Source organism: Drosophila yakuba, chromosome 2R, assembly GCF_016746365.2.
Source record: "Drosophila yakuba strain Tai18E2 chromosome 2R, Prin_Dyak_Tai18E2_2.1, whole genome shotgun sequence".
Classification (NCBI taxonomy): Eukaryota; Metazoa; Arthropoda; class Insecta; order Diptera; family Drosophilidae; genus Drosophila; species Drosophila yakuba.
Window position 1 is genome coordinate 19,702,273 of NC_052528.2, and position 239,962 is coordinate 19,942,234.

At 46.5% G+C, this 239,962-nt stretch overlaps 32 protein-coding genes across 73 annotated transcripts; 18 read left to right on the forward strand and 14 right to left on the reverse strand.

The window, feature by feature from the left end:
• Window positions 1–13,836: 13,836 nt before the first annotated feature.
• Window positions 13,837–25,678, reverse strand: LOC6531485. Its single transcript, XM_002092248.4, has 13 exons — window positions 25,399–25,678; window positions 25,256–25,338; window positions 25,045–25,191; window positions 24,894–24,986; window positions 24,631–24,833; window positions 24,408–24,573; window positions 24,181–24,343; window positions 24,066–24,123; window positions 23,918–24,001; window positions 23,714–23,846; window positions 16,702–16,801; window positions 15,666–16,368; window positions 13,837–14,819 (listed from the first exon to the last, which is right to left on the reverse strand). Exons 1-13 carry the CDS (start codon window positions 25,528–25,530, stop codon window positions 13,978–13,980), a joined length of 2,907 nt encoding a protein of 968 aa, XP_002092284.1. The 5' UTR covers window positions 25,531–25,678; the 3' UTR covers window positions 13,837–13,977.
• Window positions 25,679–26,061: 383 nt separating this feature from the next.
• LOC6531486 (pikachurin) lies at window positions 26,062–41,546 on the reverse strand. Of its 3 annotated transcripts, none has more exons than XM_039372199.1 (15): window positions 41,299–41,546; window positions 34,960–35,362; window positions 33,179–33,295; window positions 31,696–32,527; window positions 31,340–31,482; window positions 30,927–31,273; window positions 30,680–30,869; window positions 30,487–30,623; window positions 30,208–30,425; window positions 30,061–30,136; window positions 29,847–29,999; window positions 28,359–29,782; window positions 28,196–28,297; window positions 27,940–28,043; window positions 26,062–27,879 (listed from the first exon to the last, which is right to left on the reverse strand). In XM_039372199.1, exons 2-15 carry the CDS (start codon window positions 35,093–35,095, stop codon window positions 27,725–27,727), a joined length of 4,134 nt encoding a protein of 1,377 aa, XP_039228133.1. In that variant the 5' UTR covers window positions 35,096–35,362; window positions 41,299–41,546; the 3' UTR covers window positions 26,062–27,724. The 3 variants fall into 3 exon arrangements, with proteins under 3 accessions (XP_039228133.1, XP_002092285.1, XP_039228131.1); XM_002092249.3 differs by having other exon boundaries at window positions 31,340–31,458; window positions 41,034–41,546; XM_039372197.1 differs by having other exon boundaries at window positions 41,034–41,546.
• Window positions 41,547–43,495: 1,949 nt separating this feature from the next.
• Window positions 43,496–45,075, reverse strand: LOC6531487. The gene is made up of 6 exons (XM_002092250.4): window positions 44,839–45,075; window positions 44,639–44,764; window positions 44,433–44,579; window positions 44,154–44,271; window positions 43,925–44,094; window positions 43,496–43,785 (listed from the first exon to the last, which is right to left on the reverse strand). Exons 1-6 carry the CDS (start codon window positions 45,035–45,037, stop codon window positions 43,616–43,618), a joined length of 930 nt encoding a protein of 309 aa, XP_002092286.1. The 5' UTR covers window positions 45,038–45,075; the 3' UTR covers window positions 43,496–43,615.
• Window positions 45,076–45,547: 472 nt separating this feature from the next.
• Window positions 45,548–49,001, forward strand: LOC6531488 (FAS-associated factor 1). Of its 2 annotated transcripts, none has more exons than XM_002092251.4 (13): window positions 45,548–45,762; window positions 45,916–45,984; window positions 46,067–46,301; window positions 46,360–46,503; window positions 46,572–46,761; window positions 46,816–47,017; window positions 47,079–47,286; window positions 47,345–47,490; window positions 47,553–47,707; window positions 47,766–47,911; window positions 47,969–48,243; window positions 48,307–48,426; window positions 48,484–49,001. In XM_002092251.4, the coding sequence occupies exons 1-13, from the start codon at window positions 45,724–45,726 to the stop codon at window positions 48,640–48,642; spliced, it is 2,088 nt and encodes a 695-aa protein (XP_002092287.1). In that variant the 5' UTR covers window positions 45,548–45,723; the 3' UTR covers window positions 48,643–49,001. The 2 variants fall into 2 exon arrangements, with proteins under 2 accessions (XP_002092287.1, XP_015051350.1); XM_015195864.3 differs by having other exon boundaries at window positions 46,375–46,503.
• Window positions 49,002–55,820, reverse strand: LOC6531489 (putative ferric-chelate reductase 1 homolog). Of its 2 annotated transcripts, none has more exons than XM_002092252.3 (8): window positions 55,693–55,820; window positions 51,258–51,747; window positions 50,856–51,190; window positions 50,646–50,797; window positions 49,959–50,580; window positions 49,785–49,897; window positions 49,434–49,562; window positions 49,002–49,368 (listed from the first exon to the last, which is right to left on the reverse strand). In XM_002092252.3, the coding sequence occupies exons 2-8, from the start codon at window positions 51,731–51,733 to the stop codon at window positions 49,249–49,251; spliced, it is 1,947 nt and encodes a 648-aa protein (XP_002092288.1). In that variant the 5' UTR covers window positions 51,734–51,747; window positions 55,693–55,820; the 3' UTR covers window positions 49,002–49,248. The 2 variants fall into 2 exon arrangements, with proteins under 2 accessions (XP_002092288.1, XP_039228016.1); XM_039372082.1 differs by having other exon boundaries at window positions 49,434–49,589.
• Window positions 55,821–56,404: 584 nt separating this feature from the next.
• Window positions 56,405–57,429, forward strand: LOC6531490 (ER membrane protein complex subunit 7 homolog). Its single transcript, XM_002092253.4, has 3 exons — window positions 56,405–56,807; window positions 56,868–57,014; window positions 57,079–57,429. Exons 1-3 carry the CDS (start codon window positions 56,472–56,474, stop codon window positions 57,331–57,333), a joined length of 738 nt encoding a protein of 245 aa, XP_002092289.1. The 5' UTR covers window positions 56,405–56,471; the 3' UTR covers window positions 57,334–57,429.
• On the reverse strand, window positions 57,418–58,587 carry LOC6531491 (exosome complex exonuclease RRP42). The gene is made up of 4 exons (XM_002092254.4): window positions 58,440–58,587; window positions 58,195–58,391; window positions 57,966–58,131; window positions 57,418–57,912 (listed from the first exon to the last, which is right to left on the reverse strand). The coding sequence occupies exons 1-4, from the start codon at window positions 58,494–58,496 to the stop codon at window positions 57,442–57,444; spliced, it is 891 nt and encodes a 296-aa protein (XP_002092290.1). The 5' UTR covers window positions 58,497–58,587; the 3' UTR covers window positions 57,418–57,441.
• Window positions 58,588–58,795: 208 nt separating this feature from the next.
• Window positions 58,796–59,814, forward strand: LOC6531492 (proteasome subunit beta type-6). The gene is made up of 3 exons (XM_002092255.4): window positions 58,796–58,955; window positions 59,019–59,493; window positions 59,568–59,814. Exons 1-3 carry the CDS (start codon window positions 58,911–58,913, stop codon window positions 59,720–59,722), a joined length of 675 nt encoding a protein of 224 aa, XP_002092291.1. The 5' UTR covers window positions 58,796–58,910; the 3' UTR covers window positions 59,723–59,814.
• Window positions 59,777–65,306, reverse strand: LOC6531493 (monocarboxylate transporter 13). Of its 2 annotated transcripts, none has more exons than XM_015195865.3 (4): window positions 65,177–65,306; window positions 61,541–61,656; window positions 60,997–61,470; window positions 59,777–60,938 (listed from the first exon to the last, which is right to left on the reverse strand). In XM_015195865.3, exons 2-4 carry the CDS (start codon window positions 61,616–61,618, stop codon window positions 60,075–60,077), a joined length of 1,416 nt encoding a protein of 471 aa, XP_015051351.1. In that variant the 5' UTR covers window positions 61,619–61,656; window positions 65,177–65,306; the 3' UTR covers window positions 59,777–60,074. The 2 variants fall into 2 exon arrangements, with proteins under 2 accessions (XP_015051351.1, XP_002092292.1); XM_002092256.4 differs by lacking the exon at window positions 65,177–65,306 and adding an exon at window positions 61,771–61,930.
• Window positions 62,134–64,189, forward strand: LOC6531494 (transcription factor grauzone). Its single transcript, XM_002092257.3, has 4 exons — window positions 62,134–62,379; window positions 62,437–63,380; window positions 63,435–63,816; window positions 63,874–64,189. Exons 1-4 carry the CDS (start codon window positions 62,260–62,262, stop codon window positions 64,141–64,143), a joined length of 1,716 nt encoding a protein of 571 aa, XP_002092293.1. The 5' UTR covers window positions 62,134–62,259; the 3' UTR covers window positions 64,144–64,189.
• Window positions 65,307–65,932: 626 nt separating the features above from the next.
• LOC6531495 (ubiquitin-fold modifier-conjugating enzyme 1) lies at window positions 65,933–66,715 on the forward strand. Its single transcript, XM_002092258.4, has 3 exons — window positions 65,933–66,158; window positions 66,221–66,520; window positions 66,582–66,715. Exons 1-3 carry the CDS (start codon window positions 66,036–66,038, stop codon window positions 66,651–66,653), a joined length of 495 nt encoding a protein of 164 aa, XP_002092294.1. The 5' UTR covers window positions 65,933–66,035; the 3' UTR covers window positions 66,654–66,715.
• LOC6531496 (transmembrane protein 131 homolog) lies at window positions 66,700–71,898 on the reverse strand. Its single transcript, XM_002092259.4, has 3 exons — window positions 71,121–71,898; window positions 67,362–71,064; window positions 66,700–67,297 (listed from the first exon to the last, which is right to left on the reverse strand). Exons 1-3 carry the CDS (start codon window positions 71,685–71,687, stop codon window positions 66,861–66,863), a joined length of 4,707 nt encoding a protein of 1,568 aa, XP_002092295.1. The 5' UTR covers window positions 71,688–71,898; the 3' UTR covers window positions 66,700–66,860.
• Window positions 71,899–72,355: 457 nt separating this feature from the next.
• On the forward strand, window positions 72,356–79,882 carry LOC6531497 (ATP-citrate synthase). Of its 4 annotated transcripts, none has more exons than XM_015195867.2 (9): window positions 72,356–72,509; window positions 73,727–73,892; window positions 75,444–75,629; window positions 75,691–76,417; window positions 76,476–76,799; window positions 77,331–77,529; window positions 77,590–78,823; window positions 78,887–79,227; window positions 79,292–79,882. In XM_015195867.2, exons 2-9 carry the CDS (start codon window positions 73,734–73,736, stop codon window positions 79,458–79,460), a joined length of 3,339 nt encoding a protein of 1,112 aa, XP_015051353.1. In that variant the 5' UTR covers window positions 72,356–72,509; window positions 73,727–73,733; the 3' UTR covers window positions 79,461–79,882. The 4 variants fall into 4 exon arrangements, with proteins under 4 accessions (XP_015051353.1, XP_039229328.1, XP_039229330.1 ...); XM_039373394.1 differs by having other exon boundaries at window positions 77,379–77,529; XM_039373396.1 differs by having other exon boundaries at window positions 77,382–77,529.
• Window positions 79,883–80,144: 262 nt separating this feature from the next.
• LOC6531498 (transmembrane protein 208) lies at window positions 80,145–81,124 on the reverse strand. The gene is made up of 4 exons (XM_002092261.4): window positions 80,973–81,124; window positions 80,752–80,907; window positions 80,556–80,692; window positions 80,145–80,498 (listed from the first exon to the last, which is right to left on the reverse strand). Exons 1-4 carry the CDS (start codon window positions 80,976–80,978, stop codon window positions 80,273–80,275), a joined length of 525 nt encoding a protein of 174 aa, XP_002092297.1. The 5' UTR covers window positions 80,979–81,124; the 3' UTR covers window positions 80,145–80,272.
• Window positions 81,125–81,307: 183 nt separating this feature from the next.
• On the forward strand, window positions 81,308–82,327 carry LOC6531499 (peroxisomal membrane protein 11B). Its single transcript, XM_002092262.4, has 2 exons — window positions 81,308–81,586; window positions 81,643–82,327. The coding sequence occupies exons 1-2, from the start codon at window positions 81,409–81,411 to the stop codon at window positions 82,194–82,196; spliced, it is 732 nt and encodes a 243-aa protein (XP_002092298.1). The 5' UTR covers window positions 81,308–81,408; the 3' UTR covers window positions 82,197–82,327.
• Window positions 82,328–82,410: 83 nt separating this feature from the next.
• Window positions 82,411–84,041, forward strand: LOC6531500 (palmitoyltransferase ZDHHC3). The gene is made up of 4 exons (XM_002092263.4): window positions 82,411–82,836; window positions 83,053–83,274; window positions 83,343–83,555; window positions 83,626–84,041. Exons 1-4 carry the CDS (start codon window positions 82,549–82,551, stop codon window positions 83,782–83,784), a joined length of 882 nt encoding a protein of 293 aa, XP_002092299.1. The 5' UTR covers window positions 82,411–82,548; the 3' UTR covers window positions 83,785–84,041.
• A 201-nt stretch (window positions 84,042–84,242) lies between these two features.
• On the forward strand, window positions 84,243–126,093 carry LOC6531504 (myosin light chain kinase, smooth muscle). 20 transcript variants are annotated; one of them, XM_039373383.1, is made up of 28 exons: window positions 84,251–84,801; window positions 86,027–86,204; window positions 88,051–88,342; window positions 88,423–88,907; window positions 89,088–89,179; window positions 89,550–89,762; window positions 89,830–100,544; window positions 100,740–103,947; window positions 110,187–110,897; window positions 110,958–111,701; window positions 111,827–112,534; window positions 112,598–112,770; window positions 113,108–113,195; window positions 113,684–115,007; window positions 115,070–115,202; window positions 116,199–116,367; window positions 118,114–118,159; window positions 118,216–119,087; window positions 119,144–119,555; window positions 119,795–120,167; window positions 121,515–121,829; window positions 122,501–122,775; window positions 122,840–123,352; window positions 123,413–123,754; window positions 123,813–123,914; window positions 123,971–124,148; window positions 124,260–124,962; window positions 125,357–126,093. In XM_039373383.1, the coding sequence occupies exons 1-28, from the start codon at window positions 84,771–84,773 to the stop codon at window positions 125,743–125,745; spliced, it is 23,784 nt and encodes a 7,927-aa protein (XP_039229317.1). In that variant the 5' UTR covers window positions 84,251–84,770; the 3' UTR covers window positions 125,746–126,093. The 20 variants fall into 20 exon arrangements, with proteins under 20 accessions (XP_043062915.1, XP_039229326.1, XP_039229322.1 ...); XM_039373387.1 differs by having other exon boundaries at window positions 89,830–98,738; window positions 99,129–103,947; XM_039373386.1 differs by having other exon boundaries at window positions 89,830–98,711; window positions 99,090–103,947.
• Window positions 116,356–118,017, reverse strand: LOC6531505. Its single transcript, XM_002092268.4, has 3 exons — window positions 117,749–118,017; window positions 117,477–117,670; window positions 116,356–117,419 (listed from the first exon to the last, which is right to left on the reverse strand). Exons 1-3 carry the CDS (start codon window positions 117,883–117,885, stop codon window positions 116,389–116,391), a joined length of 1,362 nt encoding a protein of 453 aa, XP_002092304.1. The 5' UTR covers window positions 117,886–118,017; the 3' UTR covers window positions 116,356–116,388.
• LOC6531506 (probable cytochrome P450 4aa1) lies at window positions 125,735–130,154 on the reverse strand. The gene is made up of 4 exons (XM_002092269.4): window positions 129,938–130,154; window positions 127,573–127,756; window positions 127,132–127,515; window positions 125,735–127,071 (listed from the first exon to the last, which is right to left on the reverse strand). The coding sequence occupies exons 1-4, from the start codon at window positions 129,953–129,955 to the stop codon at window positions 126,125–126,127; spliced, it is 1,533 nt and encodes a 510-aa protein (XP_002092305.2). The 5' UTR covers window positions 129,956–130,154; the 3' UTR covers window positions 125,735–126,124.
• Window positions 128,488–129,086, reverse strand: LOC6531507 (cytochrome c oxidase subunit 6A1, mitochondrial). Its single transcript, XM_002092270.4, has 2 exons — window positions 128,630–129,086; window positions 128,488–128,573 (listed from the first exon to the last, which is right to left on the reverse strand). Exon 1 carries the CDS (start codon window positions 128,966–128,968, stop codon window positions 128,684–128,686), a length of 285 nt encoding a protein of 94 aa, XP_002092306.1. The 5' UTR covers window positions 128,969–129,086; the 3' UTR covers window positions 128,488–128,573; window positions 128,630–128,683.
• A 1,366-nt stretch (window positions 130,155–131,520) lies between the features above and the next one.
• LOC6531508 (trypsin alpha-3) lies at window positions 131,521–132,440 on the forward strand. Its single transcript, XM_002092271.3, has one exon. The coding sequence runs from the start codon at window positions 131,541–131,543 to the stop codon at window positions 132,321–132,323; it is 783 nt and encodes a 260-aa protein (XP_002092307.1). The 5' UTR covers window positions 131,521–131,540; the 3' UTR covers window positions 132,324–132,440.
• A 503-nt stretch (window positions 132,441–132,943) lies between these two features.
• On the forward strand, window positions 132,944–137,103 carry LOC6531509 (myeloid leukemia factor). 7 transcript variants are annotated; one of them, XR_001454261.3, is made up of 6 exons: window positions 132,944–133,101; window positions 133,777–133,997; window positions 134,058–134,586; window positions 135,132–135,323; window positions 135,677–135,960; window positions 136,394–136,566. XR_001454261.3 is itself a non-coding variant. In XM_002092272.3 (5 exons), exons 1-5 carry the CDS (start codon window positions 133,046–133,048, stop codon window positions 136,512–136,514), a joined length of 1,119 nt encoding a protein of 372 aa, XP_002092308.1. In that variant the 5' UTR covers window positions 132,944–133,045; the 3' UTR covers window positions 136,515–137,103. The 7 variants fall into 7 exon arrangements, 5 of the variants coding, with proteins under 5 accessions (XP_002092308.1, XP_043062833.1, XP_015051364.1 ...); XM_002092272.3 differs by lacking the exon at window positions 135,677–135,960 and having other exon boundaries at window positions 136,394–137,103; XR_005560491.2 differs by lacking the exons at window positions 135,132–135,323; window positions 135,677–135,960 and adding an exon at window positions 134,759–134,902 and having other exon boundaries at window positions 132,945–133,101.
• LOC6531510 (thioredoxin domain-containing protein 15) lies at window positions 137,054–138,219 on the reverse strand. The gene is made up of 2 exons (XM_002092273.3): window positions 138,075–138,219; window positions 137,054–138,017 (listed from the first exon to the last, which is right to left on the reverse strand). Exons 1-2 carry the CDS (start codon window positions 138,100–138,102, stop codon window positions 137,155–137,157), a joined length of 891 nt encoding a protein of 296 aa, XP_002092309.1. The 5' UTR covers window positions 138,103–138,219; the 3' UTR covers window positions 137,054–137,154.
• Window positions 138,220–138,279: 60 nt separating this feature from the next.
• Window positions 138,280–140,894, forward strand: LOC6531511 (death-associated inhibitor of apoptosis 2). The gene is made up of 3 exons (XM_002092274.3): window positions 138,280–138,798; window positions 139,241–140,273; window positions 140,339–140,894. The coding sequence occupies exons 1-3, from the start codon at window positions 138,427–138,429 to the stop codon at window positions 140,425–140,427; spliced, it is 1,494 nt and encodes a 497-aa protein (XP_002092310.1). The 5' UTR covers window positions 138,280–138,426; the 3' UTR covers window positions 140,428–140,894.
• A 317-nt stretch (window positions 140,895–141,211) lies between these two features.
• LOC6531512 (sodium-dependent transporter bedraggled) lies at window positions 141,212–150,347 on the forward strand. 2 transcript variants are annotated; one of them, XM_015195881.3, is made up of 8 exons: window positions 141,212–141,412; window positions 145,707–146,586; window positions 146,712–147,898; window positions 147,962–148,129; window positions 148,191–148,470; window positions 148,527–149,311; window positions 149,379–149,614; window positions 149,675–150,347. In XM_015195881.3, exons 2-8 carry the CDS (start codon window positions 145,776–145,778, stop codon window positions 150,201–150,203), a joined length of 3,996 nt encoding a protein of 1,331 aa, XP_015051367.1. In that variant the 5' UTR covers window positions 141,212–141,412; window positions 145,707–145,775; the 3' UTR covers window positions 150,204–150,347. The 2 variants fall into 2 exon arrangements, with proteins under 2 accessions (XP_015051367.1, XP_039229236.1); XM_039373302.2 differs by having other exon boundaries at window positions 147,965–148,129.
• Window positions 150,348–151,120: 773 nt separating this feature from the next.
• Window positions 151,121–204,482, forward strand: LOC6531514 (protein slit). Of its 4 annotated transcripts, none has more exons than XM_002092277.4 (21): window positions 151,121–151,650; window positions 182,357–183,344; window positions 187,544–187,615; window positions 187,693–187,764; window positions 188,209–188,280; window positions 188,378–188,521; window positions 189,285–189,520; window positions 190,936–191,077; window positions 191,174–191,317; window positions 192,393–192,608; window positions 194,021–194,178; window positions 194,261–194,414; window positions 194,502–194,720; window positions 195,006–195,077; window positions 196,598–196,966; window positions 197,034–197,105; window positions 197,859–198,002; window positions 198,068–199,592; window positions 199,655–199,814; window positions 200,363–200,505; window positions 200,575–204,482. In XM_002092277.4, the coding sequence occupies exons 2-21, from the start codon at window positions 183,022–183,024 to the stop codon at window positions 200,659–200,661; spliced, it is 4,524 nt and encodes a 1,507-aa protein (XP_002092313.3). In that variant the 5' UTR covers window positions 151,121–151,650; window positions 182,357–183,021; the 3' UTR covers window positions 200,662–204,482. The 4 variants fall into 4 exon arrangements, with proteins under 4 accessions (XP_002092313.3, XP_039229233.1, XP_039229234.1 ...); XM_039373299.2 differs by having other exon boundaries at window positions 199,655–199,781; XM_039373300.2 differs by lacking the exon at window positions 188,209–188,280.
• Window positions 166,258–180,573, forward strand: LOC6531513. Its single transcript, XM_002092276.3, has 5 exons — window positions 166,258–174,448; window positions 174,517–177,034; window positions 177,099–177,254; window positions 177,305–177,472; window positions 177,548–180,573. Exons 2-5 carry the CDS (start codon window positions 176,975–176,977, stop codon window positions 177,701–177,703), a joined length of 540 nt encoding a protein of 179 aa, XP_002092312.3. The 5' UTR covers window positions 166,258–174,448; window positions 174,517–176,974; the 3' UTR covers window positions 177,704–180,573.
• A 592-nt stretch (window positions 204,483–205,074) lies between the features above and the next one.
• Window positions 205,075–209,849, forward strand: LOC6531516 (telomere-associated protein RIF1). The gene is made up of 4 exons (XM_039372094.2): window positions 205,075–205,278; window positions 205,356–207,822; window positions 207,884–208,173; window positions 208,238–209,849. Exons 1-4 carry the CDS (start codon window positions 205,177–205,179, stop codon window positions 209,624–209,626), a joined length of 4,248 nt encoding a protein of 1,415 aa, XP_039228028.1. The 5' UTR covers window positions 205,075–205,176; the 3' UTR covers window positions 209,627–209,849.
• A 1,710-nt stretch (window positions 209,850–211,559) lies between these two features.
• On the forward strand, window positions 211,560–216,688 carry LOC6531518 (glycerol-3-phosphate dehydrogenase, mitochondrial). 3 transcript variants are annotated; one of them, XM_015195883.3, is made up of 8 exons: window positions 211,560–211,643; window positions 213,667–213,819; window positions 213,884–214,037; window positions 214,109–214,218; window positions 214,294–214,406; window positions 214,474–215,333; window positions 215,549–216,252; window positions 216,423–216,688. In XM_015195883.3, exons 2-8 carry the CDS (start codon window positions 213,718–213,720, stop codon window positions 216,555–216,557), a joined length of 2,178 nt encoding a protein of 725 aa, XP_015051369.1. In that variant the 5' UTR covers window positions 211,560–211,643; window positions 213,667–213,717; the 3' UTR covers window positions 216,558–216,688. The 3 variants fall into 3 exon arrangements, with proteins under 3 accessions (XP_015051369.1, XP_015051368.1, XP_002092317.1); XM_015195882.3 differs by lacking the exon at window positions 211,560–211,643 and adding an exon at window positions 212,277–212,429; XM_002092281.4 differs by lacking the exon at window positions 211,560–211,643 and adding an exon at window positions 212,457–212,722.
• On the reverse strand, window positions 216,332–219,180 carry LOC6531519. The gene is made up of 5 exons (XM_002092282.4): window positions 218,944–219,180; window positions 218,179–218,292; window positions 217,505–218,118; window positions 217,239–217,449; window positions 216,332–217,175 (listed from the first exon to the last, which is right to left on the reverse strand). The coding sequence occupies exons 1-5, from the start codon at window positions 219,116–219,118 to the stop codon at window positions 216,727–216,729; spliced, it is 1,563 nt and encodes a 520-aa protein (XP_002092318.1). The 5' UTR covers window positions 219,119–219,180; the 3' UTR covers window positions 216,332–216,726.
• Window positions 219,181–221,133: 1,953 nt separating this feature from the next.
• Window positions 221,134–227,528, reverse strand: LOC6531520 (protein N-terminal glutamine amidohydrolase). The gene is made up of 5 exons (XM_002092283.3): window positions 226,285–227,528; window positions 223,281–223,434; window positions 222,933–223,081; window positions 222,739–222,863; window positions 221,134–222,676 (listed from the first exon to the last, which is right to left on the reverse strand). The coding sequence occupies exons 1-5, from the start codon at window positions 226,341–226,343 to the stop codon at window positions 222,546–222,548; spliced, it is 618 nt and encodes a 205-aa protein (XP_002092319.1). The 5' UTR covers window positions 226,344–227,528; the 3' UTR covers window positions 221,134–222,545.
• Window positions 227,529–228,876: 1,348 nt separating this feature from the next.
• Window positions 228,877–232,401, forward strand: LOC6531521 (solute carrier family 2, facilitated glucose transporter member 8). Of its 3 annotated transcripts, none has more exons than XM_015195885.3 (4): window positions 228,877–229,110; window positions 230,082–230,580; window positions 230,649–230,957; window positions 231,184–232,401. In XM_015195885.3, exons 2-4 carry the CDS (start codon window positions 230,118–230,120, stop codon window positions 231,978–231,980), a joined length of 1,569 nt encoding a protein of 522 aa, XP_015051371.1. In that variant the 5' UTR covers window positions 228,877–229,110; window positions 230,082–230,117; the 3' UTR covers window positions 231,981–232,401. The 3 variants fall into 3 exon arrangements, with proteins under 3 accessions (XP_015051371.1, XP_015051370.1, XP_039228030.1); XM_015195884.3 differs by having other exon boundaries at window positions 230,085–230,580; XM_039372096.2 differs by lacking the exon at window positions 228,877–229,110 and adding an exon at window positions 229,155–229,345 and having other exon boundaries at window positions 230,085–230,580.
• Window positions 232,402–239,962: the final 7,561 nt, after the last annotated feature.

A 239,962-nucleotide genomic window follows, 5' to 3' on the forward strand; every position in this document is an offset into this window, starting at 1 on the left:
ACGTGCGACAGAGTCATGTGCCACTGTCCTTATCCATCTCTTTCTGTCTCCCAGAGTTCCTGGCGTTGCATGAATGAATGAATGGACATACGTATGAGTATATATATAGATAGTGGCAACGGAGCTGTCTAGATCATTATACAATATTGTGGACAATTGAGATTATTGCTCTTTGACAGCGGGAAGTATTCAAAGGCCAAATCCCTTGCATGTCGGAATGGAAGCGACGAGGAGATAATAATTCTTTTGAATTTGAGGGATTAGGGAAACACTTTCGTATAGGTACTGCAATAAGTAAGCTATCAAATAAGCCAAGCAAAACATACAAAATTCGCTAATAGATTTATTTAAGCTATTTATAATACCACTTTACAATTACTGGGATTTTAGTATTACTTTTTCGTTCACTCTTTGCAGTCAATCATCATCAGACAGAAGAGTCCATTTACATTCACGATTAGCAACTTCATTTTGGCATGACACATGCCTGGCACAAGTCCACCAGATTGGCACATCTTTCCGCGCTAACTGCATTATGTATACGCCATCAGTGAACTAAGAAAAAAGAAATCCCCCGAAAGTAATTACACTCAGCCAGTTGTCCAATCGAACGACGAATATCTGGGCGGGATAACACATGTAATTGCCTCAAATTGTCGCAGTGTCCATTTCTGGACACGCCAGCTAAGCCAGTCAAGCTAGCCAGCTGCTCCAGTACATCTATGTATGTAGCTTCATCCGGCTTGGCCAAAAAGAAATGGAAAAGTACGGACACACCGAGAGAGATTTGCATTCGTAACTCGATTTGCGGTGTGAGCTCTCATCGCCACTCTCAGTCGGTTGCCCAGGATCCTGTGGCATGCAAAATGACAGCATCATATGGGGCAGAATGGTATGGCAGACAAGGGGCTAGAAGTAGGAGCAGGAGTAGAAGCAGGAGGCTGGCCAGGACATAGATATATGTGACTGGAAAAGAAGGAAGCGCCAGCGAGTGTGTGTGCCGACGCTTCGTATAAATCAAGAAAGCCAATTTATATTTGGTATATGGCCCATTAAATGAAATCTTATGAAGTTCGGATGACAATTACATGAATAATTACATGAAAGGGTAGACGCGAGCGTGTCTGCTTAGATTTTCCGACACCAACCACCCACCCACTACAAAGACTTGGAGGACGTGGGTGGAAGTGCCATCCGACCATGCGACCATGCGGCCACCATGTGACCATGGAACCAAGTGGCAGTCTGAGCCCGAGTCTGGCTTTCTGTATTATTTATGTCGCGCACACGCATACCGCAGAAACCGAGCAAGGATATACAATTGCACTTAAAGCCTGCTCCATATGTGGCGGCACACCATTCGCCTTTTGCTTTGCTCCCGGACACTAGCTGTAACTCAATCCGGTTGGGTGTGGGCTAGGCGGATTCTGTTGGCTTGTCAGCGTTGTGTATACGCCCCGTTGCCAGCCTCTGGTTTGGCTTCATGCTCAGCATGCTGTGGAACCCTATAGTGTCCTTCTATTCCAGCAGCACTTGAAATGCGTTTCATTTACAATTTCCTTCCTCGTCTCTTATGCGACCGACGTGCGGCACACAATGGCACACAAAGTGCAGCTCCAGCTCCAGCACCAGCTCCAGGAAGCGGGTACCGTGTTCACTTTGGCTTTCATGTCATTGTTATATGCTTATTGTGCCCATTGATGCCATTTCCCTCCTGCTCCCTCCTCTCTCCTGCCGCCTGTTGCACCCTCTTGGCCATATTCGTGGCATTTTTTTTTCCACGGCGGCTTCCCGTTTGCCGTTAAAACCATTTGGCTGCAATCGCAATCGAATCACGGCGGCTGTAAAAAGATGCAAATGGCAACAAACCAAAAGAAATGCACCCACCTAGACAGGAGTCACAACGGCATGCCCATGCCCCATCTGCATATCAAATCGATAGGGACACGCCAGCTGCGACACTGCACAAAAAGTTGCGCAAATACCCAGAACTCAGCACTATAATCCAACATAGTATGCAGATTGTTGAATCAGTAGGCTGTTTTCCCATACAACTTTGCAAAGAAAAACACATACAAATTATGCTCCCTTTAAAGTAGAACCATATACGCTTTAAAGGATACGCGTGCTTAAATCTCGGTGTATGCATATTAGAGCGACGGAGAGGAGAACGCCAAAGAGGAGCAGCTGTTGCCAGATGGGCGTGTAAATGTGTTTAATGCCAGACAGAGGCTGCCAGGGGAGTTCCCTTTCGACCTCCTGCCACCCGAATCGCGTCATAAACAAAGTGGCGGCAACGGCGACGGCAACTGGGACGGATGGGTGGTGGACCAGTGGGCGGTGGTGGAGTCAGTGGGTGGCGAATGGCATCGGCATCGCACAAAAGTAGGCCAAACACTCACAGACAGAAACGCACACACACACACACATATGCAGCAGCACACACATACATTCACCCACACCCAGGAAAAATCGTGGATATCTCGACTGGATCGAGTCCTGAGTCCTGTTGCTTGTTGCTGCTCGTTGATGCCCGCTTTGTCCGCGGCCTCAACAAGTTTATTTAATTTTTCCTGCGGCTCCGGACAAGGATTTGATTTATGATTGTGTTGAAGATTACCGAAAAGACCTGCTTGTATCGTCGTGAGTCCTTGGAGAAAAGAAAGCCGTAAGCTGAAAGACTTTCTCTGTTGAGGAAGCTCGTCTTTCATCGCAAAATGTGTTCTAAGTGAGGCAAAGCCACTGGAAAACATCTACATATAGCGGAACATGTTGACTTGCTTTCCAAATCCTTTATACATAACATATATAGTATATCTAAAAATATTTTTAGAACACATATCTAACTTTTTCCGTTTCGACATTACATGTTTAATTCATATTTATGGCTCATAAAACTCTATCTTTCTTTTAGTGTCGCGACTCTTGAGTATCATCAAGGAAATTCGCTTCGAGGAAAAACGCGTGAAAATGGAAAGCAGGAGTGAAAGGTAAAAGGTAAAAGGATAACGAAAGATGGAATTTCAATGTGCAGAAGTGTGAGAAGTAAATTGGATAACCAGCTATACAACGAGCTAATGCGGGTATGAAAAATAGTTTTGCTTGCCGGAAATACTGGCAACTAGCATAGAAGTATAATTAGTTTTTTAAAAAGCAATCTATTTGGCACAGTAAAGATCGCTTAAGGTTAATCGATCGTGGTTAATTATCCTTTCAGAACTTTTACCCACCACTTGCACACAGCCGGCTAATTGCTTTTGCCGCAACTTCTTTTGCCACTCCATTGCGAAGATCCTGCAGCTAGCAAACACTCCACCTCCCCCTCAACCACCTGCACGCTTCGCATCTCCAGTTGCAGCCACAAGTTGTGGCAAATTAAAGTCGCTTAGCAAACTTCGATGGCTTTGGCAGCAACAAGTTTTCGCAAGGACTCCACTGCGGAAAAACTAAACTCATTGCCGGATACATCCATCCAGATGCCGTGGGTGTGGGTCTTCTATGTGTCGCTTCGTTCGCAAAGTTATGCAGACTCGCCTCCAAAGCAGGCACAAACAATTGACTTCTGAGCATCGACTGAGTCGCTCTGTCTGTCTCCAGCTCCTCCAGTTCCTCCTGCAGCTGCTCCATCTCTTTTTTCTCGTTTTTTTCCTGCATCCTTGAGGTCCTTGTAGTTGGGCTGCCTTTGGCCCGGCTAAGTAAAAGGCAGAGAGCCAACATATGAGACATACTTGTTACTACAGCTCAAAGACTCGCAACAACCGCACCACCTTGCCACCCCACCACATTGCCATCTCTTACCTTGCACCACATACGTATGGCATATGGAGTAGGGATGGGCCGACCGCACTTTAAATGCCAGCTCCGCCCCTCTTGTCTTGTTTTTTCTGGTTTTTGTTTTTACAGCTTCTTTAATATATGTTAGGCAAAGCGAAGAAAAAATCTAAAGTAAAACCTCTAGACGTTGGAAAACGAAGTTTGGAATACACTTACATCAAAGTAAATCAAAGATCACATAAAAAAATACCAAGCATCTTTATATTAAAAAAGTGATTAGGGATTATATAACAAGTCTAAAACATGCTTATATATCTTACGTACTACAAGCCAGTTTCCTAAAGTAATGGTCATTTCCATCGACTGATCGTGTAACTTATATAACTTATTTAAATAAATATTGATCGTATTCTTCCGAACCCAAAACACAACCCTCATAGATGATGAACGTACTTCCATCTAGGGTATAATTAAGCATAATAATAAGTAGACGAGCGGCGACCAAAGCTCCAAGCAGCTCCCAACACACCCGCAGGCACAGCCAAGCCAAAGCCAAGGCAGCAGATCCTACTCCAACTCCAGATTCAGCTCCAGCTTCAGTTGCCAGCAGTTCAGTTTTTTGCCAGAGCTGCTTTTGCAGTTCGAGGAAAGCTGGGAAAAAAGCGTCGCTGGCTGCCCTGTATTTCGTATTATTATTACTCACAATCGCACTGCCTCATCTTGCCTCTCTCTCTCCGCCGGCCAGTGCGCTCTCGCTCGCACTTGGTAGCCGACTGTTGCTTTTTCCTGCTGCTTGTTGCTTCACTTGTTGGCTAAAATCGCGCATGCGCACTGTGGGCGGCGGCAATAACAGTCGCTTAAATTGAATCCACACACACCCAGCCCACCACCCCCACGTGTATCCAATCCATACACACACACACACACCCGTGTGTGTTACAGGTGGGTGGCATTGGCGCCTGCAACAAATGCAAGCGGCTGGTTGCGATTTTTTGTGGTGCCTCACAGGAGGTCAAGTGCTGCCCGCCCTCGATTTTCCATCAACTGGTTGCCGTTGTGGATTCCATTTTCCGGCAGCAGCTGCGACTGCGACTGAGGCAGCGACTGCGACAGAGGCAGCGACTGCGGCAATGGCAGCGACGGCGACTTGGACTGCGGCAGCAGCCTCAACAGGCTGAAACGCTTTTCATCCCTTTTGGTGTACCGTCACCGCGCCCAAGTTGCCATAGATACCAATTGTGGGGGGAACCACCCACTGACATCCACTGCTATCCACTACCATCCACCCGCGCTGCTCCACCAGCACCCACAACCACCCCACATTTGTACCGCCTGGCTTCGCCGGAAGGTGACGTCGACGGCGGCTGCGGCAGCGGCGGACCGGCGTTACCTAGACTTGCTGCCCGATAAATTATCAAACTTCATAACAGTCACAGTCTGACTGCCAACGGTTCTGGTTCCGCTCCTCCAAGCCAACTAAGCTATCAACTAAGAAAAGCCAGTGTGTTGTCCTCAAAAGTATGCCTCAAATCGAAGTCTATCAGCGGTGGCCCCAATGGTTATAATATATCCAGCCAAAAAACCCAAGTTCGAGTGCCTCTTCGCAGCGGGGCGATGATAAGTCGCAGCTGACAACGTGGCGTATACGCAACGCCAGTGCCATATGGAGACGCGCTGTTTCGCAGACAAGGAGAAGCCGGTTGGACGAGAATGGGGGCCCACCATATGGTCGGGTAAGTAGATAGTACTCACGTTATTGCCACCGCTTTTATCGTATTAAATAATAAATGCCAGCCCGCTTATCGCACCTACGAAGGAAGCGGAAGTGAGCTGCCCCCCAAAAACAAAAAAAATAACAAGCAGGGGGTGCAATTGGTTGAGGCACACAGAAAACAGAAATGCCAGCATATGGCAGCTGAATTTATGGCACAGATGAAGGCGTGTAAGGATAAAAAGGAAAAGAGTCAAAGTCAGAGTAAGCTGACACCCAAAAATGCCAAACAAATCAAGCTGCAAATTGAATTGCACCGAAACCTTGGCCACAAGCAATTTGACATGTTCTGCTCCTTCCGTTTCCCACATGTCCATGCAACAGTGCCAGTGTATGGGTGTGTGTGTCTAGGTGTGCATGTGTGTGTGTGTGAGTGTGTATGTGTGTGATTGATCGTAGTGATATATCGCCGACTGGCGGCAGTGCTAACACCTAGACGTCAACTTTAATTAATGTCCTCCGGAGGAGTGCGGATAGTGCCAGGATTGGTCTTTGTCCGCCTGACATGGGTTGTGGTCGAATTTAATTTCGTTTAAATTAAAAAGACCATCAGGCAGGCAGAGGAGAGGAGAGTAGGGGAGAGGGTTGTGTGCCTTTGGTGTTGGTTTAGTGACAGATAAGCCATAAACAAGGAATTGAAACCCAACACCTGTTGATAACCCATACGACCGCCAGCCAACCAGTCAGCCAGCCAACCAAACAGCCAGCCTCGTCGGCCTCATTAATTGCGCTAAACAAACAGGAAAACGAAGGCAACGAATGTTGTGCTGCAGGAGGACGAAGGTGGATGAAGGTGGATGAAGGTGGATGAAGGTGCCAGTGGTGCTAGTGAAGCAACTGAAGCCCAACGAAGGCCAGTTACTGGGTGCAGCAGTGACTGCTCTGCCATTTGCCCTGGGCTGGCTTGGAAAATTTATGACCAGCTCATATGCAGCCGGATGGCAAGGACGGAGCCAAGGAGTCAGACACTCTGCAAGGACCAACGGCAGAAGTGCAGCAGATATTGACTTTTTATGCTGACTGCAGGGCAATAAAAAGAGGGAAATTATTTACCTCTCGGCTTATGCCACAGACAGCAAACACATGCCAGTGTGAGTGGGTGTGTGTGACGGTGTTTGAGGGTGTGTGAGGGTATGTGAGGGTGTGTGAGGGTGTGCGTGTGGGTGGGGCCAGGATTGGAAGTCATTCAGCCGAAGAGTCGAATCTAATCCCAAAATACAGCTTAGCTTTAATGGTCTCAAATTTAAATATTGAAGTTGGCAGGCAGCGATAAAAGGAAGCAAGTCAGACGTCTAGAAGGCGCTCATAATTCGTAATTGAACTGATGGTAAGTGATAGAAATCGTTACTACGTGCTCTGGATGCCACGTAAATCCCTTACGGAAGTCTTCACGATTGAGTACAATAAAATTCCATTAAATGCCAGCCATGCCGTGCAGTAATCCGCCTCCAATTAACCGACCCATCTATTCACAAGTTTTACCCCATCCCCGACATTTGAACATTTATTTCCATACAGCGGCGACTTTTAGCACGGCGGACAACGCTGCGTATGCTTAATCTGCGCTTATGCCCCGCCAGGCGATGTAAGTGAGCTGCTGCGGGTAAGTATCCCACCAAGATTATGGCTTATAAATACGTACATATATGAACGGCCATTGGGCGGCAATATCATAGCAATATCTATAAAGCCATCGATAGTTACTTCTTTCCATCTTTTTTTTTAACTTTTTCCGATGACATGTGAAAACATCAAAATTGTTTTTAAAAAGGCAAAAGTAAAGCTTTCAGCCAGTCAGAAACATTAAATGCCTTTAAGTGCCAATTAATGTTTGACTTACAAGCGAACGAAGTCGGCGGCGGGACGATATGCTTGGATGACCGAAACATGGGCACAGCATTTGCCACTGGGGGTTGCTCTTCATCCTCATCCCTATCCTCGTCCTCGTCCTTGGATTCAGCACGATGGGTAATGTCCCAGCTGCCGGACTTATGACAAAAGTATGTAGTATATCGCCTGCGGCTCCATATTGTTGGCACATACTTATCGTAACTTTGGGAGCGCGCAGTAAGACTTTTTAAACATCAATTATATATACGTATCGGAGCGTATTAATGCGCCACCCCATGCTTCTGATATATATACATACATAAGTATATATATGTGGGCACAACTGACTGGCATGGACGCACCTGATAAGCAGCCATCATCCCTGGCATTTGCTGGGCAATCTCATTTATGACTGGAACTAATTAAACAAAGCCACCTCAGTCCTTTCATATGCGGATTTTCGTATTTTCGTCCTTTCCTTTCATTTTGGGCACTTCGTTAGTCAAGGAGCTCAATTTGCTTACACTTGTTTCGCTTTCGGTCTCGGTTTCAGTTTCAGTTTCAGTTTCAGTTTGAGTTCCATTTCCATTCCCACTGACATCTGCACTCGTAATTAAAAAAGAGTCGAGCTGGAATGGAGGAAGAACAAACTCTTGATTAAGTGGGTGCAAAGTGTCAACAAATTATTCATTTACTCTGTAGTTGCTGCACCCCAAAAAAAAAAAAAAAAACAATGTATAAGCAAAAGAGTGAGCGAGTCTGGTGGCAAAACTGAATGGAGTTTTAATTAACAACACCGCCGACGAATGCAGACAAAGCTTTAAACTTAATCCCCTTTACTGTCTGCCGTGCTGTGATTTCAATTTGCCATTAAAAAATGCACACAAATGTCGAATCCTCGTGGCCTTTTATGCGGCTATAACGCCCAACCACTCCAATCTATCCCATCAGCCAACTTGAGTGGCATTCCTTCTCTATGGGGCAATCAAAGTGGGCACCTATCCCATGGACATGGGTAAATATTTTCGGAAATGATCAGAAATTCAACCCCGACATGCGTGTATAGTATATAAGCGTTTTTTTCAAAACCCAAAACCCGTATGCGTATCAATCCCAACCAAACAAAATCAAAGTTCCTTTCTTTCACTTTTCCCACACTTTGTTTACATTTGCAACATATTTTCTCCATTTTTCGTTTTTTTTTTTTTGTTATTTTTTTTTGTCCATTGGTTTTTTTGCTATTGGCGCTGTTATTGTTGGGCCAGCAATTTTGTTTGCATACATAAATTTGGAATGAAATCATGTGTCACATTAGCAGCGGCATCTATGCGCCGCCTTTTCCATCAGGACCTCCATTATTCCGCACATATCGATGGCATACTGTTGACACACCGCCATCCAGTTTGATTATCATTTGTGTGGTGTGCTCTTGTGGCCATCTAATGTCATTTCCATCGGGGAATTTGATTACAAATCGAAATTAATAATGCTGCAAATGCATTTCCCATGTATAATACTTGTTTTCTGGCTACATATATTTTTTCTCCTATTTTTGTGGTTGCTGTAGGACATTGCTTAATTGAGTTCAGCAAATGATTTTTCAATTAACACTGACGGCGGAGCAAAAGAAGAAATGGAAGCAGAATGAAAATATTTGTATTTACACAACTCAGGAGGTGCCCCCCTTCTTCTGTGTGGGCAAGAATATAAGGCGGCTTTTTCTCCTCGGGGTCCAGCATTCTGGATCCAAGGACCAAGGACCAGCAGCCAGGGAGCAGGTCCACTTGCAGTCCTCCCATGGAGGAGGCACGGAAATGGAACGGAAACGGATGCGCCGCTGTCAATGTTGGCACAAATTGTTTGTCACGCAGTGCAAATACTTCGTGCTGTTGCTCTGGTATGCGGTATTATGCGCGATTTATTTCTCTGTCTGTGTGGCAGCAACAACAGCAGCAACAGCAGCAGCAACAGCAACACAACAAGGAGCAACAAGGAGAAGACAGCGGTGGCAGCAACATCTGAGAACAACAGTGCCCCGCAGCAATGCCAGCACACAGCAAATTTGATATTTGTTGATTTTTCCGTTTTCCTACGCATTTGACCCAACCAACCAACAAACCAACCAACACAGCCCACGATTTCTCCCTCAGCAGCACAATTAAAGCCAGAAAAATGTGTAATATTAGACTTAAATGGTGAATAATGTTATAAGCTTCGAGGGAAATCTGTCAGCTTATTAACTCAACTTTACCTGGCTTCGGAATACGAAAATGAAAAACCAAAAAACGAAAAGCACACCTCTCCGCACAACTTTTAATGCATTTTTATGAAGTTTTAGTTGAACGCCTGCCATGGCAGGGGACTTAATTTTATTTACATTTCGCATTTTGCGCTCTAAAGTTTGCCAAAGTAGTTGATTGGCTTTGCCTGCCACCAAATTGCAAAATAATTGCCACGGCAAAGAGGCAAGCTGAGGCAAGCGGAGGCAGCTGAGGCACCAGCGGAGGTGGCAAGAACGATTGCGAAACAAGCTAATTTCATTGAAAGTGATGCTCGTTTGTGGCCTGCCACATGGGTGGTCCATTACAAACACCCACCCCTCAATACAGCCCGCAACCACCTGCAACATGCAACAAGCAGGACAACAAAAGCAACAAAACACGCTTGTGATGACGGCAAGTTTGTGCAATGTAATTAATTAATTACGGCGAAACAACGTAGTTACACGTACAGTTATGGCAGGATGGGAAGTGGCTGGTCGGGGTCACCACCACCACCACCACAACCAGAGAACCTCAACAGAGCAGCTATATTACTTCGGTTTTATTAGCCAGCCAAGCCAGGACAACCCTTTCCCCCGCCGACATTCCAACACGCGTAGTTTGATGTCTGCCCGGTGACTTAATTACAAATTATAGTGCAATTAATTCTGCGCCCTGGCATTATTAGGCGCATCGGGCATCCGCAGCTGCGTAACACAAAACCAAAGGAGCAGCGAAAGGAATGCCCGCCCACGTTCTCACAAAAACCCTCAGAATACCTTTGGTAAGTAGATGAATATTAAGTGGAATCTGGTGCGAAGTGACCGTCTCCGATTACGGCCAGTGAAAGTGGCAGCTTTAGCTCCCCAGTCATCTTCCAGTTAACCCAATCTCCAATGGCCACGTGTATGCTCGTAGCTATAACCTGACATCCAATGTTATTGCTTGAGAATACACGTAGTTCACCGAGATTTGTTCAGCAATTAAAAAAGCCACTGACAGCTATAAAAACCTAGGAAAACGGTTAAATGAGCTGCGAAAATTTGCAGTGACCAACAGTTTTTAAAACTTAATTCTGGTTATTTACTATTTGTAATTCAAAGCGCCAAGAAACTGCTAGCACTAATTAAAGCAATTTTCTTTTTAACTCGTACAGCGAAATATTATATTTTAATTAAAGCCATTTGGTTATTTATTTGTTAAATACAAATCAAGTTTATTTGCTCTTCGCTCGAAGTTGCTCAACAACAAATGTATTGCAAAGGCACGTAACAAATATAATACATTTTTTTAATTATTCGTTGCGTATTTTTCATTTGCCCTTTAAGCCGTTTAACCTGCCAATTAAGGTTGCAGGTCAATTGAAATAGAAGAAAGTGAATTGAATGCTATTCAGAGAATTACGAAACAAAAAACCCACTTGAGTAAGTATTTATATTCAATATGAAAGAATTTCTCTCAAAAGGGCTCAAACAACTGAAGGTAAGAACGAGGACATATGAAAAGGTTAATTACTTTGAACTGTCAGTTGTAGTTTAAACCATTTTAATTACGATTCTCAAGTATTACACATGCCGCAGGCGGAAGTTAATTGATGCAGGAAATTAGTGTATATATGGTTAGTGATTGCCAGGAGCCAAGGTTTTTGGTCAGAGCCTTGAGGAAATATTTGAGGAGCATATATAAATACCCAATTAAAATGTTGTGCCAGCAATCACAGCTGAAAAGTAGGCAACACTTTGTTTGACTTCTGATTAACAACATCCTTGGGGCTTTTCGGCAGCATAAAAGGGGTTGGAGAGCATAAGGATAACGCCGCGGGGGTGGCTCTCATTCCCCTGACTCTGGATGGGAATTGACAAGCCTTTTGAAACATGAAACACAGCGCGGAGTAGGTAGATATGTACGCATATATATGTATATATACTTAGCTATGGGTATGTATGTGTGATTTGCATTAATGAGATGCAAATGATTTGTTTTTTTTTTACATTTCTTTTTCGCTGTCAGTTGCCAGCTTCTTTGTGGGGCCGCCTTTATTGAAAAGTTGCCTTGTGCCCCGCCCCCTTTGGGCGGATGGAATGAGCAAATAATAAGAAAATATTGATAAAGATGTTAATCAAAGGAAGCTCACGTTGCTCATATAGGCAGTCAAGTACTTGCGACATAATAAATATGTATGTTTTCCCCCTCCCATTTCCCGCATCTCCGCCAGCGACGACCATCGGCATCTCCTGATGCCATCGCTCCATATCCCCTTATCCATCCAGCCAGCCCCCATAAGAGAAGTGCTCCATGGCTGTCATGGCTGTCTGGCCCGGAACGCCGCCACTCCGTCATCGTCGTCCTTGTCGTCCTCGTGATGTCCCTGCTCCTGTCTGAAGTCGGCTGGTGGAAGTCGGCACATGCGACACAACACGACAACACGACCCGCTGTTTATTATTGTAAGTCACTTGGCTTGGCTCACATCAGCGAGCTGGAAGATATGCGCAGTGACAGCACAAGTTGCCACCACCAGGAGGAGCAACTGGAGCAGCTACAGCAGGAGTAACTTCTTCGTTCTCCAAGAGCAGCAGCCGAAGGTGGAAGCTGTTCAGACAATTTGCATTGTTTTATTACCATCAAACTTTTGGTGCTCAAAGTAACATAGCCATGTCCTTCGAAAACGATCACACAGGACATTTTGACGCTAATTTGGACAAGGATTTGCATCCACAGATCAACCGTCACGGCACTCATTTAAATTTATTGTAATGTAATCAGCACGTGCCTTTTAATTGCAGATAATCATAACTTATATAGAGATTTTCTATCAATTCATCCCCGCTTTACGCGCCATGAAATCTTGTTAGGAAAAAATATATCCATCATATGACTACCCCGAATTGGTTTCGCTCAGTTTGTTTATAAGGCGGAAATATGCAAATCGAGGCTTCAACTTCTGATGGTGCATAATTTGTTTTTGGTTCCAGTCAAATTAAATTGCGAGCTCCATTAACATTTATGTAAATTACACCACCATTTTCGGATTCATTAGACCCAAAAAGCAAGTCCAGCTGGAGATGTTTACCACTCATAAATGAAATATGTGCACTCGATTTATGTCGTATATATTTATACACATTTAGAAATAACATTTTTCTTTTTATTAGCAATAGCAAAGAGTCATAGCTACTAGTATTAGTATATAGTATGTATAATTAAGAGTTGTAAACCGTTCTCGAACTTCTCGATTCCGACATCCATTGCTTACCAAATAGTTCTAGAAACACGTCGCCGCACATTCACTCAATCTCATTTTAGATCAATTACCATGTACAACAAAATAGGAGTACGCTTAAAAACAAAAAGTGATAGCAATAAAATTACAATCAAGAATTGCACAGTTTTTTCGCCAACAATTGTGATTGCGAACTATGCTGGCAAACATTCAACGGCAATTACTCATGAATATTCACAGTGTGTCCTTTGTGATGGCTCTTTTTTTCGGCACGTTTTTTAAATGATGTTTCGACAACAAACAAAATATATTACAGTTGACAATCCTATGGTATTCCATAAAGCTAAAGCAAAGAGCTTGGGCAAACAGTAGAAGCATCAATGGAGGAGGCATCGGCTTGGGTTTGGTTATCGGCCGGAAGGGCTTACGGCTGTTTGTCCGTCCGGTTGCGGAGGCGGAGTAGTTCGTGGGTTGAAGGCAGCTCGGAACGAAAGTTAATTAAAAATGTTCAACGCATTTTTCTCAATAAAGGGGAAAACAAGGATGGGCAAAAAAAGTTAAGTTTAAAACGCGACTAGCTTGTGGTGTGTGTATGTATGTGTGTGTATGTATCCGTACATGTGTGGCTGCTTCTCACGTATTTGGCTAATTAAAAAGCCGTGCAACATTATTAATATATATCTACCGACTTTCACCTACAGGTGCAAGCAGGTCAACTACGCGTTTCCGTCACTCCTTTACTGGTCGAAGCTCAAACACGTTCTCACACACACACTTCCCTCCCCTCCCCCTCACATACTCGGAAATCTACCATCTACCCATGCATCCATTCACTCAGCTATCCATACACCCCATCCATCCATCCTTCCATCTACCACCCATCCAAACCAGGCACATTCACACGCACACATTCGAATCGGAGCGGGGCCGTCGTGAGTCGTGGTTGATCTCCGGACATAAGTACACCAGACAAATTATCTAAAATTTACTAGCTCTTTTATGTATAACATCTTGTTATGTGGGTAGCTATTTTCGGTTGCTTTGGGTTTGAGTTCGGATTCGGATTCGGGTTTGGGTTTGGGTTGTGTACGCTTTTGGAGGCTCGCCACTAATGCCTTGATTATTCTGCTGATGGTTCTGCTGTCCCCATTGCTGCTGTTCCTCCTGTTGCTGCTGTTGCTGGTGTTCCTGCTGCTGCTGCCGTTGTCACTTGGTTTGATGTATGTTGTGAAGTTTTCATTAGCTGCTGCTCCTGTGCCTTGTGGTTTGCGCCAGCATTGAGTTGGCAATTTGCTGCTGACGTTGGGCTGTCGCCTTCTATAAAATCAACTGTTTGCCTGTCATCCATCATTGGCCTGCCTGTTGCCTCGGCTCCTACCGCTGCTGCTGCTGTTGCTGCTGCTGCTGCTCCTGGCTCAGAGGATTGTTTTGACGTGGCAACTGTTGATGCTGCTACCGTTGCTGTCGCGGGCTCGTCCGGTTTGTTTTCCTGCCTCTGCTGCTGCTGGTCATTCATAATGCTGGGTGCTTGTAGTGGGCAGCTTTGCTTTTCACCTGATGCCATTGCTGCGGATGCCCCCTCAGCTTTCAGCAACTCTGGCAAATTATTTTCTAATTGCCTCGCTCTTGGCTGAGTCTGATGGACACCGTCGTGGGTGTGGATCAGGGTCTGATCTGGCTGTTGAGTACCCTCCGTTGGGTGCGATGCTGCTACAGTAGTTTTATCCGACATATTTATAATATCCGCCGCAACGAAATTTAGATTTTCCAGCGTCTTGGACATGCCCGCTATTTGCCCATCCCCATGCCCATCTCCATCGCGTAGCTTTTCTTGTCCATGACGCTCCACCACCACCACTTTCTCCTGGCCGGACTCGTCCTGAGTTGCTTCCGCTCCCGTTGCTACTGCATCATTTATGCCCGATGTTGTCGGCTGCTTGCGTCCCTGATTTGTTTCGACATCTGAAATATGCAGGGAATTTGAAGGCAGAGTGAAAATAAAACAGGAAATGACAAGCGAAACATTTACAGTGAACATTTTCCTGCGAATTGAGAAATAATTTCATGCATATTACGATTATTGTATACAGACAGAAAGACGTTAAGAGCGGCTTTGCTTTGCTTTAGGACTATTGAAAATGCTTCAAAATCGAGGGTTCCTTAGTTCCATGGTTCCATGGTTCCTTGGTCCCACTAACACCCACCCACGATCCCAATCCTGCAGTGCTCTCGTTGGCATTTATTGCCACCGAATCTGTTATTTGCTTATTTGTATTGCTTGTTTGGCTGTTTGGTTGTTACCAACTCACACACGAGCTTCCGGAGGCGAAAGGGATTTCCCGTTTGTCGAGTGGAATTCAAATTTGAATTTATCTTCCAAACGATTTCACACACAGCCAAAAAGGACTTCGTGGCAACGAAAACAGCTCTGCCAACGCAAAAAAATTCAAGCTACCGAATATTCGGATATTCTTTACACTCAACCAGACTGAAATACAAATATTCTAATCTCAGCTTTAACTAATTATACAAATTATTTCGCCTGGCGTATGATAATTGTAGCTATTTCCGTAAAATAACCCGAGGTTAATCTTTCTTCCTGCGAATGAATGCAATTAAAACACGAATTCTTGCGGATTATATGAAAGAAGTTAATGCGAAAAGGTCCTTTGATGCAAGCATAATGTCCAATGAAAAGGGTATGCAAATGGTTGCCACAAAAGTTAAGAGTTTAAGCCCTCGTTGTGAAAGTCAATGAAGTGTGCTGGCCCCACTCAATTAAGGCGAGGAAATGTCGCCAAAGCTCACCTGCTGCATCGTTCGCTGCTGGCGTTGCTGCCGTGGCTGCTGTTGCCGCCGTTGCTGCTTCTGTAGTTGCAACATCGCCGCTGTCGGGTTCATCTGTAGCTGCGCTTTGGCCCCTTTGGACCGCGCCTGCTGCTGCCATGGCCGCTGCCACCTGGTTGCGCAAGCCAGGTATGTCGGCGACGTTAATACGCTGCAGACGCACCTGCATCAGCCTTGCGTTGTCGCCGTGTCCCAGGAAGACGCGACGAACGGTGGCGAATTGCTCGCGCCCCTGCAGCCACTGGCCCACCACGGGCAGTCTTCTCAGGTTGGCCAAGGCCACGCCCACGGCGGCGGTGGGTCCTGGTGGGCGTGGTTGGTCCTGATTTTGCTGCTGCTGCTGCTGCTGCCCCTGTTGCCCCTGGCGTTGTGCTGCAAGTTGGCTGAAGAGTCGAGTGACTATCAGACGGGCACGTTGCATGGACGCCTGCTGGCCAGCACCAATGCCTCCACCTGCTGCGTCAGCTCCTGGCTGCCCTCCAGCGGCAGCGCCTGCTCCTACGCCACCTCCTGCTGGCTCAGCTCCGCCCACGCCCGCTCCCGCTCCCGCTGCTGCTGCAGCAGCTGCTGCTGCTGCTCCCTGGTTGCGAGTAATGATGAAGACCTGGTGCTGGGCCATGATGGCTGGCAGCTCGTAGCGGTGAAAGAAGAACACCATCGAGTGCTGGAAGAGAAGAAGGAGCACGAGTGTGAATCTCAGACAGATATATGGAGCAGATAGGATGAGATGTTATGCCACGGTCGACGGGACGGGCACGTGAGCCCGGTTTCGGTCTGCACGTGAGCCTCTGCCTCTGCCTGTGCCTCTGCATCTGCCCGGCTGGAAACAATGCCACAATGCCACAAAAGGCGAGTGGAGAATGGCAATTTGTCATGCACTTGACAGGCGTAAACATGGCCGTAGTTCGTTTCCATCATTGTCGCAGCGTCGTTGCATAACGCATTCATTATTCGCCATGGTTACGCCATTTGGCCACCTATTGCACTCACAACCCACCTGTGTGAATAGGTACGAGGAGAGCAGGGCCAGCGTCCTGTACTGCCCACTGAAGCGATAGTGATACGCATAGAACGCAAAATGGTACAGGTAGAAGAATCTGCAAGTGAACAAACGAAAAGGGTTAGGTTCCAGGCTCAAACAATTGACACCCAAGAGGATGGCACATCCGTTTCACAGTCAATGGTTGGATAAGGTACGCATTCAACACTTAAGTGATTAAATACGCAGGTCTTAAGCGAACTATAAACTTAATACTTAATAAGTTTGATAGATGTAAAGTCTGATGTACAACTAAAGGGGTTTTATTTAGTTTATACCTTCAACCGTAGATATATCTGCTTTATTTGCTTTGTCAGCCTAATGCTTTATCTCGGCTCAAGTGAGTAACACATTTACCCCATTTAAGTGGTGTCAAAAGTGCCAGGCACTTAAGAAAATCGAGACCCCATCTCGGGATGAAACAGATACAGCTCCCATAATAGAAATGGCCACACAATTTGCTCACATCCATTTTAAAGCTGACAAAAAAAAAAAATAAAAAACAAATCGTGGCTGGGGCTTCGAAACCCACATCAAATATCGGCGATCATTGGGCGGAAAGCATGATTACCATTCCACAAAATGGTATTTAGTTGACAAAAAATGAAAAGCAAAACATATTGGTTTCTGTTTTTCTATTCAGCCGCCACCTCCTTGAAGCTGCCATTCCGGTTCTTATTTTTGGATGGGCCGAGCTTATGGCTACGGAGAAATGGGTCAGACGTGTGGCGGATGGCGAACTGCGGATAGAGGAGGGAGTAGCGACCCTGGGAGCACGGCCCATGACATAAGAGTAACAAGTAACAGTAGCCGGGAGGGGCGGGGTGGGCAAATATCAAACTGCCAAGACAACGGCGGCGGCGGCGGCGAGAAACCGAATGGAAACGAAAACAACAATGGCCCACTGGATGGGAGGAGAGATAGAGGGGGGAAATAAAAAAAAAAATAACACTCAAGAGGATTTAATAATATAAATAATTGCTGGCGCTGTTAGCTGAATTGTAGCTGGCCCAAAGACAACAAATAAAAAACACAATGGATGGCCGTAACAACAACAGAAGCAACAATAATGACGGGCGAAGGCGACTCATTGATAAGCAATGGACAAGCGGACAAACAGCTTGACAACCGGACAGTGGACAACGGACAACGGACAACGGACAGAGGACCTTTGGCGTGGCCAGCGGAATTCAACTTTAATTTATTTTTACAGCCATCAGGGGGTGAGTGGGATTCGAATCGGACTTCGCATTGGAATGGGAATAAGGATGGACATTGGGGTTTGGGGGCATGAGGGCATGGCCATGATTGAGTTATGTTATTGAATTTAATTCGAGTTGATTGTGTGCACACACACACACCCACACACACAAACAAAACATGCACACACCGAGTAACCCAGAAGTATCCGCCATCAATATCAACAGCGACAAATGAAGACACACGACTCTTATTTAGCAAGCCTTTCCAGGGCATTGCGCAAGCTGAGGAGCAGCGAGCGTTGAGCATTATGGACACGTCCCCGCACCGAACGCTTGCCAGCAATTTCCTCAATTTCCCTCGCACTGACACATGGCCACATGAACTCACACACACCCGAATCCTTGAATCCTCGATGCCGGATGGCTGGAAGGAAGTGCGGGCTGCTGGCACGTAGACAACACTTATCGCCCGTTCGTTTCCGTTTCATTCGCTTTCCTAATGTAGCGTAGCGTTGACAAGCAGCAACGCTCTTTTCCCTTTCCTTCGATGCCACCCGTAACCCGTAACCCGTAAACAGTACCCTTTACCAGACAATGCTCCTCCTCCACCTCATTCCACTTGCGCTGCCAGCGGGCGCACAGTGCACAGTATGTCTTGAAAATACTTCTTAAGCAGCACTACCGTATGAGCACCTAAAACGTCATTGTCCGGACAGATCTCTCTTGAGCGGACAAAGCGAAGTATTTTACATGTTCCGATAAAGTAATGCATAGCCATGCATCTATAGAACTAGTCGTAGATCTAACAATTAATAGAAATACTTTCTCTTAAATTTACTTTCTCTTAAATTGCTGCAATGAGCAATCAGTTTCGATTCACCATCGACCAAGGTGCGACGTGGCAGGACGGATGTGCGCCAGCAAATACTGTTGGCTTTCATATCCATCGCACCAAAAGCGGAAGTGGGCGGGCCAGTGGCAGGATGGCAAATAGGACAACTGTTGCATGTGTCTGCTGCTGAGTGTGAGTGTGGAGACGAGTCTGAAGTCTGAGTCGGGGAGCGTGGTTAAGTAAGCACCTCAGCTCAGCTCAACCTGATGGCAAGTGTGAAATGCTGCTGTTGGTTGTGTCAGTTTTTGCAGCAACGATGATCCGATCAGCGTCATAAGTGTTTATTTGTTGCAGGTAAACACCGAGGGAGAGAATTAGAACGAGTAGAAGAAGTAGAGGGAGCCATGTGGGCGATTCGTAATAGTTAAAGTGCTCAATGAGCTTGTAAGCTCCTCTGCTGAAATGGCTGCTTTTAATAGCATTTGCATACACACATCTGGGATTGCAGCACATCTTTGTAGGGCGGACATGGACACACAGTGAATAGGAGTATCTCTTTCAGCAGATGTGAGCATGGGTTCAATGGGTTTAATTCGGTGGGAGAAACTCAAAAGCGGAATACCGGTGAGTGAATGCAACTCGAAACTTAATTGAAATATCACAAAAAATGAAGTGTTTGCCATGCAAACACCACGCATCCCACTGCTCTAGCTTTCTCCTTCTGTTAAATGCGTGAAAACGACCCATTTTCGTGCATAAATTGGAACAGAGTTGTCGCATATGCAAACAGCAGACAAAGGCACGTTGCGCATACGCCATGTTAACAAACAAAACAAGCTGAAACTGAAACAAACAGAGTACAAACACACACACACACAGAGACATACATACCAACTGGAACACACACAACAATGAAGCGATTTTGCCTCGTTATGAGCACTCATCAACTGCACCTTTGAACAACACCCACCCAACAAGTATACGCCCAGTTGCCAACCACCACCCACCACCCCACCACCCATCAGCCATCAAAGCGCACCCCCCATTTGAGCCACTTCTGTTGATGGGGGTCGCCGCTCGCGCGGTTGGACAAAAGTTATGGCAGAAAAACAAACTTGACGCAATTATACTTTGCGTAACATGATCTCAATCAACACGAAAACAGCCAAAGGAGTGCAAAGCGAAAGGAAAATGCCAGCCCATTTCCTTTTCCCCAGTTTTTCCGGGGCTCCCTTCACCATGGTTGCCAATGCCGTTGACGTTAAGGCTAACCCGCCGACACCGTGGCCACCTATTCAGACCGTGAAGCGGCAACAATGGCAGGCGAATATATATGTTATATGGTCCCCACCTATTCCCTATATATAAATATGTACATACATCTATATATATATATATATATATATGTGTGTATATATATTCGCTATGTTTGTTAGCGTAACAAGCGTGTAAACAAGAGAACGAAAGCGGAGACGAAGGCGGCTACTTGAGGCGCGCTACAGTAACCGACCTGAACTCCAATCCCAAACCCCAACCCCAAACCCCTTTGCCCAACCACTTTGGCCCCCGACCCCCGACCCCCGACGGGTCCCTGGCATTTGCTCTTTGATGCCTGGGTCCTCAGCTTCCTCAGTTACCTCGCTTTCAGCTTTCTGCTACCAGCCTTCAGCATTCAGCTTTCAGCTTTCGCAACGCGACAAACAATCTGCGCAAGATTCTGGATTCGCAGCCAGCAGGGAGGCAGGCAGGAAGTAGGATGAAGTGGAGGGCAGCAAAGGCAGGTGTTTCTTTTAGCTTTTCCTGTGCGTTTGCAGCTCATTTAATACGTGTCGTCTGCCCTGCCCGTGCCTGGCAACCAGATTTAAGCACAAAAGGAGCATTACGCGCCGCAAGAAGCCACAGGGCAAAATAAGAAGCCCAAGTGAAAGGGCTAGCTACTGGGGGGGATTGGGGGTAAAGTCGGGTGTCAGGGGCTTATTATGCTCCTTCCGTGCGAATATACGAGTATACGGGTGTAGTCAGGGCCAGGCAGTCGGGGTAGCCTCGTTAAACGGCGATTAAGAAGAGCCAAGACAGCCGCTCCTTTGATGACTTTAAAGTCAATTAGAATGAATTGAAGGCAATTGACAGGAAGTTCGCCAGGTTGGAGTTGGGCTGGATGGCTGCAATGGTTGGAGATGTGGAAGCTGAAACTGAAGGAGAAGCTGAAGCCCGAGGTTTGCCACTTGACAGTTTTAAGCTTCCGACTGCCATCTGCCATTGCCATTGCCATTTGCAATTCACGTTGATTGCAACTTTTAGCAAAGTTTAAGTACACAAATTAGTCTATGCAATGAAATTAATACCATTCGGCGGACTGCAGGCAAGGGCGGCTTGAAATTGGAACGGCTGTAGCAGCTAAAAAGCAAAAAGCGCCGCCAGCTTGTTTGTGTTCTATGCTAACTTCAATGCCAGCCAGCCGGCTTGCTTCTTAGCCGACTTGACTGCCTGCCTGCCTTTTGCAGACCAAGTTAACCGCAAAAACAGGCGAGCAAATACGGAAGCAGGAGCAGAAGGATCGGGCCAGTAAGCCCCACCACCTCGGGCAGGAAGGAAGCCAGGAAGGAAGCAGGAAGCAGCAGAACAAGCAATCCCGCCCCTGTAACCCATAACCGCAGGACCCACAACAGCGGCGCCAGCAAGAACAAGAAAAAATTTCTAACTTGCTATGATGAAATTTGTAATACCCTGGTATATAATAAGGGAACTGCTAGGCAAGTAGCTTACAATATATATTAATTGTGTTCATTTAATTTCATTTCAAGAATGAGATTTCAAGAATGAGATTCATAAAGCAAAACAAGTTGCCTTAAAAGTCACGTTTATATTTCGTTATCAGAAGCCGCTTCCACCGAACTATACGCCCCTACACAGCTAGGGTAGAAAAATACTGTTCCGGAAACCCCTTTCACCGCTTGGGGCAGTCAATAACAGCAAAATTAAACCGTAGGAAAGCACACACACTCGAACCACACTCCCTGCCCCCCATCCAGAAAACACACCCTCCAGACACACAAAACACTCACAAACATGCTGTTATGGTTCCGGTGGAGTGTCCTGGCCATATGGCATATGGATGTGCCAGGATTCTGCACTGAATTAATTTCACTTAAAGCGAGGACGGACCCATGCGCTGCCCCAAGACGGAAGCTCTTTGGACTTGGACTTGGACTTAGACCGATACTTAGACTCATACCCTTACCCATGCCCACACCCAATCAATGTCCTTTATAGAGCTACCTATGCGAAGCAACATCAGATATTGTTTGCTATTCAATTGCACAGAAAAGGATTCGCTCGGTTCGATGCAATTGGATATTTTTTCATTCAAAAGTTTTGCAAAAAGTTTGACAATCTGGGCGAGCAAATGATGAGTTATGCGAAACTCGAAGGAGCGCATCAGACACAAAAGATATTTCTTTTGGGCCAGGTGCACATCACAACCTCACAGATTAGTAGACCAGATTGTGGTCTCGCAGAGAAACTATCATTGCAATCTGGATAGCCTTTTCAATGCTTGAGGAATGCGAGACAAAACGATGCCTTATGCCAGCTTCCCATCAATTTTTAATTTGTGGCCCAGTAAATACACTTAAGGTGTAATCTTGGCGGTTCAGTTATGTATTCGTCTGGTCGCTAACCAGCTGCTATTTCCATAGGAAACGACGACAAGCTGTGAGCAAACAAGGCGAGCACATTGAAAATCATTCGCGGCAATGAATCTTTAATGAATATAAATACGACAAGTGGCCCTTAAGGAGGCGACGAGACTCTTCACTTGCCAAATTTTCGGGAGCACTGATAGCCTTTTAATTCGGCGCAAATTACGCAAAATCAACTCCGCAAGGCGGCGAGGCCAGTCAGTGATTGAGGATGAATGCAGGCACATGAATTCATAATCAAGGCGTGCGGACCTTGGCCCTTGCCAAAAAGGGAATTTTCGAGTGTCTTCTTGAATTATTGATGGTCCGTTCAGCGCATCGTGGAAATTGATGTCCGGAAAAGTGTCCGAAAAAAAAGATGGAAATAATTTCTTGCGGCGGCCGTTCTCAATTATGCAAAGTGCGCGTAATAAACCGCAAAGTAGCTCTGCTTCTGGCGAGGATGGGGTTGTCCGCTGTCCGCCATCCGCTGTCCTGACGTGCATGGTCATTAATGTCGATCGAACGGGAATGAGCAGGTTCTAAATTTCCATAGCATTTTTCTTCGTATTTTCCCCCTTTTTTTATTTTGGTGTTGTGGGGCAGCGAGTTTATTTAAATGTTTGCTAATGGTGCGGCTCAGTTTGTTGGGCCAGTTGGTCAGGAGCTATATGCATGATGGCTACCAGTATATGGAGAAACGGCGCTTGGGTTACGCTTGTTGACTTAAGTGATGAAATTCTCTGTTTGCCGGTGTCTGTGTGTTTGAGTGGGTGGATGGTTGAATGGTTAGAGGGAGGGACGGGGACGGGGACGAGGATGAGTACGAGGGAGGGACCCGCCCCCGGCGAAGGGGTGGCCACTGGTCGATTTGTTCTAGCCCCGGGGGAGGCTTGCGCAAGCCAAGTTAATTTTCAAATAACAACCGGGACGCCAGCGGTTGGATTGGGAGAAGAGTGCAAAATACCCGGACTGAGACCAAAGAGAAGGAAAATATGCGAACCGAACGAAATGAACTGTTAAGTGCTGATTACTGAGGTGGGTTGGGATGGCCAAGATGCCGGGTGGAAGCTATTATCTATGGCCGGACAGCGGTAACATAGATGCTGGAAAGGATTGCAGACTTAATGTAATTGAATTTGTCATTTGTCCGGAGCACGGACGATTTCACAGTAGAAACAAAAATAAACATGGTCAGAATGGGGATACACTAGTGGATACGAATGGGAAAGTAACGATTCCGAACTGGTACGCACCTGAGCCAGTGACGCTTGGTGATGCTCGTGTGACAGCAGATGGCATCGTATTGATCCGCGATCCAGACAATCAGTATGATGTAGAAGGCCGTGGTGGTGTCATTAAAGAACTCCGACATAATAGCTTCCATTCCTGAAGGAAAAAAAACCAAATATAACCGTTAATGGGAATGCAAATGAATCAGTAGCAGGCTCTTTCCACACCTACGAGCGCCAGTATGACAGTGAGCAACGGTGCGATTGGGAACCGGGCAGACACATTGTATTCCAGCATCTGCAGCAGGTCAACTGAAAGAAAAAACCGTGTCTTTAAAGTACATTAAAACTTGGCTGGGTTGTTCGAATTTACTACCTATAAACACAAAGATCTGGTGGTGTGAGTAGCGCAGCAGCATCGACACTGAGAAGGTCTGAAACACAATCATTTTATAGTAACTATATAAGCTCCATGATTTCAGTTGACTTACGAATAGTAACATCACACAGAAGGCAGCCGGGTAACTGCTCCAAGCTGCCCACCACATGGAGACGAAGCGATAATGCTCTCCGGTTATAACATTTCGCAGGTAACCTTTATTCTCCTCCTGCTCGGCTATAGTTCGTACGGATGCCATTAGTAAGTCATCATAGCTATAAAGGAAGGGGAAATACTTATAAAATACAACTGAGTCTTATAGCAAAGATTATGTCTTACCCTAGCAAACGTTTGAGCAGATATCGCGTCAAACTGTCTCCAAAACACTTGTCCGTATCGGGATCCAGTTGGACGGTCAGTACGGGGATATGTAAACGCTTTCGCGTGGAGGAAGACAAGCGAAGGTGGCCGTACTCCAATGAGTACTCCACAATGTATTGCTCCTCTACAATTTGAATTGATAATTAGAAAATGAATATAAACAATATTTAGGATTTCTAACCATCATCCTCTTCGTTCTTGAGCTGAATTGCATTTGGATGGTCGTAGGTGTCCAAGATGTTGATAGCATCAAAGTAGTAGTACAGGGATTCGTTACTGTAAGCAAACGTTGGTCTAACGGGCAGACCTAGTTTTTTTAGAATGGACTCGTACCGTTTAAGGGTACCGTGATTTTGCAGAGTTTGCGGTCCAATGCCGTAGTAGCTAAAACAGATTGGTACACATGGATGAACTCTTGAATTGAGGATTTGCTTGTAAGCTTACTAGGAATCCTTTAGGGAGCGCACTATTTGTTGATCCCTCTTGATTCCCTGCCAAATTGCTCGCTTCTCCGCCAGGTGAGGAATGATCTCCACTCTACAAAGAAGTATTGGCTTAACAATAATTTAAATTAAGTTCCAAAGGTAATCCATGCCTGATGACGCCTTCGCGAGGCCAGTTTTTAACCTCCTGCAGGCAAGTGCAGGGATTCTTGATGAAGGAGTTATGCACGTAGATAAGCGTAAACAAGAACAGCAAGGCCTTGGCCAGCAGCAGGAACTCAATGGTCAACTGCACCTTCCTGAAAATGGAAAATTATATACGGTTGATAAGGGTGGGCAGATAACGGGGCCAATGACTTTTACCTTGGAACCAACTCCGCATAGGAGGCCGCCGCCCGAAAGTATATGGCATGAAACAGTCGATCCCGCATATTCATCATGTTGTTCTGCAAGTCAGGAAAAAGATAAGAGTGTTGTCTTTAAAATTATCCATGTTCTAAACTTACCTGGCCACCACCACCACCTAATCCGCCAGGTAGCACCCGATTGCGCCCGTTTCCATTTCCATTCCCGTTGATGTTATTGATTGCATTGGCCACCGCGATCTCGGCCGCGTTTTCCGGCAGCACAGCGGCCATGGCTGGAGTTGTAGGTTGTTACTTCCGCGTTGCTCTTCCGCAGTCCGACCTGATCTCTGTCTACGGATAATTCTCAATCTTGATCTCAGAGAGTTGGCCAAAAATTCATTGGCGGACCACAACAACAACCATGTTCGCAGCAGAGGTGACCAGCTAGCGATAGCAACTATCGATAGTTTGGAAAAATATTCATGCATTGCGGAACAGTAACGGTTAGGAAGGTGTAAAAATGGTTTTGTGCCGAATAAGTTTATTTGAAATAAATATGCATAAACTTTACCATCATAATTCAAGTTTTTAAAAATATGCATATAAAAACTAGGCTAAACATTAAAGCTTAATTTTTTTTATTAACCAACAGCTCTATAGAACCAGTTCCGCCGCGTGAACCGCTAACTGAACAAAGCTCAATTTGAACCAGCACCAACAGATTATATTTAGAGATGAACCAGCTTAACCGGTTAACCGCTAAGCGCGGCAAGTTCAAATTGAAAGTGCCCAATCATTTTACCCAATAGCCACAAAACAACATTTATAATCGTTTTTTAATTTATTTTCTGCAAACCAATGTACGAAATTAAATATCTCAATGCTGCGATCTTCATTTGTTATATAAATAAGCTACATTGAATGTCGTTTAATTTAGTTTTACATTGATTGGTGGTTGTGATTTCTTTATTCATTTTACGCCATTGTTTCTATAGTTTCTCATAGTCATATATAGTTACGCATATGTGTTTATGATGTATATATAACTACATACGTGGTTGTTATCTCATTAAGCTACAAAATTATACTCATAAGACGAATACAAACGATTCCACCTTCTTAGTTTGTTAATTTTATTTACCATTTACCATATACCATACTTTGTTCGCTCTTTTACAATTGTTTCAACAGGCTATTCGGATTAGTTGTTTGTCTCGCATTTAAAAATTTCGCTATGGGATTGTTAAATTGCTTTGCGTTCGTTTTTTGTTTGGTTTCCATTAGCTAGTTGTTGTTGTTGTTGTGGTTTTTGTCTGTTGTTTGTGGTTCTTGTCAGTGTTTAACTGTATAGTATAAATTGTTAAAAATCGCCCACAAGTTTCAATTCTGGCTCAGCGCGTTTTCAAGTGTTTAAATAGTGTGTTTGCATTGGTGTTCTTACGTATGTCTTAAGTATCTTTGGTGTCTTTAGTATCTTACGATTTTGATATAAAAGTTCATATAGGCAGGCGTGTGTTTGTGAGTGTGTTTTGTGTTTTGTGAGTGTAAGTGTGAGTGTGCCGACTTACAAGCTAGTACACGCTACACATTTATTAACTTACCACTTAATATGTTTGTTACCTCATCTCATCTTATCCCACTTCCTCCCATCTCGTTTCCGGTCTTTGATTCGTTCGTTTTTGGACTGGACCTTCCAAGAAGTGCCAAATAGTACAGAATGTACAGTTATACAGTTTACAGTTCATAGTTTAAGGTACAGCTATGCGAAAAACGAAAGAATTGCCAATTTGCATTTGTAACCTTGTTTGTTCCTGGAGTGCTTGTCAGTGTGTGTGAGTTGTCGTTGTTGTATGTTTGTGTGTGTGTGGTACAAAAAGATGGCAGCTTTGCATATAAAGCGTAACGGTTCGTTCAAAAAAAGCGACCACACACTAAAGTACCTCGATACGTTATTCGTTAATCGTTTGTCGTTACGTTAATTTCGCAAATTGCGCCAAATGGACAGCTCGGTTACTCAGATTTTTGCGCTCTTGTTTCATATTCTATATGACCTACGCCTCCCGATATAAATCCTTTGCTAAAGTTATATATAAACTATTCCGATCTGAAGTATTGACAGTCACAGGCTCTATAAGAAGCGTGCCTTGGTTTTCGAATTGGTTTCCTCTGCTTTAAATATATATATGTATATATATATATATATCTATTTATGCCTTTTTGTATATACTCAATATGCGTGTATATAATATGTAGTATGTTTCCCATCTAGATTTAGTTCGTCTTCTCCTCCGTCTTGTGGTGTAAAAAAATGTTTCTCATTCTAATTCTGCGTTTTCGATTTCTCCCTTTCTCTCTCTCTCTCTCTCGGTTTTTTGGTTTTAAAAGCGTATTTGTACAAACACAAATCGACGAAGGACATTTGTGTGGTTTAACATATAATTTAAACTAGTCGATATCAAAAGTCTTGAGGCGTGCGTGCAGCGTTTCATAGGAGGCCCGTCTCCACATTGTGCTCCGTTCCCAGCGTATTCGGATCGAAGTTTAGTTTCATTTCGCCGGCCAGGACGATTTCCGAGATGCAGCCGACGATGCCGCTGAAGTAGCGCTGGTGCGTGAAGTATCCCACATCCGGCATTCCACCTGGTAGAAGGATATCCTTTAGTATGCTTTATCGAACTACCATATCTTGTAGATACCTACCCACATACAGACCGGTGTCCGTGTTCAGCTGGCGGAGTTTACCCGGCGTCCGGAAAGTGACTGTCTTTCTACCATCCACCTCTAGATAGCCTTCTTGAGAGTTTCTGAAAGAGTGGAGTTTTGGTTAGTTAGGAGCTGTACTTTGAAGTACCAAGATCAGGATTTTAGGCTTTGGTCTATTTGAAATATAACTTTTTGAACTTATGTACCCTTGCTAATAGTGAAGTTCTTAAAACATAATAGATTTAGTGCTCACCTGATGGCTCTCACGCGATGCCACAGGCCATCGCTGACCTTAGTGCCATTGAAACGGATATCAACCTCTCCAGAACCCAAATCATAGCGGAAGTGTAAGTACCTTTATGGGAATATAAATGATATTAATAAGTGCTGAACAGAGATCCCATCTTTCCACTCACCCCTGTTCGATGCCCAGCGAAAGGTAGTCATCGTGTTCCTCCGTCGTTCCCTGGCGTCCCGTCCACAGGATCACGCCGTTCTCCGAATGCGTCTTGATGCGCAGATTGAGGTCGATGCTGTAGCTAATCACCTGGCTCATGGTGTCCGCGTCATTGTAGTGGAAATAGCTGTCGCTGCCGGCGAAGCAAGCTCCGAAATTCTTGCGTACGCCCTGCACCTGCGACTGGTGCTCGGCGGACAGGTCGAACTTCTTCAGAAGACTCCAGTCGGTGTGGGTCTGCGGTGTGCTGGAGGCATGCTGTTCCGGCTTGACTTCCTCACCGCCCTGCATTACTGGCGTCAAAAGCTCATCGTCGTTGTAATCGTCGCTGTACTGAGAGGCGTCTTCGCTGGGGGAACTCCCTTCTTGACTGGCTTGAAGTGGGAACTGGACCTCTGCCTTCTTGTGACTGGAGTGCGTATTCGAATTGGACATGATGCGCTTCATGTCCTGGGCCAGTTGCTTGCGCTGATACTCCTCCGTTCCATCAGAGGCGTCAAAAAGGGACTCATCAAACACAAAGGCGTTGGCATCATCTTCGTTGTTGTCACTCGACTTGGGGTTACCCGGGTTTCCATCCTCAAAGGCCAATGGCATCTGACTGGCCGCCATGGCATCGCCGTACTCCTGCTGCTGCAGACTGGTCACCCAATCGTTGTTGTCCTCGAAGGTGAGGATATCGCTGTCGGGGTTCGTCTGGAAACTCTCGTAGTGGGTGGGCAGGCGACTCAGTTTGCGGGTGAAGGCTGCATTGGGCTTCTGGTGGTGCTCGTGCTTGCTGGCATGGTGCTTCCCTGAAATCCTCGGCTTTGCTTTAGGTGGGCCAGCGAAGATGGAAGTGGAAGTGGCTGGGGCAGTGGTAGTCGTCTGCTGATGCTGCTTCTTGAGCTCCCTCTGCTGCTGTTGCTGCTGCACAAGACGGAATATGATATCATCTTCGATTTCCTCGTTGCTTAGCGCCCCCGCAGTGGCGTCCTCTGTCCTATCAGGAGATTCAGGAGCCTCAGTGGTCGTGGTGGTGGTTGAGGTGGTGCTTGTGGTCGTGCTCGTGGCAGGGGTTGGCTTATGCAAATTCCTGTGCTTCTTGGAATGCTTCTTGTGCCCCAAGCCAGACACCTTCTTCGCTGCCTCTCCATTGTCCTTCGTCTCGAGGACCTTGGACTTGTGGAGGGCCAGCTCGGGCAGCTGCTCGGGCGGCACCTCGGCGGCCTTGTTGCAGCGCTCATTGTGGATGCTGCAGCGGCACTCGTAGCTCTCCATTTGAGGCACGCACTCCGCCAGGGGGCCGCACGGTCGTGCCACACAGGCGTGGGGGCAGTTGCCGATGTTGCTGCCACCCAATGCCTCCGCCACAATGCCCAGCGAGTGGCCATTGATGTCGATCTGTAAGTGACGAACAATGGTAGACAATGGGATTGAATGCGAAAAAGGGATTTGCACCACTCACCCTCTGGATGCAGCCAACGAAGAAGGGTTTGTACTTGAGGTCCAGGGGCAGACGGTCCACGTGGTTGACGCCACCCACAAACAGATTCTGGTCCAGCGACAAATGCCAGAAGCCGTTCGATGAAATGGTCAGGACCTCCTGATGCTTATCCACCTGAGGAATTGGAAATCAATAGGTGGGTGAAGGAAGTTGATGGACCGTGGAGACTTCCTACCTTGAGCACCGCCAGCCGAGCTGTGCGAGAGATCTTGATGGTGTGCCATTGACCCAGACTGAGGGAATGTTCGCTCCTGGAAAGAAAATCCGAACATTTCATTTCAAATGTTTCAAAAATGTAACCTAGTGTGGCTGGAATACTTACCGCACTAAAGCTGGCCCACTGCCGAGATCAAAGGCGAACTCCACAAAGCCGTCGTTGAGGTAGAGGGCTATAAAGTCTCCTCGATGCTCTGGACCTGAGTACAGGATCAAACCATCCGCCTGTTCAGGCTTCAGGGTCACCTTTAGCTCCAACCAAATAAGAGCACTATCACCCAGTGGAGCGTAGCGCAGGAAAGATGAGCCATTAAAGGCGGGAACCTGAGAAATGGGAAGTATATGGATCACCGAAAGGCGAAAAGATCTTTCAGGGAACACCCACCTGTAGATCCATTCGAATCTCACACAAATCTCCAACGAATCCTATAGGACATAGGCATATGGCGCCCTGATCTGAAGGTAGGCACTTGCCACCATGCTGGCAAGGATACCTCACACACTTGTCCGTTGAACAGTCCTCTGTGGGATGTTACCAATATAGAAGGCTGTTTAGAGCACTATTAATAACAACTTACGTATATCGAATCCATTGATGACATCGCCCAAGGGATGCTCTGTGAACTTGTAGTCATGCTCGTTGGCCACAAAGCGACGAATGCAGCCGGCGAATCCCTCGGCCAGAGGTAGACGCTTGGCCAATCCAGTTATGTTGCCAATTCCTCCCAGAAAAACTGGTTCCCGGAATGTAATACGCGAGAATAGACCCTGAAAGAGTTGAACTCATTTATAAATGGATTTCCAAACTCTGAATAGAGAACTTACATTGGATCTTCCCTGGACCTTGGTGCCATGATTCAGTACCAGCCAGGCATCCCATCGATGACGGTAGATGATCACCGAGTTCCATTCGTTCAGCAGGATGGTCTCCCGAGATCGAACGCTGCCTACGCCGGAACCACAGTCAAACCAGAACTCCACAAAGCCCTTGTTTAGTAGCAGGGCCATAAAGTCTCCGGTGAGGTCATCGCGCTCTCCGCTCAGCAGGATAATGCCGTCGAAGGACTCTGGACGGAATTCGATGCGCAGTTGAACGTGCTTGTAGGCGCCATGGAGCGCCGGAAATGCTAGCCAGGATCTCTTGGCGAAACGCGGAACATGGGCTCGTATATCTGTGGGTGTTCATAAAGTAAGCAAGTTAAGTTTAATACGATTTGGTCCTTCGAGGATGCACTTACCTTCCTGACAGCCAGTGCCCGTTTTGCCAAAGGGACAAAGACAACGAGAGCTGGCGGCAGTTGCCTCCAAGGCACAGATTCCATCGGAACCGCAATCCAAATTGCATGTGGGAGTGCTCCTGCAGTTGGATAAGTCGATTAAACTACATTAAATTAGTTTTAAAGTACTTTGCCCGCTTTGACAACCCCCAATGTACGCAACTAAGTTCGTACAATTTCTGCATACCAAAGTACGACATGCCCAACAAAGAAATGCTTTTCGAGAGGCCAAAGGATGTCGCCCATCCAAATTGGCTAAGGAATTTCCACAGCCCAACAACCCCAAGCTAAATATACAATAAATTTGTATGACCCACCTGTCTGTTGTCATGGCTGCTCCCACGGAAGCCGGTTCCGCTGCTGATATGTTCTCGAGTCGGTTGCTCTCCCTCGGTCGGTTGATATGCATTTGGACCTTGTTGCTGGTTACGTTTGGGTACTTCCTGCGGTTCTTGGCCGTGTTAGTATTGCTTGTCTGCTGATATGTTTGCGATTTGCTGTTGCTGTTGCTGTTGCGTCTTAAGTTTAATTGATTATTGTTGACATCGTCGTAGATGGACATGTCCGACTTATAGCCGTAGCTACCGTAGTCATCGCTGGCATCACCCTCGCCATAGTCCACATCCACTCGGCTCTTTGGCGCCCTGGTGGGCGATCTCCTTGTGGTCGTGGTCGTTGTGGTTGTGCTGGCGGGTGCCCTTGTGGTGCTTCTGCTGGGAGTCGGGGGCACTGAGGTGGGCAAAGCAGTGCTTGCCGCCTTGAAGTCGGCCACATCCTGCTCCTGGCCCTCGGACTCCGAATTGAAGTTGATGCTCTCCGCTGATATGTAGTAATCGTTTGAATTGACTTTCTGTTGCTGTTGCTGCTGAAGATTCAGCGATTGCTGCTTCTGCTCCTGTGTCTCCGAATTGCTGTCCTCCAGCTCGCCGTAATCGTAGCTGTCGCTCTCGGATCCGGACTCATCCTCTGCCTTCTCGTTGCCCGCTGGCAATGCGGATTGCGAGCCGGATAGGGCGAACGTGGACTTGGCCATCGCCTTGCCACCATCGTCGTTCGCCAACTTGGCGCTGAACGAGGCGCCCTTCTGGTAGAGCACATCCTCGTCCGATTTGCCACGCCCATCCAAACTGTTGGAAGTGGCGTTAATTACTGGAAAATCGAAATGGATCGGGTTACGGAATGCAACCATTTTAATTAAATTCAGCGAATGAGCGGGGGAAAATTTATGATTTTTAATACTTTAATTCCCTCAATAATACAAAAAAATCTGCAAACCAATATTATGTCAAATACAACTGCAAGCAACAATAAAAAGGTGATTCCACCGACATCTATATTATTATTTTAAATTAGAACGCGGCTTGTTCAAAAATAACTGATTGTATTCCATGTAAGTTTTTCAACACATTGTCGAAAACGCACAAATTACATGAAAAATACACGCCACACATAAAATAATAATACCGAGTAAGAACACAAAAAATATCAATTTGTCGACCAGCCCGGGGGGCAGCATCATTTTCGGAGCCGAACAATTGCAAAATTGCAAATTCCCCAAACAAGTCGTTTGCCGAAAATATAAATAACACCAGAGTACAGGGGGGCATTCAAATGTAATCGGGGAGCTCAGCCCGCCCATTTTGATGGCAGTGCCATCCATTACAGGTGATTTCCAAATAATAACCGAAATGCCAAATCAATTTTGTGGCCTGGCGCCACAGAGAATTGCATCTATGTACGACTATGCACATCTATCCTCCACGTACTCGTACGTAACCCCAAATCCCATCCTGAACGCACCTTGACAGCTGTAACCGTTCTTGTTCAGCTCGTAGCCCTCGATGCAGTCGCACTCGTACATTCCATCGTGGATCTCGTAGCAAAGCTGTTCGCAGGGGCTGGTGTGTCCACAGTGGCCTGTATTCCGTGGGTGGAGCGGGTAGAGCGGTTTTTAGTGGGATTGTTCAGTTAGCATTGTGGCATATAGATGGGAGCGATAAGGGGGCACTAAGGGGTGATAAGGGGGCACTAAGGGTTGATAAGGGTGAAGGGGGGCGACTTTCGGTCGAGCCGAGTCGTTTCAGTTCGGTTCATAATTTCAGTTCACTTCAGTTGAGTTTAGTTGAGTATCCCGTCTGCCTGTTCACGTCTACGTCTACGTCCATGTCTCCTCCGTTTATTCCTGTAACGAAGTGTGTGTGTGTGTGTGTGTTCCTGGGTGTGACCGACGTGTCCGCAATAAATTCTAATAAGCTTTAAGGACTTTGGGCCTGGTTTCGTTTCGGTCTGCTCCTGACTGTCGGGCATACGTTTTCCGTAATTTACTGCTGGCCATGGCAGCATTTCAAATGCACCTAACCACCTTTCCTTCACCATCTTTACCATCTGACCGCACAAATTCATAATGACTACTTAAATAACTCGGTTGGGCGATAGTTCTGGTTTTTTAATGGGTCGTAATGGAAAAGTTTGTCGTACCCAGTTCGATGGCAATTTAAATGGAAATTGCATAGGCATGAGGTGAATCAAAATCATAGCCCATTTGGGCTTGCATTCTTTGCCGCTCACTTGACACCGAAATTGTGCCAGAGCCAAAGGAGGAAATGGTTGGGAAAACATTCGAAGAAGGGAAAGGAGAAAAGTAAAACATTACAAGCATTACGCATACGCCCGAGTGGCCCGGCGCACTTACGTCACACATTGTATTAAATGGAACGAATGCAGAGGCACTTTCTGAAGATGGAGACACGAACACGTCAGCTACTCTGTTAAAGTGCCATCAAAAGGAGGATGGAACGGACACGGGCGTAGATGGCAGGATTCGCGGGCAGGGTAGAGGGGAGAAGGGGTTGCCTTTCTGGACAAAGCTTGTGCATGCATGCAGACTTGCTAGTTGATTAAGCAACTGTGGGGACGATTAAAGTGCACTGGACACAGAGGACGCAAGCACACAAACCCATTTGCATATGCACACAAGAGAGCTGGCTGCCGTCACACAGGACCTCCCCCCCCCCCCCACCGTTCAACCCCCTTGTTGAAAACTCCTTTGCCCGCCGGCCGTGCATTGCGTATTCAAATTGAAATTGAAAAATCGCATTTTGTATGCAATTGAAATCGAAGTGTCAGCAGCACACACATCAGCATCGTCGCCAATGACAGATTCGCCCCTATTGGTCCTGGAAATATGACAACAGCCATTGCACAACTTCCTAGCCCTCGTCCTCGTCCTCCCCCTCATCATCATCATCATCATCAGCCCTTCGGTTTGGGCTTGGTTTTTCTGGTTTCTGGGTTCTGCTGGTTTTTGGCCCCTACGCTTACGCATAATTAAGTCGCTCATTAATGTCAAATGCCGCACAATAGTGCCTCGTTTATTGATATGTCAAAATGGATGGTGGAGGTGGGTGCGGCAAGGTAGCGTAGGGCTCTTCAAAGTTGAATTGCCCCTGCCAAATATCGAACTTGAAGTGACCGAAAATTCCACAATTAGGCAGGGTCCTGGCACAGTCACATGGCCATGGGAACAGGGGGTGGGATTCATTAGGGGGGGGGTTCAGGGGTTCAGTTTCTGTCAAACGCACCTTGAAAGGCCGCCTCCTCCGGCTCCGGGATCGCACCCACTGCGATGCTGGCCGACGATAGTGATGCAAGCGCCAGGAGGAGCCACACGCAGACGACTCGGCAATGATGGTGATGGTGATGCTTTGAAGTTGACATGCTGCACTCTGTCCACAGGTGGGCGCAATGGGGCGTATACTTGATGCGGCAAAGGATTCCCTCTGCTTTCTTTCGGCGCTCAATTCAGTTGATTTCGACGACAGATGGTAGTGCTGCTCTGCTCTCTGGCGTTCCAGTTCTTATTGCGATTCCGAGTTCTTTGGCCATCAGCCAGCGGCGAGCATGGAGCGTGCATGCGTCTCGACGTTGCCTCCGCGACTGTTGCTCCTAGTCCTGCCGCCAGTCCCAGTGCCCGAGTCCCAGCACCTGAAAGTACCAGCACACACAAGAACACACACAGAAACGCGACACAAGCGCGCAATTAGTAGGCGGCAAAAGCAAAGGCAAGAGAGCTCAAGCCGACGCAAACGCAAATCAAGTGGTCATTATAATATAACCACAAATTGCTAAACACGCAGTGGCCAAATGGAACACCGCCGGGGAACCAGGTTTCGTGGATAAGGGCGCGGGGAGTAAGCAAGAAGTATACACTAAAAGAAAAGTAAGTGGAGTTTAAAGCAGGCAAGGTGTTAGTAAGTTAAGAAAATGATACGAAAACCTAGTTCCCAAGTGGTATTTATTAATTGTGAGATTTGATATATGATTTTATATGTTATACATACACATATGTATGTACATATATAGTGATATGTTCAACCCCTGTGTTCACAACCTAACAATAATAAAATAATATTAATATAATCACAATATAAACAGAGACCATTACACAGAACCATACTTAATTTTTCTGCCTGTAGACAGGAGCATAGGCTTGAGCTTTGGCATGATTCATGGCGTTAGTAAAATCAATAGGAGCCACCATGGCAACGCCGCCACAACAAACAGACAAAGCCCCACATCAAGCGTGGCCACTCCTACACATTACCCAAACCCCACCCATCAGGCACCACCCAGTCCAACCAGTCCCGCCCATTCCACCCACATCAAGCAGCCCACCTGCCAACTGGCGTCCTACCTTAAGCCAGATACTGTGTGGCCAAGTAATTAGAAATCAATACGAGCACAATTCGGCAAAGTGTCTACCCTGCATAGCAAAAGGGCTGGGCATGGGCATTGATACTTCCAACACGCAGCAGCTGCGTTAGTTGATGGAAAAATCGAAGACGCAAACATATCCAAAATTTTCTTTGCCCATTTTCGGGCCTTTTCGTTGGCCAATTTTAAATTGAAATGTCAGATGTCTGCAAGATGGAAGGAAAATGCGTCCAAATGTTGTTAGCTTTGGTGTCACACACAAGCACACACACATCTTCTATCTCACTCTCGCTTCCTTCTCCTGGCTCTCTCTCTGTGCCCCGTACTGCTATCTCTTTCGCTGGCATCGCACTTAACCCGTGCTCGAGAAATGTGTAGCATACTTACTGGGGCAAACATTGCAACCGCAGCATCTCCGCTGTTTCGGTTTTTCCTCTTCTATGCTGTGCTGCTCTGTTCTGTTCCTTTAGCCCCACTCTTTGTTTTTCTGACGTTATTTATTTATACTCTTTGGTGCCCCACTGGAGCATGAGGCATCCAGATTCAGGAAGTCCCCCAGACGACCGGATGTTTGATTTGATTAATTAAGCTAAACCAACTGGAAGTTGCTTCTATTAACTGTTTGTGCTGATGTTGCTTTATTTCGGTGTTTCATTCATTTACAATGTACTCGGTGCTAGATATAAATAGATGAATGTGATGCATTACTTTTAAATAAAGAATGGGTTTTCTTTAGATGAACCTTTTGAAGATACCAGTTTTTTGTCCATTAAACGTTGAATCTTAACTGAAATCCTTCAAGTAGGGACTTTTATAAATTTTCTTACAAAATTATATTTGCAAAAATATTGGTTGATTGGTTGGTCGTATTATTCAATTTCAATAAGCTAGGCAATTTAATATTGCATTCATTCTAGATCATTAATCTACCGATCTGTAAGCTTTGAGTAGTACAACAGAATAACAACTTTTGGGAAGATAGCTTGTGTCTGAAAAGGTCCATATGAATCACTTTTAATGGATTCCAAAGACCTGCAGTCCAAAGCGAAAGGTAGTGTAAGCCTGCAATCGCTGTGGGAAACCCTCGTAAGCGTACTATATATTTTTATGGCAATTTTCATATGCCTGCGCTTAAAATCGCGTTGACTGCCTGCGGCCTCGGGAGGTTTTCCCCAACCTCAACCCCCTTACCCCCCTCCATCACCATTCCCTTTGGGCCTTTCCTTTGCTGCATTAGTGTGTGTGCGCGTATGAGTGGGTAAGCACTCGCAATGGTTGTGCGTGCAAGAAAAGTTTTCGCTTTTTTTTATAAGTTTGACGTAAGGGCTAAAAAACCCATCGCCATTCCGCACTGTCTCAAGTTGAGTCAGTCGAGGTTTCGTTTTTCGTATTTTATTTATTTACTTTTTTTTTGTTTTTCGGGGGCGACCAAATGTTGCCGTATTCATTTATATCGATTTTTCCACCTTGGCTATTTACCCACACTCCCCACACACACATCCACACAGCCACACACACACATGCACGCAGACGGTGCAGAGAGGTTGACATACTACCCACATACTTCTTTTCTTTTTGTACGTTTGTATCTGCACACTCGGTACGTTATATTTTCGCATTTCTTTCATTCGGGATTTCCCCACTGCCAACCCGTTTTTGTAGTGTTTTCTCCATTTTCAATTTTTTTTGTACGTTTTTTTGCATTTTTATTGCGTTTTTAATGGCATTTCTTTCCGGTACAACGCCTCCGAATGGCCAGCAATGTAGAATGTGGAAGCCCGTCGCCCAGAATTCACTTTTGTGTGGGTGCCGTACGGGGGATTTCCCGCTATCCGTTTTCCTTTTTTTCCCATTCAAAAGCTCAAAATGCATGCCGTCGATGTGTGGATGGAAAACTCATTATTCAGGTAAGCAGCGGCACAAAAACGTGAGCTCATTTGCCTGGAAAATGCGACCTCAGGAACTAATTAGAACGCATGGGTATCGAACTTCATAATGGGCAATCGTTCGAGAACGCGAGGCGTTTCCAACGTTCAACGTTCAACGTTCTTGTTCCCGACAATCGTCAATATCCATTGTTAACTTTCTCGTTTTGAGAATAAGTTGATCCACCCAATTAGCCTAATGGACAAAGATGAGTGCTCCAAGTGGCAGTGATTTAATTACACAATTAAAAGCTCATTGGGCAGCGGCCTTTCATCGTCGATGTCTGATATCCGATAGTTGGCTTTACGGAATCCATATTCGTTGCCCGGCTCATTTATCACAGATTACTGACTTTTATTCGAGTCGAGTGAAAGCTGCGGCATAAAGTTTATGCATCGTAAATCGTAAACTCAAAACTTTCGCCCACTAGATACTACGTGACCACCAAGTGAGGCGGAATTTTTCGTTTGCGGGGAATACTACCAGCGTATTTCAACCAGACCACAACAAATGATCAAATTGCTCTGGAGAGTCGCAAACTTTTGTCCACAGATATGCCCGAAAACTATGAGGTTTGCAGTGAAAGTGAGCCGGATAAGTGGTAAACGAATTATTTGCATGCACATAAAGTGTTGCCTGCTTTTGCGCTCTGGTCAAGTGTCCTTTGTGGCTGAAAAACGAAGGGTAAAAACCTAAGCCCCCGCTGCTTTTCAATTATTAAGGAGCGCTACTCTCGATGCCATGGCTAGTTTATTGATTCAAAAGGCAAACAAGGCCAAACAAAATGGCTTCCAGCGGAATAATATCCATGGCTGATGTCACGCAAAAACTTTCTACAGAAAGCCAATAAAGGGGAAGTCCCCGAGCGCACTGAATCGGAATCAGAATCACAACCTCAGAGCGGAAAAGTTAAGTTGGAAATGAAACGAAACAAAACAAAGCGGAGTGAAAACTAAAACTAAAACAGCAACAGCGAAGTACAATAAAAAGCTGGCCAAAAGAAATGGAAATGGAAACAGGAGCGGAAAACAGAAAACAGAAGCTGATTCTTATACAGCAGCCAAACACAAAGGGAAAACGTTGGTCCGGCAATAAATTGTGTTTTTATAAGGCAGGTAAATAGAGCACAAAATCCGTGGAGGGCCAATTGGGTGGCCAGCAACCACAGAATACACCAAATACACGGAAAACACAGACAAAAAACACAAGGCGCTTCCTGAGGGTAGGAACTCGAATCAACTCGATTCACGCATGCCACACTTCTGACTCCCCGAAAATGGCCAAAATGACAGGCCAGAGACAGCCGTGCGACCACAGTGGAGACACGCTAATTGGGCTAATCTCCGTCGCTATTCCTGCGCACTAAGGGGGTTTTAAGGGGGAAGCCCTAAGGGTACGACCTATTTAAAAGGGGAGGAGGGTACAAGTAAATTACTGTGTAATTTTATTTCAACACGAAATCTGATAAATGCGACCTTCTTAACAAGATTTTGTTATAAAAAATATTATCTAAAAGCACGAAGTCTTATGACTATAAACCCTAATCCAAGCTGCTCAATGTAGAAGTTATATAAATACATACAAGTTCATTACAAAAACTGAATGACACATATTGAGTACTTGATTTGTTTTTATTGAACTAAGCAACTAGCGAATGAAATGAATCCAATTCACTTCAAAAGCTGAGCGACTAGCAATATATGGTAAACTAATTGACAACTTTTGAACGACATGAAGCATTCGTTTATTATTAACTTCAGATACTATCTGAACCGGGTGGTTTAATTAACTTAAAGAATTGGATTACTAAAAGCAAATATATATTCAGTTGCAGCTTACATGTCAGTTTTTAGTTTTAGTTTAAATTTGATTCTTTTGTAAACAGTTCTTATAGTTTTTGGTAATCAAATAAAAGCGACAATAAAAACACGAAAATCAAAACAAAACCAACCAGAATGTTCAGTCATGTTGATAAAAACACACATGCTGTTTTTGAAGTATTTAATAAATATGATTGTATGATGCACTACGATGATAAGCAAGCCATGTTTGCAAAACAACATACTCGCAAAAAGAAAAACACAGACTCTATTTTCCGAAAGCAAAAAAAAAATTCTTTTAAGTCAGCCTGCTGTACACGAATCAAAAGTATGAATAAAATAAATATTTCGTTTTTCCGATGGATAGAAAATCAATAGCACGACATGTGTTATTTAAAAATTTATATGAATGCTCGGCTATTTTTGCTGTCGTTTTCTTTCTTAAGTTTTATTTCGTGCCAATCAAATCAAAATGGTTTTAATTTTGGGTAATGTGTGGCTTGAAGCGCACTATCCCAAGTATCCACTGTAATAGCCTTGAGGTTTGGCGCGTTTTTTTCATGGGGCTTATCCTGCCTGCGCTTAGAGTGCTAAGACATCGGCCCAACGTCGCACTAAATATATATCCTCCTATATATCCTGCTATATATCCTGCTGCATGCGGGACGCGGGCCTAATTTATGGCGAATTCGCAGGTGCGCGTTTTACTTGAGAGCTGTCAAAGACCGCGTTCCTTGCCACAACGGCAACAAAGGCAAAAGCAACAACAAAGTAATTTCCCCCGCAAGGACCCAAGGACTAAAACAAAAGCACACACACACACATACTCACTCAACTCGAGGGCGTGTGTGTGTGTGCGAGTGGGCGATTTTATGTGAGTGCTTCTGTGTGCGTGTGGGTGGAAAAGGGGAACTCCCCCAAGGACTTTTGAACTGCTGGCGATGTGAACGAACTGGTAATTATCAACATCATCATTGCAACTTTAGTTTGACCCAAAAATCGCAATAAATAAAAGTGGTGCATGTATGTATGTATGAGTGCGTGTTTGCGTGTACATATACATATGTGGGAGTGAGGGCAGTGGAGTGGCCACTTGAAGTTCGCTAGCCACATAAATTTCCATTATTTCATTTCGCAATTTTACGTCTGCTTAAAGTACACTCACACACACACTCATGCACAGATGAAATCCTTACGCTTGCTGTTGCTCCTGCTGCTCCTCTTCTTCTTGCTCAACTGCCTCTGGCTTCGTCCTCGCTGATTTCTGATTCCCTCTCTCCTCCTCCCCACTCCTCCTCTTCCACTGGCCTGTGCTTTATTTTTCGGCGTTCAGCGATTTTCGTGGTATTTACATTTACACACTCCTGCACACCCACACACTCTCACTCACTGGGGAGACTCACTCACACTCACACTGACACATTCAGCTGTCGTATAAGCTGACTTTCACATTGCACTTACGATTTTTCGATAGGAGCACTTGAAAATCGAAAATTATGGGGAAATTTCCACGCTGTGGCTAGTTTCCTGCAATGACTATATAGCTTATTCGTTGTGCGACGGTGTGTATATGTATTATTTTGGTTGTATCCTGCGAGCGGATGTCTGATGACGGCGGATACGGATGATTTCTGGCGTTTCTAGCGATTCCGTTTGTTTTCCGTGGAGCGTAACGTTTTTACACTCTAATTGACGGGAGACTACTGAGCGTATGGCAGTCGATTCGGAATGGAAAAGCCATCTGCCAAACGGAAGAGAGCTTGAGAAAGAGAGAGAGAGAGAGTGAGAGCGTCTACAGTCGCAGGAAAAAAACAAACCCACGCAGACATCTCGGAGAGAGCCAGACACGGAGTCCTTGGTCCCCGTCGTTGTTTTTATATCCGCTGTCCGATTATCCGGCCATGTAAAGAGGCGCCAATTCAATTCACACAGTTAGCTCGGCTAATAGGGTTGCAAGGATGATTTTTTATTTAAAACAGAGGATGTCTAGAAAGTTTTCTAAACTAATTTGAAAAAAATTGGATGAAACTTGCTTTTAAGTTAGATTGTTTGCTTTAAAGATAAATATATACACAATCCGAGTGTAAAATATCTGTGGTAAACAGTAATACTTACTTACTTTAAACCATATTGTCATTTTAAAATGGCTAATAAGACTTTACAAATTTAAGGATTTTAATCTGTAAAAATGTTTTAAACTCATTTATTGTTATTAGTAAATATCCGTAAATATACATACGTTTTATGCTTAGGGACCAAATATTTTGACGCCCACCTGACAACTCTAAACCAGCTCCGAAAGCTCCCTCTCTCCCTCGCTCTCCACTCCATAAAAGTCCAGCCTGGTGGGCTCTCTCGCAGGTGCTCTCCCACGCACGCAGGCGCTCCGTGAGAGCGAGAGAGCCAAAACAACAAGAGCGCAGTCAAACATTCCGGGCTCGCATTACAACAACAGACAGGCGAGAAGCTAACGGTTCAGGATGTGTGGCGCTAGAGAGCCGGAGAGAATGTTAAACAACATTTTGTTGTTGCCGCTGCCAGCGAGCCAACAGTTAACAGCACAATAAACACCTCCGGAGAGCCACATAGCCACACTTTAAGAGACATAAGCCCATAATGAACTCGGCGACGACACGCGTGTACAAAAACAACCCGGGACGCCTGCTACTTGCGGGGAGTGGGTGGGGCGGGTGGATTGTTGTTATTTGTGCAGTGGCCAGTAAGTCAGCTGATCAGGTTCAGGTTGCAAGGGCTGATGAAGGGTTGATGTTGGTGCTCGCCTGCCGAAAGGAATGATAAAAAAAGGAAAACATATTGGAGTGGGCACAGGCATGTCCAGGGGGCCAGGACCCCAGCCAGTGGCTAGCACCCCGCCTCCTCAGCCCACGATGGTAACCGAGACTTGGCAAGTCGGTTGTCGGCGTTGTTGCTGCATTGACAAGTCGACGTTACTAATGACCCATCGCTATTCATGACCCCCGACAAAGGGAACGACGTATGACATGGTTGTTTGTGTGTCTGGCTGCACCTGAAGAAATGTCTGCCTCAAAATGAGTCGGTACAATAGATCTCAAATCGATAAGAAGATTTAGACATAGATGGTATTCAAAAAAGGGAACAACAGGTACAAAACAAAGTACTTCTGTGATTAAGGAGGAGAAAGGATCTCTAGAGTATCTGCCAAAGGAATTAATGTTTCGCTCAGTGCATATGTTGCAGGCTTGTTGGTTGCATTGCCCAATCCCCCCGTGCAGTGCCATCCCCGTCGACATTCAGCAAATGAGGCATTAATATCCAGCCGGGGACCTCCTGAACCCAGAACCGAGAACCCAGAAGCCAGAGCCCAAAAGCCAGGCGGCGACCCCTGTTCCTTCCGATGGCCCTCGGGCTTCACAGCTCCGGCTTCCATGTTTTCGAGTATGTCAGGGCAAATATTAGTATTCCACTTCAGTGTGAGCATTTTGTAATGGAAAGTGTTGTCGTCGCAGCTCTCGTCCTGCTGCATATCCATCAGTCGAGCAACCAAGCGCAAGTAATGTGTCACATTACAAATGTTGTTTCCGTTCCGCCACTCTAAGTGAAGTGCATCCCACCCCACACCACGCCCCCATCGCTTTTCCACTATGCATTTCAATAACAAAAGTATTAACCACGCCACTTGCTGAAATCGACACAACCATAAAGCAATAAGCGCCACTTTATTAACTTATCAAGCAGAAGCAGAAATTATGGATGAGGTCGCTCTCTGGCGAGGGAGGATGTTCGATAGATTAGGGGCTTAGTGCAGCAGCAGCAGTGCATTTGTGTAGAAGACCAAGGCCAAATCGCTTATGTGCTCAGCCAATACATCGATGTCCTTCGGCGAGTCCCCCTCCAGCCAGCTGCCAATTTCCATTACGTTGCGCCAATTGACAAACTCATTGTAGCCAAACAGCCCGCAGATGGTGGCTGCGATGTCAGAGATATGTGGCATAGGCAAAGGCAAAGATATATGTCAGCGATACCAGCAAGGAGCCCATAGCCCATAGAACAGCAGCTGCAACAGCAGCATCACCACCATCACCGGCCCACTGAATCCCATGCTCACCTTGCTCCAGATACAGATCGCGATATGCGACTGGCAGCCCCAGGCTTCGGATGGCGTTCTGCTCGCGTTCCACCTCATCGCACTGACTCCTGGCCAGCAGTTCGTACACCTGCGGTGGACTGAGGTGGGGGGCACAGGCCTGATGCTGCAGCACGTAGAGCAGAAGGACCCTAGATGGAGTTATCATCTAGCTGTAGAAGTTTTAAGCAGAAGTTATGTGTACGCTCACTGGTGGGTTCTCTGGTATCCGTAGGCTGGTGCATCACTGGCCAACAGTTCCAGACAAAGGCCGGAGAGCAGCTTGCAGCCGGGTGGCTTCAATTCCACAATTTCCCGGAGGCAGAGGTCTAGCAAATGTAATCAAATAAGTTAAAATTAAACCCTTGGTTACTTATTCTAGTAGCTGCAATATATAAGATTTAACTATATGTTGTCAACTATTCATCGAATGAATTATTAATATTATATTAACACTGTATATAACACCCAAGAATTAGTCCAAACTAACCGGACTGCGTCCTGTTGAGCTGGCCCTCATTGACCACGGATGAGTAGACCTCGGCCAGCTGCTCGTACTCCCCATTGGCATCCAGTTCGCCCAGTTTCAGCGAGGGAGGCAGCAGTAGCACATTTCCCTGAAAGGCAATGCTGAGAACTGACCAGAAATTAGCATACATAAGTAATAATACGCAGTTAGTTTTGTAGCAAGCATACTCTCCCCGTGGACACCCTGCTCCCTGGACAGCAGTCCCGATCCCCTCCTGATGTGCTCCATCCTGTGCAGCAGATGGTAGTAGAGCTGCCGCTCGTAACGCGTGGGTGCCACGTAGCGCAGTTTCTCTGCAAAGGACGGGGCATAAATAAATACGCACATCCGTCATCCGTATCGCGAGTGTACGGTTCATTGGGCTCACGTTTTATCAGGAACTGCGAAAGCAGCAGGGCGAATGTGGAGCTGGCACTCAGCCGGCGTCCTCCGGAGAGGCCGTCCAGTAGACGGTAGATGCGGTGCGGCAGGACCTGGTCAGTATCCGATCCTGCTCCATGGATTGGCAGCAGGAAACAGCCGATAATGGCCAGTAGAAGAGCGTATTTTAGGACCACGAGCAACATGTTGTCGGCTTACCAGCCCGGAGTCGTCTACACCACAACTTTATCCTGGCCATCTACAAGTCACATCGGACCGCGTCTTTGATTTCGCCACTTCATGAAGATTAATTGAGTCGCATTTATTTCGCCGGCTGTGCGGAGGCTCTTTTATTCGTCCCCGGGGGTGCCAAGTATAAAGTTTCTTATATTAATCACAATTTACAGCTGAATACATTTCGCAGATTGAAGGATTGGCTTTCAGTTTTAGTGGGAATTCAAAGCTTTTTGTTGCGTGGCCTGCTCATATCCTTTCAATTCTAAATTGCAAAGTTTTCCCGCCTTTCAGTTTGAAATTAACATGACTGCAAGCGAGTTAACAGTTCTGTAGGTAACAGCTGCAACTGTCTGAGAAGTAAATCCTATCTGGCTGCCAGTGTTTTGTTTGTCATCCAAATTATTGAATTTCCAATGAGCAAAAGTTGAAAAAAAATTAAAAAACAAAAAAATAGCTAAATAAATATAAAACAAGTTGGGAAATTTGTAACTCAAAGTGCCGTTAGCAGATGTAGTGTTACTACGCATAAATCGCTTACACTCAACTGGCCACACTGACTAGCCACTTTTTTCTTTGTGTAATTTTTTGTAGTGAAAATCGGTAGAGTTTACAGAAGAGTTAATCGGTCAAATAAAGCGAACCACAAGCGTTTCCAATGTCGGAGAACAAGCAAGAGACCCTGGCCAGTTTTCAGGTAATGCTCTTCATAGATCTCCCCCGAAAACACCCACAATTTCGCTGCGCACATTGCGATGCGTGTGCGTTTTTGGTGTGTGGGTGACTTTGGCAGATAGTTCCAATATCGAACTACTACTATATGGTACATGGTCTTTATGCACATCCACAGAGCATCACGGGCATCGACGACGTGGGCGAAGCCTTTTCCCACTTGGAGGCCGCCGACTGGAACCTGGTGGTGAGTGTGCAGGTTCTTTGTTCAGTTGCCCTGCTTTGGATCCCCCCATGCTTTGTCATTACACTACGTTGTTCTTTTGCAGGAGGCACTAAGTCGGGTGATCCCACACGAGGATGCGCCGATGGCCAGTCCCCATCCTATCCATGTGCCAGAGCCACCGGCCAGGAATCCTGTGGAGAGCACCAATGGCTTCCGTCCGCCTGGTTATGATGAGATGCCCGGAACCTCGAACGCATCCGGTTTCTTTGCGGCCGCCCTGCAGAACCAGAACCAAAACCTAAACCTAAATCAGCCGCACATCCAGCAGAGATTTCCAAGTGAGTTGAACATAATAGCGCCGCTTTTGTGCCATGACTTGAAACGTATCTACTATAGCGTCACAATTGCTAGCCCAGCTGACGTCCAGTATCAACCTGGACCCCGCGTCCAGCCAAAACAACAACCAGAACGTGATCACCTTCAACATCCACTTTAACCAGCAGCTCTACCAGATCCGTTTACCATCGGAGGCCACAGTTGGTAAGAATTTCTACTGGATCTTGATCTCGAGCCGCCTGAGTCAACTTACCAATGAATCTCCCTACTAGAACAACTTAAGCGCAAAATCTTTGACGAGACAAGTGTGCCGGTGTGCAGGCAAGCCATTCGGGGCTGGCCACCCTCCAAAGCTAGCGATGCACAGCAGTTGGGCACGCGTATATGCAACCTAGATCTCGCACCGGAGAACGAACTTATCTTGGTGGACCTCACCGACGACGGTTTCATGGACACCGAACAGTGAGTCCGCTCGAAAATACTATTTAAAACATGTAACTCAATATTTTTGTGTAGAGATGAAGTGACGCAGCGCGTGGACAAAAACTTCACCATTTTCATACAGTTCGAATCCGACACCCCACTCACTCTTAGCATGCCAGGACGTACGACAGTGCAGGAGGTAAAGATGAACGTCAGCGACATCAAGAGCATACCAGTGCGCCACCAGGAGTGGACCGGCTGGCCCAATGGTTGTGACAATGAAACCACTCTGGCGGTAGGTCGAAATAAATAAAATCTGATGATCTTATAAAGCTATCCAATGCTCCAAACTCTAGCAATCTGGCATTGGACTGTCGCATAGATTCGCTGTGCGCAGCACGGAGCGTGCAGCGCAAACAAATTCCAACCAGAACAACGCATTCGATGTGGTGACCGTGGACAGCGAGAGCTCGGCTGATGAGTTCGAAGATGCTACAGACTTCCACAACTCCGAGTATATATTTACAGACTTGCCACCCGCTCAGCCCCTCAACAGGCACTTAAGTGAGCAATATAAATACCTTCTTTCTAATGCAGTAGGTAAAGTTATGTATTTTTCCAGTACCAAACAACACGGATGACGAGACAAGTGGCTCCACGCAGTTTGTCGAGAACTACAAGGCGCGTTATGGCGAGCCCTGTCCAGAATTTTTTGTGGGCAGTCTTGAAAGCGCCAAGCAGCTGGCCTGCCTTCGACCTGCCAAGGAGGTAATTTTTAGTTTATTACTTTACAAAGTCTTTTTATTAACCTACATTGTTTATGATTTTAGCGTAAGTTGCTGGCCATTTACTTGCATCACGGCAAGAGCATTCTTATCAACGTTTTCTGTGATCAGCTGATGAAACATGATAGCATTATCCAAACTTTCAAAGAAAAATTCGTTCTATATGGCTGGGATATGACCTACGAGAGCAACAAGGACATGTTAGTCATTATTCATGCACTTCTATGTTATTTTATTGATAATTTATGTGTCCCACAGGTTTCTCTCCTCGTTGACGGCTTGCATTAGCAGCAACGCCTCTCTGACGGCCAGAAACATTAAATTGGACAAGCTGCCAGCCATCATGTTGGTGGGAAAAAGTCGTCAGCTGGGCAGCAATTGCGAAGTTTTATCTGTGATTCATGGTATGCCCGCTGAAACCTTAAAAAGTATATTTCGCATTTTAATTGAATACCTTACAGGCAACATTGGTCTGGATGACTTGCTAACGAGGCTTATTGAAACCTGCGAGATGTTTGAGGAGCAGCTGCAGGTGGAAATACGGCAAGAGGACGAACGCGCTGCCCGTGATCAGGTGAAGGCAGAGCAGGACATGGCCTATCAGGAAACTTTGCAAGCCGACATGGCTAAAGATGCGGCAAAGCGCCAGAAGGAGGCTGCCCAATTGGCCGAGCGAAAACGAATCGAGTCCGAGCGAGCCGAAGAAGATGCTAGACGCGAGTCCATTAGATTAGTTGTAAGTTCAAGATGATTTTCTTTCTGTGCGTTAAACCGTTTATGAAAAGCATATTTCGGCCAGGCTCAACAATCCCTACCTCAGGAGCCGTCCGAACAGGAAACGGGGACTTCTAAGATCCGTGTGCGTAAGCCCACGGGCGATTTTCTGGAGCGGCGCTTCTTTACCAACAACAACCTACAGGTAAGTGCTACTAAACAATCACTTAAATCGCCCAGTGACTAATCTGTTCTCCACCAGGATCTGCTCAACTTTGTGACGGCCAACGGTTTTCTCATCGAGGAGTACAAACTGATCAGCAGCTGGCCGCGTCGGGATCTCACGGCCATCGAGAGTAGCCAAACACTGGAGTCGCTCAAGCTCTATCCGCAGGAAACGGTCATCCTAGAGGAGCGATGATTCCGCTTGTTACTTTAAGGCAGTTTCGTTCGATTGGGTTTAGTTTTTGCATTAATATCTGAAAATTGTAGATCTACCTATAATTTACGTACTTTAATTAAGCGGAACAAGCAACACGTTTACGAAAGCATACACACCACAAACATACATATATACACCTATATCTAAAGATAATGATAATGTCTAGCTGCAGTTAAGAGTCAAGGTTTTATACAAATCCATACTATACATAGGATATCCAACGCAATCCGATCGAGCAGCACTCTCCAGCACCAGATACTATTGGTAAAACATATATGCATGTAGCGCAGCAGATAGAAATTGAGCAGAGCAGCAAAGAAAAGTAAGGAAACACTGCATTTATGTTGGCTTGTTTTATTTTATTAATAATAAATTATATAACATGTACTGAACGCTCCGCCCCAGGTTACACATGCGCCTAATTACACTTAACAACAGAAAGCTGAATGGGAAAAAGGGTGGATTTGAGGGGATTTGGGTGGAGGGCAGGGCAGAGCCGTGGGCGGAAGGGGTTAAAACAATGAGCACAAAAAACTGACACGAGTATTGAAAGGGGACAGGTTACAGGACATCCTAATTGAGCGCCTAGGACTTCCCCAGGTATTGTTCGATGGGCGCCAGCACCACCAGCAGAATGAGCACCGTCACGAAGAGAACCAGCACCACGCCGTAAACTCCAAGCAATCCCTTGCGCATGCCCGCATACTGAAATTCGGAAAGTCACAGGTTGATGAATATTGACCATATTGATCCATGTGAGCACTACTTACCGGAGCATCCATCTTCCGCTCCATGCTCATGCCATTCCGCATGGCATGCTGCTGATGATGGGACATATCGCCCATTTGGAAGGTGTTTGCCCGCTGGCTGAGATGACGCTCCGAGGCCATGCCGCCAATCTGCCAATGATTGAAACACAAGCCAATCTACACATTAAGGGACGTAGCCACCAGTTCTCGAGGGGATGATGGGTGACAGATGAATTAGTATGGAATGAATGAACGTTTAGGGACACAACTAGAACCACTGTACAGGCAGGCGATGCTGGGTCTAATCTTTGTACACTTGGGGGTCACATGAGAGGGGAAAAACACCCAACCACTACAGCACAGTTTACTTACGGAGAATATCAGGTGGACCAGCACGTGCACCACCACGAAGCTGACCAGGATCCAGTCCATCCACTCGGGCAGCTCGGCCTTTGGTAGTTTTACAGAGAAGAAGATGGTAACAACTGCAAGAAGATTTTCCAATAAGCCATACACATTTAGATGATCTCCGACTGCTAGACTTACTTCCCAGAATGTGGGCCAGATTGCCGCCCAGCCAATGACCCCAGTTGAAGTACGGCCGCTTCTTGTCATTGGGTCCCGGTCGGAACAGAGCTCCAATGGGTTGAAGGAAGCACAGTATCACCGTGATCAGACCGATTATTGAGTGGGCATGCCACACAGCCCGCTTCAGCTCCACCCAGATGAGTACGTAAGCGGCCACCGTGAGCGACCAGGTGGTGACCATGAGGAGGCGATGCCAGGCGAACCACTGATCCTTGCCGCAGCTCTGGCTGCCCACCCACGTCTGCTTGAAGTAGCGCGCAAAGATGATGCCCAGCGAGGTGGTACCAATCCATGCGGCAATCATGAAGGCTCCATGCAGCTGGATCAGCAACCGGCTAGATCCGCTCAAGTCTTGCACCTCCGCCAGACTGATCGGTTGTGCGGAGGGTAGTCGTCCAATGTCGTGGTAGCCCACGCTGTTCTCCTTCAGACTGGTGCCGGATGCAACCAACAGGTGGTATTTGCCATTGCGAAGATCAAAGCTGCGCCCCTGGACATTGGTCACTGCATCCCTTTGCACACGGCAATAGATCACTCCGTCCACAATGGAGGCGTCCAGTAGGCGGGCTGAGTTCTGGTTCTAGAAGGAGCAGTAATCGATAAGTAATGTATAAGGTATCACTTGGCAAAGTGATTCAAACTTACCACACTGGATCTCACTGCCGAGTAAGGGGAGGCCGAAGTCAAGGAGGAATACAGGTTAACCCTGCCATTCTCTGGCACACACTCGGTGGTCAAGTCGTCACCCATCTTGGCGTCATCAGAAAGACCAACAGCCACGTAAGCAGCATTGGTTCCTAGAAAAAGCGATGAAAATGAAGACCAACTTTGGGCAAAGAAACACAGGTGACTCACCCTTGCCGGACTGAATCTCAAACTCGAAGACATCCCCGCGCACCGTGACCACAGTGATGGAGGTACAGCTCTTCGTGGCCACGCAACCGTCGGGGAATCCAAAGCAGTTCTTGCTCTGTCCGCAGCCATTGTAGATGGGATCCGAGGAGACGGCAACCACGTTGTTTGGCGCCACATAGCTGGGCGGAACATAGGGAGCACGAGTGGTGCCCGCGGTTGCAGATGGACTCTGTGTGGGTAGTGGTGGGGCAGCGGACAGATCGCGACGAACTATCTGAACTGGCTGAGAGGGCACGCCCACCCAGAATTCATTATAGCTCTGGGCGATGGTGGCACTAATGGGTATACATAGGTTTAAGATAGAATAATTGAAGCCTGGCAGTTAATCCTCTAGTGACTCACTTGAACACCACCTGACCGAGAAAGTCCACTGGTGATTGCCACTCCAGGATAACCTGCTGCTTGGGCCCGGCATTGCTATGCGTGGCTGAATTGTTGACGGAGTTCTCGCAGTTCATCAGCTTAATGGTGCCATCGCGGGCGGGTCCAAATTGTCCGATAATCTGATGGGGGGGATTCCGATTGCGCGCCTGGATCATGTAGCCACCGAAACTAAGGCCAGCCGGCACACCCGTCAGATCCACGCGAAGCGTCTGACCCTGGCCAAGTGTTGAGGAGGAGGTCTCCACGCTGAAGGGCGACACACTGTTCTGGGGCAGCACACTGCCGCCGGCGTGGAACGGCAGCATGGTGTCGCACACGGTTTCCGGAGCACCTTGCGGCAGACTCTGGCCCGGATCCGGCCAAATGGCCACCGCCAGCAGCGCCGTCACCAGCGTCGTTGCCAGCCAACTCCGCATCGTCAGCGGGCGCATCATCGTGAATGGAGCACCTGTTGTGGTAGACAATGTCGCTTAGAGTTCTGGTATCGAATGGTAATTGAGTGATCAGTAGCGAACCGTGTCCCGACTTCCGTTCCCCTTTGTTTCCTTCAGACCCCAGAAGGAAACCATATACATATGTATGTATGTACGTCGCTATCTGAAACCCTCGTCAGACATTCGTCATTTCCATCTTCTGTCGTCGGTTTAATTACCATGGCATAAATAATTGCTTTCCCGCTTATCGGGGGCACATTTTCAGCGAGCCCGCAAACAAGTGAATTGCGAATCTATCTGTGCATCTACATATTTGATAACGATCGAAGTATCTACAGCTACTGAGTGGATGGGCACTTTAAGTACCCATGGGTAGAATAGAAATAAAAATAGACGTACATAGATACATCTCCTAACTTTAGTGGAAAAATGTTTGTGTGCAAGAAGTTCTACGTTATATGTCTCTTTCTGGAATTATTACCCAAATTACATAAAATATATGTGTATTAACCAGCACATATTGCAACTTCTCATTAGGTTAAGTTCCTCATTTGTAAACCGCATTATAAACGAGAAATTTAGAACCAATTTATTGCTTAGCATAATGCACAGATTTCAAATGACTGTTCCACAAATCAAAATGCTGCCATTTAATTACGACTGCCACCGATACTGGTCGAGATTGTGTTTTCCCGATATGGATATATGTGTTTCTACGAGCGGACGTATCGCTTAACACCGTTTAGCTTTCAGATTGCCCGGCCACTCAGCGCTTATCACTTTGGGAGTATCACGGGTCGTCAGGCATCGCTGCGTATGCGTACTATACCTACTGCCTACAAATATATTACGCATACGCCTATGAATCGAGCTAATTACTCGCTAGCTGGCCATAAATCAACGTTTATTAATACTCAAGCAAATCGGCGCATTATATGAGATTTACGGGTTATACTCGCGGGTTAAGAAAACATTAACGAGGTCAGTTCCCCACGTGAGTCATAAGATGACTTTTGCTTTCGTCGAAGCCAAGATCAAGATCAATGAGGAAGTGAGTGGGTAGAATACATTATGGGCCTGGGACTTTCCCATGTGCGGCGGTGGGAATACAGACGACAGTGATTCATCCACAACCGCACGGGTGTTTGTATCTGTATCTGCATTTGTATCTGTGTATCTGTATCTCCTCTATATTTTTATCCCGCTCCGTGTCAAGAATTCGAATTGAACTTGAATTTGAAAGCGTTTACGATTGACCTTGGCGGGTTTTATAGCGCATGTATCTCATACAAGCGTGCTTACTTGTTTTTATTCATTTGCCTTTCTTTGAAATGCCAGCCAAATGTTAATTAAAGCGCGGCTTAAGCTCGATACAGTCATTGTTTACACCAATTTTTGGCAGCTGAGTTTTGGCTTAAACTCTGGCCACTTGGTCTTTTAAGAACCGCACAATGGGTGTTCGCATTTGGTTAGACCTTGAAAGTCAAATGTATTGATTGTGAGTGATTTATCTTAAAAGCATTCACCCAGACCTTCGCGAAGGTACCGCTACGCATATCTACTTCGATGGTTAGATACATATACGTACATATGTATCTGATAGTTCGCACTCTCCGTAGAAGGCAAAGTGAAAAGCAAAAGAAATTTCACCTGCCGCCGTGGCACAAAAGTAACGATAAATGCTTTCCATTAAATTCTTGGCACATTAATAAGCGTTTCGCGCCATATAGCCATTGGCCTACCGATATAACCCTATAACCACGACTCAACGGCAAACTCAACTGGAACTCGGCTTTTGTTTTCTGTGAACGTGGGACAAAACTGATTAGCGACTTTTCCGACAGCAACAATGAGCCATTATGTGGGCCCCCAACATGCTCATTGTTAGGGGTATATGTACATATATCGCATATAGTATATAGTAAATGGTTTATGGTAAATACACGGTATGCAGTGCACACATACAGCTTGGCATGCCCTTGCTAAAAAGCCAGTTTTGAAACTCGCACACAAAATAATCGCAATTTGAATGCTATCGGTGTGTGTCTACACGAAATATAACCACTTATACGTTTTTGACAGTCCAACGCTAATTGCATCGATCAATGCGAATGGTATGTAGATCGCCGCCAAAAAGGTAAACGACTTGCTTAAATCCGCCGTCTTGGAGTTGGATGTCACTTCAGAGGGTTTGTGCTGAATCACCCAGTTCTTAAGTTGCGTAAAACAGTCATAATTGCCATATGCCTGTAAATCGATAAGAGTGCACTTGACTTTGCCTGGTCCCTAAGATTAGGGCCCAATCAGGCCAAGAAATAGTTCTATATCTGCTTGTTGTTTCGCTTTATCATCCATTAGACGTGTTGGGTTGACAACTTCTGGGTAGTTTTGTAGCACACGCCAACTATTGGCTTTTGACCCCAACCAAAGTGTTCAAAGGGGGGGCGTGGTTTGGGGATGGGGTCTGGTCAAGGTGGTCGACCAATTTCCTTGCACTGCCACAATCTTGGCCGGACATCGCGTGCCAGAACCTGTGTAAACTGGGTTAACTACTGGCCTGTGGTGCGCCGTTCCAGGTACCCAGGAACTATAGACCCTTCAACCCATTCGGTTTGCTTTAGGGAAAGCAAAAGCATTGATACCGAATTTTCAGGCTGGTTCTGTGCGTACCGAATGGGATTGATCAACATTTGCACATGGAACTTGATTGGCATGTGTCAAAGATGGGGGCTTTAGTTAATGTTTAACCAGGCGATAGACGCACGACTATTTATAGATCGATTTTAACTACCAATGGCTAAGAATAATTAAATATATGAGAGTTTATGTATCTATAGGATAACCCATAATCATCATATGTCGTCCTTCCTTGTGAAGTATATAAGGATAAAATGTAGTATAGATATTAGTTTATAATGGCCATTTAAAATGCCCTTAAAGTAACTTCTCTGCCAACTAAGTGCAAATTAATTGATTGAGATCCGAACAGGTGTTCACTGTAAAACCTGGTAGAATGCGTAAAACGGTGCCACAGTCGCGGGGCCGAGAAAAAGGCCTTAACGACTCGAATATTGATTCGATGTATTCACATAAAATGCCCATTAGATGACATCACATGGCGGCACAGATCGAGGAAATCGCCTCGCAAACTGGGGCCAAAACAAAAACTATAGCAATTGTCGTCATTAGCTGAGCCACACTTATGCATGGAAGTGCATTGGTGGAAAGTGACTGTCAACGCTGATTTATCAGCCAACGCATTGCGCAAGCCACTGGGCTCGCGGCCGCGAGTGTGCCAATTCCTATAAAGGGACCAGGGCACGTCCCGAGATAAACGGGAATAGGTTGGTTTTCTTTTTTGTTTTCACTACCTTTTCGCCGACACTTGTTTACATCACCAACTTTGCGCAGGCGCGACGCTTGACATCACTCACTAGCTTTTATTTCGCTGCTTAATTAATTTATTATTTGCCATTGTATTCGTCGTACTAGAAGACTTGCATTGCGTCTTGCCATTGAAATGTTGTGTGCGAAAAAAGATAAATCTATGCAAGCGTTGAATTGAAGGGTGGATGGGGTGAAGGGGAGGGAGGGGTTTGGTGTGATCTCAGCATCATTAACATTTCTGAAACCGGTTTCACTGTACATGCGACACAGTTCAAGTGGATTGGATACCAAAACACAGCAGTAACTTTGGAATTTTTGTGTACTGATTAGGAGATCGGTCGCAGATTTCATGCGTTCATCTGTATATCCCATTGACATTGCCCAAAAACACCAGAAGAAGCTTAGCTTGGGCTTCAGGGTGAACTTGATGTGTGGTTGTTGCTTGTGGCACGTTGCATGTCGCAAACTGCATGTGGCACTTATTGGCCATGGACACACCTGCACGCCCAGTAGAACTACATCGCCATTCATCGCGAATAGCTGAAAACCCGTTTGTCAAAGCACGCACTAACCTAAAATCGCTGTCAACAATATTCGAAAATCACTCCGAGCTGCGTTAGCTCCGTAAATTGAAGTCCAATCAACCGAGTGGATATGGCAGACCGAACGCAACGAATTGCCGCCAACGACTGAAAAGTCGACGGAGAGCGCTTGAAAAAGTGCTGGCAAGTATTTGAAGTGGTTTCAGTCTTGTATCGATAGTGAAGCCAACCCGCCGATACCACCAACTACAGAGCTTTTGGTTTTCAGTCAGCGAAACTGGTTTTCTAAACCTTAATATAGTTTGATAATATTTAAAAAGACTCCATTCGATTTCATACTAGAAATATAAACGACAGATTTTGGTTGTTTATTCTTTAATTAATTAATTAATTTAAAAAAAAAAAAGCCGACTTCAATTGACCGAGAATTTCAATTCAATTTAATTTAACTTTCAAATGCGTGTTGATTTTCTTAGTTATTTTTATCCAAAAAGAAAAAGCCTTTCCTTTCTAAAAGTTGTGGTTGCAATAAGCAAAAAATGGAAAGGTTTTGGTTTGAAAAATTACTTACACCTATAGAATACTAAAGCAAATTGCTTGAAATACTTTACAAGCTATCACTTTATCACAATAAAATAAATCAACTTTCTTTCATTCTCAATTGCACATTTAAATTTACCGCGTACCCATCACATTTACGACAAATTATTGCCAGCCCTGCCCTTGGATTATTCACAACCTCAACGAACGGTCACATTATCGGCTGACAATTGAAAAATTAGAGAAAAAAATTTAATCTGACCCGAATAATGTGCTTAAAGTTATTTATTTTTACGGCGCTTCTCGCCCTGGTCAGCTGCGAGGTTATCATTGGCCAGGATGAACTGGTGGACGAGGTGTCTGGCCTGTACACCATCGAAGGACGTGTTTCTCCGCCGGACTCCCTTTTTCCACCCACTCAAGGAGGCGGACGAAGTGCTCCGGTGAATAAGAATGCTCCCAAGTGGCACACGGAGCTTACACTGTCCATCAATGACGGCGAGTTCAAGGGATTCGTCCGAGAGGATGGGCAGTTTATGATCAGCGGAGTGCCCTCCGGCAGCTATATCCTGGATGTCCACCACCCGGATGTTTTCTATGAGCCGGTCAGTTAAGGGAATCCTTTGAATAGGTTGCCACATTTACTCACATTCCTTCAATTACAGGTGCGCGTCGAGATTAACCCGAAGGGAAAGTTCCGCGCCCGCAAAGTGAACTTTGTCCAACCCGCCCAAATTATGCAGGTGCCATATCCACTGCGCGTGAAGCCACTGATGCCCTTTAAATACTTCCAGACCAGAGAGCAGTGGAAGGTACATTATTATTTTGCCCAAAAAGGGAGGAATCACAAAACTAACCTTTGGTCTTGACCAACAGATCACTGACTTCCTGTTCAGCCCCATGGTCCTGATGATGGTCCTGCCCCTGCTCCTTATGCTGGTGCTGCCCAAGATGATCAACGATCCCGAGACCAAGAAAGAGATCGACAATCTGCAGTTCCCCAAGATGGGAAACGATATGCCCGAGATCAGCGAAATGCTGACTTCACTGCTAACGGGCAAGCAGCCCGAGCCTAAGGAGAAAAAGCCTGCTCCGGCCGTCAGGCAGGCGAAGAAGCGCAAGGACCAGTAGTCGTTGGCCACCAGATAGCTTTTAGCTTTAAGCCTAATCAGAGCCACAAGCTCAAAATCAGAGTCAGATCGATTAAATAGTAAATTTTCATTATTAGACATTGCCGCTTTATTTGAGAAACCCAATAGTTTGCGGCCGCTTGGGTCCGACGCGCTCCTGCTCCAGATTCAGCATTTTAGTAAGCAGCCGGTCCAGGTGCTCACCAATGGCCAGACCCAGGTCCAAACAGTTGCGCATAGTGTCCCGGTGCATGGCCCCACCGCCGGTCAAGTGTGTTCCAGACAGGAATGCCTTTCCATTCCTCATGGAAACTGACACAACCACGCTTACTGTGCTGCAGACCTCCTCCTCCGCCGAAGGATCCACTAGGCAATAGTCACCGATCTTGCAAACTGTGACCAACAGTGGAACAGTCTCAATGCCGATGCGGGTGCAGTCATAAGGATTGTCCGATATGATGAGGTCTGTGATGCCGGCATCCAACAAGGTGGCCGTCACCCGCGGCAACTTTGTGTTGAACAGAGCTGCTTTGGCGGCCAGCGACACTGCATCGTGTAGATTGCCGCCACACTCCAGAATCTGCAAGAGCAGGCATTAACATTTGGGAATACTTTGGCACACTAGAGTCTCACCAAGATGTCTATGTAAAGCTTCCAGCACTGCTGACCCGGAATCAGGCACAGCGTGCGGTAGTCGAAAGCCAGTGGCGATTCGTAGGCATTCTGCAGGGAGAGAATCAGTTCCTGGGCCAGATCCGACCCGCCGCGTCCTTCAAACTCAGGTGTGGCATTAGCGGAGCTAAAATATATTCAAAAATGTTATAGCACATTCAGTTCACATGAAGTTCAGCTGCATCATTACCAATCCACAAAGAACTCCAGTTTACCAAAATCGGGCGTCAGCGGGTTGGGAACATCGATCTCGGTTTTCACGCCCACCAGTATGTCTGTGTTGGCAAGTCTAAGGCGGGCGGAGCCACTAGCATTGCTGACCAGTCCGGTTTCCAGGTCCATGGGCCGGTAATCCCGTCGTGAACGTCCATCGCAACGAAAGTCATCCTAGAAACGAATAATTTAAGGTACTGTTTACATTCACATTTCGCTTACCTCCACGCCGTGTAAAATATATGTTTTCTCAGCTTCGCTCAGTGCAACGTATGCCATTTTAGTCTTAATTTAAGAAAACAAATATTCAAAACAAATTCAACATGTGCAATGAGCCAACATCGATACTATCGATGACCCGCACTTCGAAAACCAGGGCTGCAGAAAATTCCTGTATTCGATAGTTTATTATGTAGAACAAGAAATATATTGCATGCGGCTAAGAAGTTAAATACACAATCGTGAAACATAATTAATTGACATTTGTCCTCATGACCGTCTTTACACTACCCTACAATTCAGTGCGAAAGGTGTATTTTGCTATGTGAAGACAGGGCTGGACTACAACATTTCCATCACAGTAATTTCGCCATCTGGTAACACTTTTCCAAAACAAGCCAGTCATTTCGTGTTCCTGCGGCTTTTCAACAAACATCAATTGTAAATTGAATTGTGAGAAATTGAAAGATCAAAATGCTTCCCGACTTTGATTTTACCGATACGCCGGTCAGCACTGGCGTAAGTATGAAGAGCATAACACACATAACTGCGTACTAAGAGCACAATCCTTCCGACTTGCAGACCACCATTATGGCCGTGGAATTCGATGGCGGAGTGGTCATTGGAGCCGATTCGCGCACCAGCTCGGGCGCCTATGTGGCCAACCGGGTCACCGACAAGCTGACCCGCATCACGGATAAAGTCTACTGCTGCCGCAGTGGATCCGCCGCCGACACCCAGGCCATTGCCGACATTGTGGCCTACTCCCTGAACTACCACGAAAACCAGACCAACAAGGAGGCTCTGGTGTTCGAGGCCGCCTCAGAGTTCCGTAACTACTGCTACAGCTACCGCGAGTCCCTGCTCGCCGGCATCATTGTGGCTGGTTGGGATGCGCAGCGCGGCGGCCAGGTTTACAGCATCCCGTTGGGTGGCATGCTGACCCGCGAGTCCTGCACCATCGGCGGATCGGGATCCAGTTTTATCTATGGATTTGTTAGGGAGCACTACCGTCCCAATATGCAGCTGGAGGAGTGTGTTTCGTTCGTCAAGAAGGGTGGGTTTCCATTCCCAAAACGATATTAAAACTGTTTCATTTCAAATTAATCCCAATTCAACCTTCTCTAACAGCTGTCCAGCACGCCATTTACCACGACGGCAGCTCCGGCGGTGTGGTGCGCATTGGCATCATCACCAAAGATGGCATCGAGCGCCGTATCTTCTACAACACAGAATCGGGTGCATCCGCTGTCTCCAGCACTCCCAGCTTTGTTTCCGCTACATAAATAGAATACTTTCCCAAAATGATCGATCGGATGAAGAGTTGCAAACTCGTCTCATGCTAATAAACTTGGTTTTTGTAATATGGATACTATAATTTGTATTTTGGCTCTTATGGCAGTACAAAAGTTAAGTCTCTAAGGGCTAAATGGTAATAAATAATCGAAAACCTAAGCCTAAGATGCATAGTCATACAGATAGTGCTGTTCCTGACACTGGTCCTTCCTCACAACTCAGATAACTACTGCGGCGAGACTGGAATGTTCCCTACAGGGAAGTCATTCCACCGCCTATCACATGACAGTCAATACCGAAATCCCTCGCTTACACATCTAATCCAGTCAAGTAACCAAGGATTTAGGAATTTAGTTTTGCCACCTCGGCTGCGTCTATAGACTGCGTCTCCATGGACTTGTTTGTGGCACATCGCTGCCTGCGGTGGCGGTACACTATCTCCGGGGTCCAAAACAGAACCACCACCAGCAGAATAGCTCCTTGAGCATACAGGCAAATAAGGTAGGAGTTGGCGTAGTCTCGCACCCATCCCAGCAGCTGTCCCACTGTGATAACAATAACGCCTTTGGACATCATGCTCAGTCCCAGGCCGCCGGCCAATTTTTCGGAGCGACAATGCGCCGATATGGTGAGATTGTTGTTAATTACAGTGGCTGATTTCATCATGCCCGTCAGCACAGACATGGAGATGATCACGGGCAGCGCTTGATTCTCGGCAAGCACACAACGGGCGACGAAGAGTCCAACAATGCCGATCAGGAACACCACACGATAGGGGATTCTAAGGTGATCTGTGACGATGGGCAGCAGCAAACGACACACAATATCGGCTCCAGCCACAAGGGACATGCAAAAGGCCACCATCTGGCTGTTCAGTTGTGCCGTTTGTCCAAGAAAATCAGGAAAGATCATCGTGAAGTTAATGGTGGCCGTGTAGACTAGAGCCATGCCCACAATGATGCTCCAAAATACTACATCTTTGAGAAGCTCCAGATCCATTGCCTGCACCAGACGCTGTCCCATTCGGCTGCACAGAGTATCCCCATTTGATGGGCTACGCTCGCTCTTGCTTTGATTAGCTGGAATAACCACGACTTGAAGAGGACTAGTCTTCTCGCCATCGGCCTCGGCCAGGAGTCGAATGTGTTTGCGGTTGTTGTGCTTGGCAGGCGGATTTAGAGGTTTCAAGAAGGCAGCACCAAAGAGCTGTAAAGTACTCAGGCTGTAAGCATTGGTTCAACTAAATTTTGTATTCTTAACTTACCCCGAATAGTGATAGGGAAGACATGGATAGAACTGCGCAGCGAAAACCGTGATTATCCAAGAGGTAACGCACTAGATGAGGGATTAGCACCTGTCCAAGGCCAGCACCTGCCAATGAGACACCCACAGCACGTCCTCGCTTTGTGGTAAAGTACGAGTTAATAGCCATGAATGTGGAGGGCGATATGAGTCCCAATCCGAAGCCCACAAAGAAACTGTAGCCCAGAATGAAGTGCCAGCTTTCAGTGGCAAACGCGCACAATGCCAGGCCCAGGGCGACTAGGATGCATCCTGTCGCGGCTACATTTCGGGGCTTAAAACTTTTAATCGCCGGTCCAATGAAGAGACCGGAGAAGTTGAGAGCCAGGCTGTTTAGATTGGTGATCAATGCCGCAGTAAAAGTGTCCTCTTGCATTTTCTGCAGCTCACCCACAAAGAGCTGTCCAAATACTGACAAAATAGATTGGTTGGTCATCTGCAAGCCGGCATGTGCAAAAAAAAATGTTTAGTTTTGTGTATTCCTTTTAAGAGCATTGACCACTCACATTAATCAGGGCCACGGCGGCCACCACAATCCATCCGTAACCGCCATCGGGGACAACGCGACTCGATTGCACATCCATGACTGTGCTCTCCGGGTTTCTCGTGGAGATTAAGCTGGCTAAAAAAATGTAAACAACGATAAGTGGCCTGTTAAAACGTCTGGCTTTGTTTATGGCGTCTAAACACAGGTGTAAATTGTGCGTTCTGATAAGCTCTGCCAAATCGCACTTACAAAGCGGAGACGAGGTGAACGGCTCGTCTCAGTGATTTCCCCAAACTGCGTGGCCATTGCGTAAACAACGTTTTAACAAATTAAGGCGAATTAAAGCCTAAATTAAAATAAATTAATCCCAAAGTCGCAACACTTTGAGTCAGTATGACCTGTCTGCGAATGCCATAAAATGTACATACTAAAAACAGCGCACTTCTGATAAGGGTGATATGCATCTTCATTTCATGTGCCAGATGCATCATTTCGTTAAATAAAATAGTCAAGGTTTTCTTTTGCTGATAGTGCTTATCTAATTTCAAAATGCAAATAAAAACAAATAGTTCAAAGTTGTTAAGTTAAAAACACAACTATGGTCCCACTATTCTGGGTGGATTTATCGATAGCCGCTTGCGATGACAGTAATCAGCTGTGCGTTGGCCTGCTTTTAATTGAAAAACAACACAAATTGTTAATAATTTTTTTGTATATGTACCTGCGCCTCTTTTACAAATGCCTTGTTTTTTGTGCACAAAGAGTGTGGATGATGCGTTCGGCAATATAGAATTTGCATCGGAGGAAGCCGATTCACTGGGCCTGCGGTGCATAATCGAGAAACACTTCTGGCTCCAGGTAAACAAACCAATCATATCTTAAGTAATTTTAGTATTGAGGAGTCCCCCTTTTCAGATTCCTGCCTCAAGAACGGGCTATGTGTGCGGGGCTTGCTGGGAGCAGCTGCTGCTCTTCCACAACTTTTACCTTAATGTGGAACAAGCCCACAAAGCACTGGGGCAAACTGTCTTGGAGAAGACATCCCCGCCAGAAGTGGTTGCTTCCGCTCTAGAGGAGCCAATCGTGAAAAGCGAGCAAGTGGACAGCGTAGCCGCTGCCGTCAAACGCCGACGTGGACGTCCTCGAAAGGTCCCTCAACAGGATGCACGCGAGGAGTTGAAAAGCGTGCTGGAGCAAATAAACCTAAACGAAATAAAAATCGAGTTCCCTGAAGCTGACTTGACAATTGCCGATGTGCTGGAGGATCAGGAGGAGCAGGAATTCCTATCCGACGACTGCAGCAGCAAGGAGGCAGCGGAGGAGCCAGAGGATTTGGAAATAATACAGCCGAAGCTTAAGCGAAAGGTTAACGGACGCTCAAGAGGACGCGGACGTGTGCGATTGGCAGAGCGGCCCAAAACAAGCGGTCTGCCAAAAATCCAGAAATCACAAGAATTTAACGAATATATAAGCGAGCACTATAAAGTTCAGTGTCACATCTGTAACTTGCCAATGGAGGGTTTCTCCGAAATGCTGGCCCATGTACGACGCGAGCACAAGCAGCGCGGTTATTCTATGTGCTGCAACCGAAAGTTCTGGAAGCGAGGCGTTCTTGTGGACCATTTGCGACGCCACCAGGACCCTGAAACCTTTAAGTGCTCCATCTGCGCCCGTGTGATGGGTCACCGTCGAAGTCTGGAGTTGCACATGCGCATGCATGAGATCAAGACGCGCGGACGACTCTATCACTGCGAACAGTGCTCCAAGGGCTTCTACAGCGCTGTTGTTTATGAGCGCCACAAGCTGACTCACATACCCCGGGAGCAGTGGCTGGTCAAGTGCACACACTGCGACAAAACGTGAGTGTGCAAAATATTATTGCTATTTTTGTGTATTACATTTGTATTTTGCAGTTATCCCAGTCAGTATACGATGCAGCAACATGTTAAGCTGGTCCATTTAAATTTATATGCCAAGATCTGTGATGTCTGTGGGAAATCCATCAGAGGACGTGAAGCCTTGGCCAGGCACATGGAGGAGCACACGGGAGGACCGCAGGCAGCAATCAAGTGTCACTTGTGCGACTCAATGCTAACCACCAAATATGGACTAGCCCGCCACATAAAAATGATGCATACCGCTGAGAATCTGCAGCCGATGCAGTGCGAATTTTGTCTAAAGATTTCCCCGAGTCTACAGGCACATCAGCACCATATTAAGTACACTCACAATACGGCGCGTAGTCATCAGTGTCCTATGTGCGAGAAGGCCTTTAAGCGCCCAAATGAGCTAAAGGTGATTAGTAAAATTTATTAACTAAACAAAGCAGTGGGTATTGAACGTTTCTTGCAGGAGCACATGACAACCCATACTGGCGAGGTTTTGTACACATGCCCCCATTGTCCACAGACCTTTAATTCGAATGCCAACATGCATGCGCACCGCAAGAAGGTGCACCGCAAGGAGTGGGAGGAGAACCGCCACAAGCGACTGAATCATCCTCGAAAATCGGACACGATCATCGCCGTTAGTGTACGCAAGACCACAGAGACCAGGCAGGATGGAGGGATGGGAACTGCAGAGGCGATAGCCACTACCAACAGTCCTGGCACAGAATGCTAGCCCTAGGTGAACCTTTGACCCAATAAAAACCGAATGGGAAACCGTTCGTCTGTTGTGATGATTGTAGCGGCGAGCGGGGTAAACAATTTATATTATTATTAATTGGAATCCCTGCGCCGATGGGATCAACTGGCTGAAACCGGTTTGTCCATCTGCACCCTGATCATCTCGAACTGGTAAAGCGGACATCGGAGCTGGCGTTATCAGCGATTAAGGTCGAATGTGGTAATTTATAACACATATAGACGCATATAGCACATGGGTTCAGTTTAAATACTCTGATTTTGACGACGACCAAGCCGCGATGCCTGGCTCAGGCAGACGAAGAAACCAGTTTGAGTCGGTTTGGAAAAGTGGATTTAATCCTTATCAGCGAATTGGCATTATCATGCCCAGTTCAAAGGTACCATGAAGCGGCGTGTTTGTTTGTGCACATTCTAGTCTTCTGCGGAATCTTCAATCTGTGCCATAGAAGTGACTAGGCAAGTTATGATGGCTTGTTGTTTCATCTGTGGTAACATATTATTTACCAATGGAATATTTCAAATATTTTGCAAGCCACACATGCTGCGACGCACATCTGCAAAGATCTATGACCTTTTTTTCCATCACCACTTTGTTGGCTGTGATTCCCATTGGTTTAAGTGATTCCCATAGATCTATCCCTTACTTATATTTTATTATGAGTAGCTATTATTTGTATTTATAAAGTGTAACCTCCAGACTTTACGCAAACAATTTTTGGTGGCTCCCTTTCAATTCTATTCGTCGAAGTTCATTCTTTTAAAGTTGAATACCTAGCGTTTCTTTTGTTGCACAATTAATGAAGAACTGAACAAAAACGTTCTAATGGTATTAAGCAATATTCTGTAAGCTCAACGAAATTTACTTAAGGTCTGGTTGGCATTTTGAACATTTATTTGAAATATAGTAACAAATATAGCATTTATATTGTTATTTCGCCATGTTTTTCAGTCAAGTATTATCTTACATCCAAATTAAGAACGATAAGACGATTTTAAATGACACTTACTTGCAGTAACTAGGTAATCTAAATATCCACCGTCAATGGAGCCAAATCTGTTGACTTTCGAAATTTTGTTTGCTTAATTTCACACTATCACTGTGCCGGCTCGACTCTTCTAGATTTGATGCTTATCGCGCGACGAGCAAATATTATTTAAACAATATGCCCCTTCCAGGCCCTCTTTATATTCGCGAGCAGTGTTGCCAACATCTTTCACAGGCTCCGTCCTGCGGGATCAGAGCCGATGAGCCAGCAGCCAAGAGCCCGCAACCCAGAGCATACCGAAGCATTGAGCCCGTAGATCTAGTGGGCTGTTACATATGTACCTGTTACATGTCTTTTATTTATTTACTTTTCTGAGAACGTATACAAATACATTGGCGAGATCCGATGAAGTGGTTCGAAATTACCTTAATTTCGAAAACTCAATTTGGCGCCAAGCTATCGATAGGCAGCTCAACAGTTGTTTTGCTCGATAGCTTAGTGAAATATCGGGAATATTTGATTTAAGTTAATTTGGAAAACTTACTCCGGCGCCAAGCTATCGATAGGCAACTCAACAGTTGTTTTAACAAGTAGTTTAGTGGAATATATAAAATATTAAGCGGCAATCATGGATATGATTACAAGGTAGAAAATACTTTGTGCACAAATAATATTTGTTAAATATTTACTTTGTTTCAAGATTTGATTCAAGATATAAAAAAGGCAATTTCCAAAAACGCCATTTACGGCGCCACTGCCTGCACCCACCTTGCTCAGCTGTTTCGGTTGTCCCTCTCGCACACATAACCGTGAACGTGTCAACCGAAGGCTTTTGTTTTTATTCCGCATTTTCCTTAATTTTGGCCATTTTCCGGACATAATGGTGGACGACAGTACTCGCAAAACACTGAGCAACATTCCCCTGCTGCAGATACGCGCAGGTCCGCGTGAAAAGGATGTGTGGGTGCAGCGGCTCAAGGAGGAGTACCAGGCACTAATTAAGGTGCATATACAGATTGCAATTGAGTTGTAGTCCATGGAACTAGTAACGTTTCCTCTTTGCAGTATGTAGAGAACAACAAGCAGTCCGGCAGCGACTGGTTCCGTCTGGAGTCCAACAAGGAGGGCACCAAGTGGTTTGGAAAGTGCTGGTACATGCACAACCTCTTAAAGTACGAGTTCGACGTGGAGTTCGACATTCCAGTGACGTACCCAACCACTGCGCCCGAGATTGCCCTTCCGGAACTTGACGGCAAGACGGCGAAGATGTACCGCGGCGGCAAGATCTGCCTGACGGATCACTTTAAGCCACTGTGGGCACGCAATGTTCCCAAATTCGGAATCGCTCACGCTATGGCTCTGGGTGTAAGTACTCTAAGGAAATCAACGACTTAGATCGATCTTCTTAATCAATCCTTTGTTATAGCTTGCTCCTTGGCTGGCCGTGGAGATTCCGGACCTCATTGAGAAGGGAATCATTACGTACAAGGAAAAGTAGCGAACTGAACTAGATGAAATTACTGGCAACAAAACAATGAACAAAGTTTGATACGAAAGTCATTTATCTTTGCGTTTATTAGTCAAAAGTCAAATTGGAAAAGATCATTCTGCGTTCCTTCATCGTCGCGTATCCTAGGTGTCTATGTGGTAAGAATTTCATTTGGTTGATTCGGTTTGATCAGTGAGCTTGCTCCTCGTCATCCTCTTAGTTCATGTGGTTATGGTTGTTGCGCTGTGATGACTGGCGCCAAGTATCCGACCAGATTGAGCTTGGCGAGGTAAAAGGATCATACTGCGTGGGAAGGCTTTCGCCTGTTAGTGCAGCTCCAGTTCCAGATGCCGTTCCCGCTGAGCCCGGTTCTTGTGCAAGGTTGTGCGTCTGACGTGCGTTCTGCTCCAGACCTGGAGGAGGACGCATGACACCGATGCCGGGTGTGGCGTCGGGCCAGGTGGTGTACCCTAGTGGTGACCAGTTTGTGGTCCAGTTGCTCGGATCCATATTCGCCAGCATCGAAATCTTTTCTTGCTGCCTCTGCTGAAACTCTAGTTTTTGGGCCTGCTGAAGAAGTAGCTGCTGTCGCATGACCAAGTCGCTCCGCTGCTCCCACTGCTGCTTTTCCCGCTCCCTCTGCTCGTAGATAGCTGTTCAAGAAACAGAAGAAATACATTAGGAACTTGTGAGCTTGTAATCGTTTATGTTACTTACCATCTGGTGTTATATAGTCCACCTCTGTGTTGGCAAATAGCGAATTACTGGCCGTAGCTGAAAGTGGCTCCCACAGCGATGTCACCATCGGCGGCGTGGAGTTCTTGCGGTTGTCTCCGATCGGTCCGAGATCACTCGAAGACGACGCGTGATTCCAATCGAAGCCATTGTCCGTGGGCGCCAATTGAGGGGTCCGAAGCACATCCCGGAAGGAGACGCGACTGCTCGTCTCCCAAGGATTGCTGATGCACTTAAGCGCATCTGGCGATTCTGGCGGAGACGCGCTATTTGTGGTCTGTCCAAAATTCAATTTCTGGCGCTGCTTTCGCTCTGGCTTTTTGAATCCCACTCCAGCCCCTGTGCCATTTGTCAACTTTTGATCCTTCGAGCGACGTTCCCTTTCCCGTTCTCTTCCGGGTGTTTTACCCATTTTCTTGGCCGATCCGTTCTGTTCCTTGAGCACACGTGGTTCTGGTAGCTTGTTGGGCTTGGGCGATATGTTCTCCTGCTGGGGTGGACTCGATTTGGTCAACGACTTTTCGTGGTGCTCCACAACGGGGGTCACGGGTTCTGGCTTCGGTTTGGTTGCCACTAGGACCGCTGCAGGTGTAGGTTTTACTTTCTTTTGGGGACGAACCTGAACTGAGATAGGAACACCTTGGGGCGATGGCGTCGAAGATTTCTTAACGGGCTTGGCTTCCGACAAGGGAGCAGGAGCAGCAGCAGGAGGGGTAACTGGAGTGCTTACCACTGTCTTTGGTTTGGCTTTTTGTAGATGCTTGCTTAGCGCATTCATGTCCATGCTCCATGGTGACCAGGAGGACTTCGACTTTGACTTGGAATTCGTGGAATTCAGTACACTTCGCTTTCGTAGTTCCTTAAGTTGGCCATTTCTGACTTTCTGTTGTTGCTGTACAGTCTCTGCTTTAGCTGCCGCCTCCTCCGCCTGCAGCTTTACTATATTTCGTAAATTAAACGTAGGCTGCAAAGGACCCTTGTTTCTGGCTGCATCGTATGCATTCTGTTGAACCATTATGGCCTTTGCATCAAAGACAGCCGCCACCAAAACCAGTCCGAAGCTGGCGAGTAGAACTACAAGAGCGGCGTTTTTTAGGGAGGTTTCCCATCCAGGCCTAACCAAAAAAGACGCACATAGTTCCACACTTTCCGCGGGCATTTGCGCTAAAAGTTTATAGCTTATATCGTAGGTAAGGTTCGTTAGCAGCGTAAGGGATCGTGTTACCCTCGAGGTAGTAAAGTCTGCACTAAACGCAATCTCCACTTTTTTAGTTTCATTCTCGCCCAGATCGAATCCTGCGCAATCCATCACCTTAAAGCCGAAGTCCTCACAGGGCAGAGACCCAACAAGGAAGCCCTCGATCCTTATTGGGATGACACCCGAGTTGCGAGCCGTAAAACTGCGAGTTACTACCACTGCTTCATTGCCAGACTGACAGCCCTGAAATTGATCGGTGGCCATCTCAAAGAACAGCGGCGAGGAGGCTCCCGGGCGCCGATTTCCAAAACGGAACTGCGACTGCACGGCACGGGCTTGAAGCCACACAGCCTCATACAGCGTGAGATTGCTTCTCACGTGCAGCAGGGTACAGTACTTCTCCGGCAGCTGGGCGCTGAAAGTGATGGGGATGTTTAAGCTGGCGCCTCCAGGCAGCAGAATGGGATTCCCGGCTTCAGGCAGGGAAAACACCTCTCTATCTGTCAGATAGCAACTTGTTGAGCTCACGTCAATCACTTCGTGTGGTAACGATAGCTGCGTACGGCGCGCAAAAGCCGGATCCGATAGAAAGTAATCAAGCAGGAGCGGATTCTGCGAAGGATTCGTCAGCGTTATCCACTGGCGCTGCACCTGGCCAACCTCAATAGCCGGAGTAGGTGGAATAGGCTGAAACTGTACCAGCTTCGGCCACTCAATCGTTATGGAAAAGTCCAACTCCAGCGGCGGTAGCTCTTCGCTGTGAAGCGTGAGTGACATAGATGACAGTTGGCGTCGCAACTGCCTAAAGAGTTCCGTGCGCTGTCTCAACTCCACTCCATCATAGAGGAGATTATTGTTGATAACGCCACCATTGCCATTCCCTCCTCCTGGTACGCTGGGGAAGATGGCTAGATCGTTAGTGGGCTCTTTTATGTAGCAATTATTTCGACACACGGAGGCCGGGTCAAAGTAAATGCGTCCAACCTTGGTCAGCGTTTGCGGAGCAATCGTAGTGCCCTTCGCGTTAAAGTCCTTGAAGCGCAATCCCACCGGAAGAGCAAAGGATATACCCTTTACGTGCACCGGGTGTGTGAAGCTCGACCGGATGCTGAGCACGGCAGTGCACATTTTACCAGGAAAGCAGTTCTTAAAGTTGAGTTGCTCCTGCTCAATCTCTAAGTGGCCCACAGAGGCCTCGAACTTAACGCGGACGCGTATCACCTCGTATGGCGTCCAAACCTTAAGAGTTCCAAACGTGGCATCCGCTTCGTAGGTCTGAATGGCCACTTTAAATACGGCACTCTCACCGGCGCGAATCTCTGTGCATAAATGCCAGCCCATAGTCTCGTTTTCGACACTTACCGGTTGGCCGATTGCCGTGGCGCGACAACCCAGGAAGGTACTTTGCGAGTAGACAGTTTTTGGATGCTTGAAGAACCAGTTGGTGATTCTAACGGGCACTGGATTGTCGTTCCTCAGGATCACGAATCCGTCGCGCGACATCTCAGCGAATGGCACTGTACCCAGATCTAGCTCCAGGTTGTAGGCCGCTTTCTCCAGTGATTCCTGGCGAAAATTAAGCACAATTGGCTGCGTGGAAACGTGTAAACGTCCACTACATGATACCAATGGAAGCTTAAAGACCGTGACGTTCGTTTCAATCCTCAGAAAGGATTTGAACGCCACCTGGTCGTTTAGCAGATTTAACCGCAGGAGCTCAACAGATTCGCCTGGCTGAAGCAGTATCCTGGGATCGCCCACTAGGGCTACTTCTAAAATGGATTCATCAATAGGCTCTGTGAGACTTACGTTAAACAGAATGAGGGGTATTGCGAAGTTGTTTCGCACCACCAGCGACCGCTTTCTTTCCAGCGGTTCACCGTCACCGCCTTCTGGTGAGGTTGTGACAAATCTGGTAGCATTACTGTCGAAGAAGAGCCCTCCATGGAAGATCTCCGCTCGCACCAGCACTGTGAATGGCTGATCCGCACCAGGACTGGAACTGGACTGGTTACTGTTGATCTCCAGCAGATCATTAATGGTTTCGTCGCCTTCGAACACGCTGGGGTCCAACACAATACTTGTGTTGTTTGCGTCAAAGGAGAGACCCGGAATCTGACGAAGGTAACTGCCGAAGAGTAGACGGCTCTCATCGTTTCGAACATCCAGCTTAAACTGTAGTGCATCCGGAGCGTTTAAAGTGGCCACACGGCCAAAGTCCGCCAGTGGATTGCGTGCGTAGGCAGAATGCCGTGGCAGGATCTCAAACTCGACGGGAATAACCAGGACATTTTCGTGGCCGAGATCCAGTTCCTGCTCTGCAATTTTGATGCGTATGTAGGCGCTGTGATTGCCAGCTGTGCGGCCATGGAAGGATATCCTAATGACCGGCTTTAACGTGTGTGGCGGAATTTCCCACAGATTTTGAGGGCCTTCCGAGCCACCGCTGGGTAACTCTAACTGAAATTCACCGCCGCTGCTGTATATCTAAAAAAGAGCATAGTAGTGAGTAATGTAAGTACAGGGTGTTAAATAAACCCTACCTCAAGTATCTGCAGCGGCCGCTCGTGCGGGTTGTACATGTGAATTTCTGGCGTGAGTGTCGCATTCATGGGCGCCTTAATCCCCACCAACGGTTTCAGGCGGTACGGGCACTCACTGCCCTCACCCTGTACTGCCAACTCGGCCTGGCCGAAGGAGGTGTGTATGAGAAGGTCGGCGGCAATGGCACCCAGTTGCCGCGGTAGGAATACCACGTTGAAAGTGGTATTGCCTTGGGGAGGCACTTCTCTCGTGCCCAGGAAGCTGCTGTAGAACGCCGGACTTGGTCCGGCCACTGCGTTCAGCTGGAGAGTTCGATTGGAGTGCTGATTGAACAGTGTCACTGTCTGCGAACGCGCCTGGCCGACGGACCACGTTCCAAAGTCTAGATGGGACGGCACAAGCCGAAGGTCCCCCAAATCGTGGATTGGTGCCTCCTGCAGCCCTAGAAAAGTCTCCTGAAGGACCTTTTCACCTTTGGCGCCCAAAGTGAGAAGGAAGATCAGGATGAGCAGGATGGGCTCTGCGAATATTCGCAAAAGCGGCCTCATCTGGACTTGTGTGGGCATGGTGTGCGTTTCCCGTAATCCTGGGATGCTGTGTGTGTTTGTGTTTGTGTGGGCGGCGATGGCGCTGCTCCTGGTTCCCGACTTCCTGTCCAGCTGCTAGTCTAATTTGGGGTTTCCTTGGCGCTGCGCTTTATTTATATTATCCAATATCGCTGGCCAAAAATTATTATCGCTTTTCGGTGTGACCGCCGTGGAATAAATAAAACATACCATCCGGCACAGGGAAATACTAATCATATGCTCATTTGAAAAATATACCAATAATGCACAGAATCCTTTTTCGAGGCGCAGCAGGTGGCTACATAAAATGTTGGATTTATTTTTTAATTCACGTATTTTTAATTACACTTTTAAAGTTAAAAGGATCGCGTGATAGATATGTGGTTTATTTTCAACATGATATGCACATACTTCGATTTCAATGCTGGCATGCTGTTAAATTAAACATAGTTTCGGAACAGATTTTTAAAATGTGTTATATCTTTATATCAGAAAAGATATATATGGCCTTTTTATACCATAAAAGTTATTAATATGAAGCAATAGATCTGCATATTCATGTTCTTGTTGATTGGTCTTCCGTTTTGAGTTCCCACTGTAAATAGTTTGATATACCGTTGCGCAGTCTTTTACAACGCGCCAAAAAGTATGCTTGCAATAAAATGGATACCAAAATGTATCGGCATCTATTCGAGGGAAAACAGTGAAAGAGCTATCGAAATTTGGCCACCGCTAGGGTATAAGAAACGACAACCAAAAGAAAGTTGCAGTTTAGTTTACGTGTTAAAATTAATCGCAGGTCGTGAAGCTGATTTAACTAAAGTGAGTGCCCCCGACCTCCGTTAAGATACCCGCGTATAATGCACCCTCAATTTAATTGAAAAGTGACGAGTACAATGGAAAACATGAGCAGAAGAAATTTCGCACAGATCGCTCGGCTTGCTCCACGCACTTACACACACATACACTCGCGCACAATCACACACACACTAAAATCACATATCCGCTGAATATTGCAGAAATATTAATGCGAAAATCGGCAAGCATTTTGCAATAATTAGTGGCAAAGATTAACAGCTATTTGACCTACGAACGGTGATGCAACAACCTTATTGATTTTGCCCACTTTCACCGCTTACAACATTTTAGTTTGGGTTTCGGTTTTGAATTCCGATTCAGTTTCGTATTTAGTTTTTTAGTTTCACCAGCACGGCAGTCAATTTGCATACGCATCGGCAAGGCGTGAACTTCGTTTCCAGATGTAAATTAGATCGTGTGTACTTGCAAAGTCACCACCCATCACCCTCCTTCAATGTGCGCTCTTTATCGAATTAGATTCCATGCCATTTCCGATTTGCTAGCCACTGGCTCTTGGCTCTTTAGGTATTTGGGAGAAAGTTCGGCCCTCAGCCAAATTGACCCACTGACTAACTGGGCTTGGAGATCGCTGCAGTGACATGTTGATAACCGGTTCCGCGCAAGGTGCTTCCCCCCACACACTCAATGGTCCAGGGCCAGATCCCGTTGCAGACCTAATCTCTGGGAAACCAGATGGAGAGCGAGAGCTGCCAGTCAGCACACATACATACCAACAAGTCAACACATCAGCCGAAAATTCTAAACGACCCGAAGCCCTGGAGCCGCGAAGCTAAAGCCGAGGCAACGCTACGAAATCGAAAACGAAATCAGAATACGCCTGTTGCTGGCTCATTTTCATGGCTGGTGCTGTCGCGCATTCGATTTCAGTTTACTCCCAGACCCGACGACGTGCAGGTTGATTAACTAGCTGCCCAGCCCAGTCTGAAGCTAACCACCCAAAGCTGTAGCCCAGCACGCACACTTTGAAACGTACTCGAAACCTATTGCACCTGCACACAGTCGCGCTCTAATCAATTCTAAGTAAATAAATCAAAGTTTGAAAGTACAGGCAAAGTCAAACGGTACGCGCGAACACATGAGAGACCCTCCTTTATTTGTCTTTGAAAAATGCCATTAAATCTTAATTGATTTGTTTTTATATATATTTTTATATACTGCAGCTTCATCATGTCGGCGAAAGCAATCACCGAGGCCTCCGGCAAGGACATCCTGAACCGCCATCTCAACAACCATGGCGCCGGCGCGGCCACCTGCCGTTTTGCAACAGTAAACTCCACAACAGATTGGTCCAAGCTCGCCGTTGACCATCCCTGGCTGCTGACCACGGTGAGTGCCAGTTAAAAATAGCCGCGGAACTCGCGGAACTCGGCGATTGCGAATCAGCCGATATGTAGGAACAACAATTGGGCCAGCGACAACAAACGCTCGGCGGGATTGTCATTGAACTTGACCTCGTGGTGGACGCTTCACCACCACGCCGATGCCGAATGACTAAGCGCGGCTCCTGATAAGAGCGAATTGGGCGCCAGTCGTGCGAGTTGATCGCTGCAATCTGCGGTGTAGACGGACGGGCGCGGGCCCAGACGGACAGCTCACCCCATGGCGCACTCGGGTTTTTATCAGATTGCCGGGGTCCTAGTCCCAGTCGCGGGTCGCGTGGCATGGCGTGGTCTTGGCCCGGTTGGTTATCCGCCGGCGGATCGGCTCAGGCTCACCTCATTTGCGAACACGATAAGCGTGCGTGGAGATTGGGATTCTCGATCACGCACCTATCTCTGATTGACCTTCCGATCGATAGTGGAAATTTTGGGCTGTAGCCAAGTACTTATCTTGAGTGGGCCATTCGGGGAATCGAACGCGTTCCGTTTTTGTTTAGAAAACCTTTATCATTGAAATCCATATGTTTGAAATCTTATCATCAAGTTATTCGTTTATTTGGGAGCGTCTCAATTTATTAGCCTTATCTAGCACTGTTGCGCGACCTGAATTTATAAAGTATAAACGAAATTCTTAATGCAGTTGTTGTTGAAATCCAGGAACTTTAAAGTGGCTGAGTGTTGTTGAGTCGATTGGCTTATTCCCTGAACCACTATCTTTCAAACCATTTTCGCAAAATAATATATTCTATTGAAAGCCGATCAGTAAACACTTATCTTTAAGTTGTTTGTTGACTTTAGAGGGAGCGTCCATATTCAGAGATAGGATTGTGAAACTCTCATTATCGGGAAGGTTTCCTCATCTATGCCATAAAGATAAATAGTATTAACTGCTAATTTATAGATGATTTAACTCTGATCCTCAATTTATGGTTGAATCGGCATATTGTCACTTTTATTAGATTACTGATAAAGATGTATACCCCGCTGAAGAGGAATAAGTAAACAATAACACACATTACAACTACCTTTATATTAGTTAATGCTGAATAGTTGCTTTAATTTCCACTTAGGTATATAGTTTAATATTTTAATTTAGTACCTTATGCCATTAAGAAGGAGATAATGGCAGTTCTTTCGGCTTTAATTACACTACAATGTGTATCGCCTGACGACTCGGATGATATTTCGTAGTCGGACTGTTTGCTCAATTTACACTCGTACGATCTTCTAATAAGCATATGAGATGTGTTTTTTTTGTGTAGGCACAAGTACAAGTTCGGGTAAGGGTACGAGCACTGGACTGGCATTGTCATTGCCAATGACGCGGGAACGACCCCTGATGTTATCGGCTGATCTTTTCGACAGATGCTGGTCGTTGGAACCGGCTTTTTTACTGACGCCGAGATCAGATGGATCAAGTTCAACGATTTGTCGCTTATTTCATTTATATTTATATTTAGTGCACATTTAATTATCGCCGTTCTTTCCTTTGTTGCAGCCGCTGGTGTGCAAGCCCGATCAACTTATCAAGCGCCGTGGAAAGCTGGGACTAATTGGCGTCAAGAAGAACTTTGAGCAGGTGAAGCAGTGGATTGGCGAGCGTCTCAACAAGGACCAGAAGATCGGAAATGCCGTGGGAAAGCTCAGGAACTTTATCATCGAGCCTTTTGTGCCCCATACGGATGTGAGTTCTCAAATGATTTAATATGTGTATATATACTTAACATTAATATCTAATCCATTAGGCTGAGGAGATGTACGTGTGCATCTACTCGCACCGCGCCGCAGACACCATTCTGTTCTACCACCAGGGTGGCGTGGATATTGGCGATGTGGATGCTAAGGCCGTGAAGTTGGACGTACCTGTGAACTCCTCTCTGTCGCTAGCCGACGTGAAGAGCAAGCTGTTGAAGGAGGTCAAGGACGCTGGCACCAAGGAGCGCATTGCCAAGTTTGTCAGCGCTTTGTACACGACCTATGTAGACCTGTATTTCACATATCTGGAGATTAACCCTCTGGTGGTAACAGCCGACAATTTATACATCTTGGATTTGGCTGCCAAATTGGATTCGACAGCTGATTTTATCTGCCGTCCCAAATGGGGCGAGATTGACTATCCTCCTCCGTTTGGTCGAGATGCCTATCCCGAGGAGGCCTACATCGCCGACCTGGACGCCAAGAGCGGAGCTTCGCTGAAGCTGACGATCCTTAATCGTAACGGTCGCATCTGGACGATGGTGGCGGGCGGTGGCGCAAGTGTTATTTACTCGGACACCATCTGCGATTTGGGTGGAGCGTCCGAGCTGGCCAATTATGGCGAATACAGTGGAGCTCCATCGGAGCAGCAAACGTACGAGTACGCAAAGACGATTCTCAACCTGATGACCTCCTCGCCAAAGCATCCCGATGGCAAAGTGCTGATAACTGGAGGAGGCATTGCGAACTTTACCAATGTTGCAGCGACCTTCCAAGGTGAGAGATTGATTCCGTATCTAATCAGCAATCCATCTAAATGTAATACTTTGCACAGGCATCATCACCGCCCTGCGCGAGTTCCAGCCGAAGCTTGTCGAACACAATGTATCGATCTTTGTGCGACGCGCTGGACCCAACTACCAGGAAGGTCTCCGCAAGATGCGGGACTTTGGCAGCACCCTAGGCATCCCACTGCACGTCTTCGGACCCGAGACCCACATGACCGCTATTTGCGGAATGGCTCTGGGCAAGCGACCTATTCCCCAAACGGCAAGTGTTGAGTTCTCGACGGCCAACTTCCTGCTGCCCGGTGGACAGCAGGCCCAGGCTGATCTTAAGGCGGCCAGCGATGCCTCTGAGGGTTTGGGATCGGGTTCCGGTAAGTAGAGAGGAATGAATTGTGATGTAGCTGGGTGTTTTATAAGTTTGTGTGCGGCTAACCCGGGATTTCACTAGTCCATTTTAGCTGTATTTCAATGAACTTTTGTATACCGCTAAGAATTGCAATGCATCGATCGACCTCACTTATCTGATCTCTCTCTCTTTTCTCTCTTTGTATTTTGTATGTTTGCATTGCTCGCCCTCGACTACAACGACAACGAAATTTGTCGCCACACTCACCAAAAAATTATAAAAATATCCACATAACCTCCACCAAATTATTAACAAAACCAAATATAAAACAAATTTGAAATGCTCGTTTGGCCAACCGATCTGCACTTGATCTGATCCGATTCCGCACGATCTGATCCCTCATAACCCCGTGTTCGTGTACTATGTGTGTTTGTGTATCGTCCTGGTTTGTCAAACTTCTACACGTCCTGATCTCGCTCTCTGCTCCTCCATCATCATCCAATCGATTCGCGACATCGATATCGACTCGTTTTTCGACTCGTTCCATTTGGGATAGCTCTGAGCCCGACCGCAGCTAAACCGATTAAACTACCACCTATCTCAGCAGATGAGGCCGACAGCGCGGGCATCTCCGGTGCTCAGCGCAACGGATCGAGTCTGAATCGAAAGTTCTTCTCCAACACCACCAAGGCAATTGTGTGGGGCATGCAGCAGCGGGCGGTGCAGTCGATGCTCGACTTTGACTTTATCTGCAGGTTGGTCTACCTCTACTTCATATAATTGTATCGCATACTTATATTTACATATTCTCTCAGACGCGATGAGCCTTCTGTGGTGGCCATGGTGTATCCCTTCACCGGCGATCACAAGCAGAAGTACTACTGGGGTCACAAGGAAATTCTTATTCCCGTCTACAAGAAAATGTCTGACGCCATTCATAAGCACAAGGAGGTCGACGTTATGGTCAACTTTGCTTCCATGCGCAGTGCGTACGAGTCTACGCTAGAGGTGCTCGAATTCCCCCAGATCCGGACTGTGGCTATCATCGCTGAGGGCATTCCGGAAAACATGACTCGAAAGCTCATTATTGAGGCGGATAAAAAGGGTGTGGCAATCATTGGACCCGCAACTGTGGGAGGCGTTAAGCCCGGTTGCTTTAAGATTGGCAACACCGGCGGTATGCTGGACAACATTCTGCACTCGAAACTCTACCGTCCAGGCAGTGTTGCATATGTTTCGCGCTCCGGTGGAATGTCCAACGAGCTGAACAATATCATCTCAAAGGCCACCGACGGCGTAATCGAGGGCATTGCCATTGGAGGTGATCGGTATCCAGGATCCACCTTCATGGATCACATTCTCCGTTATCAAGCCGATCCGGAGACCAAGCTGATCGTCCTTCTGGGAGAGGTTGGTGGAACCGAGGAGTACGACGTGTGTGCCGCTCTGAAGGACGGTCGCATTACCAAGCCTCTGGTGGCCTGGTGCATTGGTACCTGCGCCAGCATGTTTACTTCGGAAGTACAGTTTGGCCATGCCGGATCCTGCGCGAACTCCGACCGTGAGACGGCAACTGCCAAGAACAAGGGCCTCCGGGATGCCGGCGCCTACGTTCCAGATTCGTTCGATACGCTGGGTGAACTCATCCACCACGTGTACGGCGAGCTGGTAAAGACTGGTCGTGTAGTGCCGAAGGAGGAGGTGCCGCCACCAACTGTGCCCATGGATTACTCGTGGGCCCGCGAACTGGGACTTATTCGCAAGCCCGCCTCATTCATGACGTCGATCTGCGACGAGCGTGGCCAGGAGCTGATCTACGCAGGAATGCCGATCAGCGAGGTCCTTAGCAAGGACGTCGGCATTGGCGGTGTCATCTCACTGCTGTGGTTCCAGCGCTGCCTGCCTTCCTACGTGTGCAAGTTCTTCGAGATGTGCCTGATGGTCACTGCGGATCACGGTCCCGCAGTCTCTGGTGCTCACAACACTATTGTGTGCGCCCGTGCTGGCAAGGACCTGGTGTCCTCAGTCGTCAGCGGTCTCCTGACCATCGTAAGTTAATTCATCTGGATTTACTTTTGCAACATAGACTGTAACACTTATTTACCTTTTTAGGGCGATCGTTTCGGAGGAGCACTGGACGGATCGGCTCGACAGTTCTCGGAGGCATACGACACCAACTTGCACCCAATGGAGTTCGTAAACAAGATGCGCAAAGAGGGCAAGCTTATCCTGGGTATTGGCCATCGTGTAAAGTCCATTAATAACCCCGATGTCCGCGTGAAGATCATTAAAGAGTTCGTGCTGGAGAACTTCCCTGCGTGTCCACTTCTCAAGTACGCCTTGGAGGTGGAGAAGATTACCACTAACAAGAAACCGAATCTTATCCTCAATGTGGACGGTGTGATAGCCACCGCATTCGTGGACATGCTGCGTAACAGCGGCTCATTTACCAGGTGAGCGAATGGCATGTGTGTTGAACTTGGGTACAGAAACTAACCAACTCCATTGCACTTTCAGTGAGGAAGCACAGGAGTACATTAATGTCGGCGCCATCAACTCGTTGTTCGTTCTTGGTCGCAGCATAGGATTTATTGGCCACTACATGGATCAGAAACGTCTCAAACAGGGCCTGTACCGCCATCCGTGGGACGACATCTCGTACGTCATTCCCGAGCAGTACAACTAAGGCGGGCAGATGGAGCCGCGACGATGTTATATATATATTTACGTATATACAAGCATATATATTATTCGGAAGTTGTTGTAGTTAAGCACAGATGTATGATGTTAGGCAAAGAGGTCACCCGCTCCACTGGCTGGAAGGATCCATTGCGGTCTATCCGCGCATGTAACTCTCCCCAGATCCCTATCCCTCTCACTTAACCTGCATTTAAAGTTCTTAAGTTACCATCATTACCCTCGTTGTTTTTATAAGCGCTGCGTGTCCGGAGCCCTGTGGGGTTTTGGAATCTAGACCTAGTGAAATCTAGTGCTCCGAGCCGCACAACACACCATTACCCGGCATAACATTATTTGATACTTTTATACTTTAGTTTGGATGCTCACAATTGTCTAGACAACAAGAGAATAAATTGTTGCAAAAGCTTACTTTTATTTTTGTCACCATTCCTTTACTATTTATTCTTTAAATCCCATGCTTCCTTTGCCAGCATCTCGAAGAGAAACGGACACTGCACTAGTTCCTGCTGCACTGAAGCACATTTATTTATAAACAATTACACGAATATTTACAATGCACAAAAAATCGGAGACAGCCTTGAGGAAATGCAATTTCCCTCGCAAAGCTTGCGTCTTTGAAAATTCACCGCAATTAAATCGCACAAATGCTTTGACTAACTAAAACAATGGATTGTCTTTTGTCTCTAGCAGTTTAATTTGCTGAACAATTAACAATTTGGAAACGCACACACAACTAAGCGTAGAATCTCATTAAAACCAGGAACCCCTTAACCACCAGACCACCTCGGAAGGTGGCTTCTATCTCATGCGACGCATTTTGCGCTCCATCTTTTTTTGCTTTTTCTCGTCGACCTCGGGATTCTCGTCCTGGGCGTTGCGCTGGGACAGCCAGGGCTGAATGATGCTGCCCCAGAGCATCCAACCAGCTCGGATGGGCGCCAAAAGCAGCACCAGCCAGAAGTAGTTTGAGATAAGGGCCAGCAGGAGGGTGCCGGAAGTAAGGATGATCAAATCCTTTACGTTTCTGTGAGAATAATCTTGTGTAAGTAGGGTGCTTCAAATCTTCATTGGGTGCACTTACTCCGCGATGCCGCCTTCCATATTTAAGTCGCTGCCGGAGTCCAACAGGGCACCGCTCTCAGAGTATTTAGCCTTTGACATGAACGCCATAAACTGGTAGGAGCTTCCCAGGATCAGCAACGACAGAATGTGCATAAGCTGATAAAGAAGGAGATGCTGATGATTGGGTTCATTGAAAAGGACGTTCGGCGACTTACCACTGAGGTTGTGCTGACTTCGAAGACTAGGAAACTGAGGAGCAGGGCGGGTGCAGCGCATCCAATGGCCATGTTCCGGTAGAAAGCTAGTGTAGTCTTGTTTTCCTCCACGATTTGCTTGGCGCCTTTCGTGCCTTGTTTTCCCTTTTGCTGGGGCTGAAAGTAGACAAACGGTTTTATGTAATCCTTGAGAGCGCCATCCCTGTGCTGGGTACACTTACAGCCATGATGGGATTGTAAGTTGTGTGTCAGCTATTTCTAAATCTAAAATCGGACCACTATTTACGTGGCGACGTCTTCGACTCAACAAAAAGGTGTTGAAACAACAGTGTTGAGAAGCGTAGGCAACACTTATGACAAACATAGGCGTAGACGAAAACTGGCGCTAGGGGTTAATCATAAGCTTTATGCCATGAAGAAGTTCTTAAGCAATTAATTAATTTTTAATTGCTTTTATAGTAACTTTATTTGTAATATTTTTCTTTCCCCAAAAGAATTCAACCTACGTCCATGGTCACCCGTATTAAAAAAAATACATTGCCATTCACAACGAAGCGGCAAATCAGCTGCGGTACCCTCAGCTAAACAAACGACCTTTGGATTTTGGATTCGGCTTAATTTTGAATTTAGCTGCACAACTAGCGGTGCGGTCACAACATGAATATGGATAGGCTAGTGCAGTTGAACAATCAGGCTGGCGGACGGGACAAGATCGCCCGACTCATCCAGTATGCCTCCCGTGCAATGTGGGACTCGCTGGAATCCGCCAATTCTAGTCCAGCACTTGTGGACAACTTCAAGACGATTGAATACATCCTGAGCACATTCCGAAAATGTAGGTACTCTAATGCATCCCTTAAACACGTACCTACTAATCCCATTTTAACTCAGTACTTCGCTTTGGCAAGTGCGTTGATGTGTTCTACAGCGCTCTGAAGACCATACATCATCCGGATCTGAACATCCGTGTGACGCTAACCTTGAGTAAGCTGTCACAATCGCTGTTCCTCTTCGCCGACCACTTCCTCTGGTTGGCCAGGACCGGACTGACGGCGGTGAACGCCAAGCGCTGGTCCAACATCGCCAACAAGTACTGGCTCTTCTCGATCATCATGAACCTGTGTCGTGACTTCTACGAGATCCTGAGAGTACTGGACCTGCATCGATCCGGCTGCAAGGGCGGTATCTCGCGCTGCCGCATCCCCACGAGCATCAATTCGCCGGAGGACTTCAAGCGACTGGCCCTGCAGTCGTACGTGCTGGTGCAGGGGCACAAGGACATAGTTGTGGACACTGTGAAGAATGTGTGCGATTTCTTCATACCGCTCACGGCTCTGGGCTACACGAGTCTCACGCCTCGGACAATTGGACTCCTGGGGGCAATTTCATCGCTAGCCGGACTGTGGGCTCTGCTGGAACCGAAGGCCAAACTAACGCCTGCATAACACCTGATATTGGAAACCTTGTAGATAAGGGCCCGTATTTCCTTGTATCTATTTTAAGTGTTGTATGTATTGTATTTGTATTTGTGCTCGGATTAAGCTGAAAGATAAACGAACGATTTTATAAACCCTCACCACCTTCTTTATCCTCACCCTGCAAGAGCGGCCAGGCGAATGGCAAACAGCTGAGGCCATCTCCGCGGATGCGAATGGCACATTTCTACGGTTGTGTTTTTTTTCGTTTGCGTTTGCCATTTATCAAACGCTTTTTGACTAATGGTCGGCAGTCCGGTGGCGTTATCACGGAATTGACGAGACCGATGCGTCACCTGTGCGTGGGCTGCATCCGGACACCATGAACTACTCCTACTCCGCGCTGTCGCCCGGCGGTAGCGGTGGATTTGGTGGCGTTGACCAGCACAACCGATGCTGCGGAAATAAAGCCTGGTGCGTCAAGGACATCTGCGGCATTGTGTGCGTGATCATGACCTGGCTGCTTATCCTGTTCGCCGAGTTTGTGGTCATGCGCCTGATCCTCGTGCCCAGCAACTACACCGTGTTCAGCACCATCAACATGATCATATTCCAGGCACTCGCCTTCCTGGCCTTCGCCTCGCACATACGCACAATGCTCTCTGACCCGGTAAGTTGTTGGTGGCCAGTCTGGCGGCTTCTGTGGCTATGTACTTCATTTCCCTCTTATCTATGTGGCAATTGTGCTTAATAAGCATGAGTTTTAAACAGAATTTAAGGAACTTAACTATATAAATTCAACTTTTTACTATTTATCTTCATCAATATTGCTATAAAATATTAAATACTAATAAATTCTGATTATTATCTGCTCCAAAAATTATAGGGCGCCGTTCCGCGCGGTAATGCCACCAAGGAGATGATCGAGCAGATGGGCTACCGCGAGGGGCAGATGTTCTACAAGTGTCCCAAGTGCTGCAGCATAAAGCCGGAGCGGGCTCATCACTGTTCCGTCTGCCAGCGCTGCATCCGCAAGATGGATCACCACTGTCCGTGGGTGAATAATTGCGTGGGCGAGAATAACCAAAAGTACTTTGTGCTCTTCACCGTAAGTGCATCTCTTTAACCATTTCAACCTCACAATTAATGGCTCTTCCTTTGGCTGTCGATTTGTAGTTCTATATCGCTTCGATCTCCGTGCACACGCTCTTCCTGGTGCTCACCCAGTTCGCGGAGTGCGTAAAAAACGACTGGCGCACCTGCTCGCCGTACTCTCCACCAGCCACTATTTTCCTGCTGCTCTTTCTCACCTTTGAGGGCCTTATGTTCGGCATATTCACCATCATCATGCTGGCCACTCAGCTGACGGCTATCCTAAACGATCAGACGGTGGGTGCTTTGCTTGCTCTCTCTGCACGAGATTGTACGGATAACATTCTCGCATTCCTCTCTCCAACAGGGCATCGAACAGCTGAAGAAGGAGGAGGCCCGCTGGGCCAAGAAATCGCGCCTCAAGAGCATCCAGTCGGTGTTCGGACGCTTCTCGTTGGCCTGGTTTTCACCGTTCACGGAGCCTTCGTGCCGCACAAGGTTCAACTCGCACTTCTATTCGGTCTGAGGGAAGCAATCGAAATGCGGATTAGCTTAATCGAACAATACTAACCAAACTAACAAACGTACAAGGCAACAAGTTGTCGCTACTTGTTGCGCCGCTGAGTGCAATTTTTGTAATTCGCAATTGCTATTTTTCGATCAATTGTCAACTATATATTTACTACAAATAGTATGTGTGTGTGTTTAGGCCTAAGCGAAGAAATTAAATGTTCATTGCCGTGGCTGGGTGAATATGTGTACTTACCTGAGAGCCCTTCTAAATAACTTGTGTACATTTTATTTTTGTTATCAAATGAGAGACTCCTAAGCAGAAGACATGCGCGGCATCTCTGATCTTCCTCAGGAGAACTTGCTCTTTCTCGGGGCAGCCAAAATTATCCGACATGGACAGGCGAGGCTACTGCTGCTGCTGCTGCTGATCTGTCTGCTCAGTTCAGTTCGCTTCAGTCTGAGAAAAACGATCGGAGATCCAGGAGGTGTCTGCTGGACGTGGTGTGCGCCATTCGAACGCCGATGCTGTGTTGTACATATTGTTTATATATAGAAAGATAGAACATCACTGTGTTCCCAAAGTGTGAGTGTGGATGTGCGAGTGTGTCTGGTGGCTTTCAAATTGGAATTGAAAGAGGAATACGTGTATATGCGCTGCACCAGCACCCAGCCGTTTGAAATAATGCCACAGGCCGAAAATGTGAATATATCCTAATTACACATTTTCCGATCCATTGTGCCCGACGAATACGCGTAATTACCAGCGGAAAATTTCATTTCAGTGAATCGGAAACGGAAAAATTCAAATTTTTACCATCGTTTGTGTGCGGCGCATTCTAAATATAAATAAAAGAAATCACTTTCGGTTAATGCCGCGTCGAAAATACCCATCCGACAATACTGCGCCCTAATCCTACATAGCAAGTCCTGCAAGTCCCATGCCAAAGTGGCCCGGTTTCGGCTAATTATATAGTGAGACCTGAGACCTGAGACCCGAGCATGGAGAGATCGCCAGCAGCCAATGCCGCGGGTAAGCATCATCCGTCCAAGTGCTTGGTGCCCAGTTCTTGGTGCCCCGGCGCCGGGAAAGTGAGTGAGATTCTCCTTTTTTTCTGCTCCCGGTTCCCGGTTCCGAACACAGAGTACTTAATGGCTATTTGTGGGGCCATGTATTTTTATGGCCAGCCACGGGCTCCGTCTCCGTTTTCCCCTTCTTCATCGGCTTTTTGTACGACCAGAGTGCGGTTACGTAATTGTGAATTGTGTATGAGAAATTTTCATAATTGTACGTTGGAATATGCACTGGTCGAGTGTCATTATCGTGTCCGCATCCCGGCGAGGACCGAGTCGTTCCCAATTGCCTGAATACTATTTGCGAATCACATTTGATTACGGTTTCCCAAGCAGAAAGATTCGACATGCTGGCAAATATGAATAATATTTGGAACTATTTTTAGTGAATATTCCGAATACTCGAAGTTTGTGCAGGGTATGGCCGATGTGCACGGGACAAACGAGCTTTTCAGTGTAAACACAAACTTTATTGATCCAGGAATTATAGTGTTTATTGTATTTTAATTTATAATCAGCAAGTGTTGATATATGAGTTTAAAATTTTTTGATATTTGTGTTTAGTCTAAACTAATCTTGTTTAGTAGTAGTTTATGAATGAAATGCTACACAATATAGTGTTATTATTATTTATAAAAAATATTGTTAGTTTCAAAACTAGTTTGCAACAACGAATCATTATGAATTTAAAACAAAAAATGAATTAATCGCAAAATTTTACGCGGAGAAAACTTTTATTCATACAAACAGAACTAGTTTTCATAAATTCGACTTATACGTCAGTTGTTTAAAATCAGCAACTGAAATATTAATATATTTTAATTTTAGATAATAATTCTATAACTTATAATGCATTAGAATTACATTAAATCAGTGATTTAAGATATTAGTTTTTAGTGCATCAAAAGGAATGTTGAGTTAATTGTGATTGTCCGGTAGTGGATTTCATATTAAATCTGAATAGGGTATTCTGAATGCGAATTCATTTTAAAGTGGCGACTCTTTGCTTTCCCAGCCGACTCACTAACTATGTGTGCTCATGTCTACCAGTGGATGCGGGGCCATTCTTGACATTTCGCAAATATTTATGATTATTTGTTTGGCGGACTGTTTCCTGCGGCATCGTAACTTATAAAGCGATTAGTCATGCATATAATTAACGCGCCGTGTTACCCATTTTGCAGAGCCTCCTGGCGAGGATGAGGCGCCCGAGACTGGCCACCGACCACCGCCTCGCATCACGTTCAGCGAGAACTCCAGTTCCCTAATCCGCTGCATCCCCAACGAACGGGCCACGTTCTTCGTGAAGATCGACTGCGCCGAAGAGGATGAGCCCGAACTGCTGCCCTTCAAATTCGAGTGGTAAGTCATAAATGTGTCGAGTGAAAATATATATATATTTTCCTTGGCTTACCTGTGCAATCGGCAAGCGTGTGAATCACCGTCCTTGCTCCGCCCGGTCTGCTGTGCATAATGCCAAAAATTTGCGCATTAACATATGACTTCTGCGCCAAGGAGACCGATTTGCTCAGTTGAGCAGACCGAGAGAACAGATCCACCGATCAACAGATCTGCGCCACCAAAGAGCACTAGCATTAGATCTTTAGGTTCCCAGTTTTCGGTTCTTGCTCTGACTATTCCGCCATGGGCCCACACACAAACTCTTGAGCGGCCAGTTCCACATCGACGATCGGCGCATTAACATATCCGTTGCCCAGCGGGCGGACATTAAGAATTGTAGCAGCGGCGGCGGTGCTATACGAAAGTGCTATTCTATATATACACCACTGCGTATACGTACTGGTTCGTGGAATTCGGGGGTGTGCACGCGGCGTATACGCAATAAATCACCTGCATATCGAAATCAATCAGTTTGGCGCGAGCATTCCTGAGGGATGTGGCACCTGGTAGCTTGGCGGTGGCAGATCCGCTGGCCAAGTTCTGTAACGTCCGTCTAATTATAGCCACATTAACAAATCGCTGGCTGTCGCGTCCGCGGAACTTTTGTCTGCCTTGGATTTCGTTGTTATTGGGGTTTTCTTTTGGGGCGGGAGGCAGTGTACGGAATGTCGGCGATGTGCGTCAAAAACGTTTCCATTTAATGCCCTAAAATTGTTGAAAATAGTTTTTCTCAAAAACGAAAATTACATAATGCCTACATAGGTGGGGAGTGCGATCGGATGGGATCGGATCGGTTTAGATGTTTGGCAATATCCGAGCGAGAGCAACAGGCAAAATAAATAAAACCGATACTGGGCTACACAAAAGAAACAAGAAACAATGTGAAAATTCTCGTTCTCGGGCAAAAACGACAGCGAAACAACAAGTTATTAGCGCTCAACATCAAAAACACACGCATCCCAAAAATAAATTGGCAATCGCGGTGTTTTCTAGCTACCGTTTGAATTATTGCAGTGCGCGGTTTTCGGCTTTTCGGTTTTAGTCTATTGAAATAGCTAAGCAAGTTCAAGCATTTATTTATAAACATTCGAAAATATTTTTGTCAATTTTCGCTTTCACATAATTCTGAATATTGTTTGTTTCGGTTTATTGGTTTATTAGTTTATTAGTGCGGCACATAAACAAATAACTTTTGAGCAGCAAAATGTTTGCACGTGCAAGCTAAGTTAATTAAAAAACGCTTTGAAAAACAGTGACATATTTGTGGTGATCTTCTAATTAATATATCAAAGAATTTTAAAATACATATTCTTGGTGAACCGCCAATGACAGGTGGAAGATTAATGACTTTACGCTAAAATTGTATATTAGCTTTGATTTTTTGTATTAAAAGTATAGTTGCCGCTTTTTATTTTCCGAAACAGAACGGTTATTTATATAAAATAAAACGTGAAGCATCTGAAAATGAAATGAGTTTAACATTCCGTGGGTCTTAAATTGGAAATAATAGTAAATTCAAACGAGTTTAAGTAATCGAAACAAATATTGGTGAAATCTGCCTTTAAGTGCAACCGATTGCAGTATTGGTTTTAAATTAAAGTAAACATAACAAAGCGCTATGGGCAACGGATGTTCCAAATGCTGCCAGTGCAACGAGCACAAGCAACTCAACGGCACACTCTCCTCGGCCTCGTCGGTCTACAGGAAAAGGTGATCTATTACCCAGAATGTTTACCATAGGGATTCGAGTGCTTTCATTTGGGCGCCCTTTTTGGGTGGTCTAACGCTAATCCTGCTGTACTTGCAGGAGCCGTGGTGAGATTCCCATTGAGAACTCCGACCGCTTCCGCATCACGGCCACCAGCAATGCCGTCCAGCTGGCCGTGGAGCATGTGCAGCGGGAGGACGCCGGCCACTACACGCTGTTCGCCCGGACGAAGAGCCAGGATGTGGTGCGCAGGCACGTGGAGCTCATCGTGGAGGACAGATCCACGGGCGACGATCCGCCGGTGTTCCTGCGCCGCCTGCCCGACCTGTCCGTCAAAGTGGGCACCCGGACACGCCTTCTAACCGAAATACGCAGCTCAACAGATCTTAAGGTGAGCTAGAATTCCATAAGGTTACCAATTAGGTTATAATGTAAGAAATTATTAATTTTATAATATTTAATATTTTCCAGCTCACCTGGTACAGAAATGACCGAAGAGTGTGCGCGAACGACCGCATCACGGAGATCAATGAGGGCACCTTCCACTACTTGGAGATTAGTCCCGTGACGCTGGACGACGGCGGTCAGTGGATGCTCATGGCGGAGAACTTTGGCGGACGCAACTCCTGCCTGGGTAATCTGAATGTCTTGGTGCCGAAGGCCTACAAAACACCCGAGTTCGTGGAGGAACTGCGCGCAGTGCTCACGGAGCAGGGAACCGTCTCGTTGGAGTGCAAGGTGGTGGGTGTGCCCACGCCCCATTTGCGCTGGTTCAAGGACTCCAAGGAGATCAAGGCTGGCGACATCTTTGCCCTGACCGCCAACGCAGATGACCCCACCTCGCTGGGCACGTACACGTGCGAGGCTCGTAACTGCATGGGCGTCAACTACTCCAGCTCCAAGGTGCATGTGGTGGGACGCGGAAGTCGCGAGGGATCCCTCAAGCCAGCGGACAGGTGAGCAACGATTTTATTACTCATACGCACTGTAGACTTCTGGAATAAGTTAATGAAAATTCTTCGTTCTAATGAAAATTTCTCTTACATTTTAAATATTAATTAATATTAATGCGATATATAAAAGACCATTAAGTGATATCCTCAAGTTGTACGGATGTTTTTATTATTTTTTCACAGCGTGGCAGGCAATGCTCCGCCTCCGATATTCACGAACGAACTGCGAGACATGAGCCTGCTCATTGGGGAGACCATCATTCTCGGCTGTCAAGGTGAGCACTCGGAGTCTAGTGGATCAGCGGAGATCTCCTGCTGGCAGCGGGCCAACGTATTTTTGTTTATCTTCTCTCGGCCACTTGGGCGTGCTGGCGAAAATTGGTCCAATTCTCGCCGGCGCTTGTTGTTTTTAGATCGTGCTCTAGAAACTTGAACTCGATCGCACGATTCGGAATGCCTCGAATGTTGAGGTGGGTCATCAACATTTGCGATCAAAACAAAACCGCTAATTGCCCGCCAGAGAGAAGAAAAATAAAAAGGCAAAAAACAGGAATACATAAAACGAGAAGGCAGAGATCGGCGCTCGAGCAGATTGTTTACATGATCTCAGATGATCTCACACCTGATCTTTCCTCCATTCCGCAGTTGTGGTGCCGCCGTGGCCGAAGAGCGTCTGCTGGTACAATGCGAGCGGTCGCGTGGAGACCGCCGAGCGGTACAAGCTGATCGAGGACGGTCTGGGTGTCTACATGATCGAGGTGAAGCCATCGGAGTCCTGCGATGCCGGCGAATGGAAATGCGTGGTGACCAGCTTCGATGGCAGTAAGGGCATTTCAACGTGTTCCGTTGCCATGGACAGTGAGTGGATTGGATTGATCCTATATAACAATACCATACCTTTATTAAATCATGTGTTTTTTTTTAGTACCCAGAAACTATCGCAAGCCCAGGTTCATGGAGAGTCTGCGCGCCGTGCTCACCGAGGAGGGACTGGTGTCCTTTGAGTGCAAGGTGGTGGGCTTTCCCACGCCCATTCTCAAGTGGTTTAAGGATGGTCACGAACTGAAACCAGGAGATGTCTACCAGCTGACGGGCACCAACTCATTGGGCACCTACTGCTGCATTGCGCGCAATTGTATGGGAGAAACCAGCAGCACTGCCGTCCTCACCGTGGAGGACATTCAGAACCAACTGACCGACGAGGAGCGTCTTGTGTTCACCGAACAAAATCAGAACCAAGCGCCAAAGTTTCTAACTGGACTGAAAAGCACAGATGCTAAAATCAACGAACCCTTTCAGTTCAAGGTGGTGGTGAAGGCCACTCCGGATCCCATACTTTCCTGGTTCCGCGACGAGCTGCCCATCGATCCGAACGAAAGATATAACCATTATCGTGGTGAAAACGAAGACTGGCTGCTGGACATTAAGTCCGTGGAGTTTGTGGATCAAGCAGAGTGGAAGTGCGTTGCCGTGAACGACTTCGGCACCAGCATCACCTCCTGTTTCCTGAAGCTGCAGATACCGCGGCACTACAAGAAGCCCCGCTTCCTGGAATGCCTGCGCGCTGTGCTCACTGAGGAGGGAGCCGTGAATCTGGAGTGCAAGGTCATCGGTGTTCCCCAGCCCGCCCTCAAGTGGTACAAGGATGGGGTGGAGCTGAAGCCGGGCGACATTCATCGGATTATCTCTGGACAGGATGGCACCTGCTGCCTGGGCACCTACACGTGCGAGGCGAGAAACTGCATGGGTATCGTTGCCAGTTCAGCCTCGTTGCTAGGCTTCGAGGATGCCCAAAGAAGCCAGCAGCAGAAGAGCGAGCAACTCCACGAGAACGAGCTGCAGAGGAACTACTCCCTGTCCACCATCCAGGAGGAGCGCACTTCTCAGCTGTACGAGACGCCAGTGGGTGACATAACCATCGATGAAAAGGGTGATGTGTCCTTCTCCTTCGATGGCAAGGAGGTATCGGTTTCACTCTACGAAACTCCCGATCTTACGGAGGAGGAAGCCCTGAAGATTGTGGAAATGTATGCCGATCAAATCTCGGAGCATGTTACTGAGCACAACATCGTCGAGCTGCCACCTCTTCGCTTCGTCAAGGAGACCTCGCAATCGGGAAAACTTCTGATGGAAGCGGTGGTCATCGACATTTCACCAGAATATTTCACAGTCGAGGACGATATGCGCACTGAGGCGGATATGGATGACATTTCTATAAACGAGATCACGGTACACGGTTCTTCGGGAAGGGATGGCCGAGTGGACAAAGAGATTGATGAATATGTTCAGCAGTCCTTTGACAAAATGGAGGAGGAACTATCGCTATCGGCTCCAATACGAAAGCGAAAGAAGTCCAAGCCCACGGAAACAGATGAGTTCTTTAGTTTATCCAAAGCCTCCGCCTCTGGCAGTCAAGGTGAGGAGGAGACATCAGATTTGCAAACCTTTGCCAGCGCCCAGATGTCCGCATCACAAAAGCCCGCCTCTGGGGCACAAAGTAGTCCGGAGAAGGACAAAGATTCAGTGGCACCGCCCAAGCGTAAGAAGTCGAAAAAACCCACAGACACCGATTCCTCCAAGACTACTGAGGATGATGCTCGCCTGCAGGATATTTCCGGTGCAGTGGGCGACGGACTGATGGTAACCCCATCCTCCCATGCAAAGGCTGTTACCGATGAGAATGAGATTAATAAAAATCTGATTGCCCTCGTTCCGCTCGCAAAGTTGCTGAAGGTTATTGACAATCATTTGAGTGCCGTCGAGAATGAGGTGATGGAACAATCCACCATGATGATGACTCCCTCGGCAGCGGATCAGAGCATAGCCATCATCCGCAATATAATCGATCCCATCAAGCAAATCGAATCGAAATTAAGGGTTTACTCTGGTGAGACTCAAATCGACGCCCTCATCCAATCGATGGATGAGGACATCCGCCGACTACACTTGGGTCTCCAGGTGATTGAAAAGTGCGTGGAGATCGACGAGACTGGAGCCACGCTCATCCAACGCACCAGTGTCTGCATTATTGACAGCGTGGCCGAGCAGATGAAGAGGGCGCTGGAGGAGCTGAAAATCGTTAGCAGGAAGTTCGAGTCGGAGTGTCTACGGGCCCAAATCGAACTGACTGCCGATGACATCCAACAGGGATTAGAGATCACGCAGGGCACAATTAAGTCGCAGGCTCTTCTGCAGGAGGCGCAAGAACTGGAGGCAGCAAAGCATTTCTCGGAAACGGTTGAAAAAATGCAAGAAGTACCCGATTCCGTGTCTTTTGCCACCATTTCGGAGGCCAATCTGCCCAGCGAAGCAAGCGCTCTAAAGGAGATTTGCCAACCGGTTTCAAAGATTCAGGAAGCACTAGAGCGCGTCGAAATAGAACTATCGCTGGAGGAGTCCGAGGAGGAGATCTACAAGAAGGTGCACCAGAAGGTGCTCGAGAGCATTGTGGAGCCGATAAAGCAGCTCCAAAACACACTGCAGTCCATTGAAGATAAGACGGAGTCCCTCGCGGGATCAGAGTCAATTGAGCAGAAAATAAACATGGCCATTCTGGATATCGTTACGCCACCTCTTTTCGAGCTCAAAAAGGGCCTAGAAGTAATTCTTAGCGAAAAATCAGGCAGTGTGGAGGGTGGAATGCTGACAGTTAGCACTGTGGAATCGATGGTGCCCCCGCTGCAAGAGATTCAAAACGGCCTCGCGCAGCTGGGACAAGAACTTGAAAGTGGTCATGACCATGTGCCTCAGGAGGAACTGCGATCTGAGCTAGCTTTGGGTGTGGCTGATACCCAGAAACTATTACAGTCATTTGCCCAGGCTGTCTTACATTTTGAGACGAACATCGAGAGGATCTCTGCCCGACTCTCCCCTAACGTTAAGATTCGCTTGCTGAACCTAAAGGATGAACTGTCAGCTCTAATAGGATCTATTTTGGAAAGAGAAATTACCGGACATCATGTAGAATTGCTGGACAGGCTAAAGCGACCCGTCGACGAGCTAAACTACTGCATCCGTCAGACCGAGGTCAAGAATATGACCGGTTCCTTAGCCGACTTGATTGAACCACTGAGTATGTTGCAGGAGAACACCCAAAAAGGTCACCAGCGTTTGCTGGTCGCTCGGGAACCCGACCAGCAGGCTCTCCAGACCCTGGACAATATACGCAGCCTCATCCGCAACGTGGTCATCGATATAGAAGAGCACGAGTTTAAGATTCTGCAGCAAGAGATTCAACAGGATGAGGAGCAAGCGTCGCAGCACCAGGACAAATCCTTTAGTGCCCTGCGCAAAGTGCTGGAGACTAAGGTGTCCTTGGAGGAAGCCGTTGCCAACATAGAAACCCTGCAGGAAGCGTTAAACAAAATAAGCGAAAGCCCCAAGGCTTCAGAACGAGTGAAGACCTCCTCAAACGAAGCCCAAGTATACCTTCTGCGTATCCTGCAAATTGCTAAAGGACTGGCGACATTTAGCGAGTCTGAGACAAAACTCGACGTCAACGAGGCCAACACAACTAGAATTCTTTTCGAGTGTGGCAAAAGTTTTGCTGACTTGGCTAAAGCCTTACACACTCCCGAATCCTTGACTGAGAGTGAATTCATAAACGCACTGAATCAGTTTGGTGACATTGTTGGCCAACAAAAGGATACAATGGATGAGAAACTTTCCATTGCCAGTCCGCTCTCCAGTCTGATTCATGTGCTCCAAAATTTGAAGCCCCCGAGAGCTTCAATGGAGGACTTATCCACCTTGGATGATGTGTCAGTGCTTAAGTCAGCCGCAGAGTCTTTGCCCACTGATCCGGATGCGGGTGTGCCCGCAAGTCCAAAGAAACTGTCGACTGTGGCGGTTTTATTGTCTGACTTGAACCAGGGAATCTCATCGGTACTTTCGCATTCCGAAGATCCTGACGTGGTTTCTTTATCGGGACCAGCTGCTCAGCAGGTACAGGCAGCCCTCGTTAAGATGCAAGAGCTGCAAAGTAGCTTGGCAGTGGTCCAGGAAACCAACTTGTTGGAAGCGGCTCATTCCATGTCAGAGGCCAGTCAACAGGGAACATTCGCCGAGGCGCTCTGCAGCTTGGAGCGCTGTGTTCTTCAGGTGGAGGAGTGCATGGCCCACAGTGGCGTCGAGAGTTTGACTGATCTGGAACTGTCCAAGCTCAAGACCCTGGCCACTCCATTACACGACGTAAGGCAGTACTGTGAGCAGATTGATGTGCAACTCCTCGAAAATGTCACTGATATTTCAACGCAGGGAGATATCTCTGAACTTAAGAGCAGTGGCCATCAGCAAACCGTATCAGATCACATCCAGGAAGTAGCCGTCGTGGAGGAAGAGCCACAAGTGGATGTATTCGATATACAGCAAGGTGTCGCCAGTGGCATCAAGCAATTAGAAGCCTGTTTGGAAGTCACCCAGACGGATGCCAATAAAGAGCTTCAGCAAGTTGGAAAAATAATGGAGCAACTGAAGTCAGATCTGGAGAACATACAGATAGCCCTTGTCACTGATACTGTTCAACAGGAAACCGTTCTGGCCCAAGCGGAAATAGCTCGCACCATGTTCAGATTGAAGGAGTGTTTGGTGCACACCTATGAGTCTGGGTTGGTGGACTCCTTGGAGAACGTAGAGAGTGCCTTTGAAGACATACTGCTTTCGTTGCCAATTCTAGAAACTCAGTTGGCCGAAGAAATGTTCGCCAAAATCGAAAAGGCATTCGCAAAATTTGTTGCGTACTGTGAGCGCCCAGACGCTGTGGATTATCAAAAATTAAAAACTTTAAAGCAACCTATTGAAGGTCTAGTAAGTTCTATTGGAACTGTGGCCGCTCAGCCCACCGTAGATGTCGAAAAATCGTCTTCGGTTGTTGTTCAGCTTCAGACTAGTCTAATGGCTGCTTTTCGAGGTATCAACGATGTCAGCGAGCAGATTAGTAACGAAGTCCTAGGTGGCCTTTTGAAAACCCAAAGCAGCTTAGTGGCTGTCTTTGATTTTATTGAGGGCAATGACAATACAATTCGTGTCATAGAACTGTTGCAGGAAATGGATTCTATTACTGCGGAATTGAAGGCATTGACTGAAATTCATGTTGAGCCCACAGTGCCAATCGATATAGGCATAATTATTGAAAATGTTTCGTCCGGAAAAGCATTTCTTGCCGAAATCGTTAAAGGACTTCGATCAGATAGCCCGATATATAATCTTTTGATAGATAAATATACGAATGAAATCGCTGAGCTAGAGGAAACTCTTGTGCAAATCGAGAATGAAATCCTTTCTCAACCCCAACTCACTCAGATAACCACTAAGCAGTTGGCCCTCATAGATGCACTGCAGCTGCAGATCAGTAATCTTCAGGATAAACTGAACAAACTGAACGTGTCTTTTGCCGAACTTCAAAATCAATCGGATGTCTCGTCACCTGAATCAGCCTTGGAAACTGACATAGATATTAAAGAGGGATCAGGAAGCCAGGAAGACGTTGAACCCGAGGCTAAAAGACCCAAAATTTTGGAACCCGATCAACAACTGGATTCTTACAAACAACCCGACACTCAACAAGAAGTACCTAAGAAAACTGTTGATGAAACCAAGAAGGAGAGTGAAGCAGAATCAAAGCTACAAAACCAAAGTGAGTTATCTGCTCAGAAAGATGATCAGAAGGCAGATAAAATATCTGAACAAGAAAAACAAGAAAAGAGTGAACAGCAATTGGAAAAAGAGGTTAATGCTGAGGTAAAACCAACTGAAGTTGAGCCTCAAAAGGCATCACCTGAAACTATTTTGGAAGCTCTAACCGAAAAGTTATCGCAATCTTCTAACAATGCTATGCAAAATGAAGCAGTTAAACCAATCATGACAGAATGCCAAGATATTCTTGATAATATTGATAATATCGAAAAAGTTTCAAAGTCAATATTCAAGTTAAGAGAGCACATTGTTCACACTTATGATGGCAAGCCACCAGAGGAACAGACCGAGAAGGAACTCGTTGAAGAACTTATTGAATCCCTCTTCGAAGCCTGTCCAGAAGCCACTGAGCACGTAATTCAAACCTACATTAAAGAAATTAAAACCAACATTATTTTGACAAAAGCGGCAATTCAACTTATTGACGATAGCAACATGTTTACAAAGCCGTCTCTGCTAGTTCCTAAACTTGTAAATCTTGAAAAACTTTCAGAAAAAACTCAGTCGATCAAAAATATGGATAAGTCATCAAAAGAAATGATTAGCTTGCAACAGAATTTGATGGATATATTTATCATATTTGATGACCTTCTAGATGAAAGAACGGAAAAAATAAATCCGAAAATAGAAGAAATCAAAAAAATACTGCTCAGTGAATATGACTACATTGAGAAAAAAGATGGGCAACTTCACACTGCTGTGGTTAATGGAAAAATTCAATTCATTACTGAAAAGATTCTTAATATTTGTGAGGATTTTAAGGAAATTATTGAAAGTCAACACAAATATAAGGATGCAGCAGAAGATATCAAAAAATCAGAAACTGAAGATGTTGTTGACCATTCAATCGAACGAAACCTTTTAGAAGAACCCCAGAAGCTGGAGATTGATACCGACATTAAATCAGACAAGGCGGATTCTTTAGATGAATATATATTGGATAATGAACAGTTGGAAAGTGAGAAACAAGAAGATAAAGCTGTCGCAAAGGAGTCAATGAAACCACAAGTATCTGAAGAAGTATCCGAAAAATCGGAAGTAACTGACACTGAAGTTAAATCAGAAAAAGCCTTGGATAAACAAGCCCTGGAAGAAAAGCAACTACAGACTAGCGCACAAAAGCAAGCTGATCAGGATGTCGAACAGAAGTCCCAGAAACCAGAAGTATCTCAGAACGTAGCTGAAAAGATATCTGAAGAAAAGATTGAAGAACCCAGAAAACCAGAAGTAAAGGACACTGAAGTTAAACCAGAGGCAGCCGCAGCGTTGGATAAACAAGCCCTGGAAGAAAAGCAATTAGAGACTAGTGCACAAAGGCAAGCTGATCAGGATGTCGAACAGAAGTCCCAGACACCAGAAGTATCTGAGGTCGCAGCTGAGAAGATATCTGAAGAAAAGATTGAGGAACCCACGAAACCGGAAGTAAAGGACACCGAAGTTAGACCAGAGACAGCCGCAGCGTTGGATAAACAAGCCCTGGAAGAAAAGCAATTAGAGACTAGCGCACAAAAGCAAGCTGATCAGGATGTCGAACTGAAGTCCCAGACACCAGAAGTATCTGAGGTCGTAGCTGAGAAGATATCTGAAGAAAAGATTGAGGAACCCAAGAAACCTGAAGTAAAGGCCACTGAAGATAAATCAGAGAAAGCCGAAGTCTTGGATAAACAATCCATGGAAGAAAAGCAACTACAGGGTAGCACACAAAAGCAAGCTAATCAGGATGTCGAACAGAAGTCCCAGACACCAAAAGTATCTGAGGTCGCCGCTGAGAAGATGTCTGAAGAAAAGATTGAAGAACTCCAGAAACCTGAAGTTAAGGACACTGAAGTAAAATCGGAGAAAGCCAAAGCCTTGGATAAACAAGCCCTGGAGGAAAAGGAACTAGAGACTAGTGCACAAAAGCAAGCTGATCAGGATGTCGGACAGAAGTCCCAGAAACCAGAAGTATCTGAGGTCGTATCTGAGAAGATATCTGAAGAAAAGATTGAGGAACCGAAGAAACCTGAAGTAAAGGACACTGAAGATATATCAGAGAAAGCCGAAGTCTTGGATAAACAAGCCCTGGAAGAAAAGCAATTAGAGACTAGTACACAAAAGCAAGCTGATCAGGATGTCGAACAGAAGTCCCAGAAACCAGAAGTATCTGAGGTCGTATCTGAGAAGATATCTGAAGAAAAGGTTGAGGAACCCAAGAAACCTGATTTGAAGGACACTGAAGATAAATCAGAGAAAGCCGAAGTCTTGGATAAACAAGCCCTGGAGGAAAAGGAACTAGAGACTAGTGCACAAAAGCAAGCTGATCAGGATGTCGGACAGAAGTCCCAGAAACCAGAAGTATCTGAGGTCGTATCTGAGAAGATATCTGAAGAAAAGATTGAGGAACCCAAGAAACCTGAAGTAAAGGACACTGAAGATATATCAGAGAAAGCCGAAGTCTTGGATAAACAAGCCCTGGAAGAAAAGCAATTAGAGACTAGTACACAAAAGCAAGCTGATCAGGATGTCGAACAGAAGTCCCAGAAACCAGAAGTATCTGAGGTCGTATCTGAGAAGATATCTGAAGAAAAGGTTGAGGAACCCAAGAAACCTGAAGTGAAGGACACTGAAGATAAATCAGAGAAAGCCGAAGTCTTGGATAAACAAGCCCTGGAAGAAAAGCAATTAGAGACTAGTGCACAAAAGCAAGCTGATCAGGATGTCGAACAGAAGTCCCAGAAACCAGAAGTATCTGAGGTCGTATCTGAGAAGATATCTGAAGAAAAGATTGAGGAACCCAAGAAACCTGAAGTAAAGGACACTGAAGATATATCAGAGAAAGCCGAAGTCTTGGATAAACAATCCATGGAAGAAAAGCAACTAGAGACTTGTGCACAAAAGCAAGCTGATCAGGATGTCGAACACAAGTCCCAGACACCAAAAGTATCTGAGGTCGCAGCTGAGAAGATGTCTGAAGAAAAGATTGAAGAACTCCAGAAACCTGAAGCTAAGGACACTGAAGTTAAATCGGAGAAAACCAAAGCCTTGGATAAACAAGACCTGGAAGAAAAGCATTTAGAGACTAGTGCACAAAAGCAAGCTGATCAGGATGTCGAACAGAAGTCCCAGAAACCAAAAGTATCTGAGAAGATATCTGAAGAAAAGATTGAGGAACCCAAGAAACCTGAAGTGAAGGACACTGAAGATAAATCAGAGAAAGCCGAAGTCTTGGATAAACAAGCCCTGGAGGAAAAGGAACTAGAGACTAGTGCACAAAAGCAAGCTGATCAGGATGTCGAACAGAAGTCCCAGAAACCAGAAGTATCTGAGGTCGTAGCTGAGAAGATGTCTGAAGAAAAGATTGAGGAACCGAAGAAACCTGAAGTAAAGGACACTGAAGTTAAATCAGAGAAACCCGAAATCTTTGATAAACAAGCCCTGGAGGAAAAGGAACTAGGGACTAGTGCACAAAAGCAAGCTGATCAGGATGTCGGACAGAAGTCCCAGAAACCAGAAGTATCTGAGGTCGTATCTGAGAAGATATCTAAAGAAAAGATTGAGGAACCCAAGAAACCTGAAGTAAAGGACACTGAAGATAAATCAGAGAAAGCCGCAGCCTTTGATAAACAAGCCCTGGAGGAAAAGGAACTAGAGACTAGTGCACAAAAGCAAGCTGATCAGGATGTCGAACAGAAGTCCCAGAAACCAAAAGTATCTGAGGTCGTATCTGAGAAGATATCTGAAGAAAAGATTGAGGAACCCAAGAAACCTGAAGTAAAGGACACTGTAGATAAATCAGAGAAAGCCGAAGCCTTTGATAAACAAGTCCTGGAGGAAAAGGAACTAGAGACTAGTGCACAAAAGCAAGCTGATCAGGATGTCGAACAGAAGTCCCAGAAACCAGAAGTATCTGAGGTCGTAGCTGAGAAGATGTCTGAAGAAAAGATTGAGGAACCAAAGAAACCTGAAGTAAAGGACACTGATGTTAAATCAGAGAAAGCCAAAGCCTTGGATAAGCTTACCTTGGAAGAAAAAGAACTAGAGGCTAGTGCACAAAAGCAACTTGATCAGGAGGGAAAATCTCAAGAAGATTTTATAAGGATATTGAACGAAAGGCTCACAGCATTATCCCAAGCAGTAGGCTCTACTTGCGATTACATTTTGACAGAAAGTTATGAAATTGTCAATTGCCTTGAAGATGCTGTAGGGGTGGCAAAACTTTTATTAAAATTAAGGGACCATATAGTACACACCTACGACGGAAAAACAGAAAAAGATGTAAAAGATAAAGAGCTCTTCGAATCATTTATTGAAACGCTGTGCGAAGCCTCCGTTGAAGCAGCCGAGAAAGTAAAACTCAATTACCTTAAGGAAATTAAAACCAATGTGATTTTAACAAAAGCAACTATTAAACTAATCGACGACTGTAATATGTTTACAAAACCGTCCTTATTAATCCCCAAACTTTTAAATTTGGAGAGAGTTGCCGTAAAAATTCAATCAGAAACACATGTTGATAAGTCATCGGAAAAAATGATTAGTTTGCAACAGAGTTTAATGGATATTTTCGTAATTCTTGATGACTTCCTAGATGATGAGACGGAAATTTTAAAACCAAAAATTGAGAATATTAAAACAACTTTGCTCAGTGACTATGACTATATTGAGAAAAAAGATGAACCACTATTAACGGCTGTAATAAGTGGTAAGATTAAAGTTGTTTCGCAAAATATTTTAACTATTATTGAAGAACTTAAACAATTGACTGAAAAGCATGATCAAAACTTGCAAGGCGCAAAGGCAGACAAATCCCAAGAGGCTCTAGGGTCCGAAATTGTTTCCGAAAAGTTTACTGAAGAGAAGGCAGAAGAAAGCCAAAAGAAGGAGGTCAAGGACTCTGAAGCCAAACCTAAGAAAGCAAAGGTTTTGGAGAAGAAATCAATCGAAGAAGAGAAACTGGATGAAAAGAAGGTAAAACAGGCGGAGTCCACTATTGATAACCAATACCAAAAGGCTCAGGTGTCCGAAATTGTTTCCGAAAAGATTATGCAAGAGAAGGCAGAAGAAAGCCAAAAAGAGGTGGTCAAGGACTCTGAAGCCAAACCCAAGAAAGCAAAGGTTTTGGAGAAGAAATCAATCGAAGAAGAGAAACTGGATGAAAAGAAGGAAAAACAGGCGGAGTCCACTATCGATAATAAATCCCAAAAGGTTCAGGTGTCCGAAATTGTTTCCGAAAAGATTACGGAAGAGAAGGCAGAAGAAAGCCAAAAGGAGGAGGTCAAGGACTCTGAAGCCAAACCTAAGAAAGCAAAGGTTTCGGAGAAGAAATCAATCGAAGAAGAGAAACTGGAGGAAAAGAAAGAAACACAAACGAAGTCCGCTGTCGATAAAAAATCCGAAAAGGCTAAGGTGTCCGAAATTGTTTCCGAAAAGGTTACGCAAGAGAAGGCAGAAGAAAGCCAAAAAGAGGAGGTCAAGGACTCTGAAGCCAAACCCAAGAAAGCAAAGGTTTTGGAGAAGAAATCAATCGAAGAAGAGAAACTGGATGAAAAGAAGGAAAAACCGGCGGAGTCCACAATCGATAATAAATCCCAAAAGGCTCAGGTGTCCGAAATTGTTTCCGAAAAGATAACGGAAGAGAAGGCAGAAGAAAGCCAAAAGAAGGAGGTCAAGGACTCTGAAGCCAAACCTAAGAAAGCAAAGGTTTCGGAGAAGAAATCAATCGAAGAAGAGAAACTGGAGGAAAAGAAAGACACCCAAACGGAGTCCGCTATTAATAACAAATCCCAAAAGGCTCAGGTGTCCGAAATTGTTTCCGAAAAGGTTACAGAAGAGAAGGCAGACGAAAGCCAAAAGGAGGAGGTCAAGGACTCTGAAGCCAAACCTAAGAAAGCAAAGGTTTCGGAGAAGAAATCAATCGAAGAAGAGAAACTGGAGGAAAAGAAAGAAACACGAACGGAGTCCGCTATCGATAACAAATCCCAAAAGGCTCAGGTGTCCGAAATTGTTTCCGAAAAGGTTACGCAAGAGAAGGCACATGAAAGCCAAAAGGAGGAGGTCAAGGACTCTGAAGCCAAACCTAATAAAGCAAAGGTTTCGGAGAAGAAATCAATCGAAGAGGAGAAACTGGATGAAAAGAAGGAAAAACAGGCGGAGTCCACTATTGATAACCAATCCCAAAAGGCACAGGTGTCCGAAATTGTTTCCGAAAAGGTTACGCAAGAGAAGGCAGAAGAAAGCCAAAAGAAGGAGGTCAAGGACTCTGAAGCCAAACCTAAGAAAGCTAACGTTTTGGAGAAATCAATCGAAGAAGAGAAACTGGATGAAAGGAAGGAAAAACAGGCGGAGTCCACTATCGATATTAAATCCCAAAAGGCTAAGGTGTCCGAAAAGGTTACGGAAGAGAAGGCAGACGAAAGCCAAAAGGAGGAGGTCAAGGACTCTGAAGCCAAACCTAAGAAAGCAAAGGTTTCGGAGAAGAAATCAATCGAAGAAGAGAAACTGGAGGAAAAGAAAGAAACACAAACGGAGTCCACTATCGATAACAAATCCCAAAAGGCTCAGGTGTCCGAAATTGTTTCCGAAAAGGTTACTCAAGAGAAGGCACAAGAAAGCCAAACGGAGGAGGTCAAGGACTCTGAAGCCAAACCTAAGAAAGCAAAGGTTTCGGAGAAGAAATCAATCGAAGAGGAGAAACTGGATGAAAAGAAGGAAAAACAGGCGGAGTCCACTATTGATAACCAATCCCAAAAGGCACAGGTGTCCGAAATTGTTTCCGAAAAGGTTACGCAAGAGAAGGCAGAAGAAAGCCAAAAGAAGGAGGTCAAGGACTCTGAAGCCAAACCTAAGAAAGCTAACGTTTTGGAGAAATCAATCGAAGAAGAGAAACTGGATGAAAGGAAGGAAAAACAGGCGGAGTCCACTATCGATATTAAATCCCAAAAGGCTAAGGTGTCCGAAAAGGTTACGGAAGAGAAGGCAGACGAAAGCCAAAAGGAGGAGGTCAAGGACTCTGAAGCCAAACCTAAGAAAGCAAAGGTTTCGGAGAAGAAATCAATCGAAGAAGAGAAACTGGAGGAAAAGAAAGAAACACGAACGGAGTCCGCTATCGATAACAAATCCCAAAAGGCTCAGGTGTCCGAAATTGTTTCCGAAAAGGTTACGCAAGAGAAGGCACAAGAAAGCCAAAAGGAGGAGGTCAAGGACTCTGAAGCCAAACCTAAGAAAGCAAAGGTTTCGGAGAAGAAATCAATCGAAGAAGAGAAACTGGATGAAAAGAAGGTAAAACAGGCGGAGTCCACTACTGATAACCAATACCAAAAGGCTCAGGTGTCCGAAATTGTTTCCGAAAAGATTACGCAAGAGAAGGCAGAAGAAAGCCAAAAGAAGGAGGTCAAGGACTCTGAAGCCAAACCTAAGAAAGCAAAGGTTTTGGAGAAGAAATCAATCGAAGAAGAGAAACTGGATAAAAAGAAAGAAAAACAGGCGCAGTCCGCTATTGATGAAAAATCCCAAAAGGCTGAGGTGTCCGAAAAGATTACTGAAGAGAAGGCAGAAGAAAGCCGAAAAGCGGAGGTCAAGGACTCTGAATCCAAGTCTAAGAAGGCGAAGGTCTCGGAGAAGAAATCTGCTAGCGAACCCGAAAATACAAAGGTTGTCGAGGTAGTTTCCGACAATATATCTGAAGAAAAGTCCGCTGAAATTAAAACTCTCGAAATTAAGGAGTCTGAGGCTAAATCTAAAAAGTCAACCGTACAGGAAATGAAAACAGTTGTTGATGAGATCCGCGGTATAAGGGAGCAAAAACCAGATGGGAAAGCTGACGATGAAAAGAGTAAGGTGTTCGCTTCTGTTCCTGTAAAGCTTGAAGCTGAAAAAACAGATCAACTTGGAGCAATGAAACCAACTGTTCTGGATGAAAACCTGCTTGTTGCAAAACGAAAGCCGCATGAAGCTGAACAAACAGCAGATTCTATTAGCCTGCAAGCATACAAGTCCATGGACTCCGAGTACAAGGACCGAAAGGAATCGCGAAGTGCCAAGCGGAAGCCAACTGTTGACATTCAACTAACAAACCGAAACACGGCGTCTGGCAGCGACCTCAAGCTGACTTGTGGGCTATCGGGTCACGAGATGAATGTGCAGTGGTTCAAGGATAAGTGCCCCATTGAGAATGGTGCCAAGTACAGGAGAACATTGAACGACGGACTGTCGTGCCTTGAAATCAAATCGGCCGAACTGAGTGACTCTGGCATTTACCGCTGCATAGCGTCCAATCAAAATGGAGAAGTCGAAACTAGCTGTCTTGTGACTATATACGAAGCACCTTCAAGTAAATTTGGCACTCCGCCCATATTTACACGCAACATTAGAGGTAAGTGGCAATTGTGCCCCATCTACCTAGTGATCCAATGCCCGAGTTTCAAACTTAATTACTGCGAAATTGCTTTGAATTCGCATTATGCACCTTGCATTTGCATTTGCATCTGTAAATGTATATATATAGTAGATGTAGTATAGAGCTAGTATATAGGAAACTAGTTCGCAAGGCTAGAATAAGTCGCGTACTTTATGATGTGTCGGGCGTATTTGCTTCTTGACTAACAAATCGATTCGCACTTTCGGTTCGCAAATATGGCAAGTGATCAATGATAAAGGTAAGCGATGCACTTTATCATCGCATTTAAATAGATCCCCCCATAAAAATAGCTAATTAAATTCGAATGGATGCGGTGCTCACACTTATATAATTTCGTTTACTCGTCTGCATACAATTAAAAAAGTGCCTGGTATTTAAATAGAATCGCATTTTGGCAATCAATGTTGCATGCGTGTGTGTGTGTGTGTGCGACATCGGCAGCAAACAAAACAGAATTCGTAAAATTGTTTTTAGCATTAACAATCGATTTTGGGGGACTAGGATCGATTCGAGAAGGAATGGGTTTTCGAAATTTTCACCACGTTCGGTGACAGTCGTGAATCTTCTATTGCATCGAACGGACGTCTCACGTCCTAAAAATTCTCGATCGAACCGTTGCGGGCCATATATATTGATTCTCACAGTCATACATATACGACTCGGACGGATAATATTCTTTTCGGTTCTCATTTACGAATTATATCCTTCCAAAACCGAAAGAGACCGTACGAAAACGATCCGAAATGGGAGAAACAGAGAACGGAGATATCGAGCCACGTGCCTCTGCCGAACCGGAGGCGGCATCCGCCCAGGATACCCTGCAGGTGCCAACGCAAAAGAAGCGCAAGCTTAAGTCCCCAACTCCGGGAAGCCTCCGCGGACGCAGTGCCACGCCCATTCACGGCCGGAGCCAGACCCCGTTTACGCTGTACATGACGCGGCGCAGTGCCACGCCGTCGACATGGCGCAGCATTACTCCGTTCCTGAAGCGCGAGGAGAAGGAGAAGACTCCGTTCGAGTTGGGAAGGGACATCAAGAGCCAGACCACCTGCAACATCGCCGTCTTCGATCGCGCCCTCGTCATGGATATTTCCGAGCCGTTGGATGTGCAAAAGCCCGTGCGTTACATAACTTCCGATTTGTCGGTCATCGATCGCGCTGCCGTAATGGATGTGTCCAACGTTGAGGTTATCTACGTTGTGGAGGAATACGAGGAGGTCGAGGAGGAGGAAATCATTGAGGAGGTTAAGCCAAAGAAGAAGGAGAAGAAGGCCAGGAAGCCGCGCACCCAGCGCAAGTCCATTGACAAGGACATGAGTCCTTCCGGAGCCGAAGATGCCGACGATTTAGGTGATCTGGGCGATGACAGAGAGGACAGCGTTGACCTGGACGACGGCGATGAGCCGGTGAAGAAGGGCAAGAAGAAGGCACCGCCCAAAAAGAAGGAGAAGAAAGAGAAGTCACCCAGTCCGAAATTGACCTTGAAACTGGAGATTGGTGGCGGTCAGAAGGCCAGCAAGAAGATGTTCGAGCAACAGCAGCAGCAGGCCAAGCCGCCTCCAAAGAAGAGCAAGATGGTGCTCCAGATGGAGGAGCAGGCAAAGGCAGCTGCCAAGGCCGCCGAGGAGGCAGCAGCGCGGGCCAAGCCCAAGGGCGAGACCTATGAGGAGCGCCAGAAGCGTCTCCAAGCCGAAAAGGAGGAGCAGGATCGCCTGGAGGCCGAGCAACGGGCTCTGGAAGAGGCTGAAGCGGAGGCGGAGGCCGAGGAGGACGAGGAGGATCCATCTGCCATCGGCGAGGAGGGTGAAGATGGCACTGAGGCCGGATATGGTGACGAGGATCAGGATCAGGATCAGGTAGACGCCGAAGACGATATCGAAGCTGAGCCCGAAGAGGATCCCAAGAAGAAAGAGAAGCGTCGCGGCAGCGACTCCTCTGACGACTTTGTCCGCCCCGATCCCCACGAGGAGGAGCGCTGGCAGCGCATTGCCGCCGTCGAAGGCGAGGAGTTCATGCAGCAGATGCGCAAATATAGCCAGGCCAAGCGGGTCAGTGAGAAGGAGCGCGATGCCGACTGGCAGCGTCGCCGGGAGCAGGCTCGCAATCCCAAGTTCATCAATTTCCTGTCCGACCGAGCCGTTGAAGCCGGACAAAGTGTGCGCCTGGCCTGCGCCGTGGATGGTCCCGAGCTGTCGGCTAAGTGGTACCACAATCGCAAGCAGCTGGAGCGCGATGGTTGCCATCGCATCATCAATAACAATAACATTCTGGTGCTGGAGGTGCTTAACACCACCATCTTGGACTCCGGCGAATATTCGTGCGTGATCTCGAACCAAAACGACGAGACGAGCTCGTCGTGCATTGTAACCATCTATGAAATTTTCAAGGACGAACCCAAACCCCCCTCCATTCAGTATATCAAAGGTATTTGTCCGGGCATCGCGATAGCTGACCATCCTAAGTGCTTAAAACTTGCCCATTTCAGAGTACTACCATCTGCGCGACGATGAGCTGACCATCGAGTGTCGCGTGCACGGCTATCCCCGACCTGTGATCACCTGGTGGCGCGGCTGCTTCCAGGTGAAGCCCAGCTACAAGTTCACCATGCTGGAGGAGGCGCACGGTGTGTGCAAGTTGCTCATCTATAAGCCGGGCAACAAGGATGGCGGTATCTACACCTTGAAAGCCATCAATTCCAGTGGCGAGGTGCAGATCAACCACACGGTCGAGGTGGCCCGTAACCTGCACTACCACGTACCCGGCATCTTCCATGCCCGCGACAAGATCCAGCTAGACAGCTTGAAGCAGGCCAAGAAGGCCATGGAGGAGGCCCTCAGGTCGAAGGCAGACTCCGACCAGAGGCGGGCCGAGGCGGAGGAGGAGCAGGCGCGTCTGCATCCTGTGAAGGCCACACCAGAGAGATTAGTGCCCGCCAAGCAGAAGCTGGCCTTTGCCACGCAACTGCGTGACCGCATGGCCCTCGAGGGGTCGACCATTAAGTTTGTGGCCACAGTGATTGGACCCGAGCCCAATACCCGCTGGATGAAGGACGACAAGTGGGTGGTGGTTGGTGGCAACATCAAGAATCTTTCCGAGGAGGGCAAGGCCATCCTGGAGGTCGGCAATGTCACATCCGCCGACTCCGGTGTCTACAAGTGTGTGGCCAAAAATGATCTTAGCGAGATCGAGACCTCTTGCTACTTCAAGGTGTACGCGGCACAGGCGGATGGTGATGAGTCTGAACCCATTTTCGCCCTACCACTGCGAGGTATTTCAACCCCATTCCATATAGAAATCTGTGTGTGTGCTCTGTGGCCAAGTGTTATCGGTTACACGATCCTCAAAAAAAAAAAGACCCATGTACTTCTGTGTGTCCGACGTTCGGTGTTTTGTTGCAAATTGAGGTCGATCGCGTACGAAAATAGCCAAATTGATTGATTGACTTTGTTCTCAGATGTGTATCATGCCTCGCAGAACGATCTGATTCTCGATACGAAGGTGCGCGGCAACCCCCGCCCTGAAATCTCGTGGACCAAGGACCAGATACCCGTGGTGCTCGACGATCGTGTGGTTCAGATCGAGCACTTGGACGGCATTTGCGAGCTGATCATCAACAAGCCGACGATCAATGACAACGGAATCTATGTTTGCGTCGCCAAGAACAAACTGGGCAGTCAGTCGACCACCCACACGGTTGTCGTCGACACCACCCACACCTCGCGCCGATCGAGCATCCTGTCCGCCATTGCCATGCAGGAAGGAGGAGGAGAGGCCGCCGATGTCAAGGCCAAGGGCAAGAAGAAGAAGAAGGAGGATGAGCCCGAAGGCGGCGATGGTGGCTACGAGCGTCGCAGCCGGATGCCAGATCCTTCGCCCAAGCAGATGCTGTACTTCACGGTCAACCTGTCCAATCGGTACGTGGCCGAGGGATCCAAGGTCAAGTTGCAAGCTGTCATCGGTGGTCCACAACCCATGATCAAGTGGTTCAAGGACGACCAGAATGTAACGTATGGACCGAACATTCGCAACGGGAACCGCGACAGCTTGGCGGTGTTGGAGTTCACCAATGCCAAGGTGGAGGACTCTGGAACCTACTCAATCGTGGCCCAGAATGAGTCGTGCAAGATCACCACCTCTGCCATGCTGCATGTCTACGAGACCAAGGTCAACACGGATGTGCAACCCGTCTTTATTCGCTCTCTGAAAGGTAAGATTTTGGGTATTGGGTATCGGATGAGTGTGTTCGTGATCGATCGATTCATCTATAATTAGCAGTGTGTACAATTGTGCAATGCCAGTGACTGCAATCATTATGCAATGCTATTTTGGCAATGTTTTTATGTAACCAGTCTCGGTGTTTCTCTCTCAGAGACCTATCACCTGAACACCAACGAGCTGATCCTGGAGACAGCTGTGAGGGGTCAGCCTACACCGGCGGTCCAGTGGTTTAAGGACAGCATTGAAATCCAGAGCGGCGGTCGCTTCCAGATCATCGAGCACCAGGATGGCACCTGTGAGCTTATCATCGATCGGCCAGACAACAAGGACTCCGGCAAGTATGTTGTCAAGGCGGAAAGTCGCGCCGGCAAGATGGAGATCTCGCACTATGTGCTCTTTGAAGGTCAATCCCATCACATTGCCGAAAATATTCACGGTGTGTTCCATGCGGACAAGAGTCTGTTGCGTCCCAAGGAGGTGGAGAAGCCGGTGGAGAAGAAGCCGGCTCCTGCTGCCGAGCCGGAATCTGAGGCTGAGGACGGCAAGGCAAAGAGGCGTGCCAAAAAAGAGGAGGACGATGGAGCCTCCTCGGCCTATGCCACTGACTACGCCTCCGATACCGCTAGTTTGTCTAGCAAGCGTCGCGAGAAGAACATCGCTATCCACTTCAGCACCTCAATGAGAGATCGCGTGGTGGCTGAGGGCTCAAAGGTGAAGATCTCATGCTTCTTGGAGGCCAAGGAGCCGCAAGTCAAGTGGTTCAAGGACGGCGAGCAGATCCAAAACTCACCGAAGATCAGGGGACGGTACAGTGAGGGTCTGTGTCTGTTGGAGGTCATGAGCGCCACAGCGGAGGACAACGGCGAGTATAAGTGCTGGGGTCGCGACGAGACTGGAGAAGCATCCACCTCATGCCGACTGGAGGTTTACGAGAATCCCGGCACAGGTGATGTTCCACCCACCTTTACGCGCAACATCAAGGACACGATGCACGGCAAGATCAACGAACTGCAGCTGGACGTCCATGTGCGCGGTCTGCCCACTCCCGCTGTTACGTGGGTGAAGGATGGCGTCAAGATTGAGAACAGCGACAAGTACCAGCAAGTGGACCACGACGACGGCACCTGTGAGCTGTTCATCAGTCGCCCGAAGGCTTCGGACAGCGGCAAGTACGTGTGCCAGGCGGAGAATCGCGAGGGCAAGACCGAGATTGTCCACATGATCACAGTGGAGCCACGTGTGAGGGCACCTCGCATCTCGCCGCCCAGGGAGGGCAGACCTCCACGTCCGGGCGGCGATGAGGAGGCACCTGCTGCGGGAGAGGAAGGAGCCGAAGGCGCAGCTGAAGGTGAGGGTGGCGAGAAGCGCCGCAGGAAGCCCAAGCCGGATGAGGAGGAGCAAACCAGCTCCAGACGCGAGGTTCCACCGCCTCCCGATCTAAGGAAGCGTTTGTATTTCCGCAACTTCCTGTCCAACCGCACCGTCAAATCGGGCAGCAATGTCAAGTGGATGGTCAACATCGATGGACCGGAGCCCACTGCCAAGTGGTTCTTTGGTGAACAACCGATCGCCTTCGGGCCGAGGAGCAAGATGTCCATGCAGGACGGCATCGCCTGGCTGAACCTTGTGGGAGTCACAGAAGAGGATGCCGGAGAATACACTTTGCGGGTCCGGGGTAGCGAAAACGAAATCGTGAGCACTTGCAATTTGTTTGTGTACAGCACGGGCAAAGCGGAGGTGATTCCGCCCACATTTGTGGTGGGCATCAAAGGTAGGATTCTCTATGTGATGGCGGGAACTGTCTAACTGAGTGCGTACAGGTGGATGTCTTTGTATCTATGAGTTAAGTGTATCCTTCTTCGTAGTCCTAGAATTACTTTAAGAACTAACAACCATTTAAGCCTACTCCCTAAACCTTTAAAGTGCTTTGTCTTATGTGTCTTCGGATTGTCTCTTTATCTATGTCCATGTTCCAGATGCATATCATTCTCAGGCTAACCAACTCACATTGGAGTGCAAGGTATCTGGCAGTCCCAAGCCCCATATTTACTGGCAGAGGGATAATACCCTGCTGCCCGTTGAGGGCACTAAGTACCAGTACGAAGAGCAAAGTGACGGCGTAAAACTCCTAACCATTAACAACTTTGGCAGCAATGACTCCGGCCTGTATACGTGCTATGCGGAGAGTGAAAATGGCCAAATGAAGATCAGCAAATTCGTCCAGGCCTCTGATTATGTTAGAGAGCGAATTGCCGAGAAGAAACCGATTGACAAGGTCATCCAGGAGATCAAACGAGATGAAACCTCTAGTGTCGCGGCCAACGACACTGCAGCCGCCAAGGCGAAGGCTCGTGAGGCGAAGTTGCGACTGAATCTGGAGACCAGTTTGAAGACCATGACCATCGGAAGTGGTAACAAGGCGCAGCTCATCTGCTATGTGACTGGTATAATCGAGGATGTTCACTGGCTGAGGAACGATGAGCGGGTGACTAAGGATGCCCGGCATAAGATCTACAACATAAACGGAGCCATCAGCCTGGAAATCTACGATGCCCGGGTGGAGGACAGTGGTCACTACCGATGCGTGGTGAAGAACAGCCGGCAGACCGTGGAAAGTGCTGGCCAGTTAAGTGTGCTGGATCAGTCCACTGGCAAATTGCCGGAAAGCTTCTCCAGTGGTATTATAGGTAACTATTAAAGCATCCTTGTGCTTACACCCTCTGACCTTTTTAAATTTCGCCTTTTAGAATCGTACGATGACCAGCGTAATGAGATCGTGCTCAGTTGCCAGGTGATTGGACGTCCAAATGTCAGCTGGATGCGTGATGATCACTCCATATGCAACAACCGGTACAGAACAGTAGAAGAACCAGGTGGCGTTAGAAAGCTGGTAATACGCAATCCCATCTCCTCCGACTGCGGCATCTTTGCCTGCTATGCAGAGCACGAGCATAGGATTGACTCCACCAGCATCACCATCAAGGCGGCCGATCTCAAGCGCCTGATTAACGTCAGTCAGGAGGAGATTCCGAGCATTGGCGATCATGATAGCACGCCTTGGTCACGTAGCCAGTCGCATTTGAGTGCCGGCAGTCAGGTCAACGGCAATGGAGAGCTTCATCGAGCCGGCGATCGTGTCCTACGCAGCGTGGGCAAGGGAAAACCACTGTTCCACACCCTTCTGCATGATCGCACTGTTTCGGAGGGAGCCAATCTCCGGCTGCTTTGCGCCGTATCCGGAGACGAGAACACGCACATCGAGTGGCTGAAGAACCACAAACCGCTGCCCAGGGGCGACAATCGTTATCAGACCCTCTTCCTGAATGGAGAAGCTTCGTTGGAGATCTTTGCTGCGGTGGCCGACGATAGTGGCCACTATACCTGCTGTGCCTCGAACGATTTTGGCGAGAGTTTAAGCCATTCCCAGCTGCGCGTATACAAGCACTTCCAGGAAGCCCCATTGCCAAGTACTTTTACGCAGCCAATCCGAGGTATTACCCGTCTAAAAAGATCGACGGAATCCATCTTCGCTTGTACATACTTAATGTTTTAACCGCTTCTGTTGGCCCCAATTTATAGTTAAAGAAACCTACTTACTAATCCTTACCCTTTGCAGACACATATTCTCTCAACGAGAATGAGTTGGTTCTGGATTGCCGCGTACGTGGCCAGCCGCGTCCCGAAATCCAGTGGATCAAGGGCACGGAGCCCATCGAGGGCAACGAGAAGTACAAGCTGAGCGACCAGGCCGATGGCTATGCCAAGCTGGTCATCGTGAATCCCACAGAGAAGGATTCGGGCATCTATTGGTGTGTGGCCCGCAACGAGGGAGCGGAGAACAAGATCTCCCACCAGGTGGACTTCAAGGGACGCCAGCACTACTCGCTGGAGAAGACGCACGGATTCTTCCATCGCGATCCCAACAAGCCGCACTTCCTGCTTCCATTGGGCAACCAAACGGTCTGCAACGGCGGCACCGTGGCCATTTCCGCCCAATTCATGGAGACCAGCACACCCATCGAGGTCAAGTGGCTTCGCGATCGCAGGGTGGTGGATGGACCCAATGTCAAGGCCCTGGCCGATCGCGGCGTCTATACGCTGACCATCATGAATGCCGGTCCCGAGGTGGAGGGCACCTATACCTGCCGCGCCTCCAATGCCTTTGGTCGCATCGAATCGAATGTCAACGTCGATGTGGCCGTGGGTGCTGAGAAGGATGAGCGTCCTCCGCTGTTCCTCTCACGACCAGACACCGAAATGAAGATCGCCGTGGGTGATCCCTTCTCGCTGTCCTTCCGCATTGCCGGCGATCCGAAACCAAAGCGTAAGCGGCATATACCAACGATGGTGTGGAGTAACAGCTGATGTATGGTCCTTGTTTTTGCAGTCACCTTCATGAAGGGCACGAAGGACATTACCCAGTCGGATCGGGTGAGCAAAGAGGTGTCCGATGACTACACAAGATTCTCAGTGCAGCAAGCCCAGATCTCCGATTCTGGCACCTACTTCGTGGTGGCCCGCAACAACTTTGGCACTGACAGGATATTCGTCACCGTGACGGTAGGCTGCGTGTCTATATCTGTGTCCTTTTGGGATCTATATATCTATCTATACTATACCTGTTGCTTGTGGCTGTCCCTCTATCGCTTTCGCTCACTAACCACTGCAATTCTTTCTCTCTTTTCTCTGCTTCTCTTATTCCAGATTAAAATACCCAAAAAGAAAGAAGAATAAAGCTTATTAATACAATTTATTTTGCAAATTTCGAACGCCTCCCTTCAACAGCACCGAAATACAATTACAATTATATCATACTTAGCCCTCAGTCTACTTTCCTGACTCTATGTGTTCACTCAATGCAATACACTATATATCGTTCTGACTACACAACTTATAGGTAAACCCGCGCGCTCGATCCGCCACGCCAACGCAACCACGCTGGGGCCTTCCCCTGGACAGTTATAGCGACACCTCGTACTTCAGAGGTAAGGATTGTATATTTCAGTATCCTTGTGCCATGTGCAAAGTCCATGTTCATGTCCGTTGTGTTCCGTGTGGTCCGTGGGAGTGTCCTCTTCTGTCTATATGTGGCACTAAAGACGAAGCCCAATCCTCATTTGCAATCATCATTTGCAGATCGGTTCAACCGCCCCAACAAACCTCGAACTACAAAAGATATTTCCTGTGAGATCGTAGAAACCCAGCACACAACCAATAACTATTCCTGTATTTATCTTTTGTTAGTATTTCTGAACGATTGACTTAATTACTTTTATTATCGTACCTACATATATAAATAATGTATTATATAAAGCACAGCAATCCAGCTTATACATTTACGTAGTGGAAACAAGAAAATAAAAAATATTTCTCCGGGGCGTAAAGACTTTTACTTGAGGTCACCTTAGTATCCACTCCCATTCACCCACTTGAGCCTCATTCATTTACGACTTTTCTCTCATCCATCCCTCAGATCCACCGGGTTGCATTTCCACCGAGCCACTGGTCGTGGATTCCGGACCCACACACATCTCGTTGTCGTGGGGCAAGCCGGCTAGTGCCAACTCAGCTCCGGTGATGGCCTACAAGGTGGAGGCCTGGGTGGTGGGTCACGAGGGCGGTGCCTACTGGCGGGAGTTGGGTCTGACGCCCATCAACTCGTTCGACGCCTTCAACCTGAAGCCCAACGTTGAGTACCACTTCCGCGTGACGCCCAAGAACCGATATGGCTGGGGACCCACCGTCCAGACCAGCAGCCCTCTCCAAGTGGGCGGTGTCGAGTGCCTGCCGGAGTTCGTCAAGATCCTGCCGGGTCAGGCCAAGGCTCTGCTGGGCTCCTCCTTCACCCTGCAGTGCAACATGCGTGGCGCGCCAAGGCCCCAGGTCAACTGGTTCAAGGATGGCATTCAGCTGAGCAGCAGCTCGGAACGTGTCAAGATCCGGCAGATCGGTTCCACCTGCGCCCTCACCATTGCCACCGTCAGCGAACTGGACTCGGGTCGTTACACCTGCGAGGCGACCAACTCGAAGGGCAGAGTTTCCACATTTGCCCGCCTCCAAGTCGTTTCCGATTCGAGAATCTACGAGGCGGACTCGCGTCTAAAGGAGATCGCCCATGGTCGCAATGTGGCGGATGTCGGTGACTCGCTGCCCATCTTCACTATGCGCCTAAGGGATCGACGCGTCCAGGTGACCTATCCGGTACGACTCACCTGCCAGATCGTGGGCTATCCTGTGCCAGAGATCTTATGGTACAAGGACGATCAGCTCATCCACACGGATAAAAAGCATTTGATCAGCGCCGAGGGACAGTTCTTTACGCTGGAAATTGCTGCCACCTCGCTAGACGACAGCGGTACCTACACTTGCCTGGCGAGGAACGAGCTGGGTTCCGTTTCCTGCCACTGCACCCTGGTCGTGGACAAGGGCATTCGAGCCTACATCTCGCCGGACTTCTATGTCCCCTTGGATCCCTTCTACATATTCCGCGAGGGTTCCGAAATCCGTCTGTCCACGAAGGTCGAGGCCTATCCATCCGTCGGTGTCACCTGGCACCGCAACGGGATGCGCCTGCGACCCAGTCGTCGCCTGACCGCCACCTTGGACTCCAATGGTTTTGTGGAGCTAATCATTGCCGAGGCCACGGTGCGAGATGCCGGAATCTATGTGTGCGTTGCATCCAACGTGGTGGGTAAGGTGGAGACCATCTGCCGCGTGGCCATTGAGGAGGAGGAGAACAAGGTGGTGGCGCCGCAGCGATCCCTGGAAATCCCCAGCATTAAGACTGATGATCTGCCGTGAGTGTTGCTCCTAGTATTGTGCTTAGAAACCATCAATTGATGATTCATTTTCCCCTCAGTTATTCCAAGGAGCCCCTGTTTGTGGTCAAGCCACGATCCAGCGAGGCGTACGAGGGTGACAACGTCATCATATTCTGCGAGGTGGTCGGCGATCCCAAGCCCGAAGTCGTTTGGCTGCGCGATTTTCTAAATGTGAGTATGTGGTGACGTATTGCGAGACCAGATTTCACATGTTGCACATGCGCAGTTCGACGTCGGAATGAGTTAGTCAGTTGCATTCGCGGCGTCAGCAAATGTGGGTCGTTCCATCGCTACCTTCTCTCGATTCCAAACCCGTTGCCTTATCAGAGACTCAAGTTTAGGTGAACTAGCAACGTGGGCCCTACCGGCATCAGGAAGTTCGAATTTAATTTCCGCTCGAGCCAACTATAAATAGGCAACTCCCAGTGGGCCAGACAATTTAGTAGAACGTTTTTTCGAATTGATACAGTTGGTCGCGCGGATAGAATTCGGTTTTGATTGATCCGCGAGCGCGAACAAAGTGTCCAAAACAAGCGGAGCATCGCATCCCTCTCAGAGGTAACCAGCCCAGTGGTTAACAGCCCGAGAATCCGATCCGCCCGCAAAGTGGCTACAGAGTGGCACGTGAAGAATAGAGTGCTGGGGCAGCTGGCTCGGATTACGGACAAGTGCGTCATACTGAAACGGTGCGCGTTATACAAGACCACTGGCACACAGACAGATCTTACAAATCCGATTCGCTGTCAAACGCTAATTCAAGTTCAACCCATATCAAATAACAGGCTTGTTCGCAACAAACAATTACGCGAGCCAAAAAGGAAACAAAAATAAAAAATATTATTAGCCACTGTCGCGCACGAAGTCGACCAAGGAAGCGAGCAGGCAGGCAGGCAGGAGGAGTAGGAGGTCAGGGTGGGCAACGTATACCCATTACCAGTTTTCCTATTCGACAGTCTCGAAACTGAATTTTGTGCTTATATGGCCATACGCTTAACACAATAATAACAACGGCGACCGAGTCAGCGTCAACGGCATCGACATTTGTATAAAGACAGTCGTGATTCATGATCTGCGACAGCCGCACAAGTCCTTATAGTCAAAGCTCATCGCATACATGACCTTGAGTCATTCAGCCCACTGATCGCCGCGTTTTTCTTTCGCCCGCAGCCGGAGTACTACAAGGACGCGCCCCACTTCCGGCGCATTGGAGACGGACCCGAGTACAGGCTGGAGATACCCAGCGCCAAGTTGGACTTCACCGGCACCTATTCCGTGATAGCCAGCAATTGCCATGGCGAGGCCAAGGCTGTAATATCGCTTCAAATATTCGCCAAAGGTAAGCACCACAATGCATTTATTAACTAGACTGGGGGTAGATATTCAAGAGGCGGGGAAAGACCACGTCCCGCCAGAACTCTTCGGCCATGGTCAGCAAACTGCTCACGAATTCCGGATCCGCTTGTACCCAAACGTAGTGCAGAGCTCCGTTGCTTTCGAACGTTGGACTCAGCACGCAGTAGAGGGCCTTTTTTACATTTGCCGCAAACATCTGGATTTGTATTTGGGCCATGTACTTGGGTGCAATAGACTCGCGTGCCTCGAGGTACTTCTCAAAGTCCTCATCAGTCTTTGGCGATTTGATTTCGACAATGTGATCGTCCGTGATGCCATCGGGGGCAGCGCACAGGAAGGGGAAGCTTTCGTGCAGGATCAGACCGCATTCTAAGTAGTTCTTGTTCTCCAGTTTCTCGGTCTGTTTCAATATGAATCGCTTGTGTTCCTTCTGTTGCACACGATCCGCATTGTTCTTGTCACGCCCTTTGCAAAACATCATATTGAAGATTTGATCTTCATCCTCGGGAGTTTTGCGGTTAATGATCATGTGCATCATGGAGCAACGGATGCGCATATACTGCACCTCCACCCACAGTCGGGTTTTGTATTTATTACGTGTGGCATCGTACAGACTTTCAATAATTCCCGTCTGAGCCTGTGCCTCCATATGTGCCACATAGCTGGGTGGATCGACGACGTTGTACTCTGCCGCTCGGAGCAGCACATGGTGCACAAACATGGGCTCGAACTCATCGGTGGTCTCCACACATTGGCGGTAGAGCGCCGAGTCCCTGCCACAGTTGGCCAGCTCCTCCAGAATGGTCTCAAGAAAAGCTTCTCCCTCGCTGGCACTAAGTTCCTTCGAGGTTAGTTCGCTCTCCATTCGCACCTCATCCTTGGGCATTAAATCACATATTCGAGTAGCAGTTGTCGGCTCCGGTTGCACCAGATTTTCCAGTTCATGGCCCCAAAACTCCACCACAGCCGAGGGATTTCGATCTGTGCTCTTGTTTAGCAGCCAAAAGGTGAAGGCCACGATGTGGGCACATGTGCCTGAAATGGTCTACAGATTAGTAACTAGACAATTGTGTCAAATGGAGTCATCCTCACATGCTGCGGCGCACAGGCTGCATTGCCCGTCCATGATCATCCGCGCACTTTCAACGACCTTGAGCGCCACATTCGCGTGCGTTTCCGTGTTGGCGAAGTCGGTGGCGGAAAACACAAGTCCCTTCAGTTCGCAAACATCGCCATGTCTGCGCACTTGGACGTAATCCGTCAGGAGATCATTTTTATGCGTTGGTCTGCGGGCAGAAATTAAATATATTTAATTGAATACGCAGTGCATATACATATGTATGTGCGAAAGGGACGGCACTCACATTTGTTTTGATTTCTCAGAGGCGCCGGATAGGCAAAAATTGTACACCATTCCGCTGGTGAGAGCAGGTATATTGTGTATGTCTGCTTTGCGGAAGCCGGGTTCCAGGTCCATGGGCACAATAATCATGCCCCTCATTTTATTTTAACCAGAATTTGGGCACAAAAAGTTGCAAAACCTATGCTGCGCTAAAAATAAACATTGGGCCACGATTGCTATCGATTATCGATACTAGAAATAGAAATACAACCAAGACCAAGATTAGCCAAGACACTTACCACAACTGCTTGGCAAGCAGTTCAAAGGGCGCCAATTTCAAATATTTTCTTAGTCAAATTTTTAAGCATAATATCTTGTTTTCATCAGATATACTCAACAAAAGCCGCATGGATAAAGTGCACACGAGACATGGGTAAGTTCAGCCTTAATAATGAGGTAAAGTGTCATTAATAAGTCAACAATTTTCAGCAACATCGAGACCCTTCCCCGATTCGTTCGCAACTTGCGAAACCTGCGCTGTTGCGATGGGGATGCGATATCGCTGGAATGCCATGTTGAGGCCGATCCAGAGCCATTCATCATCTGGGAAAAGGATGGGCATGTTGTGCCCAGCGATCGCGACTACGTGATGTCCTTCGATGGCACAAAGGCCACGCTGAGCATTCCTCGCGTGTATCCAGAGGATGAGGGCGAGTACACTTGCGTGGCTAAGAACTCGGTGGGCCGCAGTCTCTCCTCCGCCTGCATCATTGTGGATGTGCCCGAGGAGAAGGAGAATATGCTGAGTCGCCAGCTGGCGCGTCCCAGTGGCCTGCTCTCCGCCCACTCCACGCCACGTTCCACGCCGAGATCGACCCCCGCCCGAAGTTTCTCTCCCCTGCGCCTGTCCTACCGCACCAGCAGCATCGATCTGTCCGCCGTGGCGGAGCGGAGACGCAGTGATGCCCGGAATGCCATCACGGCGCCCAAGTTTCTCGCCATTCCCTACAATCGCGTCGTCGAGGAGGGCGACAGTGTGCGCTTCCAGTGCGCCATCGCCGGACATCCCACGCCATGGGCGACGTGGGACAAAGATGGCCTTATTGTGACACCCACGCCGCGCATTGCCGTCAAGGAAATCGATGATCTTCGCATCATAGAGATCGATGAGGTGACCTTCGACGATGCCGGCCTGTATCGCGTCACGCTGGAGAACGATTTCGGGCGTATTGAGGCCACCGCCCGCTTGGACGTCATCCGCAGCTCCCGCTACTCCAAGTCGCCGTCGGTGCGCAGTGTGCGTGCCTCCTCCTCCCGCCGAAATGCCCATTTGTACAGGCGCATCATGGGGCCATCCACAGGTGGGTGGTGCTCCTTACCCATTTTATTTATATATCTTATATCTTTAAATCCACAGCAATTGGCGGACGCATGGCTCTGGCAAGTGGCTATCGGGGCTCCTCGGTGCCCTCGGTGAGATTCTACCACAACGACGTGGAGCTGGAGGCCTCGGAACGAGTGCACATCCTGCTGCAGGACTCCATGGCCCTGCTGCTCGTGGATAATGTGACGCGCGAGGATGAGGGCCAGTACACCTGCATCATAAGTGGCGACCACGATCCCCTCATCAGTTCCACCACAGTCACCTTCCATGACCCGAATACGACTATTCCCAGGCGGCGTGCTGTCATCACTGAACCACTGCCCGAGATTACCAAATCGCTGGAGGGCGAGGTGATCGATCTGTGCTGCTCCATCGATTGCGACGAGCCCTACAGCTACGTATGGCTGCGAAATGGCGAAATTCTACCGGACAGCGATGAGTTCAAGTGAGTACCGGATGGCTAAATGGAGTCGTTTCTTATCAGCAATGGTAGTTAAACATAAAGTTGTAATAATTTGTATTCATAAGTAGTTACTAAAACATTGCCATTTTGCTGAGTGTTTTGTAAGCACCCAATTTCCAGCGATTAACCCGTATTGAATAACAAAAGCCAATGGGTTCCCTTTGTTTCCACCATAATGCAAACTATGCACATACTTATGGCACTTTCATTGCTCACTGCAGTTACATTGATCACGGCAATGGACGCCTCTGCCTGCGAATCAACGACGCCTTCGACATTGACTCCGGCACCTACAGCTGTCAGGTGTTTACATCCAGCGACATCAACGACTCCACCTCCGACTCCAATCCGAACTGCAGCTCCATTTCCAGCGGATGTGATTGCAGCAGCAGCGGCGAGCTGTGCGTCCTGGAGCGCGATCTCCGTGGCCAGGACGAGGAGTGTGTCCAGCTGCTGAAGACGCCACTACCGGTGGTCTGCGCCGCCGGCGAGGAAGCCCTCTTCTACGCCCGTGTTTTCCCCTGCGACGCGGAAGCCGACTGGTATCTCAATGGGCAGCTTTTGGCCCAGGCGGATGACTCACTTAACATGACGGTGCGTATGCGTAATTAACGTAATACTCGTAAACTTCGCAACGGAATGTTTGGCCCCAAAAACACCGAAACCGAAACGAAAGCAAAAACAGAGCTCTTCATTTTCAACTCTTGCCTTGCCGCAGGCTGCTTCTTCGCACTTTTGGCCGCGAAAACAATAATAATAATTGTGAACATATATATTTTGATGTATGTACATATCGACTCGAATGTGTGAGAGCATGCTCATTTGCATAAGCCGCATATGGGAGGGAGGAGCTGCCAAAAGATGCGAGCTGCATGCCAACGATGTTGCTGCTGGGCAACCATTCGTTCATCGGCGCTCGAGCGGCGCACATCTCGTTGTCATCGGTTTCCCAGCAATCCAATATACATAGCTCCCCCCCATCCAGATGATTAGGAAATCAAAGAGCCCAGCTCAAACCAAATCAGAATCAGAAGCAGAATCAGAATCCCAATCGATCGGCACAGGGGCGTGACAAGATGTCACAGGTAGGCGATGGCGAACCAAATGGATTGCCAGTATCAATATCGCTGGCATTCGGTTTAAGCCCCCATAACTATTCCCATTTCCCATTCCAATACCCAATTCGATAAGGAACGCCGTTTGTGCTCCAATGAAAATGAGAGCGGGCGCGAAAGTGTCATTGTCACGATCACCCCGATCCCCGCTTCGATCGCCCGTCGTCCGTCCGCTCATGGACTTCCGCTCGTGGCGTGGCTCCCATCCGTTCCCGCTGCTCGTTTAATTGTTGCGTGCCACGGAGAGCAGCGTTCAGTTCTATAGCAACCTCAGTCCGCGTCACTAGCACCTTGCTCCGGACTCGGTTCGCCCGGATTCGGATCTCGCCCCTCTCCAGACACTTGTGCACACAGTATATAATTGTTTACCCATGCGAGCGAGGACTACACCGGGAGAAAAGTAACCAAATCGCGATGTTATGTGTTATATCAGTGCAACGTGAATAACTATATCATCAGCATAAAGTAGTTCCATTGAGTTTAAATTCTCTACCCTGATATTTACTATAACATAATCCAGAATATTGGATATTATTTTAAACTTTCAACTTAATTAGCAACAAACGTAAATAGTTTATTAAACTAATTTAGCTTTTCAAAGTGTTTTAATATTATTCCTATAAAAAACTAAGAATTTATCAGAAGATTTCAATCAACGATGTTTATGTTCCAATGAAATTGCAATTAATAAAGCTTTTGAGAATGCTCAATAATTTGGCTCACTTAAAGAACAATAATTCTTTAATTGAAAAGTAATTACAGAACTAAGTGCTATCATTTCCCTCAGTGTATGTGCAATTTTCAGCTAATTTTTCCATCCTTCCAGTTGGAGTCTTATCCAGAGAACGGCATTCGGCTGCTGCGCATGCGCGACGTGACCGCATCGAGGAGCGGCGAGATCTGTCTGCAGGTGAAGCATCCCCAGGCGGAGTCCCGTCGGATTCCCGCCACCCGCACCTACACCAGCCTCCTGGTACTGCCCGCCATCCGGGGCAACAGCTCCTCCTCCTCCTCCTCGCTGGCGGCCAGAAGCTGCATTTCGACGCGCCCCGAGGACTGCACCGCCTTGATTGGTGGACATGTTCGGCTGAGCGTTCGCTACGAGCCATTCCCGGGCACCCAGGTCATCTGGTACAAGGCGGTGAGTAGATTTTATTATCATATCCAATATATAAATAGCCATACAGCTCGAGCTCTAGGGCGGTGGTCGGCTTATGGTAACTGGTCCGGTTTCGAATCGGAGCGTGGTGTTGTGCAATCTTGACCCAATTTGGAGCTAGCAGGCAGACCAGAGGATTACGGATTCGAATGCCATATTCTTTATCTGCCATAAGCCCACTCGGCACCCCATCTCGATAGCCCACTGTCTCGCTTTGGGCATTTAGGCTAGGTCTCTCTTTACTGGGACTGTGTCACGATCAGTTTGCGGTGTTGTTCGCTTGGGTTCGCTGGGCCAGTTGGGTTGCTTGGATTGCTTGGGTGGCTTAGGGTGCTTCGATTGCCTAGACTGGCTACGTAATGGTTGCAAACCGCAAATCTGGGCGAGTCGCACCAGCGAAGGTTGACTACATCCATACACGCAAAACAAATCACCTACCAAGCTGAGCAATTCATCAGACATATCTTTAACTTGAAGAGACAGCCGAATTTATCTTGTTTTCACACTTAAGGCCAAGTAAACAAACTGCTTGGAGCTGAAACTATACTAGTTGTACATTTCAAGTTTTGGGGAAACATAAGTTCGAATAGGTCTATACCATTTTCTCAGTGTAAGCCATGCAATTCTCACACAAATCTCTCTTCGCTCCACAGTGCCATCCCATTGTTGAGGGCTCCAATGTGACGATCCGGACGACGAGCCAGCAGTCGACGCTCTACATCACGGACATCTCGGCGGACGACAGTGGCAAGTATACGGTGGAGGTGATGAACGACTACGGCGTGGAGGCGGCCGCTGCCTCGGTGGCAGTGGAAGGTCCTCCGGAGCCACCAAGTGGCCAGCCCAGCGTATCCCTCGGTCCAGATCGCGTGGCCGTCGCCTGGTGTGGTCCACCCTACGACGGTGGCTGTATGCTCACAGGTTTTATGTAAGTATCCTCACACTAAGTAACTAACTTCCACGTATTGATAATACAAGTCGCATGCCCACAGCATTGAGATGCAGACCATTGGGCAGGACGGTGATGAGGACAGCTGGCAGCTGGTGACCCGAGTGGTGGACAGCTTAGCGTACACGGTCAAGAACCTGCAGCCACAGATGCAGTACCGATTCCGAGTGCGTGCCGAGAATGTCCATGGACGCAGTGCACCCGGCCAGGCCAGCGAACTGGTACAGATAACCAATAGGCCACAGAGAACTGCATCAGATGCCAGCGATCATTTTGGACGGACGACAGTGAGCGTGCAGTCTGGTGGAGATTTCAAATCGCGTTTCGAGATCATCGAGGAGCTGGGCAAGGGGCGATTTGGCATCGTTTACAAGGTGCAGGAGCGCGGTCAACCGGAGCAGCTGCTGGCCGCCAAGGTGATCAAGTGCATCAAGTCTCAGGATCGGCAGAAGGTGCTCGAGGAGATCTCCATCATGCGTTCGCTGCAGCATCCCAAGCTCCTCCAGCTGGCTGCCTCCTTCGAAAGTCCCAGGGAGATTGTCATGGTGATGGAGTAGTAAGTATTACCATACATATCTTTGGAGGATCACCACTGACCAGTTTTCTGACTCCCCAGCATCACTGGCGGCGAATTATTCGAGCGTGTGGTGGCCGATGACTTCACCTTGACCGAAATGGACTGCATCCTGTTCCTGCGACAGGTGTGCGATGGAGTGGCCTACATGCACGGCCAGAGTGTGGTGCATCTCGATCTGAAGCCGGAGAACATTATGTGCCATACCCGCACCAGCCACCAGATCAAGATCATTGACTTTGGATTGGCCCAACGACTGGATACGAAAGCACCCGTCCGCGTTCTCTTTGGAACTCCAGAGTTCATACCACCGGAGATCATTAGCTACGAGCCCATAGGTTTTAAGTCCGACATGTGGAGCGTGGGCGTCATTTGCTACGTGCTGTGAGTGGGAGCATATGGAATATTCTTTCTGGGATCATTTATAACTTCATTTTTGTAGACTCTCGGGTCTGTCACCCTTCATGGGCGATACCGATGTGGAAACCTTCTCGAACATAACCAGAGCGGACTACGACTACGATGACGAGGCCTTTGACTGCGTGTAAGTTGCCATATCTTCACCTAACCTTCTTCAATCCTAAAAACCATTTCACGCAGTTCGCAAGAGGCCAAGGACTTCATCTCGCAGTTACTGGTTCACCGCAAGGAGGAGCGCCTGACCGCCCAGCAATGCCTGGAGTCCAAGTGGCTGAGCCAGCGCCCAGACGATAATCTCAGCAACAACAAGATCTGCACGGACAAGCTGAAGAAGTTCATCATTCGGCGCAAGTGGCAGGTTAGTAAATGCTTCAAGCTCGCTGCTTCCAAAGATCCTAACTAAATGCTCAATCCCAAATGCTGCTACCTTTCTAACCCCGCCCACTTCTGCTATCCGCTGCTAATCCAGAAAACCGGAAATGCCATCCGTGCACTTGGTCGCATGGCCAATCTGTCGGTGTCGCGAAGGAACTCTGCCATCGCCATGGGAGTGCTGAGTAGTCCGAGGCCTTCGATATCCGGTCTGGGCATGTTGACCGCCAGTGCCATCGGTGGTGGGACTAGCTCTCAAATGACATCCCTACACGAGGAGGAGGACGACTTCAGCGGTGAGATGCCGCCAGTGGAGAAGCGCACCGTTCTCAAGCTGCGGGACAAGTCGCAGTGCAGTGAACGCAGTGATTCGGGCTACAGCGAGTGCTCTAATTGCAGTGGCGCCCAGGAGACGCTGCTCCTCTCGCTGGCCAAGTCCAAGCTGGAGGCGATAGCCAAGGCGAGCACCATGCCCGCCGTTGTGCACGACGACACGGAGCATTCCGTCACCCTGGAGCTGCCCACCAAGGGCGAGGCCATCATGCGCTCCGACTTCACCAACACCATCAAGATGCGCAAGAAGTCACTGGAGGATAGTGCTGCGCGGGAGAAACCAAAGTCCAAGCCCCAGGTCAAGCCCCTCTTGTGTGAGTCCAAGCTGAAGGTGTCCCAGCTGAAGGACAGGTTCCAGGTGTCACCTGCTCCTGCTTCTGCATCCGCATCCGCTGCTAACAAACCTCCGCTTGCCTTTGAGTCCTACAAAATAGCCAAGGTGGCGAGTGTGGGACGCATCAGTAGAAGTAACTTTTGCTCGTGACCCCAAACGGATCTTAAAGTCTAAAAACCATTATTTTAAACATACAAATAATCTGTTTCGATTTGATGAATTGAGTTAACAGAAAACACTTGAAAGCGTCTTATCTAATAACTAACTAATACAAACTGGTTAAGTTACTTAACTTAGCAATCAATCGATCTCTATAAATTTAACTAGTTTTCGGGCATAACAACTATTTAAACTATCAATCTAACGATATATTCATATGTGACAAGCTGGTAACTAAAGATAAGATGAAGATAACCAAAGTTCTCCATATAAGATCATGATCATAAAAACCACTTTAAGATCCGTTTGGGGCTTGCTCTTTAAAACGAAACATACCACTAACTCCCCGATTGTTTTCCGCTTTGCAGCAGAGGAGTCGGGCAGGAACGGTAGAGGCGCCTGCTCCAGCACACCCAGTGGATCCTCCAAAGGCAAGCCCCCCCAGGTGCGATCTATGCCCAGCTCTCCGCTGCCCCAGCGATCCGCGACGCCAACGCGGCTGATGAGCCAACGTGTCCGCGAGGCGGCCGAGCGTCTTGCCCAACAGCACACGGTGGCCAGTGCTCGGCGGCAGTTTGGCAATGGGAAGGGCACTGGAATTGGCACTGGCACTGGCACTGGCAATGGTAATGGCAACAGTAATGGCAACAGTAATGGCAATGGTAATGGGAACACGGCGGAGACGGCGAATCGCGAATCACGCGCGCGACGTCTCATCAACCGATTCAACAACGAAACGCAGCATATCACGTCCTAGATTAAGTCGGTTAAATGCCGACGAGCATAACTTTATTACAGATAAAGCAGATATATAGCATTGTTTAAGTAAAAAAAAAGAAATATACCCCAGAGAAACTCTACGAAATATCACTCGAATATGAAGCGACTGCGACTGCGAATGCGAGGCGACAGCGGATCCGAACGCACCCACCCAGCATCCTGGATCGCGGATCCACAATCCACACCCACTCACAGTAGGATATATATGCAAGGACTCCCTCCGGTCAGAGGGAACTGTACTTAGGCTAGAGGAAGCTAAGTGTTTAAATTATTGTATCGATTTATATACATATTTACCATACTAATTAAAGTTAATGTAACGAAACGCAGGATCAGTTATCTTAGATCAATGGTAATCAATGTTCGGTGAGCGGATGATCGCGCGCCTTGAGGCGCACCCACAGACCGCCGGAGGCTCTCAGTGTGATCCGGAAGGTGGCCGCAATGGTGGTCTTTCCGGATACCGGCAGCAACTGGTAGCTTCGCAGCAGACGCGACACTATGGTCTTGATCTCCATGATGGCGAATCGATTGCCAATGCAGTATCTAGGACCAGCGCTGAAGGGTATGAAGGCGTAGGGATGACGGTTCTCCGAGTTCTCTGGCGAAAAGCGCTCCGGCTGGAACTTCTCCGGATCGGGATAGATGTGGGCAAGACGATGGGTGGCATAGGGGCAGATGAACACGTTGCTGCCGGCGGGCAATGTGTGTTTCGCCAGGCGAACCTCCTCGCCCAGTTTGCGGGCAATCAGTGGGACACTGGGATAGAGACGCAGTGCCTCCTTAATGCACATCTCCATGTAACGCATCTCGTGCAGATCCGTCATCGTGGGTGCTCGGCTACTGTCCTCGAATATACTTTCCAACTCCTGGACACAGCGATCCTGGCATTCGGGATTTTGGGTGAGCAGAAAGAGCGTGAAGGCCACTGCGGCACCCACTGAATCCTGGCCAGCCAGCATGAAGGTACACGCCTCGTTGACGATATCCTCCTCCGTGAAGTCCGGATTACTTTCGGAGATCTCGATCATGTGGTCCAGCAGACACTTCCTCTCGCTATTCCCATTATTATTGTTCTGGATTTGGCGACGTCGCTGGATCATTTTGCGGGTGAAGTCGTTGAGGCGCTTCTTCTGGTTGAGCTCATCGTTGGCCATCTTGGTCCAGTGGTAGATCCCGTCTAGCAGCAGCCAGGGATGGGTGAACCGTGCTGGCATCATGATCTTGCCCTGGCGAAACGGTGAGTCCTCCATCATGTCCACATCCTGGCCCCTTTTCTTGATCGGCACACCCAAAACGGCCTCTGCAAGTCGTTCAGGGATTAAGGGAGGAATCATGGCTTGCTAATCCCCTAGAGACTCACCATTCAGTATGTCCAGTACGCAGTTGTTCACGTACTTGGCAATATTTATCTCTGTGCCCACGGCTTCGGCATCTAGGTTCTCGTACAACGACTGCGAGGCATCCACAAAGGTGTCAATGAACTTCTCCAGCAGATTGTGATGAAAGGCTGGCTGGATGAGGCGTCGATGGTTACTCCACTTGGTGCCACTGCTGGTGATCAGGCCATCACCCAAGAAATTGTGCATCAGCCGGTAGAAGAAGACCTTGTTGGTGTGCTTCTTGGACGAGAGTATCACCTGCAGATCCTCCGGCTCCAGGACAGCGAAAAAGGGAAAGAGGAGCACCCAGATGCGCACTAGAGATCCATAAAGATCAAAGGCCTTGCCGGCGCATCGACGCATCACTATAAAATAAAGGATTAAACGTTTTTCTTGATTGATAATCTTTAATTGAATCTTACCATCCTTATCCGTGACCAGCATGCAGTTGCCCAGGAATGGCAGCGATGGCGGACCCGTGAGCCTCAGCGAGAGGAGCACCGATCTCAGGTACGCGTTCAGGGTGGCGTAGAATGTGTAGATGCTCAGGCTGATCACCAGCAGGATCAGGATCGAGCACAGCTCCGACTTGGTGGTGCGCTCCAGCTGTGATGGGTGGGAGGAAGGGGGGTAAGAGCACGAAGATGCATTAGGTCAAGTCGCGTGGATAATTGCACGCATAGGTCAATATTTGGATTGCTATCGAGAACCCAGTCCCCAGGGCTCTTGAACGCACTTCATCAGCTACGCACTGGAGTCTAATTAACTGGGGATCTTGGAGCACTTAGGCATTCGAACTTGGATGCGAGCACTTGCCCTTGCCGCGTGTCGCAAGTTTTCGGCAAACACACGTTATCGTAATCGCAACGAAAGTATAAGTTATGTATCTAACTGCGGTGTGAATTGCTTGGGCCAACACGGCGTATGGGCGATGCTATGCGATCTCAGATACAAGTACGTGTATCGTGTGTGTATCGTGTGTGTATCGTGTGTATCATTTGTGTGTATCCATAAGATCGATTAAAGCACCACACCGTGCTTATACGAGTATGTACGTGTGTGTACGTGTTGGTTTGCTTTGGTTTCTGGCCCACTCGAGTCGGTGTTTCGTGGTGCAACAGGTTACGATGAGCACAAAACATGACAAATGATGATCACCGGCCAAAAATCCAGGGACAGGCTTTTGTTGCCCAGTTCCCACACCAGCCTACGCCCCACTCCCTTACCCCCAATACCCCCAAAAACCCCATTGTTTGGTTCTGGACAAGAGTAAGAGCCGCAACCATTAGCCAAATGCGACAGGTTTCAGGGCCAAGTGAAACCACCAGTTGACTGACTCAGATCTCAATGATTAATTTATTGCGGGCAAGGAATCAGCCAACGATCATAATGGTAATCCGAAAATCAATTTACCAAGATTGTTCTAAAGGCAACCATTCAGTTATTGCGAGCAGTAGGAACTAGTGCGAATGATCTTACCATCAGTTGCTAGTAAAATAAGTTCAAAAGTAAAATAATGGACATGGGGCGCTGCTAATCCTCCTCAGCCATCTCATCCTCGTAGCCGTCGGGCAGAGCATTCACCTCGGCGTTGTGGAACAGACTGCGATTGCCATCGCCCCAAGGGAATCGCTTGGTGCGGCGCCTCAGGTACTCGTACTTGGCGAACGGCTCTCGCTCCACGTGCTTGTGCCCGGAGAAGGCGTTCGCGGCGCACAGGACAATGGCGGGCAGGGCCAGCAGGAAGGTCACCCGCTTCCACAGACCAGCGGTATTGGCGGGCATGTTGCCCATGTGCCGGATATCAAAGCTCGGCATGTATTCCCGCACGCACAATCACTCAATTTGCTCTGTTGCCTGGCCAGGTTTTTGGGTGATCAAACTGGGAATACTATTGATGTTCGAATCTGATCCGTAACACCCACGCCTGCTCCACGCCGAAACTATTTGGCGTAATTAGGAACTCTCAAGGGGAGCCGAGCACAAGGTCCAACAACCCCAGTACCTCTGTTTAATCAGCCCAATACTCGTGTTTGGCCAGAAACCGCTGAAGCGTCCAGAAGGCTTCCGCTCCACTCCAAGCGGCTGCTTCTATTTTTCCCCCTTTATTTCTTATTACCTATTACCTATTTTGTATTGCTTTTTTGGGCACGGCGCATCCAGCCAGGCTGCGAGGTGTGCAGAACCCGCGTGTTTGCTCTCCAATTGGCACTTGGCCACTAATAAATATACATCATGATTATTTCCCACTAATTCCATAAGTTATCATAATGGTCTTCCGAAACGAGAGGCTGCTCGTTGAGCTGCTCCTACTGCCCAAATCTAACGCTTTAAAGTAATTCCGTTTAAAAGTGATTCAAATGCTGGCAAAGTTACCAAAAATGGTAAGTTAATCTAGTTAAACACTTGAGCTTGAAGCTGAAGATTTCATGCCATTTCTGGAAATGCTCCCTTTGAGTCCCAAATTCATTGATAGTTGAATAGGATAGCATAAATAATTATGAAGTTACAAACCTAAAATATTTCACTTTGTTACTGATGATGGAATCGAAAATCTTTACACTCTTCCTAAAGTAATGTACATATTTACGATTTTGATCCTTTAAAATATGCACACATCCTTCTTAACTCTTTCAAAAATTCTTACACTTTCAGATGATAAAATCGAAAACGTCAAAACCACCATTTACCATTTCACTTTACTATAATTCCTTTAATTTATAAACTTTCATAGCATAAATCCTTTTTGATATTGCCAAATTGCGGGGAAATATTTTTAACACTCACCACTTTTTCCACAAACATTTTAGTCACGTATTTGTATTCCTTTCGTATAGTCAATAAATGTTGTATAGATCTTCAATCATGCACACAAGAGTCCTTGCCAAAATAATCACTGGCCTAATCCACACATAGACCAGTTAGGTTCACTTCAATTTGGGCTATATCCGTAATGAGGTCTTGTTGGCCAGAGTCACATCCGGCGACTGATGAGCTACGAGTGCGGGACCTCCGCCGGTTGGCGTCTATTTATAACCGATTTGGCCCGATCAAGCTCGGCTTGAACTCGCCGAGAAAAAGATGTACGTGCTACGTCGCTAGAGTCCCCGGATACCCGAAGCCCCGGATCCCCGAATCCACGATACCCCGGCTATCCGCAAGATACCCGACCGAGTGTATCGAGTATACGTAGTAATTGCCAACTAGTCGGCACTCGAAGTGCTAAGTAGCTGAGAAGTGGAGGTGATGCTGGATGCTAGATGCTAGATGCTAGAAGCCAAGTGGCATGGCAAGTGGCATGGCAATCAATTATCCGTTTTGCGCTTGTTTGATGTGCCTCCTACCGCTCCTCCAGCTGCCCTATGCTGCTCCATGGGATCACAGACCCTTTGGGATGCCAGTGGCACTTCAATCCCAGTGATCCGAGTGGGGAAAGTCGTCAGTGCGAGATCTTCAGACGCGTGCCAGCGGATCGAACTTTGAGCGGATATGGGAACGACGCAGACGGGCTTCTTCAAGATGTTTATTACATCAATCATTCATGTTTACTGTCCCAGTCGTCAGATTTTGCACTTTCCCAACCTGCTGCTTTTAACGTCATCATAAATTCTACAAAATATATTCGGCATTTATTTCCGCGAAACTTCTACGTTTGCTAGTCTTAAACCAATACTGCATTGTTTACGGCACTCAAACGAATAAACTTTCTTATTCATTCATTAATCACTGAATATTCCTAGTTCTGTTTAGTCAGTTGGTCAGTCATATTGGTAGATATATTTCGATTTCAAGAGTCTTGGACATGTGATAGCCCTGCGCTTTTGCCGATTAAGAGTGGTTATCAACAGGTTAATTATTAACAATTATTATTATGCCAATCAGCCCGATTAGACCAGCACTTCTTGTACTTTTTGCCGCGGATACTCGTGCACCACGGATGAATATAGTAAATAAATCTCGGTCTGCCTTTCCGACACCACTTATCTGAAGACACGATTCCATGGAGCACTTCGTGATTGAGATTACACTCAACGGCTAGACGCCTTTGCCATTTTGGACGAGTAAAGTTCAGTGGCAAATGAAATAGAGTCCATCGATGACTCAGTGGATTGCTTTGCTGATAATCCCCAATTGGGGTCTCCTTAGCTGGCCAGTTGGCTTTGTGGCCATTGGGTCTTTAGAAAACCACCGCCCAGTTTATAATGGATATAAAACGAATGGAGCAGCGAGTCCTATAAACTTTACGATATCATTGCAGAATTTGATGAAAATCCAAAATACATACATATCAGGGATGATCGCTAGATTCGCCATTTTGGTGTTAAGTGATAAGCAGGCTACTTCAGCTCTATATAAGAGGCCCAAATCGCACCACTTTTAAGGTTTCACCATGTCGCTGCGGTTGGGTTTGTGTTTTTTGGGTCTACTTGGCCTGGTAATCCACACGGATTCCGCCTCCATAAGCCCCCACATTGTGGGTGGCGATCAGGCGGACATCGCCGACTATCCGTACCAGGTGTCCGTTCGGCTGGAGACCTACATGCTGCTCCACATCTGCGGTGGCAGCATCTACGCACCTAAGGTGGTCATCACCGCCGCCCACTGCATCAAGGGACGCTATGCCTCGTACATTCGGATCGTGGCTGGTCAGAACTCCATTGCCGATCTGGAGGAGCAGGGCGTGAAGGTCAGCAAGCTTATCCCCCATGCCGGCTACAATAAGAAGACACATGTGAATGACATCGGTTTGATCATCACTCGCGAGACCTTGGAGTACTCCGCCCTGGTGCAACCCATTGCTGTCGCCCTGGAGGCTCCGCCGTCGGGTGCCCATGCCGTCGTCAGTGGTTGGGGCAAGCGAACGGAGGAGGATGAGGCGCTGCCCGCCATGCTGCGCGCCGTTGAGCTGGAGATCGTCGAGAAGAGCACTTGTGGAGCACAGTATCTGACCAAGGATTACACGGTGACCGATGAGATGCTCTGCGCCGGCTATCTGGAGGGCGGCAAGGACACCTGCAACGGCGATTCCGGTGGACCCTTGGTCGTAGACGGAGTCCTCGTGGGTGTGGTGTCCTGGGGCGTGGGCTGCGGCAGGGAAGGATTCCCGGGTGTCTACACCAGCGTCAGTTCCCACATCGATTGGATTGAGGAGCAGGCGGAGGTCTATCTCTAAGGAATGTTGAAAGCATTGCAAGCTCAACGCGAACAAATTAATCGAACAAATTATTATTTATTATATTACTACAATAATAAATACCAAATGAACATTTAGAAAACATAGCACATCAAACTAACTGGTTTTCCTAATTAAAATAACTTCTTTATGTGGCCGTTTCATTGGAATTTATAAGCCATTCTTTATGATTTATTTGTAAATAAAATTATTTACTCATAGGCTATAGGTAAAGGTAGTTCTTCTTGAGAAAGGGCACAAGTACATTTTAACTATGTAATTTTATAACTTACACAATCGTTAAAGCAAGTTCAAGTTTCTGTGCATATTTTAGAATAATTCAAGTCTGAAATTGTCATTTAAAATGCGTGATTTAAGATACCATTATTTTTAATTTGTGTTAAATAAATAAATATCCACATATTAGTAAAAAAGCATTGTCTGCTTAAAATAATGTATACATTCATTACATATATTTCGTATATATTTGTATAATAGCTTGTTAAAATCATAAATATTTAAAAATAAAAATTAAAACTAATGAATTTTTAAATATAACGGCCTTGGTATTTTTCGGAGCTGATATGTATTTTAGTTGTAGATGTCGCTGGCATATTTAAGCCAGCAAGATACGGGCACACTGTTAAAGAAAATATTCGTGAAAATTCTGCATACGGAAAGAGGAAAATTCCACCAACAGAAAGCCAACACAAACCAGAAAAATGTCTTTATTCGGAGCGTTGATGGGCGATTTCGACGACGATCTTGGCCTAATGAAGTAAGTACCAAATTCCGCAAAAAACTGAACACAATGCGGCTCGCCCTGCAGAAGCCCCATTTATATTTCCATACGTGTGCAGCTAATGAAGCCTCTTTGGGGCGTGGAAATACAGCAAAACAATCGCAAAACAAGGTGTAAATCAATAATTGGCCCATATGCCCCATAACCAGGTCAATTAAACATGCGTGCCCAAAAATTAGCAATAAATAGCGTGCCAAAATGAACGGTAACCATCTGAGTGTGCCAGTGTGTGTGTGTGTGTGCGTGAGTGTGCAGCATGCGTGAAGTGAAGACGTAATAATCGATAATTTGAATCGAGCGACCGCAGGGAAATGCAATTGGGGAAAATGCACTCACAGGCAGGCGCTATTTCAAAGGTTTCCCCCTGCCACTGGGACTTTAGATAAGGCCCAACCGCAAAGTGACCCATGAATAGCCAATCGGAGCCTCTTTCATATAGCAAAACACAGCAGGCTACGCTGCCTTTATCACTTATCTAGCCACAAATCATTCAGTTTGGCTGTGTTAAACACCACTTTTAGGCTCAGTTTATAATGAAACGAAAACGTAAAAACAAATCAACCAGTGACCGTACACAAATGGAGCCCCAGTAATGCCCGTAATTCAGTCAAGTATCACCAAGTTACTCACCAAGTCATCTTTTCTCTGCAGCAACCACATGAACCACACTATGAACGCGATGAACATGCAGATGCGCTCGATGAACCGCCTGATGAACAGCTTCATGCCCGATCCCTTCATGCAGGTCTCGCCCTTCGATCAGGGTTTCCAGCAGAACGCCCTCATGGAGCGTCCGCAGATGCCGGCCATGCCAGCCATGGGACTCTTTGGCATGCCCATGATGCCTAACTTCAATCGCCTGTTGAACGCTGGTGAGTATTCAATGGTTTTTCGCCCCGTCAAGAGCACCATCCAAAACTATTGTATTGCAGATATTGGTGCCAATTCAGGCGCATCCTTCTGCCAGAGCACCGTGATGACCATGTCCTCGGGTCCCGATGGGCGTCCTCAGATCTACCAGGCCAGCACTAGTACCAAAACAGGACCGGGAGGCGTTCGTGAGACCCGCAAGACGGTGCAGGACTCGCGCACTGGACTGAAGAAGATGGCCATTGGTCACCACATTGGCGAACGAGCTCACATTATTGAGAAGGAGCAGGACATGCGTTCGGGACAACTGGAGGAGAGGCAGGAGTTCATCAATTTAGAGGAGGAGGAAGCCGAGCAATTTGACAGGGAGTTTACCTCGCGCGCTTCACGCGGAGCTGTGCAGTCAGGACATCGTGGTGGTGGGATGCAGGCCATCATGCCCGCCCGTCCAGCGGCTCACACCTCGACGTTGACCATTGAACCGGTGGAGGACGACGACGAAGATGATGACTGTGTGATCCAGGAGCAGCCGCCGGTTCGCTCCTCCGCGGGCCGCCATTATTCCACTGCGCCAACGGCACCGCAGAACAGGTGAGTGCAAGGGATAACGTCACATCCACATCCGAGTCCCTGTTCCGTGCGCGTGATTGTGTAGGATTAGCCGAATAGCTTTTGCTGAAGCCCGATCCAAAGAATCCCTCAACTAACCACAACTCCTCTCACACAACTGTTGCTAAATTGAAACGTTTGTATTTACTTGCAGATATAATTACTAAATCTAAAGTCAATACAGTATATTTTACTAACTATCCGATAAAACAAACCGAATTGCATACTATAAATTTCTGCTAATCACATTCCCAACTGCGTGCAAACGAAACGAATCGAAATCATAAAATGCACAGAGGTAGGCGGCAACTTAAGCTCTCAACATCTTTCGTTTGTTCAGTTTTCGTTTTGCCCACGACTCCTTTCGTTCGCCATGATCTCACCCACTCACGACGTATAAAAGCTTCGCGTTGAATGAACTGGATCGCCAACTAGCATATTCCCGACCCCCCAAAAGTATTGTTGTAATCTTTTCCAACTTTTCTTCGACTCGATTCCATACTACGACAACTACGACATCGCCGCAGTGGCAACATTGCAACAGCAGCAGCAGCACCAACATCCTCGCCAGCAATCTACGATACAAGCAACGGAAACAACAATAACTACGTGAGCTCTCGTCGTTCGTATCTGCGAAATGGGCATGGCCTGGCCACGCCGCGCCGCCCACTAAGGACACCCCCATCCTCGCCGCTGGCCACGGTGTCCACTTCTCCAAGGTTTGTTCAGTTGGGTTCGGCTGGAGCCGGCAATGCGGGATTAACCTAGTTACATAGACTATATCGGCTTCGAATCTCATTTCAATCTGCTTGTATAGTCCTAACCAAAACCGTCTTCGGACAGCCGAAGTTCGATGCAAGGGTTTTGTGGTCCGATAAATGGTTGACAACGCTTTAACAACAACGTTCTTGATTTAATGGAACCAATATTGTTTATTGTATTCGAACTCTACATAGGCTTCATGGGTAGCAACGATTTGATCTTGTAATATACCATTTACCCAAGTGTATTAACGACATATCGCTCTCTCTTCTCTTCTCCATCAACATTTTGTACTTTCCAAATCATGCAGAGATTGGCGTCTTTATAATTCGCGGTACCACCGCAAGTAGAGCGGATACAGTACCAAATACATAAACCGAAACCTATGCTAATCCAGATAAATATCATAAGTAATCAAGTCAACGACGAGAAACTCGGCTTTCGGCTGGCTTCGACGTAACCACATGCACTCTACTAACCGAAGGCGGCACCAACGCTACGCTCCGCTTCATCGCCACAAGAACTTCGAACTTCAAACAGCAGCAACACCACATCTCCGTGCCGGCAGCTCAGCACTACGGCCGCAAGCTACGTGTAAGGCCGCACCTTCCCACACACATCTAACTCTCTGTCTGCATTCTCGCATTTTGACCCGCCCGAAAGAGCATCGCCTATCCGTATGACATGTAGACCACAATCTGCGAGAGCCCACACTCGACGATTTACCATACTACGCTACGACGCCCAATTGGCCATCGACGATAATCAAAATTTGAACCATGTTGCTGCTGCTGTTGCTGCGCCACCACTAGCGACACTATGCGCGAATCCTACGAATCCATCACTCGCTTGCCTACATCATCCATCATTGCTCCTTTGACCTTCTCTTCCTGTTTTCAAATTTTCACTTGCGTTCGAATTGGCCTGTGTACGAAAGATTATATGTACCTTTTGTTTTGTATGCCTATTATTGGAATCGTTTCTGTTAATTAATGAATATCTGTATCTGCTTCTGCTCCCCCACCAGTATACATCCACATCCCTATGCCGCCCATCCGAGGCGCCAACAGCGCGCGGTAAAGCATCATCACACGGAGGACGAAGCGGCCAGCTCCTCCAAGGCGGGCAAGCGCGGCAAGAAGCAGTAGTAGCAGCGTGATCACCTCTATGCCAACATCTTCCAAACCGCACACTCAAAAACAATGGGAAGCAAGCGTTGGGTTCTGTTCCAGAGCATCTTTACGTTATAGCAGAAGAACCATTTCAAATATTTTTAACAAACACATAATTCTTTACTAGTTCTATCATATGTCATATATCCTGCGTGAGTCGCCCTCAGTTCAACACTGAAAATTGTACAAGTTTAAGCTACTGTTGATGCCCACGCAGGATATAGATCAACTTGCTTACACTTACTTGAAACAATTGTGACTATTCAACGCCGAAATCATTACACTCTCACACCTAATCAAAAAAAATTCAATGAAAGTAATGGAATATATTTGAAATCGTATTTATAAGTTTGAATTATTTGATTAATTCTCAAGTTTCTAGATTTTGTTAGCCACTAAGCTTTAAATTATGGATGCCAGTTACCGTGCATATGAACACAAGCGATTTGAAGGCTCCGAACGATAGAAAACCACAATTACCAATTCCCCAATACATGTAATTCGTAAGGCCTAAGTAAATGTTGATGTGAATTTAATTAAATGGTAATTACATTATAATAGTAAATCCAATGTGTTCTACTTATGCGACTAATTGAGAACTAAACGTATTAACTGACTAGTCCACCATCTCCATTTGCGTCTCCTCCGATTCCCGCCAATTGCGCTGCACCATCTCCACCAGCTGCTTCCAGAAGACCGTCTGACGCAGGTAGTTGGCAAGGCAGGCGAGTATAAAGGCCCAGGCGAGGCCCAAATAGTAATCCGTCTCCACAATGGGTTTATTGGACAGCGGCTCGGTCTCTGAGCGAAGGACGATTGCCGGATCAATGGCCTGTGGATCAACAGTCTTCACATTGGTGTGACGCATAATGAATCTGGCAAAGCTGCGCTTCTCCGAGTCCTTCCATGATGGATCGTATTTGATTAGCGGCCTGCCCTGGTGGAATATCATCAGTGTCGGCAGCGAAACGATACCGATCTCGGCATTCAAGCGACCAAACTCATAGGCGTCCACATAGGCGATGGGCAGCGTTGGGAAGTAATGGGGCAGCAGGTTTACCACCGGAGCGACACGAGCGCACTCCAAGCTGGTTGCGGTGCAAAAGTGAACAACCACACAATTTCCCGGCTCGTGGCGCTTGGTGGCATTGCCCACGGGCTTTAGCAGATTTAATATCTCCTTGGCACTTCGCATTATCAGCAGTCTCGGCTCGGTTGCTGTCTCATTTTCTGGTTCCCGCTGCAGGCACTTGATCATAATAGGTGGCTTTCGCACCGGTGGCAGCTGGTTCAGGTGCAGGATGTGCTCATCATCCGGCGCACACATGCGTCGCTCTTCCAGCAGGGAAATGGTCTTGAAGCTATAATGGCACTGGCCACGGGAAATTCCCAGGGAATCCGCCGTCCCAAATAGTCCGAAATACTGCAGGGCACTTTGTAGCCCGGAGAGTTCCGCCTGACCGTGCGCGGCGCAGAGCACTGTGGAAATATAAATGTGTCAATACTCGAAGAACTCGAAATAAATAAATAACGTACAAAATATAAACAAGAGATTTTGGTTCATTTTATCGTTACTCGAACAGCTGTTGAAATAGTTGGCTGTTATACGACACTCAGTGAATACCAGAAAACTACTTGGTTTTAGATACACCGACTATTAAGCTGAACTGCTTCCCCTAATTTCGCCAAGCAGTTTTCATTAGGACGGTATGTCATCGATGAAACATTGACGTTTATCGAAAAACATCGATGCAGGGTTTTACATCGCTACAATAAGTTTATATTTTTACCTTGCCTTGTTTTCATTTTCGTCTGCGCTCGCTGCTGGTTCCCTTGGTGACATTACATCATTGGTGGATCCATTGGGATCCAAAACAGTCGCCCCACGATGACGGAGCAGCACATGGAGCTGGAGAGCGTTCGCCTGGCGACGTTTGGGGAATGGCCCCTGAATGCCCCCGTTTCCGCGGAGGATCTGGTGGCCAATGGTTTCTTTGCCACGGGTAACTGGCTGGAGGCCGAGTGCCACTTCTGCCACGTGCGCATCGACCGCTGGGAGTACGGCGATCAGGTGGCGGAGCGCCATCGCCGTTCCTCGCCCATCTGCTCCATGGTTCTGGCTCCGAATCACTGCGGCAATGTGCCGAGGAGTCAGGAGAACGACAAGGAGGGCAACAGCGTGGTGGACAGCCCGGAGTCTTGCGCTTGTCCCGATCTCTTGTTGGAGGCCAATCGCTTGGAAACCTTCAAGGACTGGCCGGTGAGTACCCTGAGCTGGTGTCGCTTGCTTCTGGTGATTCACCAAAGCGTGCTCTTTGTAATCACTATATGGTTTCACTTTCAAGCTTACTGTAGGTACATACATATGTAAGTTTGTTTTCGTAGTTAAAATGTAGCGTAAATAAGCGCAGGAAAATCCCATTCGAAATAATCTCGGAAACCTTTTGTATACAAACAAGAAAAGTCTTGTGAAATATGTAAGCTGCCAAATTAACACAATTCAACTGAAAGATGTTTGGAAATCAGTTGGAGCAATAAACTAGTTCTTTGAAATTAGTTAAACTCAGCTTAACGTATTTTCCACGAAACGAGTTGAGAAATAGGATTAGTGAGGTACATTGACATTTTTTTTGTTCATGAGTAGTTTAAAATTTTTTGAACTCAATCAACTTTAATTGAAAATGTCACCATCTTTCTTTCAGAATCCCAACATCACGCCGCAGGCTCTGGCGAAGGCTGGTTTCTACTACCTTAACCGCCTAGATCACGTGAAGTGCGTTTGGTGCAACGGAGTGATTGCCAAATGGGAGAAGAACGACAACGCCTTCGACGAGCACAAGCGCTTCTTTCCACAGTGTCCTCGTGTGCAAATGGGACCACTTATAGAGTTTGCCACCGGAAAGAACCTGGATGAGCTGGGCATCCAGCCCACCACCCTGCCACTGCGTCCAAAGTACGCCTGTGTGGACGCCAGATTGCGAACTTTCTCCGATTGGCCCATTACCAATATCCAGCCTGCTTCTGCTTTGGCCCAGGCTGGTTTATATTATCAGAAAATAGGCGACCAGGTGCGCTGCTTCCACTGCAACATTGGATTGCGCTCGTGGCAGAAGGAGGATGAGCCGTGGTTCGAGCACGCCAAGTGGTCGCCAAAGTGCCAGTTCGTACTGCTGGCCAAGGGTCCAGCATATGTGAGCGAAGTGCTCGCATCAACGGCTGCCAACGCTAGTTCCCCGCCAGCCACTGCTCCAGCTCCATCGCTCCAGGCAGACGTACTGATGGACGAAGCGCCAGCCAAGGAGGCCCTAGCCTTGGGCATAGATGGAGGAGTTGTGCGCAATGCCATTCAGCGCAAGCTATTTAGCTCCGGCTGCGCTTTCGCCACGTTGGACGAACTATTGCATGCCATTTTCGACGAAGCAGGCGCAGAAGCTGCACTGGAGGTTCGTGAGCCACCCGAGCCAAGTGCTCCTCTTCTTGAACCATGTCAGGCCACCACTAGCAAGGCGGCATCTGTGCCAGTAGCGGTGGCCGATTCCATCCCAGTCAAACCACAGGCAGCTCCCGTAGCGAATATTTCAAATATCACTGACGAACTACAAAAGATGTCGGTGGCCACACCGAACGGAAATCTCTCACTAGAGGAAGAAAACCGCCAGCTTAAGGATGCACGCCTGTGCAAGGTGTGCTTGGACGAGGAGGTTGGCGTGGTGTTCCTGCCCTGTGGCCATTTAGGTGAGTCGCTGACCTATCATGTACCTTGAGCTGTAGCTAATTTCCTGTTCTTCCGACCTGTTTAGCCACCTGCAACCAATGCGCCCCCAGTGTGGCCAATTGTCCCATGTGTCGCGCAGACATCAAGGGATTCGTGCGGACGTTCCTTTCGTGAAGCGCATATCGACATCATACAGAGTTCACCAGCTAGTTGTTAAGCGAATCGATTGATAGCACCCACACAAACTACTACAGCGAAGTTCAAATTATCCGGTGATTAGCTAATGCAATACCTTTAATCGTCTACTAAGTACTTGGTCAACTGCAGCTATACGTGTTTACATTAGCTACGGTTGTAAGTTGTCGTTACTAACTATCGCCTTGTGTCCGAGCGAATCCCTTTTAGACCAGACATTATACACGCTGAAAAGACCTTATAGAAATGAACAGCTCTATTTCGCACTGAAAAGGGTATCAAAGCTCCGGCACGACCGCAGATCACTTATGTATTTCTTGTTATCGTACTCTTATTAACACATGTATGTATTTTTGTTGATCATGTTTATAAGCCGCTGATAGTATGGTCTACACACAACTATATGCATTCGCAAAATACGAATAAATGTACATGTAAATGTTAAATATTTATTTTCTGACTTGGGAGGGATCTATTGTATTAATTTAATAATGAATATTGTTAGAAGGTAGGTGTTTCCAATTAATATGGAATTTAATTAAATCCTCTACGAAACTTCTTCGAAATATTTTATTTAGTTTACTTAGTTTTAAATCGGAACGGTTTTCAATGGATGTGCCCCTTGAGATTAGGCTAATAGCTTGTAACAGTCTGTTTCCACTGCGCACAGCTATCTCGATATCATCGCCGTGCTCGTTCGATACTATCGATAGTGACATCGATGTTTTGACAGCTCTACGCAAAAGTACCAAAATATTGGTATCCAAGCAATCGTTTTCAGCTCTCCGCGTGAAGTCGTGTGCGCTGCTCGTAAGCGAGCTCCAATGAAGCTCTGGTCGCGAAAAACACACAAGCTCCAACGCCAAGAAGTGCATTAGCTAGTGAAAAAATTTTAGAAGAACCGAACCAAAGCCACGGCGAATTTTATATGTAAAATCGAAAATTACCAAACGCGCGCTCGTGTGTGAGTATATTCTGCGAGTATTTTAAAGGAAGAGTGCCAGTGTGTGTGTGTGTGTGTGTGTGTGGTGCTGCTGCTACTGCTGCATTTTACGGAGTGTGGGCGGGAGCGAGCGGGACAGAGAGTGCAGTATAGTGTAGTGTGGCAAGCAGTGACCATTTACCCCCGCCCCAGCAAAAACCCTTTCAGTCCGCTACCTTTTCATTTTGGAATCTTCTTCGAAAAACACTTTTTCGTACGGTGAGAAACAAAGCGACGCACGCACACACGCTCAGCGAGCGTTGCTTAGATAGAGAGATGGTTGGTGGAAGGGAGGGAGGGGAGAGAGAGCACGACACGTATCTGAAAATCTCAATCTCACAAGTACACACCGTAAATTCGGTGGTCGAGCGTGCTGCGCATACGCGCTTGGCTTTATTCCGTTTTTCACATTTTCTTTTCGGGTCAGTCGCTGAAAACAGCTGTGCGTCCACCTTCCTCTACCCCAACCCCCATACCTTCTGAAGAGAATGACCAATCCACCCATTAAGGTATTCCCCAGCGAACCGCAAAAGCCCAATCAGCGTTTATTTTTTTTTATTCGGAACGGTTATTCATTTAAAACTCTGGATAACCTGTGGCTGTGTTTGGGTTTCCGTGTGTGTGTTGGCAATGTTTTGCAAATACATACAATTTCAACAGCGCAAAAAAACAAAAGCAGGGCGGGCTTTTTTTTTTACCGTTCTCTTTCTTCCGCCTGCCAGAAGAGAATGCAAAAATAAACAAATAACAAATTCCCGCTATCTGGACTGCGAATGTGTTCAGAATTTCTATATCCATATCTGTGGAGTGTATACAACGTTTGTTTAGCAATTGACCCAGTGCTTCCCTTAAATATTGAACTCAATTGGAGGCGCAGTTGCAGTCGGCGGGGACTTTATTGACTACATTACTCATAAGCCAGTCCGAAAGGGGGGATCGAATGCGATAGCCGCACCCCTCACTTGCTGCACTTATCTGCCTACTAAGAAGTGGCATAAAAACGTGCCGATCCCAACGTTTGATGTTTTACAAGAGTAGCTGCCATGGTGGTAGATAGCTGAAGTACAGTGAACTTGCCCTGAGCAAATCCGTGGTTGATCCGAAGCAGTTACTGTCAAAACCTTACAGATTTGCATAACACACTTGTATTTCGCTGCCCCCATTTGTGGAGTTCATTAAACCCATTAAAGCTCATTACGAGTGAATAAGGTTTTAAGTGCCCTTTTTCGTTTTATTCATATGCCTTATACATTTCTGCATTATCAGTCTGAGAAAATTGTTTTTATAAAACTTTAAATCTTAAAGTAGTAGTGTACATTATGTTGTAAGCTGCTTGATTAAGCAGAGCACGGTAGTTCTTAGTACTTCCAGTTACTCCTAGCCGGTTTCCACTGTGCCAGGGCTGCGGCACCTGCCCGCATCGCAGATCGAACCGTTGAGAGCCTCGCATCTCGCGATCAGCATAAGTTGCAACCCTAGTCGCTCACTAACACACACACGCGGACATGCTGCTCACGCACAATGGAGCCAGCTCCCCAGTTTGCCGCTTGTGTGTGTGTGTGTGTGTGTGCATATACATGTATGTGCGTGGCAGCATTAACTAGTTTTATTTGCTTGGTGAATGTCAATTTCATTGTAATTGCACACTCCACGAATAGAAAAGGAAAACAAGTTGGCCAGCGGGCAGCGATGTTTGGCCATTAGTGCACAACACATGGGAGTTGCCATTTTAGCCCCAACATTTGGCGAGGTGACCTTCGACGGAGTTGCCGATCGATTGTGAGTTGCACTTGCTGCGGCGGCAGCTCTAATTGTTTTGTTTACATTTCTGTGCGCGGTGCGAAAATGCGAGAAATGCCAGAAAACGAGAGCGCCAGCGAAATTTAACGGTACGTGGTTGCTTGGTATATACATACATACATCTCTATGTATGTATCTGCATCTGTTTGTGTACATATGTGAATTTGCGATCAATGGCGCTGCTTCGCTAAATAATTTGACCTCTGGGCCACCAATTAATGTGTGGATGCTGCCCATTCTATTACCACCACGCCACACCATCTTCCCATGTCGCATTCGCACATGTACATATGTATGTATGTACATGTGTATATTACCAAAAGCTAAAGAAGTGCAAGACTGGTTGTGCGCGTGCGCGTGTGTGAGTTTCGGAGATTTTATGGCTGCTACGAAGGTCACGGCTAAGCGTATGCAAAATGAAATCAAAGCTAAACCAGACTCTGTGATTCAGTGAGCAGATCGCAGAGCAGCAACTGATAAGGGCAGTTGGCCAAGTCGAAGTTCAGATGCTCTAGTACCTATTGATTTGGCCATATGGTTGCATAATCCATTGAATAGCTGGTATGATGTGCACTTGTCTGTGAAATAACAGTCTTTCTACTTTCATATTTCTAAAAACAGCAATGTTTGCTTAGATGCATAACCGCTGAACAGCAAACAAACTGCACGAACTTATGCAAGTTGAGTTCGCCGGTTGCCATGACTACTGTGTGCCGCTTTTGATTAAACACAACATTGCCACATGCAATAGAAAACCACCACCGTTTGCCTCGTTTCATTTGCAATCCTGACCACAGGACTCACGTTTATTTGGAATTCGCCATATCGAATCATTTAGTGATGCCGCTAACAAGTCGGAAATGTCTCCATTAATACTGAATAAACTCCATCACTCAAGGGTATTCATACGAATAAACAAAAACCAGCGAATATAAAACAATTTTGACGTGAATCGAGGTAACGTGCCAACGATCTCCCCCTTTAAGGCCTAGACTCCAGCACTCCCTTTCCGATTTGATTGTTTATATCGTGCCTTAACAAATTATTAACGGAAGTACATTCACCTGATCAGTTGAATGAACATGAGCTCTGCTCTTTCCTGCTGTTTTATTTTTTTTCGCCTTGCCCACTTGCTCATTTTTTTTTCTTTTTTTTTACTATTAAAAATTTTTTCCATATTTTTTCTCGACCATTTGACAGCAGCTGTTGTAGATTTTTTTTTCATATTTTTTCTTGACGCGATTCACTCACGTGCAAACAATCGTAAAAACGCCAGAGCACGCGCTTGTTTGCATTTGATTGCATTTTTCCATATAATGCAAAGTGATCTTCCCACTGACCTGTCCCAATCAGTGGTTCTGATACGCTTGTGGGGCTTATACAAACTCTTTTCTAGGGCTCTCAATTAAAGGAGGTCATTTACTATCATTGGATTTCCCCAAAAAAAACTGAAAAAACTCATTTGATTTGACGTAATCTGTACTTAAATGGGAGCAGGTCTTATCGCGGGTACACTCAATTAAATGCTATACAGCTTTGAACTCCATGAGAAGGTTGGATTACTCATAAAAACAATGTGAATTTGTCTAACTTGAGCTTCATTTGGGAATCATCGCTTTATTTAGCACAATTTTATGGAATTCTTGTTCGCTAATTATCGTTTTTCGATTCGGTTATTAAGTTGTATACTTTCTAACGAAATAACTCGTTTGAATTAGTACCAGCTAGTTTGCCCGTTTTAGTAGCCACATCAATTGACTGTTGACTTTTGTTAGTTAGTTAACAAATAAGAAAAACACTAAACGGAGAAATCCGTTTAATCGAACGGTTAACCAAATGAACATTAGTCATTCGTAAATTAGTCACCATTAAAGGCAGTGCGACACACTTTTGAAGTGATTCCTTACTTTCACTTTTAAAATGTTCCTTATGCCTTTCATACTGTATGAGAATATTTCCTTTTATTTTTATGTATTATTTTATATATTTTAATGATTTTATTTTTTAATGATATTATGACGTGAACTTTTATGACTGTTTATGCCAGCTCATCAAATTAATTGACATTCTTTATGCATCATAAATTCTTGTTAAAGTTATTCGTATCGAACGTTTTCGGAATTAAAACATCTTAATAGAATTCCTTTAAATGTTATTCTATTAACCTTTTCGCACTTTTCAAACTTTTACCTGAAAAATGTTTTGCAATTAACCGGTTAGAATACTGATTTCACCTTCACAGTTTCCTATTTAGTTCCTAATGCAATTAAATAAATCACTTAGCTTCACAGTTTTTGTGTAAGATACATGTTACTAAAATTCTATCTAAGCAAAGAGAAAATGCTTTAATTGCCACTTAAAACCAACTGACTACTTTTTTTTCTTGCTTTCTCTGACTTCTTGAATCTTATTTGTTCTTTATTTGTTACCATTTTAAATGTGCGGTCCTAATCAACACTTTTTTTATCCTTCGCAGGACCGACTTTAAAGCTTCCCAACACTGCCGGCAGGACAAATCAGCTGCGACATCCGGCAATGCACCAAGATGAGCAGTAAGGAGCAGCAAGCAGCAGGCCGGGACTTTAAGCGCAATTCAAATGCCTACTCCAGCCTGCCGCCTTCAGGAACGGGAGGAGCATCCTCTGGAGCAGCACTGGGATCTGGAACTGGAACTGGCAAAAGAGCCCGCGGCAAACAGCAACCGTTGGAGCAGGAGCAGTATGGACTCTCGAACAGCCTGTCCAGCGAATCGATACGGCAGGCCTGTGCCTACTACGACGACGAGTTGAGCGATGAGGACCTCATCGAGATACAGCAGACGCCCCAATCCTTTCACCAGCAAACAAAGCAACCTCTTCAGCTGCAACCCATCAGCTTCAGATTGGGTGATGATCTGGGGGACGAACGAAGTGCCTTCTGTGGTAGCCAGGAGATGCAACAGGCGCCACTGAGCACGCCAATCAAACAAGCTGCTGAAACGGATGAAGCCTTATGTGTGCTCAGCGAACTGGATGCCATTCTGGATGTACACGATGTGTCGCACCTGAATGGCACCTGCTCAAGCGGATCTGTAAACTCCGGCAGCGACGATGACAAGGTGGAGGATTATCTAATGGATCTGGACAACTACCTGGAGGAGATGGATAATGCCTTAAGCCGCGAAGACTCGCTCATCATCATTGACGGCCACACCAGCCTGAAAAGAGAGCCTAGAACCAGAACTCTGCCTTTAAGTAGGAAAAAGAAGGCAAATAAAAAGAGGAGCGATGATCAGGAGGCGGCCCAAGGTGATTTCCAAAGAGAGCATCAAATAAGGAAGACGTTCAGCTGTTCAATAAGGCCCACAAGCCAAATAGGTTCGTATCTCTTAAGTAAATAGCCAAGCCAAAAACATCCGGTAATCCAATAGAATTTGGCTTGAACTTGCTCTTAGGTCGGCTAAAATTTATGTAACACTATTCTAAACTTGGCTATTTTCTAGCTTCCTCTTCCGGATCATTGGAGACATCCACGGAACCCGTGATGGACGTTTGGAGGCGACAGTCCATGCGTCGCGCCCTGCAGCAGGAAGATACCAAAGCTACAGTTGAGGCGGGAGGAGAGGAAGACGATATACCCACCCTATTGGTGGAGTTGCCCCCAAGACGCGATGCGGAAATGCGTCGCTGTTTTTCCCAAGGCGATTGCCAAGCTTCAACCGCGACTTCGCAAGGCTCTCAGATGCTCACAGAGGCACACATCTTCGACAACATCCTGCAAACGAACGCACGGGCATCGAGCGAAGAGCCGCGACCCCGCCAGTATGGTCGCCGTTTGGAAGGACCTCCGACCCCAGTTCGCTCCTTGATTCTAGCCCAGAGTCGACCGCAGAGCGCTCCGACGCGCGTGCAGTTAAGGGAACCGCAGCTACAGGACACGCCCACGCATCCAATTATGTCCACCTGCTCGGAACTCAGCTCGGCGCGCTCGTCCCGAATGCCCAGTCCAGTTTCCCTGCCTTCGGACAGCAGCAGCAGCGGAAGCAGCTCTGCTGAACAGGATCAGGAACCGGATCCGGTGCAAACCACGACAATGTGCAGTGCCAGTAGCACTACCCCCCTGGAGCCGCTGCACCAACTGCAATTGCTGCTGCGCGAGAAGTGCGGCTTCAACAGTCAGTGGCCCCACGCCGGGAGTCGTACCCTTGCCCTGATTGGATGCACTTTGGGAGTCTTTAATATGTGCCGATTTGCCGTGCTCACCATTAACTTTGGTGGCAACTTTCTGCTGCAGTTTCTTCTGCTCTCAGTAATTTTCGGCATCCCACTTTTGTGGCTGCAAATGTGCTTGGGTGCCAAAATTCGCGCTGGACCCGTTTCCATGTGGAAGATCAGTCCGATTTGCGCAGGAGTGGGCATAGCGCTGGTAATGGAGCAGTGCTTTCTGGCCTTGTATTCCACGGTATCACTGGCCTGGATTTTAGTGTACCTTAGGGATGTGTTCCCGACAGCCGCTCGCAGTGGATATCGCTGGCAGGAGATGGCTTTCCCCTATCGCTATGATGCATCGAATGCCACTGGTAACCTTACGCAGACTGTGGCCGAGTACTTCAACGTGGTGGTGCTGCAGCGGCTGCATCTGGCCAAACATCCCGATGCCAGCGGAATACGATTTCACGTGAATGATCGGGTAAGTTCCACCCTCCCCACTATCCCGCTTCCCGTCTAACTGACTCACTGCCACTTCCTTCAGCAGCTGGCCTTCTATCTGGCCCTCATCTGGGCGGCCGTGTTCCTCATCCTCTGTAAGGGTCTTAAGTCCTTGGGGAAGTTGGCTTACATTATCTACACTCTGCCCCTGGTTGCGCTTGCGGTAGTGACGGCGAAGTTTGTCTATGTCGTGGATCCCAGCAGGATACAGGTGCGTTTGACACCAGACATCAAAAAATCTTTAAATAATCGATATGTTTGAATTTTTGTAGAATATCTTTGCTGCCAGCGATTTTGATGACTTTCTGGTGAATTCAAACAGCTGGACGGCGGCCACGCAGGAAACGTTTCTTACTTGGGGTCTCCTAGGTGCATCCGTAATCGCTATTACGAGCAGAAGCCACACCAATGCCAACAAGGCCGCTTTGAGGAGGGATGCGATTCTGCTGGTATTGTTTACCCTCATCGGATTGGGCTTAATGGCACTGCTAGCTCTGTGTTGTGCACAGATTCTTTGGCAGCATGGCTATGTTTATGTGCCAGGATCGTTTGGTAAGTTTTAACCATATTTTCCTTTAGTTTTAAACTAATTTCATTATTTTATACAGAAAATCCTGATTGCTACGCGTCTATTTACTCGCTGCAATCAAACACCAATCCATATCTGCTTTCCTACCCGCGCTCGCTGATTCCTCACTACTCCTCATTCATTGGAGAGACTTACAGAAGAAACCGCACCATGATTCACGTGGAGAGCGGGTTCCAGGCACTGCGCTTCATCTCGGAAATCTTTCCGGCCGTGCTCTCGCTGGCCAGTGATAGCATATCGTGGGTTTGGGCCGCAGTGGCCTTTGCAACCTTCGCCGGATTCGGCTTAGCGCAGTTGTGTGTGATGTGGAAACCCATCTCAAGTGCCTTAGGTAATTCCACGAGCTCGGTGTTGTTGAGCTGCGTGACTGGTCTGCTTCTAAGCATCCCATTCGCCACCGAGATGGGCATCTCGATCCTGTACTATGTAGATTTTCTACTGGGCGGCTCCTGGTTCATTCCGATCATCTGGACGGCTCAGATTTTTGGCGTCTTTCTAATACGGGGACGTCCCTACAACGGCGATGACTTGGTGAACGATCTGAGACTTTGTGGTTCCATGTCAGCATTTCTGGCTTTGTCCTGGAACGTTTTGCTGCCCATTGGACTGATCACATTGTCAGTCGTGGACTACAAGGCTTCCTTGTCGAATCAATTCTACTATTGGCGTGGAAAGTCATACTTTACTTATTGGTCCAGGAAGATGGGCAGTCTTATCCAAATAGGAGTGCTATTAGTCATTCCCGTGACGGCTATTATTCAAATCTACCGATATCTGGCCCACGGCCCTCCCGATATCTTGGAGGTGAGTCTATAATATTAGTTGGCTTACCCTTACCACTTTAATAATGCTCGTTCCCTTTGTCTTTTAGCGCATTCAGCTGCTGTACCGACCGCCCGAGGAGGGGGAGGAACCTCGCCGTCCATCTGCCCGACAAACGGCGTCCCAAAGTCGACGTAATGCTTTGGGCCAGACCACGGAGGGCGACCAACACGATGCACAGAATGACGCTCCGCCAAAGTACACACCACCTCCGTCCTACACCACGGCCACTGGGGCCCGCCTTGCCAAGCTTCTTCGCCAGAGCATTCGTCGCAGCGTGAGAAGGTATAAAAAAACCATCCCGCAATACAAACAAATAAGTTATTAATGTCCTATTATCCACAGGGTTCTGGGAGACTCAAGTCGAACTCGACCCGTGCTCTCACTCGATGCGGAGTCCGCATCGCCAGCGGCACCGCCTGATTACCTGACCATACTGACCAATCCAGCTGGCAGTAGTTTCAACGCGGATCCTTCGCCAGCTGCCAGCAGCAGTCCCGAGTCCATAGAGATCGACCAGCGTCCCGTTGGCTACGCCCAGCGCTCGCAATCCCTGGGCAGGAAACTGCATCGATCGGGGGCTTCGACATTGGAGAGGCGGCCGTATACGGCGGAGGATGTGGTGACCATACTACGCTCCTCGGTGCGACACCGCCAGTCGCAGGGAGGCGGACATTTGGTCACTGCCAGCACCCTGCCTCGTCCCCCAACCGCCGCCATGTCCACACACCTGGAGGACGCCTCATTCCGATCCATAGAGAATCTTGTGCTGAACGCCGAGCCGCCGGATAGGACGCCTGGCGTGGAGCTGGAGCTCGAACTGGAGGCTGGACAGGCGGAGGAGTGCGCGCGAAATAATACATCTGTGATTTAACTGACTAATATCGTACCGTACATAGCGTAACTCTTATGCGATCCACATATCCGCTTGCTTTCTTAGACTTGATTAGCGCTAGTTATCTAAATACGAATATAACTTTGTAGTTATGCGAATAATAACGAAAACAACTAGTTGGTATTCCCAAGTGTGAGCTCTTCTGATCCCTATAACCGGTATTGCCGGTCGATCAACCCACCCCATTTCAATCCAATACACATATTTTAGGCTTACGGATCGCGCCTGTCTGCGCAGTTGCCCTTAAAATTATCCCAACAATGGGAGACCTACGTGCCCTGCTCTCGAGGGCCATCTATTAAAGGGAAAACGTACTTGGCCCTAAGCCGATTAACAAACGTGACCAGTTGAAAAAAAGTGAAAATAAACGGAAGTCCAGGAGGGCGTAACCAACAAAGGCGCCTAATGAGGCGGGCCGGGAAGTTTCTGCATATTTCGATTAAAATGTCACGCAATTCCTTGTGTTTTCTGTGTGACTTGCATATTGCGTGCGGATTGGCCTGCAAAAAAGTTAATCCGCGGATTTTTCAAATCAGCACGAATTGGCGGCGAATATTTGATACACATGGCAGCGCTGGTTCAAAGAACCAGTTTAAGTGGTTTGAGTCCCGACTATAACTTTTGTGAAGTTCACACAGAAAAATAGATTTGCAATACCGTTATTTTGCCTATTTTAATTATTTGTTATTTATTATTATTATTTATATTCCATATGTAAATAATGAAAAAGTTTTCTGAGCCCAATTAACTATAATATAAGAAGTTTACGTCGAAACAATCAACTTTTAAAATGAGTGGGAAAGTGGTATTTTTTAGGCAATTCCTGCTTGGAGCGTGCCGGGTGAAGCTAACTCAGCGTCTGGTAACACTGCACGGCAGCGAAACAGAAACATAAAAAATTCGAACGGCAACGAAAGCGGGCGGACGCACGCATCACTTTCAACCGCGTCGCGTAGAGCGTCAAAAAAAAAAAAAAAACAAATGAAGTAAAAAACAAAAGTGAAGATATCGAAGACCGAAGAATTAGCAATTGCCAAACTTAAGCAAAAAACATAACTTATGCATTGGCAAATTGGAGTCGCGCGTTCTTTGCCAGTCACATTTGCACGGCCATTTTAAAGCCAAGTTAAGGCCAAAGTTTTCTGCCGCGCCGCCTTCGTAAGTCGCAGGTCGAAAAGTGCTCAAACGAGATTTCCACTTGAAATTCCTGAATTTCGTTTGTCTGCGCGAATCGCATCGTATCGAATCGAATTGAAGCACAAATCGCAGCAGCAGCCGCAAAGCAGAAAAGCGCAAAAGTCGAATTTAAATTCCGTCTGCAAAGTGCCGAAAATTAGTGTCTTTGTTGTGTTAGTGTTTTGTTTCTTTGTCTGTGTGGGTGTTACAATTACGATTGGATTAGCGGTGTTTTCGCCTGATTAAAACGGTAAGTGTCCTTGCGTTTATCCTGTGAGCAAAGTTAGTTTGTCAGTTTGCTGGTGCCAAGTTCGGCACTCACACACTTCATGCAGCGCCACTCACAACTTATTTTGCCGCAATTTGCTCTAGTGTTTTGTATTAGCATTTTTATGTCCCGCCTCGCCAAAGTTGACAAACAAAACGCACACACACACTGGTACACACGCATACGCACCGACACGTAAGCGCACGCACACAAAGGATTTCATTACATTTTGGGTGGGACGTAACGGTAACGTTGAAGTGTAACGTATAACCCTCCCCTCGTTCTATCTCTTTCCCGCCCAAAGCCCCGAATGCTGTGCTACCGAATTTGTTTTCGCCTTCGCTCAGTTCCGTTCTCTCCTGTTTTTATTTATTTTGATGGCGTATTTTGCCATTCCGCTTTGTTCGAATTGCGTAGCTTGTCGCCTGCGCTATCCTTCCACAGTCCAATCTGGCTAAAAGGAACTGTCGTGGGTCTCACTTACGTGACAAATAATACACTTCATAAAGCGCTGTTAAAATTACAATTTTACTTATTTTAACTTGGTATTTGATTTTTAACTGTATGATGACCTCTTCAAAGTTATAAATGCTAGTTTAAAATCTTATTTTCTCATCAAGTAGAACAACAACATATTTAATTTCTCAATTATACTCATAGTAAAATTAAACTTTTATATTCTACTATAGTTATCATCGTACATTAGTTCTAGTTCTACTGTACATTACTCGCTGTCAGCTTTTCTTCCTAGTTTCTGCCAGCATTGAAATGAGTTCGCAATAAATATTGCCCAATGTCAAATAAAAGGGCGATGAGCCAGCCTTTTTCCGCCATGGCCTCTTTCCACATCGGCCTATCTTCTCTATTCGCTCTAATCTCGGGGGACACTAATGCTTTACGACAATTCCTATGCCCTATGCCGCCCAGTACAAACTTAATGCACACATCAATGGCAAATTAGATATACTCCACAGCAAATGTACTAATAACAATCATCGAGTGTGTGTGTGCGGGCTTCCCATTCATCCCATACCACACCATACCATACTATACCATACCATCCCATAAGAAACCATCCCATTCCATCCCACATACGTCCTCTCAAGACGATTGTTTTGTTGATTTGGCTGTTACTTCCAATACATTGGCATTTAAGGGGCAGAATTGGGATCCACTTATGCCTGCCTTATGTCTCATTTGTCGTCGGGCAAATGGAAATCGTTTTGTTTTTGCCTTGTCAAGTGACAAATTTTCATTGTCTCCCGCCACTAATCGCTTACTTAAAACAAAAAAAAAGGAAAAAAAAAATAAAGAAGAAACCACGCCGAAGACTCCAAACAAGAAATAAGACATAAGACAAGTGTAAATAAACACTTGAGGAGGGAGCGTGGGATCGGGAGTCACGACTAACCGATATCCTTGGGAAAGTGTGGGCTGGGGCGGGGGCACATACTAAATGACTTTATCATAAAAGGTACGCATGCCAGAAGTTAAGTCGAGGCCACTTTCCGTTGTAACTTTCAATGGCCTTTGTTATTTGCGCCAATAAAAGCATTTTAATCGATACTCTTGACTTCTGTCAAACCATTCGGATTTGTTTTTGGTTACTAATGGACGTAATGTACGGAGTTTTTTGGACGGCATAAATTAAGAACTTATTTCCTTTGTGTATTTTACGTAAATACACAGCTGGAGAAGTGACGCAAATTCATTCTTAAATATAGGAAGGATTTTTATTTATATATATATATTTATATATATTTATAGGATTTTTATTGTATTCTTTTTAAGGAAACCTATAACTAGTACCTCCTTTATTTATTTCACCGTGTATCGAATTTAAAAAAAGGATAATAGGAATGACTTATATTTCATTTATAATTCTTCTTTTAATAAGCTGGAGAAGCAAAGATTATACTACTGTACATACCTCTCGATACCCTGTAAATTCCAGTGTGTGTACTTAGAGTACGCACACGTACTTGCCTCTTTTGGTGGCATTGCCCGCGGCACCTTCACTTGGCGCAGCTTGCCTTAATTTCCAGCGGACAAACCACTTTGTTATCGCCACGCCGAGGGCCCTTTAATCTCTGGTAGTCCCTGGTTGGCTGGTCAGACCCACCTCCTTCTCCGTCTGTCCATTGATTTACGTCTCTATTTTCCAAATGTAGTGCAATCGATTTAGATTGATTTTGTTTAAACAAACTGCATAGGGCAGCAAAAGCAGCAGCAGCAAAAGCAGCAGCAGCATAAAAGGCACCACAAAGTGTAATAAATAATTGGAAACGGAATCGTTGGGCTGATTTTAATGCCAGCGTTAATTGCGAGAGCCACCCAATTTCATTTCCATTTCCATGCCCAATCGAAATCCAAATGCCATTCCCCACCAAATTCCCCACTCCCCCAAACCTTCAACACTTTTATACCGATGTAGTGATGCCCTAGGCCAATTCCAATTCCTATTCCATCGATGCTTTGGTAATTAGTTGTGAATTGGATTGGGGATCACATAAAAGTGTTGATTACACACTCCGATGGCTGCGCCCCCTGCCACGCCCCCTTCCCGGCTAGGTGCCTTTTGTTTTGTTTTTGTTTATCTCGTCTTCGACGTGTCTTTTTGGGTTTTTCGGAGGAATTAGGGTTAGCCGTGCGTAGTGAAAGTCGATGTGAGTGCAGCAGGTGTTGGGTGTGTTGAGTCCAGCCAATAAACTTGGTCAGCAGGAAGCGCTCCAATTAATCGCATTTATCGCAGGGAATTTCAACTACGCAGCCAATTAATTGGAGCAGTTTGAGATGCCAGATACAGATACAGATACAGAAATTCCCACAGTAAAGTCACTCTAATTGAAATTGCACTTGGCCTGACATTCAAATTATACAAATGCCTCAGCTGATTTGATTAGCAGCACTGAATCCTAGGCTGCGTAGGGAGCCCCAAACATAAACCATTTTGTCAATTACAAAAATGCTAAGCATTTTCTTTGCATGTCATGGTCGTGGTGGGGGTGGGGTAAGGTGGGGTATTGTGGCTTAAGCGGGAAACATCTTCGCATCGCATTGCAGCAGCAAAAACATCAAAGTCATTTCATGTCTTCATAAATTTGCCCACCAAAAGGGCAAACAAAAAATGTAAAAAAAAAGAAAAGGGACAGCGAAGGGGAAGGGGAAAACCTCGGCTATCTTTTACTGCTGTCTGTCCCTTTCTCGCTATTTCCCTCACTTTTGGCTAAGTGAAATGACCTGCCATTTTGTAAAAGGCTAAAAAATAAGCAAGAAAAACACGACAAGCCGAAAACAAAAAGCTCAAGTCACAACTAATAAGATTGAGTTCAAAGAGGGGACTGTGCGGAAGAGAAAGAGCGATCAGCGAGGGAAGGTTAATGTCTTATCGACATGCTGCAATCTATGTATTTAATTGACTCGACTGCAATTATAGGGTACACTCTTTATATATATATGTATGCATGTACGTATATATATATAAATGTGTATATATATTGAAGTGTCTTCTTCCTGCAGATAAAACGTCGTAAAATGAAAGAGAAATACTTGCCTATAATGATTTCGCATAAATCGTGACTACTCGCCAAAATGAAAGGCGAGAATTTATACTAACAGTGTACGAGGTTGTATTTGTTGGGGCTACAACAAGTTACAATGTAGGCAACGCTCCATTCGCAATTCAGCGTGGAGTGTCGGTCGATGTCAGAGGCTAGTTCCCCCAGTACCCCCTAGTACCCCCCAATTCGCCTCCTCTGACTCCACTTCGCATGCCAATCGTTCGACGTTTCCCGAGAGTCTGATGCTGAAGCTGTAGCTGTAGCTGGATTTTTAGCCGGAGTCTGATGCCTTTGGTCAGCCAAAGTCAGGCAACAAAAATCCGAGCCAAAAAATAAAATAAGCGAAAGACAACGGATCAAGCTGGGTTTGTCAAGCCGAAGACTACATACACTATAACTGACGAAATTAATTGTAATATACAGAGCTCGATAAGGTTTTGCAATTACTTGGAAAAGTCTTGAAAAGTATGCAACAAAAAATAGATAGAGTGATTTTAATGTTTCGAAACTGTACACTTTTAAACACCCTTAAAAGTGTAATTCCCTCTGGCAGGGTATATAAATAAAAGAAAAGGCAACGAAACCTGTAAGCGGCCACAATTCGCGGCCAGCTCCTAGAGATGCGCACGTGACTTGGTCATCCCAAAGATTCCCTTTCTCTTCTCAGTTTGGTTGCCCCCACCCCCCGATCACGTTTGCCAACAAATTGAAATTTATTTGTGTTGTGCCACAGCGTTTAATGCTTATTTATAACGCCAATTAATCGCCCGACATAGATAAAGCGAAGGGTATGGCTGAAAAATCAGGGCAAGAGGAGAGATATATATTTGTTTCGAGGAATTCAATGGTGTGCGCGAGGAAATTAAAAGCAAATATAAAATATGACAAACTATTTGCATATTTAATTTGTTTTACAAAAGCCCCCGCGCTCAGTGCATGAAAACATGACAAGTTTATTGGGGCCCATAAACTGGGCTAAGTTATGATTTATGAGGGTGGATTAGGTCATATATATATATACAGAGGTGGGAGTGTCATTTCCCACGCTCACGCCACCATCTCTAGGAATCAAAAGCTGCAAAAACATTTAGCCACGTTGGGTTAGGGACACTCAGACCAGCAGACAGACAGACAGACAGACGGACAGATGGATCCACAGACGAGGGACAATGTCTCTGGCCATTGCCAAATCGTTAGCACTTGGCACTCTTGGCATCGCATCCGCCAGATACTCGCTGCCTCATCATCACCAACGTCATCGTCATCATCGAAATCCCCGGCTCTCGAGACACGGTTCGTTTCGGGGCTTAGACTTTCAAGTGTGTAATGAAATAAAAATATGTATTTAAACTTTATTTGATTGTCGTTGATTTCGGACGACAGCTCCCCGTCTCCGTTCCCATTCCCGTTCCTAATGAAAGAATGTAATAAACCAATTTGGTTTCTCTTTTCCCCACCATTTGCATTCTTCCGGCCATCCAGGGGAGGCAGTCTTCTATAAATTTTTGGAAGCTAACCAGACGCGACATTCCCCCGGAGTCCGACTGTCCCGCAACTGTCCACTACCCATCATTAGGCCTGACAAAAGTTGTTCTTCCAACTCATTTGTACAATGGGAAATCTTCCCATAATTAACGGCAGTGCTTGGACAACTGAATCCGTAGTTTGGGGGAGTCGGACTTGGAATTTCTATGCCTCGCTGCACACAAATGGAGGGAAGATGGAAGATGGCCGGATCCAAGGGAGGGGTTCACGGGCAACTCAGACGCGGGACACTCAGACGACGGGCATTGCAATTGGATTGCCTGGAGTATATTCCTATTGTTATAGTTTGTCATTCCGATTGCCGTTGTGTGTAGGTGACCATCCGTTTCTCGGTCCCTCGCCTCGGGGCGGAATTATTAAAAGTGAGCCAGACAAAACACCGAGAGCCGTTGTCGGGGTGCGGGAGATGCTCTATAGGGAAACAGAGCGGGACAGATGCAATGGCCAGTTTGAGAGCCGACTCCCGTTTGATATATTGCAGGCATCCGGTAGACAACGTTGACGTGGACGTGATGCTGCAATAAAATCTGCGCCGACTCCTCATTATACATAAATACCCTGCCCCACAGCAGGGTATGTCCACCAGTTTTGATTTGAAGGAATATTGCTATATTATGTATAAGTATGTTACGGATGTTTGTTTACATGTTTCAAGTTTAGTTTTAACGTCGTTGCAAGTTCTTGTCATATTTAAATAACATTGTAACACGCCCCACAAATATCTTAATTATGTAAATGTTTATGGCTGAAAGTTGTACAAATTCAACCATTTTATCTCTTAAATGTATAAAAAATGGAAATGGAGTTGAATGTCAAACAAAAGAAAGTTAAAGACATGGGCTACAATATGATATTTAGCCATTTGATAGTTGTATGAATCCTTTTTTGTATTTTCCTATCCATAGGGTATTCCCACTTCGGTACGAAAGCTTTCGGAACATTACTCTCTTTCCAGCCGCCTGTCATTGTTGTGGTTGTCACATTGTCGCCATCGTTGTCTCCATCTCGTCGTTTGAAGCCTACACACAAACTCACAAACAAACCAATAAAAGGCGCTGTCTGTTGTAGTTTTTGGTACGTACCCCTCGGCCTTTTGGCCCCGGAACAGCTTCTTTTTCTCTAATTTTCGTTGCAACCAAATATTTGAGCCGCAAACAGTTAAAGACACCCAACAACATGCTATAGTAGACGTAGACATCGGCCCACGTTGAAAGCCAGGAAAGTTGGGCATTTCTCAGGCTCGCTCACCTTCCGCCTCATTTTTCCGAAATGTGTCGCATCGTTTTAATTAAATATTTTCAATTTTATGGGCTTGTTTGCATTTGCATTTTAATTTTCGTCTCGGTTTTTGGTTTAGTTTTCCAGTCGTCTACCAAAAAAAAATGTTTCTATTTATTTGTTGTTGATTTGATTTCGGTTTATTTTTTGTCCGAATTGGTCAGCAGAAGCAGCGACCAAAAAAACAACAATGGAAAACCGTGAGACGGTGACACCTGGTGGTCTACTCCCAATCTTGGGACTAAGACTGGTCTGATCTGCATTTACATTCCCATTCCCAATCCCATTCCAAACCCGAGTCCCATTCCCATTACCATTCGGGCAGCACATTTTCCATTTTTCATGTTCATCTTCTGTGTCGGTTCATTAGTTAGGATTACTGGACAATTATGTCGCATTTTCGTGCCGCTAATAGTTGTTTATTTATACAATTATAAAATTGAAAGCTCACATAAATTTGTCTGATTTTCTTGTGGGGGTATTAACATCATCAGAATTCCCATTGTTGGAAAGTCTTTCTTGGCAACGAGTGAAAGTTCTCAAAATTGTAAATTCTTTCAACATCAAGGGCAGTCTTCCTTTTGAGTCCAAATATTGGAGGGGGGTATCGACTTGGAGTTCGGGGATGCCCGCTAATGGCCCTCAATCGGGTCTTATGGCGGTGGCTTAAATCGAATTATGTCTTTCATTTGCTTTGTATGCCTCTGTGCCGCATTTGAATTGATTTCAATTTGGCTTCATTTAAAAGTGATTTTAAATTGTGAGTCGCATTCAGCATCCATTTGCGAGGTAAATTAGATGGAAATGTGAATTAAATTACTCGACATATTGCATTTAGTCGGCTTTAATTGCACAATTTCCCATTTTATCATCAAAGATAATAATAATATTTACCATTCCCCATTCAATTGCTCCCTGATAAGTTATCAATTTCCATGAAAACTTCCAGCACAGGATTAAATGTAGCATTTTTCCGATAAAACTGTTGGCAAAACTAATGCACGATCCTTTCGATAGGCAATTTGTTTGCAAAGCTCCTAGAATTCCCACAAATCTGACTCCATATATGCAACCCAGTGGAGTATCCCCAACCGTATCTATTCGTTTACTTTGGCTATCAGAAATTAAGTTTCCCAAGCTCTCAATTAGATCCCTCCACCCTTTTGTGTGTGCTCAGAACTTTAATAATGTCAGACCCCTGCTCCCTTCATCGAACAAAAAACAAACACCGGAAACGTGGGCAATATTAATCGGTTCCCTCCCTACGTTTTATAGTATATGTGCGTTACAGGCCATATATGTATTATGAACTTTATCGAAACCCCAAATCAATTTATTTATGTGCGTCGTGCGCTTTAGTGGAGCAATCAGAATGGGGAAAAGCTCGGGCTTATCTTCAACACGGTCTTTAGCGTCTGATAAGCTACACCCCCCTTCCCCCCTCCCCCACACCTTGGCCCTTGAGATGCATTCAGTCGAAACCCGCTCGCAAAACTGAAACCCAGCCGAGCGTTCACTACTCAACAGTTGAACTCTACCCCTCCATCAGTTTCTCAGGCTTTCTCCGTTTTGCTTGCTGTTGGTGGTGTTGGTGGTGGTGGTTCTCCGCGATCCCGGTGCAATAAAAGTACAAAAAGCAAATAGGTTCGACCCATGGGTAAATATACACATCGCATCTATACGGTTACTTTTATGGGGTACCATAGTACTATGGCATACTCTGTGTGTACAGACGGACGCAATGAATGAAAAGTGTTTCCGCTTCGCCTTGCAATAATAGTTGGGAAATTGGTAAAATTGTGCCTGTCCTCCGGGGATCCGTTAAATGTGTCTCATTAGACGGCTGTCGGAATGTGGGCGTGGCCGTGTTGTAAAGGGCTTCTCCGCATCGACCTCACAGCCCGCACGCACGCAGATCACTTTTCAGAATTTTCAGCATTTTCATTGAGTGCGTGCCATGAATTGTCGTTTAAATTAAATTAAAGCCAGTTGACTAGGCGCAGGAATACAATGTATGAAAGGCAAAGGGGACAGGCCACGGAAATTGCAACTGCAACCCACCACCACTGGGTGGAAAACGAGGCTGTGGATGAGGATGTGGATGAGCTTGAGGATGATGATGAGGATGTGGATGCGGATGAGCTACCCCATCCTTAGGTTCACGGATAAAAACAATCTGTTTGCTGCCTGTCACAAGGCAAACACGGCGTGTATGTTATACGAAAGGGGGAAATCGGAGGAGGCCTGCGAAGGAAACTCATAAAAATCCACAACGATTTGTTGTCGTTACGGGCAGGAGACTGATGACGAAAGACGACCGACGATTCACCGTTATGTGGTGAACCTGATGGCACAGTGGGCCAAGTCCCGAGGGATGAATCGCATAATCGCAGATCGAATTGCCAAGGCCCAAAGGGTTGCGGGAATTATTATTTCTTTAATTAATTATTTGTATACATTGCCGCCGGGATACCAGTATATTTGCACATGCAATCAGTATCCCATTTCAGGCAGTTGGTATACTCGTATTATAAGCATAATTGCAATGCACGTGATCTCTAGCCAAATTACTAAGGGGATTAGTAACTAAGTTGGTTTCCTTTTTCACAGCAGTTTCTTAGTTGTAAACTATTGAGAAGATGTAGATCAGATGGCATATAAATGTTAAATTTATAAACCATAAAGATCTATCTTTAATAGAATAACTAACAAGTTAATTTTAATAACCCAATCAGCCCGTTGTCGAGAAAAGAGTTATGGGATCAGTTTAACATCCTTGAACTCGAGAACCACAAACCAAATCCCCTGGGTTCCACTGTACCACCGTGGCTGATGTGTTTTTTGTGGGTTTTAATTTTTTTTCTTCGCCCTCCGCCTTTTCTTCCGGGCAAGGTTATTGCAATCGCAACACCTCAGCCGCCGGCGTGGTACGTCCTCCGACCCAGAAGTGGTGTGCAACAGCCCAACCCATGCGGACCAGCCCATCTCATCCAATCTATATCCCGAACTCCCTTCCCTGGGCATTTTTAATGCTTTTAATTTTTGCTGCGCCAACGGACAGGGAAGCACGGAACGAGCACTAAAAGTAAGCCCAAAAAACAAGAAGCCGTGGAATATATGCTGGATATAACGCTTTTCGCTTTTCGGGGGTAAGATGTTCAGTTCTGTTCGGTTAGGGGTTGCAAATGTCCTGGAGAGTGTCGAAGTATGTGTGCTCGTCTGTGTGTGTGTTAGTATTAGTGAGGGTGTGCATCCTTTGACTGCGTGTGTGAGTGGGTGAGGGCAACCGAAAATGTGCAAAAAATGGGCGTTGCTCGACGCGATATATCTAATGGCTTTGTTTCCGAGAGTTGTCGCCCCAACTCCGCGCACATCTTGTTGCTGCTGTTTAATGCATGTTGGCAAATGTTGAAATGATGTACTTGCCACCACTCTGCACCACCCTCACCCAGCACCTTCACCAACCCCCCTTACCCCCCTGCGGTGCGGCGGCATATGCCAGACTGCTAAATATGCAGCTGTTAATGGCTCAAAAATTAAAACATTAAGGCAGAGCACTCCTCATCGTCGTCGTCACAGTCAACTCGACTTTGATTGGAAATGTGTTCGGGCTTTCATCTAACCACCCGAACCACCCAACCACCCGCCTACCGCCCTACTCATTTTCCTGGGAAAGCGCTGAGTAATGGGAAAAGTGCACCTTGCATGGGAAAGATTTGGACGAGTAGATAGAGCTGGCAGTGGAATAAAGGCAACCCGTTGGCTGACTAAATAATTACACACGTGCTACGAGTGCCGAAACGTAGGTCCAAAATTATTTCAAAAGTGCATGTAAGCAATTATTTGACATTATAGTGAAGATATGATTTGTGAATACAGTTGATATGTAGTTCTCACGCTCTGATAATAGCGAAAGAGCAGATGACAGATCTGCATGATTAGTTTGCTTGCCTTCCCGTCTTTTGATTTGTTTTTCCATCTTTGTGAAGGGTCTGGAATCTTCGTGGTGGCCTACTTTGATTTTCCTTATTGAGTTCTTCGGTTCACCTTTGTTTTGGTTATTCTTTTGAAAAGGGTTTTTGTGGGTCACTTGCCCCCCAGTGCAAAGGGTTACGTTTGTGAATGGCAGGGAAAATGGAAAAATGGTAAAATATGTTAATTGAAGTAGACCCAAGTTCATAGCGAATGGCGTTAGAATCCATTTACTTTGTGTGGTGAAAGTTCAATTACCTTTATCCGATCAGAAGTTTGACAGCCAGCCGAGCACTAAATATAGTTTAGCATGGGGCACATTTTGTTGCCTCATTTCTGAGATATGAGATAAAAAAAATCAATTGAAAGGAGTTTGGGGTGGAAATATTAATTAAATGTGGTTTGAGTATAAATTCTATGGGCAGCAAACTCAAAAATTAATTTCCGTTCATATCCAACCGATGTTTCTGACTGATTTCCTCTCAATGGCCAGACATCCGAGGGAAATTTCCTTGGGAAAATCTTATTCTATTGTAGCATTTTCTCAGCTTTTTCCCAATTTCTGAGACGCGCTTTGTCTGCTTTATGTTTCCCCTTCGTTTACTCTGGGCAAGCAAATTCATCCTTTTCATTTTCGGGTAACTTTTCTTGGACTTGACTCAATTCCCCAATTTTGTACCATACACAAAGACACACACACACACAATTCCCTTGGCGAACATTTCCGAGAAGCAACAATGCACCACCCACCACCACCATCAGCACTATTTCCCCCCTTTTCCCCGCATTTTCCGGGGGCAGACAATAACAACGTTAAACAACATTGAGGCATAGACAAAGGCAGGCTACTTACAAGCCGCCAGCCGCCGCAAGATGGCCAGAACTCTCCCTGCCTCTCCCCCTGGATGCCCACCTCCACCTCATTCTCCAACCCCCCTCCCGAACTCTAAACCCCCCTCTCAAACTCCACACCACTCCTCACCTGGCACATCTTATCTTATCGCGCAGGTGCAGGTGCACGCCACACGGCTCAAAAAGCGACAAGGCAGCGACAGTCGAGCCGAAAGAAAAAGAGCAATCGCTCTGTCCCCAGCACCTTAACGACCCCCCTGCCCCACCCCCCTGAACACGCTGCCCATGCGCACAGTGCACGACATGAATGGCAATTCTTTGGGCAGCAGATATTTATGAGGCGGCCTCTAAGAACAAACTCAAAGATGCCTCAAAGCGACAGATACATACTCGTAAATGAAAACCACATAATTAGTCATTAGTGGTTTGTTGCCTCACGATGTCTATATACATTTGAACTTGGCTAAGAAATGCCATACTGTAGCAGCGAATTTAATATACAATTATCAAATACTCATAGTTTTTGATAAAGTTTTATTTAAAATTAAGATAGGGCCCTTTCATCACATACAACTTTTCAAAGTGAACAAGATTAATTGCTAGTTTTTTGGTCGCTCCGTTTTAAAGTTCATGTTGAAACCTCTATGGATTTGTATATTCAATCCAATCAAGCAATCCAATTCCATCCAATCCCCTGTGCAGAAACAGAATCTGAGTTTGGGTCATTGATGGGGAATGCAAATCACTTGAAGTGAAAACGAAAATGCCTGGTAGGCGAAGGGAGGGGCAATAGTGGGGAGGTGGGGTGTGCACTATATATGGATGTGGGCGTATATATTAGCGTGGCCGAAGGAGAACATCAAAGGCCGAGACAGTCTAATGAGGAAAATGCATTATTTGACCCCTGGCCTCACCGAATTAGCCTTCTCTGGTCGCGGCTTCTGTCTGGACCTATGTTTCTTGGCAAATGGAGGGAAATTGCTTTCAACGGTGGGAGATTGGGAGATTGGAAGACTGGGAACCAGAACAGATGAACCAGGATGAGGCGAATTTATCAAACATATTTCAACATGCGCCAGAAAATGTGTTTCTGATGATGCTGATGGGCGGAAAGGAAAAAGCCAGCAGCGGCAGCTAATTAAAATGGCTTATAATTTTCATGATTTACACTTGCTGGCTGGTTTTCACCGCCCCCTTTTCTGAATCTTATGTTTGTGTTTTGGGTTAAAAGCTCATAAAATTAAAGGCCCTAAAAACATGGCGTGGGCCAAAAAGGGAGAATCTTTAGAGATGTGAGCGAAGAAAATGTTATATTTCAGTACAATGGAAATAAGATGTGGGAATGAAATGCTGATGAAATGGCAAGAGAATTTCCACAAGAATGTTCTCATTTACTTAAAGCTCACCACTTCTTTGGTTGCAAGTGAAGGAATTAAGTCGCAAATAAAGTTATCAATTTTCATGTTTTAGGGCTTGGTTTTAGCTAGTATACATTTTCATGAATTTACATAAATTAATTATAAATTCTGTCAAATAATTTATAATCGCCTGACTACGTCTGGCATAATTTCGTGTCACGATTTCCATCGCTAGGAAAAAACGAATGAAACTTGCTTAAGCTTTTTGATTGTGCAAAGGCAACAACAACTTAACTAAAGTCGAAAAAAAAAAATAATTCCTAGGCGCACATTTGGTTTTTATGCTATCCGGTGCACAAAATATAATTCAATCAACGCCAAGTGCCACGCCCCCATTGCCGCCACACCATCGCCAGTGAGGGAATTCATTTTCTATTTTTTAGTTATTTTTGACTCTTGCATGCCGCACGTCACACGATGGAAGGCGGAAGGGGGTGGCGGAACAGGGGGGGTAAGGCAGAAGAGAAATGTTCCTCAAGATAGTATATATCGTCGTATATATGAAAAATATGGCATATGAGCTGCTGGTACCCGACCCCCAAGACCAGATGATGGTCTTCCGACGACTTCACCTCGTGCCGCTGCTGCCCCTTTCTTTTTTTTCTGATGGGTGGGGTGGGGAACTGAAACGGGGTGAGGAGGTGCTGGTGGTGCCCCTTGTGGAGGATTCAGGGGCATGAGGTGATGGTGACGGTGATGGTGGTGCTAGTGGTGCTAGTGGTGCTGCTTTCGGTTCTGGGGTTCCGGAGTTCTGGGGCTGTCAGCTCACGGCGCGCGCAGCAGCATAAATCAACTTATTTCATTGGAATTTATGTTTTGTTGTTGCGCCTGTCGTTGATGCAGTTGCAGTTTCTGTTGCAGTTGTTCTTGTTGTTGTTGTTGCCCTGCGTCGGCTGCGGCATTGGCATAGCACCGTGCAACAAACGCTCTGACGACTGACGCCACCATCATCATCCTCCAGCGATCCGGCAATCCAGCAAATCCACGAGGGGATTACACTTGCTTCCTTCTCGAATACCCTTCTCCAAGGCTGATTTGTGGCTGCTGCAGGGAGGATATCAATTTGTTAGATAACAACATATTGCATTCTAAGTTCAGGTCTCTTTAATAAGAATGCTTTAACAAGAAACTAATCATTATAAGAGGAAAGTATCTTGTTTATGAACATGTAATCTTTTTTGAATTTTAAAACCATAAAGTAGTCACAAGGAGCTAAACCAATTTAATTATTCCTGGCCAAGAGTATTAAGACTTCGATTAGATGTCAAGGGTATTTTCCATGAGCATTTCATGCTTGTTGGCTGGTTGTGTGTGCAATTGCTTCATTTGCGGCAATGTCTTCGAGGGAAATGGAGGTCTCGGTGGCAAAGTGAAGCGAGAGGAGTCGGAGTTGGAGGTGGAGTTGGAGTTGGAGTGGTAGCAGATTCAGAAAAGTAGGAGGTGAACGAGGAGGCGCAGGCCGCGTGTTAAAATGTACACTTTGCATTTAAATCATTCCGGGAAGTTGGGTTCGTTATATTTATCTGTTGCCATTGCCCTACACACTCCATGTGCAACTGGCAACTGGCGGAGCCTTCGGCAGGAACTCAATCAGCAGGGCCAGTTAAATAAGCAAAATTGAAAAGCTAAGCACTTTCTTTGCTCTCTTATATTCACATCCAACTTTGACTTTTGTTGCTGCAGCTCAAAGTGCTTAGAATGCGGCCGACTTGTGGCAGGAATATCCACTATATAATCCGGAGAGTGTGGTATTAAAGGCTCATACTAAAGCTGCCACATAAATTAAATCTACTGAGTAGCTTTGAGAAATCTTTGGCCTCGGCAAAGGCTGAATATATTTCTTAACATGATTTATAACTGAGACTAATATTTTTATTACGCTTTATTTATTTGCAGGTATGTTGAAGATTGTGTCCTTATTTACGACTCGTTGAGGTGGCAGAGGTTTTTCAAGAAAAGTGAGTTTATTCTACCATATGGAAATTGAATTTGCCATCGTAACTGTTGGCTTTAAAATATGGTTTTTAGGGAAAGAGTGGTCAATGTGACCCAGATTGATATAATAACTTACCCAGTTTAGACCATTTGATGGATGAGTTGGATAATGTGATAAACGATTTTTTATTGTAAAAACTAACGAAGCTATAAGTGTAAAAAACGTTTCTATTGGAAAAGTACTCCTTTTTAGATCTACTTCTGAAACTGAATGTTGCAGATAGAGCTCTAGATATATTTTTCAACTCTGCATTATTCACTCTACACTTCATTTCATTTTTCCAAGAGTGCTGCACTTATTCCAGACATTTTTCCTGGGAATATTTCCCTTTGACTGCATAAATGACTTTGTCCGGTAATTTGCCCCGATGTTTTGCAACTCCCAGTCTCATTATTTCTGCTTTTTTTTTTAGGGGATTCCCACACCCCCTTTTTTTCTGTGTAGCGGATAATTATGCTATGCTAAACATTGTCTCACACTCGTCGTTCTGCCTTTTGCTCGCCCACACTTGAATTTATGGATGGAATACTTGGCGAACAAAGTTGTGAATACAAAAAGCGTTTCCCCTTCCAGCAATTAGACGCCATTTCCATTAGCGTTTAACCATTTAACATTTTTCTTCTTCATGACCACGTTTTTTTCTATGTTTTCTTTTTTTTTGCTTTTTGGTTGGTTTGCCTAACAAGTCTTCACACCTGCCCACATCCTAAGCAAATATATTAGTGTTGCGGGAAAAAGAGAAGTTGTTTAGGAAAAAATCTTGTCACTTGTTGCCAATTAAGAGGAAAAACAACGAGCACCCTGATGATCGTACATCAAGTGGTGGGGTCGGTCGGTCGGTGTGTCTGTCTCTATATGTCTGGGCTCCCTCGTTTCCCAGTTTCAGAGTTCTCCAGCTTTCCACTTCTTCAGTTTTTCAGTTGCTCAGTTGTTCAGTTCTTTAGCTCCTCAGCGGACCAGCGGACCAGAGGCGGTCAACGTCTGACGCTGGCGGCGCAGCTGCTTCAATTAGCTCAGTCTGTTTATTTGCAGATTTTTTTGCAGCTTTTGTTTTGATTTTTACTTTTTTTTCTGTGCCTTCACTGTTTTGAATGAGCAGATTTTTTGCCTGGTTTGGCACATGTGAAAAAAAGCAGAGAAGGCGATCCGAAAAGAATCATTTCTTCAACTGTTTAATTGCAGTTGCCTTTGGTTGATGTTGTTGTTGTTGTCTGGCTGCCTGGCTTTTGCATTTAATTACTTTGTTTATGGCCCCGGCAGCAACAATAAAACTTCAATTTATGTGTGTTCTCTTTGGCACCCACCCCCCCCACTCCCCCGCTGTAGTCGAATTCCAATGCACCAATTGACAGGCATCCACACCCAACCCCCTCAACCTCCAGCCACCCCACCTCCTTTTCCATCTCCTGCTCCTTTTCGCTGGCCTTTGTTATGTAAACAACGCGAACTTTATATTTTTTGTGTCGACGCTGCAATACTAAAACCAACTTAACTCAACTCGCCGCCCTGCCGCCCAAAAACGGAGGAAAAAAAAAATGGGAGGGAAAAAGAAAGGGAAAACCACCCACAATTCGCATTCTAACTGAAGGCAAAAGTTTTTCCTTGCACAAATAACTCGACTTCTGCGACTCAACTCGCTTTGAATGCTTTGCAATTTCCGCTCTTCTAAATTTGTTGAAAATATTTCTTCCACCCCCTACTCCCCCCTTGTAGCCCGCCTTCCGAAAAGCGAGAAAAACTTTTCTGCTGTGCTGTGGGAATAACAACAACGACAACAACAAGAGCAACAACAACAACATGGTAGCACAACCCATGACTGACTGCCCAACCTTGCGTAATATTTTAATAAATTTTGTCGCCAGGCATTCGGCTCCCCATTTTCCCACTGGAGCGAGCGAGCCAGATAGAATGCGGGTGGGAGCGAGAGGGCGACACACAATAGCAGCTCTGATTGCTGCCACTAACCTTTGTCCGATTTCCGTTCGCCATTCCAGTTGTGCGGCGCCTGCGTCCTAATTAAAAACGCTGGCAAAATGTAGGATAATAGCAGCAAAAGTGCGTCGAACCTGTCAAGCAAAAAAGGAATAAAACACGTAAAGAAACGGGTGATATTTTAAAGAAATAACAAACAGAAAGGAAAAGGTGGCATTTTAAAGGAAAAACACACGGAAAGAAAGAGATGATATTTCAAAGATATTCACTAAACGGCTATTAACTTTCTGCAGTGAAGTTCGATATGCCACTCCACTAGAAATATAAAATTTCAAACCGAAATTAATTCAAACATAATTGAAGTTCAAATATGTGAATCTTTGTGATTAATCATTACATTACATCAAAAAAAAATTGTATTTGATAATTGCAAAATTACATACTATAAACATTGACATCATTAAACTATTGGCAATTTATTTTTTGATTAAACAAATTGACTGATGCGTTCTTAGGATACTTGAATTTATAATGAAAGCATGGCATTATAATCTTCTGTCATACTTATTATTTTTCCGCTGTGCAAGGATCAGCCAAGCAGCAGGACATGGCCTGTCACTTGATTCCTGCGACGGAGTGGAGTGTGCACCGGTGGAATTTCCATGTCAAAGCAGATTTTCTAACTGATTTCATGTCCAGCGATTTGAGGCGCTCAACAATTTCTAGTTTGCCATCCAACTTGCGGCATCCCGCTCTCTCCGATGTCCTGTTTTTGTTCCTGTTCCTGTTTCTGCTGTTGTTGCTGTTGCTGTTGCCGTTGTTGTTGGTCCTGTTCCTGGGCGTACTGATGATGGCTGATGGCGTTGGTGGCGGCGCCCACTGATGTGGTAATAAACACCCCTTGTGCAGTCTAATGGACCGTAATTAACTCGTGCGTCGACTGCGACTGCGACGGCGACTGCGAATGCGACAGCGACGTCGTCGTTGTACAAGCGATGAATAATAATTTTTTGCCAAAGCCACAGAGCCGTAGAGTCGTCCAATCCGTGGACAACAACCAGGACCCATACCCCCCCATCCCAGTGGTATATGGCCAGGCACAGTGGTAACGATTGCCGATTTAATGGCCAATAATTTTGGGGCGCCCAATCGCCGGCCATTCGCATCGCATTTACATATGTAACTAAACTGGCCAACAGGCAAACCCTGTCCAGATGGTGGAAATTACTTATCGCCTGTCATTTGGGGTAATCGCTGTCCCACATATTAGGTTCGATGATGAGGCAATCTTTATGTCCACAGCAAGTTGTTGATTGTGTGTCGAGTTGATCTATATAGTCTCGAATAATATCAGGATGAGATATGAGTGGTTTTTATTGCGCGACAACAGATGTGTACAAAAGTGAGAGGGTAATTTGACCAAAGGGCGTGCGATTAACATTAACAGTTTGTAGGTTTTTATGGTTCTTACACATTTGGCCTAATATTATATCCATAGCTCAGCAATAGCAAGAGCTAATCTTATAGATAGTATTCTTTAAAACTCAAGAGCTGGGCAAAAAACTAGACTTCGAACAATAGAATAGTTTTAAGAGCAATCATACTCATTTATACCGCCACTTGTTGTCATTTTCCGCTCCTTGAAAACCCTTTGAGCAGCACTCCTACACATTCAGTTTAAAAAATCGGCGTGTCATAACCCTTTTTCGGAGACAATTGCCTCTTCTGGTGGAACCGATTCCTACCCATTGTACCCTGTGTGCCTCCAGATTACCATTGTTGTTGCTGTTGGTCAGGGTGTTGCTGCTGCTGCTGCTGTTGTTTGCGTGACGGATATTGCCTTGTCACTTGCATGTACGAGAAATGTTAAAACGTGGAGCCGCTTGGCTTGGGTTTCATCGGCTTTTGCCTTTTTTCCTAGCTCTTTAGCCCCGCACAGCGATGCGGTCCACTCCAGGTCCTCCGCTTCCCGCCACCCCCTGCTAGTTACCCCCCCTTTTTCCGACCGCAGCAACCGCAGAGCGGCAATCAACGCACAGCTATAGCAGTAACAACAGCTACGTTCAACCAGCCATTGCTGAGTTTTTGTACCGTTCGAAAGTTGTGCTAAAATTTAATTAATTTCGCAATTTGCCTAGACGCTGTCGATTGTAGATTGTCAATTGCAGGCTCGTCGACCAATTTCTATCTTTTCAGAGTGTCCCCCTTCATGCTCCGCATCGATGTATCGTCGATTTGCGCTTTTTTGTGCTTCTGCAGTGGGGCTGCCGAAAAATTATGATGATTGCCATCATCATCATCATCATACCGCTCGCTGCACCGCTTACATGTATAGTAATACCCATAGACGAACCTCGTAATACTCCACAGTAAGCGGGGGGCGTGGCGAATGGGCGGCGATTTAGCCAGAGCCATTATAAATACCAATTTAATGAGCGCAACATATGCAACGGGCACAAACCAGGGGCGCTGGCCACCCGGAAAAAGGGGGGTGTGAAGCTACAGCGAACGTTTAATGCGATTACATGGCAGCGGCACATTTGTCATCGGGGGTAGAGTCGCGCAGTAACGGGCGTACACTGAGCCAAATTCGAAACGGACGGGGATAAATCACTGCGATAACTCAATAAGAAATTATTGATGGGCTTATCGTTGAAAAAGTTGCGGTTGAAACTGAACTTGGTTATGCAGAAGTATTAACATGGTTTTCAAAATGAAGGGGATGTATTTCGTATTTTCTTGGCGTTAATATTATATTGATTTATATAATCGGGCTATCATTTGAAGGCATTAAGTGATGTATTGAAATATGTATGGTGTATTTACCGATTTATTTATGATAGTTTAGAATGCAATGAAAGGACCTCTCTTTCATGCACCTATTTTCTGCAAGTGATCTAACTTGTGCAGTGAATTTTATGTGCACTGCGCTGTGTGTTACATTTTGATTTATGTAAGTTTTGTTCATTTATGATGTTACATTTCATGCACTTTTTATGGGCAGATTTTTAAGCAGATTAAAGGCATGTTTCTTTTGACGAGATTAATTGACTGTTTATGTAAGTTAAACCGATTGAAAAGTGATAAGGGCTCCAAGTGGCGCCCAGAGTTGAATGCAATAATGTCTAAATCCGTGAAATAGTTCTCCTAATAAGCGTATAATTGCGCAAGTGCAGTGGCACCCCGTGAACTTCAACTTCAACTTGAACTGCAACAAATGCAAATGGAAATGAATGCAGCTTGCATCAGCATCTGTGTCCGTGTCCGTGTGTCAGCTTAAACAAATCAAGTCAAATTACTGCAGTGCTAAACAACAACGAGCAGAGGATGCAGAAGTAGAATATGTGGCACAAACAGCCAACGACGAAACGAAATGTAACGAAGCACAACAAAGTGAAACTGGCGTACCAGCCGCAAGGTTTCGCATCCGAAAGATAGATTTTGCTATAGCAGATGCTACTGCTACTGCTACTACTACTACTACTGCTACTGCTACTGCAGCCACGCCAATTGCATGGCCAGCGTGCATAACTCCAGCTGGATTGTCTCTGGTCTCTGGTCTCTGGTATGGGGTCTGGTCTGCCGTCGTCCCTGGTACCTTCGCCCGTCCGTCGCAATCTCTATGGTTTTCGTCCGGCATGCGGGCCACTGCAGTAACAGTAGCGCGCAGCACAGCGGTGGAAATGGCAGTAAGAGGAGCTCCAGTCGCCGCTCATTAAGTGCCACTCCACGACAGTTGTCGCTAATGCCGCCGCACCGTCCCAGTTCCCCGGGTCAACGTAAATTTGCAAATATTTGCTGGAATCAGACGAGTGGAGCAAGTGCCACCATGTGAAGCTGCTGCTTCAACTGCTGCTGCTGCTGCTGCTGCAAAAAGGGCTGAAAAATTCCTGGCATATTTGCCCTGCGCGAGCGCAACTTGAGCTCAAATGAGTGTTAGACGAACGATGGTGCGGATGGCGGGGAGAGACAGAGGAGGGCTTTGCAAATAGGTCTGCCCTTCAGCCCCTGGAAAGTCCGTGCCCCGAAGAAGTTTGGCACTTTAAATGCCAAATGCCAGCCGGGAAACCACTCGCCACTAATCCAGTCTCAGTCAGAGACCCACTACCAGTCGCATTCGTAGTCCCAGTCAGACAGTCCCACAACCAGAGTCCATCATTCTCCAAACAGACCGATGCAATTATCCCCGCCTTGCAAACCCACCTGAGGCCATCGGTGAATCTCTTTTTCATTTCCTTTATGGGCAACCGCATATGGTATGGCCGTAGCATATAGTTAGTGCCGCCGCCCGCCCTCTTTGGAAAATTTCCAACAATTGTCATATTATACTTTTAGGTTCTATTCACTTGGTTCACTCCATTGTCCTCCTGCGTTCACGTGGCCACTCCCTGGTTTCCCTTTTGATAACCATGTCGGCGAAGGGCGCCACTTGCACCCTGTGTACCTGCAGCTGCAACCTGAAAGGTTCCACGGCGAGGAGTGCTCAAAAGATATGGGAACTGGTTTATTTTCGGACCAGTATTACTTATTTAGGAGCATTCCTTCTGAAATCAATACCAAACACTTTATATTCTAAATATATATAAAGTCTTTTACACTTATAGAAAATATGCATATGAGTATGTGGAGTCTATATGAATTTCTGAGTAATTTGATAACTTCTCGGCGTTTCACTTGGAGATGGGTAGCCCCCAAATTTGGGTCACCTTTTCAGGGTGGCATCCTTGTATTGCAAGTTTTCGTTTGCTATGATCAATTTTATAAGCAGCTAATTGGGTCTTCAATTTCGGTTTGGAGGTCAGGTTAGATCAATTTTTTAATGGGAGAGCCCATTCCACTTTGTTCCACCGCATATGAGAACATTCGAGTTGGTTGACAGCCAAGTGTGAGAACTTTTTATGGCCTCTACGGGGGGTGACCACGATGAATAGAATATATTTTACCACTTAGGATGGGGTCATCTCATGGTGGGAGAAAGTCTGGCCATTTGGCTAACTGTAAAGGTGTCTCCACATGGCAGGGTCACCCCATAAATGGGGTCACCAGCACCAACAAATATTTTTAAGACATTTAAAGGCATTTGCAAGGTGTCAACTCTCTTGACTTGCCCAAATGTTCAAAAAAAAAGAACATTCCAATCCATGCCGAAATAAGAAATCATCCCTTCTTGAGCTTCTTGAGCAACCCTCGCGTGGACTAGGATCAAAACTGCCGGGGTTTTAACTTCGAAGCAGGGCGGTTAATGACCATTCATTGTCTTACCTGACCCACTTGTTCCACTGCCTCCCGAGTTACGAGTTTCGAGTTCCTTTGCGCCCGGTGAGTCAGAGCCTTGGTGTGTAATTTGTATTTAAAATGCAACAAACCATAATTTTAAAGTTGCCGCTGTGCGTGCAGTTTGTCAAAAAGGCAGGATGGCTGGCATGATGATGAAGTGGAGAAGCAGGCAACCTGCGGTGCGACTGAAGAAACGGAATGAAATTATTAAGTATTTGCCTGGCCCGGCAGTTGGAGAAACAAAGGCCAAAGCTTTTAAATATTTAATAAGTATACAAAAATTGAGGAGCCCGAATGGAGAGGGAGAGGGAATCGCAGGGACATTTGCCTGTTGTTGAGTCATGTCAATTGACTGACTGAGTGCCCCGCTGTGGCGGGAGAATTGGATGTGGGAAGTGGGTATGGAAATGGAAGTGGCAGTGAAGGTGAATGTGGAAGTGGAATCAATACCATGGATGGCCGCCTGCAGGGTTCCCGAGTACTTGTAAGGATATACACACACTCTCTGACGTACTAACGGTGACAATAAATGAGTAAAAATGACTTCAACGAAACGAAAATGAAACGACACAGCGACGAACGGACGGACGGACGAACGAACGGACAGACGGACAAAATCTGTCATCAACACGCCGGCAGTGAAGAGCAAAAGATACGAACCGAGCCTGGATACGACGAGGCACTCACAGATACCCACGCACACCCATGCGGCAGCCATGAAATTTGATACGATGCGTGTGCGTCACTTCGAGTGTAAACGAAGGGTGGTGCAGAGATGGTGCGGGGGCAGAAGGACACAGGACACGGTACAGACCAAAGAAATTTCCATTTAACAATATCGGTCGCCTGTTCTTGGGCATTTTCCCAAAATAGTGATTTAAGCTTTTAAATTGAAGCTGAAAAATATGTCTTCTGGATGCCGTTGTATTCATATCAAAGTTGACTTAAAGGTGATTTTAACTATAGTTTACATATTTCTGATTAAGAAAATGCCTTTAAATACACTTCACTTCCCCAGGCATCACTCCAAATGTCCAAACAAGGGTGGTTCGATGGGTTACGACCTCCAGATTAATAGAGCTCCAAATTTTTATTTGGTTTGCTGCGCCTGCCAGTCCTCAAAGATATTTACTTTATGCCTCGTCTAAGAATTAATAAAGAATAACTTGATTTATGTACAGCCATGGGCGCGGGTTGGAGGCCTAGACTTCCGCTTTATTGGCCAGACATATTCGTATGACGGAATGAAAGTACTTTGTGGTTATGTTTCATTTATGCTGTTGTTTTTATTGAGCCTGGCAAAATATGAACCATTAATGGCCTTTTATTGTTATTAGCAGCTAAACTGCGGGGTTTCCTTGCCTCGGCAGAGTTAACCATAATTTTAGTGCGTTGCTATGTCACAAGGAAGAGAAATTATGATTGTGTAAAAGACATTTTCATTATGATATTCCCTTGGTTATGTTATTATGCCGTTTTCTTATGTTATTAATTTGGCGAAATGATGCATTTTTCTTGACGATTTGTTTACCTTGCTTTTGAGATTACTTGAGGGCTATAATTTTTGGAATACCCCTATGCCGCTCTAGGACTCAGGTTTCCACATTTACTCGTCAACCTTCTGACTCCAGGGGCGACTCCCGTGGCTGGTGAAATTTACAACCTTACCTGTCCTAATCCCGGTGATGCAGCAGCATGCTCGCAGCAACATATTTCACTTCTCCCGGCGAGAACAATGCGAAGGCTTTTAGGGGCAACGAGGAAGATGCTCCGCTCTACCTGACCCGAAATCCGGAAAACAAAAGCCGGAGCAGAAACAAAACAACAAAAACAGCAACAACAGCATCGCAGAGAGCTCAACTGCAACACGCATTGCACCTGGGATTCTGGTGGTATGGAATGGTGCGATGTGGTGTGGAGTGGTGTGCAGTGGAATGGCATTGGGATTGGACAGGGGATTGGGTGGACCTAGCGCACGCCTCAGATTCTTTCCCTTTCGGCTTTTTATGGATTTGTGAAACATTTTATAACTTTACATGGAAATGATGTGTGTACGCGAGTGTCGCAGGTGGGGCTGTTTATTATGGTAACCTCGAAAACAAGTTGAAACCGGAGACAGGGCGACAAACTAAATAATGCCCAGCATTGTGTTTGTCCATTTCGATGATGAGCCCACACAGACGAGATAAAGATAAATACGAGATAAATGAAGATTGCGTTTGGGCACTCGAGGCGCCATTGTAATAATAAAGCCACCAAAAATATAATAATAAAATCCAAGCCTAAATCAAATAGAGCATAATCTGCTTTGGAGACCCGGACCCGTACACTTGATCGTCATCATCACTTGTCGCTTGGGGAAGGCAGATCAAGAAAACGAAAATGATACGAAACGCAACGCAAATGAAAATGAAAATGAAAACGAATGCGTGGCACAAATTGAATCTGATTGTTCAAGTAGTCGGAGTCTCGGTCTCTGTATCAAATGTAAATCAGTGACTGGCATCCAATCCATCCCCCTGCACTCGCTTTATTCAAATTCAACTCAAAAACAGCTGCTATACTTCATTACCATAAGGTTTGCCTTGGCCAGCACTCCCAATTCCAATCCCAATCCCCAGTGCCACATTTCCGAGACCAAACCGACCCGACCCGAGCTCCCCTCTTGGTCCGACATGCAATTTGATGTGTGATTATGCCTTTTTGTTGCTTATCAAAATGAAAATTCAAATTCAACTATAACAGCACATTGTTTACAACGCCCCCGAACCCCTTCTGTGCACCCTCGAAAGCATCCCAAACAAAACCCAAACACAGCAAAAGCAACAGCAACAGCAACATCACATCAACGGCAGCAACACTTGGAGAGCTGCAAAAGTGACACTTCCAAGAGATTAAAGTGACATGTAGTGGTCCGTATATTCAGGCTATATAGCTACGGATAGCGGCGGATAGCGACGGACTGTCTGCCGAGGAGACGGACCCGCTGCCAACACCTTCCAGCACTCGAAAGTGAGGAGAATGGAGAAAGTGGGGGCGTGCAGGGGTATTACGAGTCGAGTACGAGTATTTGTTGGGCTCTATGCATAGATTAATAAATTATAAGCCGCTTCTTTGAATGGAGTCGCTCTGATTACACTCACAGAAATTGGGTGAAGAGCGGAGCTTACTCGCTATTGAGTAACACGAGTTGCGCTCTGTCATCAAATCAGTTTAATCAAAGGTTAGTGGAAACTCAATGGACAAAGTGAGATGCGAAAAGAACTGATCAATCACCAGACAGGCCAAAAGGTTCATTGAATTTAAATTCGCATAAATATATAACAAATGTTCCAATAGTAGTTATATTTGCGAATTGTGGGGAATGTAATTACATTTTAATTGATTTGATAAGAATTTATGATAAATCCATACAAATATTAGCTTAAAAGCTCGCAATTGAAAATTAGTTTTAATGTGATCACCGATGCCGTAGGATGTATACAAATCTAAAGTTAATACTTACTTTCTGGATAGCCACGCAATTGGTCAGCAGAGTACGTAGATGAGCACTTAAATCAGCCCTAAATGTCTTTTGTCAGAGGTAAAAATACATTTTAGATATCTACCATGGTCGAGTTTACAAATATAAAGTGCGAGGCAGTGGATAAGGAATTTTGCACTTTTGAACATTGCCAAATAAAATCGGTCAACCGGACATATAAGTACCTCTCCGTTAAAGCCAAAATCCTGCAGTTACCGATAACCAATGCCAAGGTATGAAAAAACGGACTACTTTTTCCGAAAACTCTAGAACCTTGACTTAGGTAAATGGTGCACTGTACCAACGACTCAATGGATACAAGCCCTTTCTGTACAATATAACATTGGATTGTTGCAAATTCGTCAAGAATCAGAAGTCCAATCCCGTTGCTAGTTTCTTTTACGACACCTTCAAAGAATTTTCCAACATAAATCATTCATGTCCCTTCAATGTAAGTAGATATTTTATGCCTAGAGCGCATTAATAACCAATATATACCAATTTTTGGTAAATATATTCATTAAAGCATGATATAGTACTGGATAAACTAACTGCAGAGTCTATAAATCACCGTGTGACTAGAATTCTACCTTTTCCGGAGGGGCAGTATATGCTCCAATTAAACTTTAATGTTTCTGGCATCAATCGAGTTATATTAAAGATTTATTTAGCACTCTCATAATACCTCAAAGCACTGAAGATAATCAAATGTATTACAATAAAAGCTTGTGAGGCGAAAGGGAAGTTACATGTATGTATTACGAAATATATTAACTTGTGGTTGAAAATGTGTTCTAAAACGTGTCTATCTAATTTGTTGAATTAGCTGGGCTTTTTTTCAGTGCACCTTTCGCTACCCTGTTCGCTTTCTTTTCCACTCAACTCCTGGGGGAAAACGACTGTCGGTCCCCAGAGCATATGTACGCCCCGTCCTCTTGGATCCCCATGCCCATCCCCATCCCCATCCCCAATGCCATCCATCCATCTGATTTTCCTACCCCGCCCCCGCATCAGAATGTGAACGTGAACGTGAATGTGAATGTGGAGCAATTAATGTTTGTGTTTTGTCATTTCAAGCCCGACATTGCCCGCTGCTGCTGCTGCTGCTGCTCCATCTCGTCTTGATGGGGATGCTGTTTTTGTTGTTCTTACATTTTATGCGCATAATTAAGTCGGTGTATCCGTAAAAGTATGCGACACTTCCGGCTTGGACAACTGTCGACGAGAGTCCCTATTGGAACTGGGCTTTGTACTGCCTTTTCCTCTGATTTTATTATTATTTCTTTTGCCCCCGGCTTTTGCATTGTAATACAATTCATTGAGCATTGAGCACTGCGCATTGGAGCTCGGAACTCTTTCTTTTCGACATATTCCTCAGCATGGCAGGGGTGTGGGAAGAAAAGAAGCTGCGGAAATGCCAAAGCACAAATGGGGAAAGATGATGATCGGATCATCAGCGTGGAGAAACGCTGAGAAGGAAATTGGGAAAATATTTTGATGTGCTGTAAATTGTCGATTATATCGCAGGTCCCCACGTCAAGAGATACAATCTCGATTATCTACGCTTGAAATTACCATTTACATTTGACAGATCTTTCCTGTTCTCAGTCCGTAATTGATATTCGCCTTTGTATCTTCTTTGTTTTAATGATAATTATCATTTAGAGCCTATGAATAGTATAATTATGGGTCTCCTCATTCTTTGACATTCCGTTTCTGTTTTATTTCAACTTTTAACATTTCAACTTTATACATCCATAATCGTTGGATACTTGAGCACTAATTGAGGCTCTCATGTCTGGGCATCGAAATTGGCTTGCCCCACAATGGCTGCCCATCGAAAAGTATATGTTTTCGGTGAACCTGCTTTGGGGAGTGGGCACAAATGCCGAATAGTTGTCTGGGTCTTCATCTTCATCGTCATCTCCAGCTCCATCTGATATATTGATTGTTTGCACTTTGTTTTTCCGTTTCTGCTATGTCAACTGTTTTTTCCCCCCACCCGTACTTATTGTGATTTTTTTGTGCTCCCATTGATTAAGACCCCCGACATTTACTCCATCTGCAGAGCGACATGTTTGACTTTGGCCACGCTGACTTCAGCTTAATCCCTCGGTGGGCGAAGCGGGCAGAACTTTGATATGGCTTATCTCTGTGTCTCGAGATGGCTGTACAAGAGCAGAGCGATTTTGACACATGTCATAGGCAATGGACAAACAGAGACCACCTCCCCAAGTGGGATTCGCTTTCCAACTACTGCAGCTCCACTCCACTCCATTCCACTGCTCGTGTAAGCCACAAAAAAACAAATCACTTGGGGGCAACCCCTCCATCTGGTCCGCGTGGCTCCCTCCCCCGACTACCCACCCAGTGGCATTATTTGAATTAAGTGCATACTTAAGCGTAATTTATTGGAAAATCCACAAGAGCCTCCAGGCGGCTCACTTGGCTCGGTTTGAGCTGGGCGCCTCCATCTCCATCTACAGCTCCTCCATCCATCTACCATAAATCTATTGTTTCAGTTGGTGCGAGGTCGCGTCATTAATCTGCAGACGACTCTCTTAGTCCAGTCGAAGATTTCTGAGCGCCAGATGACATTCTATCTATGTGTGTCTCGGGTGTATTTGTGCTGGGCTATTTGAATAGTTCTCTGACAAACTCCGCTCCACTCTTCCACACATCTTATCTCCTGGTGTCCGACCAAAAGGCAGTAGAAAGAGTGCTGAGTGGGTGGAAACATCATTGAAGTTGGTACAATGTGCGGATGGGATGTTTATTGGGATCGGGATTTCTGCAAACGACATCGATTTCATTAAATATGCCAAGTGCCCATTCTAAAGTCGTGTTAACGGTCATTGCTTATGCATTAAAGTAATCATTTCTGCTAACAATAAAAGGAATAATCATCAAATCACTGAAATGGGCCACCATTAGTGTGTTGAATGGGAAATTAAATTTTAATGCAGCACATATTTTAATTACTTCTAAACAAATATCTACAGAGAATGCACACAAATATGCATTGGTTTTCATTTTTTGATTGAAAGAGAAAAATTAGATTATATATTAATCTTGTGTGAAATTTGAAACACATTAATGGTTGGAAATTCTAACATTTTGTGGTATACAAGCATTTTGCTAGTATTTCCAGGTAGAATGTTAGTTTAAGATGGAATTTATGTGCATTAGGCCTCACTTATTTATTTAGTTCGCATTCTAACTGGAAATTTCCCAATTTGCGTTGCCCATTTAATTTGCAAACACAAATCACTTTCCTGTTATAACTCTGTTCCAAATTGATATTGAGTGCTTTGGATTCTTCTTGGTATCAAATTATTGTTGTTTTCCTACCCAAGCTTAATTCGTTGGCACTCTAGACCAAACGTCCACTTGCCATTTCCAGTTTAGAGCGACTTGGAAGCAGGCCTACTACTGCGACCACTCCACCGGATTCTTAGTCTTCCACATCTTGGGCACAAGAAGAACGAGTTATTGGCATGCATTGAATTTGCTTCGGAATTTGCTGGGCTATGGGGGGCGTAGGGATTGGGGATTGTAGGTTGGGGATTGGGGGCTGTATGAAGGAGAAGGAGTAGTCGAGCAAAAGAGTAGACAATCAGTGGCATGTATAGAATTTCACTGATTTATGTTTCATATGAGCCGACTATGAGCCAGAGATTCCCTCAAGGCATGAGCGTAGCATAACCGAGGTCTGAGCAGGATGAGCTGCAGGATGGAGGAGCAATCCTTCGCCCGGGTGACAATGCAGTGATTACATCTTTTGAGCATATACATACATATATACAAATATATATATATGTATATGTATAAACGCACACACATACACCCCCGCAATTTCCGTGATGGGAAAGGCATGCCTTTGCTGTCGTTCGAAAAATATTTTCTCCAGAGCTTCCAGCTCGTGAGAAAAGCAAGGAGGAGGGGACAGGGTATATATGATAAATTTTTGATTAAAGGCCCCCATGCGCCTGGTCTTGATAGGTTCTCTCCTCGTACTTTTTCATGTGTGTATAATGTGCATTCCGTTTGTATGGAAAGCTTGCTCAAATTACGTTTGACATTCAATTGAGTTTAAGTTGATTGCCAGTTAAGTGAAACAGAGGAAGATATATCTCGGCGCAAAGCGATTTTTGACAGCACTACGCTGATTACTCCAGTTATCCAATAACCGAATATGCCTCCTGCATTCAGAATCAATCGCGGCTGTCATTTATCCAAATGTTAATTTAAACAATTAATATCAGAAGCAGCGAGCAAACGGGATGGAGTGCCTTAACATGTCAATTTGCAAATTAAGTACACGACATGACAGACCAGCAGCGAAAGAGATGCCACGATGGCGAGCGAAAGAGATAGTCTACCCCACAGAGCCAAATATAGATCGAATCTGAATAGTGTTAGCCTGGGGAATGTATATGAAGACTGGCACTACAGCAGGAACGCCGGGAGGAGGCGGGAGGAGGCGGCGGAGGAGGGTCATTAGAAGAAACCAGAGATTTAATTGGGCCAGAGTGCTCTTAAATATGATTTGTGAGTTCCCCGGGGGAATCGAACAGCGGAAGCCCAGAGATTACAGATGCGAGTAATTACTAGATGAGCTTCCAGATAGCATAGTTCCTCAGTTCTGGTAGGTTAGGGCAATATGAAAATTTTAAATGGAAAACGAGGTCAAAGAACACTCTTATTTTTATATTTCTGAGTCGCTTAAAAGAATTTTAGTTTCATGAAATTGATAGACTTCTTGTTTCGCATAACTACCATTATTAGTCAGATGAACTATCAGTAATAACTCATAGCACAGAAATGTTATAGCAACATAATCATTCAAAATAAATGCTTATCCAAAAGAAAACCCTTCGTTTAATATTCCCATGTTTACTTGTTGATAGGGAGTTTTCCCCAGGAAAAACACACCATGCCATATGCTATTCAAACAACTGATAATTGTAGTTTTCTGGAGGTGATTAGTGGTCGTTGCTACCGCTCAATCCGACAGGTGTTTCGAGGGATGGTTTTTTTTTTTCATTGAAAATATAAAAAAGAGGAGCTAATTTGTGGCCAAGCAATATATCATGGCGTTACACACGACAGTTGAGTTTTATATGTACATACATCCAACTTCTGCCACTCAACTTCCTTGTGTATATATATCTTATGTTTTAAGTAAAATAAATACACACCGTAAAGCGCATAGATTTATATTTAAACGCTCAGTCAATGGCAATTTCCTGCTGTTGGCGCGGCGATGCCTCGCCGAATTTATAGATAATTTTTCATGATTTTCCCGACACATTCTTTCCCAATCTCGTTGCAGATGCGCTCAGCAGGTCGCTGCGATGCCTTCGAGCTGGTGCTGCCGCCGGTGCTGATGATGATGATGAAGTTGCTGCCGCTCCCGGTCCGCTGCTTTAGCTGCTGACAGCCAAGTGCAGTATCCGAAAGATACCAGATACCAACTACCAGATACACGAGACAAAGGAAAGGAAAAGTGCATTTCCTGCTACCTAACTTGTGCGTGCTGTTCTACCTACATTGCCGGATTCTACCTACGATTTCGGTAGGGAGTTGTAAAAGAGAGTAACTCGCCGCCGATACTCTCGCCACTCCGATACTCGATACTTTTTATTCGAGCGCTCGACGGACAGACATCTGCTCAGCCGGCCGCTCCGCTCAGTTGGGTCAAGAAGCGCGTTCGCGACGGCTGCAAAAGAGCGTACCGCCGTACTAATAACCCCGAGAGTTAAGTGCGCCGTGGAGCGCGGGCGGATAGCCTCGAACTCGATCTCGAATCGAAAGGATTAATCCAGTGAAATCAGTGAAGTGAAAGTGCCTGCGAACGCATCATCTATCCTTTATCCTTTCTCCCTCAAATATTTGCACAGTGGTGATTGCTGTTGACAAAGTGGATTGGCATTCGGGGGACACTTTCAATTAGGCACGTTGCCGCTGCCGCTGTCGCTGCTTCATAAATGTGCCACAATGGCCGCGCTGTCCAGGACGACGTTGATGCCACCACCCTTCCGGCTCCAGCTTCGGCTACTGATACTGCCCATCCTGCTATTACTGCTACTCCTGCCCCATGATGCCGTCCACGCGGAACCGTACTCCGGCGGATTCGGCAGCTCAGCGGTGTCCAGCGGTGGTCTGGGGTCAGTGGGCATCCATATACCCGGCGGCGGAGTGGGCGTCATCACGGAGGCCCGCTGCCCGAGGGTCTGCTCCTGCACAGGATTAAATGTCGACTGCTCGCATCGAGGACTCACCTCTGTTCCCAGGAAAATCTCAGCGGACGTGGAGCGACTGTGAGTATTTTGTTGCAATAAATGCATTCGAATGCGGATTACCCTTTTGTGCGATTGAAGTGCTTGAAATGGACAGAGGATTTGATTCTTAACAGATTGTAGCAGCTGTATCTATTTATTATATTCTAGCTCACGCGCCCCTTATTGATTTCTATTTAAGAATCATTTTGAGGTGTGAGTGCTATTTTCAGTATTCAATTACCACCACTCCCATTTGAAATGCAGTCATAAATCAATATTAAATTCACAATTATATTGAAATGCCATTATGCAAACAATCTGAGCAGACATAAAACCAACAGAAAGACACTTCCCCCATGGGCCAACAAAGACTTCCGCCATGTCCCGCCCCAATGCCATATCGATACCTTGCCATTTCCATCCGTTCAGTTTAGTTATCCATTCAGATACTTCCTTCTGCTGGCCAGTCGGGAAGCTGCATGACAAATTCCATTTATGGAATATGGCCCTTCCTTTTACCAGTTGCCCGTTGCCAATTGTTCAAACATTGAGCACACTCTATTAAAATAATAAAGCTGGACCCGGGTCCGGACGCACACGACCCGCTGCTGGCCGGGATTGGTGCGATTTGTATTTATTTAAAAATCAACATAGGCAAACAACAGCAGCGGTTCGCAGGGTAGTTGCTTTGGTGTGGGGAAATAAATAAAGCCGTGACCATGTCGTCGTGTCGATAGCGATAAAGAAAAAGGGTCCCCAGGGTCCAGAAACCAGGAACAGGACCAGAAACAGAAACAGAACCAACCAGCCGGACAACGAGGCTACCAGGGAGCCGCAAGCCAACTTTGGAGCGAGCTGCTTACATTAAATCGCCATTAAGTTTATTAATTGTCGCCGAAGGAGCCGCATAAGCGCATCAGTGGCCAGGCGGCAATAATTGTTGCATGTTGCATGTTGCAGAGTCGAATGCATTAAGCCAATGTGGCTGTGACTGCGATTCCGATTCAGCTTGCCATTGCGACTCCTTCATCTCCATCTCCATTCTGTGTCCATCGCTCACAGTCGCCACATAAATTAACGCGCCGGCAATTAGCAAGTGTATGCAAAATACCACCTCCCAGCCACCCTCGGCATCCTCGAGCACTCAACTCCAACCTCAGCGGCCTCAAAAGCCCGCTGTCGTGGCTGCAGTTTTTCTACATAAATTAATAACAGATATCAGCGGCGGCAGCAGTGGCAGCATTAACGTTATAGCATTATAGCCCAGTTATAAGCAGTCGGGCCAACTCGGTTGCAACTTGGCTGACTGGCTGGCTGGTTGGTTGGTTGGATGGCTGGTTGGATGGCGACTGTGCTCAGGGACACATTTGGCTGCTGCTATTTGCGCTCTTTTTCATTTTTATTTTTATTTGTATTTTTTTTGTATTTATTCGTTTTTAATGCTGCATACAGAGAGCAATATAAAACACAGAAACCAGCCAGTAGTGAGCCAACAGAAACAGAAAACATATCAACATGCACGACATATTTGCATTTTAAAATAGAGAACCGAACTCAACCGAACTGAACTGACCTGGGCACGATATATGCCGTACTATGCCATACTATACTATAATATACTATCCTCTATTATGCACAGGGTGCCTCAGGGCCCACGGATCATATGTATATGTCCCATTTTTTTGAGTGACATTCCATGGGGAGAGATTGGAGATGATGTTCTGGGTGTCAAAAGTGTGTGCAGGAGAATGTGTCAAGAGTCTTAAGCTGAGCTTAAGTGGGGCAGCGAAAGAAGCAAAATAAGCGACTGGCAACCAGGTGAGGATGTGATGGAAAGACTCTTGGGGGAATTATGATTTCAACAGATTATATTGTTGGAGCGGGGGAATTAATTCCCAAAGCCATCCGAGGCGGGGGGAAAACTCCAAAGGTGAAGAATACTTTTGTTTCAATGAAATTGAATACAGTCTAAGTCGCATTGTCTGTGGCACGTATGAGTTTAAGTGACTTACCTAGCTCAAATTTCATTATCTTATATTCCACCATAGTAAGCATCTTAAATGTTTTGAAACGGTTTTGAAACGGAAATCCATCTACCTACAAATTGTTAAATACTTTTGCATAGTTTATGCCAAGCCAACCATAGTTCCAGTTTTTCGAATTCGATTTTAATAGATAAAGGAATTAAAAAGCTTCCAACCTTCCAACCAACCTTGTGACACCCTAAAGCCGAGCTGAGCTGAGCTGAGCAGAACCTTCTAACCCGGCACACAAGCATATATCAAATATTGAACATGCCCACAACTATTGGCCATGTCCATGTGCACCGAACGGGATGGCCAACATTGGAGCACAGACGTATGTTCATATATACATACATACATATAAACATGGGAGTCCGGATAAAAAACAATGGCAAATGCAAACTGGGGCTCTGGCAAATTGTGTTCCTCACCCTCTCCCACTCTCGACGCCCCCGTCCATGTCATTGCCATTTAATTACTAAGCCCCCTCGGGCGAAGAAAGGGGTTTTGGGTAAAGAGAGAGAGAGCCAGCCCGAAGAGGATAGCCAGCCAGAATGGAAGAGTTCTGAGCTGACAGGCTGCCAGTCACCCACACAGTTGATTCAATTGACACGACAGCATTTTTGCATATCTAATTTGTGGAAAACGGGTGTCTTGGTTGCTTGGCTGTTTGAACTGGTTGGCTGTTTGACTGCTTGGCGGTGGCCCTTCACACCTGAGAACGACTAATTTATAGCTGAGGTAAACGAGGTGGCAGCTGCTTTTGATGTTCCATGGCTCCTCGGTTACTCTGTTCCCTCGGTTACTCTGCTCCTCGGTTTCCGAAATGTAGAAAAGGGCACCTGGCCTGGCCTGGCCACAAAAGAGCAAACCCCAAGATGGCATCTAATTGGCAGCGGAGGGCGAAAACCAACCAACAGAATGCTTTTATATCGGGCCCCACACGCATCTAATGAAGTTAAATGCTTAATTATAAGCCAGGGAAAACGGCAAAAATTATGCATACGGCCATTTCAACCAAAAGTGATTTAAACAAATTACATAAAAAGCAGCACCAGAAGCGTTTGAAAAATGTTTGGCAATTAGATGGCGACGAGCAACGACTTTTGTTTTTATTTTTAACCCAACAAAAGCGAAACAAAGCACATTGAAAATCTTGCTGGACCATCTGATATGGTCGAGTTACAGAGAGAAAAAACTTGGTTATTTAACGTAACAATGCACATCTCAGCTTAACTAAAATGTAAATCTGAAGACTAAGCTATGTTTTGATGGCCATTTTTTTGAGTTGAATGTTATCAAATGTATAATCCCGCATAAGCATGGGATATCGTTATGTTATTATGTTTTTTTGCCGTGCACTTACTATGGTCTGTCTGCTGTAATCAGTGGGATCTGAGCTAGAGATGCCCACATCTCGAAGAGATATTAAGCTCATTAAAAAGACGCATGTGTCTGTGTGTGAGTGTGAGTGTGTGTGGATACTATGGATGAACTGAGGAGCAGCAGGCTATACCACACGTACATAACACATGTGGTATAGCCGCCGCCTCATCATCGGCAACTTGATGCGAGATTCATTAAGGCTTAAGCCGCACAGAAAATATTTTACGTCTGGGTCGCCGAAGGTCTTCCTACCTGTTGTTTGGGCCCCAAGAGCCAGACTCCTCAGACTCAGACTCAAACTCGAAGTCGAAGTCGAACCTTACTCAAAAAGTGAGCAGCTGAGACCAACTTGTTGTTTGTAGATGGTTGCGCATGCGCATACGGTTAACTGAAGTCTTTTGTATAGTATCTCTCTCTGTCGGTTGCATTTCATTGTTATGACATCTACAGGTAACAAATTTTGTGTTTCTTGCGTTTCTGGCCGAGAAACGAGTTCTGACCTCGTTGGCGGGTCGCGGAGTATATCTCAGCCGTTTCGTGTTCGATGATTAAATATGATATTCTCGTTATCAGCAACCCGCAACAGAAATCTTTGTCGTACTCCTTACTCTTCCTCTCAAGCTGGTGAATGCAGCTCGATTTTACCTTTGGCAGCTGCATTCATATCTCAGATTGCTGTTGTCCGCTTGTCTTACAAGCAATTAAAAAAAATTATCGCCCTGTCTGTATGAATGCCTGTTGGGTTGCATCCTCAACACAGCGACTTGCAACATAATTAATGCAATTTCTGTAATCGTAATCGTAATTTCTTTATCTATATTTTCGCAGCGAGCTGCAGGGAAACAATTTGACCGTGATATATGAGACGGATTTCCAGCGGCTGACCAAGCTGCGAATGCTGTAAGTTAAATTATAGAACATTAAATCGATTAAATCGAAATTGCCCAAATAACTCGACGAACTTTGAATTTCCACAGCCAACTGACGGATAATCAGATCCACACGATCGAGAGGAACTCCTTCCAAGATTTGGTCTCCCTCGAGCGACTGTGAGTAGCCCTTAGCTATAAGAGTATAACTTGTTTTGCAGTAATGCTAGTTGCATGAATAACTTTTGAATATTGAATTTTGAACTCACTACTAACCGATTTTTGATGATCTCCACATTGGATCTTACTATAATCAATTGATATTTTCTTAGACTTAGAATATAGCTAGCGTGCAAATTGAATTTAGCTTGATGCCAGATTTAGTTTGTATTATTAACATTTTGTATCTGATTCCCGTTTTCGTTCTTGTTTATTTTTATTGCATATCTCTACCGTTCTTTGTCTCTCTCTGCTTTCGTTACGTTTCGTTTTGCGTACCTAAAATGCTCGTCTCAACACCAAAAACCAAAAACCAAATCAAACCAAAACCAAAATCGAAATCAAAATCAAAACAAAAACTGATATCAAAACACCAAAACCAAATCCAACACTGTAATCAATCAGACGCCTAAACAACAATCGACTAAAGGCAATTCCTGAAAACTTTGTGACAAGTTCAGCGAGTCTTTTGCGATTGTAAGTAAACTCCAAAGTAGCCGATAGTAGTCGATACTTACCACTCACATCGTACTCGATATCGGATCATTAACCTATGACTTTGCTAATCCCCCAGGGACATCTCCAACAATGCCATCACCACCGTGGGCAGACGCGTCTTCAAGGGAGCCCAATCGCTGCGAAGTCTTCAGCTGGACAATAACCAGATCACCTGTTTGGATGAGCACGCCTTTAAAGGATTGGTGGAGCTGGAGATACTGTGAGTACTGCTGGCCAGAATAAGCCATTGGTGAAGGGAGATAATAACCAAATTAGCTAGCCAATCAATGGAGCTTCGTGCCATTGCGGTCGAGTAATTAATCAATGATTTAGTGCCTTTTGTTAATCAATCAAATGGGAATTAGTGAATGAATTAAAAATCAATCAGTTAATGCTCTACCTAAATTACATAATAAATGGTTTAGCTTTGTGGCCAGATAAGCCAATCGCAGCCGAAATGGTGCTCATATATCAAGTGATTAGAAGGGAGCGAGAGGACCAAATTGATAAATGGCAAGTGGCTAAGCCAAAGCTGAACAGTTTTGGTAGATAATGTGCAAATCGGTGCTCGACTTAATTTAATTTGTTTACAAATAAAACAGCAATCGATGTAAAACCCAATCATAACAAACCAATTTTGATGAATAATTCAATTACTGCACGAAGTACGATTTTATGAAAATTATGTTTAATATCACCAATAAACGAAGAATATTTGAAACCAATTCGCAAGTGGACTAAACTTTCTATTATGAGAGCTTTTCAATATAGTGGCTTTTAGAAGATAGAGAGAGGCCAGGAAACTCGATATTTCTAGGCATTTTAATTAAATTTTGATCGGCACCCGATTTGTGCTCTTTTGGCCAGGCCAAACCCTTGCTGCCATAACCATAACTAGCCAATAGATATAGTTGGCTGATAAGGCCTGTTGGGATCATCTGCTGCAGACTGACCATCTCCTCCTCTTCACTTGTATTTTGCAGCACGCTGAACAACAACAACCTGACTTCGCTGCCCCACAACATCTTCGGCGGACTGGGACGTCTGCGGGCACTCCGGCTGTCGGACAATCCGTTCGCCTGCGACTGCCATCTGTCCTGGCTGTCCCGGTTCCTCCGCAGTGCCACCCGCCTGGCGCCCTACACCCGCTGCCAGTCGCCGTCGCAGCTGAAGGGCCAAAACGTGGCGGACCTGCACGACCAGGAGTTCAAATGCTCGGGTATGTAATGGCCAATGGCCCGGTGCTTTTTGCAACATGTTGTGGCAGCTTCCACTCCCTGAATGCTACCAAAAATGGGCAACATTTGGCCGCTCCTCCCCTCGATAGCTCTGCAGCTCACCACCCCCTCACCCACCATTCGTAGTCGAAATTAATTAGTTTTTTATGCGAAAGCGAGGAAAACAAAGCATTGCGGGCATAAATCATAAGCAGTCATATGGGCACACCCCCACTGCCACGAACGCCCACGTATCAGCCCGCACCACCACCACCACTAGCACCACCAGCACCACATCAGCAGCTCAATATCTGGCAAGAACCACTTGGTGCTTTGGTGGCTTCATCCATTGGGCTTCATCCATATCCCCCGCTTTCGTCTTCCGCGAGGTCGTGTGTTTGCCAAAACGTTTAACGCCGTCGAAATCATTGCCTGGTGTTTGTATTTTTTGGCTTCTCCTCTTACTGAAAGATGCCGATGCAGATGCTCGGTTGCTTGGATGCGAAGGCTTAAGACTTGAGCACGAGATGGAGATGAAGCTGCGGGCCAAGTGAATGGGAATGGAAATGGGAAGTGGCCAAAACGAAAAGCAAAGCCAAAGACTGAGCGTGAAGCGCTCAATGAAGCGGAAAATGCGCCCCAAAACGATGCAGCCATGAAACGAGTTTCTTGGCTCAACCAATTCTGCTGAATGGTTAGGGTATATCGCATTGTTTTGCGTTGTGGTTGGTTTTTCTGGGGAGCCTGTAATCGATATGAGTATGCAGATGAGATGATATATCCCTGGATGACCCGTGTCAAGTTGGATAATACTCTAGTGCCCATAATGATGGGAACTCTGGGGGTTCGCATTGCTGACGCTTTGTGATAAACGATATTTCGGGGAATTTTCCCTAGGATAGGTAGATTAATGAATAGATTGAGCTCTACGATGAATGATTTCAGTTATCAAATTTGTTGTTGACCTTCATATTATATTTGCTACCCAATATTAATTTCTCGGTTTGACATTATTAAAAATATATGTTGATTTTGAGTAAAGTGTATCTGCAGTTTCACATTCCCCCTAAAGTGAACTATAATTCCGTGCTTGTTTGACTTTCGTTTTGTATGAAATGCTATGGAATTATGTGGGTAAACATTTATGACCAGCGGCTGGTTAGAGTTGCACCTCCCCAAAACCCATTTCCCCAGCTGCTGCATCCCCTTCTTCATCCCCTCCAACGGAGGAGGAGAAGGAGAAGGAGGAGCGGCTGTGCAGTAGCATTGATAATTACAATACTGCTGGTTGTAAAGCAAGCCAGATCCAAATCGGATGCTCGTTTTCCCAGCTACCGGAGCTCGAACCGGAGCAAGACTAAATTCGCCAAGTACTTATCCCAATCTCCCAACCCCAACCATATTGTTTGTCCATCAGGTCTGACGGAGCACGCACCGATGGAATGCGGGGCGGAGAACAGCTGTCCGCACCCATGTCGCTGCGCTGACGGGATCGTCGATTGCCGTGAGAAGAGTCTGACCAGTGTGCCCGTCACCTTGCCCGACGACACCACCGAGCTGTAAGTGGTGCATCTTTGGATTTGGATGGGGCTTCGCCTCTGCTTCCCTCTGACTTTGCATAACTAACCCTCTGATATTTCTCTGATTTTCTGCAGCCGCCTCGAGCAGAACTTCATTACGGAACTGCCGCCAAAATCGTTCTCCAGCTTTCGACGACTGCGACGCATCGACCTGTCCAACAACAACATTTCCCGGATTGCCCACGATGCACTAAGCGGCCTAAAGCAGTTAACCACTCTGTAAGTAGATAATACCCGCTGGTGGAGGTGTTGTTGCCACTTTACTGGCAGCAGTGCAACAAGTAGCCTTTGCAAAACAAAATGTGCACTCACTTGAGCTGCCCTGCGGCTGCTCCCGCACTCGACTTCACTCACCTGAACCACCTTAAATGAGGGGAATGGGCTAAGAGGTGCCTCTGGGCCAGGCCAGAAGCAAGCTAATCGGCCCACGCTTAGCGTTCCTGCCAGCTTGCACCGCAAGGCATCGGGCATCGGCTTACATTGCCCGTGTGGACACCCAGCTCCTGCTCCTCCTGATTCTCCTGCTCTTTCGTTCCACCTCCTCGTTCTCCTCGTCGACGAGCACGTGTGTGATGGAGCTGAGAACGTGACACGGACTTAATTAATGGCAGCCACATTAAAGGGGTTTTATTTTCTGCATTTTTAATTACGTTTGGACTTGTGCTTGTCCCAATTAGAACTTCTGCTAGAGAGAGTATGTTACTTTCTGTGCCAGTTAAATCGAAATAAAAAATTTTCCTTTAAAAAGCACGACATTTACTATGTGTCTAGAAGTACTTGAAATATGGGGTACAGATTAAAGATATGTAGTTATGCTTTAACAGGCGAATGTATATTATGAAGACAAGTTGTACAATTATTTAAATGAATTTTAAGAGCTAAATGTAACCTTTTTTTTAAGCTTTGGCTTTACTTTTCAACCAGAAGTTTTGCGTGTCACGATTGACTTTTTGATCAGGACTAAGGGAACGAGTTGCCGCCCGCAACAGCAACATCAACATACACATCCCCCCATACAAATCAACAAAAAAGAATGACAGCGACAACAAGAACTTAACCACTTTGTCTTTGCCCGCAGAGTGATTTTGTATTTTTTGTAATTTTTTGTGCCACCTCCTGGCGGGGCTTGTGTGTTTCTTTAAGCTTTTTTCTTCATTTTTTTTCGAGCTTTGTTAACATTCGTCGTGTGTTCTATTTGTGTTCTTTTCCATGTCGGCTCCACCCATCGTCAACATGGCTATTGTACCATCGTGCGGCATCATGGCATCATGGCATCGTGGCATCATCCCATCAGCGTGCTGTACGGCAATAAAATAAAGGATTTACCCTCGGGCGTGTTCAAAGGACTCGGCTCGCTGCAGCTGCTGCTGCTGAACGCCAACGAGATCTCATGCATACGCAAGGATGCCTTCCGCGACCTGCACAGTTTGAGCCTGCTCTCCCTGTACGACAACAACATCCAGTCGCTGGCTAATGGCACATTCGACGCCATGAAGAGCATCAAAACGGTGTAAGTACATGGAGTCCCATTCCCTCACTCCTTCACTCCTCCAATCCTCGACCTCTCGACGCCCGCTGAACGCCGCCTCCTTAACGCCCACCAACGCAGCACTCGAGTGGGGAACAGGCCCATGTCGGGATCCCATCTTGAATGGAGCAGGCACTTTGGTGTTAAACCTCTGAAGTGCATTTAGTAGTTGCCTTTGACTGTGCCCCTCCTCCCCCGCCTCCCCCGCCTCCCTCGCCCTCGCCCGACTTGAGTCCGCTTCACAGTTCGCGTTGACATTTGTTTAGCAGCAAACAAGAAGCTGCTCCCGCCCCCTGACACATCATCCCAGTACCCAGCACCAAGCACCCAGCACCAAGCACCTACTATCCAGCATCCATCCCCTTCTCTGTGAACCGTGAAGACTTTCGGCCTTTCCAGCGAACAAAAGACGAAGGCTCCGAGAAGAATTCTCCGTTTGGCATCGATAAATGTACGCTCGGCTATGGAGCTGCAAAAAAAAATGGAAAAACAGAAACAGAAAAACAGAATCTTGGATGGGCCACGGGGTCTGAAAGATGGGTTTTGGGCAGGGGGTGCCATAAGTGCGGCTGCCAGAGGGATTTGTATGCTTGAGTGGGTTAAGTATTTGCCAGGGTTGTCGGCTTTCCGGTTAGTTGCTCACGCATATTTCAGTGGATACTTAAGAGATCTTTCGCTCCTACGCAGCGTTGATATGCTAATGATCGTGTTAATAAATTGGCATACCGAATTGGTGCATATGTTTCCCTTTCAATATTTAAAAGATCATCAAATTAAGATCAAACTTAAATTGTGGCCACATGAATGGTTAAGAAACCGTATCAGTACTATATAGTGAAAAAAATAAGGTTTGAAAATGGATTGGTAAGAGAATGCAACCCAACACCTATGGGCCACTAGCTGCTCTATCCCAGAACGCATACAAAGCATTTTAAATAGTTGCCAATAAAATCGATTGAGTTGCGACTAGCTAAAAAGCTAGCCTATTCTTCGGGGAACTGCCTTCCTAACTCAATTGAAATACTAAAAACATTTACTACGAGTATTTGCGCAGTCCACAAGCGTTTGGCAACCCTGTCTGCCGGGAATCGCTTTTAAATAGTTGCAGAACAACAACGGCGAGCGAGGGAGAACAACAACGGAAATGTCGTAGCCACAAGGCTGGTGCACTTTTAAGACGTCTCAAGCCTCCACGGTAGCCCATCGCCCATCGCCCGTCGCCCATCTTCCCTTCGGTTGCCCAGGCAACGTCTTGGTGGCCCAATACCCAACCCGCCTCAGAAGTCCTGCCGCATAACCATTTCAGCCATTCAGTCGAATGCTCAATGCTACTTTCTTTGCTTACTTTCTTTCCATTTGGGCACGCACACACTTGCAAACACACCCGTACACAGACATCTGGCCAAGAATCCTTTCATCTGCGACTGCAATCTGCGCTGGCTGGCCGACTATTTGCACAAAAATCCCATAGAGACGAGTGGAGCCCGCTGCGAGTCACCGAAGCGGATGCATCGTCGTCGGATTGAATCGCTGCGCGAGGAGAAATTCAAATGTAAGACTGCTGCTAGTGTCCTTGTACTTAACCAGCCAACTGAAGCGAACCCCCTCTGATTCCCCTCTTCCGCATTCCGCAGGCTCCTGGGATGAATTGCGGATGAAGCTGTCCGGCGAGTGCCGCATGGACTCCGACTGTCCGGCAATGTGCCACTGCGAGGGCACCACCGTCGACTGCACGGGCCGGGGCCTGAAGGAGATTCCGCGCGACATTCCCCTGCACACAACTGAGCTGTAAGTCCACTTCCGGATTCCATGTCCCTGCATCCTGCTCTGCCACCGCCATAACCCTAACTCGATATATATTATTTCATTTGGCAGTTTGCTCAACGACAACGAACTGGGACGCATCAGTTCCGATGGCCTCTTTGGGCGCCTGCCGCACTTGGTGAAGCTGGAGCTGAAGCGCAACCAGCTGACCGGCATCGAGCCCAACGCCTTCGAGGGTGCATCCCACATCCAGGAGCTGCAGCTGGGCGAGAACAAAATCAAGGAGATATCGAACAAGATGTTCTTGGGACTCCACCAACTAAAAACACTGTAAGTCTATTTAAATTGTAAAGGGATTGCAAGAAATGGAGGAGGTTAAATTTGTATGTTTGTTTGTTTTGCCTTCGTTGTTTTGTATAAATACATACGATGTATTGACTTCCTTGCTTGAACAATAAAAGAAAAAGTCAAAATACCATAAAATAATCTTTAACTGCAAACGCATTACAATTTAATTTCCCATTCAAGCCCGATAAAAACTTGATTACCCTCTAATTAGCGTATCCACAACCTGCAAACGAGTACCTGACATTGCGTAATCTCTTTCCGTTGCAGCAATCTGTACGACAATCAAATCTCGTGCGTTATGCCCGGTTCCTTTGAGCATCTCAACTCACTGACGTCGCTGTAAGTAACCAGATACCCGGAATTCCAGATTCTCTGCTTGGCAATTAAAACTGTGCCAAGTGCTCGGGATGCACTTCAATAGATAAATGATTTGGCTTAAGCATTAATTGGCCTGGCCGGTGGATGGGATGGCGTGGGACGAGGGGCGAGGGGCGAGGGGCTGTGGCTCCTCGCTCGTAAAATGAGGTTAATGGTTCTGATTGTTCTCCAGTTGAACTCTGTCTGATGTGGCTGCTCTGGCCGCACTGTCTGCTTGTGTCTGCCATGTGCTTCGTCTGCTGGCATCAAATCAGTTTTGCTTCTTCATGCCAGAGCCACCGAAAAGCACAGCAAACTATTGGATATAATTCAATTGAACTTCAGTTTATAGCATGGCTTTCTGCTCCTCCGTGTATGGGTTTCTGTCTGCACTGCTGCTGCGATAACAGATACCACTAGCTCCTCATTCGTTCCATGTGCCCTGGCCATGTGCCCCATGCTCCCCATGCTCCCCGTCTTTGTTGCCTGTAAATCATCATCCCCCAAGCACACAAAGCCGAAAGGGAGAACACACACACACACACTGGCATGTGTGTGCGCCTTCGATGATTTAATTAATTAAAATCGAGTTCAATGGAGAGCGCCCAAGCCAGTCAGCAGTGTAGGAGGTGTAGAGGTGCCGTGTGGTCCGCTGGGCTGCTCGCAAATTATTGTAAAATTCATTTAAGTAGCTAATAAATAGCATCAATGAAATTCATTAAGTGCTGTGCACCACATGACACCCACCACCACAGGCCGCCCACCAACCACCGCCCGCCCACTTTGCCACCTTCAAAGGTGTTGCGTGAAAGGAGCCCAAAGTGTTAGTTAGCTGCCTGCGGCCTACACTCTCTGCCACACTGGGAGAAATAGTTTGAGTTCAATATCAAAGACCACATACTACAGAACAATATTAATTTGACTATTAAACTATTCATTTCTACAATTATATTACTAGAAACGTAATTTTCAATAGGATTAGATCATTTTTAGTGGCAGATGATCCTTATACAAAGTTTACTTGGGGCTATAACTTCCCAATGAAGACCATAAGGGACTCTCAACTTTTTGGAACTTATTTAGCAATGAATTGTTTCGAGTGTAGGCCTTCTAACACATGCACATGTAATAGGGAGCTGGCATAGCTGGTGGCATGACAAAGCAGAATTGCTTATTAAATTAGTCTGGACTCGGCTGCAACTTTGGAATTGCCAATGTAATTTGTGCGCCATTGTTTCACTTACTCCGCTCCTAAAGCCCCTGGTCCGCATAATTAAAGTGCCTGGCATGGATTGGCGAGTTGGAAGATGGAGGGAGTGGTGAAGGGAGCTGAGGGAGTAACATATGCTGACTATGGCACCAAATGAATACGGAATTAATTTATCAAACGCCCATGCGGCTGGGCGGGAAAATTGAATTATAAGAACCCTTTATCAACGCCGTTATCGTAATCGTTTTTTGTGGCCCATGCTGTCACATTTTTTTTTGTTCCCATCCCGCAGGAATCTAGCATCGAATCCATTCAATTGCAATTGTCATTTGGCCTGGTTTGCGGAATGGCTGCGCAAAAAATCACTGAACGGTGGAGCGGCACGTTGTGGAGCCCCGTCGAAGGTACGTGACGTGCAGATCAAGGACCTGCCCCACTCGGAATTCAAGTGCAGCAGCGAGAACAGCGAGGGCTGCCTGGGCGATGGCTACTGCCCGCCATCCTGCACCTGCACCGGCACCGTGGTCCGATGCTCGCGCAACCAGCTCAAGGAGATACCGCGCGGCATTCCCGCCGAGACATCGGAGCTCTATCTGGAGTCCAATGAGATCGAGCAGATTCACTACGAACGCATCCGTCACCTGCGCTCCCTCACCCGACTGTGAGTATCTTTATTGTGCAGCCTGAAAAGAGGTTTGCTAACTCGCCACTTGGCATTCCATTCGCAGGGATCTCAGCAACAACCAGATCACCATTCTCTCCAACTACACCTTTGCCAATCTGACCAAGCTGTCCACGCTGTAAGTGCAACTAGGCCTAATGACTTTTTAATTGCTCCGCCGCAGCACGGAAACCACGAAATAATAGCAAAAGCAACGCAAATCGAAGGCATAAGAGGGCTTGACACAATTCTGCGCCAATTGCATCGTTTGTCGACCTGGCCAGGGGATTGGGTGTGAGGTTGGGCCATGGGCCGGTCTCTGGCCTGGTCTTTGGCTCGAGGTCTGCCAAAGCAATGGAAGCGCAGGCACGAAATTCATTCCGAGACGTAAAGTCGAAATCGTGACTCGTGCTTAAGCATTAGTCGTTGACGCGGACTGGGACGCCAGTTACAGTGGTTCCTAGTCGAATGTTATAGTGGATAAAAATGGATAGTGTACAGCTAGCTCTGCAATATGAATTCGTTTCTTAACGTTAAGTCATTAAAGTTCTTTTTAACCTGTACCAGAGATTAGTCTCAAAACCCACATAATTATCTCTGACAGTATGTATTGGATTTTCCTGTTAAGCTACCCAACTATAAACTATAGGTTTTGTTATACAGGACCATCTTGGATGCTGTTTGTCCAATATGAGCCCACTGTCGTCGTTGATGTGCGCTATCCACAATCAAAGCTTAGCCGTTATTTCTGGTGTTTCTCCTCCGTTTGCGAATGGAAAACGTTTTGCAATTACTTTCATTTCTTCATCAATTGCCGCATGTGCCTGTTTGTGACTGTGTGTTGGCCTAATGCAATTTGTAAACGTTTCTCCGGTCTTTCTGCCCTTTGCAGCATCATCTCATACAATAAGCTGCAGTGTCTGCAGCGGCATGCGTTGTCTGGTCTGAATAACCTGCGCGTGCTTTCGCTGCACGGTAACCGCATCTCGATGCTACCGGAAGGCTCCTTCGAGGACCTCAAGTCGTTGACCCACATGTGAGTAGATAGGGACAGTAGGAACCCAATTTGGACAGTCCATTGAACTTTCATTTTTTGTACAGAGCGCTGGGCAGCAATCCCTTGTACTGTGACTGCGGCCTGAAGTGGTTCTCCGACTGGATCAAGCTGGACTATGTGGAGCCGGGAATTGCACGTTGCGCCGAACCGGAACAAATGAAGGATAAACTGATCCTGTCCACTCCCTCGTCGAGCTTCGTTTGCCGCGGCCGCGTGCGCAATGATATTCTGGCCAAGTGCAACGCCTGCTTCGAGCAGCCCTGCCAGAATCAAGCGCAGTGCGTGGCCCTTCCTCAGCGGGAGTACCAGTGCCTCTGCCAGCCGGGCTATCATGGCAAACACTGCGAGTTTATGATCGATGCCTGCTACGGAAATCCGTGCCGCAACAATGCCACCTGCACGGTACTGGAGGAGGGTCGCTTTAGCTGCCAGTGCGCTCCGGGCTACACAGGTGCCCGCTGTGAGACGAATATCGACGACTGCCTGGGCGAGATCAAGTGCCAGAACAATGCCACCTGCATTGACGGAGTGGAGTCGTACAAATGTGAATGCCAGCCGGGATTCAGTGGCGAGTTCTGCGACACCAAAATCCAGTTCTGCAGTCCGGAGTTCAATCCCTGCGCGAATGGAGCCAAGTGCATGGACCACTTTACCCACTACAGCTGCGACTGTCAGGCTGGTTTCCATGGTACCAACTGCACGGACAATATTGACGACTGCCAGAACCACATGTGCCAGAACGGCGGAACGTGCGTGGACGGCATCAATGACTACCAATGCCGCTGTCCAGACGACTATACGGGCAAGTACTGCGAAGGCCACAACATGATCTCGATGATGTATCCACAGACGTCGCCATGCCAAAACCACGAGTGCAAGCACGGTGTCTGCTTCCAACCGAACGCTCAGGGCAGCGACTACCTATGCAGGTGTCATCCGGGATACACTGGAAAGTGGTGCGAATACCTCACCAGCATCAGCTTCGTGCACAACAACTCGTTTGTGGAACTGGAGCCACTGCGTACACGTCCGGAGGCGAACGTGACGATAGTCTTCAGCAGCGCAGAGCAGAATGGAATTCTCATGTACGACGGCCAGGATGCTCACCTCGCTGTGGAGCTGTTTAATGGACGTATTCGGGTTAGCTACGATGTGGGTAATCACCCCGTGTCCACGATGTACAGTTTTGAGATGGTGGCCGATGGAAAGTACCATGCGGTAGAACTTCTGGCCATTAAGAAGAATTTTACGCTGCGCGTGGATCGCGGATTGGCCCGCTCCATTATCAACGAGGGCTCCAATGACTACCTGAAACTCACAACGCCCATGTTCCTGGGCGGTCTACCCGTGGATCCAGCACAGCAGGCATACAAGAACTGGCAGATCCGCAACCTTACCAGCTTCAAGGGCTGCATGAAGGAGGTGTGGATCAACCACAAGCTGGTGGACTTTGGCAATGCCCAGCGCCAGCAAAAGATCACACCTGGATGTGCCCTGCTCGAAGGAGAGCCGCAAGAGGAGGAAGACGACGAGCAGGATTTCATGGACGAGACACCGCACATCAAAGAGGTGGGTTGCCCCGTAGTTACCCCTTGTAAGGAATTCAGCTAACCCATATTTTCCCTTTTCAGGAGCCGGTGGATCCTTGCCTGGAGAACAAATGCCGTCGCGGCAGTCGCTGCGTGCCGAATTCCAATACCAGGGACGGCTACCAGTGCAAGTGCAAGCACGGCCAGCGCGGCCGCTACTGCGATCAAGGTGAGGGCAGCACTGAGCCCCCAACAGTCACCGGTACATACATCTATCATGCTTTTGCTACTCACAACTCACACCCGGGTGTACACCATTTATTACTAACTATAAAAAATATGACTTATTGCTGAGTGTAGCGGGGCACTTAAAACATATAACTAGTTGACTATAAAACAGGTGTTGCGATGTAATCAGTAAAGTGCAGGGTTTATTTGTGTTGGTTAAGAATATGTAGTAAAAGTTAATGGATATTCAACCTAATTTTTTAAAAAAGGAACGTCTTATTGAAGGCTTAAAATTCTCCAAAGGTCAACAGAGAAAAACTCTTAAACGTTAATCATATGGTGACACAAGCTAAATATTAATCCTACACCAGCAAGCTTTAATTATTGACACATATACGCGCACGCATATTCATGACACTCGCTTTTCACGCTCTCATCCATCAAAGGAACACATAATGGGGTTTTTGGGGGGAGGCGACACTGTGCACTTTGTTAGTTCTAATTATCCGAGCGCAACTCACGTTGCAGCCACTGCCTTAACCCGCCGACTAATTGCGTTCTGTTGACTCTTTCCACCCACAGCGGCGTCCACCTGTCGCAAGGAGCAGGTGCGCGAGTACTACACGGAGAACGACTGTCGCTCGAGGCAGCCGTTGAAGTACGCCAAGTGCGTGGGCGGCTGCGGCAACCAGTGCTGCGCGGCCAAGATTGTGAGACGGCGCAAGGTGAGTGAATCTGCATAGAACATATGGCCTGAACTCCAAAACTAATCAATCTACCCGTTTTGCCGACAGGTGCGCATGGTGTGCAGCAACAACCGCAAGTACATCAAGAACTTGGACATCGTGCGCAAGTGCGGATGCACCAAGAAATGCTACTGACTGAAAGATGCGACTACCCAATTGCTCGAACGGAGCAATAGCAGCTTAGATGTTAGTTTAGGAACAGGTTTAAATCTAACTTATAGTAGTAGTAATAGTAACGATAGTCTTAGCCATAGCAATAGGGATAGCACGGATGTTAGGGGGACGAAGGATGAAGTGGAGGAGAGTGCTGACGCGGGGGAGACAACGGAGGAGGTAAGGGAGGAGAGTGATGATTACCCCACGGACGGCATGCAGTCCGATCTCTACGACGACACCATCGATGATGACGATGATGATGGTCTCGATGATGATTATGCAGATGAGGAGGATGAGGAGGAGGATCCAGAGCAGCTACCCGATCCCAAGGGTCTGGTAAGTGTGCCAGATGAAGAGGAAGACATGGGTTACGACGAGGATGACGAGCGTATCGCCATGGAGCGGCCAAGAACGGTTAGACCCAGGCCCGATGAGGAGCATTTCCTCAACGAAGAGGGCAGTGGTTTTGGCGGATTCCGATCGCGATTCCGGCCGAGCAACAGTTTCCGGGAGACTCAGCTGGAGAATATCCGCAAGAAACTGCTCACAGAAGCCCAGGCGGCTCCGGAAGCGGCAGTTGCGGTGGCCGTGCCGAGCACTGCGATAGATCTGCGCGAGAGCAGCGGCCACTTTGCCAACGATGACGAGGATGGCGAGGACGGCGATGACGGCGTCGATGACGAGTTCGCCGACACGGGGGAGAACCAGGGGCGCGGCTTCTTTGGCTCCCAGCAGCAACAGCGCAAGAACGGTCCGTATCACCGCAAGAACGGCAACGATGCCATCAAAATCATCTCAACGCCGCTGGGCAAGGTGAGCATTGTGTACCAGCAGACGGACAAGGACCAAAGTCCGGACAAGGATGCCCAACAGCAGCAGCAAAAGAAGCCGGCGCTCACCGACTTCGATGCCCTGTCACCGGACCCCGAGAGCAGTCATCGCTTTCCGTCGCCCCACCCCAAGATTACACCTGTTCTGACGCCCGATGGCAAGGTGGCGCTGCTCTACCGCGGAGACTCGGAGAGCTCCAAGTACGAGCCCATTCGCAACCTGACGCACAAGTTTTCCGGTCAGCCGGCCAAGGAGCCAAAGCCCAAAACCGAAGACTCCTCCTCGGCGGAGGACTCTGTCTACACCGACAGCGAGGATGCCGAGGATAGTAAAAGCGATGCGAGTGCTGGAAAGTCGCCACCAGTGGCCAGCACGCAAAAGCCACTGCAGCCCGAGATCTTGGAGCCTCCAGATAATGTCCAGCCAGGAGGGTCCTTTATAATTCGGCCCACCTCCGACTCGCTTTTGCCGATGATCAACAGGCCGCTGTCCGAGGTTCTCGGGATCAAGAAGAACCAATTCCAGGAGACGCGAGTGCGCGACCACTTGCCCACGCAACAGCCTCCGCCTCCAATGCCGGAGGCCACGTCCCGAAGTCCCGCTTCCGGACATCAGTTCCTAGCCAAGGTGAACCTGGCTGAGTTCCCGACATCCGGAAGGACGCTCCAGACGCCGCTGATCCCCAGCACTCACGACTTTGACTTCAGCCGTGACAACACGATGCTGGACGAGCGGTCGCGGGTGCGTGAGTTGGAAAAGCAGCGGGAGCGGGACAAGGAGCACAACGAGGCCACCAGCAAGGGAGCCACCGAAGCGCACACTATAGCCAACGAGCAGCTGCTCTCCAAGACGGAGGTCATCAATCTGGCCATTGTGCCACAGTTTGACGAGGACTTGGAGCGGCTACAGCGACTGCAGGAGAATGGAGGTCGGCGCCACCACAGGGCGCGTCATCGTCATCGGCAGCAGTCGGAGGAGGAACTGTCTGGCATCCATTGCATCATGCAGGTCATGATGGGCGTGGCCGCCGTGTCGACGGTCTTCGGCATGCTGGGCACCTTCTTCAAGCAACGCATCCTCGATCAGCTGCGCATGATGCACTGGTAGTACAACAAGGGGGATTCGATGTTCGGTGTCGAATGCCCCACATCCCCCCACCCCAACCCCGTTTCCTGCATCGTCATGATCATCATCCAGTCTATGGAGGCTAGCTGCCTTCGGGATGCGAGGTCCTTCTTCTACTACTAGCACTCATATACTCGATTATATACTCGTACTCGTACTCGTACCATATGCCATATATTAATCGCATAATCAATGTAACACAGCGGCATCGATTTGCTTTCGTCCCTTTCCGCTTCCTTATATATATATTTATATATATACATTTATATATCTATATTATCCTTCGGCATTGTGCCTGCAAATGCGGACACTTCCTTGCTACACATGTATTCTATATATATTCGCATATATCAATTTACTAGTGCAAGCTACCCAGGCGATGTACATAATAACAGAACCATAATACGGCGATCGATCGATCCGGATATCTATGTATTTATGTGAGACGCAACTGTAGCCCCTGCCAACTCCGCCGGAAATTAGCTGACCCACGTCACTTCTTCCCCGTTCCTTCTTTCGCACGTCGTGTGCCCTTCTCCTTTTCCCAACCGCAGGACATTCAATCACATCAGCGTATACAAGCTTTAAGCAAGTCATTGCATGTGCCACGCCCCCTCGAACTGAACGCCCAACCCGCCCAGCATGAGCCCCGCAGAATATACATTCCCTCCATCCCCCCACCATCCGTCATCCGTCAGAGGAACCAGTCGAGGAACTCGGAAATTGGACATAGAACAGATTCCTTTTGTAGATAGAAAACGAAACAGTTGTTGGGAGATGGTAACCAGATGAATGTCGCATGACACACGATAAATAATGATAAACTAAACTAAAGTTCTAAACAAAAACACAGTAAAATCGCACAGAAGCGCACGCATTACAAAATACAAACCTGCAACGGTCGTTTTAAACGCTCCGTTCAGGGGTCTCAAAGAAACGAGTAAACGATAATAAGTGCATAACGAAACCCTTCTTTAGTCTAAGTTGCTCAAAGGATAAAGTATTTTGATAGAACCAGAACGGATCTAGAAACAAACCAATAAACCACAATGAATCGAAACAAAGGCCCCCAAACGTGTAACGAATTTCCAACAAATTGTTGCAAGTGTTTTCCTAGAATTAGTCCTAATTAAACTAAATGTGTGCAAATCGAAGCGTAACTAATATTACAATTAATCTAAACTAATTGAGGAAACAAAAACCTAAACATAAATCGGATAACAACATCTAAGCTGGGTAGTCGCATGTAAATCTCTAACAATTAACAATTACCGACCTAAGTTAGACCTAAAAAATCGAAAGAAAATCGAATCGCATTTAAAGAAATCTACATAATAATAATAATTTATACTAATCTATATATACTTATATGTATGCTGTATGTATGTATGACCCTATATGTATATGTAAAATGTTTTTGACTATTTTTCACTATTTATATTCATATATATTATATATGCATATACGATACATGTGTAATAGCCCCTTTTGGTCATTTTAGTTGTCTTTTATATATATTTAATACGTGTATTATTTTTATTAATTATTCAAGTATAACTATGCGCACCAATTACACGCATACTTTATGTATAACCTATTGACAAATATATATATATATATATTATGTGTAATAGCTGTTGCTAAACCAAGTTTAATTATCAGTTTTTTATTTTCCCTTTTTCCGGCGAAGCTTTCGACGGTTCACAGCCGCAAAATTGTGTTCAGCTAATTAATTAGGAACAGAACGTGTCCCGAGCAATAATGGGGGAAATGACAATTATAATATTCATTTCTGTGTGTAACAATTATTTCCTAATAAAATTGACAAAGAAAAATGTTTAAAATTAATTGAGTTAGTGTGTTTCATATGCGTCAGTTTAAAAAGCTTACATAAGAGGCGTAGATAATGGATGATTCTAAGTAGCTTCTCAAATTACGTTCGAATATGTAATTAAAGAGTAAGCAGAGTTTTGGGTTTAAAAATCCAGAGTTGTAAAATCCATTATCAAATTGAGGGTAGATAATTTCAATGTTCTTATGAAGTGAGAAACCTTTAAAGGGGGCAACTGGTTTCGGAGGGCGGTACTTGAGAGCTATAAGACCAGTTTGCTTTTTAGTTCTGTTATAATTTTATAAAACAAAAATAACTTACCTGTTGATAAATTCTGAATTTTACTTTAAATAAATAGCTTTTTTTCACTTGTTGAAATAAGAGGAAACCAGAAGAGAGCAAAGATTTTAGTAATGCAAGCTCTTTGTGATTTTGCCGGAATTTAAAATTTAAATTATGTGCCACTTCCGGTGCTGCAGAAGTCTGGCAACTCTGAGTCTTCCTCTTTTTTTGTATTTTTTGGTATTAAACCTGCAGTCGCCGATAAGTTATCGATAACACATCGCCCTGCTTTTGCCATCTCTAGCCACGGCAGTTCGCGCGCTTTTTTCTTCAACAGTCTTTAAACTGCGGGAAAATTACTTGTGGCGGTCGCAGGCGGAAGAACGAAATATAAATAAAAGAGCATATTATCCCGCGTACAAGCCATGGATATAGACTTCGGCGCGGAGGCGGGGCAGTCCTACCGCACGGTGCAGCTCTCCGCGAAAGAGGTGCTCGCCGCTGGCCGCCGTCAGCATTATTGCAACGTAAGTAGGCCACCCAATTGCAGAGCCATGTATGTATCTTACTAGAGCCCCCCCTCCATTTCCATGTGCGAAACCAGATGATCGACCTGCTGGCGAGCAGCTGCAAGAGTTCCGGTCTGATAGCCACTTCCTTCACGGACGACGAACTGGTGGAGTTCTGGCTGGGTGACATCCTGCCGCTTATGTTCGATGCGGACCGCAAGATCCAGGACTGTGCCGTGGCAGCCCTGGCGGAGGCATTGGTGGCTCTCGACGTGTCTGTTATCCACTCTGCCAGGTGCTGGCCCCAGATCCGCACTGAGTTCGTCAACAAATACACCACTATCATTGGGGAGATGCGCGATGCTAAGAACTCCAACTGGCACAAGATATGGACGCTGCTGGTGCAGATCATGGACGAGGATCTGCTCCGGGGCTGTGTATATATCAACAAATTCTTGGCTCTGGTTGAGTTGGGCTTCCGCAATCCGGATAATGGTGTTCGTTCGGAGGCATTTCTTTGCTGGCGCGTGCTCATCAAGATCTTTGCCGCCTACGATGAACTGACATCCGTGAAGAGGCTTCGTTTGCTGCTAATCCCCCTGCGCACATCACAATCGCGATCCTCCCACGTGAGTGGCATCAAGTTGCGAGTGTGGTGGTATCTGCTCACCTGCCTGGACCAGGAGATACCGAAGTCTTTCGACAGCGCCGTCGAACACTTTCTGGCTTTTATGTTGGGCGGAGGTCCAAGAAATCTGCCCACCGGTCTGGCCCACAACTACCAGACGGCTCGGGAGTTGGCCCTGCCCTGTCTTGTGTCCCTGTGGGGCGTGGAGCCCAGTGAACCGTTGCAGCGTCTGTTCAGAGAGCTACGCTTGGAGACCTTGGTGCAGCCCTCGCCTCTGATGAGCGGAGAGGTACTGCAGCAGCACTGGAAGCCATTGTTGAGCGCCGCCGTTTCTGGATTGAAGTTACTTAGCGAGAACGATGCCACAGAAGCAGAACAGCTCCTGTTGCAGCTGCTCGTCCGCAATCTGTGCCTCGCCATGTTTCGGTTGGCAGTTGCTCCCTTCAATGTGGCGTGCTGCAGTGAAATCGAGAAAATCCTGCAGACGGAAACTAACTCCGGAGGCCGAGTTGTACGCGCTCTGTTCAATACCATAGCCGCTGATAGTTTGGTAATGGAGCGTGTGGCTGGAAGCGACCAGCTTGATGTTCTGGAGGCCTACTTGAAACTGGTCCTGAAATCCAAGACAGAAGTTCCAGCAGCCATTCTGCAGCGAAGTATCGCTTGCATTTTCGCAGTCGACCGTATTGAGGCGAGCAATCAGAACGAGTTCCGTATGCTGGGCTCTTTCGCCGAGTTTCTGATGCAGAACAACGACGAAGAGGACTTTGAGGGATTCGCAGTCAAGCTACAGGTGTGGCGACAGGTGTCGCAGGCGTTGTCCAACTATCTGCGAAACAATGCGCTGGAATACCGCGTGGCACACAACGCTTCCCTTTTGGACACTTGGCTTTTATGGCCACTTCAGACACTGGCTGCCTTTGCGGGACGACGTGCCAGCAACTCCTTTGATGTCTCATTTTGCGATCAGTGGCGCCAACTGGTAAACGCAGGACAAAACGCACCGGGCAGGAAGAAGTTCTTGACGGACCTGAAAGCCACACTTACAGACCTCCTTAAGAGCAAAGACGAACCGCACTTTGCTGAGCTCTTCGATGCTTATGTGAGCTCCGTAATCAAGCTTGGACTCTGTAAAGATGCACCATTGTATAAGGACGTCTTTGGCCTATTACAAACCATCTTCGAGCAGCCCTCCTCCCAGAAGACGCTCGAAGCTTGTTTAAACACCCTCCGCAACCTGGTGGTGGAGTTGCGCCAAAACGAACTCATGGTAGTGTTCGATTCATTGAAACCAACTTTGTCCTCTGGCATCCAGTGCTGGAATAAGTTGAAGTGCGAAGGAGGCTTCTTGGAGGAGTGGAAGCGGGGTATTCAAGAAAAGTTTCGCAAGCTGCCCATGAAGACTATGGCAAATCAACTCAAGGAACTCTTTAAGGGAGATGATCTCTTCGTGATCATCCCATCAGTGTGGAGCCTGAACCCAGAAAAGCTGACGGATCGTCAAAAGGAGCGCTTTGCTGAGAAGTCGGACATTCCAGCGCTGTACAATGATATGTCGCAGTCTCAGGACTCCGCATCCATAAAGCCCTGGACTCCCAAAAAGGTAGTTATCGCAAAGAGCAAACAGGGTGAACTGGCCTTAACTGGAAAGGATGACAACGATGAGGTGATCGACATAACGCCAAGCGAGGAATCTGAGAAGGAACCAGTGAGAGTTGAGGTAATTACACCCATCCGAAAGAAACCTGGACGTAAGTCCCAGGCTCAAAAAGATGAGGAGGCCGCTGCCAGGGCCGCAACTCTTGCCGAGGAGCCGCCAAAGCGTCAGACGCGAACACGGGCGGCTCAAAAAGACACGGAACAGGCGGCACCTGAACGCCAGCTCAGATCGCCAAAGAAATTGCCACCGACTCCGGTCGTACAATCTACAGCAGGTAAGCACAACAAGTGACAGGTGGGCTTAGGATGTTAATCCCAACACTTGAATTCTTGCAGCTGCCGGTAAGCAGACAAAGGTTGCAAAACCCACCCCCGTTGTGGTAATTGCGCAGAGCGAGGATCTCTTCCCGGAAGTCGCAGCTGAGCCAGAAGCTCAGCCAGAACCGGTTAAGAAACCCGACCCTGTTCCTGAAACAACAACTCAACTGACTCCGCCTGATGTGCCCTTGGAAGCTGTACCCTCTACCCAACTGCCGGGAGGCAGCGGCGATCCTGCCCTCTCAGCGGCTGCTGTGGCTGCCGGGGAGACGTCGCCTAAGAAGTCCGGCACGCGAATATGCAACTTGGTAAGAAAATTCGATCGCATTAGAATGTGTAAACTGATATCCACTTGATAACAATGTTTCGCAGGGTTCGCCACCTGATCGCAAGCAGACGAACAACTCCTCGAGTCCAACTCTGCGGCCCAAGCCCACGGGACATCTGACTGGACGCGGTGCTCAGCTGATCAACATGATCCGCAACAAGAAGCTGGACGCTGCATCCGGCTCGCCGTATGCGTGCATGTCTACATCCCGCCTGGTGCACCAAGTGACGCCGGCCCGTGTCCAGGATCGCGCCGAGCAGGTGTCCACGCCCACCAGCGAACTCAACGAGCTGACGGGCACGGATCAGACATCCACGCCGATTCAAGCACCTCCCTCAAAGGATCTGCTGGTGTTTTCCAAACGACTGCCATCGCCATCAGCCAGTCCCTCGGTAAGCATCCTGAAGCGCAAGCTGCGATGCGAAAGTCTCGATGATGTTACTCTCGACTCGCCGGCCCTAAAGCGAAAGCGGGTTAGCTTCCACGACCCACCGGTGTCCGTCACCAAGGAGTATCTACGGGATGCTGAAGAGACGCGCAGTAGCTTGAAAACCAAGCGCTGCCTGCTCATGGACAAGGTGGCCCAAACCACCGAGATGCGCCAGGCGCTGAGAAGACGCGGTCGGTTGGACAGCATAATCGAGATAGAGCGTTTCGCCAGCGAGCAGACGGCCAGAACAGCGACGACGGACAAGAGCCTGGACAAGTCCACTGGCGAAGCTCCCGAGGAGGATGCCTTCACCAGCTTAAAGTGGAACGACACAGGAAATGCGCACAACATCAGCATGAGTGAAGAACCCGTTAAGGCGATGGAAGTGGAGTCTGAACCAGAGCCAGCTGGTCAGGATCTAGCCATCATTGATCCAGAGGCCGCACTTGACCTGGTGGTGGAGCAATTGCCGCTGGAGTCGGTTTTGCAGCGCTACTTTGACAAGAATCCGCTGAAGAGCGCCGGCACATTGTCCAAGTTTCTGTCCGCCCAAATGGGAGCAAACGATAAACTCAAGACAAACGTGCTGGAGACTCTGTCGGAGAACCACTCCAAGGACTTCCTCGATCACGCTGTGCGGGAGAATCTGTCATCGGTGGTGTGCGACCGCCTGAACCCGAACTCTGTGCTGGAGTACGTATGCGCCAAGTCGAAGATCAGCAACAGTTGCCGCAACGGGCTGCTGGCCCAGGTACCCGAAATTCTCAAAAGCGGCCCGCGCTCCGATGCTGAGCGACTGGCCTTCGTGCAACAGCTGATGGTGCAGTGCAGCCCCGGTGACGACCTGCTCCTCGATCTCATTGACCTTCTGATGCGTACGCGTCGTGAGCGGAACAGCAGCAGCACCTCCACCTCCACCCACATATCCAAGGGCGTTGTATCCGCCACTGGAAGCCCTGACAACGTGGCCGAGACCGCGGCCGACTCCTCGTCGAACTTGTGAATTGGACCTGACTTGAAATTACAAATGAAATATTACGCACTTGGCCATTGCCATCGATTAAGTATGGAGGTACAATTGTAACTAGTTGGTTCTAGATAGTTAAGTTTAAACTGCATTATGTTTAAGATATATATTATGCCCGTTGGTGTATTATGTTTCGGCTGCAAGAACTTGCTTCGTATTTTTACAATAAATTCAATATTTTATTATTATATAAATTATATATTGATGGCGTTTTAGGTAACAAGATAATGGTTCGTTTCCCTCTGTGAGCGAAGGGAGAACTTATTTCTTTTTGGGTGCAGCGATCATAATTCGAATTTGATCGTTCGAATGCGATGACTGAAGTTTGATAAGAAAACCGCGCGATAATTGGAACTTGCATTCAATTGAAATTAGTCTATAAAAGTCTGGGAGTTGAGTTACTCAAAAGTCCAACGTGCAGACATGTATCTCACAACGTAATCGAATACCATAAAAATGAAGCTAATCTAATCTACTCCATGTTTGTGTTAATATGTCAATACGTCAATAATGACTAGACAGCCACTTTTCCCATCAGGCAGATAAATAATTAGGATGAGTTGTGATAAATTAGTGAGTTGTGTTCAGCGAGTTCAATTAGTGTACGAGTCATTGATAAAACTTTGCTTCGGTAATCATGATGCAAATGAAACGCATATTCCCAGTGATAAAGTGGCTCTGCTTGTGCAATGGAAGGAATATACATAAGTATTATTGGTAAAATACGTTTTAGGTAATCAGTTTTCCAGTTGGCATAGGGCATCACAAAGTCGTTGAGTTTCGCTTCATTGGTGCCTGTGATTATGCTGGATATTTTGGGGGTCAGGCAGTGGCACCTTCAGTGGAGGGCAAGCTCCACGTAGGAACCTCCACTGGTGCCGGTCCAACCCTATTCCTATCTGGTTGTTTTTGCTGATTTGTTGTTCTGGTCGCGGCAAAGTCAAATTACCCCGCCTTCCGTCTACGCGTCCATTGATAATGTTCACGTGCTAGCAAACAACGCGTCGTCGCCGACATCGGCAGATAGAGATACGTTGTCGACTGGCGACGCCGACGATCTTTAAAACCCATACACTTTGTATACTATGTGGCATATACGAGTATATAGGTATTCGTCTTTCGCTGGCATTTGTGCAAATACAATACTATTATATTCCAGCGTGGGCGGAGCGCTCTGCACGCCGATGGTGCGTGTTAGGTGCTCTGTGCTCCGGCGGACAAGACGTTGGATACTTTGTATCAGTTACAGGCGGCGTGATAAGTGCGCTTTCGGCACAATTAGCCAGACGTTTTAATTTGGGAATGCCAAGGTCGTTTGTAGGTCTGTACTTAGCACGGGTCTGTACGGGCTGCTTGTAGGATCCCGATACGACAAATCGACGTGTCTTTGCCGCCCATGTACGAGTATAAATAGCGATGGAAAGTTCTTGCTTAATTGCGCAAGTGAAACTGACCTACCTAACCCAGGCCATCTCGTGTACGATGACGCAGTTCGTCCGTACTTGAGTCTTCTGCTCCGTCTGCTCACTGTCTGCGGAATCAGCCCAGTCAGGCCAGTCAGCCCAGTCAGCCAGTCAGCCGATCGAGAGCACAGCCTAATGCCTAATGTACAACCCCCCCCCCCCACAAGAAAAGATACTATACGTATTCATACGCCCCGTGGACCGTTCGTATCCATGTGTGATTCATTCATAAGCCGGTTGCCCTCGAAACGCGTGAGGCACTTGTGAAATGGGCGCTCTTATCAGGCGTTTAGTTCCCGAATCGATTTCGATGGCGTGCCGTGGAAATTCACGGAAGAGCAGCCTTGCTGGCCCGCGCAGACTTCTATCAGCAGCAACAGCACTCGCCGCATAATTGAATAATCTGAATCTGGCGAGCGAAGAGCGCGAAACAATAAAAATATCAGATACGCTGCCCGTCCGCCGCCAGTTACAGAACAAATTCGCTCCGACACACAACGTGGGCGCATCTCGCAGGTGCCAAAAACGAGGTAGTAGTTTCAGCAGAAACACGAGAAGATACTCGTTTAGTGATCGGTTCATACGTATGTAGATATATCCGTCGGGTAGTTTGTTTAATTTTATGTGAAACAGTTCGTGACACAAAATAAACAGATGTAAACAGGGAATGGAAAATTTCCGACTGTGCTAACTACATTTATTTATGGTGAAGTGCTGAAGGATGCTTGTGAAAATTTAAGGATATTTATCTCTCTATTTAAGCCGCGAAAGACTGTTGAATTATAGATGGTTACACCTCAAAAACAACTGTTTCCACAAAGAGTAAGAGAAAGGTCACAAAATGTGCACCATTCAATGGATCCATCGGATACTTCTTATAAAAGTGAAAAACGCAGGATATTGTCGTGATACAACATTGCACTAGGAACACTGTTGAGCATCTCCTGCACATCTCATGCAAAAGCGAGAATAAGTAGCTGCTGCAGCACGAGAGTCTGGTATCTTGAGATCTGCCAATTGGCCAATTAGCCGGGCCAAAACGGGGCGGATGGCTGGGGAGGAGGGCGTGGCCCAACAGCTGATGGCGCCGAGCACGAGCACCACGACGAAGTGCAGCAAAAGTTTTCTCGAGCGGAAAAAAAGCTGAATGCAGTGCAGTGCAATATATTCGCAGAGCAACGGCGACTGGCGAACCAAACGGACGGAGCAAGCGGAGGAGTCTCGCTTCCAGTTCTCAGCTCAACAGTTCCAGGCCCGGAATCGTATTCGGATTCGAATTCGGAATCGGATCAGATAGCATCCAGAGCCACAACTAGGTGAGCTCAATAACCGATTTGCCTTGGCCGAGTGCGGATGCGGAAAGCGGAAAGCGGCGAAAATCGACGGCGAGTGTCGCGGAAAAGTGACTCAAACTCTGATGTAATCATTTTCACATGCCATTACGGCCGCTAAAATCGTTCCGTTCGCATTGCCATTGGCATACTCATTCTCATTCTCGTTCTCGGTCATACTCGACAATCGGGCGATTTCGATTTCGATTTCGGCATTTTTGTGTTTCGCACTCGGATTCAGTCTGTTGCTGAGGCGCTCGCGGCCTGGAAGCCAAAAGGTAAACATGGTCACGATTCGATTCTATTCTACTCGAATCGGTTTGCATTGGAGCGATTTGGAGCCACCGAAAGAGTGCGTCCAGCATGCAGCTGTGCGGATTACGTTCTGGTTTGTGTCCAGTATTCCGGATCCCAACTTTCGTATCTGTATCTTTATCTGGGCGCCAGCAGTATTGATTTAACACACATTCGGAATCCGATGAACGGGAATGGAATGGAACCTTCCAATGGGAAGAGAACGGATAGTTGGCCAAAAGCTTTACACAAAAGCTCCCATCAGCTGTAAAAGCCAAAAGCGCGCCAGAGAGCCAATGGAAATATAACTGAGAGCACAAATGCGAGAGAGAGCAAAAAAAATGCAAAATTAATTCGGAATTCAATTTGCTGTTTAATGCCAGATTTTATGGTGTTTGTGATATCATCAAATTCCTAAAAACGGAGAAACATTTGTAAAACAAGTTCCGAGCTGCAGATTCGCAGCCAGTTGTGTCACGGCAATATCAAAAGTGGGAACAGTGAATAGTGAACAGTGTTTTCATTGGTATCCTTCTTATAGAGCGAAATTTTTAATGCCTTGATATACCATTAAAGTTAATTTTAAACAAGTGGTTTACTAATAGAAAAAAGTGTGCATAATAAGTGTTTTTTATTAGTTTATAGATCCTATATAATATTTAGCAACACTTTCAATCTGAAAAAGCTGATATTAAATAAGTGAGAACGCCACAAGACATACATATGTATAATATCAGAAATTGGACAAGTATCTTAAACCAAATTGTATCTTAGAAACGTAAGGAATGGGATTGTGACGCATAGTAAAGATCTTACAAAGTCAGGAATTATGTGAACATCGTCCGTGTTCGTTTTTATTGCATACTTATGTGCTGAGGCACACTAAAAACAAGTGAAATTGATTGCTATTGCTTTTTGACCTTTGCAGCACAATATAATACTCGATCGTTTCAACATAGTTTCGTGAGAGATCCCCGGGATGACCTCGCGAATGTTCAAGTTCGGCGTAACAGCCGCCAGCGCCTGTGTGGGTTCCGTCCTGGCCTCGTACACCCTGGACCGCTGGAACACCCCCCATGTGGTGCGTAGTCCTTAAAATCCATAAACCTAAATCACTCTATTTAAGACCCTAATACCCCGACCAGGTTAACAATGCCACCGTGCCGCCGAAAAGGAAGCGCACGCTGCCCCCGCGTGGAGATCAGATCAAATCCCTGATGAGTGGCGAGGAGTTCGATGTGCTGATCATCGGCGGCGGAGCCACGGGAGCTGGATGTGCTCTGGACTCGGTCACGAGGGGTAAGTGGGCAATGATTCTGTACGACTGGAACTGCCTTTAAGAAACGCCTTCTTCTTTTCCCCAATCTAAGGTCTTAAGACCGCCCTGGTGGAGCTGGATGACTTTGCCAGCGGCACCTCCTCGCGCTCCACGAAGCTCATCCATGGCGGCGTGCGATACCTGCAGAAGGCCATTTTGGGCGTAAGTTATCGAAGTCTAGACCTTCGGCTAGAACCTCTCCCACAGTAGAGTGCTAACCATCCACTGCCATCGCAGCTAGATCTAGAGCAGTACCGCATGGTGAAGGAGGCGCTGGCTGAGCGCGCCACCATGCTGGAATCGGCGCCCCACTTGACCCACCCACTGCCCATCATGCTGCCAGTTTACACGTAATTTGCAACACTACCTCTGCTCCATATCCGCGACATAGCTAACTAGATAATCCCGATTCTGCAGATGGTGGCAGGTGCCCTACTACTGGGTGGGCATCAAGGCCTACGATCTGGTGGCCGGCGATCGCAACGTGAAGAGCTCGTACTACCTCTCCAAGAAGGATGCCCTCGAACTGTTCCCCATGCTCAAGAAGGACAAGCTGTGCGGCGCCATTGTCTACTATGATGGCCAGCAGGACGATGCCAGGATGTGTCTGGCGGTGGCGTTGACTGCCGCTCGCCACGGCGCCACGGTGTGCAATCACGTGGAGGTGAAGGAGCTGCTCAAAAAGGACGACGGCACTGGCAAACAGGTGCTGTGCGGAGCCAAGGTCAAGGATCATATCTCCGGCAAGGAGTTCACCGTGAAGGCAAAGTGCATTGTTAATGCCGCCGGTCCATTCACGGACTCCATTCGCAAGATGGACAACCCCACGGTGAAGAGCATCTGCTGCCCCAGTTCCGGTGTTCATATCGTACTGCCTGGCTACTACAGTCCCGATCAGATGGGTCTGCTGGATCCCTCCACCTCCGATGGCCGCGTCATCTTCTTCCTGCCCTGGCAGAGGCAGACGATCGCCGGCACCACCGACCTGCCCTGCGAAATCACCCACAACCCCACGCCCACCGAGGACGAGATCCAGTTCATCCTCAACGAGATCAAGAACTATCTGAATGCGGACGTGGAGGTGCGCCGCGGCGATGTGCTCTCCGCCTGGAGCGGCATCCGCCCACTTGTCTCCGATCCCAACAAGGACGACACCCAGTCCCTGGCCCGCAACCACATCGTCCACGTTAGCCCCTCCAATCTCATCACCATCGCTGGCGGCAAGTGGACCACCTACAGGGCCATGGCCGAGCACACCATCGATGCGGCAATCAAGGGTAAGTCCTCCAGTTCACTTGGTCTAACTGATTTTATAATGGATGACTGGTGTGGTGGAAACTTTTTACGATGTCTTCTTATTCATTTATGATACTGATAAGTAACAAAGATAAGATTTGGTGATTCTCCATAACTGTTAATGATTCAATATACGGTTACTTTATTACCTTTCCTACTCTTGCAATTATGTAATCCACGAATGTTCTAATTGCAGCCTGCAACTTAAAGCCAGAGCGCGCCGAGGCGGTGACCGCTTATCTGAAGATCGAGGGCGGACAGGGCTGGACCCCGACCATGTACATCCGTCTGGTGCAGGACTTCGGACTCGAGTGCGAGGTGGCCCAGCACCTGGCCAAGTCGTACGGTGACCGCGCCTTCGCCGTGTCCAAGATGGCCTCGCTCACCGGCAAGCGTTGGCCCATCATCGGCAACCGCATTCACCCCGAGTTCCCGTACATCGATGCCGAGATCCGGTACGGAGTGCGGGAGTACGCCTGTACCGCCGTCGATATGATCGCCCGTCGCCTGCGACTGGCCTTCCTCAATGTGCAGGCGGCCCAGGAGGCGCTGCCAGTGATCGTTGACATCATGGGCGAGGAGCTGGGCTGGTCCAAGGACGAGAAGGAGCGCCAGATTAAGCACGCCACCGAGTTTCTGGCCAACGAGATGGGACACTCGGTGAACCGCACCTCCAAGGAGCGCATACCCATCAAGCTGTCCAAGGAGGAGATCCAGACGTACATCAAGCGCTTCCAGCTGATCGACAAGGACAAGAAGGGCTACGTCTCCATCAACGATATCCGCCGCGCCCTCAAGAGCTTCGGCGATGGCGACGTCTCCGGCGAACAGCTGCACGAAATCCTGCGCGAGATCGATACAAACATGAACGGCCAGGTGGAGCTGGACGAATACCTTCAGGTGAGTCATGGAAACAACTAGGGGGCATTCCCAGGACAAGAAATTTTGCTTACGAAAAATTCACTTCATTCAATACGAGTATATATATATTTTATATATTTGTGTTTTCAAGTATTAACGTTTTACAGAGAAAGTACACGAACAACACTAACATTCATTTCAAATTCCAGATGATGTCGGCCATCAAGACCGGCGACGTGGCCTACTCCCGATTTGCGCGCATGGCGGAGCTGGAGGAGCAGAAGCACGAGGCGGCCAATCTGAAGCAGAAGATCAGCGTGGACAGATCCGGAGGCGGCCTGTAAATGCACCAGCGACTTAACAACGACGACCACATCACCCGGCCATCGGAGGCAAGGACTAGGCTTAAGATCGAACGGTTAAGATCAAACTTATTTTCATTTTGCTGTTAATAAAACTCTTTCAACTCACAGAACACAGACCGCCCTCACTTCCCTCCTACGTTTTACATTTTTAACTTATCTGGCAAGAGTTTGAGTTGGCATCAGCTTTGGGCTGTGCACCATTGGCATTTGGATTGATCCTGTTCTGATCGGCAGATCGGTTAGCCTGCTGTTGCTGTACGTTCGGTTTTGGATTTGGTTTGACGGGAGTAGACTTCACCTTCTGCTCGCTAGGATTGGGATTTGCTTTGCTAGGAGCAGGTGACACCTTTGCATCGGCAGTGATGGGTGTCTTCGACTTGGGATTTGAGGTGGCGGGCGCCAAGGGCTTCTTCTGTTCATTAAGTTGTGTTTTTGCATCCGAAGTCTTAGTTGAAGCTTTAGCTGGAGGAGTGGCGGCCACTTTGGTTTTCATCGACTTAGTTGGTTCAGCAGAAGCAGGTTTGCTTTCCTTTGTGGTGTTTTCCTTTTTCTGTCCATCCGATGGCCTGTTCTCAGCTCCTTTGTTCCTAGCGCTACCTTTGGGAAAAAGAATCTTTAATACGAATTGCTTTGATTTGGAATTGTATGTGGTGTTCGTACTGAAAGAGTTCTGCACATTGTTCTCGTTGTCGTCATTCAGATTTCCGTCGGCCTTGCGGAAGGTATACTCGCACTTCCTCAAGTAGTTGAACATATCGATTCGCTGGCAGTCGGTTAAGTCGGCAAACATGTCCAGTTTGGGGTCCCAGAAAAAGGGCAACCTGCCCTTCCTCGGCGTCAAAGCTAACGAGTCCGCCAGTTTGCTCATCATCTATAACATTTCAAAATTATTAGATTACAAAGTTCGAAATATATTTGATATTCACCTCGATAAGTATATCTTTAACGGGTTTTTGCCAGTAGCTGGCATCCTTTTCGATCAACTGCCACAGGAAGACCGTCTTGATGTGGTAGCTCTTTAGGTTCGCCTTGTTCTTCACATTGCGATTCTGCTTCATCAGACGGATTCCGGACTTCAGGAACTGCTTTCCGTGGAGCAGACGGCGCTCTGCCTCATAGAAGGAGGCCCTGAAGGATATGTTGTCGCACTTGGCTGGCTTCATGGGCTTCGGGACGGCATCCCAGTAGAGCGTTCCACCAAAATGTTTCCTTTGCTCCGGAGCCAAAATCACTTGTGCTGCTGAAAGCTTGATGGCTGGCACGAAGTCCACGGAGTACTCGCAAGGCCCCTCCACAAAGATCGTGTGGGCGGGGCCGCACTTCTTGTATGTAAGCTTCGAGATCTTGCCTTGCACCTCGATCTGATTGCACATTTTGTTGAGCGTCTGGTTCATGATGCCCTGCAGGAAGCTCTGCAGCTTGTCCTCCAGCAGCTGCTTTTTGTTGTTCACGATTTTCTGGAGGAGATCAAACACTGGCTTGTTGTGCGCCTGATTCCCGATAATCTCCATCACCTTGGACATGTCCAGTATAACGTTGCCTGTGCAAAACGGCATTGTAGCGCTTAACCAGTAAAATTGTATCTCTTTATCAATCTCACCTGGCTTGCTCGCATCGGCTTTGACAATGATTTTGTCATTTTCCGGAAAGACTAGATGGATAACCAAGTCGTACTCATCGGGCACTGATACCTTGACCTTATCGCCATATCCACCTATACAGGGCATAAATGCAATAAATGCTTCTGTCAACCAGCAAAGATAAGATACTCGTATCCTATGTAACTACTTCCTAACTGAAGAATTTCAATTCCATTTACACTTCTTGGAAACTAGCGGCGAAAGTCTGATAAGCCACTGTTGTCCTAGACCATAAGAAGCCAATAAAACTCAAGCAGTGCTGAAATCCCTGGTTGGATTCTTCTAGAACTCAATACTCAACGCAGCTAAGTATATACATATCTGTATATTTGTTTTTGCAGCCGGAAGTTGAGAGTCACGTTCTGTACCATAAAATGTATACATATCTAAGAGGTTTGTTCAGATTACAAGGAAAGCGAAAGAAAAGTACTTATAGATTGGAAAAATTGTAAACATTTAGTCTGTCACAGGAGTAAGTTAGGAGTAAGGTATACACCTCTAAGTAGATTAACGGGAATCGAAAAATTATTTAATAAATGAACCAATATTATTAGCAGACTAAACTGAATAAAATGGATGTATCACTGATTGATAGTCGTACTAGTTTCTTATCGCATTCTTATTACTTAGTAATTTGTAATGTAATTTCTCGTTTTTTCACACACTACGCGAACGAAAACGGCTGGCAATGGAGAAGAGAAAGCCAATTGGCGAGTACCACATACCGCCCAGTGTTGTTCCCTTGAGCAGCTTGCCCAGAACTCCCGATCCCTTCCAATGCGAGTACACCGCATCCTTCAAGGCGCTGAAGTGGGCGGCGTACTGCTCACGGTCATCCCTATTAATGCTCACGTATTTGGCGTTTGCCATGTTGCAACTATCTTCCAGATTCCTCGCCATTGCGCCAATGCTACTGAATTGCTTACGTCGTCGAACGCCGCTGAAATCTATCTGATCGCTGGCTCGTGCCGGTCTCTCCCAGCTGATTAGTGCTCGAGCGCTGAGTGTGAGTATCTGGCTCTGAAAAATGCAGCCGGTTGAGTGTTTAGTGCTGAGAGTTGAGAGTTTTCAAGAGCGGAGTATCTAAGTATGTGTATCTCAATTATAAATAAGAATGGAAGCTAGCTTCGGCATGCCGAAGCCTATATACTCTTGCGTAAATTATGTTTTAAGCATTAAGATTACGTTTAAATTAAAGACAATGGACCTTTGATTGCTTTTCTAGCACCTTAAATATATTAAATTTTTTAATGTATTAAACAGGGCCTTTAATTGTCGACTGCACAGTATATTTGTACCAGTTTTTGCACCAAAAAGTATTATCGAAAACGATGCGAAGCTACCCAAAACCTTCGAGAGGATTTTGCTGTTGATGTTTATAATCAAATATGATCTAAAATATTGACAATGAGATCGTTTTTGTCTCGAAATCAAGAAGGGCTCGTGGTAAGTGAGACTGATTGATGCCACTGAGTACGCTGAGAACAAACGATCTCGATGTTTTTCGTTCTCAATTTATAGCTGCAATCGAACGGCGGCTTTTGGGAGAGATTGCTACAGATAGCTTTATAGAGACTATTTTGGGTTAGAAACGGACCGAAAGACAGGCGGACATGGCTATATCGACTCGGCTGTTAATGCTGATCAAGCATATATTTATGGTCGCACTTTATATGGTCGCAAATGTTTCACTGCGTTGCAAATGGAGAAATGGTTCCTCCCAACTCGCGATGGCTTAAAAAAGAATATATTTAAAGCAGGAAACGTGAATAATTATAGTTCCTTAGTTTCTGGTATCTGCTGAAATAGAAAAATTAATAAATAAATAAAGTGCTTGGTTTAAAATGCAATTTCAAGAATATTTTATTGATCGGTATTTTTAATTTAAGTGGTATTCATATTGATTTTCCATTAGCGCGTCACATTTGCAGAATTGGGAGAACAATCATAATTCATTGATCCATAAATTGAATGTTATTACATTTGTTTTGACATTGGTTTTAGCTTTGCTTGCGTTTAATGTATGCATGTATAAATACTAGGGAGTTGCAAAAATATTTTACAATAACAATCAAAAGTACGATCGATAGTTGGTACGTTGGATAATTGATAGTTAAATAGATTAACAAAGGCTTAGGCCCATAAAGCAGGGAATCGTAATCTGTCGTAATCTTAGTTCTCAACGAATGTGTGCATTGAATGGGTGGCATTTTGGAGGGTATTACGAAGGACAACCCATGGATTTGAAACCACTTGCAGCTAGCGGGCTTGAATGCGGATTCCGGATGGAGGAGGAGGATGAAGTGGTTAGTCTGATCTGGTCTGCAATCGGAGGTTGACTATCCTTTGGTTGCAGATGGATCTGAATCTGAATCAAAGGCGGCTGCGGGTTACCATTGTTTGCGTTTATGCTCAGTTGCGATTTTGTTCAGTTAAATATGTATACTTATGTAAAAAAGAGTAAAAAGACGCTCAGTTTTCACGCTGGCGCCAAAACTTAATGATTAGCTTATAGCTATATATATATATATATATATCTGCCCGTTATGTATTCTATGTATTCTGCGCGAGATGCCCAATATTGTTAATATGCCATGTTATCGGGTGTTAGTAGAAAATTGGAAGAGAAAAAGAGTGGCGCATATGCTAAGTTACACGATAAGTATGCTCTATCTATGTGTCTAATTATAATTGATTTTTACACACTTTATGCAATCGCTTGCTTGGTGTTCGATTTAGCGATAAACAATTGTCGATGGACGATAGTTTGCCATCGATAAATACAACTCAGGGGTAATCGTATAAATATACTCGTATGTATAGGTATCTATCTAATCGCAGATACTTTGAGAACATTGAGAAACGTTTCGAGTTTTTTTGGTTGTTTGCTAGAGTTGTATAATTAAGAGTTTAGGTTTAACTTTGAGACTTTTGCACAGCATTTATTTTTATACATTCTCGTTTATGTTCTAGATATTCATATGTCTATATGGTATTCCCCATACAAGTACAAGTCGAGTAAAAACCTCTCTAGACGAATCCAATATCAATGTAAATCAGAAAATCAAAAATAAATGCGAGTTTCGTTAACTAATTCGAGTCAAAAGGTTGGAAGCCGAGCAATAAACAATCGAAAAAGTCTACAGGGACACTCTAAGGACATGCTAGACAGGGCCTTCATAAAGGAGAGGAGGTTTTTGAAGAGGAGCTTCAGCTACCGTAGGGCGTATAATGAATCAGTCTTTGCGCGTCACAAGTCATTAATCGAAGGGGAAACGATACGATAAGTATATCGAAATCAACGCTAAGCGGGGTTCGGATTTTGGGGTTTCCGGATGTGGGTCTGGGGTCTGGGATCTGGGGTCTCTAATGTGGATTCGGCTGGGGATCCTCGGGCATACAAACCGTACAAAAACTAGCTAGATACAAACATACAATACAATACGTCATTAGTATTATCATCGATTCGATTAGCATCGATTTGGTTTCCGTTGTATACAAAGTAGATAATATTTGAATTACAATTATAATTGCGGTACGAGTACGTAATTAGTGTAAGTACGATAAAACAAGTTAACAAGCATTAATGCAATTATCCGCCTCGAATTTGAGACGAGGCTAACGTGAGTTTAGAGTAGAGTGTAAGTTACAGTTAGCTGTTGTGGGTTAGCTTTGAGCTTAGCCAAAAATTGAATTACATAAACGAGAGCGTAGCATAGTATGCAAAGTGGTAGTAGATCCATATCCATATTCATATCCTTATCCATATGGTGGTGCTGCGAATATCCGATCAGATGTCCGCCGGCCGCCTTGGTGCTTCTCCATATCGCTTAGGCTTAGAGTTACAAAAAGTACACGGAGGATATAACGAATAAAAATCTCATCTCTGCCCTCGGCTATCATATATATATGTATGTGTGGTTGGTTGCTTTATAAAATACAATACAATACAATACGTACAGTAAAAAATGTATAATTAGATTTATAATTTCTTTAGAATTGAAGTTCAATGCATATAAACGCCAAGAGCTGCGTGGCGCCAGCGTTTTAACCCTCTTCTGCACTTGATCTCTGTTAACCTGAATACAAAAATACATTATCATAAATATATTTATATGTTCGCGTGTATATGTATGTATGTATATGTATGCAATTGGTAATTAACTGTCTGGTAACGACAACGACAAAACGATTTCGATACGGATTTGTATTTGCATTTGGATGTGGTTGAGTTGCTGGATGCGTTCTGCATCTGTGGGCTGTTGGATACATCGGATTCGCGATCCGCCATTCTAGATTCCCAATCCAGGATCCCCAGGCCCTCCATCTACTTGTTGTTCTGCGCCATCACATGTGGCGACTTGTAGAAGTTTTGCACGAACTCCGACAGGCTGTAGACCGCCCCAGGACCTTTTCCTGCGCTCATGCAGATGAAGTCCCCTAGACAGTGCATGTTCGCTATTGGAAGAAACGCATATTAGTCGCACATTCTTCACCGATTCACCAACTCAGATACGTACAGTTGGAGAGTATAGGTGGATAGGAGGGCGGTGGCTTGATCCAACTGCCATCCGGCCGACGCATGTGACGCCGATCCGATGAGAACTCAATGAGATATGTGTCTGCGGGTATGACTCTGAAGAATCTGTTCAACAAATACACACAAAACTGATGATCACGCTATATCCCTATAGGTATCCCTAAGGCGCCTCACCTGTGGTGCTCCGGACGCAGGGCCAGATCGGAGCGGAACGTCTCCGTCACGTACTTGTGGAAATATGTGGGAAAGGGCAGTGTGGTGTCCAGATCGAACACCAAACAGCGATTCAGCAAGGGATTGTGTATGAAGAAGACGTGGTAGTCCTGAAAGATTCCAAATAGAACCATCAATCTTGTTTATGAGTGCTATTCCATATTTGGTAGATCAAATGGTATTTGGTATTCAATAAAACGCAGTTTATAAACGATGCGTAGTTATCATATACTATAACATGTAACTTTCTCATAGTTCAGTTTCTAATACTGTAACAGCATTATCTTACGTTATGGTTCATTCACTCACCCATATCACAACTTGATCGTCGCCTCGTCCTGCCTTCTGGCGCCAAAGGGGCACGGTGCGTCCCTCGTTGGAGACGAAGACGGCGTAGCACTTGGACAGCTCCTCCGGCCGCGTCCGCTTCACCTGCTCGCATAGCTTCCACACGTTCTCCTCGCTGCGGGGGAAAACCAGAGGGGCTTAGCAATCGATTGATGCAAGATGCTTTAGAGCGAGATTAAGTCCCACAGTCGCAGTCCGAGTTCCAGTTCCAGTTCGGGGCTAATCCCTGCACGAAATGTCAAGTGGCTTAACTGATGCTAACCTTTATCAGCAACAGGCCGCCTGCCTCGTTGGCATTATAATAATCGATTTGCTTGGCACGCGGCTGACTTGGCTCTTGGCTTTTGGCCCGTGCCACTTGCCACTTGCCACTTGCCACTTGCCAGTTCAGTGTTTATGACTCTTTGGAATAAATTCCAATCAATTCGCTTGCCACACAATGTTGCTCGCATGTTGGCGGCCTCAGGTGCATGTGAGTGGGGCATTAAACTAGGTGGCACAACAAAGGCAGTCATATCAACAGTAACAGGTATAACAAGGACTCGCAGGGGTAGACTGGATTGGGTGGCAGGAAGAAGGTGGGAAAGCCCACTCAAGTGGCGCGGTCAAAAGTCGCGACTGAAAGTGGCTCACGGCAATATCGTGAGCTGGCGTTATTAATGCCGCCAGGCTGAGATTGCTTCAAAGTGCCGGAAAGGCAGTGGTTCAGTTGGTGGTGGTGGTGGGCTGGTTGCAGCCAAGACCCAGTTTGAGTGACTTGCTCAAACGCACACCGAAAGAAATCGCATTAAGTTTTGAATACTTCATTAAGGACGGCATAAAAAGGATATTTCGCTTGGAATTTTAAAGACTTTGAAAGTCAAGAAATACCTAAGAATATGCACAAATAATTTCTTTGAAAAATGTTTTAAAACAACCATCTATAAGTGCGCAGTGGGGGAAATGCCAGAAGGCAGTGTCTGAAACTTGCGGGCCGCCGCAACACGCGACCCACAGATGGCGCTGCTGTGGTGTGTATGCCGAGGAAAGTGAGGCAAATGAGGCAAACGAGAGCGGTGGGTTTTCCAGAGTTTCCCTGGAAGGAGAGATGAATCTGAGTGCAAATGTGAGTGCGCGAGCAGTTGCGAATTAATCAATGAACATGTCCTGCGGGAGAGGGGGCAGAGATGTGGGTGTATGTTGGGTGGATGTTGGGTGGTATGAGGTCAGAGAACGCAACGACATTTTATCTGGCCATGTAAATGGGTGTGCGTGTGTAAAAACTTTTTTATGTTCTGCGCCTTTTACTTGATATTTTTTGCCGCTTTGCCGCTGTTAGTGTGTGTGTGTGTGTTTGGGTGGGTGGCAGAACATAAAACTCATATCACGCGCCAGGATAAACAAGTCCACGCCGCCAATTCATCGGGGGACCGCCTGCCAAGTTGCCATTACTTAGTGCTCGTCGCCGCCATTGCCGCCATTTTTGCAATTAGCATTTTAAATATTGCATCAACGCAGGGAAATGCCACATAACACATAATCACATACATATATACATACATACATACATACATACATACATACATACATATATATGTATGTAGATACATACATAGTGTGGAGTAGTACAGTGTGTGTATTGTTTAATTTTTGCTTTGGTTTTTCGAATGTTTTTGTTGTTGGTCGCTCGGTCGTTTGTTTTATAGTCGAAACGCGCCTCTCGCATGTGGCCATAAAAACGAAACCCCATCCTGCGCCCGTCCTACCGCACACGCACACAGATACAGCGCACACCACACACCCACACACCAACACACAGCAACACACCAACACACAGCAACACAGTGGAGTGGAGTGGCACGCTGTTCTTGCTGGCAGACATGACCGTTTGACCTAATTTCTGGAGCTGCGCAGCGCCAAGCGGCGCCGCATCAGGATTTTCAGAAACAGGACTCGAATGCGGGAGGCGAGAGGGTCGCAGGACTCGGAGGACTCACAGGAGTGAGTGGGTAATGAGCGAATTTGAATGCAAAGCGGGGCACGCCGACGACCGATGAGGAGATGGAGCCTGAGATGGAGGTGGAGGTGGAGGTGGAGGGAGGAGGTGGAGCCACGAAATAAGCGATGGGATAATGAAAACCATCCGAAAAGGAGGCGGCACAGGACGTGAAGGACACGGCAGCGTGGAGCGGCGAATGTTGTTGCCAAAAGAGATAACGCACAAAAATAAAATATACATAATTAAAAGAAGCAACTCCCGTCCGCTGGGACTGGCCAGGCATGCGATGATAATCATTCACACAAGTGGGTATCATTTGCATCGCTGACTTAGTTTGCCTCTCAAACTCCAAACGGTGGTCGCTCGCTAAGGTGACAACGTTGAAGTTTAACTTTAAGTTTAAGTACAAAAGCATTTGCTAGGACAATACAGAAAGGAATAATGATATTTTAAAGCTTCGTCAAAGTATAACAGAAATTTTACAGCATTTGTTATAATTCCATCTTTGAAGTTTGTAAACAGCTATTTCCTTTATCTTACACTGATGTTGGAATATGAATTACTAAATAGCAAAATGGGTCTGTGTTTTATTGTGGTAGATTGCTTTTCCTATAACTTCTATTAGATAAAATACAAGAACCTGCTGCCACGTCGCACCTAGCGAGCGAGCACTGTGCTCAGTTTATTAGGCTCAGGAGTATTCCCCACAGCTCGGCACTTCCCCTGGGAGCTAGCCTACATTGTACATATTATGGCCAAAAGCTGCGCTGCCAGCGTGTTAATATTCAGGTGCTGAAGGCTGGGTGAATGATTTCGGCTGCCTAATGAAAAAGTTTTCCATCTCTTGTTGTTGTTCTCGTTTTCGTTTGTTGTTTGTTGTTTGTTGTTTGTCGTTGCTCGCTGGCTGTTGCTTTTGTTCCTGCCCATGGGCATGGACTTGGACATGGGCATGGGCATATATGTATATGTTCTTGGCCATGTACTCACCAGTAGCAGGACACGTAGGAGCAGTCCGCTATTTTGGGAAAGAGGAAGTCCGTGGTCATCTTGATGCGCTTCGGGATCTGCGGTGCTTCTGCTTCTGGTCGCCTCTATTGCTATTGCTATTGTGGCCGTCGCTGTGGCTGTGGGTATCCTTGGGCCAGCAGCTGTGGGTGGGCAGCCGAGATATGGATATGGATATGGAGATGGGATGGAACTAACTGTCACTGGGGACTGGGAGATTGCACGAGACACGAGAGGAGCGGTATAGAATCACTGCATTATGCGACGCTGCCTGGACAAAAGCAGGTTGTGTGTATCCGTATCTGTAAGCGTAATCTGTATCTATGTCTATGCGGTGGCATCGGAGGCTGCTGGACGCTGGCTAATCCTTATCCCGATCCTGCTCGTGGCACTGGCACCCACTCGGCGTCATTCCTCCATTCCCACGGAGGCTGCAATCCAGATGCGATGCGATGCGATGAGATGGTAGAGACTCCTCTGTTTTTATATTTTTGTTATTTCTCCTGTCTTTTTCTGGCTTCCAGGATGCTGCTCACTCACACTTGCACACACTAACACCGACACATACACATACACATACACATACACATGCACTGGGGCTCTCTCGCAAAGGAGCCGATTTCTCGCTTTCGCTTCGTTTCGTTTGGTTTCGTTTCGTTTGGATCCGTTTTCGATTTTTGCGAATCAAATTATGCTAAGGAGCCAAGGAGACAAGGAGCCAAGGAGCTCAGGAGCAAGCAGCTCAGCAAGGATGCTTCGGCTGGAGCTTTAATCCCTTGCTGCTTTTATCCCTTTTCCAGCAACTCCTTTTCACTCGTTTCGGGATCGCACACCTGTCCGCAAAACAAACGCGCTCATCCCCCGCAGAATTTTCTGTTGCACTGCAGCGGGCGTGCGGATGAGTTGAGGTGAGGATTGGGGGGATGTTGGGATTGGGGGGCTGACCAGGTGACTGAGCCTGGGGCAACACGCACTCAGCGACCCGTGGAGCTTGTATCTCAGCCGTGGAATCTTTGTATCTGAAGCTGGAGGGAATCCTCAGTCAGGAATCCTTGGGGCTGCAGGCTGCGTGCGTTATTCCCTCTGTCAGCTTTTCCTTTTCCTCTTTCCTTCCACGCTCTGGTGGTGGCTTTTCCGCTTTTTTTTCTTTCTTTTTTTTTTTCTGCTCGGCGCACTCCGCTGCGTGTGTTGTGTACGCGTTCCCGAGTTCGCACAGTGTGACCCACGTTGCTGCGTGCCGGAATTCCAAGTTGCCAAGTTCTGTGGATGATGCGAGAAATGAACGAGTTCTGCTTTCCACTGAACCGAAAGCAAAAGCGCGCGCGATTTAAAAAGCGCAAGAGTAAGCGACAAAACGAAATGTATAAATAGGCAAATGTGTGAAAAGCTTTTTCTAAAACTAAGGAAATCTAACGATTTTAAAGATATGTAAATATATATGTGAACAATTTTACTGAATTGTGTTTTATTTATTTTAAAAAATCTTTATTGCAAGCTAGTTTTTCTAACTAAAAAACATATTATTTCTAAAAAACCTTTTATTCAAAAATAGGAAATTTCCAAGCTCTACACTCCAATAAGCATTTAATCCTACTAGAAAGTAACATATCCCCAATCAGAATTCTATTTAGCGAAGCAAGCAAACAGTGCTGCCCATCGCATAGAGACTAAAGTTATAAGCTATAAAGCGCGCTGTGCATTGCTCACTGCTGCGACGCTCCGAGCAAGCTGACACCAGCTAACTGCTACAGAGCGCTTCAACGGTTTTTCAAATTACTTTAGATGTCAATAGCTAAAGCAAATATTTGTTGCTAACACCTCCGTTAATAATCGCTATCTAATCACTCGTGATTGCTCGTGATGCCCAATTAAAGGCACGCAATTTTGGCCAAACCAATTAGTATTGTCTCATTTTTACGGCACTCGACAAATATTGCGGCAGGCAAAGCGAAAGACCTTTCGTTCGATAAGATAAATCTGAAATCTGCGCAGTCCGTTGTGCAGTGTTGTGCCATTGTAAATGCCACTTGAGAACACTTCCTCCACACCCAGGCGATGATGAACGCACCGCGAGTTAATCGTCAAAACTGATAAGCGGCATAATATCTGCGCTATGCCAGTATATATGACAGGTTGACTTAACTCACCCAGATCGGCCAGAAATGTGATGTTTAATGGTTACTTAATGTTACGGAACGGAACCCGTGCCCAAAAAGCCGATAAGGACACAATCGGAGAGGGAAATGAAGGGCGCATATGGAAAAGTGCATCGGCATATTGTCAACCCATTCCCTTTTCCCATTCAGTCACTCAGAATCGCAACGAATCCAATCCAATCCAATCCAATCCGATCCGATCAGCATTACGCCCATTATCAGCGATCAAAGCGATCAAAACGATCATGACACACATTAAGGCAAATCTATCGGGATGACGTTCCTAGATGGCGGTATACCACCAGTACTCCATACCGCTTTATCGCCTGTCTGTGTTCACCAGAGAGAGCGAGAGAGAGAGAGAGAAGGCGGCGATGAAATCCGTATAGTTTGGGGACTCCAACGTGGCAAGCGGCATTCAGTTGGCTCCAGCGCTTTACCGTCGACGGGTTCGCTCAGCTCAGCACCGTTTAGCTCCGCTCCAAGTCGCTAGCATTTCAGATTTAAGCACTTGTATCCATCCATCGAGTCACGACATCTTATTTTTTGGTGAGCGGCGCAGAACCTGTTTTCCCAGCCTCGTGGATTTTTGGGCAGCAGGTTCTCTTGAATCCATCCAGTGAAAATCCCATCGCAACTTCTTCACACAAAAGTAAGTGTAACCCGATTCCGAATGGAATCGTCTGCCATGCGGATTCATTGAATCTTAATTGGCATCGATTGATCAAAGCATCGCGCCCTACACCACTTTGGGATCCACAAACAAACGAACACTTAGCATCACTCGCATCAGCTGTGGCCCAGTCCCACTTTCCATACCCAGTGGACAGCGAGGGAACAGGGTCAACAATCGCCGCACTTCTTATCGCCTGCACTTCTAGTTGTTGGTACGCGTATTAGCTACATAGCTGCCGATGGCAAGGCCATCTTCGAGGCGCAATCATAAAAGTAATAAACTAGAAAACAGCGAAGGAACGTCAGATGCCCACAGCGAACTGACAAATACCCTTCCAGAACTTACCTTTATGTGGGACTCGACTACACGTGGGAGTAATCCGGTTGTGCTCGAACAAGGAAACAAGTTTAAAACTCTCTGGGAGTGGGGCTCACGCTCTTGTAATCATAGATATGCTACATCAAGTGCTAATTAACTTAATAGTTTTAAAAGACATGAAGGTATTTAATACGCACTCTCATTGTTCTATGTTTGGCAAAATACCAGTTTACTTTCGGGTTACCATGTCGTTTAGTGATTTAAAATCTGAGTAGCCAGTGTTTTCAGTTGGCGCTAGAAGTCTAGCCGTAATCTATTGTGTTGCTATAAAGTTATAAAGCAGTTGAGCTGGGCAAATATTAAACCCTATACTTTATACCAGCCTTGTAAAAACTAAGCTTTATGCAAAAGACAAGCAACGAATGAGTAATCAAAAATGATGAATTGTTTGTTTACTTTTCCCGGGACTACGGCACTTAGAGGCAAATTTGCATTAGCCTTTGTTAGGGCATGGGCCATAAACATTCGGTTAGGGCCAGTTATCTGAGCAGGAAGTGTTTTCCCACCGTGAGAATGCCAGCAAATGGCCGGGGTAAAAGAATCGTTTACAAACTTTTCCTCTCTTTCAGCAGCGATAAGCGAAATCTTGCCCGCCAACGAACAAAATGGATGAGCAGCATCGGAACCTCAATCAAAATGGCAGCGAATCCAATGGCAAGCAGGCCAGGATCGTTTCGGGATTGGATCGACCGCTGAAGACACCTCCGCCTGGCGAACAGACAAGGGCAGTGCGGCGCCAAGTGATCGCTGTTATCCTGGCCAACGTGGGTGTATTCTCAACGGGCATGACCCTGGCCATGCCCACCGCCACTCTGCACCAGCTGAAGGACGTCACGGAGCCAGTGCATCTGAACGATTCGCAGGCTTCCTGGTTCGCATCGGTCAACGCTCTGTCCGCTCCTCTGGGCGGCTTGCTGTCCGGCTTTTTGCTGGACAGGATCGGCAGGAAGAGGTCCCTGATCGTGCTCAATGTGCTCACCATTTTTGCCTGGATTCTGCTGGCCACACCCAGTGGGAGCGATGGAATAGCCTTCTTCTGGCAACTCATTGCCGCACGATTTATACTGGGTAAGTTAAACATCCTTAAGCAAATATTCTCTATGTAGAAGTATTTTTTGATGTTTGAATATTTATAGGTGTTGGCATGGGACTGGCCAGTGCGCCACCAGGAGTCTATGCAGCCGAAATCAGTGTGCCCAAGACGAGGGGCAGTCTCATACTCGGCACGTCCATTTCAGTGGCCGGTGGCATCACGATTCTCTACGGGATCGGCTACTGCATCCGCGATGACTTCCGCCTGATTGCCCTCATCTGCTGTGGCTACCAGCTGGTGGCCCTGCTCTGCGTGCTGCCACTTCCGGAAAGCCATTGCTGGCTTCTGTCCAAGAAGCGTGTGACGGAGGCGAAGAGATCACTCAACTACTTCCGCGGATTCAACAAATCGGGTGAGTTCTCTGCTTGCTCTGACCTTGAGAAGGAACAAGAGTAATACTTTTTTCAATGACAAACAAATGAAAGTCACGTAGAGCCTTGTATCAAACTGAGCGATCAAATAGTGATACGTATGAAATTGAAATCGCTCGAGTGCTTGGAGTTCTCGCGTCAACACATTTCAATTGAAGATTATTATCCCATAGAACGTATTGTATAATGTTTTTATTTCTCCCACAGATGAAATCACCCATCCCCTGGTGCTCGAAGAGTTCCAGCTCCTGCAGAAATCGCTGCAGCAGAGGAACGCCGCGGTGAAGGAGTCCTTCTGGCGGAGTCTGCGCGAACCGGAGGTCTACAAGCCACTGGTCATCCTGATGAGTTTGTTTGCCTTCCAGCAGCTAACCGGCATCTTTGTGGTCATCGTGTTCGCTGTGCAAATTTCCCAGGAGGCGGGCATCGAAATCGATCCCTTCATGTGCGCCGTGCTCATTGGTTTGGCCCGCTTGATCACCACCTGCCCCATGGGATATATCCTGGAGTTGTGGGGTCGTCGGAGGGCCGGGATTATCTCCACTTTGGGCATGTCCGTGTGCATGTTCCTGTTGGCGGGACACAGCCAAAACGATTTGCTCAAGGAGGTTCCATATCTCCCGGTGGTGTCCATCGTGGGCTTCATTGTGCTGAGCACCCTGGGCCTTTACACCCTGCCCTTCTTCATGATCTCAGAACTTTTTCCGCAAAAGGTCAGAGGACCCGCCTCAGGACTCACCGTGGCCGTGGGCATGTTCATCTCGTTCGTGGTCCTGAAGACCTATCCCGGCATCAAGGAATACCTGGGAATGTCGAGCTGCTTCATATTTTTCGGGGTCATGGCTCTGTTTGCCCTAATCTTCGTTTATCTCGCCCTTCCGGAGACCCGTCGTCGAACGCTGCTGGAGATCGAGGAGCAGTTCCGATCGGGTCGCAGTCGCAAGTCTCAGAATCAGGCTGATGTGGAAATGAAGGAGGTCTTTGTTCGAAAGCCGGAGGAATAGTGTGTTTGGTTAGATATCGGCTTTGAATGATAAGCTAGATGAACTAGCTTAAGTAGATCCCGTGAAGTGCTTAGTACTGTGATAGACTATTAGCAAACGCCACCAGACAATAAGAAAAGTAAGATGAACATCTGGATTCTCCGCGGGTGCTAGAGTAAAACATCTTAAGATCGAACTAATTTGTAAAATTTCTTGAATGTAAACTAGCTTTCGACCTTTTAGATTAAATCTTAAGTCGACCAATCACTGCTATTCTTAATATAAGTCAAAGAAATTATTTAAATATAATTTGGAAAATGTTTTACCATTATAAATATACAACATTTTTGGTACCACAACATAAGACTATGTTACCAACTTAGAATTAATTCTCTTTTAAATTTTAATAGATAACAATAATAAGTGAAGCATTCCTCAAGTATATTTGGTTTACTTTGAGTAAACGTGGAATCAAGTAGATTAAGTCACCCTAGAAGCGGACTATTCGCTGATAAGAAGCTGGTAGTTTTACCAGCTCACAAACACATTCTCACTCACTCACCTTAGCACACCGATATTTTCGAGCACCTGCTCTCTACAAAGTGATATAAATTAGTAGCACGCATTCCGACTTCCCCTCTCACCTCGATCTAAACTCTCAATCAATCACGGAACTCAATCAGAACGCTGTTCTCTGTGAAAGTCAAGTTCGTGGCCAACGTCATTCGTTTTACGATTGAAGAGAACGAGAATGAAAATCAACTTTAGTGCCAACGAGATATACATACATGAAAAGCGTAGCTGGTTGTGTGACTTCGATTTCCATATTAAGGCTAAACGAGTATGCAAACTTTTGTAGGCGCGTCCGATTTACACAGAAACGAACACAACATTTTAATTAGCTACATGTAGGAAATGAGAAGTAGTGAACGAGTAGTTTCAAGAACTTGGAAAGCGATCTAAATATTCAGTACTTTATAAACCAGTCAGAAATGTTTAATTTTTTAGCTTTTGGCTGGTAATTAATTAAAGCGTAGCAGAGGCAATTGCCAGCAATTAGATGCCGATCTGCTTTATGGTAATGTTAATGGTAATGGTAATGTCGATAATGACGACTGCTGCACACAACTGGCTGCAGTCTGGGCCCGAAAACCGAGCCCTACATTATGCCATCGGCACTCGAGAAATTATGGAAAAATCTGTTCTGCTTTGGTCGTTAACGAGCAGGAGTTTCGGCAGATTCTTCGTGATGCGTGTACCTCGAAAAATGTGAACACGCTGCAAGGAGCGCGTTAAAAGCGCATTCTGCTCAGGCATCCGCCTTCCAGTTCCTGCCCCTTTCTTTCCTCAAACCGATTCACATATCAACACTCGCAGAAAAACTATGTACAAGTGTGTATACATATCAAAACATAATCCCAGGTAAGAATTATTATATATAGTGAGTGATTTGTTAATATATAACTTTTTAGGGAATATTCAACCACTCGAGAACTCCCTTCTACTTCTCCAAGTAGCAGGTTCGAAAGCAGATCTATATAAACATAACATTTTTTCTCGGTGCATCACGTGGTTTGCTTGAGGCGTCGAGGCGTACGTTTATGTAATTATAATAAGTTTTCAATTTTATGGCTTAATAATGCGGTGGGCAGCGGGCACCAGGCAGACAGCAGCTCCTCCTCCTCCCTCCTTCCTTCCTCCTCCATCTGCACCGGCTCCATCTGTGGCTGCTGCTTGGCCAGGACGAGCAGCCCGAGCAGCTCGAGGAGGTGCAGCCATCTCCGGTTGGAGCTGCCCCGTCATTAGGCGACAAGCGTTTAGGCCATGTCAGAAGCGGAGCAGCCGAAAAACGCACAAATTGTTTTGGGGCGATTAAGTCAACAAGACGGCGCTAACATGGACATGGAACATGGAAGGAAAGGTTGAATGAACTGATGCTGGACAGGGATAATGCCGAAAATTGATGAGCTGCAAATGTGCGAACATTAAAGTTTCCGCTGGCGATGCGCGGCCCAACCTCCCAGCCTCCTGAGCTCTCGATCCCTTCCAGAGATTTTCTACTCGTGGTAATCCAAACAACACCTGCCGTGAATTTCGCACTTGGACGCATCAATTACCGGGTGGCGGATAGAAATGTCAGCAGTTAATGGCACGTAACAATTGCTGTGCCAACAAGGAATCGAACAATCGGCGGAGTGGAGTGGAGTGAAGTACCTTTCCCAGCCGCAGTGACATATGCGTAACTCGAAAACAACGGCAATCTGTGCGGTTTTCGGAGGATTCATTTTCATGGACATGCCATGAAGGGGAGGGGTAAGCGGCTATTCAGCGATGTGTAAACCGCAACGGTGTGGTGGTGTGATCATCCTCAGCATCCTTGACGATCATCCCATTGCTGGCTTCTCGGATCTGTCATCATTATCCTCACCGAGCGCAGCAGGACGCGTGTTCGGGGTGGCGACATTGTTTTGTTTTGATTCGTATTTGATTATGTTTATAAGGCAATAAATTAGAAAATCAGCACCACATCCACAGCTACATACACAACCACTCGGGCACAGTCCCAAAACTATGACTATAACCGCTTTGTAGCGCTTTGTTCGCAGTGACAATGCAGCGAATCCATTAAACGCGTAATTTATGGTTGGCTCGGGTGCCGCAGTCCTCTTTCAGGCACTTGGGTGGGTCCTGATCTCTTGATCTACCCCTTAGTGGCTCCAGCTCTTCGCCCCCTGCAAATGACATTGTTAAAACGCCCCAAGTGTCTGCAATTTGTTGCTGCACTTAATGTAGTTATAATTTTTAACAGCACTGCACTTTTATCCTGGCTGCAGCTCCAATGCGAGCATTAAGCCCTAACCCTTCGCCTGATCGCCTGATCACTGGGGCTGATTGCACACCTTGAGCACCCAGCTCGTCAGCAAATTACAAGTACGCCAAAAAGGGGATCGATTGGAGTTCCGTGGTATAAGAGGTATCCGCGGTATCTGCGGATCTGGGGTCTCAGCAGCTGCAAGCTCGGAAAAAAGTGACTATCGCCAGGTTGCGGACTGGTAAATACCTGGTGAAGTTACATTTTAGGTGACTTTAATGGATCACAATATAGATCAACAACACATATTACGTCCTCGCTGCTTTCGTTTCACAGTTACAAACTAGCATGTGCAGAGTGTAAAAACCTCCTTTAAAACTAGTACATGCTTTTTGCAGAGCAAAGGTATTAAATCTTGTTTAAAGCTATTTCTTTGATTTAATATATTTAAAGATTTATATGACTCTGAAATTATTACTTGAAGTGCGAAATTTGTGACAGTTTTCGCGGCTGTGTCATAACTATATTTCAAGCTGACATACCCCTTTTGATCTTCAGTACGTGGTATAAAATATACACACTCCCAAAAACCGATCATCGCACATCGATCAGCGAGGTGGGCAAAAACCAGAAGTGATTTTTGGCAGCATTACAAATTCGGCAAGGGCTCTTGGCCAGAACCTGTGTTTACCATCGACGATCCGATAATCGCCTGGACAGCCGGGAGGTTTGGCCTCACATTTTAAAGTGTTTGGCAAAGTGTGCGGACTGCCACATTAGCGGGTTTGGTTTGGGCATCAAACCATCAGAGGTGGAAGTCCACTGAAGGGGGATGCTAGCTAGTCAACTCGACAACTTGGAAACTTGGCAGCTTGGCAACTAGTCACCTTACATTGCTTAAGGATGCCCCATTGCGAAACAGATCGAAGGAGAGCGATGAGATGGTGCCAGGAATGCCGCGAGATTTATGAACGAATGGGCGGTGGGCGTTTCCAGCTCAACTGCTGCCCGGTGTGTAAGTACTTTGGGCAAACTTTAATTTTTCAATTAGTCGAGCTACCGTATTTGACTTTTGCTCCTTGCCAGCCGACTTGGCCAGCCATCCAGACGACGACCACCGCCAAAGGGGCCAACGAACTGGATGATCATCCTGGGCTTTTGAGCTGCGATTGCGACTCGAAATCGGACTTGGACCTCAGCAACTCTGGGATTGACTGGACTGGGTCGTAAAAATATTGCATTTAGCAGGCAGAGCGGCGGACGCAAACGCTTTCCGCGTTTTACGATTACGATGGAGCAGCAGCAACAGCAGATGCAGAAGCCGCTACAGAAACAGATGCAGAAGCAAGAAATGCAGCAACGGATTGGAAGTGCCAAAGTTTTATGGTTACTTTAACACTTTTGCTGGCCTGGTACTTGGGATATGGGAACTGGCATCCGACAACGGGCCATCAGGAGCAGCAGCAGGAGGAGGAGCAAGAGGAGCGAGAGGAGCAAGAGGAGCAGGAGCAGAAGAAACTAAAGGAGGAAGTGGTGTGGAGGCCAGGAAACGGACGAAGCTCTATGGCCTAGACAAGCGTATAATTGATTTGGATTCTATGATGTGTGCTCGCCGATTTCCAGAGGCGTTGCGAGCCATAAAACCATAATTACAGTCACATACAAGTGGAAGGGGTGAGATCAAGGAGTTGCTGGAGATGGGTTTCGAATTGGGTACGTTCCGTTCCTTTTGTTGCTGGGAGTACATAAAAAGCACTGGAGTTACTTTTCGTCTTTTTGGGTATACGTGCTGAACATGTTTTTGCAGATATTCAAATTCTTTTCTGGCTAGAAAGTTTAAATTCTCTATCTTAGCAAAGTAAATAGGCTACAAATTAAAAGGAAGAGCTTCAAATCCAAAGCTAAGTATATATAAAACACTTATGAATATCCTGAAGAAAGGAGGTTCTTTTCCAAGGGTTCTTTGACTTCAAAGGGATCTCAATTAACTGAGTATTTGGAGCACCCTGTTCCCGCATCGATTATAGTGGCTCAATCTATAATCTGTATGTCCTTTGGCACACACATCCTATCATTAGCCTGTCAGCGGTTCGAGCTTCGCTGTTTGCCTTTGCCTCTGGCGTGTTTATTGTGTTTGATCAAATAATTTCTGTTTTTATGGCACAATAACTGTCCTGTTCCTTTGCCAGCCAGCAGAGTCCTTTAAGTGCCAAGTCGCCCCTTCTCCATTCCATTCCTGCTGCATTTTCCTGCTCCCAGCTCCTTGGTCTTCCTCTTGCCTTTTCAATTTAGCCATAATTATGTCAGACATTTAATTTATCGCAAGCGAAGGTTCTCGTCCTTCCGCCACCTCTTCTTGCACGCAAACTTTTGGGCCAGGACTCACCCTCAGTGGATGATGCCTTTCTTCGCCGGCCAGAAGAACTCTCTCTCCGCCTTTTGCGTCGGCCATTTTGTGAGTGCGTCAGGGTTCAGTGGAGCGCAGGACGAGCAGGACTCACAGCACTCGCAGCACTCGCAGGACCCGTCTCTTAATGTGAGAAAATGTTACAAGTCCGCCAGCGCCGCCAGCAAAGTCCTGTCAGAGTTCCTCCCGTAATTGCTCATTTTGCTTATCGGACCGCCCAATCCACGGACTCTGCTCTGCAGGTGTGGAGTGTCCAGTTTTCGGAGGGGGTAGGGATCAATAAAACCCTGTAAACTCTATAAAAATTTCGATTTGTGGAAATTGCGTTTTTATTAATTGGCTCTGACATGCCAGTCACTGGAGTGTCCCAGTTTTCCGTTTTCATTTTTATGGCACTCGAGAAAATCGCGTGCCCTTTGTCCACCTACAAGTCGTCCTTTTCGAATGGGAATGGGGCGAAATTACGGCTGTTTGTGCGACTCCTGGAAAAGGTACATTATCCTTAGATCGTTTTTATCTTATCGTTTGTCGGCAACTGTTTACGAAATTGCCCGATTGTTTTTCGGTTTCATTTTCGGCCACGCGCCTGCCTCCTTGAAGCAAGGTGCAACAGGATCCGAGAATGCGAGGATTCGGGCATCGGGTATCGAGATGCAGGAGGCGGGAGGCGAGTCTGCAATGCAACCTGCCTGACTGCATCCATCATCGCGTGGCAGCAATGCTCATGATTTGAGGCACATGCGTAACCTGCGCCAATTTGGCGACCCGCACACACACTGAAATCGCCTCTGCCTCTATATATAAATATCTGTTTCTTATTTCATTTTTTGTCCCTTTTTCGGACAATTTTCGGGACTTGGCTTGCATCTGCTGATTGCAAGGAACGGGTGCCCCGAAGCGAACCCTCAATTAGGCCGCCCCTGCAATTAGAAAATATATTCCATACCAGGCTACGTTTTTTCATTTTCCCCTCTCTGTGTCTTAAAGAAACGCCAAAAAATAAAAGTAGCAACAGCTAATTTGCCGCAGGTTTGGGGCAGCTAATTTCGCATTAGATGAGCGCCCACGCTACAAAGTCGCAGTTTTTGCTCGATTCCCAGGCGCATTCCAGCGGGCACCGCTCATTAAGGACCATGAAATCTAGACTCTGCCCCGGAGTCATTCCCGCAGACTGACCTCCAGGCACGAGCCGCCCAGAAATGCGGCTAACAGCTAACAAATCGGGAGCAGCTTCTGTTTACCTCGTTTTTTTGTTGGCATCCCATCTAATGATTTGGTGGCACGCATCTTGGAATGCGACGCCTTTGGCTGGATGAGTTCGCCATAATTTGATTAGGCAAAAAGCTGATGTGGGTGTCAGTCCGTCTACCAGTCTCACCAGTTCCCTTATTCCGCCGAAAAAACCAGTCCCAAATCATATCCCAACACGAACTGGATTCCATTTCAATTACAAGTTAAGCGAGTGTAAGTTCTGCGATTGCAATCGCATTCGGGCGCGTGGTAAACCAAGTCAATCGGAAGAAGTTAAGCCGATTGTCCCGCCCCTTTTCATTACAGCCCGTTTTTTGCACCCCTGGCACCCGCCTAATAAAACCGGAGCAAACCCACTTCCGTTGCTCATTTGAATGCCCTTTGATGGAGGGCATGATGAAACATTGCATAGATTGGTAACCTAGAAAATATTCTTTTGAAACTGTCTTGAAAATAGCTTCTAAAATGTATTTAACGTTTCGAAAGCTAGTTAAGTTGTATATATTCAATAAGATGGTTAAGATAGTTCAAGTATTTAGCTTTATATTTACATATTTAAGAAAGATATCCAAATATGATTCAAATAATATTAAATTATTTAATTACGTATCATGAAAGTTAATCCATTCAAAGATCTATTTCCAGTTACCCTGAACTATTTAACGTATAAAGGATACTTTTTCTATGATTTGCATTCCTTAGCTACTTTTTCACAGCCCAGCTGAACTATTAAATTTGAATGATTGAACGGTATTTCCTCGTCGAGTTGCATCCTTCAGCTGCTTGAAGGGTATTTCCTCGTCGAGTTGCATCCTTCAGCTGCTTTTTCACAGCCCAGCTAAACGCACTTCCCACACAGATTTGTGTGTGTGCGCCTTAATTGGGGCGTAGTTGGCTTTTAGGGCGCGGAGCCGGGGTTTGGGTAATTGCTGCCACTTGAAAGGCTTTGGGTCGCATAATCGCCTTGTCAGATAGGGCAAGACACACGTTGAAGGACCTGCGGAGGGGGTGGCCCATGAACAAGCTCATTGGGCGTTGGGCGTGGCGAGTTGGGTGGGCCAGAGAACAGAGGACAGAGGAAGGCCCAAAAGGACCGAGCGACTAAAGGACCAAGGACCGAAGGACCGAAGGACTCTGTGCCAAAAGAGACGGAGAGAGGTGTGTGTTGATGCCACCACGCACGGTTGACTCGCTTGATCTTATTACGCCGCGCTTGGTTGCCTGGGAAAAGTCAGAGGCAGCTGCTCGGATGGGATGGCTGTATGGCTGGTAAATGGCAAATGGCAACTGGCAACTGGTAACTGGTTACCGGCAACCCGGCCTTTGTGACAGTTTTATCTCTGGCCAGCAGAAGCTACAGCCAAGCTCTCGCCATCCTCCGGCCATTGAAAAGCCACGCTGAATGGGCCTAAGAATTTAGCATGTTTTCGCACAGGTTTTTGTGGTTTTTGGTGGCAAGTGGATTTGCATACGCCACGCGGCTCCCAAAAAACGGGTTAGGTCTTAGCCAGTCTTAGTGGAGCAGAAGTTGCC

Coding starts and splice junctions, on each gene's coding strand:
- LOC6531519 (XM_002092282.4), bottom strand. CDS start 219,118: ATGGCGAGGAATCTGGAAGATAGTTGCAACATGGCAAACGCCAAATAC. Junction 218,293..218,943: donor CAAGGGAACAACACTGGGCG/GTATGTGGTACT, acceptor TGCCCTGTATAG/GTGGATATGGCGATAAGGTC. Junction 217,450..217,504: donor TTAAAGATATACTTATCGAG/GTGAATATCAAA, acceptor GAAATGTTATAG/ATGATGAGCAAACTGGCGGA.
- LOC6531504 (XM_039373380.1), top strand. CDS start 84,771: ATGGAGAGATCGCCAGCAGCCAATGCCGCGG. Junction 115,008..115,069: donor ATTAAGACTGATGATCTGCC/GTGAGTGTTGCT, acceptor TTTTCCCCTCAG/TTATTCCAAGGAGCCCCTGT. Junction 119,088..119,143: donor CATCATGGGGCCATCCACAG/GTGGGTGGTGCT, acceptor TTAAATCCACAG/CAATTGGCGGACGCATGGCT.
- LOC6531489 (XM_039372082.1), bottom strand. CDS start 51,733: ATGATGCGCCCGCTGACGATGCGGAGTTGGCTGGCAACGACGCTGGTG. Junction 50,798..50,855: donor TGAGATTCAGTCCGGCAAGG/GTGAGTCACCTG, acceptor CGCTTTTTCTAG/GAACCAATGCTGCTTACGTG. Junction 49,898..49,958: donor TCTGGCCCACATTCTGGGAA/GTAAGTCTAGCA, acceptor ATCTTCTTGCAG/TTGTTACCATCTTCTTCTCT.
- LOC6531506 (XM_002092269.4), bottom strand. Junction 127,516..127,572: donor GCTGGTCACGGATAAGGATG/GTAAGATTCAAT, acceptor TTTATTTTATAG/TGATGCGTCGATGCGCCGGC. Junction 127,072..127,131: donor CGTACTGGACATACTGAATG/GTGAGTCTCTAG, acceptor AACGACTTGCAG/AGGCCGTTTTGGGTGTGCCG.
- LOC6531497 (XM_015195867.2), top strand. CDS start 73,734: ATGTCGGCGAAAGCAATCACCGAGGCCTCCGGCAAGGACATCCTGAAC. Junction 75,630..75,690: donor CTTTTGTGCCCCATACGGAT/GTGAGTTCTCAA, acceptor CTAATCCATTAG/GCTGAGGAGATGTACGTGTG. Junction 76,800..77,330: donor GGGTTTGGGATCGGGTTCCG/GTAAGTAGAGAG, acceptor CATTTGGGATAG/CTCTGAGCCCGACCGCAGCT.
- LOC6531510 (XM_002092273.3), bottom strand. CDS start 138,102: ATGAACCAAAATCTCTTGTTTATATTTT. Junction 138,018..138,074: donor AAATCTCTTGTTTATATTTT/GTACGTTATTTA, acceptor ATATTTCCACAG/TGCTCTGCGCCGCGCACGGT.
- LOC6531507 (XM_002092270.4), bottom strand. CDS start 128,968: ATGCCGAGCTTTGATATCCGGCACATGGGCAACATGCCCGCCAATACC.
- LOC6531516 (XM_039372094.2), top strand. CDS start 205,177: ATGGATATAGACTTCGGCGCGGAGGCGGGGCAGTCCTACCGCACGGTG. Junction 207,823..207,883: donor GGTCGTACAATCTACAGCAG/GTAAGCACAACA, acceptor GAATTCTTGCAG/CTGCCGGTAAGCAGACAAAG. Junction 208,174..208,237: donor GCACGCGAATATGCAACTTG/GTAAGAAAATTC, acceptor AATGTTTCGCAG/GGTTCGCCACCTGATCGCAA.
- LOC6531491 (XM_002092254.4), bottom strand. CDS start 58,496: ATGGCATACGTTGCACTGAGCGAAGCTGAGAAAACATATATTTTACAC. Junction 58,392..58,439: donor ATATTTTACACGGCGTGGAG/GTAAGCGAAATG, acceptor ATTCGTTTCTAG/GATGACTTTCGTTGCGATGG. Junction 58,132..58,194: donor CTGGAGTTCTTTGTGGATTG/GTAATGATGCAG, acceptor AATATATTTTAG/CTCCGCTAATGCCACACCTG.
- LOC6531499 (XM_002092262.4), top strand. CDS start 81,409: ATGAATATGGATAGGCTAGTGCAGTTGAACAATCAGGCTGGCGGACGG. Junction 81,587..81,642: donor CCTGAGCACATTCCGAAAAT/GTAGGTACTCTA, acceptor ATTTTAACTCAG/TACTTCGCTTTGGCAAGTGC.
- LOC6531487 (XM_002092250.4), bottom strand. CDS start 45,037: ATGTTGCTCGTGGTCCTAAAATACGCTCTTCTACTGGCCATTATCGGC. Junction 44,765..44,838: donor TTCGCAGTTCCTGATAAAAC/GTGAGCCCAATG, acceptor CGTCCTTTGCAG/AGAAACTGCGCTACGTGGCA. Junction 44,272..44,432: donor GCTCAACAGGACGCAGTCCG/GTTAGTTTGGAC, acceptor TACATTTGCTAG/ACCTCTGCCTCCGGGAAATT.
- LOC6531508 (XM_002092271.3), top strand. CDS start 131,541: ATGTCGCTGCGGTTGGGTTTGTGTTTTTTGGGTCTACTTGGCCTGGTA.
- LOC6531494 (XM_002092257.3), top strand. CDS start 62,260: ATGCCTTGTTTTTTGTGCACAAAGAGTGTGGATGATGCGTTCGGCAAT. Junction 62,380..62,436: donor AGAAACACTTCTGGCTCCAG/GTAAACAAACCA, acceptor CCCCCTTTTCAG/ATTCCTGCCTCAAGAACGGG. Junction 63,817..63,873: donor AGCGCCCAAATGAGCTAAAG/GTGATTAGTAAA, acceptor CGTTTCTTGCAG/GAGCACATGACAACCCATAC.
- LOC6531513 (XM_002092276.3), top strand. CDS start 176,975: ATGTATACAAATCTAAAGTTAATACTTACTTTCTGGATAGCCACGCAA. Junction 177,035..177,098: donor CCACGCAATTGGTCAGCAGA/GTACGTAGATGA, acceptor AATACATTTTAG/ATATCTACCATGGTCGAGTT. Junction 177,255..177,304: donor TACCGATAACCAATGCCAAG/GTATGAAAAAAC, acceptor ACCTTGACTTAG/GTAAATGGTGCACTGTACCA.
- LOC6531505 (XM_002092268.4), bottom strand. CDS start 117,885: ATGAGGGGCATGATTATTGTGCCCATGGACCTGGAACCCGGCTTCCGC. Junction 117,671..117,748: donor TCTGAGAAATCAAAACAAAT/GTGAGTGCCGTC, acceptor TTCTGCCCGCAG/ACCAACGCATAAAAATGATC. Junction 117,420..117,476: donor CAGCCTGTGCGCCGCAGCAT/GTGAGGATGACT, acceptor AGACCATTTCAG/GCACATGTGCCCACATCGTG.
- LOC6531500 (XM_002092263.4), top strand. CDS start 82,549: ATGAACTACTCCTACTCCGCGCTGTCGCCCGGCGGTAGCGGTGGATTT. Junction 83,275..83,342: donor AGTACTTTGTGCTCTTCACC/GTAAGTGCATCT, acceptor GTCGATTTGTAG/TTCTATATCGCTTCGATCTC. Junction 83,556..83,625: donor CTATCCTAAACGATCAGACG/GTGGGTGCTTTG, acceptor TCTCTCCAACAG/GGCATCGAACAGCTGAAGAA.
- LOC6531493 (XM_015195865.3), bottom strand. CDS start 61,618: ATGGATGTGCAATCGAGTCGCGTTGTCCCCGATGGCGGTTACGGATGG. Junction 61,471..61,540: donor CCGCCGTGGCCCTGATTAAT/GTGAGTGGTCAA, acceptor GCCGGCTTGCAG/ATGACCAACCAATCTATTTT. Junction 60,939..60,996: donor CTTCCCTATCACTATTCGGG/GTAAGTTAAGAA, acceptor AGTACTTTACAG/CTCTTTGGTGCTGCCTTCTT.
- LOC6531492 (XM_002092255.4), top strand. CDS start 58,911: ATGCTTCCCGACTTTGATTTTACCGATACGCCGGTCAGCACTGGC. Junction 58,956..59,018: donor ATACGCCGGTCAGCACTGGC/GTAAGTATGAAG, acceptor TCCGACTTGCAG/ACCACCATTATGGCCGTGGA. Junction 59,494..59,567: donor TGTTTCGTTCGTCAAGAAGG/GTGGGTTTCCAT, acceptor CTTCTCTAACAG/CTGTCCAGCACGCCATTTAC.
- LOC6531520 (XM_002092283.3), bottom strand. CDS start 226,343: ATGACCACGGACTTCCTCTTTCCCAAAATAGCGGACTGCTCCTACGTG. Junction 222,864..222,932: donor CTGCGTCCGGAGCACCACAG/GTGAGGCGCCTT, acceptor TTTGTTGAACAG/ATTCTTCAGAGTCATACCCG. Junction 222,677..222,738: donor TCCACCTATACTCTCCAACT/GTACGTATCTGA, acceptor TTCTTCCAATAG/CGAACATGCACTGTCTAGGG.
- LOC6531511 (XM_002092274.3), top strand. CDS start 138,427: ATGACGGAGCAGCACATGGAGCTGGAGAGCGTTCGCCTGGCGACGTTT. Junction 138,799..139,240: donor AAACCTTCAAGGACTGGCCG/GTGAGTACCCTG, acceptor TCTTTCTTTCAG/AATCCCAACATCACGCCGCA. Junction 140,274..140,338: donor CCTGCCCTGTGGCCATTTAG/GTGAGTCGCTGA, acceptor CGACCTGTTTAG/CCACCTGCAACCAATGCGCC.
- LOC6531514 (XM_002092277.4), top strand. CDS start 183,022: ATGGCCGCGCTGTCCAGGACGACGTTGATGCCACCACCCTTCCGGCTC. Junction 188,522..189,284: donor TTGGTGGAGCTGGAGATACT/GTGAGTACTGCT, acceptor TGTATTTTGCAG/CACGCTGAACAACAACAACC. Junction 191,078..191,173: donor CCCGACGACACCACCGAGCT/GTAAGTGGTGCA, acceptor GATTTTCTGCAG/CCGCCTCGAGCAGAACTTCA.
- LOC6531512 (XM_015195881.3), top strand. CDS start 145,776: ATGAGCAGTAAGGAGCAGCAAGCAGCAGGCCGGGACTTTAAGCGCAAT. Junction 146,587..146,711: donor AAGGCCCACAAGCCAAATAG/GTTCGTATCTCT, acceptor GCTATTTTCTAG/CTTCCTCTTCCGGATCATTG. Junction 147,899..147,961: donor GATTTCACGTGAATGATCGG/GTAAGTTCCACC, acceptor CACTTCCTTCAG/CAGCTGGCCTTCTATCTGGC.
- LOC6531521 (XM_015195885.3), top strand. CDS start 230,118: ATGGATGAGCAGCATCGGAACCTCAATCAAAATGGCAGCGAATCCAAT. Junction 230,581..230,648: donor TGCCGCACGATTTATACTGG/GTAAGTTAAACA, acceptor GAATATTTATAG/GTGTTGGCATGGGACTGGCC. Junction 230,958..231,183: donor CCGCGGATTCAACAAATCGG/GTGAGTTCTCTG, acceptor TTTCTCCCACAG/ATGAAATCACCCATCCCCTG.
- LOC6531486 (XM_039372199.1), bottom strand. CDS start 35,095: ATGTCAACTTCAAAGCATCACCATCACCATCATTGCCGAGTCGTCTGC. Junction 30,870..30,926: donor AGGTCCAGGGAAGATCCAAT/GTAAGTTCTCTA, acceptor CAACTCTTTCAG/GGTCTATTCTCGCGTATTAC. Junction 30,000..30,060: donor CTCGGCTGGCGGTGCTCAAG/GTAGGAAGTCTC, acceptor CCAATTCCTCAG/GTGGATAAGCATCAGGAGGT.
- LOC6531518 (XM_015195883.3), top strand. CDS start 213,718: ATGACCTCGCGAATGTTCAAGTTCGGCGTAACAGCCGCCAGCGCCTGT. Junction 214,038..214,108: donor TCTGGACTCGGTCACGAGGG/GTAAGTGGGCAA, acceptor CCCCAATCTAAG/GTCTTAAGACCGCCCTGGTG. Junction 214,407..214,473: donor ATCATGCTGCCAGTTTACAC/GTAATTTGCAAC, acceptor CCGATTCTGCAG/ATGGTGGCAGGTGCCCTACT.
- LOC6531485 (XM_002092248.4), bottom strand. CDS start 25,530: ATGGCCGCTGTGCTGCCGGAAAACGCGGCCGAGATCGCGGTGGCCAAT. Junction 24,987..25,044: donor CCTCGCGAAGGCGTCATCAG/GCATGGATTACC, acceptor ACTTCTTTGTAG/AGTGGAGATCATTCCTCACC. Junction 24,124..24,180: donor TCTGTGTGATGTTACTATTC/GTAAGTCAACTG, acceptor ATTGTGTTTCAG/ACCTTCTCAGTGTCGATGCT.
- LOC6531509 (XM_002092272.3), top strand. CDS start 133,046: ATGTCTTTATTCGGAGCGTTGATGGGCGATTTCGACGACGATCTTGGC. Junction 134,587..135,131: donor CCAACGGCACCGCAGAACAG/GTGAGTGCAAGG, acceptor ACATCGCCGCAG/TGGCAACATTGCAACAGCAG. Junction 135,324..136,393: donor ACGGTGTCCACTTCTCCAAG/GTTTGTTCAGTT, acceptor CTCCCCCACCAG/TATACATCCACATCCCTATG.
- LOC6531490 (XM_002092253.4), top strand. CDS start 56,472: ATGTGCTTAAAGTTATTTATTTTTACGGCGCTTCTCGCCCTGGTCAGC. Junction 56,808..56,867: donor CGGATGTTTTCTATGAGCCG/GTCAGTTAAGGG, acceptor CTTCAATTACAG/GTGCGCGTCGAGATTAACCC. Junction 57,015..57,078: donor AGACCAGAGAGCAGTGGAAG/GTACATTATTAT, acceptor CTTGACCAACAG/ATCACTGACTTCCTGTTCAG.
- LOC6531495 (XM_002092258.4), top strand. CDS start 66,036: ATGGTGGACGACAGTACTCGCAAAACACTGAGCAACATTCCCCTGCTG. Junction 66,159..66,220: donor AGTACCAGGCACTAATTAAG/GTGCATATACAG, acceptor TCCTCTTTGCAG/TATGTAGAGAACAACAAGCA. Junction 66,521..66,581: donor CTCACGCTATGGCTCTGGGT/GTAAGTACTCTA, acceptor CCTTTGTTATAG/CTTGCTCCTTGGCTGGCCGT.
- LOC6531496 (XM_002092259.4), bottom strand. CDS start 71,687: ATGCCCACACAAGTCCAGATGAGGCCGCTTTTGCGAATATTCGCAGAG. Junction 71,065..71,120: donor GGCCGCTGCAGATACTTGAG/GTAGGGTTTATT, acceptor GCTCTTTTTTAG/ATATACAGCAGCGGCGGTGA. Junction 67,298..67,361: donor GGACTATATAACACCAGATG/GTAAGTAACATA, acceptor TTTCTTGAACAG/CTATCTACGAGCAGAGGGAG.
- LOC6531498 (XM_002092261.4), bottom strand. Junction 80,693..80,751: donor AAGTCAGCACAACCTCAGTG/GTAAGTCGCCGA, acceptor CTTCTTTATCAG/CTTATGCACATTCTGTCGTT. Junction 80,499..80,555: donor ATGGAAGGCGGCATCGCGGA/GTAAGTGCACCC, acceptor TTATTCTCACAG/AAACGTAAAGGATTTGATCA.
- LOC6531488 (XM_002092251.4), top strand. CDS start 45,724: ATGTCGGAGAACAAGCAAGAGACCCTGGCCAGTTTTCAG. Junction 46,504..46,571: donor ACCATCGGAGGCCACAGTTG/GTAAGAATTTCT, acceptor TCTCCCTACTAG/AACAACTTAAGCGCAAAATC. Junction 46,762..46,815: donor GGTTTCATGGACACCGAACA/GTGAGTCCGCTC, acceptor ATTTTTGTGTAG/AGATGAAGTGACGCAGCGCG.